This window comes from Salmo salar, chromosome ssa12 (genome assembly GCF_905237065.1).
Source record: "Salmo salar chromosome ssa12, Ssal_v3.1, whole genome shotgun sequence".
Classification (NCBI taxonomy): Eukaryota; Metazoa; Chordata; class Actinopteri; order Salmoniformes; family Salmonidae; genus Salmo; species Salmo salar.
Window position 1 is genome coordinate 70,680,561 of NC_059453.1, and position 253,602 is coordinate 70,934,162.

General features: G+C 42.8%; 10 protein-coding genes, 1 long non-coding RNA gene and 3 pseudogenes across 12 annotated transcripts; 6 read left to right on the forward strand and 8 right to left on the reverse strand.

Moving 5' to 3' along the window:
• Positions 1–3,245: 3,245 nt before the first annotated feature.
• On the reverse strand, positions 3,246–109,396 carry LOC106565913 (multiple epidermal growth factor-like domains protein 6). The gene is made up of 38 exons (XM_014133599.2): positions 109,042–109,396; positions 107,598–107,732; positions 106,021–106,130; positions 88,651–88,764; positions 33,211–33,333; positions 22,778–22,900; positions 21,234–21,359; positions 19,712–19,834; positions 19,478–19,600; positions 19,226–19,363; positions 17,679–17,801; positions 17,220–17,342; positions 16,908–17,084; positions 16,356–16,487; positions 16,115–16,243; positions 15,878–16,006; positions 14,942–15,076; positions 13,040–13,174; positions 12,789–12,914; positions 12,538–12,669; positions 11,952–12,080; positions 11,704–11,835; positions 11,438–11,566; positions 10,990–11,118; positions 10,724–10,852; positions 10,459–10,587; positions 8,385–8,513; positions 8,075–8,203; positions 7,822–7,950; positions 7,522–7,653; positions 5,780–5,908; positions 5,548–5,676; positions 5,268–5,396; positions 5,022–5,150; positions 4,803–4,931; positions 4,561–4,689; positions 4,279–4,407; positions 3,246–4,005 (listed from the first exon to the last, which is right to left on the reverse strand). Exons 1-38 carry the CDS (start codon positions 109,350–109,352, stop codon positions 3,935–3,937), a joined length of 5,037 nt encoding a protein of 1,678 aa, XP_013989074.2. The 5' UTR covers positions 109,353–109,396; the 3' UTR covers positions 3,246–3,934.
• Positions 109,397–114,055: 4,659 nt separating this feature from the next.
• akr7a3 (aldo-keto reductase family 7, member A3 (aflatoxin aldehyde reductase)) lies at positions 114,056–118,703 on the forward strand. The gene is made up of 7 exons (NM_001139750.1): positions 114,056–114,377; positions 114,712–114,899; positions 114,980–115,084; positions 115,878–115,974; positions 117,529–117,628; positions 117,764–117,893; positions 118,244–118,703. The coding sequence occupies exons 1-7, from the start codon at positions 114,077–114,079 to the stop codon at positions 118,403–118,405; spliced, it is 1,083 nt and encodes a 360-aa protein (NP_001133222.1). The 5' UTR covers positions 114,056–114,076; the 3' UTR covers positions 118,406–118,703.
• Positions 118,704–118,857: 154 nt separating this feature from the next.
• mrto4 (MRT4 homolog, ribosome maturation factor) lies at positions 118,858–120,933 on the reverse strand. The gene is made up of 8 exons (XM_014133598.2): positions 120,828–120,933; positions 120,506–120,564; positions 120,290–120,393; positions 120,056–120,137; positions 119,899–119,966; positions 119,604–119,755; positions 119,314–119,390; positions 118,858–119,191 (listed from the first exon to the last, which is right to left on the reverse strand). Exons 1-8 carry the CDS (start codon positions 120,853–120,855, stop codon positions 119,045–119,047), a joined length of 717 nt encoding a protein of 238 aa, XP_013989073.1. The 5' UTR covers positions 120,856–120,933; the 3' UTR covers positions 118,858–119,044.
• A 4,934-nt stretch (positions 120,934–125,867) lies between these two features.
• Positions 125,868–169,945, forward strand: iffo2b (intermediate filament family orphan 2b). Of its 2 annotated transcripts, none has more exons than XM_014133596.2 (8): positions 125,868–126,901; positions 156,119–156,179; positions 163,283–163,378; positions 164,718–164,888; positions 165,245–165,396; positions 166,035–166,233; positions 166,546–166,644; positions 167,046–169,945. In XM_014133596.2, the coding sequence occupies exons 1-8, from the start codon at positions 126,411–126,413 to the stop codon at positions 167,277–167,279; spliced, it is 1,503 nt and encodes a 500-aa protein (XP_013989071.1). In that variant the 5' UTR covers positions 125,868–126,410; the 3' UTR covers positions 167,280–169,945. The 2 variants fall into 2 exon arrangements, with proteins under 2 accessions (XP_013989071.1, XP_013989072.1); XM_014133597.2 differs by having other exon boundaries at positions 125,870–126,901; positions 166,065–166,233.
• Positions 169,946–176,597: 6,652 nt separating this feature from the next.
• On the forward strand, positions 176,598–186,439 carry aldh4a1 (aldehyde dehydrogenase 4 family, member A1). The gene is made up of 15 exons (XM_014133595.2): positions 176,598–176,805; positions 178,972–179,065; positions 179,186–179,278; positions 179,664–179,711; positions 179,811–179,966; positions 180,112–180,261; positions 180,369–180,443; positions 180,586–180,773; positions 180,901–180,974; positions 181,462–181,658; positions 181,856–181,903; positions 182,033–182,185; positions 185,544–185,665; positions 185,891–186,009; positions 186,209–186,439. The coding sequence occupies exons 1-15, from the start codon at positions 176,765–176,767 to the stop codon at positions 186,319–186,321; spliced, it is 1,671 nt and encodes a 556-aa protein (XP_013989070.1). The 5' UTR covers positions 176,598–176,764; the 3' UTR covers positions 186,322–186,439.
• A 5,126-nt stretch (positions 186,440–191,565) lies between these two features.
• On the reverse strand, positions 191,566–192,687 carry LOC106565958 (transcription factor HES-5). The gene is made up of 2 exons (XM_014133649.2): positions 192,521–192,687; positions 191,566–192,410 (listed from the first exon to the last, which is right to left on the reverse strand). The coding sequence occupies exons 1-2, from the start codon at positions 192,572–192,574 to the stop codon at positions 191,976–191,978; spliced, it is 489 nt and encodes a 162-aa protein (XP_013989124.1). The 5' UTR covers positions 192,575–192,687; the 3' UTR covers positions 191,566–191,975.
• A 9,423-nt stretch (positions 192,688–202,110) lies between these two features.
• Positions 202,111–203,300, forward strand: LOC106565957 (transcription factor HES-5-like). The gene is made up of 2 exons (XM_014133648.1): positions 202,111–202,223; positions 202,337–203,300. The coding sequence occupies exons 1-2, from the start codon at positions 202,161–202,163 to the stop codon at positions 202,736–202,738; spliced, it is 465 nt and encodes a 154-aa protein (XP_013989123.1). The 5' UTR covers positions 202,111–202,160; the 3' UTR covers positions 202,739–203,300.
• Positions 203,301–207,667: 4,367 nt separating this feature from the next.
• Positions 207,668–208,801, reverse strand: LOC106565956 (transcription factor HES-5-like). The gene is made up of 2 exons (XM_014133646.2): positions 208,690–208,801; positions 207,668–208,576 (listed from the first exon to the last, which is right to left on the reverse strand). Exons 1-2 carry the CDS (start codon positions 208,750–208,752, stop codon positions 208,175–208,177), a joined length of 465 nt encoding a protein of 154 aa, XP_013989121.1. The 5' UTR covers positions 208,753–208,801; the 3' UTR covers positions 207,668–208,174.
• Positions 208,802–217,647: 8,846 nt separating this feature from the next.
• LOC106565908 (transcription factor HES-4-A-like) lies at positions 217,648–218,901 on the reverse strand. Its single transcript, XM_014133594.2, has 2 exons — positions 218,812–218,901; positions 217,648–218,636 (listed from the first exon to the last, which is right to left on the reverse strand). The coding sequence occupies exons 1-2, from the start codon at positions 218,848–218,850 to the stop codon at positions 218,265–218,267; spliced, it is 411 nt and encodes a 136-aa protein (XP_013989069.2). The 5' UTR covers positions 218,851–218,901; the 3' UTR covers positions 217,648–218,264.
• A 4,912-nt stretch (positions 218,902–223,813) lies between these two features.
• Positions 223,814–225,738, reverse strand: LOC123725557 (uncharacterized; annotated as a pseudogene).
• A 402-nt stretch (positions 225,739–226,140) lies between these two features.
• Positions 226,141–228,143, forward strand: LOC123725634 (uncharacterized). The gene is made up of 2 exons (XR_006758177.1): positions 226,141–227,179; positions 227,291–228,143. It is a non-coding gene; the product is annotated as an uncharacterized lncRNA (long non-coding RNA).
• A 3,485-nt stretch (positions 228,144–231,628) lies between these two features.
• Positions 231,629–233,048, reverse strand: LOC106565955 (transcription factor HES-5-like). The gene is made up of 2 exons (XM_014133645.2): positions 232,930–233,048; positions 231,629–232,814 (listed from the first exon to the last, which is right to left on the reverse strand). The coding sequence occupies exons 1-2, from the start codon at positions 233,032–233,034 to the stop codon at positions 232,383–232,385; spliced, it is 537 nt and encodes a 178-aa protein (XP_013989120.2). The 5' UTR covers positions 233,035–233,048; the 3' UTR covers positions 231,629–232,382.
• Positions 233,049–239,549: 6,501 nt separating this feature from the next.
• On the reverse strand, positions 239,550–241,225 carry LOC106565936 (transcription factor HES-5-like; annotated as a pseudogene).
• Positions 241,226–252,208: 10,983 nt separating this feature from the next.
• Positions 252,209–253,124, forward strand: LOC106565954 (transcription factor HES-5-like; annotated as a pseudogene).
• The last annotated feature ends 478 nt before the right edge of the window (positions 253,125–253,602 follow it).

The following is a 253,602-nucleotide window of genomic DNA, read 5'->3' on the forward strand; positions in this document are numbered from 1 at the left end:
AACAAGTCAATTCATATACTGTACATCAAACATAACTACTGCATTTACTGAAAATGTATCTCTGGTGGACAGACTACGAACATCTGAGCGGATTAACCAAGATTAACTTGCAATAGACATATTATACTGGACTGGATTTATAAAGCACTTTTTCAGGTGCTCAAAGCGCTTTACAATGTATGATATGGACTCTTCATATTCTCCTACACTATATAGATACATGGATTGGTTTTGATGGGTGATGTCTTGGCTTCGTAAGAGCAGATGACATACAAAAGAATAATTGACTGTATATGATGTAAAACTAAACACATTTGTATAGTGATTGCTCTGAAAAAAACAGCAAATATATACAGTGCATTGCAATAGTATTCATCCCCCTTGGTGTTTTTCCTATTTTGTTGCATTACAACCTGTAATTTAAATGGATTTTTATATGGATTTCATGTAATGGACATACACAAAATAGTCCACACTGGTGAAGTGAAATGAAAAAAAAAAAAGTGGTGCTTGCATATGTATTTCACCCCCTTTGCTATGAAGCCCCTAAATAAGATCTGGTGCAACCAATTACCTTCAGAAGTCACATAATTAAAGTCCACCTGTGTGCAAGCTAAATGTCACATGATCTCAGTATATATACAGTTGAAGTCGGAAGTTTACATACACTTAGGTTGGAGTCATTAAAACTAGTTTTTCAACCACTCCACAAATTTCTTGTTAACAAACTATAGTTTTTGGCTAGTCGGTTAGGACTAGCCATGACACAAGTAATTTTTCCAACAATTGTTTACAGAAAGATTATTTCACTGTTTCACAATTCCAGTGGATCAGAAGTTCACATACACTAAGTTGACTGTGCCTTTAAACAGCTTGGAAAATTCCAGAAAATGATGTCATGGCTTTAGAAGCTTCTGATAGGCTAATTGACATCATTTCAGGCAATTGGAGGTTCACCTATGGATGTATTTCAAGGCCTACCTTCAAAGTGCCTTCAGTGCCCTCTTTGCTTGACATCATGGGAAACTCAAAAGAAATCAGCCAAGACCACATAAAAAATATTGTAGACCTCTACAAGTCTGGTTCATCCTTGGGAGCAATTTCCAAACGCCTGAAGGTACCATGTTCATCAGTACAAACAATAGTACGCAAGTATAAACACCATGGGACCACGCAGCCGTCATACCGCTCAGGAAGGCGACGCCTTCTGTCTCCTAGAGATGAACGTACTTTGGTGCGAAAAGTGCAAATCAATCCCAGAACAACAGCAAAAGACCTTGTGAAGATGCTGGAGGAAACAGGTACAAAAGTATCTTTATCCACAGTAAAACAAGTCCTATATCGACATAACCTGAAAGGCCGCTCAGCAAAGAAGAAGGCACTGCTTCAAAACCGTCATAAAAAAGCCAGACTACAGTTTGGGGACAAAAGATCGTACTTTTTGGAGAAAAGTCTTCTGGTTTGAGGAGGACGCTTGCAAGCTGAAGAACACCATCCAAACCGTGAAGCACCGGGGTGGCAGCATCATGCTGTGGGAGTTTTTTGCTGCAGGAGGGACTGGTGTACTTCACAAAATAGATGGCATCATGAGGAGTGAAAATTTTGTGGATATATTGAAGCAACGGACAACAAAGTCCAGGTATTGGAGTGGCCATCACAAAGCCCTGACCTCAAACCTATAGAACATTTGTGGGCAGAACTGAAAAAGCGTCTGCGAGCAAGGAGGCCTATAAACCTGACTCGGTTACACCAGCTCTGTCAAGAGGAATGGACCAAAATGAGCCCAAGTTATTGTGGGAAGCTTGTGGAAGGCTACCCGAAACGTTTGACCCAAGTTCAACAATTTAAATAAAATGCTACCAAATACTAATTGAGTGTATGTAAACTTCTGACCCACTGGGAATGTGATGAAAGAAATATAAGCTGAAATAAATAATTCTCTCTACAATTATTCTGACATTTCACATTCTTAAAATAAAGTGGTGATCCTAACTGACTTAAGACAGGGAATTTTTACTAGGATTAAATGTCAGGAATTGTGAAAAACTGAGTTTAAATGTATTTGGCTAAGGTGTATGTAAACTTCCAACTTCAACTTTATACACCTGTTCCGAACGGCCCCAGAGTCTGCAATACCACTAAGCAAGGGGCACCACCAAGCAAGCGGCACCATGAAGACCAAGGAGCTCTCCAAACAGGTCAGGGACAAAGTTGTGAAGTACAGATCAGGGTTGGGTTATAAAAAAATATTTGAAACTTTGAACATCCCACGGAGCACCATCAAATGCATTATTAAAAAATGGAAAGAATACGGCACCACAACAAACCTGCCAACAGAGGGCCGCCCACCAAAACACACGGACCAGGCAAGCAGGGCATTAATCAGAGGCAACAAAGAGACCAAAGACTCCACAGCGGAGATTGGAGTATCTGTCCATAAGGCCACTTTAAGCCGTACGCTCCACAGAGTTGGGCTTTACGGAAGAGTGGCCATAAAAAAGTAATTGCTTAAAGAAAAAAATAATCAAACACGTTTGGTGTTCACCAAAAGGCATTTGGGAGACTCCCCAAACATATGGAAGATGGTACTCTGGTCAGATGAGACCAAAATTGAGCTTTTTGGCCATCAAGGAAAGCACTATGTCTGGCACAAATCCAACACCTCTCATCACCCCGAGAACACCATTGGCAAGGACTGGGAAACTGGTCAGAATTGAGGTAATGATGAATGGCGCTAAATACAGGGAAATTCTTGAGGGAAACTTGTTTCACTCTTCCAGATAATTGAGACCGGGACGAAAGTTCACCTTCCAGCAGGACAATGACCCGAAGCATACTGCTAAAGCAACACTCGAGTGGTGTAAGGGGAAACATTTAAATGTCTTGGAATGGCCTAGTCAAAGCCCAGACCTCAATCCAATTGAGAATCTGTGGTATGACTTAAAGATTGCTGTATACCAGCGGAACCCATCCAGCTTGAAGGAGCTGGAGCAGTTTGCCTTGAAGAATCTGCAAAAATCCCAGTGTCTAGATGTGCCAAGCTTATAGAGACATATCCCAAAAGACTTGCAGCTGTAATTGCTGCAAAAGGTGGCTCTGCAAAGTATTGACTTTGGGGGGGTGAATAGTTGTGCACGCTCAAGTCTTCTGTTTTTTGGTGTTATTTCTTGTTTGTGTCACAAGAAAAAATATTTTGCATCTTCAAAGTGGAAGGCACGTTGTATAAATCAAATGATAGAAACCCCACCAAACAATCATTTTTAATTCCAGGTTGTAAGTTAACAAAATAGGAAAAATGCCAAGGGGGTGAATACTTTCGCAAGACACTGTATGCGGTATATGCACAAAATCCATCAAAATTCCCGGGGGAAATTACAAAAAAACTAAACATTAAATATTTTAACATTGCCAAGTATACAAAACAAATATCTCAAGAACAGCAGAGTGAGTCAGTGGATCTCTGAAATCAAGAATGTGTTAGTGGTGGACATTAAGCCCATCTCCACACACATCTCCTATGTCCCGTAGGTTCTTTGTCCAGGATGGGAGTGTGCAGAGGAGGGTAGTCCTGGTAACACCTGGTCACATCCAGGACCTCATCACTGATGAGTCAGGCCATGCCTGAGTGGGCGCCGTACATATACACTACACACACAATGAAAATCCCTTCACAGTTCAAAACACAGATACGCACGCACACCAAAGCATTATCCACCAGAGCAAATTTCCCCTGAGAGTCTATTTCTCCATGTCTGTCATCCAGCTACTGTGGGCGCAGCAATATCCTCTCCTGTTGGGGTGTGTATGTCTGAAATAATAATATCCACACTTTAATCCACTTCAGTTTGGCTTCAGGGAAGCTTGTGCTGCTGCCTCAGTCTCTTACAGTCGGAGGCTCATTGAGGGGATTGGAGCCTCCACCCAAAAGGGGGAGCTATAATGCGTTATCGTCCAGATGTGAGTTATCCTCCCTCCTGCTTCTGTAGGGGAGGCGTGGAGGCCCACCTGAGGACAGGACACACCGTGAGAGGAGCTGTCAGTTTACTCTTTATCTCAGCACACATTCATTATAGACAAACAGCACCACGGAGGAGAAATGCAACCTCAACAATTCTGTGCAATTTCACAACAGACAAAACAACTTGTCAGCACTAAAATAAGTTGTTCATTATAAACATGTCAGTTCCAGTGAACTTTTCTCTCCAGTCCAGCTCCATTATACCCAGTCCTGTACTGTAAGGGAAGTGTGGTGTGTGTGTGTTGTTGAGTTACTATTACCTTCCTGACAGGTGAGTCCGAGCCAGCTGTTGAGACAGGTGCAGCGCCCGTTCCGATGGTCACAATAAGCCCCGTTGTCACACTCACACCTCTCTGTGCAGTCTGGCCCATAGCGGTTTGCTTTGCAGTCTGACAATAAACACACATGCAGGTAAGACAGACACAAGAATATAATTGGAAATAGGCTCAGATGGGGAATATTGGGTTGGCACTTGCTGTACTACCATCACATAGAAATTACTGAATGCTTCCAATTAAACATACAGTATTACTGGCTCTTACCAATTTCACACCTGGGTCCAGTCTTCCCTGAGGTGCACAGACACCTGCCACTCACAGGATCACAGGGTGTGCCCTCCACACAGTCACATGATTTGGCACAGTTCACACCAAACCAGCCCTGGTGACACTCTGAAAGGTGACATGGTGGAGAGCAACAACACATTTAGTCTTTCTTCTATAGATCCTGCAATTGGTGGTTCATCGTAGATAGTATGAGGTCAGTTATGTGGCAGATGTCTCACCTCTGTGACAGCGGGAGCTGTGGTACCCAGGAGGACACACACAGAGGCCTGTGGAGGGGTGGCAGGACGCCCCATTCAGACAGTCACACTGGAGCTGGCACAGAGGGCCATGGAGACCAGGAGGGCATGCTGAGGACAGGCACAGGACACTTTCGATAGAGGATGCAATGCCAGTGTCTTTCACTGTTCTGACTGAGTGCTGACGTGTGTGTCACTCACCATTTTCACACTGACGTCCGTAGTATCCTGGGATACACAGGCAGGTTCCTGTCAACCTGTCACAGCTTCCGTTGTTCCGGCAGTCACACTTCAGCTGGCAGTTAGCTCCAAACGTCCCTGGGGGACATTCTATCACACAAGCAGACAGACACAGTGAGACAGCAGTTAAACCCATCTCATCACCTGGATGACTTAGCCATTTCTTAGGATTTTGCATAGGTCTACTTACTGTACAGTATCGCTCACCTGTATCACAGTGAGGCCCGGTCCAGCCCAGACCACAGGTACAGCTTCCAGAGACAGAGTCACACAGTCCTCCGTTACTGCAGTTACAGCGCTGAGCACAGTCCCCTCCAAACCATCCAGGAGCACAGCCTGCCAATACACAGAAACTACACATTACAAACACACACATATTACAGAAATCTCTTTACCTTATAGACAGACAGAGACGCAAACAATCATATTGGTGTTGTAAAAATAATTCCACACTGATCTGTTCAACTAGATTCAGTAGGAACTGTACCTTGTCCACAGTCCTCTCCTCTTCGCCCAGGGCTGCAGTGACATCTACCAGTGACAGGATCATTCTGTGCCCCCTCTCCACACAGCACCACGCGGGCACAATCATGCCCATAACGTCCCGCTAGGCATGCTGTAAAAAGAGTACAGAGCATTAGGGACCATAGTGTTAATCCAGATGCTATGCTATTACTGCATATACATTAAGTGATTTAAAAAGCTGAGTATGAACTTACTGATGTTGCAGTGTGCTCCGATGAACCCTGCTGTACATTCACAGGTGCCAGTGGTGGAGCTGCACTTCCCCCCATTTTGACACCGGCACTCTCGCTCGCAGTTGGGACCATACCAACCTTCCACACACCCTAGGAGCCAAAACAAAGCATTTGACCAGAAATCTTTTAACACACTAAAAGCGAGAATAAAATACAAAAAGAATCCCTAGAGCAATGACATCCCCTATGGAAGGATATGAAGGTGTCATTACCAACAGAGGGTAAAGTAAGTAAATGCACGAGCCTTGGCCTGTGTGAGACGGAACGACTCATAGGAGCAGGAGCCTATCTCCTGTTTCTGTAGCGTGAGGTAGCTTGATGTACAAGTACACTAGTGGAGGCTCCTCAGAGGAGGAAGGGGAGGACCATCCTCCTCAGTGAATTTCATAAAAATGTCAATTGTAAAACATTTAAGTTATCCCTTTTAGATAAAATTATAATCACGTCACCAAATAACTGATTAAAACACAATATTTTGCAAAGGTCTACAGTAACCTCAGCAGCACTCTGTAGGGTGGCACCATGGACAGCTGAGGAGACAGAGGACAGCTAGAGAGACAGAGAGAGATTGTCATTTTTTTTCCATTTCAGTTTTACTTACTTAGCTAGCAAATGCATCTAGCTAGTTTAGCCTACTTAAACACCCTGCTCAAAGAGGGGGATACTATGTTAGCCAGCCGGCTATGGCTTTCCAACACAACACTGGAACTCTTCCAAGTCAAGGTAAGCTTTTGGTATTACTAATTTATTGCCACCGGGGCCCGCCGGTGTAACTGCTTACTGACTGTACACTGTAACGTTACCGCATGATTGTAGTGTGTTTACTAACGTGTTAGTTCTATGAATTATGCTGACTATGACGTTACTTTAGCTAATATGGTGACAACGATGTAGGCTGAGTGTAGTGGTTTGGCTTGGAAAGCTTTTTTCGCCTGGTAACATACAGCTGATGTGTTGTGCGTTGAAGTCCACAAGTGAAGGGAAGAGCAGGAATACAACGTGGCTGTTTTGAGAGTGAACTCTGTTTACGCGTGATCAGGGGTGTATTCATTCCGACGATTCTGTTTCTTAAATGGAAGCAAACGGAGCAAAAACGGGCATAAACATACCAGAATTTGTCCAATAGAAACTTTTGTTTGCAACTGTTGGACTAATGATTACACCCTATATCAGCTAGATGCAGGCAAGAGTGTGCAAGGCGGTATTGAATGTCACTGTCTGGCACCTCAAATGTGTCTCTCGAACTGTGTGCACCTTAATTCTCTTTGATTGGGTGGACAACATGACAGTTCATGCTGCAAGATGAGGCTATAGTTTCTGGGGGCTCCCGAGTGGCGCAGCAGTCTAAGGCACTACATCTCAGTGCTAGAGGCGTCACTACAGACCCTGGTTCGATTCCGGTCTGTATCACAACCGGCCATGATCGGGAGTCCCATAGGGCGGCGCACAATTGGCCCAGCGTCGTCCAGGTTAGGGTTTGGCCGGGGTAGGCCGTCATTGTAAATAAGAATTTGTTCTTAACTGACTTGCCTAGTTGAAAAAATGTGCCTTAATGCCAAGCAGAGATGCATCAGGGCCCTTTTTTCAGTCTTTGGTATGACTTGGCCAGGGATCGAACTCCCAACCTTCCAATCTCAGGGTGGACACTAACAACAGGGCCTCTGAGTTGGTACCAGCAGAGCGTGGTAGTGTACAATACATACCCTGGTTACATTTAGGACCCTGGAAGCCTGGGGCGCAGTAACAAAACCCAGTCACTGGGTGGCAGAGCTGGTTGGTCTCAGAACACTGGCACACCTGGTTACAGTTGAGCCCATATGTCCCTGACAGACAGGCTGGTGGGACAGACAGACAGACAGACAGACAGACAGACAGACAGACAGACAGACAGACAGACAGACAGACAGACAGACAGAGGTAAGCAACATGTAAAAGGAGACATTACAGCTGAAAGTCCAGATTGACAGAGAGGAGAAAAGCTGAGAGGGTAGTACAGTCCTCACTCTGTTCACAGCCATTGCCAGTGAATCCAGGGGGACAGCCACACTCCCCAGAGACATGGTGACAGGAAGTACCCTGGGGACAGGTGCAGCGTTGCACACAGCCCTTGCCATGGGCTCCAGGTAGACAGGCTGGAGGTGAAAAGGAGCGGCATTAAAAATCCTGAACATGTATGGCTGAAACTCCTTTCAGCGATAACCTGTGTGCAACAGGTTATGACAATATAAAAAGTTGTTATCATTAAAACTAGGTTACCTTTGTCACAAAGGGGTCCCCTCCAACCTGGTGGACAGAGGCAGTGCCCGGTGACGTGGTGACAAGGGGCGTCATGCTCACACTGACAGCTCTCCTCACAGCCAGCTCCAAACAGGCCTGACCCACAGGCTGAGGGGGAGGAAAAGGAGAGAGGAGGAACTCAGAGACTGGATGTGACAAGAACATTCACTCACAAGAGGTGCTGTGTTCACTGCTGTGTTCACTGCTGTGTTCACTGCTGTGTTCACTGCACCCAACACTGATGATCACAAAGACAGTAAATGTCCGCTTCTCTGTCTCTCTCTCTCACCTTTTTCACAGCGCTTTCCGACCCAGCCAGGACTACAGGTGCACTTGCCCGTCTGTCTGTCACACTGTCCCCCGTTCTCACACTGACACTGCTGCTGGCAGTCGGCCCCAAACTGCTCCGCTCCACACTCTGTAACGTCAACACAGCAACATGACATCACATCAGAGCAGTGGAACCAACCACAGGCTAACAGGGTTTCTATAGTGTTTCTGCTGAGGACAGCAATACCTTCTCCAAACCCGGTGGTCTGACCTAGCAGGACGTTGGCTCCAGGAGGTGATAACTAACCACAGAGTGGAGTTGCTAGGTAACACAGCAGCAGCATTAGAGGTTTCCTGTGCCTGGAGTGGAATACGGGGCCTGGGGCTGAGTTTGGCATGGACGACCCATGGAAAGGTTTATATGGGTGCTATGGGAGGATAGTGTGTGATGCAGAGTAGAGTGGTGAAATAGAGCCTCTTCGTTGGTCTAGAGGGAGATGTTTGCAGGGCAGACAGGAGACTGTGGTCTAGCAGACTGTCTGTGGTCTGAGGAGCATGCAGCTCTGTGTCACACACACTGCCAGGGAACAGCACCAGGCAAAAACAAATGAGCTAAGCCAGGGCAAATTAGGATGGAGACTCATTTGTTTCCTGAATACGCTTGGATTGCGTCCTACCTGACAGGTCGCTCCTACCAGGTGGCGTGGCGAGAATCTGTCTCTGCACCACGTGCTCTCACCACTGGTGTCCCCCCAGGGCTCTGTTCTAGGCCCACTCCTATTCTCGCTATACACCAAGTCACTTGACTCTGTCATATCCTCACATGGTCTCTCATATCATTGCTATGCAGATGACACACAATTAATCTTCTCCTTTCCCCCTTCTGACAACCAGGTGGCGAATCGCATCTCTGCATGTCTGGCAGACATATCAGTGTGGATGACGGATCACCACCTCAAGCTGAACCTCGGCAAGACGGAGCTGCTCTTCCTCCCGGGGAAGGACTGCCCGTTCCATGATCTCGCCATCACGGTTGACAACTCCCTTGTGTCCTCCTCCCAGAGTGCTAAGAGCCTCGGCGTGGCCCTGGACAACACCCTGTCGTTCTCCACTAACATCAAGGCGGTGACCCGATCCTGTAGGTTCATGCTCTACAACATTCGCAGAGTACGACCCTGCCTCACACAGGAAGCGGCGCAGGTCCTAATCCAGGCACTTGTCATCTCCCGTCTGGATTACTGCAACTCGTTGTTGGCTGGGCTCCCTGCCTGTGCCATTAAACCCCTCCAACTCATCCAGAACGCCGCAGCCCGTCTGGTGTTCAACCTTCCCAAGTTCTCTCACGTCACCCCGCTCCTCCGTTCTCTCCACTGGCTTCCAGTCGAAGCTCGCATCCGCTACAAGACCATGGTGATTGCCTACGGAGCTGTGAAGGGAACGGCACCTCAGTACCTTCAGGCTCTGATCAGGCCCTACACTCAAACAAGGGCACTGCGTTCATCCACCTCTGGCCTGCTCGCCTCCCTACCTCTGAGGAAGCACAGTTCCCGCTCAGCCCAGTCAAAACTGTTCGCTGCTCTGGCACGACGCCAGGACAGCGGAGTCAATCACCACCTTCCGGAGACACCTGAAACCCCACCTCTTTAAGGAATACCTGGGATAGGATAAAGTAATCCTTCTAACCCCCCCCCCCCCCCCTTAAAAGATTTAGATGCACTATTGTAAAGTGGTTGTTCCACTGGATATTATAAGGTGAATGCACCAATTTGTAAGTCGCTCTGGATAAGAGCGTCTGCTAAATGACTTAAATGTAAATGTAAATGTACAGTAAAACAAACCACTGGGCCATTGTTCTAAATGGTTTCTACCATTTCAGGTAATGCTATTCTTAGGCATGTCTGTCCAGACTACTCCAGCCAGAGCCTGATGCTTTTCCATAGCCTGTATTTCTAGTAACTGAATGGGGAACAATTATCCTGATTGGATAAATGCTTTAGGTCAACAGTCACAGAACATGATATTATATGGTAGTAAGGCATGAGTATGGTCACTTAGGGACATGGTGACTCTATGGCTGTTTCAGTACCACTCACCTAGCTCACAGGCTGCGCCCATCCACCCGCTGGCACACGTACACTGCCCACTGATTCGGTCACACGTGGCTCCATTCTGGCACAGGCAACGCTGGCAGCAGTCTGCTCCATAGAAGCCTACTGGGCATTCTAGAGGGGAAAATGGTAGACCCATGTTCATTACTTTATAGCCCTACAAATATTTTCTTTACAGGACACATGTAATGTATTGTGGATAGTAAGATAGGAGTAGTAATCTGCTCCTACTCTCCCTGTCCACACTCACCCTGTAAGCAGCTTGGCCCTGTCCAGCCTGGTGTACACACACACTGCCCGCTCGCCGGGTGGCAGCTACCATTGTTATGGCAACCACAGGTTTGGCTGCAGCTCTCCCCGTAGAAACCAGCCTGGCATGCTGCAACAAAAAGATAAGAAACTGTTTACTTCTAAAGAACAAATCATATCAATGTTAAACACAAATTGGTAATACATATCTGATATGAAATGTTTTATATTGTAGGCTGTCTGAAGTGTGGGAAGTCCAATACTAACTCAGGTTGCAGGTAGGACCAATCCACCCTGCAGGACACACACACACCCCAGTGACATGGCTGCAGTGACCTCCGTTCACACACACACACTTCTCCTGGCAGTCCAACCCATAGAAGCCCTGGGGACAGGCTAAAACACACACACACACACACACACACACACACACACACACACACACACACACACACACACACACACACACACACACACACACACACACACACACACACACACACACACACACACACACACACACACACACACACACACACACACACAGAGCCTTTACTTCTCAGCAAACAATAAAGCATATCAATCCACAATGTTAATAACTCAATGATTCCTATAGGTTAATTGTACTGAATTACAGATACAGTTCAGTCTATGGATACGATTTATAGTTTGGGTTCTGGATAAGGTTTAGAGAGATTTTGGGAGGTTCTCTTACGTTTCTCACAGAAGGTTCCAGTCCAGCCCACCAGACAGGTGCAGGCTCCGCTCACATGGTCACATGTCCCCTTGTTGTCACACTGACAGTGATGCAGACAGCCTAGCCCAAAATAGCCCACTGGACACTCTGAGATACAGAGTAACACAGGTACAGTAGGGAGTGATAGGTGTGTGTTCTGAGATAGTACTAAGACTAGACTGAAAGGAAACAACCCACAAACACCTGCTATCAGATATTTTGGTTGAGGACTCTCACACACATACTGTCATAGCATCGTGTCCCGGTGTAGCCGGCCTCACAGTTACACTGGCCCGTCACCGCATCACAGCTCCCATCGTCATCCTGACAGTCACATTTCTCAGCACAGTCCACCCCCCAGTGCCTGGCATCACAGGCTGCCATGGAAACAAAAAGAGACATTTTAATTGAACAGTTTACATTCAGTGAGAGTAAGCTATATTTATTTATTTGTATTCATTCGAGACTGTGTTCAATGCCACACCCACTCTACCTTTCCTGCAGTTGTGTCCGGCCCAGCCAGGGGCACAGGTACAACGGCCCGTGACAGGGTGGCAGCGCCCTCTGTTTTCACACAGGCAGCGCAGCTGGCATCCAACACCAAACCGTCCTGTCGGACATGCTACAGCACACAAACATACTGTATGATAAAGCACTGTGAGCCAAGGAGTCACACAAACATACTGTATGATAAAGCACTGTGAGCCAAGGAGTCACACAAACATACTGTATGATAAAGCACTGTGAGCCAAAGAGTCACACATACTCTACATACTGTGAACACACATATTGGAATACCGTACAGTAAGTTCCCATGACACTGGTCGAAATGACATGCAAGCATCTGACAGCATTTAACAAGAAAACCGCTGGTTACACAAGAATAACATTTTCCTTCTCTGTGAAAACACAGTGTTTATGACCTGTCTGTGGCTCAGACGGAGGGGAATGTGGTGTGGTTGATGTTTTATTGGCCCACAACAAGCTCATCAATCTTTTAACGTCTCTTTCTAAAATTAAACCACAACTATCACAAGAATCTTTGATCACAGTTCTTCCATTGGCTCACTCATACTCACAGTTCTGACAGAGCTGGCCCATGTGCCCAGGAGGACAGGAACAGGTCCCATTGTGTTTGTCACACACTCCTCCATTCTCACAGGCTGGACAGGCCTCACGGCATCCCGCACCCCAGAAGCCCTTCACACACACTATAGCACAAATAAAGAGTATGAGTTAGCGTCATCATCAATATATCACAATGTTTTGACATAGTTGTCAGGTGACATGATAAAATCAACTCAACTTAATGATCTGATTGTTCTCTTACCATTCTCACAGCGTTTTCCTGATGTTCCTGCAGGACACTGGCACTGGCCACTCACTCTGTCACATGGAGCCCCTGAGCAGTCACAGGCCTGAGTGCAACTTGGCCCAAACCTCCCCTCTGGACAGGCTAAAGGAGAGGACGGAGAGACAATGGTAGTCTTACTAAGAGAGGCTGCATACGATATTCCTACATAGTGACCCCATGACGTCAGAGAATTATGCCCCTCCCATATGACCAACAGGACAACCTACCTTGATCACAGTTGTCTCCACGGCGACCAGCCGGGCACAGGCGTTGGCACTGCCCGGTCACATGATCACAAGACACTCTGGGCGGGCACTCACATTTGTTCTCACAGCCTGGGCCAAACGTGCCTGGGTCACACTCTGAGGAGGGGGCGGAGGAGAGGAAAGTTAGACACATAAATCCCTACAAAAGGGCTGCATCTACAGCTACAGAACAGTGTGTGATGTAAAGGGCTGCATCTACAGCTACAGAACAGTGTGTGATGTAAAGGGCTGCATCTACTGAACAGTGTGTGATGTAAAGGGCTGCATCTACAGCTACAGAACAGTGTGTGATGTAAAGGGCTGCATCTACTGAACAGTGTGTGATGTAAAGTGCTGCATCTACAGCTACAGAACAGTGCGTGATGTAAAGGGCTGCATCTACAGCTACAGAACAGTGCGTGATGTAAAGGGCTGCATCTACAGCTACAGAACAGTGCGTGATGTAAAGGGCTGCATCTACAGCTACAGAACAGTGCGGGATGTAAAGGGCTGCATCTACAGCTACAGAACAGTGTGTGATGTAAAGGGCTGCATCTACAGCTACAGAACAGTGTGGGATGTAAAGGGCTGCATCTACAGCTACAGAACAGTGTGGGATGTAAAGGGCTGCATCTACAGCTACAGAACAGTGTGTGATGTAAAGGGCTGCATCTACAGCTACAGAACAGTGTGGGATGTAAAGGGCTGCATCTACAGCTACAGAACAGTGTGGGATGTAAAGGGCTGCATCTACAGCTACAGAACAGTGTGGGATGTAAAGGGCTGTATCTACAGCTACAGAACAGTGTGTGATGTAAAGGGCTGCATCTACAGCTACAGAACAGTGTGTGATGTAAAGGGCTGCATCTACAGCTACAGAACAGTGTGGGATGTAAAGGGCTGCATCTACAGCTACAGAACAGTGTGTGATGTAAAGGGCTGCATCTACAGAACAGTGTGTGATGTAAAGGGCTGCATCTACAGAACAGTGTGGGATGTAAAGGGCTGCATCTACAGCTACAGAACAGTGTGGGATGTAAAGGGCTGCATCTACAGCTACAGAACAGTGTGGGATGTAAAGGGCTGCATCTACAGCTACAGAACAGTGTGGGATGTAAAGGGCTGTATCTACAGCTACAGAACAGTGTGTGATGTAAAGGGCTGCATCTACAGAACAGTGTGTGATGTAAAGGGCTGCATCTACAGCTACAGAACAGTGTGTGATGTAAAGGGCTGCATCTACAGCTACAGAACAGTGTGTGATGTAAAGGGCTGCATCTACAGCTACAGAACAGTGTGGGATGTAAAGGGCTGCATCTACAGCTACAGAACAGTGTGGGATGTAAAGGGCTGCATCTACAGCTACAGAACAGTGTGTGATGTAAAGGGCTGCATCTACAGCTACAGAACAGTGTGGGATGTAAAGGGCTGCATCTACAGCTACAGAACAGTGTGGGATGTAAAGGGCTGCATCTACAGCTACAGAACAGTGTGTGATGTAAAGGGCTGCATCTACAGCTACAGAACAGTGTGTGATGTAAAGGGCTGCATCTACAGCTACAGAACAGTGTGGGATGTAAAGGGCTGCATCTACAGCTACAGAACAGTGTGGGATGTAAAGGGCTGCATCTACAGCTACAGAACAGTGTGGGATGTAAAGGGCTGCATCTACAGCTACAGAACAGTGTGTGATGTAAAGGGCTGCATCTACAGCTACAGAACAGTGTGTGATGTAAAGGGCTGCATCTACAGCTACAGAACAGTGTGGGATGTAAAGGGCTGCATCTACAGCTACAGAACAGTGTGGGATGTAAAGGGCTGCATCTACAGCTACAGAACAGTGTGGGATGAGGAAGATGAGCATACATTTTTCCTGCCACTGACCTTCCCTGCACGCGTTGCCTTGCCAACCGGGCTTGCAGATGCAGGTGCCGTGGCGACGGTGACACTCCAGAGTGTTCTGTTGGACACACTCACACTCCTCTGAACAGCCCGGTCCAAAGGCCCACTTGGGACACACTGGATAGGGAAGGAGATAACATGAAAAATATTGAATAAGACCTGAATGTTATCGATATACACTGAGTATACAAAACATGCTCTTTCCATGACATAGACTGACCAGGTTAATCCAGGTGAAAGCTATGATCCCGTATTGATGTCACCTGTTAAATCCACTTCAAGCAATCAATCAAATGTATTTATCAGCTGATGTCACAAAGTGCTGTAGAGAAACCCAGCCTAAAACCCCAAACAGCAAGCAATGCAGATGTAGAAGCATGGTGGCTAGGAAAAACTCCCTAGAAGGGCCGGAACCTAGGAAGAAACCTAGAGAGGAACCAGGCTATGAGGGGTGGCCAGTCCTCTCCTTGCTGTGCCGGGTGGAGATTATAACAGAACATGGCCAAGAAGTTCAAATGTTCATAGATGACCAGCAGGGTGTAGATGAAGGGGGGGGAGACAGGTTAAAGAAGGATTTTTAAGCCTTGAGACAATTGAGACATGGATTGTGTATGTGTGCCAAAAGATTTAAGTGCCTATGAACGAGGTATGGCAGTAGGTGCCAGGCGCATCGGTTTGTGTCAAGAACTTCAACACTGCCGGGTTTTTCACGCTCAACACTTGCATTGGAGTCAACATGGGCCAGCATCCCTGTGGAACGCTTTCGACACCTTGCAGAGTCCATGACCCGATGAATTGAGGCTGTTCTGAGGGCAAAAGGAGGCGTGCGACTCAATATTAGGAAGGTGTTGTTAATGTTTTGAACACTCAGTGTAGGTAGAGATTAGAGGTGAGGGGTCAGCAGTGTGAGTGACTCACGTAGATGGCAGAACCTCCCGTAGAGTCCAGGGTCACACAGACAGGCTCCGTAGGTGCGGTGGCAGCGCCCGTTATTGGCACAGTTACACTTCTTATTGCACTGTTTCCCATAGAAGCCCTTAGGACAGCCTACAGACAACAACGCATTGTTATCAGGCAACTGAACGTTTCAATGGTGTGTGAATAACTGAGAATGTTTTTTGTATGTACAGTATCTGTTAACCAGTAGTTACTCACCATCCTGGCACATGTCTCCACTGACCCCAGGTGGGCAGCGACAGTTCCCAGTGACAGGGTCACAGGTGGCTCCGTTCTTACACTTACAGGGGAATGAGCAGTTCCTGCCGAAGGATCCCTCGGAACAAGCTGTTAGAATAGAATAAAACGTTATAGAGAAACACACAGACAAGATTGATCAGATTAGTGATTTACTGTGTTGAGAGTGCAGTGTCTGTGTACACTGTGTGTATATACTGACTCTGGTTGCAGATGAGGCCTGTCCATCCATCGGGACAGTGACATCCATCCCTCCCTGGGCCACACAGCCCTCCGTTAGAACAGTCCTCACAGGTCAGGCTGCAGTCATGGCCAAACATGTTGTTCAGACACACTGCATACAGGACAGAAGAGATTACTGACTATAACGTTCTAGAAAAAGATCTGCTTGTGGTTAGGGATTTGCAAATCTTCAACTCAATTCTTCCTAGCAACCCCTGGTGAGATGACCTTAAAAAATACAATACTGATTGCTGTTTTCATATTAATAAATCAAGGAACAACACAAAACAGATCCTATGGCTCTCTGCCATAGCCCCCTGCCACAGTCTATAAGCTTCCCCATTACTACAGAGGTATACAAAAAACAGCCTCAGAATATAAGGCTAACCAATTTGCCTCCTGCTGTGGGGTATTTAATTGCCCAGTAACTAGTAAGCAAATAAGGAGGTCTGGCAGTCTACCTCCTGTTGCTCAGACACAGAGCTAATAAGATCCAGGCCCAAAGTGTCTGTGTTCGGGTTCAGTGGCTCACCAAATTTCTCTGCTAGCATGCTCTCAGCCAGCAGCTCTCTAGCATCATCATCCTCATAGTCATCATAGCGCTCCAGGGGCTGGTTGTAGTCCTGCAGCAGGGCGAGCTGGGGCTGAGCCAGGGTCCCCACAATATCCTGGCTCCCACTAGACAGGGCCTCAACTGTATTCCCCAGCGCTGCAGAGTAAGAGAGAGACAGAGAAAGAGACAGACAAACAGAGAGAGAGAGTAAAAGGTTACCAGGATGTCCACATGGAGTGTGATGGTGCTGTGGCCCTAGCAACAACATTTCATTTGATTGGTGTAACTCACGTTCACAGGAGCGTCGGTCCTCGTCCAGACGGAAGCCCTGGCGGCAGAAACACTGGAAGGAGCCGGCGGTGTTCTGGCATGTGTGATCACAGCCACCGTTGGCCACCAGACACTCATCCACATCTACACAACACACACACACACAGTCCAGAGTCCAGTCACTTTACAAAAACACTGCTCCTCAGTCATGTTAATTGATATAAATGGCAAATTTAGAGTTGAATAAATGTTGTTATGTAATAAACAATGTACAGAAAACCAAAGAATACACTTCATTTTCAACAAACAAGCATTTCACTGTGACAAATAAACTTTGATTTGATTTGAAACATGACTAAAATGTTACAGCATCATGTACATATTATAAGTTCAACTGGAAGTATTCCAGGTGCAACAGTTATATTGTATAATGAGTGCCCCACTAGATCACTATTCTAGGGTTATAGAGGGTGAACATACCATCACAGCTACATCCATCTGAGTTGAGGCGGTAGCCCGCTGTGCAGTAACACTCATAGCCCCCAGGGTAGTTGGTACAGTCCTGTTCGCAGCATGAACTTCCCTCTCCACACTCGTCCAGGTCTGCCAAACAAAACACACACAATGAAAAGCATTACTCGGATGATCATGATATTGTGATATGTTACAAACCAGGCACATGTTAAACTGACCTGAGTTAAAGGGTAAAGATTCATCTCTAGACTGACCAACACCGATCTGAGCTGAATGGTCTCTAGAATGAATGGTAAAGATTAGTCTCTAGACCGAATGGTAAAGGTTAGTCTCTAGATTGAATGGTAAAGGTTAGTCTCTAGACCGAATGGAAAAGGTTAGTCTCTAGATTGAACTGTAAAGATTAGTCTCTAGACCGAATGGAAAAGGTTAGTCTCTAGATTGAACTGTAAAGGTTAGTCTCTAGACCGAATGGAAAAGGTTAGTCTCTAGACTGAATGGAAAAGGTTAGTCTCTAGATTGAACTGTAAAGATTAGTCTCTAGACCGAATGGAAAAGGTTAGTCTCTAGACCGAATGGAAAAGGTTAGTCTCTAGACCGAATGGAAAAGGTTAGTCTCTAGACTGAATGGAAAAGGTTAGTCTCTAGATTGAACTGTAAAGATTAGTCTCTAGACCGAATGGAAAAGGTTAGTCTCTAGATTGAACTGTAAAGGTTAGACTCTAGACTGAACTGTAAAGGTTAGTCTCTAGACTGAATGATAAAGGTTAGTCTCTAGACTGAATGATAAAGGTTAGTCTCTAGACTGAATGATAAAGGTTAGTCTCTAGACTGAATGATAAAGGTTGGTCTCTAGACTGAATGATAAAGGTTAGTCTCTAGACTGAATGATAAAGATTAGTCTCTAGACTGAATGATAAAGGTTAGTCTCTAGACTGAATGATAAAGGTTGGTCTCTAGACTGAACTGTAAAGGTTAGTCTCTAGACTGAATGATAAAGGTTAGTCTCTAGACTGAACTGTAAAGGTTAGTCTCTAGACTGAATGATAAAGGTTAGTCTCTAGACTGAATGATAAAGGTTGGTCTCTAGACTGAATGATAAAGGTTAGTCTCTAGACTGAACTGTAAAGGTTGGTCTCTAGACTGAATGATAAAGGTTAGTCTCTAGACTGAACTGTAAAGGTTAGTCTCTAGACTGAATGATAAAGGTTAGTCTCTAGACTGAATGATAAAGGTTGGTCTCTAGACTGAATGATAAAGGTTAGTCTCTAGACTGAACTGTAAAGGTTAGTCTCTAGACTGAATGATAAAGGTTAGTCTCTAGACTGAACTGTAAAGGTTAGTCTCTAGACTGAATGATAAAGGTTAGTCTCTAGACTGAATGATAAAGGTTGGTCTCTAGACTGAATGATAAAGGTTAGTCTCTAGACTGAACTGTAAAGGTTAGTCTCTAGACTGAATGATAAAGGTTAGTCTCTAGACTGAATGGTAAAGGACTGATCTGAGCTGTAAAGGTTCAGGTCTAAATGGTAAAGGTTAGTCTCTAGACTGACCGACACAGGTCTTGAGGTCATCCTCCAGTCGTAAACCCTGGTTACAGCTGCAGGCAGGGCCGCCGGTGGAGTGCTGGCAGTGATGGGAGCAGCCTCCGTTGTTGCTCTCACAGCTGTTGACGATCTCCATCTCAATCCCTGCCACAGAAACACGAGATGACACTCCCATTACTTCTGATTGAAACATTTTGTACATTTCAGATCATTTCAAACAGGCAAAGAGATGATGATGATTATAGGAGCCAAACTCACGGTAGCACTGGCGTCCGTCTGCTCCCAGCTCGTAGGCAGTGTCACACACACAGGCGAAGGAGCCCGGGGTGTTGTGGCAGGCATGAGCACATCCCGTCTGTTCAGACTCACACTCATCAATATCTGGGACAGATAAACAAAGAGTATATACGGATCTATTCTAGAACTTAAATACAGAGACATGATTGACCCTGTATGAACAGTAGTGCAGTAGTTAACAGGTGGACATCTTACCCTCACAGGTCTTCCTGTCCTCTGCCAGCTTGTACCCATTTCTACAGTGACAGTGGGTCTTGCCAGCATCAACAAGACAGTCTTGCTGGCAGCCGCCATTCTTATCACGACATGGATTCTCCACTTTAACATAGGAGACACAACGTTTAATGTTGACAGCACTTTATCTTGAAAAATATTTTACATTTCTAACAAATATAATCGTAAGGCGGCACACAATTGGTAGGCTGTCATTGTAAATAAGAATTTGTTGTTAACTGACTTGCCTAGTTAAATAAAGGTTCAATTTTTTAAAATCAGTGGGAAGGGGGAGGGCATTTATCTAAAATGCAGAAGTACTTTGAATACACCCTGACACATCTACTCAAGACAAAGGTCCCAACTCTACACTGGGCTGAGTACTTTTCTGCATATTTGTGTGCGTTTAACTTGTATCTGCCTGTCCTGTACACTACAGCAGCTGGAGTGAGAAGCTTCAGCACTGCAGAAATTAGAGGAAGCTGGTCCTGGCCAACCATTACAACGTAAAAGTGTCTAAAAGACAGTAATTATTCAGAAATTATCATCTTCCTTCCCTCAGAGAGAACTAGTCTACCTCAGCACTCAGCAAGAGAGAGAAAGAGAGGGAGAGAGAGAGAACGAGAGGGAGAGAGAGAAGAGGGCCAGACATTGGGCTGTCAGAGCATAATGTTAACTAATGTTGAGAAAACAGGAAAGACGAGTGAACACTTCAAATCAGGGTCGTATTCACACTAATTTAACGTCTCATCTCCTGAATGGAAGTCCAACTTACCCTTCCTCCGACATTTTGTTGGACATGAACTATTGGCAGCCATGAATCTATAGTGTTATGACAAACCCTTCAAAATGACACCTTGGATTCACAAATACCCTTCCCTCAACTCTCTAAATGCTGTCGTGCTTGTATCATGCTTACACTCTCCCCTCTCCGTCTATCCATTACTTAGACATGTTGCAATTGTATAGTTACAGCTTAAAGCTCCTGCAAGCATGGTTATCCACAGTTAGTTTCATGTCTGTATCAGGCTGCTTTCTCTCTTAGCTGCCCGTCACTCAACATGCACAGAAAGCTGCTCTCTCTCTCTGCACTGCATCCATCTTCAGCCAAAGACAGTGTGCACTTTGCTCAGTGTGCATTCACAATCAGTAATGTAGCCTATATTTGTGATGAAAAAGAGAAAACCATATGTTTACAATAAAATGTGACATCACACTCTGTCAACTTGCCCGCTATGCAGTCTTTCTACAAACATACTTAATCTGTAGTTTCCCATGTCAGACCTGAGATCCAACGATACACTGGGAGAGTGAAAGGAAACGCCATTAAATGTGACGTGGGAGCTTGTTTCTTATTTGTTTTTAATTGGTTGAAATATTATTTTCACCTGGAGAGTATTTCAGTACTTGGCAAGTGCTTGGATAGATTATTCATCTGTGAGTGAGTATGTGAGTGCTGTTGAGTGCATAGTAGTGTAGAAGACCAGAGGATGGGTACACTCACGTTTGCAGTGCTTTCCATCGTCAGCAAGCACGTAGTTGGCTCTACAGCGGCAGCGGAAGGCAGTGGGGGTCTGCTGTACACAGAAATGCTCACATCCTCCATTACTGATGCCACATGATTGGACAGCTGGACACAGACACACAGATACAATACATTTTTGTTATATTGTGCGAGGAGATCCATTGCATTTTCACAGTAACCCTTCTACCCTTTACTCTGCATCCTTTGCTCTTTCTGAAAGGCTGCAAGCTCAGAAGTGCTACTAACACAAACACTGTGCTAAACACCTCAGTGGTTTGTTCTACTCTGACCCAGTAAAGAGCCATCAACAGGCCTGAAGGGGCCAATAATCACACAGACAGCGGAAGGAAGGTCCTCAGTGGTGAAGGAAACTCTGAGATGATGAGTTGAAGCCAGAGCCAGCTCACTGACTGATCTCTGCTTTCTACATCTCTTTGTCTCTCCCATGCAGCCATAGCATGTCTCTGCTTGACCTGGTTCTCTGGGAGAACATTAAGTAGAGGTTTTAACAGCAGGTGTTGTTTAATGGTGTTTTGATAAAGTGAGGGACAGACCAGAGCCCATCCACCATCTGAAACTGTTAGATCCCTCCATCAACTACACTGGCTGGACACAGTATGCGTCCATCTGCTTGATTAGGTGGACCGCTCCTGGAAAGCCATGAGCTGGATATGAAAAAATGACTGATATGTTGAATTGATATGGGAAGACATCTGGTGTTCCTTTCCTCTCCTGCGTATGTGGCTATTGGTATGCATCTCTCTCTCTCGCAAGAGAGGGATGTACAGTATCCATCCCATCCAGTGGTAGAGCACAGTTCCCAGACCTCTGTCAGGAGAAAGATATGCAGACTCACAGATAAGCATCACCCCTGAGACAGTCCACATGTGCATTGTGATTATTAGTGCAATCAGTCATCATCCCCTGTGCTCCACACTGCAGCCATCACATAACTCTGTGACACTAGGGTCCCCCTATCTATCCTGTTTCATTCCTATACTCATATCATATACATTGTGCCAAAGCCAAGAAAAGCAGCATACATTTCCATTCTAAATGTCAGAGAAGACGCCCTGTGTACATTCCAAGCTGTGTGCATTGAGATTGAGTTTATACTCATGTGCTAACAGCTGTTTTTAAAAGCCTTGGGGCTGTACACTGAGCCGTGCATCTCGGCGATGATAGAGACAAGTTACAGGTACAACGTAAACACACAGGCGGGAGAGCTGGAGGGTAAATGGATCTCACACGGAGTTAGGCCAGCGGCCTCATTGAGATTGCCTAAGACTTTAAATACCACACTGACAGAATGAAATGTAGAGAAGGATTGGCTTTTCAACTAAACTGAGACCTTTCTATACTGTAGTTCCTCAGGGCTATACTAACTCCTACCTGGCCCTGGGTTTTCCAACAGCTTCCAGTGACTAGAATGACACCATATGTTTGTGGTTTGTATATCATGATGATGTTGTATAACATAGGGTTATCAGGTTAATTGTCCACTGGGGGCTGTTGTTACTCACCGATGCAGGTGCGTGCATCCACATGGAGTCGAGAGCCTGGGTTGCATTCACAGTGATAGGAGCCCCTGGTGTTCACGCATCTGTGCTGGCAGCCCCCGTTATAGACCTGGCACTCATCAATATCTGCAGGGCCACGCACCACACACACACACACACACACACAGAGCGAGGAAGGGAATTTATATCAATTGTCCTAAAGGTTGTCTCATTATCAGAATTGTACCGCTGAATAATCAGCTCCAGAAAGCTTCCATGTGCTGAGACAGGAATTTAGACTCAGCTTTAGGAGAAAGAATTTAGACTCAGCTTTAGGAGAAAGATACACTCCTACATTTTTCATTTGGCATTTTACAGACTCTCTTATCCAGAGCGACTTACAAGAGCATTTAGGGTTAAGTGCAGGGCCGGTACGATACCAGTATCTCAAACTCGTTAGTATCATGGCAAGGAAATAAAACACAAAACGGATTTAACTTCTTCAGGAAAACGGCTCGTGTTCGTGTTTTATTTTTGACAGTGAATTATTTTTTTTGCAATACTGGCATCATCCCAGCCCTAGTTAAGTGCCTTGCTCAAGGGCACATCGACAGATTTTTCTCCTAGTCAGCTCTGGGATTCAAACCAGTGACCTTTCGGTTACTGGCCCAATGCGCTTAACCGCAAGGTTACCTGCCACCCTCCAAGAGGAAGGAGTAAGATGGATGAGGGTACAAGTACTCCGCCAGTGCACCAGTGCCCAAACAAACAACTCCTCCATGTGGTAACAACTACTGAACAGTTAAATCCAAATTAAAATTTCTGTACTCTCTCTATCAATCTCAGGGACATGTCACAGGAGCATTTGGGAACCCAAATCGAAGCACACAAAACATAGACATTCCACCAAACCAAACACTGAGATTATAAACAAATTAAGACAGATGTTCTTTATCAGGGAGACTAAACAGGGGAAAAAATACGACTTGTCCTTTCTGCAATGTCATTTCAAAATGTTAAAAACTCATTTCCAGTTTATAACTCATGCAAGGGGTTAACAAATAATCGTAGGCCAGCCATAACTGACCCCAGTGATATCGGAGGTGGACCGTTCTGTTTTGACTGGTAACATTCAGTATGTCGGAAGGTTCGTACAGTCTTTATATTAGGCTTGTGAATCACTATGAGGTGAACAGTTGCCGGCCAATCTGACTGTCTATACAATAAGTAACACACCATAAAATGACTGATGGTTGGGGCCAGTTGAAATAACTAAGGCAGAATGAGTTATGTGCCGCTCAGAGGAGTTCAGTAAGACCACTCACAGAGAATTTATCTTCAAGAAGAAACTATTTCAAGAATTCAGCTTAACCTCTGTGAAAAAATGTTTTTTTTAAACAAGAGGAAAGATAGGGAAGACTTAGTAGACAAGTTTCTATAATATTATCCTCTTCCCATTGTTTAGTTCTTATTATACAATGGGTGGGTCTAATCCTGGATGCTGATTGGTTAAAACTGCACTGGGGTTGCTGGATCGAATCCCCAAGCTGACAAGGTAAAAATCTGTCGTTCTGCCCCTGAACAAGGCAGTTAACCCACTGTTCCCCGGTAGGCCGTCATTGTAAATAAGAATTTGTTCTTAACTGACTTGCCTAGTTAAATAAAGGTAAAAAAAAATGGTTTCAGTATTGAAATTTGATTTCCAGCTGTCCCAAAGAAATGAAGGTGTCGGGAGCCGATGAAACAGACAGCTAGGCAGCTTTTCTCAGCCAGTCGAAATCATGAGTCAGCATAATTGTTATGGATATACACAAAGAAATGTCAAAAGAAAACAGGTCAAACAAAATGAAGTGCAGCTAGTTTGCAGTCTTCCCAGCTTCAGTTTGAGGTGATTGTGTTAGCTGTGTTGTTGGCTAGCTCCTCTGAACAACAGAGGACATTTTCTATGCCAGGTGTATTCTATTGATGTATGCAAATAAATGTCACCAGAAAACAGCTCAAACAAATGCAGCTACTTTGTTGTTATTCTGGCTGCACTGTTTGACGTGACTGTAAGTTAGCCGTAGTTGGCTAGCTAACAAGAAAGGGACAAGAACGTTGCCAGCCAGTATGGCAATAGAACATTTAGAACAAACGACTGGGTACCATCTATAGACACAGAAAAAAAAGACTTAATGACTGAGTCGCAGCTCTGACAACCGAACCGATAGAACGAACAACCAGCCAGCTTGGGTAGCAACCCTAGATTTGTGTCGAGACTATATCTTGTGGAAGGATGAATAAATTAATCAAATAAAAATAATATGAATAAATTAATCCAAATATTTTTTTCAATGAAAATATATAAATCATTATTTGAATATGTTGGTAAGCCGTTGTATAAAAGTGGTAATGCCCTCGAAGCCGGTGTTTGGAGGATATATCGGCACGGTTTGCCGGCCCTTGACTTTGTATTGGGCCTAAAAACACCCGTGCCAATGTATCCTCCAAACATTGTCTTCGAGGGCATTATCACTTAATTATGTCATTGTGTTGTGCTTTGCATTGTGAACAATATGAAATTGTGAAGCCATGTGTTATGCACTACTCGAGTTACTGAAGGCAAATCCCAAATGTTTCATGATCTATTTCTCCTTTGTAATATTCAGCAATAATGAACATTCATCACACATAAAAAGCCTCATAACAATAATAGACTCCTCAATTGGAACAATAATGTACTCATTGTGTGCTAATGTCATTACACTGTCATGGTGGCACATCCCCCTTTTCAGTGGTGACTTAACTCTGCCTAACATGATCAATCTTTCTCTTTTCATGCACTTGGAGCCATGGAGGGGAAAATGAGATCCAGAGGCACAGTACCAGAAGGAGAGAGCCCAGAGAACCCCCTCCCCTCCCAGAGCCCTGGTGGCTGGTGGCACGCTATGTGGGATCTGGACTGGCACGGCTGAGCTCCATTGCCGTCATTACACGGCACCCCAGCGATGTCTGTCTGACATGAAAGCAGCCTGATAGACACTAACAGCCTGTGATCACATCCAGAACAAAATGTATCACAGTGGATTCTGGGAGGGAACAGAAGCCCTCCCCTGGGGGTTACAATACCTACATAATGGAGAGGGAGATTTTATGAATATTTATTTTTGGCCTTGCTGCTTGTAACCCCAACAGAACAGATTTAAATACTGTATAATCAGAAACACTAAGCCAAGCCATAGTGTGCACTGTGCAGTGGGTTAGAGAAGCATGCAACCATTTCAGTCCTTACTGTGCTGTACATCCTACACCACCAGTATTCCTCATCTCTAGTTCTGTCTATAGATGAACCCATCCACTCCCATTGGAGGCATCTTTTAAGATGGTGTTTTGGGACAGAGTACATCCTCTACACATTATACCAATTTAGCTCCAAACTGCTGCCAAAATTCAGCTCAGTTCCATCCAGGAAAGCTGGCAGGCAGATGGGTGCTTCTCTTTTCTGTCCATGCAGCATGTTTTTGTTTGGTTTTTAATGAAATCACTCCAAAGATGTGGCGCTGTTTCCCTGTGGACCATGGCATACTGTAAAAGCTCTCTAGGCTGGTTTCCATGTCTAGAACATGATTCCACAGAGCATGGTCCCAAAGCCTCAGCAGCCACAGGCTTACAGCAGCCATCAGGCCAGTAGCCATTGTGCCAGTTTTCACTATTCATGGGAAAATTGTTTAGCTTTGGTATTTCTCCAAGCAGGAAATCTACATGGATTTCTAGCTGATTCTCAGTTGTGTGGTTTGAATACAAATTAGGATGCACCTGACTCATGCAGCCAGATATAGGACGATGTACTGCATGTAAGATATTGGACCCATTCACATAAACCAGAGTTTGACTGTCTATCTTCCAGAGCTGCACTGAAGTAACTCTCAAAGGTAGTAACTCTCAAACTGAAAGTGTTTAGTAATTTTTTATAGTGACAAGACCTGTTAAGTTTACAACTGGAGTCAGTCATATTTATGTTAGCATTACTAAACGTGGGTTTCTACATGCATATTTCATGTAAAGACTTCTTATCTCCACTGATAAGTGGAAGCCTCCACTTCTACTGGAGTGATGTGGGTAGTGCCGGGCTACACACAAGGGCACCAGTCCATCTCCATAGTAGGAGTAGACTGATAACACTGAGACTTCCTCTGCATTGCTGACATAACATAAAACATGATCCTACTAGAGTGCACAATAGTACACCTGTCATCCAACTGAAAGTGATGGGAAGAGTTGTTCAGGCTTGGTCTAATGATCTGGATGAAAATATTATATAGGGGAAAGCTTGACCCAGATGACCTCTTAATCATAAGGTTAAATAATCCATCCAGATTTTGGCAAGTAGTGAAGGGTTTGGAATGCAAAAAAGATACACAGCTTCCCAAAAAATTGTTGGTCGATACACAGATTGTAACTGAGAGAACCTCCATTCTGAAAGCCTTGAATACGCATTTTTTAGATGCAGGCAGTTTATTTGAAAAAGTGAAAGGTATAATTGAGCCCCCTATGAATTTACCAGACACCCCTGTGTACTCCTCCACCAGGTTCTCCTTTTCATCCTTCTCTGTTTCAGAGGTGTGTAAAGCCCTGAAAGAAATTGATGGGGGAAAATCCCCTGGCCCTGATGAACTAGACCCCCGCCTCCTACACCTAGCTGCAGACATCATTGCTCCCCCCCTTAACATGTATTTTTAACCTCACGCTTGATGTTAAGGAAATCACCAAGTTATGGAAATCTGCTTTTGTACTGCCTCTCTTGAAAGGTGGAGATCCTTCGCTGCTTGACAACTGTACTGTCAAAGGTACTCGATCTTAAATGGAATGCAATCAGGTTTTAGGTCTGGCCACAGCACTGTTTCAGCAACATTGAAGGTTTTAAATGACATCCATTGTGCTCTTGATAAGAAGTTACATTGTGTGTCTGTTTTTATTGATTTGTTAAATCGTACACAATGTGTAATGGCGGATGGTTGTAAATCCATAGAGGTGTGCTCAGGTGCTCAGGTGTTCCGCAAGGTTCTATTTTGGGCCCACTGTTGTTCATTTTGTATATCAACAACATTGGGGATCTTATTGAAACAGCAGATGATCATTTTTATGCAGATGATGCTGTTCTTTATTCAAGTGGTAGTAGTTTATCTTTAGCTTTTGAAATTGCCCAAAGAGCATTTAACATCATACAACAGAATCTGTATGATTTAAAGCTGATTCTAAATTCCGGTAAAACAAAATGCATGGTATTTTCAAATGCCAGGCATGTTACAAATCATGTCATTGCTACATTGGCTGGACATACTATAGAGCAAGTTAAAATGTACAAATATTTGGGTGTGTGGGTTGATGATAAGCTGAGCTTCACTGTGCATGAAGAGAACTTGGTAAGGAAGCTCAAGCTGAAAATAGGATTTTATTACATTTACATTTTAGTCATTTAGCAGACACTCTTATCCAGAGCGACTTACAGTAGTGAATACATACATTTCATTTCACGCATTATTTTATTATTATTTCATTTTTTTTGTACTGGCCCCCCGTGGGAATCAAACCCACAATCCTGGCGTTGCACACACCATGCTCTACCAACTGAGCTACAGTTGGTAGAGCAGTCGGTACCGGCATAAGGCTTGTTTTTCTTTTGAGGCCAGGAAGGAGCTGGTACGATGTACATTACTGTCGGTTTTAGATTTTAGTGATGTTATATATATGCAGGCTTCAGCCACTACCCTGAGAGCACTTGATTCAGTGTATCATGCAGCCCTCAGGTTTATTTCAAATCAGAAACATCTAACACATCATTGTGATCTCTACAGCGCTGTTGGCTGGACGTCATTGACCTTGCATAGGCTTAAACACTGGTATACGCTGATTTATAAGGCCATATTGGGTAAAATGCCATTTTATCTCTGTTCATTTTTAGTCAGGTCAGTAAATAAATATCAATTACGGTCCCATACTGATTTGCTTCTAACAGTACCAAAAATTAGAACAGGACATGGTAGAAATAGTTTTAGTTACCTAGCTCCGTGGTCCTGGAATTTTGTCATGAACATTTTAAAATGCGATGATCTAGTTTCGTGGGTGGAGTTTAAACACTTGATCGATGTATATATCATAGAAGAGTGTAATTGTTTTTAGGCCAGCTGTTTTTAGTCAAGACGTTTGTGTTTTTAATGTATAATGTTTTTGTTGTACTGTACGTGTGTTTATAGTATTGTTTAATGTTGTGTATGTAAGTTGTTTTGTCTGAAACGTTGTTTCCTCTGCTGCTATTGGACCAGGTCTCTCTTGGACAAGAGATGTTATCTCAATGAGAAAAACCTGTAGAAATAAAGGTCAAATAAATGTCTTCCCTGTGGCTCAGTTGGTAGGGCATGGTGTTTGCAATGCCAGCATGGTGTGTGCAACGCCAGGGTTGTGGGTTTGATTCCCACGGGGGGCCAGTACAAAAAAAAAATGCATGAAATTAAATGTATGTATTCACTACTGTAAGTTGCTCTGGATAAGAGTGTCTGCTAAAAATAAATAAAATGTAAAAAAAATTAATTCAGTTAAAATTACTCAAAACCAACAATAGTGTAACAGGCTTTGCCATATATGACATAAACCCACTGAGATATCATTTATAGGCAGTATTGCCCATGCAAGAGTAAACATAACAACAGAAGTGTGGTGTGTACTGTAGCACTCACCTGGCCCATGATATCCCATGTTGTAGCCATTATATCGATGGAAGCAGTCAGGCATATAGCAAATCCTTCTATGATAGCGGTGGTACAGATTTTTAGCACCCAAGACTGGATATATATGAGCCCCAAAACACCCCACAAGGAGCATCAACCATCCTGACAATGCCATGTCCAAGAACTAGCCTACTATATATTCTCACAGATAGAAAACATGTATTTATGGCCAAAAAAATGCTAACATAAGCCCACATGCAATTTACAAAATGACAACTACAATGCTGTTTGAGATACGTTAAAACAAGACATGAATATACAAAAGATCTAAACCCTGTTTTGATTTTTCATTTCAGTCACATCTTGTGTAAAGGCAGAACAACTTCTTGCTCCCTCTGATTTCTCCCCCCTCTATATATCTCTCTCTTTTTAGTCTCGCCCTCGCTCTCTCTGCCTGCCTCCTTCACCATGTCTGTCTCCCATGTCCTGGACATTTAAGGCCCTCCCCCTCCTCCTCCTCCTCCTCCTCCTCCTCCTCCTCCCCCTCCTCCTCCTCCTCCTCCTCCTCTCTTCCACACTCTCCTCAAAGTAGCCCACATGCTCAAGCCTACGATCACACATGCTACTATAATGTACCATTGGAAGAATGATATCGTATTTGACAGAAATTACATTATTGTGAGTGTTAAAAAGCCAATATTTAAAATGATAGTGATTTAGGACTATAGTTGGCAATGCTTTTCCTGCCACTTCAAGGGCTGATATATGTGAAAGCATGTGATTGATTTATAGGATATGGCATGCAGGTACTAGAAGGAATGTGAAAAGAAGATTTATTATAAAATAACTCAACTTTTCTTTTGATATACAAATGTAAGAAATAACTGCCAAAGTACAATATAGCCAGATCTGATAAGTGCCAAGGGTACAATTTTATATTTCGAAAGCAAACATCAGAGAAAAGAATGAATCTTGCAGTGACCCCATCTACTCAGGAGTCTCTCATCCCTTGCCAACACATACATTTAAACAGTGGAGGCTGAACCATGACAGGTCTTTATTGGGTTGAAAAATAATGCATGAACGTGGTCAAAAACAATTGTCACGATTTGTACAAAAATGGCTCATATAAAGAACTCTGAAGCTGGTATGGGGTTATTTTCTACTTATACATTCTCATTTAGACCCCAATCCCACCACTGGTGGGCGTGGCCAAAGAGCTCTATTTTCATGTAATCTGACCACAGCACTGGTTCCAATCCAAGTACCAACGCCATTTAGCAAATTCAGGCGTTTACATTTGTTGGATAACATGAAATTAGAGCTCTTTGGCGACACACACCAGTGGTGGGTTTGGGGTCTAAATGAGAATGTATAAGCAGACGGAAAAAAAAGACATACAGTAAAACATGGGGGTGGATCTTTGATGTTATTGGGCTACATTTTTGCTTCCACTGGTCCTGGGGCCCTTGTTAAAGTCAACAGCATCATGAACTTTACCCAGTACCAGGACATTTTTGCCAAAAACCTGGTTGCCTCTGCCAGGAGGCTGAAACTTGGCCGCAAGGGGATCTTCCATCAAGACAATATCCCCAAGCACACATCAAATCCACAAAGAAATGGTTAATTGGCCACAAAATAAGTCTCCAAACTTGAACCCCATTGAAAACCTGTGGTTTGTTTTGAAGAGGGCAGTCCATAAGTGCAGTCGAAGGATATCAAGGATCTGGAAAGACTCTGTATGGAGGAATGGTCTCAGATCCTTCCTAATGTGTTCTCCAATCTCATAAAACATTTTAGAAAAAGTCTTAGTGCTGTTATCCTCACAAGGTGAGGTATTACTTCAGGGTTTTTAGTTGAGATGGACAGGCCTGTAGGCCTGCCACATCTCAGGCAGCTCAGCACCATCTACAGAGACTGTCAGTCATACAGTAGGAATGCACTCACCATCCCTATGCTGTTAGACATACCATACACATACTGCATCTTCCTACATCCATTACAGTGCTGTCCACACAGGCACTGAAAACAGGCTTTTTAGGTGTTTAAGTTCAGTAAATATTCTGAACTTATTAATGAGCTGATATGTTTTTGTCCATTAGACATCAGAGCAGATGTCCATAGAGCGTGGTATTACCCCCAGCTGTGATAACATGCCTATTAGCAAGCTTAATAACCACAACATAAAGTCTTTTTAAAAAATGGTTATTCAGCAGTCCCCATAGATGAACTGTTTTTGGTTCCATGTAGAACCCTCTGTGGAAAGGGTCCTACGTGGAACCCAAAAGGGTTCTACCTGGAACCAAAAATGGTTCTTCAAAGGATTATCCTATGGGGACACCCAAAGAACCCTTTTAGGTTCTAGATAGCACAAGTTTTTAAAAAAATGTATCATTATTGGCTCCTTCAGTTAGCATTCACGCTGCACAGCATACCAAACAGGCTTCTCCTCAGGGCTGGGCGTAGCTACATATTGAACTTATCACTGCCATGTATTCAACGAATTACAGACATTCTCCAATGGAAAACATCAAGCTGAGCAAAAACAAAGATCCTTGAGTAAGTGGAATTTTAGATCTGTGTGGCTTATTTGTCTATTAGCCTTGGGTTCAAGCAGTATTCGCTTACTTTCTTTCCTTTGGAGGCAGTGGTGTTGATGGTGGTAGTGGTAGTGGTGGTGTTGGTGGTAGTGGTGGTGATGGTGGTAGTGGTGGTAATGGTGGTGGTAGTGATAGTAGTGGTGGTGATGGTGGTAGTGGTGATGGTAGTGGTTATGGTAGTGGTAATGATGGTTGTGGTAGTGATGGTAGAGGTGGAGGTAGTGGTGGTGATAGTAGTAGTGGTGATGGTGGTGGTAGTGGTGATGCTGGTAGTGGTGTCGATGGTATTGATTATAGTAGCGGCGATGGTGGTAGTAGTGGTGATGATAGTAGTGGTGGTGATGGTGGTAGTAGTGGTGTTAGTATTGATGATAGTAGTGGTGGTAGTGGTGATGTGGTAGTGGTGGTGGTAATGGTGGTGGTGGTGATGGTGGTAGTAGTGGTGATGGTGGTACTGGAGATGATGGTGGTAGTGGTGGTAGTGGTGGTGATGGTGGTTGTGGTGGTGATGATGGTAGTGGTGGTGATGGTGGTACTGGAGGTGATGGTGGTGATGATGGTAGTGGTGGTGATGATGGTAGTAGTGGTGATGGTGGTAGTGGTGGTGATGGTGGTAGTGGTGATGATGATAGTAGTTGTGGTGATGGTGGTACTGGAGGTGATGGTGGTGATGGTGGTAGTGGTGGTGTACGATGGTGGTAGTGGTGGTGTACGATGGTGGTAGTGGTGGTGTACGATGGTGGTAGTGGTGGTGTTAGTATTGATGATAGTAGTATTGGTGGTGGTGATGATGGTAGTAGTGGTGATGGTGGTACTGGAGGTGATGGTGGTAGTGGTGGTGATGGTGGTAGTAGCGGTGATGGTGGTAGTGGTGGTGATGGTGGTAGTGGCGGTGATGGTGGTAGTGGTGGTAGTGGTGGTGATGGTGGTAGTAGCGGTGATGGTGGTAGTGGTGGTGATGGTGGTAGTGGTGGTGATGGTGGTAGTAGCGGTAATGGTGGTAGTGGTGGTGTTAGTATTGATGATAGTAGTATAGGTAGTGGTGATGATGGTAGTAGTGGTGATGGTGGTACTGGAGGTGATGGTGGTGGTGTTAGTGGTGGTATTAGTAGTGTTGGTAGTGGTGGTGGTAGAGGAGGTAAGGAGGACTTACCTTGGCAGGTCTTGCCGTCGCCCTTCAGCTGCTGACCAGAGGGACAACTGCAGTAGAAGCTGCCGATGGTGTTGCAGCACAGAGCCTCACAGCCTCCGTTAGTCTCCTCACACTCATTAACATCTGACAGGGACAGACAGACGGATCAGTCACACAGTAGCATACTTACTTAATGGTACCAATGTTACAGTAACATCAATAGAGTACAATACTGTACGAGACACAGTGCTTCTAAATGACAGAGCCACAGTCATGACAAATAACCATGAATTCATTAGCATCATGATTGCTGAGGAAATAAGATTGAAGAGTGAGAAATAATCTACAAGAAACGAAAGCAGTGTTTGTTGTTATCCTAGAAATTGGAAAATATCTGATGGGTTAAGTGTATCTTTTTGTTTAACTAAATTGAAAAATTACACACAACATCCATCAATATGTTTTCCCCCTAACGGGACATGCAAGAACTGCCAGAACACCAGCTAGTCACTTGGTAGAGCCAGTGATTAACTAACTTCCCTCAACCATATAAGTAGAAAAAAAGCTTTCTCTTTCATTTCATGTCAGATAGAGTTTAACTCCAATGTCTTCCAGGGATAAGTTTGGGTCTGGTTTGTGAGGTTTGGAAGAGCTGCTTCAAAGCTTAGGGAAAGTCATGACAACACTTAGCAGGCCAGTTTCCATCTTTAGGCAACATATTCAATCTCCAATGTAAGAAAACTGACTCTCTCAGTAATCCAATGTGGCACATAAGATTTGTTAAAACAATTATTTATGATATTAGCCTAATATGTCTAGTTTGACTTACTAACCTTATTGTGAGTCATGCAACTCAACTCTCTGAGATGTATTTCAAATATATGTCATAGTTTGAATGTAACCACAAGCTTTCAAGACACCATCTTGGTAACCATAAAATCCCTGCCAGCGACTTCATCAGCACATGAATAAAGCACACTGGTCAGATGAGAGAAACTCAGAAATTCAGCCAATAGAAACCAGACAGCCAGATAGTCTGCCAATCACCTAATGGCAATGCAATGCGTCCTTAAAAGCAACCATGTTTCCATTTCATCTATATCCTTTACACAGCCTGTCAGAGCTGTCATTCAACTGACCACATGTATTCTCTCTCCACTTCACTGTATACACACACCGACTCAGATCCTGATCAGGTGCTGACAGAAACCCAATGTATCTTTAGCTGGAAAAGTGAACATCCAAAGGTCATACAAATACAGTACAATCAGGGTCTTGATGACTGTAAAGTAATATAACTGTCTTCAACATCACAGGACTGCTTTTCATTCTTCATACCCATTGAAGGAATGCTACAAGTGCTGTGAAAGAACGGATGAGTGGGTGCTGAGAGAGAAAGGGGGAGGGGGAGGAGGGTATTTGCTTGGCACTACTAATAATTTTATAGCCCACTCTATGTCCATAAACAGAGGAGAGTCATGGAGCGATTCTGGGACTGCCAGAGGAAATGGAGGTTAGTTGTTTTCCTGTTTCAATGTATTTTTAGTGCATTCAGCCACTGCCAGCACTAACCAGCCAATTACAGACCTGGTATTTCTCTCCTAGTTTACAACGTCTGGACATGTCAATGCCAAAACACTGGGCTTTATATTCCCCATTCACCAAATATCAAAACAAATGCCGCTTCTCTAGTTTAATGAAATGTTCTACAAAGCATATATGGTGAGGATGATTTTCCACTCAGAGTAAAATTCCAGGGGAATAACACATTCCTGTCTCCTGCCTGTGAACAGAACGTGACCTGAACGTGACCTGAACGTGACCTGAACGTGACCTGCAGCTCAAGGACCTGACACCGGGGCCCTGGGGAAGTCCTGGCTGTTTTCATGTCCGTTTCTACGGGGTCAGGAAGAGTGGGGCTGGGGGGCTGCATCCTCCCCCTGAGGACACACACCTGAGTGGCTCCCAGGTTTCATGCTGGGTCAGAGTCCCACTCATGTGTCATTCTGCTCAATGGGAAGAAGGAATGCTGAATTGCCATGGATCAAGTCCCACAAGGTCACAAGCTTTCCTGTCCTCACAATGAAGACAGAATAGAGAGTGGAAATGCTACTAGTACTGGATAGAAATAAACAGCCAGGCCCATAATAGATACCAACTAGAGTATGCTAAACAAAAATGAAAGATATATCCTAATTGTGAAAGAAAAATGAGAGAAGGGAGAAGCCAAGATGTGTCTATGGGAGAGTTTGTAACCCCACATGAAGACATGTATTATTACTATTCATCACCAAGAACAATGATAAAGACTCCCTCGGTGTCAAAACAGGTTCCCACGATGATTAACCCAGTGACCTCTGAAATCATGAGTGGGTCGCCTGGTGATTGGTGCACAGGCTACACCCACACCTGACTCCAGGGGACAGCAGTGGGATGCTCTTGTCTCCAGTACTGGTACAGGTAACCTCAATCCACATTGAACCCACATTACATCTACATTGTCCCCCAACCCCTTCATCTGTATCTGGTACAAGAAAACTCAAAAGCAATGGACTACTGTCTCCTGCACATTTTCCGACCTTTTAATTTCAAGAGTTAAGTTGAAGACTCAAGCTACTTTTTCTATACCCCTGATATCTATCATGGGGTAAAGTATTTATCATTTCTCCAGATTAGTTACTCTGATGTTGGTGTGAGTTGCAGTAAACTCTGTTCCTCAAGTAAAATGTCAATATCCTTCCATCCAGTCCCTGACACTATGTGGACCTCCATTGAGTCAGAGCCACCAGTCACACATAGCCTCACTCTATTATATTACTGTAGGACAAGCTGCCAATGTAAAGGAAAGGGCTGCGTTTGCTTTATTACTCTTTTCACTCAGGAGGTAATTGGAATGGTTCATTGTACATATCATGAACACTGAGCCAACATAATTTAACCCTGAATCTGCTCCTATAACCACTAGTCATAGTTGTATTACTGATGAACCACAGCTACTTCTACTACAATCACTGTATCTCTACGTTCTGTAAGACAAAGCAGGCTGTCTGAGGGCCCAAAGGCCTGGCCAAGCTTGCCCATGCTCCAGGTCAGGGTTAGAGGCTGGAGGTCTACAGGGCTGGAGCTCAGGGTCAAACTGACACACCAAGCAGGCAGGCAGGCAGGCAGGGAAAAATACACAGGTATAATTACACGTGATGGATATCTCTGTGTAGGTGACCCGGAATGATATAGGAGGCGTACCAGTCTCCTTGGGCTAATGATGTAGCGTGACATGAAATCTGGACACCAATACCCAATAACTAACCCCAGTCTCAAAACATCCAGCCTGTTTAGTCAGATGATTCTGAATGCTCAGAAGACCAGCCCACTGTCCAGAAGGGTATCAATAAACCTCTGGTTCTGATGCACAGGAGCACATGAATGTGTGTATGTCCACACACACACACACACACACACACACACACACACACACACACACACACACACACACACAAACATAAAGGCCTGTGTTCTCTGCTCTAGCTGTCTATTTAGCTGGTTCTGATCAGAGATATCCCTACACAGTGAGAAGGCCTCAGTGAACTGTCCATCCTATGGTCCATACCATATAACATTTTAACAGGCCACCAACTGGACCTTCAGTGAGTCTGTACATATACTCATGGCCCATTTATTCTTACTGTCAGCTAACGACTGCTGGCACTCACTCAGACACACACAGCAGCCCCCAGTAATATATCATATCACTGAAGGTCTGCCCCTTCACTGTGTTCAACTCAGCAGGATATCTATACATTATACATATATACAGCCACAAGCCAGGACTCACATTATAATTTATGCTGCTTTGTCAATTACTACTAAAGTGAAGAAACAACAACACATCAGACAAATATACATTGTGTATTTCCCAGGAGTGGACATACTGTTCCAAAACAAATAGCAAAAAAGAACAGGAAACAAACACTCTTTAACTAATAGCTACATTCAAAAGTGATTTGTTATGAACTGGGTTAAATTCGTGGGCTGTATTGTGTGACCTCCTGTGATAAGGACTACCGCCACTGTTCCCGTGGGTCTGGGTTAATGTCTGAGTAGGACTGTAGGGGTCTAACACTAACACAGCACTGTACTGCAGACTGATCATATCTTGGTCACTGCCCGGAACATTAGAACATTGATCAAGAGGAAGCCACAGATAGCCCTGGTCTGTTTCCTCTTATGGTCCAGATCTAAAAACATGCTGCTTTCATCTGCCTGACTGGGGTCCCCTCCTTGTCTGCCAGAGCTACATTCACCAGGGGACAAGCTAAGGTGAAGCCTGGGACACCAGCTCATAGGCCTCAAAAAGGAAAGGTCTGAGAGGCAGGATATTAAAACTGATGATGACTTGAAGAGATTGGAGAGTTATCCCTGGACTAGGACAAGTATTTGAACAAGGTGGATTAGAAATACATGTTGTTAGATCATGTTAGGTATGACCATAACTATACCCTCAGACAAACCATCAAACAGGTAAAGCGTCAATATAGGACTAAGATTGAATCCTACTACACCGTCTCTGATGCTCGTCGGATGTGGCAAGGCATGAAAACTATTATGGACTACAAAGGGAAGCAGCCGCGAGCTGCCCAGTGACGCAAAACTACCAGATGAGCTAAATGTCTTTTATGCTCGCTTTGAGGCAAGCAATAATGAAGCATGCATGAGTGCACCAGCTGTTCTGGACGACTGTGTGATCACGCTCTCCGTAGCCGATGTTAGCAAGACCTTTAAACAGGTCAACAATCACAAAGCCACGGGGCCAGACGGATTACCAGGACGTGTACTCAAAGAATGTGCGGACCAACTAGCAAGTGTCTTCACTGACATTTTCAACCTCTCCCTGACCGAGTCTGTAATACCTACATGTTTCAAACAGACCACCATAGTCCCTGTGCCCAAGATAGCGAAGGTAACCTGCCTAAATTATTACTGTCCCGTAGCACTCACGTCGGTAGCCATGAAGTGCTTTGAAAGGCTGGTCATGGCTCACATCAACACCATCATGCCAGAAACCCTAGACCCACTCCAATTCGCATACCTCTGATGCAATCTCAATCGCACTCCACACTGCCCTTTCCCACCTGAACAAAAGGAACACCTATGTGAGAATGCTGTTCATTGACTACAGCTCAGCGTTCAACACCATTGAGCCCACAAAGCTCATTACTAGGGTTGCACATTTTGGTGAATATTCAGAGGTGGAAACTTTCTGTGGGAATTAACGGGAATATATGGGAATTAACAGAAATATATGGGAATTAATATTACTACCATTTAAATGTAGATGTTTCTTGCATTGGATATATTTACCATATCATATGGAAACAGAAACATAAACATTTTACCTTATCATAAGTAGACATAATCCTTCCAATAGAAATAAAAAACTATTTTAGTTACGAATTGAACTTTAATTTAATGAGTTGACTCTTCACATGGGATGATTTCACTGAACAACAAAAGGGAATATTGAATGATCCCCAATGATCCATCGTATCTCCCAAAAACATTTTCAACATAGATCTGTAAAATGATAGTCTAGAAACTAAAGCTTTAGTCTAGAAACTAAAGATTTGGTTGTCTTCCTCTCAGGTTTCCATGTCTTCTCCCTGGACCTCCTCAATGTCCACCTATTGAACATCAAACTCTGAGGCCTGATCTTCACTGTTACTTTCCAACCTTTTTGACGATGGCTCGTTGGCATACGTTGGCACGACTGCCGTATTGCATCTCCATCCCAAAGCCCTTGCTTGGAAGTGGACTTCGCCAGACTGCCAATGCCCTCATCCAGGCCAAGGTGGTGAGACACGGTAGTGATGACAACATAGGCCTTGTTGATCTTTGCATCAGACAGGATGCTCTTGCCAGCATACTTGGGGTCCAACATGTATGCTGCTGCGGCGTGTATGGGCTTCAGGCAGAACTCTTCATGCCTTTGATGTATTTCAGAACTGCAGTTTCCTCTGCTTGGAGCAACTGTGAACTGGGCAGGGCAGTACGGATTTCTTCTCTTACATCTGCAAGCAGAGTCTGAACATCAGACAGGATGGCATTGTCTCCTTCAATCCGTGCAATGGCTACTGCTATAGGTTTCAGGAGTTTCAGGCTTACCACTCTCTCCCAAAATACATCAGCCAGGATTATCCTCTTGATCGGCAGACTGTGATATGGCCATTTCTTGGAGAGACTCCTTCCCCTGCAGGAGACTGTCAAACATGATGACATCACCACCCCAACAGGTGTTGTGGTGCTCTTATTCTTCTCACTTTGCTTGGTGAGGTAGATTGCTGCTATAACTTGATGACCCTCCACATACCTAACTATTTCCTTGGCTCTCTTGTAGAGTGTATCCATTGTTTTCAGTGGCATGATGTCCTTGAGGAACAGATTCTATGCATGAGCAGCACAGCCAATGGGTGTGATGTGAGGGTAGGACTCCTCCACTTTAGACCAAGCAGCCTTCATGTTCACAGCATTGTCTGTCACCAGTGCAAATACCTTCTGTGGTCCAAGGTCATTGATGACTGCCTTCAGCTCATCTGCAATGTAGGGAATGGTGTGTCTGTTGTCCCTTGTGTCTGTGCTCTTGTAGAATACTGGTTGAGGGGTGGAGATGATGTAGTTAATTATTCCTTGCCCATGAACATTCGACCACCCATCAGAGATGATTGCAATACAGTCTGCTTTCTCTATGATTTGCTTGACCTTCACTTGAACTCTGCATCCAGCAAATGAGTAGATAAAGGATGTCTGGTCGGAGGGGTGTATGCTGGGTGAAGAACATTCAGAAATCTCTTCCAATACACATTGCCTGTGAGCATCAGAGGTGAACCAGTTGTATACACAGCTCGAGCAAGACATTCATCAGCATTTCTCTGACTATGCTCCTCCATTGAGTCAAAAAAACTTCTGATTCCAGGAGGACCATGAGCTGTTGCTATCGATAAGGTGTCTGATTCATCATTTTCAACTCGAATAGAAGTAGAGGGACTTTTGTCAGAGGTTGCTTGTTGTGAGCACTGAGGGAACTTTATGCACTTGGCCAGATGATTCTGCATCTTTGTTGCATTCTTCACATGTGATTTGGCACAGTATTTCCAAATGTACACAGCTTTTCCTTCTACATTAGCTGCAGTGAAATGTCTCCACACATCAGATAGTGCCCGTGGCATTTTCCTGTAAAGATTGGAAACAAAATGAGCTAAAAAAACAAATACAATTCCATGTACAGATAAATAGTTAAGCAGTTAGATTAAACAACTCCTTTGTGAGATAAATGTTTTAATATGAAACATGTATGGAAACAGGTGAATAACACTCCTCAGTTAGCAGGCTCAAGCAAGCTAAAACCCACATGGTAGCAAAAATTAACTAGCAGAAATTGTTAACAAGTTAGAAATTATTTAAACACACTTTGCTGTAGTCTACTATTTACTAGTTAACAAAAAATAATGTATGTCCTATAAAATATATTCACCTAACCCAGTATTGTCATCAGAACTTACCAGAAAACATGTAGTCCTTGGTTCAGACAGTGTAGCAGTGTGGGCTCAATAGCATCTCATTAGTGTGCAAGATCTTGGGAATCAGCTGTACATGTGATGGAAGAGTGCACTGCACATGTGATGGAAGAATGCACTGCGCTTGCAGAGGGTTGCAATTCCATTGAATTGGGGATAGTTTAACCAAAATATGCCACAAGCCCTAGAATTGCCTTATGTGTATCCCACAAAAAAGGTGCACTGTTATAAACTAACTTTTTGATAAATTGAAGCAAAATTCCCAGGCTTAACTTCCCATGGAAAATGTCCCCCAAAATTCCAGAAATTTACCAGAAAGTTTCCGACCCTTTGCAACCCTATTCATCACTAAGCTAAAGACCCTGGGACTAAACACCTCCCTCTGCAATTGGATCATGGACTTCCTGATGGGCCACCCCCAGGTGGTAAGAGTAGGCAACAACACATCTGCCACGCTGATCCTCAACACTGGGGCCCCTCAGGGGTGCGTGCTTAGTCCCCTCCTGTACTCCCTGTTCACCCATGACTGCGTGGCCAGGCACGACTCCATCATTAAGTTTGCTGACGACACAACAGTGGTTTGCCTGATCACCAACAACGATGAGACAGCCTATAGGGAGGAGGTCAGAGACCTGGCAGTGTGGTGCCAGGACAACAACCTCTCTCTTAATGTGAGCAAGACAAAGGAGCTGATTGTGGACTATAGAAAAAAGAGGGCCAAACACGCTCCCAATAACATTGATGGGACTGAAGCGGACCGGGTCGAGAGTTTCAAGTTCCTTGGTGTCCACATCACCAACAAACTAACATGGTCCAAAAACACCAAGACAGTTGTGAAGAGGGCACAACAAAACCTTTTCCCCCTCAGGAGACTGGTCTCCAGATCCTCAAAAAGTTCTACAGCTGCACCATCGAGAGCATCCTGACCGGCTGCATTACCGCCTGGTATGGCAACTGCTCGGCATCTGACTGGAAGGCGCTACAGAGGGTAGTGCGTATGGCCCAGTACATCACTGGGGCAAAGCTTCCTGAAACCCAGGACCTATATACTAGGCGGTGTCAGAGGAAGGCCCAAAAAATGGTCAAAGACTCCAGTTACCCAAGTCATAGACTGTTCTCTCTGCTACCGCAAGGCAAGCGGTCCTGGAGCACCAAGTCTAGGACGAAAAGGCTCCTTAACAGCTTCTAACTCCAAGCCATAAGCCTGCTGAACAATTAAGTTAATCAAATGGCCACCCGGACTATTTACATTGAACCTCCCCCTTTGTTTTTTCACTGCTGCTACTCGCTGTTTATTAACTATGCATAGTCACTTTTCAAATTACCTCGATTAACCTGTACCCCCGCACATTGACTCTGTACCAGTACCCCCTGTATATAGCCTTGTTATTGTTATGTACATTTATTGTGTTACTTTTTGATTGATTAGATATTTTTTTTTTACTTTAGTTTATTTAGTAAATATTTGATGAACTCTATTTCTTGAACTGCACTGTTGGATAAGGGCTTGTCAGTAAGCATTTCACGGAAAGGTCTACACCGGTTGTATTCGGCGCATGTGACAAATAAAATTTGATTTGATTTGATATTACTTTTTTTTTTACATTTTCTGACAAGCGAGTACTTAGATATGGTCATTTTCACATGTTCATAAATTCTTAGAATGTTTGGGAATTACGTATATTAAGACATTTGTGAAAAGTCTATAGGAATATAGTCTGGGAAAGCGGCAAGTGCGTTTGGAAAATTAATAGACTCTGCAATAAAAAAAATCATAAAACCTTATAAAAACATCTGTCTCATCCAAGACTGGAGTCTTAGCCAATCAGAGGTACAGCAGGTCTATATGCAAACAAGCCATTTACCACAAGTTCCTACCATCGTTCCCTTTGAACTGGACTGTGTGTTTACAGGCAGTTGCAACAGCGCGACTTCAGACCATTAGAACGCATTCACCAAAAGCCACAAAATACTCTTGAATGGATTTTTCTGCAAATATGTAACTAAATACCACGGGAGTTCTCTTACATTTGGGAACTTTACACTCCTATTGATCAAACAACCATAAAAAGGTAGGCCATCTTTCCCTGTATGCACATCAACAAGATCAACAACTAATGCTCGCCAGAGCAAGATGAGCTAAAATCTAAGGAAGGAACATTAGATAAACACTGTCAAACTTTTTCAGCAAGTTTTTAAGAATTTCATGAATAAACGATGGGGAATAGCCAGCTCGTCCTTCTGCAGCTTTCTTGCCAGTGCATGCATTGTCCTAACCAAGCACCCAATCTACATTCCATGAGTCTTGCAGGGCTTAACATGAACCTGTTAATCCACTTGTCCTTCAGACACAGAGGTGAATGAACATGTTGTTGTGTTCTTTGACGCAAGAGACCACTTTACAAAATAAAATGCATTATTATTCCCATACCATTATTACAGAGAATCAGACAAATTATGCTACCCTCTGCTGATTGCCTTCTTGGCTTATTCAAGCCTGTCTCAAAATACAACACTGCCCCTTTCAGACCAAAAAAAGCTCTTCACCTGACTTGTTTTTCATAATATCTAGAAATGTACACGTTTTGTAATCTTGTAGGAAGCAATCACTCCCCTATTGCTGACTACAAATGATATATAACTGGGCTAATAACTCACTAACTAGCAAAGGATATGAACAAAATGTTCACACGCTCTACATGCAGCTCTTGCTTTGATCTCAAAACAAATACATCTACTCAAGACCACAGCTATAAACACAGTCCAGTTCAAAGTAAACGGCACAGATCCATATGTGGCCATGGTCTATTTGTGTATAGGCCTACTACAGCTCTGATTGGTCACCGGTCTGTGTAGAGTTCTGGCTGAGTCTTGCTCAATAAAATCCTACTCAAATGGGTTGTGCTTACAAAAATATATCTTGCATAGTTTGTTTTGTTTTGGTATGTGGCATTGAAAGTGGCCAATATTGCGTTGATTCGATCACAATTGCCACTGTAAAGGGAAACGTTGATTGTGTTAATTAACTGGGAAGACTCAGTCCTGGGGGAGCTGCACGGCAGTCTTGGCTAATGAACTCCCGTGCAAGCCCGCAGCTTAGAGGGAACATTGTTCATGACTAACTATGACTTTTTTGCCTATGTTTACTGACAAGGTCATATTCAGCGGGTCTTGCGCATTCATAAATTCATCAGTTACTCTGCGCTCTGGCACACTCCCTTACGAAAAAAGATTGCAGTCAGAGTGCAGTATAACTGAAGGTCACTGAAGTGTAACTGCAGTTAAAGTAGAGTAAACAGTGGCTTGCGAAAGTATTCACCCCTCAATTTTCCTATTTTGCTGCCTTACAACCTGGAATTAAAATGTATTTTTGGGGGGTTTGTATCATTTGATTTACACAACATGCCTACCACTATGAAGTTGCAAAATATTTGTTATTGTTAAAACAAACAACTTAAAACTTGAGCGTGCGTACAGTTGAAGTCGGACGTGTACATACACCTTAGCCAAAAACATTTAAACTCAGTTTTTCACAATTCCTGACATTTAATCCGAGTAAAAATTCTCTGTGTTAGGTCAGTTAGGATCACCACTTTATTTTAAGAATGTGAAATGTAGAATAATAGAAGGGAGAATGATTTATTTCAGCTTTTATTTCTTTCATCACATTCCCAGTGGGTCAGAAGTTTACATACACTCAATTAGTATTTGGTAGCATTGCCTTTAAATTATTTAACTTGAGTCAAACGTTTCGGGTAGCCTTCCACAAGCTTCCCACAATAAGTTGGGTGAATTTTGGCCCATTCCTCCTGACAGAGCTGGTGTACCTGAGTCAGGTTTGTAGGCCTCCTTGCTCGCACACGCTTTTTTTAGTTCTGCCCACAAATTTAACCACAAATTTAACCAAGCTTTAACCTGTTAGGGCTAGGGGGCAGTATTGACACAGCCGGATAAAAAACGTACCCGATTTAATCTGGTTACTACTCCTGCCCAGTAACTAGAATATGCATATAATTATTGGCTTTGGATAGAAAACACCCTAAAGTTTCTAAAACTGTTTGAATGGTGTCTGTGAGTATAACAGAACTCATATGGCAGGCCAAAACCTGAGAAGATTTCATGCAGGAAGTGGCCTGTCTGAGAAGTAGTGTTTCATCTTGGCTCTTTTTATTGAAGACTCAGGATCTGTGCAATAACGTGACACTTCCTACGGCTTCCATAGGCTCTCAGAGCCCGGGAAAAAGCTGAACGATATCGAGGCAGGCTCTGGCTGAAACACTTTATCGCTTTTGGCAAGTGGCCACTCAGAGTACTATGGGCTTAGGCGCATGCCTGCGTCGACCGAAAGCTTTCTTTTCCTTTGTCTGTTTACCTAAACGCAGATTCCCGGTCAGAATATTATCGCTTTTTTATGAGAAAAATGGCATAAAAATTGATTTTAAACAGCGGTTGACATGCTTCGAAGTACGGTAATGGAATATTTAGAATTTTTTTGTCACGAATTGCGCCATGCTCGCCACCCTTATTTACCCTTTAGGATAGTGTCTTGAACGCACGAACAAAACGCCGCTGTTTGGATATAACGATGGATTATTTTGGACCAAACCAACATTTGTTATTGAAGTAGAAGTCCTGGGAGTGCATTCTGACGAAGACAACAAAGGTAATAACATTTTTCTTATAGTAAATCTGACTTTGATGAGTGCTAAACTTGCTGGGTGTCTAAATAGCTAGCCCTGTGATGCCGAGCTATCTACTGAGAATATTGCAAAATGTGCTTTCACCCGAAAAGCTATTTTAAAATCGGACATATCGAGTGCATAGAGGAGTTCTGTATCTATAATTCTTAAAATAATTGTTATGCTTTTTGTGAACGTTTATCGTGAGTAATTTAGTAAATTCACCGGCAGTGTTCGGTGGGAATGCTAGTCACATGCTAGTCACATGCTAATGTAAAAAGCTGGTTTTTGATATAAATATGAACTTGATTGAACAAAACATGCATGTATTGTATAACATAATGTCCTAGGGTTGTCATCTGATGAAGATCATCAAAGGTTAGTGCTACATTTAGCTGTGGTTTGGGTTTATGTGACATTATATGCTAGCTTGAAAAATGGGTGTCTGATTATTTCTGGCTGGGTACTCTGCTGACATAATCTAATGTTTTGCTTTCGTTGTAAAGCCTTTTTGAAATCGGACAGTGTGGTTAGATTAACGAGAGTCTTATCTTTAAAATGGTGTGAAATAGTCATATTTTTAAAAAATTGAAGTAATAGCATTTCTAAGGTATTTGAATAACGCGCCACAGGATTCAACTGGCTGTTGAGTAGGTGGGACGCAAGCGTCCCACCTAGCCCATAGAGGTTAACTTCCTGACTGATGTCTTGAGATGTTGCTTCAATATATCCACATAAATTTCCATCCTTACGCTGCCATCTATTTTGTGAAGTGCACCAGTCCCTCCTGCAGCAAAGCACCCCCACAACATGATGCTGCCCTCCCCCGGGCTTCACGGTTGGGATGGTTTTCTTCGGCTTGCAAGCCTTCCCCTTTTTTCTCCAAACATAACGATGGTCACTATGGCCAAACAGTTCTATTTTTGTTTCGTCAGACCAGAGGACATTTCTCCAAAAAGTACAATCTTTCTCCCCATGTGCAGTTGCAAACCGTAGTCTGGCTTTTTTATGGTGATTTTGGAGCAGTGCCTTCTTCCTTGCTGAGGGGCCTTTCAGCTTATGTTGATATAGGACTCGTTTTACTGTGGATATAGATACTTTTGTATCTGTTTCCTCCAGCATCTTCACAAGGTCCTTTGCTGTTGTTCTGGGATTGATTTGCACTTTTCGACCCAAAGTACGTTCATCTCTAGGAGACAGAACGCGTCTCCTTCCTGAGCGGTATGATGGCTGAGTGGTCCCATGGTGTTTATACCTGCGTACTATTGTTTGTACTGATGAATGTGGTACCTTCAGGTGTTTGGAAATTGCTCCCAAGGATGAACCAGACTTGTAGAGGTCTACAATTTTATTTCTGAGGTCTTGGCTGATTTCTTTAGATTTTCCCATGATGTCAAGCAAAGAGGCACTGAGTTTGAAGGTAGGCCTTGAAATACATCCACAGGTACACCTCCAATTGACTCAAATGATGTCAATTAGCCTATCAGAAGCTTCTAAAGCCATGACATAATTTTCTGGAATTTTCCAAGCTGTTTAAAGGCACAGTCAAATTAGTGTATGTAAACTTCTGACCCACTGGAATTGTGATAGTGAATTTTAATTGAAAATGAAAACAAATGTTAGGAAAATTACTTGTGTCATGCACAAAGTAGATGTCCTAACCGACTTGCCAAAACTATAGTTTGTTAACAAGAAATTTGTGGAGTGGTTGAAAAACGAGTTTTAATTACTCCAACCTAAACTTCCGACTTCAACTCTAACTATTCACCCACCCCAAAGCCAATACTTTTTAGAGACACCTTTTGCAGCAATTACAGCTGCAAGTCTCTTGGGGTATGTCTCTATAGGCTTGGCACATATAGCCACTGGGATTTTTGCCCATTCTTCAGGGCAAAACTGCTCCAGCTCCTTCAAGTTGGATGGGTTCTGCTGGTGTACAGCAATCTTTAAGTCATACCACAGATTCTCAATTGGATTGAGGTCTGGGCTTTGACTAGGCCATTCCAAGACATGTAAATGTTTCGACTGAAACCACTCGAGTGTTAATTTAGCAGTATGTTTAGGGTCATTGTCCTGCTGGAAGGTGAACCTCCATCCCAGTGTCAAATCTTTGGAAGACTGAAACAGGTCTCTCTCAAGAATTCCCCTGTATTTAGTGCCATCTATCATTCCTTCAATTCTGACCAGTTTCCCGGTCCCTGACGATGAAAAACACCCCCACAGCATGATGCTCCCACCACCATGCTTCGCTGTGGGGATTGTGTTCTTGGGGTGATGAGAGGTGTTGGGTTTGCGCCAGCAATAGTGTTTTCCTTGATGGCCTAAAAGCTCAATTTTAGTCTCATCTGACCACAGTAGCTTCTTCTATATGTTTGGGGAGTCTCCCACATACCTTTTGGCGAACACCAAACGTGTTTGCTTACTTTTTTCTTGAAGCAATGGCTTTTTTCTGGCCACTCTTCCGTAAAGCCTTGCTCTGTGGAGTGTACGGCTTAAAGTGGTCCGATGGACAGATACTCCAATCTCCGTTGTGGAGCTTTGCAACTCCTTCAGGGTTATCTTTGGTCTCTTTGTTGCCTCTTTGATTAATGCCCTGCTTGCCTGGTCCGTGTGTTTTGGTGGGTGGCCCTCTGTTGGCAGGTTTGTTGTGGTGCCGTATTCTTTACATTTTTTAATAATGCATTTGATGGTGCTCCGTGGGATGTTCAAAGTTTCGGATATTTTTTTATAACCCAACCCTGATCTGTACTTCTCCACAACTTTGTCCCTGACCTGTTTGGAGAGCTCCTTGGTCTTCATGGTGCCGCTTGCTTGGTGGTGCCCCTAGCTTAGTGATGTTGCAGACTCGGGGGCCTTTCAGAACAGGTGTATATATACTGAGATCATGTGACTTATCATGTGACACTTAGATTGCACACAGGTGGACTTTATTTAACTATATGTGACTTCTGAAGGTAATTGGTTGCACCAGATCTTATTTAGGGGCTTCATAGCAAAGGGGGTGAATACATATGCACGGACCACTTTTCCGTTTCCTGTTCATTTTTTTTTAAACAAGTAATTTTTTCGTTTCACTTCACCAATTTGGACTATTTTGTGTATGTCAATTACATGAAATCCAAATAAAAATCTATTTAAATTACAGGTTGTAATGCAACAAAATAGGAAAAATGCCAATGGGGATGAATACTTTTGCAAGGCACTGTAACTGCAGTATGCTGCAAATAACCATTCTTTTTACTGCAGTAAGTTTGCATTACAGTGCAGTTCTTCTGCAATTATTGCCTCCAAAATACCACAGTCGACTGACGTTACTGCGTTTTTACTGCTGTTTCAAAACTGCAATCTTTTTTTAAGGGTTCAGACAACAGTGCTCTGAAATCTGAGTAGATGGCTAGCCCGAGTGAATTTGTGAACGGAAGAGATATGCTAACAGGATAACAGTCTTTCAGCATAGTTAGCTAGCTAGCAAAGCGATTCAGATTTCTTGCTAGCTAACCAAATGACACGTGCATCTCTAGCTGTGTAGCCACCAAAAAACGATACTAGGGGAAAAAGTCACTCACCCACTCCTGCAATGACATGACATCCTCCTAGCAGCTAGCTAACTATCTAGCTAACATTATGCTTTGTGTTTTTAACTAGCTACATAAATAGATACGCTAACATATTAGCCACATAATGACTGACTTGTGATCATTGCCCTTGCTAGTTTGATTGTATTGACATTCCCAGCCTTAGTTACATTTGTCCATTATTGTACAAAATACTGAGTATTGAAACTGAAACAGTGCATCCTGAATGGAGGCAGCAAACAATGTACCAGGCCAGCTGTGATTTACAACCTGATAGCAATATTTTTTGGACTACCAAGAAATGTATTAGTGAATTATATTAATCATGCACTGAACTGCATCCATATATTCTGACAACAATGTACATCATGGAATATTGAGTCAAATTTAACCTGCCTTACAAAAAAAGATTGCAGTTTTGAAACTGCCGTGAAAGTGCAGTAACTGCAGTCGACTGTAGTCTTTCGGATGAAGTAATGGCAGAATAACTGAACTAGAGGTCAACCGATTAATCGACATGGATTAATTAGGGCCGATTTCAAATTTTCATAACAATCGGCAATCGGCTTTTTTGAGTGCGGATTATGGCCGGTTACATTGCAATCCACGAGGAGACTGCTTGGCAGGCTATCAACCTGTCACGCGAGCGCAGCATCAAAAGGGCCTTGTGGCTGCACGGAGCCAAGGTAAGTTGCTAGCTAGCATTAAAGTTATCTTATAAAAAAAACAATCAATCTTCACATAATCACTAGTTAACTACACATGGTTGATGATATTACTAGGTTGTTCTGCATTGCATATAATCAATGTGGTGCTTGTTAATTTATCATTGAATCACAGCCTGATGATTTAACAAAAGCGCATTTGCGAAAAAGCACAATCGTTGCACAAATGTACCTAACCGTAAACATCAATGCCTTTCTTAAAACCATTACACAAGTATATATTTTTTAAATCTGCATATTTGTTAAAATAAATTAATGTTAGCAGGTAATATTAACTAGGGAAATTGGGACACTTTTTTACTTAAGTTCTCATTTACAACTGCGACCTAGCCAAGATAAAGCAAAGCAGTGTGACACAAACAGCACAGAGTTGCACGTGGAATAAACAAACGTACAGTGAATAACACAATAGAAAGGTCTATATATAGTGTGTGCAAATGAAGTAAGATTAAGGAGGTAAGGCAATAAATAGGCCATAGTGGCAAAATAATTACAATTTAGCAATTAAACGCTGGAGTCATAGATGTGCAGAAGATGAATGTGCAAGTAGAGATACTCGGATGCAAAGGAGCAAAAAAATAAATAACAATATGGGGATGAGGTAGTTGGGTGGGCTATTTACAGATGGGCTATGTACAGGTGCAATGATCTGTAAGCTGCTCTGACAGCTGATGCTTAAAGTTAGTGAGGGAGATTTGAGGCTCCAGATTCAGTGATTTTTGAAATTCTTTCCAGTCATTGGCAGCAGAGAACTGGAAGGAAAGGCGGCCAAAGAGGAATTGGCTTTGGGGGTGACCAGTGAAATATACCTGCTGGAGCGTGTGCTATGGATGGGTGCTGCTATGGTGACCAGTGAGCTGAGATAAGGTGGGGCTTTACCTAGCAAAGACTTATAGATGACCTGGAGCCAGTGGGTTTGGTGACGAATATGAAGCGAGGGCCAGCCAACGAAAGCATACGGTCGCAGTGGTGGGTAGTATATGGGGCTTTGGTGACAAAACGGATGGCATTGTGATAGACTGCATCCAATTTGCTGAGTAGAGTGTTGGGCGCTATTTTCTAAATGACATCGCAGAAGTCAAGGATCGATAGGATAGTCAGTTTTACGAGGGTATGTTTGGCAGCATGAATAAAGGATGCTTTGTTGCGAAGTAGGAAGCCGATTCCAGATTTAATTTTGTATTGGAGATGCTTAATGTGAGTCTGGAAGGAGAATTTACAGTCTAACCAGACACCAAGGTATTTGTAGTTGTCAAAAGTCAGAACCGTCCTGAGTAGTGATGCTGAACGGGTGGGCAGGTGAGGGCAGCGATCGGTTGAAGAGCATGCATTTAGTTTTACTTGCATTTAAGAGCAGTTGGAGGCCATGGAAGGAGAGCTGTAATGGCATTGAAGCTCGTCTGGAGGTTTGTTAACACAGTGTCCAAAGAAGGGCCAGAAGTTTACAGAATGGTGTCGTCTGCGTAGAGTTGGATCAGAGAATCACCAGCAGCAAGAGCGACATCATTTATGTATACAGAGAAAAGAGTCGGCCTGAGAATTGAACCCTGTGGCACCCCCATAGAGACTGCCAGAGGTCCGGACAACAGGCCCTCCGATTTGACACACTGAACTCTGTCTGAGAAGTAGATGGTGAACCAGGCAAGGCAGTCATTTGATAAACAAAGGCTGTTGAGTCTGCCAATAAGAATACAGTGACTGACAGAGTCGAAAGCCTTGGCCAGGTTGATGAAAACGGCTACACAGTATTTTCTTTTATCGATGGCGGTTATGATATTGTTTAGGTCCTTGAGCGTGGCTGAGGTGCACCCATGACCAGCTCGGAAACCAGATTGCATAGCGGAGAAGGTACGGTGGGATTCGAAATGGTCGATGATCTGTTTGTTAACTTGTCTTTCGAAGACCTTAGAAAGGCAAGGTAGGATAGATATAGGTCTGTAACAGTTTGGGTCTAGAGTGTCTCCTCCTTTGAAGAGGGGGATGACCGGGGCAGCTTTCCAATCTTTGGGGATCTCAGACGTTACGAAAGAGAGGTTGAACAGGCTAGTAATAGGGGTTGCAACAATTTCAGTGGATCATTTTAGAAAGAGAGGGTCCAGATTGTCTAGCCCAGCTGATTTGTAGGGATCCAGATTTTGCAACTCTTTCAGAACATCAGCTGTCTGGATTTGGGTGAAGGAGAAATGGGGGAGGCTTGGGCAAGTTGCTGTGTGGGGTGCAGAGCTGTTGACCGGGATAGGTGTAGCCAGGTGGAAAGCACGGCCAGCCATAGAAAAATGCTTATTGAAATTCTCGATTATCATGGATTCATCGGTGGTGACAGTGTTTCCTAGCCTCAGTGCAGTGGGCAGCTGGGAAGAGGTGTTCTTATTCTCCATGGACTTTACAGTGTCCCAGAACATTTTGCAGTTTGTGCTACAGGATGTACATTTCTGTTTGAAAAAGCTAGCCTATGCTTTCCTAACTGCCTATGTATACTGCTCAAAAAAATTAAGGGAACACTAAAATAACACATCCTAGATCTGAATGAAAGAAATAATCTTATTAAATACTTTTTTCTTTACATAGTTGAATGTGCTGTCCACAAAATCACACAAAAATAATCAATGGAAATCCAATTTATCAACCCATGGAGGTCTGGATTTGGAGTCACACTCAAATTAAAGTGAAAAACCACACTACAGGCTGATCCAACTTTGATGTAATGTCCTTAAAACAAGTCAAAATGAGGCTCAGTAGTGTGTGTGGCCTCAACGTGCCTGTATGACCTCCCTACAATGCCTGTGCATGCTCCTGATGAGGTGGCGGATGGTCTCCCGAGGGATCTCCTCCCACACCTGGACTAAAGCATCCACCACCTCCTGGACAGTCTGTGGTGCAACGTAGCGTTGGTGGATGGAGCGAGACATGATGTCCCAGATGTGCTAAATTTGATTCAGGTCTGGGGAACGGGCAGGCCAGTCCATAGCATCAATGCATTCCTCTTGCAGGAAATACTGACATACTCCAGCCACATGAGGTCTAGCATTGTCTTGCATTAGGAGGAACCCAGGGCCAACCGCACCAGCATATGGTCTCACAAAGGGTCTGAGGATCTCATCTCGGTACCTAATGGCAGTCAGGCTACCTCTGGCGAGCACATGGAGGGCTGTGCGGCACCCCCAAAGAAATGCCACCCCACAACATGACTGACCCACCGCCAAACTGGTCATGCTGGAGGATGTTGCAGGCAGCAGAATGTTCTCCACCGCATCTCCAGACTCTGTCACGTCTGTCACATGTGCTCAGTGTGAACCTGCTTTCATCTGTGAAGAGCACAGGGCGCCAGTGGCGAATTTGCCAATCTTGGTGTTCTCTGGCAAATGCCAAACGTCCTGCACGGTGTTGGGCTGTAAGCACAACCCCCACCTGTGGACGTCAGGCCCTCATACCACCCTCATGGAGTCTGTTTCTGACCGTTTGAGCAGACACATGCACATTTGTGGCCTGCTGGAGGTCATTTTGCAGGGCTCTGGCAGTGCTCCTCCTGCTCCTCCTTGCACAAAGGCGGAGGTAGCGGTCCTGCTGCTGGGTTGTTGCCCTCCTACGGCCTCCTCCACGTCTCCTGATGTACTGGCCTGTCTCCTGGTAGCGCCTCCATGCTCTGGACACTACGCTGACAGACACAGCAAACCTTCTTGCCACAGCTCGCATTGATGTGCCATCCTGGATGAGCTGCACTACCTGAGCCACTTGTGTGGGTTGTAGACTCCGTCTCATGCTACCACTTGAGTGAAAGCACCGCCAGCATTCAAAAGTGACCAAAACATCAGCCGGGAAGCATAGGAACTGAGAAGTGGTCTGTGGTCACCACCTGCAGAACCACTCCTTTATTGGGGGTGTCTTGCTAATGGCCTATAATTTCCACCTGTTGTCTATTCCATTTGCACAACAGCATGTGAAATTTATTGTCAATCAGTGTTGCTTCCTAAGTGGACAGTTTGATTTCACAGAAGTGTGATTGACTTGGAGTTACATTGTGTTGTTTAAGTGTTCCCTTTATTTCTTTGAGCAGTGTATATTGGTTCCTAACTTCCCTGAAAAGTTGCATATCGCGGTGGCTATTCGATGCTAATGCATTACACCACAGGATGTTTTTGTGCTGGTCAAGGGCAGTCAGGTCTGGAGAGAACCAGGGGCTATATCTGTTCTTAGTTCTACATTTTTTGAATGGGGCATGCTTATTTAAGATGGTGAGGAAAGCACTTTTACGGATGCAGGCAATGAGGCAGTGATAGCTGGGATCCTGGTTGAAGACAGCGTAGATGTATTTAGAGGGCAGGTTGGCAAGAATGATATCTATGAGGGTGCCCGTGTTTACGGATTTAGGGTTGTACCAGGTAGGTTCCATGATAATTTGTGGGAGATTGAGGGCATCGAGCTTAGATTGTAAGACGGCCAGGGTGTTAAGCATATCACAGTTTAGGTCACCTACAGTGAGGGAAAAAAGTATTTGATCCCCTGATGATTTTGTACGTTTGCCCACTGACAAAGAAATGATCAGTCTATAATTTTAATGGTAGGTTTATTTGAACAGTGAGAGACAGAATAACAACAAAAAAATCAAGAAAAACGCATGTCAAAAATGTTATAAAATGATTTGCATTTTAATGAGGGAAATAAGTGTTTGACTTAGTACTTGGTGGCAAAACCCTTGTTGGCAATCAGAGGTCAGACGTGTCTTGTAGTTGGCCACCAGGTTTGCACACATCTCAGGAGGGATTTTGTTCCACTCCTCTTTGCAAATATTCTCCAAGTCATTAAGGTTTTGAGGCTGACGTTTGGCAACTCGAACCTTCAGCTCCCTCCACAGATTTTCTATGGGATTAAGGTCTGGAGACTGGCTAGGCCACTCCAGGACCTTAATGTGCTTCTTCTTGAGCCACTCCTTTGTTGCCTTGGCCGTGTGTTTTGGGTCATTGTCATGCTGGAATACCCATCCACGACCCATTTTCAATGCCCTGGCTGAGGGAAGGAGGTTCTCACCCAAGATTTGACGGTACATGGCCCCGTCATGGTGAAGTTGTCCTGTCCCCTTAGCAGAAAAACACCCCCGAAGCATAATCTTTCCACCTCCATGTTTGACGGTGGGGATGGTGTTCTTGGGGTCATAGGCAGCATTCCTCCTCCTCCAAACACGGCAAGTTGAGTTGATGCCAAAGAGCTCCATTTTGGTCTCATCTGACCACAACACTTTCACCCAGTTGTCCTCTGAATCATTCAAACTTCAGACGGGCATGTATATGTGCTTTCTTGAGCAGGGGGACCTTGCGGGCGCTGCAGGATTTCAGTCCTTCACGGCGTAGTGTGTTACCAATTGTTTTCTTGGTGACTATGGTCCCAGCTGCCTTGAGATCACTGACAAGATCCTCCTGTGTAGTTCTGGGCTGATTCCTCACCGTTCTCATGATCATTGCAACTCCACGAGGTGAGATCTTGCATGGAGCCCCAGGCCGAGGGAGATTGACAGTTCTTTTGTGTTTCTTCCATTTGCGAATAATCGCACCAACTGTTGTCACCTTCTCACCAAGCTGCTTGGCGATGGTCTTGTAGCCCATTCCAGCCTAATGTAGGTCTACAATCTTGTCCCTGACATCCTTGGAGAACTCTTTGGTCTTGGCCATGGTGGAGAGTTTGGAATCTGATTGATTGATTGCTTCTGTGGACAGGTGTCTTTTATACAGGTAACAAACTGAGATTAGGAGCACTCCCTTTAAGAGTGTGCTCCTAATCTCAGCTCGTTACCTGTATAAAAGACACCTGGGAGCCAGAAATCTTTCTGATTGAGAGGGGGTCATATACTTATTTCCCACATTAAAATGCAAATCAATTTATAACATTTTTGACATGCATTTCTGGATTTTTTGTTGTTGTTATTCTGTCTCTCACTGTTGAAATAAACCTACCATTAAAATTATAGACTGATCATTTCTTCGTCAGTGGGCAAACGTACAAAATCATCAGGGGATCAAATACTTTTTTCCCTCACTGTAACAGTACAAACTCTGAAGATAAATGGGGGGGCAATTAATTAATATATGGTGTCCAGGGCACAGCTGGGGGCTGAGGGGGGGTCTATAACAAGCGGCAACAGTGAGAGACTTATTTCTGGAAACGTGGATTTTTAAAAGTAGAAGCTCAAACTGTTTGGGAACAACCTGGATAGCATGACAGAACACTGCAGGCTGTCTCTGCAGTAGATTGCAACTCCACCCCCTTTGGCAGTTCTGTCTTGGCGGAAAATGTTGTTGTTGGGGATGGACATTTCTGAATTTTTGGTGACCTTCCTAAGCCAGGATTCAGACACGGCTAGGACATCAGGGTTGGCGGAGCGTGCTAAAGCAGTGAAAAAAACTAACTTAGGGAGGAGGCTTCTGATGTTAACATGCATGAAACCAAGGCTTTTACAGTTACGGAAGTCAACAAATGATAGCGCGACGGAATAGGAGTGGAACTGGGGGCTACAGGACCCGGGTTAACCTCAACATCACCAGAGGAACAGAGGAGGAATAGGATTAGGGTACGGCTAAAGGCTATAAGGACTGGTCGTCTAGTGCATTGGGGACAGAGAATAAAAGGAGCAGATTTCTGGGCATGGTAGAATAGATTCAAGGCATAATGTACAGACAAGTGTATGGTAGGTTGTGAGTACAGTGGAGGTAAACCTATGCGTTGAGTGACGATGAGAGAGGTTTCGTCTCTGGAGGCCTTAGTTAACCTAGGTGAGGTCTCTGCATGTGTGTGGGGTGGGACGAAAGAGCTATCTAAGGCACTTTGAGCGGGACTGAGGGCTCTACAGTGAAATAAAACAATAAAAACTAGCCAAGACAGCAGTAGACAAGCAGCATAAAGCAATCACAGGTGTTGACCAGGAGAACTAAGACAACAACGGGTAAATGGTGATGAATGGACAGAGCGGGTCAGTTAGGTACATACAGGACCTGAGTTCGAGGCTGGAGCCAACAGGTAAACAAAATGAGGTACCGTGTTATTGAAACAGTCCAGAGGGTATCAGCTGTATAGCCGAGTGATCATAGGGTCAAAAGAGCAGCAATAGGTGAGTCAGGGTGTGGTTCGGTAGTCACTACTATGCTAGGCGAGCAGGGGACACAGCGTTCAGAAAAACTAGCGGGCTGGGGCTAGTAGATGGTTCTTTGGTGATATTGTAACAGAATAGCCAGTTGAGACCACATCGGGCGATCACGTAGGCAGTCCAGTCGTGATGGATCGGCAGGGCTCCGTGTCGACAATAAAGGGTCCAGGCCAATTGGCAAAGGAGGTATTGTAGCCCTAGAATTAGCTGGTATATGGGCCTAGCTCGAGGCTAGCTCAGGCTAGCTGGTGCTTGCTTCGGGACAGAGGCGTTAGCTAACAGTAGCCACTCGTTTGCAGCTAGCTAGCTGCGATGATTCGGAGTAAATATCCGGTGTAATGATCCAGAGCAGCAGGAATCCGGTGACTAGTAGCTAGTTAGCTGGCTAGCTCCTGATGGAAGTTCCAGTTATTACTATGGGACAGCAGGAGATCGAATTAGAATATTGAAACAATGTTGCAAATGTTGGAGAGACAGACAGCAAGGTTTATCCAAATCTCCGCTGTTGAAAACGAAATGTTAGTCTAAAAGAAATGTGAGATAATGTCTAGATGCTTTTTATAGTGGAGATCAAGTTTATAGATTGCCTGGCTGGGCTGATGAGACAGTGGACTGCGCAGTCAGATGGAACAGAGTAAATAGGCATTTTAACGTCATAGACTTAGCCGGTGGTAATTTGTGGAATAGACACAGGCTGGAATGCGGTTTCAACCAATCAGCATTCAGGATTAGAACCACCCGTTTTATAATATCTGATACAGATAAGCACATCATGCAATGCAGCCACCACAGATCATTCTACTCTCTGCACGAGCACCCTGGTTTGGCACTTGTTGACTGGGGTAACCATAGTTACCAAAATAATACAACTTTACCACAACAGGAATACATGGAAATTACAATGCACAATATACTAATAATTTCACAAAATTTATCTGATAGAGAAATATCACGTCATGCAAGAGATCACAGATCATTCTACTTTCTGCACGCACGCTGTACAAAATACATAAAACACCCCCAGACACAGTGAATAACCAGCTAGCATTTGCTGAAATTATATTTGACAAAATGCACCACAAATATTCAAAGGAAACACCACATATCATGTACAATATTCCAGCAATGTTTAAAGACAAATTGATATAACGTGTACATTCTGCCCTTTGGAGTATAAAAATAACTTTTTATGTATAGCTAGTTTGGCACTTGTTGACTGGGATGATTCTAACTCAAACAAGCAAGCCACGCAAACCAGCCAGTAAGATTCCATGTTGAGTAGGTGAAGTCAAGACAAAACGAATTGGCTTACAATAGAGTGACAAAGAGATTCACCAATAATAACTGTTACACCTACAGTATGTGGACACCTGCTCGTCAAACATCTCATTCCAAAATCATGGGCATTAATATGGAGTTGGTCCCCTCTATGTTGCTATAACAGCCTCCACTCTTCTGGGAAGGCTTTCCACTAGATGTTGGAACACTGCTGAGGGGACTTGCTTCCATTCAGCCACAAGACCATTAGTGAGGTCGGGCACTGATGTTGGGCGATTCGGCCTGGCTCGCAGTCGGAGTTCCAATTCATCCCAAAGGTGTTCGATGGGATTGAGGTCAGGGCTCTGTGCAGGCCTGTCAAGTTCTTCCACACTGATCTTGACAAACCATTTCTGTATGGACCTCACTTTGTGCATGGGGGCATTGTCATGCTGAAACAGGAAAGGGCCTTCCCCAAACTGTTGCCACAAAGTTGAAAGCACAGAATCTTCTAGAATGTCACTGTACACTGTAGCGTTAAGATTTCCCTTCACTGGAACTAAGGGGCCTAGCTCTAACCATGAACAGCCCCAGACCATTATTCCTCCTCCACCAAACTTTACAGTTGGCACTATGCATTGGGGCAGGGTGCGTTATCCTGGCATCTGCAAACTCAGATTTGTCCATCGGACTGCCAGATGGTGACGCGTGACTCATCACTCCAGAGAACGTGTTTCCACTGCTCCAGAGTCCAATGGCAGGGAGCTTTACATGACTGCAACCGACGCTTGGCATTGCGCATGGTGATCTTAGGCTTGTGTGCAGCTGCTCAGCCATGGAAACCCATTTCATGAAGCTACCAACCATCAGTTCTTGTGTTGACCTTGCTTCCAGAGGCAGTTTGGAACTCGGTAGTGAGTGTTTGCCTCCGAGGACAGACGGTCCTGTTCTGCAAGCTTGTGCGGCCTACTACTTCCCGGCTGAGCCTTTGTTGCTTCTAGACATTTCCATTTCACAATAACAACACTTACAGTTGACCGGGGCAGCTCTAGCAGGGCAGACATTTTACGAACTGACTTATTGGAAAGGTGCCATCCTATGACGGTGCCATTTTGAAAGTCACTGAGCTTTTCAGTAAGGCCATTCTACTGCCAATGGTTCCTTTGATCTCTTTACCACATGTATTCCACGAAGTCCATAGGAACTGAGTGACAACTAACCTAAATGGTTTGGCAGGACACCCATTATGACGTTGACCTCCGTTATAAGTGACCCCTGAACTGTTTATTGTAGAAGACATGTTTCCTTTTCCTATCCAACAGTGTCAAAAGGTAGTATGACAGAAATTCAGAAAAATATTATGAACTTCTTAGAACTTCACACTCATCAAACAAGCTCAACCTTCACAAACTCAGCAGATGTCAATATATTGAAGTTGCCTACAATTGGACCTCGTCATGAACCAATTGAAAACATATATCCTAGTCCCTTAGTGTCCCAGTACTGACGAGCCTATATCAGTACTATTCCATGTTTCAATAGTGTCTTTGTTGGACGAGTTATGACAATACATTTTGTTTTAATGCTTCCTTGTAACACCGCCCTGCCAGACTGCTGTCTCGCTGCTATCTAAATATTTAGAGAGAAAGCTCAGCCAAAGCATACAGACAAAATGCCAGAAGACCTAAAGGGTGCAGGAAGACCCTCTCACCTTCCGTTTCCATGAACACTCATATACAGGTGAGTCCAGAACTGATACTTTGGCCAAGGATGGATGACAGTGTTTTGATACTGATCATCACATTCACACCAGCTAAACCAACCTGACACTATAGCCCACTGTTACTAGCCCTTATAGACGAGATGATTCATGAATGTCTGTAATAAAGTAAGAATGGAAAGAGAAGTAATCCACTGGGCAAAGATGTCAATTCAACGTCTATTCCACGTTGGTTCAATGTTATTTCATTGAAATGACGTGGAAACAACATTGAATCAACCAGTGTGTGCCCTGTGGGAAGAGATCGAGAAAAGAGTCTGCTCTGCATTTCTGATCAGCATAGATGTATGGATACCAATTCCATTTAAGATAGAATAAGCTATGATAGAATAAGCTATGCATAGCATAGTACAATTCAGAAGAGGTGAAACACTGCCCCTTGCTGCTGGCCATGGCCACATGTCTGTGGGTGAAAATGTCTTCCTAGCCTTGCAAGCAGCCTGAACTCGCAAGCTTACATGGATGTTCACTACACGGATATCAGCGGTAATCAGTCTGGTAATTACGAGGCTAGTGTCTTCCTGCAGTGGTGTTCAACTGGAAAATCCACAGTCAGCATAGTCATTTGGAGGTGGCATATCCTGGTCCTAATCTTAATAGCCATCTTTGTTATTCTATTCGCATGCTTTGATAAGGAATACAGTCCAAAGAAACTACTGTTTGTTTGGGTGTGTGTACTCCAAAAATATTTTCCATAACTCATTCAGGATGGAAAAATTATAAATTAACTACATAAGTCTGGCAAGTTTAGAATAGATTCTTAGTTTTGTTAACTCCTCATTCCTCTTTACAGAACAGTACAGCTATTGATTAGATAGCTGCATATCATTCTCTTAAAACTAAACACATAGAATGATGTCATGGGCCCCATACCTGTCAAAGAACCAAACAATTGAATCTATCGCTAAATGTTTCTATAATTGATTATATACATTTATGTTTTCAGCGCTTTCAGAAGACAGAATCACATTTCATGCATTTCATTTAATTGAACATAATTGGAACACAGCTGCCACAACACAATTTATCTTCAAAGTAGACCACACTCACTATTCAAAGAGATAAGTGAAGTAAATGTCTTTCACTTAGGTTAACCATATTGGCTTTGACTGACATGTATAAAACATATGATCACACAGGACAGCTAGAAAGCTCCCATCTAATGGTATGTGATGACTTCCGAGTGGCACTTCTGGCTGTGTGTTCCCACTGAGGGCCTTCTAATTGTGGCTGGTTCCGCAGCTGAGCTGTTGCTGGGTAGCACTGCCACTTGGATGTGGTGTAGCAAGCCTCTGATCCTTTGCCTTTTTCCCCAACAGAACAGTTTAAAAATGGCTAGTTTACAGTAGGGAACTCACCACACACAGCAAACAGTCCTATGTGATACACATCTGAATCTACACTCAAGGACCACTGAATCTTCAACGAAGCCATCAAAGCTCTTGATGACATTGGGGTTTGGTTTTGGGTGTAATTCAATGCTGGTTGACATATGCTTGGTGCTAGTTTGACAGACATCAATAAAATGGAGATACCCGTATGAAAAAATATTGCAGTTAGTGTGCAGTATAACTGCAGTTAGAGTGCAATATAACTGCAGTTCGAGTGCAGTATAACTGCAGTTCGAGTGAAGTACACTGCAGTTATTCTGCAATGACTGCGTCGAAAATACCACAGTCGACTGCAGTTACTACAATTTTACTGCAGTTTCAAAACTGCAATCTTTTTTTGTAAGGGTATAAGCAGAGAAAGTAGAAACATTAATTTTCCATTACCTTTACCTGTGGTTTTTAAAAATCTAAAATCACTGATTGTTTGTGTTATAGCTCACATTGATTTCCTTGTCAAACATGTAACAAGCATATTGATCAACATCTGATGGATCAAATATTACTGTGATTATAGTCATATTAGCTCTGATGGATTGCGTAACGCTGAGCCCTTGTTGTTGGGTCATATATTTGTCATGTGAATGTTCAGATGGACAGAATGCACTTAAATTCTCCACATACAGTTGAAGTCGGAAGTTTACATACACCTTAGCCAAATAAATTTAACTCCGTTTTTCACAATTCCTGACATTTAATCCTAGTAAAAATCTCTGTTAGGATCACCACTTTATTTTAAGAATGTGAAATCTTAGAATAATAGTAGAAAGAATGATTTATTTCAGCTTTTATTTCTATCATCACGTTCCCAGTGTGTCAGTTTACATACACCCCATTAGTATTTGGTAGCACTGCCTTTAAATTGTTTAACTTGGGTCAAACATTTCGGGTAGCCTTCCACAAGTTTCCCACAATAAGTTGGGTGAAGTTCGGCCCATTCCTCCTGACAGAGCTGGTGTAACTTAGTCAGGTTTGTAGGCCTCCTTGCTCACACACGCTTTTTCAGTTCTCCCCACAAATTATCTATAGGATTGAGGTAAGGCTTTGTGATGGCCACTCCAATACTTTGACTTTGTTGTCCTTAAGCCATTTTGCCACAACTTTGGAAGTATGCTTGGGGTCATTTTCCATTTGGAAGACCCATGTGCGACCAAGCTTTAACTTCCTGACTGATGTCTTGAGATGTTGTTTCAATCTATCCACGTAATTTTCATTCCTCATGATGCCATCTATTTTGTGAAGTGCACCAGTCCCTCCTATAGCAAAGCACCCCCACAACATGATGCTGCCACCCCCGGGCTTCACGGTTGGGATTGTGTTCTTCGGCTTGCAAGCCTCCCCCTTTTTCCTCAAACACAACAATTGTCATGATGGCCAAACAGTTCTATTTTTGTTTCATCAGACCAGAGGACATTTCTCCAAAAAGTACAATCTTTGTCCCCATGTGCAGTTGAAAACCGTAGTCTGGCTTTTTTATGGCGGTTTTGGAGCAGTGGCTTCTTCCTTGCTGAGCGGCCTTTCAGGTTATGTCGATATAGGACTCGTTTTACTGTGGATATAGGTACTTTTGTACCTGTTTCCTCCAGCATCTTCACAAGGTCCTTTTCTGTTGTTCTGGGATTGATTTGCACTTTTCACACCAAAGTACGTTCATCTCTAGGAGACAACGCGTCTCCTTCCTGAGCGGTATGACGGCTGCGTGGTCCCATGGTGTTTATACTTGCATACTATTGTTTGTACAAATGAACGTGGTACCTTCAGGCGTTTGGAAATTGCTCCCAAGGATGAACCAGACTTGTGGAGGTCTACATTTTTTTCTGAGGTTTTATCTGATTTCTTTAGATTTTCCCATGATGTCAAGCAAAGAGGCACTGAGTTTGAAGGTAAGCCTTGAAATACATCCACAGGTGAACCTCCAATTTACTCAAATGATGTCAATTAGCCTATCAGAAGCTTCTAAAGCCATGACATCATTTTCTGGAATTTTCCAAGCTGTTTAAAGGCACAGTCAACTTAGTGTATGTAAACTTCTGACCCACTGGAATTGTGATACCATGAATATAAGTGAAATAAGTGAAATAATCTGTCTGTAAACAATTGTTGGAAAAATGACTTGTGTCATGCACAAAGTAGATGTCCTAACCGACTTGCCAAAACTATAGTTTGTTAACAAGAAATGTGTGGAATGGTTGAAAAACAAGTTTTAATGACTCCAACCTAAGTTTATGTAAACTTCAGACTTCAACTGTATCTGCCTTTTCAAACAGATGTCTTTTGTTTTGATACAATCTTCTTCCCAAGGCATGTGTTGACAAGACACTGCAGACAAATAAGTGAGCCTCATCCAGGGGCCGAGAAGGACTCCCAGCAGTTGTGATTGCTGCTGCACAGAGGGAATCTGAGAAACTGACTGTTCTCCTTTCAGAGGATATCAATCAACAGTCTTGGCAGCCAGCAGTTGTCTCTATCCTATTACTGGAGCCTTTAAGTTTGAAGTAGCCTACTCATATGTAACCAGTAACTACTTTAAGTTTGAAGTAGCCTACTCATATGTAACCAGTAACTACTTTAAGTTTGAAGTAGCATACTCATATGTAACCAGTAACTACTTTAAGTTTGAAGTAGCCTACTCATATGTAACCATTAACTACTTTAAGTTTGAAGTAGCCTACTCATATGTAACCAGTAACTACTTTGGGTTTATGGGTGACATGATGTAAGACATAACATGCAAATATTTTAGTTTGATTTCTGAACAATCTGAATCCTGCATAGAATCCTAGATGTTTTGATTATCCATTTCAACGCACCATAATCTCTGTGCATGTGTGTTTCTTCAAGCCACAGCCACTCACCCGTCTTACCCCCAGCAGCTCCACAAGCCAGTGCCTACACCCCAGTCACAGAGGGGTGCTCCCCTCGCCCCTTCCTCCCCTGAGACAGAGCTGGACTAAGCAGCACTAGGTTGCCTGTCACTATGCCCCTGGGAACCAGAGGGGGAGATCTCCAGGAGATCCACAGCACCAAGCCCGGTGTTTTAGCTGAAACAATACTGAGATTCTTCCAGGGCATTGAAGCCTGGCGAAGGGCGGTCTGACTCCACAGTGGTAACATAATGGAGGATGTCTGACAGAGCTAAGCTAAGCCCTAGAGTCACCAGACATAACCCCCTGGCTGCCCAAGGCCTCTGTAAGTATAACATTCACATTTTAGCCATCGCTCTTATCCAGAGTGACTTACAGTAGTGAGTGAATATATTTTCATACTGGTCCCCATGGGAATCGAACCCACAACTCGGGCGTTGCAAGCGCCATGTTCTACTAACTGAGCCACAAGGGACCATATCTTACTTAGTCCCCCATCCACGTCCTATTCTCTAGCCCCTCTTCTCAGTCACAGGGCTATAGACAAAAGTAGGCCGCCTTTATGACTGCAGATGTTTGGTTCTCTCACTAACATGTGTTTTATGGTCTACATGGAGTAAATGTAGAAGAAATATGCCCTGGGGGGAATGCCCTGTGCCCTTTAGCGTGTGCTGTGTCTGTATGCTACCCGTTTGGGCCTGACGGTTTGACCCCTGACCTGGAAAGGGTTCGACCGGGAGCTCTGGGACAACACAGAGAGGCCACAAGGAAATTACTGTTATGGTTTTCAATGTGCCTCCCTCTTAGTACGTGTGCAATGTGCAGCGGCATGTGTCCAAGTCCACAGAAGTTGAAAAGTGCCACGAACCATTGCCCTATAGAGGGAAAGATACAGCTCCATCCATGTAGGTATAGAATGGCATGTCAGGGAATATTCCAGAGTATATTCTGACAATAATTAGGATCGACTGTAACTTAAGGGTGGGGACACAATGTCTCCCAACAATCACTGGCAAGATGACCCTGTTAAATTATGTTTCAATCCAATTTACTTCACTCCTTCACACCTCAGCACACATCAGCAAAACATGGGCTCAGGGCTGTGTCCTGAGAATAAACCAGAAGCTGATCTGGTTGAGTAAACTCCCCTCAGGGACTAGATGGATTCCACATGAAGACACAGGGCAGATATACTACAGGTGAACAGACAGGCCTACAGGAATCAGTGAGGCAAGGATATATAAAACAGAAGATAAGGACGAACAGTGCCAGATAAGATGAATCTGGGGAAACTAAAGTCAATAAACTGTGGTTAAAGTGAGGTAAGGAGAGGAGAAGTAAGGAGAGGTAAGGAGAGGTAGGGAGAGGAGAGGTAAGGGGAGGAAAGGTGAGGAGCGATAAGGAGGGGCAGACAAGGAGAGGAGAGGAAGATTGAAAGTGTAGATAAATCCCTGTAATTGTATTTTCTTAAATGCTTGTCAACTTGGAAGTTTTTAGCCACAGCACGACCAGGAGTGACCATTCATCAGGGCAGCGGTAAAGAGTCTAATGACCAAGGCTATGAGCCGATACCCAGCCAAGACTTTTCATTAGTACCCCTCTCATTAGAGATGGCACTCCTGATTGGACAAACGTAAGGGATGCTCACCATTGCCTGGGCGACACTGGACTTGACACCTCCTCCAGGATGTGCAGACACATAGAGGAAGGAAGAGGAAAGCCAGTTCCTGAGGGAAACAGGGATTCCCAGTTTGTCCCGAAATTGGGGATAAAACAACATGCCAGTCAGAGGCACAACACAAACATGAGAGTCGGCGTCTCTTCCCTTCCCATCCTGACTGACTGCTGGTTTCTTCCTGGGCAGATTTAAGAGGGATTAGATCCCTTATCACAATGAAACAGACCCTGCTGGTTAGCTACAGTCAGGAATGTACAGAACAAGAGAGAGGGAGGGAGAGAGTGATGGAGTGAAGGAAGAGAGAGAGAGAAAATAAGGATTGGAGAAAGGCCACAGAGGCATTCAGGGAGACGTCTGAGCAGTGAATGCAGGGGGGCGGGTAAAGGAGAAGGAGGAGAGGGGAAAAGTGTGAGAAATCTCAAAATAGGAACTCCCGAGACTGTTTCATTCTCTCCATGTACTCCTCTGCAGCCAATGTGCTTAAGATCACGGTACACTGAATGCTGCTAACAAAAAGGGATTAAATCTCCACATCATACAATGGGAAACATGTTAGTACAAAGTAAATGAGCCATCTATTGAAATTCTGTGAAAGAAAATGCAGTATGCAACAAAAGCCAACAAGACAAGGGATAATATTACAACATGATATTGGGGTGTGTTGTCTGGCCTTAAAGTACTGGAGAGCCCACGCTTCTTTTCTCAGACAGAGACAGACGTGTGGACAAAAACCATATACTAAGGCCATGCACACATGTGATGCGCATTATGCTTTTTACAGTAGAAGCGAATAGAAATGTATGCCTGTGTCATTCATCCATGTGGCCATTATGCCATGGTGTGAGATTCAGTTATTTCAGATTTGAAGCTTAATCAAAATTGTCCTAACGCAGTATGGAATTGTCAAAGCCAAAGTGCTATGTCTGTCACTGTGTGTAGAATGCTGTTTCTCATTCTCATGTGGTTCTCAAAAGCCCAGTCGGGAGGCTAGGGACTGAGAGGCCTCACACCTGCAGCCCCTGCTGGCTCTCATTGCTCCACAGTACATCCATGGGAGAGAAGACTAACACTATCCACTATACTACCTGACTGGAGCAGCACTGTTGCTTCACTTAATACTGGAGTAATTAGCCTACTGTACTAATACTAAAGCAATACAGAGGCAATCTTGGTATCAACAAACAGAATGACAAGCACTGAAATGTTTGACAGACATCCACATTGGGAAACAAATCATTAAACAGGCGCACAAATCTTTGTGGGGAGTTTTTAAGTGCTCCATTTTTGGAAAGGTCTTCCTCTCCAACTCTTCCTCTGTTCTTCTTCTCTCAAAGTTAAAGCTCATCAACAGGACTCAGTACTCAAGCATTTATTTTTACAGTGCCAAAGATCCTGAGGCGAGAACACTCAGAACACCTCTTTCCTTGTTTTACATTCCTCAGTGCAGAGAGACACGGAGAAGGCAGCTATATATATAGCAGAGGGAACAAAAAGCATCAAAGGCTTTTCATGTCAGTCAACTGTCAGTCAAAGTCCTACCTGCCAGGGCTAGAGCATGGAATGGTTTATCCTCACAGTCAAAGTCCTACCTGCCAGGGCTAGAGCATGGAATGGTTTATCCTCACAGTCAAAGCCCTACCAGTCAGGGCTAGAGCATGGAATGGTTTATCCTCACAGTCAAGGCCCTACCAGTCAGGGCTAGAGCATGGAATGGTTTATCCTCACAGTCAAAGCCCTACCAGTCAGGGCTAGAGCATGGAATGGTTTATCCTCACAGTCAAAGCCCTACCAGTCAGGGCTAGAGCATGGAATGGTTTATCCTCACAGTCAAGGCCCTACCAGTCAGGGCTAGAGCATGGAATGGTTTATCCTCACAGTCAAGGCCCTACCAGTCAGGGCTAGAGCATGGAATGGTTTATCCTCACAGTCAAGGCCCTACCAGTCAGGGCTAGAGCATGGAATGGTTTATCCTCACAGTCAAAGTCCTACCAGTCAGGGCTAGAGCATGGAATGGTTTATCCTCACAGTCAAAGTCCTACCAGTCAGGGCTAGAGCATGGAATGGTTTATCCTCACAGTCAAAGCCCTACCAGTCAGGGCTAGAGCATGGAATGGTTTATCCTCACAGTCAAAGCCCTACCAGTCAGGGCTACAGCATGGAATGGTTTATCCTCACAGTCAGTCAGGTTCTTTTTTTATCTCTCCGTCTCCACAACAGGAGCCAAGACCTTGACAGAACAGCAACATGTGTGTCACTGCTGCTCTCTCACATCATCGCTCAATGGCACGATGAATGTGGCAATAAGAGTTAACCCATGTCCACAAACAGGGTGACAGGGCATGTAACAAACATTCCTGCCTTTATTACATGTGAGGTCAGCCATGGTAAACTGCAGCTCGCCCTCAGACCTATAGGTTGGGTCCGCATGCCAGGTTCACCTCTGACCTCTCTGCTCCCCTGCCATCCTCACAGACAGCAGGGGGCCACACAAATATTTCTATGTATTTTTGTTTTTTACCTTTATTTAACTAGGCAAGTCAGTTAAGAACAAATTCTTACTTACAATGACAGCCTACTGTCATTGTAGCTGTTATCAAGGTGGCTCCTTTGAAGAATCACATATAAATTACATTTTGATTTGTTTAACACTTTTTGGGTTACTACATGATTCCATATGTGTTATTTCATAGTTTTGATGTCTTCACTATGATTCTACGATGTAGAAAACAGTAAAAATAAATAAAAATCATGTAATAGTAGGTGTGTCCAAACTTTTGACCGGTACTGTACTGTATGCGTACTGCCAGCATCATCTAGACAAAGTCTTATCATTCCTTTGAGAGGTAGGAGAGAGGTCAATTGTTCAGGACTGGTACATTTATAGGAGCAATTGCTCTTGATTCAGTCAAGGGGGGCTTTCCTGTGACACACGCATGTGATCTGGATGTGGTACACGGTCACCCTGACTAAGTGTTAAACACTGCTCACTTATGGCCTGTTCATGTTCACATTGACATTATTGTCAGAAGCTATGCCCCAGAGAGAGTAACCCCCTGTAATGAAGCTGATTAAAGACTCTTATCCCACTGCAGTGGAACTCCCTGACCGTATGGGTTCTGTTTACCAGAGACTCCCTGAGCACTATCCCAGAACCGCCTCAAAGACCCAGAACCATTTATACAGTATGTTGATCAAAACAGAACTTTGACTGCTTGTTTTCAATATGTGTAGATTGTATCAAAGATAAACAAATAAATGCATGAAAACATGCTTGCTTAGAAGTGTGATTTATTGAACTGAAGGACCATCATTTATAACATAATTTACATACCAGATAATGTAAATATGTGGTATTTTCACAAAGAATATTCAAATCATATGGTAGGGACAGCAAAGGTTATTAAGTTGTAGTAATGTAGACCAGCCTAAAGACAGCATCAAGGTTCTCAAAGAAGTCATGTTCGGTCAGTCAGTGTGTCTGCAGTGACAGAAGGTGCTACGGCCACATGACAGTTGAGAGGCAGGTTCTGAAAAGCTACTTTGAGGAGAGGCCTCTATCAACTGGAGGTAAGTGTAGAGTTCACCCACAGCTAATGGTTGGCAAACAGAGGAGATGGTACACTTATTAACACCTGGAATAACTCTACCTGACTGACTACAGTTCTGCTATCCAGGCAACCACTCCTGCAACACACTGCAACACCAGAATCCCATCAATCCAATGTAATGCTTCTTCTTGAAGAGCATCGCTCTGAACAGACAATAACAGTTAGAAATGGAAAGGCCTTTATCCTGCAGAGAGACAGATATCTGAGAGATACCAGAATTCACCAAAAAATTACATCTGGATAATTGTAAAACAAATATGTTGTGCTGCGTTCAGCACTACGATAGTCAAAGATCAAGTGTTCTTCAGTAATAACCCAAGCTTTAGATTAACAAAAATATGAACATAAGACAACTAGGGACAAGGCCAGTGCCAGGTTGTACAAGCATTGTCACACCAGCGCTCTGTTCTCTACTGAGAATAAGAGCTGTTGTTAACAGGAAAGTCCCTAGCTTCTCCTCTCTCATTGTGTCCTCCTACTCATCCCTCTCCTACATATAGCCAAGAGGCCGTCTCTCTTTTCAAACAGCAAATGACATGACAACATGAGAAAAGCTAGCAGACTGACAGACAGACAGACACAGCTCCCTCTCTCCTGTAACCTGTTAAGTGTCTCTCTTCTCTTCCAGATCTCTCTGTGTGATGGCGGTTAGTGTGTGTGTGTGTATGTGTGTGTGTGTGTGTGTGTGTGTGGGGGGGGTCTGTGTGTGTGTGTGTGTGGTCTGTACCTAGTATCTGTGCGGCTGTGTTTGGTTTGTGTAACAGTAGTCCAAGACTGATGTACTGTTAGAGGGGCTCCAGGCGATGACCCAGATAACCTGCAGTAAAACTGAATCGACCACAGGGCAGAGACCACTCCGTTGGTCCCCATCTCCACAGCTAAACCGCTCCCCCACCACCACCTCCACCACCTCCCTCTACTTCACACAACCACAATACCATGCTATAGGCTTATAGACCTCCATTGAAACCCAGTGTCCTCTGAAAGTGTGACCCTGCTATTTCACTCTGAGTCTGTCTCACCACTCTGTGCTGCTTGTGGAGCATCTGATGGAGCGTGGTGTCCTCTCTGTCTTGCACATCTCAGTGAGCTGCCACTGTGACTGTCTGTTCCATCCCACAGGAGCCTGGCCACTGGACTGTGGAGGCCAGCCTCAGCCTAACACTCTGTGCACTTATTCTCTGAGTCTGAGCAGCGCCATAGGCATAATTGACCCAACTGTTCCAAAGCAATGATCAGTTGTTTATGAGCCTACTGTAATGTTGAATACTTAAGCGTTACGGTTTTGTCACAGACCTGCTCAATATTGCATTACAGAGAACAGCATGTACTCTTTATTCATTGATTCCTTATTTCTAAGTAATGATATATATCCTATCTAATCTCTCAAACTGAACATCCTCTATCATTGTCATTACTGACCACTCCAATCAGTCCCTTTCATCCAGTTATAAGTCTAGTGGTCCGGCCTCCTGTTATAAGTGTAGTGGTCTGGCCTCCTGTTATAAGTGTAGTGGTCCGGCCTCCTGTTATAAGTGTAGTGGTCTGGCATCCTGTTATAGGTGTAGTGGTCCGGCCTCCTGTTATAAGTGTAGTGGTCCGGCCTCCTAATATAAGTGTAGTGGCCCAGCCTCCTGTTATAAGTGTAGTGGTCCGGCCTCCTGTTATAAGTGTAGTGGTCCGGCCTCCTGTTACAAGTGTAGTGGTCTGGCATCCTGTTATAAGTGTAGTGGTCTGGCCACCTGTTATAAGTGTAGTGGTCCGGCCTCCTAATATAAGTGTAGTAGTCTGGCATCCTGTTATAAGTGTAGTGGTCCGGCCTCCTGTTATAAGTGTAGTGGTCCGGCCTCCTGCTTTAAGTGTAGTGGTCCGGCCTCCTGCTTTAAGTGTAGTGGTCCGGCCTCCTGCTTTAAGTGTAGTGGTCCGGCCTCCTGTTATAAGTCTAGTGGTCCGGCCTCCTGTTATAAGTGTAGTGGTCTGGCATCCTGTTATAAGTGTAGTGGTCCGGCCTCCTAATATAAGTGTAGTGGTCCGGCCTCCTGTTATAAGTGTAGTGGTCCGGCATCCTATTATAAGTGTAGTGGTCTGGCCTCCTGTTATAAATGTAGTGGTCCGGCATTCTGTTATAAGTGTAGTGGTCCGGCCTCCTGTTATAAGTGTAGTGGTCTGGCATCCTGTTATAAGTGGAGTGGTCTGGCCTGGTCATTAGAAGTTCCACTTCACTGACATCATGCCAGTCCTGTGCCCTTAAATCTATGACCAGTCAATAACAGGGGTGCACTGCGTGCCTGGCGTGCTTTGAAGCATAGCTACGTTACAGAAAGATGATAATGATGATCACCATCCCCAGAGAGACTGTCTTGAGTGATGTTTGGAACTGGCTGGCACGCTTGGCATTACAATGACCCCAAGCTCAGCCAAGACATGAGACCATGGTGCAGAAATAATTTACACAACACAAAGGCAAAAAACATAATTATTGCTCAATGAAAGAAGGATTTCACTGGGGCATTTGACAGTTAGGGGCTATAACATGATCTACAGACAGAGAGTTAACAAACATTTAGCTGGCTTTTAACAGCCGTGTGATATGGATCTCTAGATAGTATGTTGGCTCCTATTGGTTGTTTCTTTGGGCCAATCTCCTCTTCACCACTGTGAAATCCTCCTACAGTGGCATCACAGTATACACTTTCCCTATTAACAACACTAATATATTTTGTGAGTTTTCTAGATGACTAGTGTTACCTTTCACCCCAGAGAATGGCAGCTCAAGTAGCACTTAAAAGTATGATGGTGTTTTTATAGGACATAGAGCATTACTGTGTGTTCAGAGGCCAGATGTTGGCCTTTGATGAAGATGTCTGCCAGGAGTCTAAAAGCCCTGAAAGCTCTCTATGTATCCCAAAGGGCACCACTTGCCTGGCGTTGACAGGCTTGGCAGAGTGTATACACAAATCAAAATCAAATCAAATTTTATTTCTCACATGCGCCGATGTAGACTTGGTTTAGACTTTGCTGTGAAATGCTTGTGTGTGTGTGTGTGTGTGTGTGTGTGTGTGTGTGTGTGTGTGTGTGTGTGTGTGTGTGTGTGTGTGTGTGTGTGTGTGTGTGTGTGTGTGTGTGTGTGTGTGTGTGTGTGCGCCCGCTCCCGAGTGGCGCAGTCTAAGGCACTGCATCTCAGTGCTGGAGGTGACATTACAGACCCTGGTTTGATTCCACAACCGGATGTGATTGGGAGTCCCATAGGGCGGTGCACAATTGGCCCAGTGTCGTTCGAGTTAGGGTTTGGTTGGGCTAGGCTGTCATTGTAAATAAGAATTTGTTCTTAACCTCTCTGGGGTATGTGGGACACTAGCGTCCCACCTGCGGAACACACTATTGGCCTCCACAGTCCAGTGGCCAGGCTCCTGTGGGATGGAACAGACAGTCACAGTGGCAGCTCACTGAGATGTGCAAGACAGAGAGGACACCACGCTCCATCAGATGCTCCACAAGCAGCACAGAGTGGTGAGACAGACTCAGAGTGAAATAGCAGGGCGGCAAATTCAAAACAACAAAAATCTCATAATTCAAATTTCTCAAACATACAACTATTATATCCCATTTGAAACATACACTTCTCGTTAATCCAACCACATTGTCCGATTTCAAAAAGGCTTCACGGCGAAAGCATAACATTATATTACGTTAGGACAGCGCCTAGACAAGAAAAACCACACAGCCATTTTCCAAGCAAGGAGAGGCGTCACAAAAACCAGAAATACAGCTAAAATGAATCACTAACCTTTGATGATCTTCATCAGATGGCACTCATAGGACTTCATGTTACACAATACATGTATGTTTTGCTTGATTAAGTTCATATTTATATCCAAAAACCCCATTTTACATTGGCGTGTAATGTTAAGAAATGTTTTGCCTCCCAAAACTTCCGGTGAATGAGCACATTAATTTACAGAAAATACTCATCATAAACGTTGATAAAATATTCAACTGTTATTTAAAGAATTATAGATACACTTCTCCTTAATGCAACCGCTGTGTCAGATTTCAAAAAAGCTTTACGGCGAAAGCAAATTTTGCAATAATCTGAGTACAGCGCTCAGATATCAAAACAAGCCATACAGATACCCGCCATTTTGGAGTCAATAGAAATGACAAAAATTACATTATAAATATTCACTTACCTTTGATGATCTTCATCAGAATGCACTCCCAGGAATCCCAGTTCCAGAATAAATGTTTGTTTTGTTAGATAAAGTTAATCTTTATGTCCAAATACCTCCATTTTGTTCACGCGTTCAGTCGAAATCCAAATCCACTGTGCTCGCGCAGTAAGTTCAGACGAAAAGTCAAAAAGTTATGTTACAGTTCGTAGAAACATGTCAAACGATGTATAGAATCAATCTTTAGGATGTTTTTATCATAAATCTTCCATAATATTCCAACCAGACGATTCCTTTGTCTTCAGAAATGAAAAGGAACACAGCTAACTCTCACGTGAGTGCGCACGATTGAGCTCATGTCATTTTCTCAGTCATCTGATTCCAATGGCTCTTATTCTCTCCCCATTCACAGTAGAAGCATGAAACAACATTCTAAAGACTGTTGACATCTAGTGGAAGCCTTAGGAAGTGCAAAATGACCCCATTGACACTGTATACTGGATAGGGAATCACTTGAAAAACTACAAACCTCAGATTTCCACAATTCCTGGTTGGATTTTTTTCTCAGGTTTTTGCCTGCCATATGAGTTATGTTACACTCACAGACATCATTCAAACAGTTTTAGAAACTTCTGAGTGTTTTCTATCCAAATCTACTAATAATATGCATATCCTACCTTCTGGGCCTGAGAAGCAGGCAGTTTACTACGGGCACACTTTTCATCCGGACGTCAAAATACTGCCCCCTACCCCGATGAAGTTAACTGACTTGCCTAGATAAATAAAGGTAAAATAAAAAGTGTGTGTGTGTGTGGCATCGGTATGTGTGTGTGCTTATAGTATGTAGTGTTTGAGTGAGAGTGTCAGCATACTGTATGTGTGAGTTAGTGTATATATAGCGTATATATAGTCTTGTGGTGCAGTGCGCACACACACTACCAACTGACACAATCCCACAGGGGATATAGGGCTTAGGGTGGGGCATAATCTGACTGACTGAAGAGTTAGATAGCACACCTATCTCTAAATATTTTCAGCTGAGAACTTTTAATGTCTGTTCATGGCCAATGGTCTAAGTATGACAAAACAAGGTCAATTCTTGATTAAAGTGACAAATGGTGGTTTACAAGTGATGTAAACTAACAGAAATGGTTATGACAGGTAATGTTTATGTTAGCATTATGTGGTATGTATAAATAAAGATATGTACTTAATGTACATGTTTAGTGTGAAAATTACTATGATGAATGCCACTGCCAAATGGAAATGTATTATGCGCTTAAATGTCTTATATTAAAAATGAATCCCTGAGGCAAAGTTACACTGAAGGACAATAGAACTGAATAGAAAAACACACACATCTGTTACAGCAGACTTGTACTGAGTGGAACACTACTAATTACGAACACAACACTGATATGTATCCACAAACACAGCGGAATCACATCCCACCGCACACCATCGCATGCCAAAGGAAGGAATGCACAGAGAGACAGCTGAGAGGAACAGACCAGAGTACTTAAACAATGAGTGGTATGCATCAGGAAGCACAGCACTCGTATCCAGCTGCACAGTCTCCTCAGCTTATTTGTGAACATGTGACGACATGACAGAGAGTGCACCAGTCTGACAGTTCTGAGAAGGCATGATGACCACAACAGAAACTGGAATCATAATAACAGTCTACAAACACGACACAGGACAGGATCCACACAAGCGCCATGGCGCCTCTTTCTGTTTTGTAGTGGATGCCCGTCCTGGAATGTCCCAGAGTTACTTAAAAAAACATGGTCCTGAACTGTAGGTGGTGGACTCTTCATGAGGGAAGTACAAAGAGAGATCAGCCATTAGTAAACAGAGGCATCTGATATAGAATGGATCACACTGTCTTTGTCCTCTAGGCCTGTAGCTGTCATTAGGACCTGTAAAAAAAACAGTGGTGAACTACAAAAGCCAGCTCAGAGGTTATCAGTGTCCATGTGTAACTCCCGGCACTGGAGGGGTTGCTTCATGTCAGCCAGAACCAATATCTGCCCATGCCCTAGACCAGCAGCCAATCAGTGCCAATCACATGACACTATAACTGCCACACCATTCATAGGATAATAGCATGACAACGGGGAGAAGGTGCCGGGTCTTTATGTGTGAAGGGGAGGAGGGATAGCTAGCTGCTGGGGTCTCCTCTGACATTAAACAGACAGGCTAACAGACACAAAGACAGAGAGCAGCAGGGGAACCCCAGTGAGTCTCTGTGAATGGCAGAAGTTGATCATTTCCTGACGTTTAACCTCACTCTGTCCTTCAAAATATGGCTCAGCATGGGCAATGCGAGCAACATGCCGCTTTCCATCAGGCTAAACATTTACTCATACATCCAACACACAAAGTACACACTCTCTGGTCTTCTGAGGGCCCCTGACAGTTTGTAAGCTTGTTCTCAGAGCTGAACAGTAAAGAAAGGTCTGGCCACCACAGGAGAGACACTAAGCAATGGGTGTATTCCAGTGAGATCACAGAACATGGCTTAGCTCAGAGTAGCTTGATCAAACAAAGAGACTGAGCTGGTTGAAAGATGGGATTTGGATTGCCTTATCCAGGATCATTTTCTTCAGCAGCAGGCTCCCCTTTCTCTGTCAGGTGGCTGTGGAGTGAGAGCCCTGGGATAAAGGGAGCAGGGCCGGAGGATGGCTAGGTCCTCGCCTCCACACTTCATCCCATAATGCATCATGTCTGTTCTCACCACAGCCCTCTGGGATGAGGAGCTACAGTGAAGATCAGACTGTACAACCACATCAAAGCAACTAGATGACCATGTGATAGGACTTTTCACTGTTGTTTAGATACAATGTACATAGCTGTGACCAGTGACCACTATGTAGGATGTTAACCCTGGACCCTTAAAATATTTTGAGAGGTAATCTTACTCCTAGAAGGCAGCAGATCTCAATGGGCTTTGAAAATAGTGTGGCGTGCATTGTATATTCCACAGACCGCCTCAGTCCCTCTCAGCCTTGATGAAGTCCATAAGGAAGAGACTGAGAGAGCACCCAATGTCCTCCAGCCATACTCAGCAACGCATTGAGAATGTCTGTCCTAATGATTACGCCTACTCAAGCAGACAGATGAAAGCTATAAGGTCAGCCATCACGGACAGCTGGCAGTAAGTATGGTTGGTTGTTTAGCAACAAAGCCGATGCTTATTGAAAACATGAATCCATTTACACAATGAGCACTTGTTTTCTCTCAAATATACCTTCCCAGTTATAGGTTAGCTAGCCAGCAATTTAATTTGGCTTATTAGCATTGACATGAAATCAGTCAAAACACCTCAAAACAAGACATGGTAACAAGAACAAGATGAAACGAGCTGAAACAAGCCACTTAGGATTCGCCACATGGCAGTTTCTTTGAATTTTTGCTAGCAATCTGGCCATCCAGAATGAAAATAACGCACTGACTTCTGCCCCATGGAGGCGTGCACATCGTTTTTGTGACGTTGTTAGTTAACCCATCTCTATCAGTAATGGACCTGCCCCTACAGAGGAAAGCCCTGTGTTTAACATCCTGTGAAAAAGCTGGGAGATCGTAGACAGACTGGGCTGGGTCTTGTAACTTCATAAAGGGGACACCTATTGTTCCTGTACCTTTTAACTTAATGGAGCGCTGATGTCGGTTACCAGTCTATGCTGTCTGAGAAGCCCTTGACTGTATGAGAGACAGGCGACTCTGGTGAAAGGCAAACACTTGGAGGAATTTCCTGTCGTGTGTAGTTATCAAAAAAACAACGACATCCTCCACTCTAACGCACTGCTTCACCGGCTTGACTTCCACAACGGCTGCTGATAACATTCTTAGGCTCATGGCAACTGTTGATGTGAGGAGATTCACATTCATTCGTAGGGAAATGTGATCACTAAAGTTGAGTTCAGTGAGAATGCGAAGAGATTGGGTTGATATAATAGACATTATCTGAGGTAAAATAGCCAGAAATGTGTTTTTAATCAACTGACAAACTGCTATCCGTTTCAATTGATTCATCAACATTGAAGTTTTTTCGGTTTCCCTGTTCATAAGCTGTCTGCTCTACTGCCTATTCATTCACAGTGTGAGGTAGTGTTATTATAGCACAATGTGATACTGTACATGCTGTCTGCAAGTGATAAGGTAGAATAAGTTTAACAGGGCTTGTACAATGTAAGTACATGGAGGGGGCCAGAGTTACATGGATTGTTCCACAAAATAAGTGCCTTTTGCATCTATTTGATATTTTGAGAAGAAATTGTGCACCAATATAGAATGTTAAAAGCCTGTTATTTTCTAAGTTTACCAGTAAACTAAGAGAATGTTTGTATCTTTTAAGGATGTTATAAAATCTACCACCAGACATCTGGGTGTCTGTAATTATCTCTGGCACTCTGTCTGGCCACATGTAAAATATATTAAATTAAATAAGATGATTAAAAAAAAGAATGACAAAGCTGTAAAACATTATCCTAAATACACTGAACAAAAATATAGGCCACACAGAGTGAAAGAGATAACGCAACATGTAAAGTGTTGGTCCCATGTTTCACGAGCTGAAATAACATTTTCCATATGCACAAAAAGCATAGTTCTCTCCTATTTTGTGCACATATTTGTTTACATCCCTGCTAGTGAGCATTTCTCATTTGAAAAGAGAATTCATCCACCTGTGTGGCATATCAAGAAGCTGTTTAAACAGCATGATCATTAGAAGAGGACTGACCACCCCTCAGAGCCTGATTTATCTCCAGGTTTCTTCCTAGGTTCCTTCCTTTCTAGGGAGTTTTTCCTAGCCACCATGCTTCTACATGGGTTTTAGGTTGGGTTTCTGTATAAATACTTTGTGACATCTGCTGATGTAAAAAGGGCTTTATAAAAAAAGTATATTGATTGGTTGATTGATTACCCAGATGCACCTTGTGCTGGGGGCCAATAAAAGACCACTCTAAAATGTGCAGTTTTGTCACACAACACAATGCCACAGATGTTTCAAGTTTGAAGGGAGCATGCAATTCGCATGCTGACTGCAGGAATGTCCACCAAAACTGTTGTCAGAGAATTGCATGCTTATTTCTCTACCATAAGCAGCCTCCAACAGCCTTTTAGAGAATTTGGCAGTACATCCAACCAGCCTAATAACCGCAGACCACTTATAACCACGCCAGCCCAGGATCTCCACATCCGGCTTCTTCACCTGTGGGATCGTCTGAGACCAGCCACCCAAACAGCTAATGAAACTGTGGGTTTGCACAACGGAACATTTTCTGCACAAACTGTCAGAAACCATCTCAGGGAAGCTCATCTGCGAGCTCATCATCCTCACCAGGGTCTTGACCTAACTGCAGTTTGGTAACCGACTTCATTGGGCAAATGCTCACCTTCGATGGCCACTGGCATGCTGGAGAAGTGGGCTCTTCACGGATGAATCCTGGTATCAACTGTACCGGGTAGATGGCAGACAGTGTGTATGGCATCGTGTGGATGAGCAGTTTGCTGATGTCAACGTTGTGAACGGAGTGCCCCGTGGTGGAGGTGTGGTTATGGTATGTGGAGGCATAAGCTACGGACAATGAATACAAATGCATTTTATCGATGGCAATTTGAATGCGCAGAGATAGCATTACGAGATCCTGAGGCCATTGTCGTGCCATTCATCCGCCGCCATTCATGTTACAGCATGATAATGCACTGCCTCATGTTACAAGGATCTGTACACAATTCCTGGAAGCTGAAAATGTCTCAGTTCTTCCATGGCTTGCATACTCACAAGACATGTCACCCATTGAGCCTATCTGGATCGACATGTACGACAGCGTGTTCCAGTTTCCACCAATATCCAGCAACTTCGCAACAGCCATTGAAGTGGATTGGGACAACGTTACAGATTCAGATCAACTTTATTATCTCACCAGGAGGAAATTCATTTGGTCATGTGCTTAAAAAGACAGTACATAAAAAAATGAAAACACAGAAACTACACAAAATAATTAATTTAAAGTGAAAGAGCAATATTGTCACGTCCTGACGATAGAAAACTTTTATTTTCTATGGTAGAGTAGTTCAGGGCGTGACTGGAGGGTTGTTGTAGTTTATATTTTCTATGTGGGGTTCTAGGTTCATTTTTCTATGTTGGTGATTTGTATGATTCCCAATTAGAAGCAGCTGGTTGTCGTCTGTAATTGGGGATCATACTTAAGTAGCATTTTTTCCACCTGTGGGTTATGGGATATTGTTTATGTTTTGAGTTAGTGCACGTAGCATTCTCTGTTAGCCACGGTTCGTTATTAGTTTATTGTTTATTTGTTTTTGTTCATTGCTAAGTTTCACTTTCTAATAAATAATGTGGAACTCAACATTCGCTGCGCCTTGGTCCGACATTCATTACAACGACGAAAGTGACAGAATATCCTATCAAACCAGGACCAAGCAGCGGGTTCACCAGGTGAAGGATTTATGGACATGGGAAGGAGATAATGGAGGACAGCGACGACGACGACAGGGTTCGCGGCTACAGAAAGCCCAAGGACAACCCCAAGTTTTTTTGGGGGGGGGGGCACATGGAGCTGGCGAATGAGCAGAGGAAGGAGCCAGAGACTGTCAGGGAGGCAATGGCGAAGTTGGGAGAGAGTGAGATGAGAGAGATGTTGTGCAAGTGTGTTCGGCTCAACATCCGACCAGAGGATCCGGTTAGCAGTTTGGTGCAACCTGTGCCGGTTCCATGTTTCTGGCCTCAAGGGCGCCTCTCCAGTCCGGTACGTTATGTGCCTGCTCCTCGCACTTTCCCTCAAAAGTGCGCTTCTACAGCCCAGTACGTCCTGTGCCTGCTCCTCACACTCTCCCTCAAGTGTGCCTTCCCAGTCAGGTACGTCCTGTGCCTGCTCCTCGCACCCTCCCTGAAGTGCGTGTTCCCAGTCAGGTGCGGCCTGTGCCTGCTCCTCGCACTCTCCCTGAAGGACGTGTTCCCATTCAGGTACTTCCTGTACCTGCTCCCCGCACTCGCCCTGAAGTGCGTGTCACCAGTCTGGCGCCATCTGTGCCGGCTATACGCACCAGGTCTCCAGTGTGCCTTCACAGCCCAGTGCGTCCTGTTCCAACTCCACGCACCAGGCCTCCAGTGCGCCTTTCCAGTCCAGAGCTTCCGGCGACAGTTCCCAGTCCAGAACGCTTCCAGTGACAGTTCCCGGTCCGGAGCTTCCGGCGACAGTTCCCGGTCCGGAGCTTCCGGCGACAGTTCCCGGTCCGGAGCTTCCGGCGACGGCCCCCGGTCCGGAACCTCCGGCGACGGCCCCCGGTCCGGAACCTCCGGCGACGGCCCACGGTCCGGAACCTCCTGCGACGGTCAACCGTCCGGAACCTCCAGCTCCATGGTCGGAGCCTTCCCCTGTGCCAATGCCCAGTCTAAGCATGGTGTCCAGTCCAGCTCCAGGGCCAGAGTCTTATTCTGCGTTGGTGCCAAGTCCAGGCACAACGTCCAGTCCCGCTCTATGGCGGGAGCTTTCCCCTGTGCCGATGTCCAGTCCTGACACGGTGTCTAGCCTGGGTCCATGGCTGGATCCGCGGGATGAGTGGGTTCTTCGGCCCGCACCAGAGCCACCACCAAAGAGGGTGGATCCGCAAGTGGAGCGGGTTCTTCGTCCCGCATCAGAGCCGCCACCGATACTAGACACCCCCCCAACCCTCCCTTTTGGTTTCAGGTTTTGCGGCCGGAGTCCGCACCTTTGGGGGGGGGGTACTGTCACGTCCTGACCATAGAAAGCTTTTATTTTCTATGGTAGAGTAGGTCAGGGTGTGACTGGGGGGTTGTCTTAGTTTATATTTTCTATGTGGGGTTCTAGGTTCATTTTTCTATGTTGGTGATTTATATGATTCCCAATTAGAGGCAGCTGGTTGTCATCTGTAATTGAGGGTCATACTTAAGAGTAGCATTTTTTCCACCTGTGGGTTATGGGATATTGTTTATGTTTTGAGTTAGTGCACGTAGCATTCTCTGTTAGCCACGGTTCGTTATTAATTTATTGTTTATTTGTTTTTGTTCATTGCTAAGTTTCACGTTCTAATAAATTGGTCCGACATTCATTACAACGACGAACTTTACAAATATGCTGTATACTCGAGGGACCAACAGACTATCTATTATACAGCCTAATGGCTGTTGGAATAAAAGAGTCCCCATATCTATCCGTTTTAATTTTCTTTTGAAGAAGTCTCTTTGCCCTTGTCCGGCTGCTGCTGTGACTGAATTTTGAGTGAAGGGGATGAGTACTGTCCTGTGAAATGTTTCCAAGTTTTAGGAGGATGAGTTTTGTGTACAGGTTGGTGGCTGATTCTTAATCTATACCAATTATCCTTCCCGCCATCTTAATCAAGCGCTGAAGCTTGACTTGGTCTTGCGCTCGCATGTTTCTGAACACGCATATCAGACCAAAGTACAGCACACTCTGCAGGACAGATTTATAGAACATTTGTAAGGTATGGTGGTCAACATTAAAATGGTTCAGTTTGTGTAATAAAAACATTCTTTGTTGCAAATTCTTTATCTTTGCAAAGGCAGTCATTGAATTTCAGTTTGTCTATTTTGATTCTCAGGTACTTATATGTGGTCACTCTATCGACTAGTTCACCATTCATCTTCTTAGTGCGTAGTGGAGTTTTGTTCCTTCTGAAATCAATTTCCATCTCTTTTGTTTCCTTAATGTTTATTTCAAGAAAGTTATCTGCACACCACTGGACAGATTTTGCCGTTTCTCTGTGAAAACCTTGGAGAGGTTTGGTCTGGGTGGAGGAAACCCACAACAACGCTGTCAACTGCATATTAATAAAACATGTGCGGGCTGCGTCAGAGGCTTGACAATCGTTTGTGTACAGTGTGTATAGTATCGGTGAAAGTACGCAACCTTAAAGGGCTTCCGTATTCACCGTTCTAATGTAGATGTAGAGATGACGTAGTTAAACTTCACTTTTTGAGTACGGTCGACTAAACCATTCCAACGTTTCTGCAACTACCTCTCCCTAACAAGCAACGTTTGAAATATGTTCTACCATCTTGTGGCTTTGAGTCAGTGACTCTTATCACATAATGACATTTTAAAGGATCTGTACACAATCAACAGCCTGATCAACTCTACGCAAAGGAGATGTGTGGTGCTGCATGAGGCAAATGGTCACACCAGATACTGACTGGTTTTCTGATCTACGCTCCTACTTTTTTTTAATGGTGTCTAACCAACAGATGCATATCTGTATTCACAGTCATGTGAAAACCATAGATTAGGGCCTAATGAATTTATATTAATTGACTGTTTTCCTTATATGAACTTAATATGAACAGTAAAATCTTTTACATTTTTGCATGTTACATTTACATTTTTGCTCAGTGTATAAACCATCAACTTAGTGAATACCACCATGAAATCTCCTTTATATTTTTTACACACTGATCTATTTTACTATGTCAGTATGTATTTGTTGTCAATGTTTTGCCGTCAAACTGTTGGTAGCTGTGAAAAAAGTCAATATTTGAAGAATTGCAGAGTTAATTGGTGATTAGATGGTTTTTTCATTAAATTAGGCTATTTTCTCTTAAACCATATGGTTAATCTGCTAGAAACTCATGGGAAATATGAAGACCGACATAAAAAATGTATGACTATGTTTTTTAAATAGTTATACAAGTAAATATTACCAAAGTTACAATAGATTGCCATTGATTTTCTGTTAACTACCAAAATTACTGTAGATTCCGGTAACTTTGGTAAACTAACAGTAGCTTTGCAAACCTAGTTATATTAATTGAAGTGCCCTTTAATATAGACCACATGGAAAATCCAATAAATCCTATTTTTTATTTGAATAAAGACTTGCTAACGTGCCAAAGTTCTGCATTTTAACATGTCTCTCTGTGCACTCTCTGTAACTTCAAGGAAGATTTTAACCCACTTAACCCAAGCATTTATCCAAGTTTTCACCATCATTGTAAAGCGCGGTAGACACATTTCGGTTGAATGCATTCAGATGTGCAACTGACTAGGTATCCCCTTTCCCTTCCTCTAGTTATTTATGTTGCCATGACAAAGTCATTGTATTTATTAAATTATTAAATGTGATTAGGGATTCATTTTAAGGTCAAAAAACAAACCTGTCCCCGAATTTAAGGTGAACCCTGTAACGTGAACTCAAATCAAATAAAATTGTATTAGTCACATGCGCCGAATACAACAGGTGTAGACTTTACAGTGAGTAGACCTTACAGTGAAATGCTTACTTACGAACCCCTAACCAACAGTGCAGTTTCAAAAAATATGGATAAGAATAAGAGATAAAAGTAACAAGTAATTAAAGAGCAGCAGTAAAAAATAACAATATATACAGGGGGGTGCCGGTACAGAGTCAATGTGCGGGGGCACAGGTTAGTTGAGGTAATATGTACATGTAGGTAGAGTTAATAAAGTGACAATGCATAGATGACAACAGAGAGTGGCAGTGGTGTGGAGAGGGGAGGGGAGGGGTGGGGCAATGCAAATAGTCTGGGTAGCCATTTGAATAGATGTTCAGGAGTCTTATGGCTTAGGGGTAGAAGCTGTTTAGAAGCCTCTTGGACATAGACTTGGCGCTCCGGTACTGCTTGCCATGCGGTAGCAGAGCGAACAGTCTATGACTAGGGTGGCTGGAGTATTTGACAATTCTTAGTGCCTTCATCTGACACCGCCTGGTATAGAGGTCCTGGATGGCAGGAAGCTTGGCCCCAGTGATGTACTGGGACATTCACACTACCCTTTGTAGTGCCTTGCGGTCGGAGGCCGAGCAGTTGCCATACCAGCAGTGATGCAACCAGTCAGGATGCTCTCTATGGTGCAGCTGTAGAACCTTTTGAGGATCTGAGGACCTTTTGAGGATCAGAGGACCCACACATGCCAAATCTTTTCAGTATCCTGAGGGGGAATAGGTTTTGTCGTGCCCGCTTCACGACTGTCATGGTGTACTTGGACCATGTTCGTTTGTTGGTGACGTGGACACCAAGGAACTTGAAGCTCTCAACCTGCTCCACTGCAGCCCCGTCAATGAGAATGTGGGAGTGCTCGGTCCTCTTTTTCCTGTAGTCCACAATCATCTCCTTTGTCTTGATCATGTTGAGGGAGAGGTTGTTGTCCTGGCACACACACGGCCAGGTCTCAGGTGATCAGGCCTACCACTGTTGTGTCATCTGCAAATGTAATGATGGTGTTGGAGTCGTGCCTGGCCATGCAGTCATGGGAGTACAGGAGGGGGCTGAGCACGCACCCCTGAGGGGCCCCTGTGTTGAGGACCAGCGTGGCGGATGTGTTGTTACCTACCCTTACCACCTGGGGGCGGCCCGTCAGGAAGTCCAGGATCCAGTTGCAGAGGGAGGTGTTTAGTCCCAGGGTCCTTAGCCTATTGATGAGCTTTGAGGGCACTATGGTGTTGAACGCTGAGCTGTAGTCAAAGGATAGCATTCTCACATACAGTTGAAGTCGGAAGTTTACATACACCTTAGCCAAATACATTTAAACTCAGTTTTTCACAATTCCTGACATAAAAATTCCCTGCCTTTGGTCAGTTAGGATCACCACCTTATTTTAAGAATGTGAAATGTCAGAATAATAGTAGAGAGAATGATTTATTACAGCTTTTATTTCTTTCACCACATTCCCAGTGGGTCAGAAGTCTACATGCACTCAATGAGTATTTGGTAGCATTGTCTTTAAATTGCTTAACTTGGGTGAAATGTTTTAGGTAGCCTTCCACAAGCTTCCCACAATAAGTTGGGTGAATTTTGGCCCATTCCTCCTGAGAGAGCTGGTGTAACTGAGTCAGGTTTGTAGGCCTCCTTACGCACACAGGCTTTTCAGTTCTGCCCACAAATTTTCTATGGAATTGAGGTCAGGGCTTTGTGATGGCCACTCCAATACCTTGACTTTGTTTGATTTTCCCATGATCTCAAGCAAAGAGGCACTGAGTTTGAAGGTAGGCCTTGAAATACATCCACAGTTACACCTCCAATTGACTCAAATTATGTCAATTAGCCTATCAGAAGCTTCTAAAGGCACAGTCAACTTAGTGTATGTAAACTTCTGACCCACTGGAATTGTGGTACAGTGAATTATAAGTGAAATAATCTGTCTGTAAACAATTGTTGGAAAAATGACTTGTGTCATGTCCTAACCGACTTGCCAAAACTGTAGTTTGTTAACAAGAAATGTGTGCAGTGGTTGAAAAACGAGTTTTAATGACTCCAACCTAAGTGTATGTAAACTTCCGACTTCAACTGTAGTTGTTCCTTTTGTCCAGGTGGGAAAGGGCAGTGTGGAGTGCAATAGAGATTGCATCATCTGTGGTTCTGTTGGGGCGGTTATGCAAACGGAGTGGGTCTAGGGTTTCTGGGATGATGGTGTTGATGTGAGCCATGACCAGCTTTTGAAAGCACTTCATGGCTACAGACGTGAGTGCTACAGGTCAGTAGTCATTTAGGTAGGTTACCTTAGTGTTCTTGGGCACAGGCACTATGGTGGTCTGCTTAAAACATGTTGGTATTACAGACTCGGACAGGGAGAGATTGAAAATGTCAGTGAAGACACTTGCTAGTTGGTCAGCGCATGCTCACAGTACACGTCTTGGTAATCCATCTGGCCATGCGGCCTTGTGAACGTTGACCTGTCTAAAGGTCTTACTCACATCGGCTGCGGAGAGCGTGATCACACAGTCTTCCGGTACAGCTGGTGCTTTCATGCATGTTTCAGTGTTATTTGCCTCGAAGCGAGCATAGAAGTAGTTTAGCTCGTCTGGGCAGCTTTTGGCTGTGCTTCCCTTTGTAGTCTGTAATGGTTTGCAAGCCCTGCCACATCCGACGAGCGGTGTAGTATGACTTGATCTTAGTCCTGTACTGATGCTTGCCAGTTTTATGGTTCGTCGGAGGGCATAGCGGGATTTCTTATAAGCTTCCGGGTTAGAGTCCCGCTCCTTGAAAGCGGCAGCTCTAGCCTTTAGCTCAGTGCAAATGCTGCCTGTAATCCATGGCTTCTGGTTGGGGTATGTACGTACGGTCACTGTGGGGACGACATCATCGACACACTTATTGATGAAGCCAATGACAGATGTGGTGTACTCCACAATGCCATTGGAGGAATCCCGGAACATATCTGCGCTAGCAAAACAGTCCTGTACCTTAGCATCTGCTTCATCTGACCAGTTTTTTATTGATCTAGTCACTGGTGCTTCTTGCTTTAATTTTTCTTGTAAGCAGGAATCAGGAGGATGGAATTATGGTCGGATTTGCCAAATGGAGGGCGAGGGAGAGCTTTGTATGCGTCTCTGTTTGAGGAGTATAGGTGGTCCAGAGTTCTTTTCCTTCTGGACCACATTTAACATGCTGATAGAAAATTGGTAAAATTGATTTAAGTTTCCCTGCATTACAGTCCCCGGCTACTAGGATCGCTGCCTCTGGGTGAGAGTTTTCTTGTTTGCTTATGGTGGAATACAGCTCATTCAATGCAATCTTAGTGCCAACCTGTGACTGAGGTGGTATGTAAACAGCTACGAAGAATACAGATGAGAACTCTCTCGGTAGGTAGTGTGGTCTACAGCTTATCATGATATACTCAACCTCAGGTGAGCAATAGCTCGAGACTTCCTTAGATATAGTGCACCAGCTGTTATTTACAAAAATACATAGTCCGCCGCCCCTTGTCTTACCAGACGCCGCTGTTCTATCTTGCCGGACATCGTGTAACCAGCCAGCTGTATGTTGATATTGTCGTCGTTCAGCCACGACTCCGTGAAGCATAAGATGTTACAGTTTTGAATGTCCCATTGGTAGTTTAATCTTCCCTGTAACTCGTACATTTTATTGTCCAAAGATTGCATGTTTGCTAGCAAAATTGAGGGAAGTGGGGGGTTATTCGATCGCCTCCGAATTCTCAGAAGGCAGCCCGCTCTCCAGCCTCTCTTTCTCCACCTCCTCTTCACGCAGGTCACAGGGGTCGGGGCCTGTTCCTGAGGGAGCCGTATATCCTTCACCTCGGGCTTGTCAGAGTCGTGAAAGAAGAAAAAGGATTCTGCTAGTCCGTGGTGAGTAATCTCAGTCCTGATGTCTAGAAGTTATTTTCGGTCATAAGAGACAGGAGTGGCAACATTATGTACTAAATTAGTTAAAGAAACTAGTTACAAACAACGCAGATAAACAAACAAACAAAAAACAATCGGTTGGGGGCACGTAAAACGTCTGCCTTCTGCTCTGGCGCCATCTTATTATCTGAATTGTAATTTTAATATCGTAAAACAATTCATTTTTTTCCTCCAATCTTTTTCAAGAAACATTGAGCATCTATAGACAAATTGTAGTGTAAAAGCAGGTGAGCTGTTTGTACTATTTTTGGTAATTTGCTGGTGTTTTGTGGTGGAAAACTGAGTGAGTGACGCATAACACGTCAACCCTGTTGTAACCCATAGATAGACAGGCTAGAAATGTTTTAACAATTTCATTTTTTTTGTGAAGCTTGCATTCAACTGCCCCTCCCTGTTGCACACAATAAGATTCCAATTTTTCCTGTCACATAGAGATGTATGGCTGATTTAAGATTAAACTGTCAACCCTGTTATCGTCAACCCTGTTACGGTCAACCCTGTTACTATATTTGGCACTTAATAGGAACTTCCTATAGTATTTTTTTTGAGATGGGAAAATGTGTTTTTTATTAAGTTGAACATTTGTTCTTTATGGCAGAATGTTAAAATTAGGTAAAATCAAACAGTTTTTTTCACCAAGTTACACATCTCAAAAAGGCCCCAAATTGGTAGAACGACCCACGTACGGACACAGACACGGACAGGAACAGCAGGACATAATGTAGGAACTACAGTACATTAAACAGAGAAAACAGAAACAGAAAACAGAAACAGAAAAAAAAAAAGTATGAAATGTATGCACTCACTACTGTAAGTCGCTCTGGATAAGAGCGTCTGCCAAATTACTAAAATGTAAATGTAAATGTTGTACTCACCATACTGACAACTGGGCCCATTGAAGCCAGCAGGACAGTCACAAAGCTGGGAGCTGGAGCGGGAGCCCTCCCGACACTGGCCCCCGTTGAAGCACACGCCGTAGCTACACACAGCTGGAGGATGGCACCGGGACGGGATGGATGGGGTCGGAGACGGAGAGAAAGAAAGAGGAGAAGAGATAAGAGGAGCAGAAGCACCTGGCTGCTGTCACAGAATGTCAACATCTGCAGTGGGACAGTTTGACCTATCAGGGCCTCTTCAGTTCCCTGTTAACACCTGATTGAGAGGGACCTTGATGTTCCTGCTGTTACATTAACCACGCTAACAGGGCTCCCTCCTCCAGTTGGCTCTCTTCAAGGAGGAGAGTGGCTTTCAGGCACATTACCATGTGAAAAAAAAGTAATCGTAATGTTTTTGGGAGAAAATGAATCAGCTGGGATAGTTTAACCCTGAGTGAAATAAATAAATAGGACATAATCAACCCCCCACCCCCATGGTCACATAACAATCTGCTCTGAAACTGAATATATGGCCCATGTCTCCACACAGACAAAGATCATGCATCCAGTACTATTAGCATGAGGTGAGACAGAGAGCCACAGGCTGTAGGACATCAATCTAGGAGAGAGACGGCCCTATCTGGCTAAATCCCCAGAGTCGAACAACTTATCTCGTTGAGACGTGTGAAATCCGTGGAATTGGAATAAACAAACACCTCAAACCACTAGGTAGCCTACGCCACGTGAATCCAGCACAGAAGTGTAGGCATCGCATTCTACACACTCATATAACTCACATCCTCTCTCTCCTTCACCTCCAAGCTAGTGTGTGTGTGTGTGTGTGTGTGTGTGTGTGTGTGTGTGTGTGTGTGTGTGTGTGTGTGTGTGTGTGTGTGTGTGTGTGTGTGTGTGTGTGTGTGTGTGTGTGTGTGTGTAGGTGTGTGTGTGTGTAGTGTGTAGGATCTCTGTACACTACACAGCAAGGTACAGGAGAGCAAGCCAAGCCTCATGTTTCGCTCCATTAAGAAGGGTGCAGGCTACAGTGTGACGGCTACAGAGTACCAGAGGATTGACGCTTGTGTTTGCACACACCCATGTTGGCACTAGCAGTACTAAGGCTCAGGGAGAGGAGATGTACGGAACACCTAATCATGGCAGGAATGCCCGCTCTTCTCCAAGGCGATTAGACAGGAACCTCTCAAAAGATGTAGTTTCTGCCAGATCGGCATTTTTCTGCTAATCTAATCCGATCGGCAGCTGCATGACCAATTCCCACTCCCAGTCCTTTTTGGAGCCATATATGGGCCACGTATGTGCCTGTTATTATTAATAACGACATGCCAACCAAAGATCTGAGGTGGTGTGCAGTTCAACATGGGCAATAAAAATGAGTGACAAGATATACTACCAACAAATCAGTGTACTTTTTTAAACTACAGCAAAAGGAGAAAATAGTTTGGCAATCTGTAAATGCCTTCCTCGAAAAACAATTAAAAACTAATTATTTTTCCTTTCAACATTCTGCATAAGGAAATGTCCAATATGTCTGTGTTACTCATGATCTCGACAGGTGTTTTTTTCTCTAGCTATAGGTGTCATCTGTCATGGTAACAGCAGCTCCTCTCAATGCTAGACAGCTTCATAATGAACAGCCAGCTATTGATTTCACAGGTGGGTTACATCAGCATGAGAGGAGACAGAGATGGGAACATTGGAAAATAGAGCCATTGATGTAAAGAAAACTAGAGAATGACCGATAATGTTATGTTATAGTCTACCAGTCCTTCTTTATCGGCTTTGCCCATAGTCCCTCTACATAGCAAAACATCTGCTATGCCAGCCACCACTCACCGGTTGAGCACTGCATAATGTCGAGGAATGTCTACCTGGGAAAATCATCAGCAAGCAGTAAGATACTGTAGCTCATTCTACAACAGAAAGGTGCTGTATTGAGAAACGAGTCAACTGACACAGTGACCAAAATCTAACTGTTGCAAATATTAGTTTAATTCACTAATAATAAGGCTTGTGTCGACGTCATATTTGGTGATTGTCGTAATAGGGAAAGAAGGAAGTGTTTAAAAATGCCTAAATAAAGGTTGTCAATAGGTAAAGCTACCTAAGAATCTTCCTGCATGTTTATGGACCAAGAAAGCTGTAGATCAGTGTGGGTGTGTTCTCACTTCTCGAACTATGGGCAGATTTGAGTCAGACAGAATGTGCATCATCGTTTCAATCTTCTTTCCTACCCTCACTCTCCTTGTTAGATATTATGTACATTTATGGATTGGTAGCAAATGTCATCGCCATTGATCTAGTTATCATAGTAGAAGTAAACAGCAACAAATGATATGAGCAATAGAGAGAGATGTGAAAGGGATCAGAGTTACGGCCTCGCTCTATCAAATCATAGCAGTAGGATCAAGTTACGACCCGCTCATTTCTTGCCAGATGGCTGAACTAGCCAATTGAGTTGTTTTGATTTTCGACCTGGCAGCTGAGTTGTTTAGAAATGCGTCCTGACAGCTGAAGAAAATACTTTTCACAAATCATGACGTTACATTGGGTTAATTTGCATTGAACATATGTTCTTTTATATTCTCAAACTAACAGAAGTGCCTATCAGGTGCATAGGCATGGCCCAGGCCCCCGCCCCTGGGGAGCCAGGCCCACCCAATCAGATTAAGCATATCCAATGTTTATGCTAGTTACTTATCAGTGTTCCAAAAGGGACATTATTTGTCCTTTTTAACATGCAAACACCATCAAAGACAGTACAAGTCAAAAGTTTGGACACACCTACTCATTCAAGGGTTTTTATTTATTTTTACTATTTTCTACATTGTAGAATAATAGTGAAGACATCAGAACTATGAAATAACACATATTGAATGATGTAGTAATCAAAAAAGTGTTAAACAAATCAAAATATATTTTATATTTGAGATTCTTCAAATAGCCACCCTTTGCCTTGATGACAGCTTTGCACACTCTTGGCATTGAAGGCAGGTAGCCTAGTGGTTAGAGCGTTGGACTAGTAACTGAAAAGTTGCAAGATCGAATCCCCGAGTTGACAAGGTACAAATCTGTCGTTCTGCCCCTGAACAAGGAAGTTAATCCATTGTTCCTAGGCTGTCATTGAAAATAGGAATTTGATCTTAACTGAATTGCCTAGTTAAATAAAGGTAAAATAAAACATTCTCCTATGAGAAATGAGGTGTGTCAATGTTTGTCTGGTACTGGAGAATTTGTAGCAAGCAGTGCACTGGGTTAATAAGATTTGATGAAATATAACAGAACAGATTAATTGGAATGACATTCACTCTCATGAGATGGGTTGCCAAAAAGAACTAACTGAGAGCCAAACCCCATATAATTAACAAATATGACTGTATTGAGGCATATGTAACTGTGCTTCTATGGCTATATACTATACACCATGCCATGGACTATTTAATTTGTTAATTTAGCAAACAAGTCAACTCATAATCCAGTGCCTTTATCACAGTCAACAACACATATATTTTAGCTTTAAAAATGCTAAACTCTATCTATCTCAGCTTTATAATGGCAAAATGTGTAGAATAGCATGAGATTAGCTATAAAACTGCACATTTAGCTATAAACCCGTCACTGAGAAGAAATTATGTGTCTTCGCCAGAAAGGGGGAGGGAGCAGAATCATTTCAGTCCTCTCTCTCAACAGCTCCAGAAGAATCCCTGGAGTGTGAGGCGAAGTCTAAACATCTTGACGTCCTCCTGGCCCTGTGCTCAGACACCTGGTCAGCTCTGTGTCTATGCGCAGCAGTCCACAAGTCCCCTCAGACCTCACTCAACAATACCCAACACAGTTCCAACACAACCCCCTCCGCCCTCAATCAACTAATACCCATCACAGCTCCAACAACCAACACAACACATTGGTGTAAAATACTTAAGTAAAAATACGTTTAAAGTACTACTTCAGTAGTTTTTTGGGGTATCTGTACTTGACTTTATTTTATTTATATTTTTAACAACTTTTAATTTTACTTCACTACTTTCCTAAAGAAAATTATCTTATTTTTACTCCATACATTTTCCCTGACACCCAAAAGTACTCATTACATTTTGAATGCTTAGCAGAACATTAAAATGGTCCATTTCACACTCCACCCTCACTCAACAAATACCTAACATCAGTTCATTCGGAAAGAATTCAGACCCCTTGACCTTTTCCACATTTTGTTACATTATAGCCTTATTCTAAAATGGATTAAATCGTTTTTTTCCCCCACATCAATCTACACACCTACCCCATAATAACAAAGCAACATTTTTTGCAAATGTACACTACCGGTCAAAAGTTTTAGAACACCTCCTTATTCAAATGTTTTTCTTTATTTTAACTTTTTTCTACATTGTAGAATAATAGTGAAGACATCATAACTATGAAATAACACATATGGAATCATGAGGTAACCAAAAAAGTGTTAAAAAAATCTAAATATATTTTATATTTGAGATTGTTCAAATAGCCACCCTTTGCCTTGATGACAGCTTTGCACACTCTTGGCATTCTCTCAACCAGATTCATGAGGTGGAATGCATTTCAATGAACAGGTGTGCCTTCTTAAAAGTTAATTTGTGGAATTTCTTTCCTTCTTAATGAGCCAATCAGTTGTGTTGCGACAAGGCAGGGGGGTATACAGAAGATAGCCCTTTTTGATAAAATACCAAGCATATTATGGCAAGAACAGCTCAAATAAGCAAAGAGAAATGACAGTCCATCATTTATTTATTTATTTATTTATTTATTCACCTTTATTTAACCAGGTAGGCTAGTTGAGAACAAGTTCTCATTTGCAACTGCGACCTGGCCAAGATAAAGCGTAGCAATTTGACACATACAACAACACAGAGTTACACATGGAATAAACAAAACATACAGTCAATAATACAGTAGAACAAAAGAAAACAAAAAGTCTATATATAGTGAGTGCAAATTAGGTAATAAGGTTAAGGCAATAAATAGGCCAAGGTGGCGAAGTAATTACAATACAGCAATTAAACACTGGAATGGTAGATGTGCAGAAGATGAATGTGCAAGTAGAGATACTGGGGTGCAAAGGAGCAAGATAAATAAATAAATACAGTATGGGGATGAGGTAGGTAGATAGATGGGCTGTTTACAGATGGGCTATGTACAGGTGCAGTGATATGTGAGCTGCTCTGACAGCTGGTGCTTAAAGCTAGTGAGGGAGATATGAGTCTCCAGCTTCAGAGATTTTTGCAGTTCGTTCCAGTCATTGGCAGCAGAGAACTGGAAGGAAAGGCGGCCAAAGAGGAATTGGCTTTGGGGGTGACCAGTGAGATATACCTGCTGGAGCGCATGCTACGAGTGGGTGCTGCTATGGTGACCAGTGAGCTGAGATAAGGCGGGGCTTTACCTAGCAGAGACTTGTAGATAACCTGTAGCCAGTGGGTTTGGCGACGAGTATGAAGCGAGGGCCAACCAACAAGAGTGTACAGGTCGCAATGGTGGGTAGTGTATGGGGCTTTGGTGACAAAACGGATGGCACTGTGATAGACTGCATCCAGTTTGTTGAGTAGAGTGTTGGAGGCTATTTTATAGATGACATCACCGAAGTCGGGGATCGGTAGGATGGTCAGTTTTACGAGGGTGTGTTTGGCAGCATGAGTGAAGGATGCTTTGTTGCGATATAGGAAGCCAATTCTAGATTTAATTTTGGATTGGAGATGCTTAATATGAGTCTGGAAGGAGAGTTTACAGTCTAACCAGACACCCAGGTATTTGTAGTTCTCCACGTATTCTAAGTCAGAGCCGTCCAGAGTAGTGATGCTGGACGGGCGAGCAGGTGCGGGCAGTGATCGATTGAATAGCATGCATTTAGTTTTACCTGCGTTTAAGAGCAGTTGGAGGCCACGGAAGGAAAGTTGTATGGCATTGAAGCTCGTCTGGAGGTTAGTTAACACAGTGTCCAAAGAGGGGCCAGAAGTATACAGAATGGTGTCGTCTGCGTAGAGGTAGATCAGAGAATCACCAGCAGCAAGAGCAACATCATTGATGTATACAGAGAAGAAAGTCGGCCCGAGAATTGAACCCTGTGGCACACCCATAGAGACTGCCAGAGGTCCGGACAACAGGCCCTCCGATTTCACACACTGAACTCTATCAGAGAAGTAGTTGGTAAACCAGGCGAGGCAATCATTTGAGATACCAAGGCTGTCGAGTCTGCCAATAAGAATGTGGTGATTGACAGAGTCGAAAGCCTTGGCCAGGTCGATGAATACGGCTGCACAGTAATGTCTCTTATCGATGGCGGTTATGATGTCGTTTAGGACCTTGAGCGTGGCTGAGGTGCACCCATGACCAGCTCTGAAACCAGATTGCATAGCGGAGAAGGTACGGTGGGATTCGAAATGGTCGGTAATCTGTTTGTTAATTTGGCTCTAAGGCATGACGGTCAGTCAATACGGAACATTTCAATAACTTTTAAAGTTTCTTCAAGTGCAGTCGCAAAAACCATCAAGCGCTATGATTAAACTGGTTACCTCTGCTGCAGAGGATAAGATTATTAGAGTTACCAGCCTCAGAAATTGCAGCCCAAATAAATGCTTCACAGAGTTCAAGAAACAGACACATCGCAACATCAACTGTTTAGAGGAGACTGTGTGAATCAGGCCTTCATGGTCGAATTGATGCAAAGAAACCACTACTAGAGGACACAAATAATAAGAAGAGACTTGCTTGGGCCAAGAAACACAAGCAATCAACATTAGACCAGTGGAAATGTGTCATTTGGTCTGGAGTTCATATTGGAGATTTTTGGTTCTAACCGCTGTGTCTTTGTGAGACGCGGTGTTGGTGAACGGATGATCTCCACAATTGTATTTCCCACCGAAAAGCAGGGAGGCTTTTGCTATATTTTGCTACATTGTAAATACTTCACCACCATGGACTATTTATTGCCTTACCTCCCTTATCCTACGTCATTTGCACATACTGTATATATACTTTTCTACTGTATTATTGACTGTATGTTTGTTTATTCCATGTGTAACTCTGTGTTGTTGTAAGTGTTGAACTGCTTTGCTTTATCTTGGCCAGGTCGCAGTTGCAAATGAGAACTTGTTCTCAACTAGCCTACCTGGTTAAATAAAGATGAAATAAAAAATACAAATAAAAGGAGGAGGTGTTATGGCTACCACAGCATTCTGCAGTGATACACAACTCCATCTGCTTTGGGCTTAGTGGGACTATCAATTGTTTTCAACAGGATAATGACCCAACACACCTCCAGGCTGTGTAAGGGCTATTTGACCAAGATGGAGAGTGATGGAGTGCTGCATCAGATGACCTGGCCAGCACAATCCTCCGACCTCAACTAAATTGAGATGGTTTGGGATGAGTTGGACCGCAGAGTGAAGGAAAAGCTGCCAACGAGTGCACAGCACATGTGGGAACTCCTTCATGACTGTTGTAAAAACATTCCAGGTTAAGAGAATATGAACAGTGTGCAAACCTGTCATCAAGGAAAAGGGTGGCTAGTTGAAGAATCTCAATATAAGATATATTTTGATTTGTTTAAAACTTTTGGGGATTACTACATGATTCCATATGTGTTATTTCATAGTTTTGATGTCATCAATATTATTCTACAATGTAGAAAATAGTACAAATAAAGAAAAACCATTGAATGAGTAGGTGTTCTAAAACTTTTGACCGGTAGTGTATTAAAAATAAAAACAGAAATATCACATTTACATAAGTATTCACACCCTTTACTCAGTGCTTTGTTGAAGCACCTTTGGCAGCGATTACAGCCTCGAGTCTTCTTGGGTATGACGCTACAAGTTTGGCACACCTGTATTTGGGGAGTTTCTTTCATTCTTCTCTGCAGATCCTCTCAAGCTCTGTCAGATTGGATGGGGAGCGTTGCTGCACAGCTATTTTCAGGTCTCTCCAGAGATGTTCGATTGGGTTCAATTCCGGGCTCTGGCTGGGCCACTCAAATTCAGAGACTTATCCCGAAGCCACTCCTGCTTTGTCTTGGCTGTGTGCTTAGAGTTGGTGTCCTGTTGGAAGGTGAACCTTTGCTCCAGTCTGAGGTCCTGACCCCTCAGGAGCTGGTTTTCATCATGGATCTCTCTGTACTTTTCTCAGTTCACCTTTCCCTCAATCCTGACTACTCTCCCTGCTGCTGAAATACATCCCCACAGCATGACACTATCACCACCATGCTTCACCATAGGGATGATGCCAGGTTTCCTCCAGACGTTGGCATTCAGGCCAAAGAGTTCCATCTTGGTTTTATCAAACCAGAGAATCTTGTTTCTCGTGGTCTGGGAGTCCTTTATGTGCCTTTTGGCAAACTCCAAGTGCCTTTTACTGAGGAGTGGCTTCCGTATGGCCACTCTACCATAAAGGCCTGATTGGTGGAGCTCTGTCAGAGTGACCATCGGGTTATTGGTCACCTCCCTGACCAAGGCCCTTCTCCCCCGATTGCTCAGTTTGGCCAGATGGCCAGCCCTAAGAAGAGTCTTGGTGGTTCCAAACGTCTTCAATTTAAGAATGATGGAGGCCACTGTCCTCTTGGGGACCTTCAATGCTGCAGAAATGTTTTGGTACCCTTCCCCAGATCTGTGCCTTGACACAATCCTGTCTTGGAGCTCCACGGACAATTCCTTCGCCTCATGGCTTGGTTTTTGCTCTGACATGCACTGTCAACTGTGGGACCTTATATAGACAGGTGTGTGCCTTTCCAATCATTTACCACAGGTGGACTCCAATCAAGTTGTAGAAAAATCTCAAGGATGATCAATGGAAATGGGATGCACCTGAGCTCAATTTCGAGTCTCATAGTAAAGGGTCTGAATACTTATGTAAATAAGGTATTTCTGTCTTTTATTTTGAATACATTTGCAAAAAAATCTAAAAACCTGTTTTCACTTTGTCATTATGGGGTTGTATATAGATTGATGAGGATTTTAGAATAAGGCTGTAACGTAACAAAAAAAGTTAAGGGGTCTGAATACTTTGCGAATGCACTGTCTACATCTTTGTGTTCCCAAATACAGCTGATCAACTGATGCAAATTCATCAGAACAACAACATTATTAACAGCTGTGAAAGACCATCAGAAGTAGCCACTTTCCAATGCAATTAAAAACCACTGGCAAGGAAGCGAGGAGTCAAACCACCCTGAAGTTTTCAATATGTCACAAGTGGCAAACAAGACGCTTGTACCTTTCCCCCTCCAAGAAATGTGAGAAATTAACTTCTTGCCAGCTAACCATGGAGAGCATTTTCCCGCCGCACGCTCTCCACCCTTACACTGCTTAATCTCCCTTGAAATAATTCCTTAACTTGCCGTGCAGCACGGCAAATGGCGTAACACTCACTCTCATCGTTCTCTGTGATTGCCTCCACTCTGTTACAAAGACACCTTGTCTGAGGGGATTAGCTGCTTCTACAGAGAAACAGAGATAGGTCAATGAGTCGCACTGCCACCAGACGGACGCTGGAGTCCAAGGAGCAGGTGTCACCAGCTCAGCCTCTGACATGGCCTCCACATCCTAACAGAAGCAGTGTATCTTTATAGTCTATGATGAGGGTCTGTTTGTTTAGGTTGTGTCCATATGTTTAACCCCAGATTGAGAGACAAAGGGAGCAGATTTACAGTAATTCGTAGGCATTTTAATCATATAAATAAATAATATTTAACTAGGCAAATCAGTTAAGAACAAATTCTTATTTACAATGATGGTATACCGGGGAACAGTGGGTTAACAGCCTTGTCCAGGGGCAGAATGATAGATTTTTACCATGTCAGCTCTGGGATTGGATCCAGCAACCTTTCGGTTACTGGCCCAACGCTCTAACCACTAGGTTACCTGCCGCATAAAAGCTCCACCCTGCCATCTCCATTTGTGTAAGTAATTGGTACACACGAAGAGCAGCACTATAGTTTGAGGCAGCAAATCAGGTTTTGCTTTGCAGAGGAATGTATAAAATCAAAGGGTTCTCACAGTAGCCAGGATATGCCAAGGGCAGCACTGTCAGAAGGTCCTCGTCATCAGAACGACTTTAAATACCCCTGAAGAATGGTTTCAGGGACATTCCAAAAATGTATATTTCAAGCCTGTCTCCTAAATCACTTGTCTTAGTATGTAATGTTGATGGATGTATCTGAATGGGGATATCCCTGAAGGTAGGATACACAGATTTCCATGTGCAGTGGGAGGATGTGGGTGGAAACCTGGTGGCTAAACTGAATTACTCAAAATGTCTCCCTGTCTGGCAGTGTTGGTCACAGACAAGATAACAAGTACTAGATACATAGGTGGAGGAGAATAGGAAGAGGATATTTGTGGTACATTTTACACTTTCCTGCTTTTCATACACAGTGTTTATCATGGACATGATAAACCTAAATGAAAACATCCCAAGACAATGAGCTTGGCCTCTATGACTCGGAGACAACACGCCATGCCAGTCTGTTTTTGTATGTGCGTGTCTGTGAACAGAGACCTGGCCGGGTGGTGCCAGAATAACAACCTATCCCTCAACGTAACCAAGACTAAGGAGATGATTGTGGACTACAGAAAAAGGAGGACCGAGCACGCCCCCATTCTCATCGACGGGGATGTAGTGGAGCAGGTTGAGAGCTTCAAGTTCCTTGGTGTCCACATATACAACAAACTAGAATGGTCCAAACACACCAAGACAGTCATGAAGAGGGCACGACAAAGCCTATTCCCCCTCAGGAAACTAAAAATATTTGGCACGGGTCCTGAGATCCTCAAAAGGTTCTACAGCTGCAACATCGAGAGCATCCTGACTGGTTGCATCACTGCCTGGTACGGCAATTGCTCGGCCTCTGATCGCAAGGCACTACAGAGGGTAGTGAGTACGGCCCAGTACATTACTGGGGCTAAGCTGCCTGCCTTCCAGGACTTCTACACCAGGCGGTGTCAGAGGAAGGCCCTAAAAATTGTCAAAGACCCCAGCCACCCCAGTCATAGACTGTTCTCTCTACTACCGCATGGCAAGCGGTACTGGAGTGCCAAGTCTAGGACAAAAAGGATTCTCAATAGTTTTTACCCCCAAGCCATAAGACTCCTGAACAGGTAATCAAATGGCTACCCGGACTATTTGCATTGTGCCCCCCCGAAACCCCTCTTTTTACGCTGCTGCTACTCTCTGTTTATCATATATGCATAGTCACTTTAACTATACATTCATGTACATACTACCTCAATTGGGCCGACCAACCAGTGCTCCCGCACATTGGCTAACCGGGCTATCTGCATTGTGTCCCCCCCACCACCCACCAACCCCTCTTTTACGCTACTGCTACTCTCTGTTTATCATATATGCATAGTCACTTTAACCATATCTACGTGTACATACTACCTCAATCAGCCTGATTAACCGGTGTCTGTATGTAACCTCGCTACTTATATAGCCTCGCTATTGTATATAGCCTGTCTTTTTACTGTTGTTTTATTTCTTTTCCCACCTATTGTTCACCTAATACCTTTTTTGCACTATTGGTTAGAGCCTGTAAGTAAGCATTTCACTGTAAGGTCTACACCTGTTGTATTCGGCGCACGTGACAAATAAACTTTGATTTGATTTGATTTATCCCTGGGATGCAGTGTTTCTCCACACACACAAAGACCACCCATGGACAGCCACAGTCTCCTCGTCCCTCTGGCCCGGTACACATGTACATCCGCCAGCCTGGTCCCTCCCGCCACAAAAGGGGGCCAGTTCCCATTCAGCAGTTAACGAGGGCGACAAACTGGTGGAGCCATTGTCCCTGCTCCTCTGCTCCTCACTCCCTGTCACAAAGCTCATTGTTGCCATCAATCAACATAACTGCCCGCTTCCACTCTTGACTGTCCCGGGCCATTCTCCAGCCAACTCGCTGGGGATGAACTCTTAGCTCATTGAATGGACCTTAGAATGGAGGAGAAGTGGACGGAAGTCTCTAGAAGCACCATCAGCAAGTCAAGGACTCTTACCCTCAGGAAAGTCAGATAGTCATCAAGCCAATTGGTGCTTCTCAAAACACACAAAAATAAATCTATTTCAATGGGTCACCTAAGCAACACTTTAGTTTTGAACCAAATGATGCATTTGCATGCACTTCCACATGAACAGTGGCAAATGGAATTCAGGCCAGTTAGAACACATGTCAGTGTGCACTAATTACCTCCTCGTAGGAAAGGTTCCTATTGCGTGCACTGCCCCAGGATTCTCAGTCAAATCAGGCCTTTGCAACCAAAATGTTGGGTTTTATGGCATGTGCTGGACAAAGAGGGTGTCTTCAAAAACCATTAGGTCTGCACTTTAACTTTGATTACATACAATGGCTACCATCTGCCATTGGGATAGCCTGATACTACAGTCTAAGAATCCCAGCTATGCCATGTCACTGGGATGCTTTACAAGTAAAGCTTGCCCCACACTATCTTAAATCAGAATGAGAAGACAGGGAATAGAAAGACTAGGAATGGGGAGGAGGGGGAGGGACAGCACAGAAGGAGGGAGCCGTGACAATAACCAGACATATTTCAAATGTTTTACCATTCTCAAGCCTTACATATGACCAAATAAGAGTATATCTTAGTAGAGGATGAGGGAGAACTCGACAAGAGGAGCCAGTAAGTCGGAAAATGCCCACAGCGAAAGAGAACAGCTGGACTGTAGATATGGCCGAGAGATGGGGAGACAAGAAGGACGATAGAAGAGAACCAAACGGAGGAGAGCGAGGGAGAGAGGGATGGAGGGAGAGGGTTGGAAAGGGGGCTGTTAGCATGGCTGCTCTCACTGTACAGGGCTGTTTCTCTACAGCATGATGTGACACTTCATTCTGCTCAACTGCCTCACAATAACAACATTAGCCTAATTAGCTTACACTCACTTTTTATTAGCGCAGACACACCACACACACACCACCTCAACAGAGACCTCACATGTGCCAGACACTAAATCCCTATCTTAATGCACAACATTCCCATTTCAATCTCTGGGGTTTTCGAAGGATTTACTAAAGCTGTACATTTTGCGGTCTCTATAGAGCTGATCTGTCTTCTTGGATGTCGTATGCACTGTTGAAAACAGTCCTATAGATTGAATTGCATTGAAGAACACTGGAGACAACATAGATCTAAGTGTGCGAGAGTGAGAGAGGGTGGATTGTGGTGTGAGGATCCTTTTATCCTGGTTCAATGGCTCAGAGAAAAGGGTGATTAGTTTGTCCCGTCTCAAAGTGCTGCCACGTCTTAAGTTACGGACATAAAAGCCCAGCCGTGTGTCGAAGAGAGCCGACATTGTCATGCAGAAGAAAAACAAAACCCTGCAACTTAGTGAGGGAGACACTGGGCAGCACTGGGGAATGCCTGTTAGGAAGTTTCCTTGTGTGGTGTTTTAAAACAAACCAGAGCTCAGGGGTTGAGCAGACAGCCTAATGCTTCCCTAGATAATTTAATACTGTAACCTTTTAACAAGAGACAAAGAGGGCTTTGAGGAAAGCATGAGACCATAAGGAGACCCTGCTGAAAGGCACATCCAGGGGATCATCTCTCACCCCTGTCCCATCCCAGCCTCTTCCCACCTCCCCCTGGCCCAGACAGTAGCCTTCTCCACAGGCATGAGGGGAGGTGAGGCACAGCACACAGGATGGTAGGTGGAGGTGGGAGCGTTCCTCTGGGCGGTGGTGGGGAATGAAAGTGATGTCTGGGCTGTTTACTAGGGGCTTTGTCAGGGGTGATGTCTAAGGTATGCAGGCTATGCGATGCGGATCAACGGCCGTAAAATCCCATCAAAGGGCCCTGCCAGGTCTCACTTGCGTGGGGCTAAGCCTGTCCACACAGAGTTGAGCAGTCCAAGGCCCAGTAGCAGACTCACACTCAGCCTTATGGCCCAGTACTGACTCCAGCCTCAGCAGGAGACTCAGCCTCAGCCCTACCCCAGCCTCAGTCCCAGTCCTGACTCCAGCCCCAGCCCCATCCCCAGCTTCAGTCCCAGGCCCAACCTCAGTCCCATCCCCAGTGTCAGCCCCAGCCTCAGGCCCAGCCTCAGCCCCAGCCCCATCCCCATCTCCAGCCTCAGCCTCAGCCCCAGCCCCAGTCCAGAGAAACTGTGCTCTCCTGTTACCGTGGCACCTCAGCCCAGCAGATCCCTACAACACGTCCCTCCATTACCAAAGCAGAGGATTAGAGTGGGGGAGATTCTGTTTTGACTAATTTTATTGTTTTCTTCTTGACTATTTTCTGTTCAATTGCAGGTGGTCTCTCTCCTCTGGGATAGGGTTGGAAGTGACACTGGAGTCAGTCTTTGCCAAGGTCCATGGTACAAGCCTCTGACCTGTACCACCAGTTACTACCACTCCTCTGAGCCCGCTGATTGGGAATATGGCAGCATGACTATGAGTGTGAGCCGAGATTTAACTGTGGAGCTCCAACGAAACTGGGAACCAGTCAGCGCATTGGAATTGGCCACCCAACTGAACAAATAGGACCACCTGTCCAGCCAAACCCTCACTCTTTGGCAGGCAGACACACCCACCATCTCAGGACACAAGGAGCCCTGCAGTGCCAAGTGTAGCTGAGCCAGAAGCAAAGGGGATTAGGTCTGGTGGTCAGTCAACACTTTAACATGTCTGTAAATCCACTATCATCTTTGGCAGAATTTAAAACAAGACATTGCAATGCAAAGCCGGTTTCAGCAAAAATGTAAACAGTAATTTATGAGCTTTCAAAATGACTTAACATATTGGCGCTTTCACCCAGAGTCTGGTTGGTTGTGAACGTCACAGTAACTGTTGCACTGATAGTGCTAAGTGAAAGTGATTCATGCTTTTTAAGGTCGGATTCGGTTTCGGTTCATTTAAAAATTAAAAATAAACACGTTTTTTATTTCGATTATTATTTGTTAACATTAAATGCATTATGAAATATGACCTTGAAATGATTTTAGAGCTTTTTAATTGAAATTACAAAGCCAAATATTGATACCATTCAATTGCCAAAACATTGAAAACATTCCATGGTCTCTAACAACACAGAACAAAGAAATGAATAAGAGCCCCATGATATTACTGACTGCTCATTAATGCTTAACACTCATTAACCATCATTTATTCACATTACTTTACTTAAATAAAATATTTGAATTGTGTATATAATTTTTTTGGGGGGGACAACTTTATTATTTCATTTTTTAAGTCATCATCTCATCTCTGCTCAGGCAGTAGCAGCCAGCCAACCATCTAACATTACTTATGTGCTCCCCAATGAGCCAAGTGCCCCTTGTTAGCGAAAAGGGTACCCCGTGAGCATTAAGTTGCCACAGATGCCCATGCTGTAGAGCTGTCTGATGAAATCACTGTTTTAGTAGTTCTTCAAAGGTAGATAAAGTATACTTTCAAGACTGCTACAACTATTAATCGGGTAGAGATACCTCCAAGTACCTCTTGACCTTATGACCTCTTCCTGAATGCTCTCCCAACCACCCTCGGCTCCCGACCCAGGGCAACGGGTTTGACGCACCCTTCCTTCCTCTCACTAGCCTATGGAGTATCACCTCCACTCATGTGTAAGCGGGCGTCGATCCCGTAAAGATTGCATTTACACTAATAAACATACAGTCGTGGCCAAAAGTTTTGAGAATGACACAAATATTAATTTTAACAGTCTGCTGCCTCAGTTTTGTATGATGGCAATTTGCATATACTCCAGAATGTTATGAAGGGTGATCCGATGAATTGCAATTAATTGCAAAGTCCCTCTTTGCCATGCAAATTAACTGAATCCCAAAAAAACATTTCCACTGCATTTCAGCCCTGCCACAAAAGGACCAGCTGACATCATGTCAGTGATTCTCTCATTAACACAGGTGTGAGTTTTGACGAGGGCAAGGCTGGAGATCACTCTGTCATGCTGATTGACTTCGAATAACAGACTGGAAGCTTCAAAAGGAGGGTGGTGCTTGGAATCATTGTTTCTTCCTATGTCAACCATGGTTACCTGCAAGAAAACACATGCCGTCATCATTGCTTTGCACAAAAAGGGCTTCACAGGCAAGGATATTGCTGCCAGTAAGATTGCACCTATATCAACCATTTATCGGATCATCAAGAACTTCAAGGAGAGCGGTTCAATTGTTGTGAAGAAGGCTTCAGGGTGCCCAAGAAAGTCCACCGAGCGCCAGGACCGTCTCCTAAAGTTGATTCAGCTGCAGGATCGGGGCACCACCAGTACAGAGCTTGCTCAGGAATGGCAGCAGGCAGGTGTCAGTGCATCTGCACGCACAGTGAGACGAAGACTTTTGGAGGATGGCCTGGTGTCAAGAAGGGTAGCAAAGAAGCCACTTCTCTCCAGGAAAAACATCAGGGACAGACTGATATTCTGCAAAAGGTACAGGGATTGGACTGCTGAGGACTGGGGTAAAGTCATTTTCTCTGATGAATCCCCTTTCCGATTGTTTGGGGCATCCGGAAAAAAGCTTGTCCGGAGAAGACAAGGTGAGTGCTACCATCAGTCCTGTGTCATGCCAACAGTAAAGCATCCTGAGACCATTCATGTGTGGGGTTGCTTCTCAGCCAAGGGAGTGGGCTCACTCACAATTTTGCCTAAAAACACAGCCATGAATAAAGAATGGTACTACACATCCTCCAAGAGCAACTTCTCCCAACCATCCAGGAACAGTTTGGTGATGAACAATGCCTTTCCAAGCATGATGGAGCACCTTGCCATAAGGCAAAAGTGATAACTAAGTGGCTCGGGGAACAAAACATCGATATTTTGGGTCCATGGCCAGGAAACTCCCCAGACCTTAATCCCATTGAGAACTTGTGGTCAATCCTCAAGAGGCGGGTGGACAAACAAAAACCCACAAATTCTGACAAACTCCAAGCATTGATTATGCAAGAATGGGCTGCCATCAGTCAGAATGTGGCCCAGAAGTTAATTGACAGCATGCCAGGGCGGATTGCAGAGGTCTTGAAAAAGAAGGGTCAACACAGCAAATATTGACTCTCTGCATCAACTTCATGTTATTGTCAATCAAAAGCCTTTGACACTTATGAAATGCTTGTAATTATACTTCAGTATTCCATAGTAACATCTGACAAAAATATCTAAAGACACTGAAGCAGCAAACTTTGTGGAAATTAATATTTGTGTCATTCTCAAAACTTTTGGCCACGACTGTACACTGTCTGTATCCTGATAACGGTAACAATCACTCCCTCCCACATTAACAGAAGATCCCTGTCTGAAACACTAGGTGGTTGTGATACTTTAACAACAGAAACCTCAGTAATATGAAGCAATAGAAGAAAAGGGAAAGACTTACGATACAAGCAGCCAGCCTCTCCGTTGAGTTGAGACCATCCAGGACAGCACTTATACACGGTCTGGAAGTCTTGTCTGTAGATTTGTTTATATGCTGTGTAGTATGCCGTCCTGTTATCAAGGAGACATAACATTATCAAAGGATACAAGCTAGATAATATAAAGCTACACTATATAAAACACTTCTATACAATAATTAGAGGTTCAGATGTATGGCACAATGTCATGGTTGGGAGGGTGGAGAGGGTGGTCTGTTCTTAGGGAGGGTGGAGAGGGTGGTCTGTTCTTAGGGATGGTGGAGAGGGTGGTCTGTTCTTAGGGAGGGTGGAGAGGGTGGTCTGTTCTTAGGGAGGGTGGAGAGGGTGGTCTGTTCTTAGGGAGGGTGGAGAGGGTGGTCTGTTCTTAGGGAGGGTGGAGAGGGTGGTCTGTTCTTAGGGAGGGTGGAGAGGGTGGTCTGTTCTTAGGGAGGGTGGAGAGGGTGGTCTGTTCTTAGGGAGGGTGGAGAGGGTGGTCTGTTCTTAGGGAGGGTGGAGAGGGTGGTCTGTTCTTAGGGAGGGTGGAGAGGGTGGTCTGTTCTTAGGGGTTGGGTTTGCCATCCTGAGAGTGGGAGGGCTAGGTTGCTGATGAGGTTCAATGAGTAAGAAGAAAAAAAAACGTCAGATCCACTACGATAATCAGAGAACATTTCCCACTCTTTTAAGTCACATACAGTATAATAATCAGGAAACATTTTCCCAGTCTTTTAAGTCGTCCATTTCAATGTGCAAGACTGGTAGACTATACTTCAGAGTACGGTGTCTAACCCTGTAGTTTAGAAGCCCTCTCACGGCTACTAGTCATTATGCGTCATTTTGTTTACACCGTGTAATTAAGGGTTTGGCTACCTTCAAAGCTGCCTGCGTCTTTGTATTGCGGTAAATATATGGAGAAAGCGAGCCTCAATAGCACATTGAGAAACTCCCCAGGGAGTGAGTCAGGGGTAAGCTGCAGGACTCTTCCTCACAGGTATGTACCTGACCTCTGGAGACGCCTCGGCTAAATAGATAGCTTAGCTAACCCTCCAGGAGAGCTGTGGCTATACCTTGCACTTAGTGCTATATGAGAGGCCTACAAGACCCTGATTAACGAACAAAAGAGAGGGAAAAGGATAGGAGACAGAAAAGAGGAAAGAGAGATTTTGACTGAGATTTAGGGAGATGAGGATGAGGCACTCTTAAACAGCTTTGACATGATTTGATTACTGTTAAGACTGAGTCAGCAACAACTGCACAACACAGAATTATCCATAGGCAATACATGCAATATAGAACAGAATGACTATCTACAGAATAGCATTCCTCAGAACAAACATAGGAGTCATGAGTATGTGAAAGGCTGACATAAAGATGATGGGTACAGAAGAGAAGCATAGAAAACTGGACAGGTGAATAACTAGTGTTGCTTTCGGAATGGATGGAGGAATACATGGATAGAAGCATGGATTGATTGATGGATGGATGGATGGATGGATGGATGGATGGATGGATGGATGGATGGATGGATGGATGAAGAGATGGCTGAATGAAAAGTAGGACTCACCTTCTCTCGTATCCCATGCACCAGTTCTGTCCTAGGCAGCCTTGCTTCCAGACCTTGACCATGCGTGTGAAGGCCTGCACACACGGCTGCCTTTGGGCAACCAGCGTCACATCCTGCTCCACACACACGTTGGGCCTGAAAGAGGCCAGTGGAAAAAAACATTGAACAAATCAATATTCTGTCATATTCTGTCATTTTTGGGGTTTACAGTAAGAGGGTGGATTCCATAAGGGTTTATACTGTGTTGTGCTGCCTATGCTGTCTGCTAAGACTTAAGGGGAATTCTCCATGCATTACTGTTTGACCCCTCAGCAGGGAGCCAGCAGAAGACACTGCCTACAGCAAGACATCCAACAAACATTCACTAAGACTTTACCTGATACTACAGTATATCACAACATTGACCAAAGGAGAGCAGAATAACAAGATCATACAAACGGATTTGGACCTCTTGTTATTGAGTTTTATAAGCCAGGTGCCATCTGAGTGTCATAGATCCCATCGTACCATATTCCCTGCATTGTAGTCTCTAAGACCATCTCAAGCTGCCATGCTGTCCCTCTAACATTAAGCAGTGTTTTGGTACCTCTCCGGTAGAAGAAACTGCAGTACGTCTGAGAGAAGTCTCATCATTTACAAGTAGCTCAGTCATTCCATGTCCAATCTTGTCTCATCTCTGGGATAGTGTGTCTGTCTGATAGGTCTGTGATAACCTTCAGTTTGTGATGCTGATACTGTATCTATTTTTCCAAGACTGGCAATGGTCCCTCTGAGAAAATTCCCATTATTTTTCACTATCTGACATTGACACGGCCATTACAACTGAACAGAGACTTATAATGAAGTCAGACTTATCAGAAACACCTCATCTCGGACTTATCTCACCTGTTACTCTGGAATGCTCTCCATTATATGGAAAACTTAGGAGCATCTCAGGAATGCTTCCTGCATCATTAATCCACCCCAGATCATGTGTAATTATGTAATAACATTACAGTGCATTTTGAGAAAGACAGTAGAGTATTCTTATGATAACACCATCATAGCTCCAGGTGCATACCTTTCTGTGAAATGTACAAAATACAGCCTTAGAGTTAACAGTGATTGTTGTCTGTGTCATTTTAACTACAGGTTTATACACGCCCAGGTATAGAACACATTGTTCTTCTTTCAATGCAAACACCTCTAGAGTAAAACATTAAAACATGAAATTAATTCATTGATAAACAAATATCATATTTCAACTTGTGAAAGTTTTAAAATAATCCTATTAACAGGTAGTTTGATATGTCAACAGATATTGGATTCTGGTTATTTTGTTTTAAACTCAAATTAATAGCAGTAGCAAGTGACATGACTCTTACCAGAAATGTTTTATCATGTAGGTTACTGTGACTAAAATATGTATTATCAAATAAAAATGACAGCTTATAAAAATACTTACATGTATGGTTGTAGATTTCCATAGCTGGACACTGCGTAGATCCCATCGATAAGTAAGTATTGAAAAACGATGAAAACGAAGATACAATCCATTTTCAAGTTGTGTTGAATGTATCGATTATATGCATTAAAGCGCAGAAATGTAGTGGTATTGACACGTTTTAGTGAAAAGAGACAGAATGCACAAAAAATCCGTTGCCAAATAACTGAAAAAATATTGAAAGTTGGCTTCACTGTTACACTAAAAAAAATCAACCAGAGAGTGAGAAGTGTCAGTCCAACACCTTCTAGTTCCAAAAGTGATGCAGTCATACATCCCGTACAGAGTGGTGCTTGGAGGTCGTTCCTAACTGGTTTACAACATGCAGATGTTGAACGCACGTGCGCGCGCAATGGCTTATAAGAGTAAATCGAAGCAGCCTGGTCTCATAGACTAGACGTAACATAGTAAAAGTAAATCTACAACAATCAAACTAGTATGGTTATGTTTGGTATGGTTACATAGGACAGAAGGTTACTTAAGGCTAAAACGAAAGTATGGTATTTGGTCGGGGTGGGTAGGTGGGTGGATATCATCATGGACAATTTCAGCATTTTAGCTAATTAACAACTACTTACTACTTTTTAGCTACTTTGCAACTACTTCAAATTTTAGCTAACCCTTCCCCTAGCCTAACTCCTAACACTAACGTAGCTAAACTATCCTAGCTAGCATTAGCGTTACCCGCCTAGCTAACAACAAATTGGAATTCGTAACATATCATACTAATTGGAGTGTCCCGGATTTACATTTACTATGTTATGTCTACCCCTGAGTCCAGATTGTTTGAAGAGATAATGGATAATTTCAATGGAATGGATTGGGACAATAACAGAGAGGTTATCTTTCCCCCTCCCAAATGTCCTGGTGTTGTAACATGTTGCAAGTTAAAACTGTATTGTTTTCTTCAGATATAGCCTACTCATGTTTTTTGTTTGTTTTTTTTTCACCTTTATTTAACCAGGTAGGTCAGTTGAGAACAAGTTCTCATTTACAACTGCGACCTGGCTAAGATAAAGCTAAGCAGCGTGACAAAAACAACAACATAGAGTTACACATCAGATAAACAAACATACAGTCAAAAACACAATAGAAAAATCTGTATACAGTGTGTGCAAATGAAAGGTAAGGCAATAAATTGGTCAATAGTGGCGAAGTAATTACAATTTAGCAATTTACACTGGAGTGATAGATGTGCAGATGAGGATGTGCTAGTAGAAATACTGGTGTGCAAAAGGGCAGAAAAACAAAAACAAATATGGGGATGAGGTAGGTAGTTGGTTGGATGTGCTATTTACAGATGGGCTGTGTACAGCTGCAGCGATCGGTAAGCTGCTCTGACAGCTGACGCTTAAAGTTAGTGAGGGAGATATAAGTCTCCAACTTCAGTGATTTTTGCAATTCGTTCCAGTCATTGGCAGTAGAGAACTGGAAGGAAAGGCGGCCAAAGGTGTTGGCTTTGGGGATGACCAGTAAAATATACCTGCTGGAGCGTTTGCTACAGGTGGGTGCTGCTATGGTAACCAGTGAGCTGAGATAAGGCGGAGCTATACCTAGCAAAGACTTATAGATGACCTGGAGCCAGTGGGTTTGGCGACGAATATGAAGCGAGGACCAGCCAACGTGAGCATACAGGTCGCAGTGGTGGGTAGTATATGGGGCATTGGTAACAAAACGGATGGCACTGTGATAGACTGCATCCAATTTGCTGAGTAGAGTGTTGGAGGCTAATTTGTAAATGACATCGCCGAAGTCAAGGATCGGTAGGATAGTCAGTTTTACGAGGGTAAGTTTGGCAGCATGAGTGAAGGGGGCTTTGTTGCAAAATAGGAAGACGATTCTAGATTTAACTTTGGATTGGAGATGCTTAATGTGAGTCTGGAAGGAGAGTTTACAGTCTAGTCAGACACCTAGGTATTTGTAGTTGTCCACATATTCTAGGTCAGAACCGTCCAGAGTAGTGATGCTAGTCGGGCGGGCGGGTGCGGGCAGCGATCAGTTGAAGAGCATGCATTTCATTTTACTAGCATTTAAGAGCAGTTGGAGGCCACAGAAGGAGTGTTGTATGGCGTTGAAGCTCGTTTGGAGGTTTGTTAACACAGTGTCCAAAGAAGGGCCAGATGTATACAGAATGGTGTCGTCTGTATAGAGGTGGATCAAAGAATCACCCGCAGCAAGAGCGACATCATTGATATATACAGAGAAAAGAGTCGGCCCGAGAATTGAACCCTGTGGCACCCCCATAGAGACTGCCAGAGGTCCGGACAACAGGCCCTTGGATTTGACACACTGAACTCTATCTGAGAAGTAGTTAGTGAACCAGGCGAGGCAGTCATTAGAGAAACCAAGGCTGTTGAGTCTGCCGATAAGAATACGGTGATTGACAGAGTCGAAAGCCTTGTGAATTGATGTGAATTGATGTGAGGGCCCCTTAGGCTACAATACAATTATTTGTTCTAGGCCATTCATTTCTAGCAGGTAGATCAACAAGTCATTTCAGACATACAACATTACACTTCACACACATCTTAATGACACATCAGAACAGAGCAGTTTTCAATTCAGGAGCAATATGTTATTGGTATCCACTGCTGCCTAATCCTACCCAAAGAGGAACCTATAGTTGCAATAGAGCAGAAAGAGAAGGGGGAGATATGCCACTTATGTGAGTTATGGAGGAAGACTACGGGTGGTCAAGCTGCACAGGTCAGTGTTCAGGGCACAGCTGATGCTGCCTGTGGTCAGGCGGGTCAAAGTTACTGCTGCTCTCCATCTAATCTAATGACCAAAGGCCCAGAGGGTCAATACCAGCCATGGTCTAATTACCACTGCAATGGGTGAAATGGTTACACACACAGGGACCATGGATTGTTCTGCAATAGTTAGGACTACACATAATTTGAAGACTTTCTCCTGACATAATTGGCATTTTTGCAGGGGTATTTTAATTTGAAATAGCCTACCAAATGAAATATTAAAATAATAAGATTATTAGAACTTACTGTTTTATACATTGTGTTTCCATCTGTCTCAGTGAGAGCTTGGAGAAAATAAATGTGTATGTGTGGGATTATCCCTCGTCTTGATACGGTGCTCTTATAGGCCGAATAGTTACGTACTGTCTTGTTAGTGCTGACTTCTGTTGACAAGGAAGTGGCACAAGAGCACAGAGTATTCCACAGGCATAGGCCATGACTCTGCAAACATGCTGAAGTCCCCACATTGACATCAACATTAGAGGACTATGTGATTTATTTAGTAAACAGTGTAGCCCATTCAAATGACAGGTTTATGAGCTAGGAGAGAAGGCTCATGAGATGAATGTGGGAAAGTATGTGAGGGGTACAAGATGTGTTTCCCTAATAAAGGCGAAGCTGTAACACAGGATAGTTATAGGGCTACTTTATAAAATATTTATTAAGGGTAGGCCTATAAGTAGTTTATACGCATTTAATTATTAGTTTATAGATAGTATTACAATCTGTTAAACAGTAACACATTGGTTGAAATTGGTGCTTGTCATGTAGCCTTGTTGACTATGTTATGTAAGCTATGTTGGTATTGTAGCAAATTTGGGGGGTAGCCCTGACCGGGACTCAAACCCGGGTCCAGCAACTGTCAAACTAACACCTTAACTGTTAAGCCAAGAGGTCCAAACCTCTTGACAAGGTCGCTAGGTGTTGGTTCTTCAGGATCGGTGTCCCGTCCTCGGAACGGTTGAGCAAACGTAGGCTAATGCGATTAGCATGAGGTTGTAAGTAACAAGACAATTTCCCAGGACATAGACATATCTGATATTGGCAGAAAGCTTAAATTCTTGTTAATCTAACTGCACTGTCCAATTTACAATAGCTATTACAGTGAAAGAATACCATGCTATTGTTTGAGGAGAGTGCACAGTTTTGAACTTGAAAAGTTATTAATAAACCAATTAGGCACATTTGGGCAGTCTTGCTACAACATTTTGAGCCGACATGCAATGGTTCATTGGATCAGTCTAAAACTTTGCACATACACTGCTGCCATCTAGTGGCCAAAATCTAAATTGCACCTGGGTTGGAATAATACATTATGGCCTTTGTCTTGCATTTCAAAGATGGCGGTAAACATTTTTTTAAACGGTTGTTTTTTTCTTTGTATTATCTTTTACCAGATCTAATGTGTTATATTCTCCTACATTAGTTTGACATTTCCACAAACTTCAAAGTGTTTCCTTTCAAATGGTAACAAGAATATGCATATCCTTGCTTCAGGTCCTGAGCTACAGGCAGTTAGATTTGGTTATGTCATTTTAGGTGAACATTTTTGGGGAAAAGGGGCAGATCATTACCCCCTTCCTTTGGCAAAGCGTGTCCCCACTCTTCTCTATAACAAGTCCCTCACGTGTACACTCCTCTCTGAAGGAAGGGGGTAATGTAGCGACCTTAACCCAACACCTAGCAATCTCGTCAAGAGGTTCGGACCTCCTGACGTAACGGTTAAGGTGTTAGCTTGACAGTCATTGGACCATCCCACTTCTGACACCAGTGTAGCGAATTTAGGGGGTAGCCCCGACCGGGACTCGACCCAAATCCAGCGACTGTCCATCACCTTTCGCCAAGAGGTCCGAACCGCTTGACGAAGTCGCTAGGTGTTGGGTTAAGGTCGCTACAGTATTTAGGGGGAAAAATCTATTAAGGTCATTGATGAAGTTCTGAATTATACTTCAGTGGAATCTGTTGAGGTTTGCTGACATCATCTGGTTGAAATGAAAACTGCACTAGGGACCACGCTGTTCCTAGTGTAGGAATTCAAATGATTGATAGAAAGACTCCGACCCTGGAAATCTTTGTCGGACGGAGGTAACTGAACTCTTCACTGTACTTCCTGATCCAATGGGAAACAGTCGGGTTCCCATTTTACGTACACGAAAGCGTTTTACAACTTTGACACACTCCCCTACTGCTCTGCTTACGCGTCCTTTGCCCTGTGGTCAGCTGACACAACGCGGTTTATTATGCTTTCGGGAGCAAGAGTAGGCTTGTGTGTATTTCACCAAAGACTCGCTTCAGGATCCAAGTATTTACCGCCGATTGTTTATCATCATCGCAACATGTCTTCGACCGGATCAACACAATTGAAACGCCCGATTTCACTACTGGGATCGATGGCGTTTGGGGAACGTGCTGACGCGGAGACAAGCACAAACATGGTGAAAGCATTCTTGGAGCGCGGCCACAATGATTTGGACACTGCCTTCATGTACACAGACGGACAGGCAGAAACTATCATTGGGGGAATGAATCTACCCAAAACGGGTAACAAACACAGCTTTAATAGCCTACTGTCTAGTATATTAACATTGTAAACAAAGTAACATTATAATCTGAGTATGCTATGTTGTTCCACTGCTGCAAGTGTTTTTATTTCACCAGATTTCATGCATACTAGTAGTAACAGTAACTGTAGTTACATCGGTGAGTGCATTAACAGTTAAATCATACTGGTGCATAACAGTATGCAGTATCTGTGCCCAGATAAAACTGCAATGTTACAAACCACTGCTACATTACCAGTATGACTTCTTACACATGTTCTATGACCCGATTGGATCTTATCAGCCATGTTCGTGATTATTGCCTGTATCTACAGTGAGCATTGCCACCAAGGCCAACCCCTGGGAAGGAAAGACCCTGAAACCAGAGAGTGTGCGTTCCCAGCTGGACACCTCTCTGAAGAGGCTGCGTACACAGTGTGTGGACCTCTTCTACCTCCATGCTCCAGACCATCAGAACCCCATCCAGGACACACTGCAGGCCTGCCAGGAACTCTACAAAGAGGTACAGAGCCAGAGGGCAAGTCTCCTCACACCCACCCCGTAATACAGGCACATGTCATTTATTGCTATGTTGGTTTTCAGGGGAAATTTAAGGAGCTTGGCTTATCAAACTATGCTGCATGGGAAGTGGCTGAAATCTTTACCATCTGCCGACACAACAACTGGATTCTTCCCACTGTTTATCAGGTAACACACACAGGAAGTCTGCATCTGTCACATACCACACTGCCTTCATTCAAAATACATAATATTAAATAGTAACTATGTTTTAAATGCAGTTTATCCTTTTCTTTTTTGGCACCACACTCCAAAAAGCAAGTTTTGTCTAATCATGATTATTGTCCAGTCGTGTGCTCCAGTGCTGCAAGGAAATACCTAGTTAAGTTGCAGCTAGCCCAGAACAGAGTGGCACGTCTTGCTCTTCATTGTAATCAGAGGGATGATATAAATACTATGCATACCAGTCTCTATTGGCTAAGAGTTGAGGAGACTGACTGCATCACTTCTTTTTATAAGAAACATTGTGTTGAAAATCCCAAATTGTTTGCATAGTCAATTTACACACAGCTCTGACACACACTTACCCCACCAGACATGCCACCAGGGGTCTTTTCACAGTCCCCAAATCCAGAACAAATTCAAGAAAGTGTAGTATTGTAGAGGCATTATTGCATGGAACTCCGTTCCATCTCATTTTGCTCAAATAAACAGCAAACCTGGTTTCAAAAAACAGATAAAGCAACACCTCACGGCACAACGCCTCTCCCCTATTTGACCTAGATAGTTTTTGTGTATGTATTGATATGTAGGCTACATGTGCCTTAAAAAAAAGTAGTTGTATCCTTGAGCTGTTCTTGTCTATTAATGTTCTGTATTATGTAATGTTTCATGTTTTGTGTGGACCCCAGGAAGAGTAGCTGGGGTCCACACAGCTAATGGGGATCCTAATAAAATACCAAATAACTGTGCCTTTCTGTAGGGAATGTACAATGCCACCACACGACAGGTGGAGACAGAACTGCTACCATGTCTGAGATACTACAGCATCAGATTCTATGCATACAACCCTCTAGCAGGTACTGTGCATTTAAACTCAGCAACAAAAAAAAAACGTCCCTTTTTCAGGACCCTGTCTCTAAAAGATAAGTCGTAAAAATCCAAATAACTTCACAGATCTTCATTGTAAAGGGTTTAAACACTGTTTCCCATGCTTGTTCAATGAACCATAAACAATTAATGAACATGCACCTGTGGAACGGCCGTTAAGACACTTACAGCTTACAGACGGTAGGCCATTAAGGTCACAGTTATGAAAACTTAGAACACTAAAGAGGCCTTTCTACGGACTCTGAAAAACACCAAAAGAAAGATGCCCGGGGTCCCTGCTCATCTGCGTGAACGTGCCTTAGGCATGCTGCAAGGAGGCATGAGGACTGCAAATGTGGCCAGGGCAATAAATTGCAATGTCCGTACTGTGAGATGCCTAAGACAGTGCTACAGGGAGACAGGACGGACAGCTGATATTCGTCGTAGTGGCAGACCACGTGTAACACCTGCACAGGATCGGTACACCCGAACATCACATCTACGGGAGAGGTACAGGATGGCAACAACTGCCCGAGTTACACCAGGAACGCACAATCCCTCCATCAGTGCTCACTGTCCACAGTAGGCTGAACTGAGTGCTTGTAGACCTGTTGTAAGGCAGGTCCTCACCAGACATCACCGGCAACACCGTCGTCTATGGGCACAAACCCACCGTTGCTGGACCAGACAGGACTGGCAAAAAGTGCTCTTCACTGACGAGCCGCGGTTTTCTCACCAGGGGTGATGGTCGGATTTGCGTTTATCATCAAAGGAATGAGCATTACACCGAGGCCTGTACTCTGGAGCGGGATCAATTTGGTGGAGGGTCCATCATGGTTTGGGACGGTGTGTCACAGCATCATCGGACTGAGCTTGTTGTCATTGCAGGCAATCTCAACGCTGTGTGTTACTGGGAAGATATCCTTCTCCTCATGTGGTACCCTTCCTGCAGGCTCATCCTGACATGACCCTCCAGCATGACAATGCCACCAGCCATGCTGCTAGTTCTGTGCGTGATTTCCTGCAAGACAGGAATGTCAGTGTTCTGCCATGGCCAGCGAAGAGCCCGGATCTCAATCCTATTGAGCATGTTTGGGACCTGTTGGATCAGATGGTGAGGGCTAGGGCCATTCCCCCCAGAAATGGCCGGGAACTTGCAGGTGCCTTGGTGGAAGAGTGGGGTAACGTCTCACAGCAAGAACTGGCAACTCTGGTGCAGTCCATAAGTTGCACAGCAGTACTTAATGCAGCTGGTGGCCACACCAGATACTGACTGTTACTTTTGACCCCCCCTTTGTTCAGGGACACATTATTCCATTTCTGTTAGTCACATCTGTGGAACTTGTTCAGTTTGTCTCAGTTGTTGAATCTTATGTTCATACAAATATTTACATGTTAAGTTTGCTGAAAATAAACGCAGTTGACAGTGAGTTTGCTGAGTTTATAACGCCTCTAAAGTGGCAAGATATTGAGGATCATAAATAATCTCAATGTCTAGTGTGAGAACATGGTTTAACATGCACTTTGTTCTTCTGTGCAACCAGGGGGCCTTCTCACAGGGAAGTACCATTATCAGGACAAAGAAGGTTCTCAGCCTTCAGGACGTTTCTTTGGTAACAACTGGGCTGGTGCTTACAGAGACAGGTGAGAATAAAATGGTATTAATAAACTAGTATGGTCACAGTAGTTACTCACAATAAAAACATGATTTGTCCAGATTACCTTTACACTAGGTACAATTAAACATTACATTTGGATGATTTATGTGTTGTGTGTCAGGTACTGGAAGGAGAGCCACTTCCAGGCGATAGACCTTGTTCAGAAGGCCATGGAGACAGCATATGGCTCAAACAAACCCTCCATGACATCTGCTGCTCTACGCTGGATGTACCACCACTCCCACCTCAAGGTACCCGACCACATTCAATAATGAACAGGGACAATTCACTATCAGCTAGGTCACTTTGGCTGCATTTACACAGGCAGCCTAATTCAGAGCTTTTTCCACTAATGGACTAATTCCACTAATCGGATCAGCTCTTTTGCCATAATTGGGCAAAAGATCAGAATTGGGCTGCCTGTAAAAACACAAAGTCAATGATTACAAATCAAAATGTTTCTTTACAATGTGAAAAGGAACATTTCACTTAATGTCAGCAGTACTATTTAAACGATCTTCATAAGGTGAATAAAAGTGTGGTGTATGTAGTGTTAATTGTTGGGTCCTCTTGTACCTGGGCTTTGTCTCCACTGTTCCAGGGTGATTTGGGAGATGGTGTAATCATTGGGATGTCCAGTATGGAGCAGCTAGAGCAAAACCTTTCTGCCTCTGAGGAGGGGCCTCTGGATGAGCGTGTGGTGGAGGCATTCAAACATGCCTGGGACCTGGTGGCCCACGAGTGCCCCAATTACTTCCGCTAGATGGCTCCTCAACAACCCCGGCTAGTCTAGAGCCCACATCTGATCGACTATATCCACTGACTGTTGCCTTTTTACCAAATGTGCCGTATACGGTTAGCTAATTAACATGTACAGTGAGATGTAGGTTTTATAAGTCAGTTTGGTTATCAGATCGATGCTTTAGCGAAATGACTAAAAAAGTGCAGATTATGATTTTGGTCACTTCATGTAAATTCAATGAATTAATTGAGGGTAGTTATGTTTTCAGGAAACTTTCTGGTGTCTGTCTTGACTTTAATAAACTGGGGAGCAACTGGGACAGTATTTTTTTCCTTAATGATATCTGCCATGGCCAGTGCGTTCGATTAACTTTGTGGGTCACGATTTTACAGCCTAGCTTAAAGATATACTTCGCATTCACAATTCCAACTTTCTTTTGTGAGATGTTTTATAGGACACAACTCAGCATACTGTTAAGTTTGTACTGTTGTATTTGAGTGGACCAACAAAAAAAAAAATCTATAAAGCACAAAATGTATATACACAATTCCATGGGTAACATTGCAATTCGGAAACACTTTAAAGTAATTTGTTTTGACGTCACCTAAAAAAAAGAAAAGGCACAGTATTAAAAACATTAAGTCTGAGAAGTCCATTGCTCTATCCAGATTCATTCCCTTCTTCCTCTTTGTCATCGTTATCCTGCATGGCCTCTTCCTCAGCTAGTTTCTCAAAGTCGCTGGTTTCAGAGTTCCACATGCACTGGATCCGCACTCTGAATTCAGCCATCTCAATCCCGAAGAGTTTCTATGTTATGGAAAATAAGTTAATTTGATAAGCCATTTATGGGACCATCTAGCAACTGGACTTGCAAAATGTCTCATAGGCCTATCAGAAGGTGTAGACTGGGGGAACGCTTTAGAACTCACCAGAATACGGGCCTGTTCAGGGGTTAGTGTGTCTCCCTCTTTGCACACTCCATGGTCTTTCAGTAGCGTCACCACTCCTATGACAAAACAATGGGGTATAAGCCAACAATTGCAACATGTATTCCTTCTTTGGAATGAATCAAAAGAAAACCTTGGGTTAGATCAGAAGTTGAAGTTGGTATCAGAAGCATAAAATGTTCATTTGAAATAAACAAAACAGGTGGAGGTTAGGGACATCCTTTCATTACAGACTTAGGAAAGCTTTCTCTGAACATCAGAGAGGTTCTCACCTTTCTTGAGTGCTGTGGGGAGTCCCAACTGTCTCAGCTGTGGCTCCATGGAGTGAGGGAACTGTTCCAGGGGTCCTTCATCAAGTGTTATGGCCATCCCTGCCTTGTTTCCTGCTCGTGCAAAATCCATCTCTTTGAACTGGTTGAAATACCTGAAGAACATTTATCAAGAGAAATGTATATGAAACTACCACAGGGGACAAGAAGTCAGCCGCAGCACTGGATCGTCGCAAAAATGGACTCAAGCTAATGATCGAACATCTTTAATGGAAATGCAAAATATTGATCTACTTACTCTTGTACCTCTTCTTTAGTTTTATTTGTGAATAACACACCCACTTCTCCTCTCAGAAACCTGCTGACCTAAAAAATAAGCAGGCCGACATTAATTGAACCCCTTGCAAAGTGTCATTGTGCAATTTGACCCTCACTTTATCACAGATTTGACATACCTTGTGCAAATTGTCTTTGTACTCGCTTGTTGATCCTTTACCTATAGCGATCATCATCACTTTGTTTTTTCCAAAAAAGAATCTGTGAAAGTGAAGAAAAACCTTAGTCAAACTGGCTAGTCAGCTACATGTATTTATACACATAACACATAGGTGTCTGACCATTTGATTTGTCTTAATAGTGAGAACCAGGCTGCATAGACTAGTGTGTTGAGTGTTCATGTGTGTTCTTACCGACTGTGTTTCCAGGCTGTCCTGATGTCTTTCAATTTGTTGTTCCTCATGTTTGCCACAGAGAAGATGAACAGGTGCTTGTACATTTCCACACATTTCCGCAACTATAAGGACACGGACATAGAGATAGACTATTAGTCAAAGAGTATCAATGGATATCAATGTCAAGACAGGAAACAACTAGCTAACTAGGATTGAATGGTCAGAAATAGTTACCTCTTCTATTAAGTTCTGTTTTGTTTCCAGACCCTTCTTGGCTGTTTTTGTTAGTGAAACTGAGAAGTGAAAAAGGCACACACTAAGGGTTAATACCTACAGGACAACAAATGTTCAGCAATAGCTATATTTGCAAACATAACCTGCTTGCTAGCTAGCTATTAGCTTATGGTGCTAGCTAGCGGGCTCCTCTTTCACCTCTTGATGCAATACATCCCCTGCAAATGCTATAGTAGTGAACTGCTACCTCAAGTAATGCATTAAGCCAAACTATACTTAATATACTCTTCATCTACTGGATAAATCTGACATAAAAACCTACTTTTCTTGTCCCTCTTTGACTTCGGCATGGTTCTCGCGTTGTAGAACAAGACCTAGGGAGGAAAAGGACTCCACGTGTTTCTGTCTGCTGAATATAGCTGTCCAAAATATGCCTGACAATAATTCACTATTCACTTGCATTTTCTGAGATCATTTTCTGTCGCATCCTTGAATTTAAATGAGATAATGAGTTTGATAATAGGTATACATTATTTAATCATCTGGATTAAACGTGTAGAAAAATGTGCTTTACAGACATGTCTCTTTTTCCCCAGCAGATGGAACCCTGCAAACATAAGAGGGCACAAATAAGTGTTATAACAAGGCAATCATAATAAAGACATTAGAACTTAGTATTGTGTGACAGAAATAATGATTTCCTTCTTTATTCTATGGAGTTCTCTGTTGAGTGTCAACACTGTAGCTACATCTTTGCATAATTAATGTGCTGCAATGACAGCAAAATTGACAGTAGTGTCCCTTGAGTGAGATGTCTGTGGCATGTGCATCTCTGACATGTGATTCAATGTAGGATAGTTAATCAATGTGTACTGCTTTAACAAACAAATGGATACCGTGATAGAACCATCTATGTGGGTGTTGCCTGCTGGGTTTGTGTAATAATTCTCTATGCCAGATGAGTTTATGTGTTACGTTATCTGTGAACCTGAAGTGAGAAATGCAGTAGCAAGAGGTGAAATCCCACATAGACAAATTACAGCCATATCCACAAAGCGTCTCAGGGTAGGAGTGCTGATCCAGGTCAGGACCAGTTTTTCACTTTTAGATCATAATGAATATGAATATATGGACAGATCCTATATTACACCTAAGTGTGAATGTTGTTCATTTACTACAGCTCAGCATGCAACAGCACAGTCCCCTCCAAGCTTATCACCAAGCTCAGGACTGGGACTAAACACCTCCCTCTGCAATTGCATCTTGGGCATCCTGACGGGCCGCCCCCAGTTGGTGAGGGTAGGCAACAACACATCCGCCATGCTGACCTCAACACAGGGGCCCCTCAGGGGAGCGTGCTTAGTCCCCTCCTGTTCTCCCTGTTCACCCATGACTGTTCACTGCTCTCGACTCCAACACAATCATTAAGTTTGCTGATGGCATGATGGTGATTGGCCTGATAACCGGCGACGATGACACAGTCTATAGGGAAGGGGTCAGTGACCTGGTAGTGTGGTGCCAGGACAACAACCTCACCCTTAACGTCAGCAAGACAAAGAAGCTGATCGTGGACTATAGAGAGCCGAGCAAACCCCCATCCACATCGATGGGCTGTGTGACTCATCACATACGCTGCTGCTACTGTTTAATATCTACTGTATCCTGTTGCCTAGTCATTTTACCCCTTACTATATGCACATATCTACCTCAATTATCTCGTACCCCTGCGCATCGACTCGGTACTGGTACCCCGTGTATATACCCAAGTTATCGTTACTCATTGTGTATTTATTCCTTGTGTTATTATCTTTCTATTATTTTTCTATTTTTCTCTCTGCATTGTTGGGAAGCATATCATTGTTAGTCTACACTTGTTGGCTACAAAGCATGTGGCAAATGGCAAATAAAAATAGATTTGATAATGTATTAGCATTTGTGGTACAAATCACATTCAAGTCATGGGACCGATATTATAATTTTTTGCGCATCATGTCAAAATCATCTGAAAGTATCTAAATTGATCGTGAAGATAAAAAAAGTCACTTATAGATGTTTTGAGCATGATGTGCGAAAAATGTTGCTCTCAGTCCCATGATTTGAATGGGATTTGTGCCACAAATGCTAAAACATTAGCATGTGGAAACAGTGCCAGCATGGATTGCTGTCATACCTTGTGCATAGACTGCTTAAAGGGTAAGGAAACCAATTAGTAATTTTGTAATTTGGGTGAACTATCCCTTAATTTTTTTACTTTTATGTCTTATAATAACTTTTTGGTGCTTGAGTAGGCTACCATTCCAGACAAAAGATTAAACGTTTTTAGAAGATCCGGATGTCAGCTTTCTGTTTTACTGAGATTATTCAATATTCAGTTGTAATCATCATTATGCTGTGAAACGATGAATAAAGGCTGCTGTCTTGGCAGACTTTGACCCTCTATAGATGGGAATCATGTTCAAGGGAAGCTTTAAAATATCAAATGCATTTCCTCTCCGTCACGTATTGTTCTTTCACACAGGCCTAAGGGGAATAGTATATGATGGGTGTAGTAGTTATAGATTCCCTCTATATAAAAATAAATGTCAAATCAAAATCAAATCAAATTGTATTTGTCACGCTTCATAAAACAACAGGTGCAGACTAACAGTGAAATTCTTACTTACGGGTCCTTTTCCAACAATGCAGAGTTAAAGATAAAGATAAAAAATATAAAATATAAATAGTGACACTAGGAAGAAATCCACAGTGAATAACGAATAACAATAACAAGTAAGAGCAAAATGGTTATATACAGGGAGTACTACAGTAGTATCGAGTTGATATACAGGGGTACGAGGTAATTGAGGTAGCTATGTGCATATAGCTAGGGGTAAAGTGACTAGGCAACAGTTTTATTTTTTTATTTTTTTATTTTACCTTTATTTAACAGGCAAGTCAGTTAAGAACAAATTCTTATTTTCAATGATGGCCTAGGAACAGTGGGTTCACTGCCTTGTTCAGGGGCAGAACGACATATTGTTACCTTGTCAGCTCGGGGATTCAATCTTGCAACCTTTCGGTTACTAGTCCAACGCTCTAGCCACTAGTCTACCTGCCGCCCATAACAGTATACAGTATAGATGATAAACAGCTGTAGCAGCAGCATGTGGAGCAGTAGCAGCATATGTGGTGTGTGTGTGTGTGTGTGTGTGTGTGTGTGTGTGTGTGTGTGTGTGTGTGTGTGTGTGTGTGTGTGTGTGTGTGTGTGTGTGTGTGTGTGTGTGTGTGTGTGTGTGTGTGTGTGTGTGTGTATCCAAGACCTGGCATTTGGGGTGTAGTGAGATACCCAATGGGCTTAACGGTTCTCTTCTCATCACTCATCTTGAAAAAACGTATACCAAAAACTTGGAAATCATTTAATCTGCCATCATTAACACAAACAATAAATTCAATTATTTATTATTTAAAAGGAAACAGCATGGGCAACCGAGAAAAACAAATTGGTACAATTTAAGGCCAAGTGGGGGTATGATATTTGGGGTATGATATTTGTGCATCTGTAACTTTTCTCACTCATCATTATTCACGATTCATTCAGCACAATCTGTAATTATGGTAGCATCCACATTAATTAGAAACATTATTTTCTTATTGACAATAAAAATTACTCCAAAATACGATACATTATTTACCATTAATTTATTTTGGGCACCAAATCATCTGAAACTCAACCAGTGAATTTGTCCCAATACTTTTGGTCCACTAAAATGGGGGGCTATGTATAAAAATGTTGTAAACTAAACGGTTCACCCGATATGTATGAAAATAGCCTCAAATTAAAGCTGACAGTCTGCACTTTAAACTCATAATCATTGTACCACTTCAAATCCAAAGTGCTGGAGTACAGAGCCAAAACAACAACAAAAATGGTCACTGTCCCAATACTTTTGGAGCTCATTGTATTTCGCAGGCTTGCATAGCAGTCTTAGGGCTTGAGGGTAGAAGCTGTTCAGGGTCCTGTTGGTTCCAGACTTGGTGCACTGGTACCACTTGCCATGTGGTTGCAGAGAGAACAGTCTATGGCTTGGGTGGTTGGAGTCTTTGACCATTTTTTGGGCCTTCCTCTGACCACCTGGTATAAAGATCCTGGATGGCAGGGAGCTCGACCCCAGTGATGTACTGGGCCGTACTCACCACCCTCTGTAGCGCCTTACGGTCAGGTGCCTTGCAGTTGCTGTACCAAGCAGTAATGCAGCCAGTCAAGATGCTCTTAATGGTGCAGCAGTATAACTTTTTGAGGATCTGAGGGCCCATGCCAAATCTTTTCAGCCAGGATGTTTTGTTGCCTACACTCTCCACCTGGCGGTGGCCCGTCAGGAAGTCCAAGATCCAGTTGCAGAGGGAGGTGTTCAGTCACAGGGTCCTGAGTTTGGTGATGAGCTTGGAGGGGACTATGGTGTTGAATGCTGAGCTATAGTCAATCAACAGAATTCTTACATAGGTATTCTTATTGTCCAGGTGGGTGAGGGCAGTGTGGAGTGCAATAGAGATCTGTGGATCTGTTGCGGTGGTATGCGAATTGGAGTGGATCTAGGGTGTCTGGGATGATGGTGTTGATCTGAGCCATGACCAGCCTTTCAAAGCATTTCATTGCTATTGATGTGAGTGCAATGGGGCGATAGTCATTTAGGCAGGCTACCTTGGTGTTCTTGGGCATGGGGACTACAGTGGTCTGCTTGAAACAAGTTGGTATTACAGACCAGGTCAGGGATAGGTTGAAAATGTCAGTGAAGACACTTGCCAGCTGGTCAGCGCATGCTCTGAGTACACGTCCTGGTACTCTGTCTGCAAATATTAGAGTCCTGGTATTCGGTCTGCGAATATTAACCTGTTTAATTAAAGGTCTTACTCACATTGTCTATGGAAAGCGAGATCACACAGTCATCCGGAACAGCTAGTGCTCTCAAATACACCCAACTTTATGGATTTGATCATTTGATGGCCATCTATCACGCTGTCATCTTTTTTTAAGGTGATATTGTTTTGCTTCATTTTAATGTTGAACAATTTGTGTTCTGTGCACAGGGTGACTGGGAGCTCTGAAGCCCAAAATGCTGAAATATGAGTGAAAATACAGTTCCCCAAAATGTAATGATGGACAAATTATCCCTAAAATTAGACTAGGCTACCTTGAACAAAAACGTTTTGTTCAAGGTAGCCTAGTCTAATTTTATGGATAATTTGTCCATCATTACATTTTTGGGAACTGTATTTTCCCTCATTTTCTGCACTTTGGACTTTATGATTTTATTTGTACTGTGAGCGCGTGAGTTTGTTTTTGCTCGTGAGGGGGCGTGACAGAGAATGGGAGGGGCGATGCATACGTTGCCCAGTTGAGCAGCTTGAAACATGATCCAGCGGCGCCACGAAGAGGCAGGGCTATAGACAGGAAGCATAGTGTTATCACACCGCGGCACCGGAGTTCGGAGAGATATGTGAATAGGAGCGAAGAGAAAGAAAGAGTCTGTCTGTGTAGTGTAGAGAGGATGGGAAAGGGAGTAACTGGGAGCATTCAGCATATGACAAATCAAAGGCACGGTGTCTCATATTCCTGCGTATAGCAGAGGAGGATGGAGCCTTGCCGGTTGAGCCAGAGGATTGGGCCGATAAGATGATCTGTTTGTGGATACCATTGTGTTTTTCTTCGCACCAATAGGAACATGTGGTTTCTGGATGTTTGAGGAAAGCGATGGTTGCATCACCTTCAACTGCGCTGTCAATCTCATTTCAAAGAGCCACATCATAAGAAACTCCGTGGGGAACTGGCCTTTTGGAGGATATGCAGAAATAGGATCGGTTTGGTTGTTAAATTATTTTAGCAAACAAAGCATTAAAACCAGCGATTATCAGTTTTTTGTTTACCGGTATGATGAACTCTTTTTTTGATACTTCGCCTGCTGCTATGATCGCTACAGTTCCTGTCAGCCGTATGTCCACTTCTGGGTCGGGCGCGGTAACCAGTGCTCTGCGAAATGATTTGGGGTCCAATATCCACGTCCTGAAGACTCTGAACCTGCGCTTTCGCTGTTTTCTTGCTAAGGTTCATGAACTAGAGCGGAGAAACAAATTATTAGAGAACCAACTGCAGCAAGCCTTGGAGCAACAACGATACCAAGTATACACACGTGAAGTAGCTGTCCAAACCGACTCTACGGAATCCCGACTGCCTGGTACCATTTGGAGTTTCACGCACGTGAGGAGACACGGCGAGCGCTATGAGACACTCCAGGGGCCCGGTGTATCCTGGAATCACCCGGACGGTGTTGGGGTCCAAATCGATACAATCACACCAGAAATAAGAGCTCTGTATAATGTTTTGGCTAAAGTCAAGCGAGAGAGAGACGAATACAGGAGAAGGTATGTACCAACAAACTACTGCATTCTGACAGTGACATCAGTGCGCATTTCCTATTGCAGCAGTTTTAGGCCTGACTGAAGCAGCAGCATCAGTCTACACTTTATTTCTGCATTTAATTCTAATTGCATGGTAATAATATATGCTGATATTTTGTCACCAAATAGGAATTAATGAAATGCGTCACTAATATAAAGAAACTGCAGCTCTCAAAACCTCAAATTTGGTGAAAGGTGGACTGATTCATTGCATATTTTGGTAGCCAAGCAGCAAGGGTATTGTAACGCTTGCCAAAACCATGCGATTGCGGGAGACCCTCTAGACTTCAGTTTAGTTTTAACTCAAGGCAGATTTGTTAACTTTTTACATAATTGTTTAATTTTCACTCTACAAGGTCTGCAGGCGTTTTTCCCAACCCAGTACTAACACACCCGTTTCAAATAATGAACTAATCATCCTCCATGATTGGTTGAATCAGGGTTGTTAGTGCTGGGATGGAACAAAACCTTGCACTCTGTACCTCCCTGGCACCAAAGTTAGTTACCCGAGAGCCGTCATTCATCTGTTCCTGCTGGGTGTTTTGTTGTTTGACACTGTGTCAAGTTTAGGCTGGTTACATTCAATCCTATGGAATAGTAGAGATGAACCATTGTTTGAAACCTCCATCACTGACCTGTGACCCATGAGCAGTTATGTGGCTTCTAGGCCCGACGGTGTTGTTATCATGGTGGGATGATAGAAATAATAAAGAATATAGTTAAAAGCAGCCAGAGATTATACAATAAAGGTTGTTTGCAGTGTTTCACGTTGGTACAGTAATGCATGTAGCGAGGATGCTGAAGCTAGAGGGTATGTCAGAGGGAACATGGTGTGAAAAAATCAAATTTTATTGGTCCATATGTAACAGTGTAGGTTCCGTCCCTCTCCTCGCGCCCAACCTGGGCTCGAACCAGGGACCCTTGCACGCATCAACAACTGACACCCACCGAAGCATCGTTACCCATCGCGCCACGGCCCTTGCAACGCAAGGGGCAACCCTACTTCAAGTCTCAGAGCGAGTGACGTCACCGATTGAAACGCTATTAGCGCGCACCACCGCTAACTAACTAGCCATTTCACATCGGTTACACTCACCCCCCCTTTGACCTCCTCCTTTTCCGCAGCAACCAACGATCCGGGTCAACAGCATCAATGTAACAGTGTAGGTTCCGTCCCTCTCCTCGCCCCAACCTGGGCTCGAACCAGGGACCCTTGCACACATCAACAACTGACACCCCACGAAGCATCGTTACCCATCGCGCCACAAAAGCCACGGCCCTTGCAACGCAAGGGGCAACCCTACTTCAAGTCTCAGAGCGAGTGACGTCACCGATTGAAACGCTATTAGCGCGCACCACCGCTAACTAACTAGCCATTTCACATCGGTTACACATACACATATTTAGCAGATGTTATTGCGGGTGTAGCGAAATGCTTGTGTTCCTAGCTCCAACAGTGCAGTAGTATATAACAATTCACGACAATACACACAAATGTAAAAGAATGGAATTAAGAAATATATAAATATTAGATTGAGCAATGTCGGAGTGGCATTGACTAAAATACAGTAGAATACAGTATATACATATGAGATGAGTAAAGCAGTATTTAAACATTATTCAAGTGGCCAGTGATTCCAAGTCGATGTATATAGGGCAGCAGCCTCTACGGTGCAGGGTTGTGTAAATGGGTGGAAGCCGGTTAGTGATGGCTATTTAACTGTCTGATGGCCTTGAGATAGCAGCTGTTTTTCAGTCTCTCGGTCCTTGCTTTGATGCACCTGTACTGACCTTGCCTTCTGGATGATAGCGGGTGAACAGGCCGTGGCTCTGGTGGTTGATGTCCTTGATGATCTTTTTGACCTTCCTGGAGGGCAAGGTAGTTTGGAGTGGACAGACCACACCACCCTCTGGAGAGCCCTGCGGTTGCGGGCAGTGCAGTTGCCGTACCAGGCGGTGATACAGCCCGAGAGGATGCTCTCAATTGTGCATCTGTAAAAGTTTGTGAGGGTTTTAGGAGCCAAGCCAAATTTCCTCAGCCTCCTGAGACTGAAGAGGCGCTGTTGCGCCTTCTTCACCACACTGTGTGTGGGTGGACCATTTCAGATTCAGTGATGTGTACACCAAGGAACTTGAAGCTGTCCACCTTCTCCACTGCGGTCCCTTCGATGTGGATAGGGTATGTTTCCTGAAGTCCACGATCAGCTCCTTTGTTTTGTTCATGTTGAGTGAGAGGTTATTTTCCTGGCACGACTCTCCCAGGGCCCTCACCTCCTCCCTGTAGGCTGTTTCGTCATTGTTGGTAATCAGGCTTACTACTGTTGTGTCGTCTGCAAACTTGGTGATTGAGTTGGAGGCGTCCATGGCCACGCAGTCATGGGTGAACAGGGAGTGCAGGAGGGGGCTGAGCATGTACCCTTGTGGGGCCCCTGTGTTGAGGATTAGCGAAGTGGAGGTGTTGTTTCTTACCTTCACCACCTGTGGATGGCCCGTCATGAAGTCTAGGACCCAGTTGCACTGGGCGGGGATCAGACCCAGGGCCCCAAGCTTAATGATGAGCTTGGAGGGTACTTGGAGGGTACTACGGTGTTGAATGCTGAGCTATAGTCAATGAACGGCATTCTTACATTACATAAGTATTCCTCTTGTCCAGATGGGATAGGGCATACAGCGATTGCATCGTCTGAGGATCTATTGGGGCGGTAAGCAAATTGATGTGAGTCTAGGGTGTCAGGTAAGGTAGAGGTGATATGATCCTTAACTAGACTCTCAAGCACTTCATGATGACAGAAGTGAGTGCTACTGGACTATTGCCATTTATTTCAGTTACCTTTGCTTTCTTGGGTGTAGGAACAATGGTGCACATCTTGAAGTAAGTGGGGCCGGGCCGGCAGCCTTGTGAGGGTTAACACGCTTAAATGTATTACGCACGTCGGCCACGGAGAAGGAGAGACCGCAGTCCTTGGTAGCGGGCCACGTCGGTGGCATTGTGTTATCCTCGGGCGAAGAAGGTGTTTAGCTTGTCCGGAAGCAAGACGTCGGTGTACGCGACGTGGCTGGTTTTCCCTTTGTAGTCCGTGATTGTCTGTAGACCCTACCACATAAATAAGAATTCGTTACTATAAATATTAAACTTTCATGAAATCACAAGTGCAATACATCAAAATAAAGCTTAACTTGTTGTTAATCCAGCCGAGGTGTCAGATTTCAAAAAGGCTTTATGCGATTATCTGAGGACAGCGTCCAGCACACAAATGCATAACAAATAATTTTCAACCAGGGAGTTGCGACACGAAAGTCAGAAATAGCGATATAATATATGCCTTACCTTTGAAGATCTTCTTCTGTTGGCACTCCAAAATGTCCCAGTTACATTACAAATGGTCCTTTTGTTAGATAAATTCCTTCTTTTATATCCAGAAAACTCCGTTTAGCTGGCGCGCTTCAGTCAATAATCCACTCGGTTTCCCTCCTTCAAAATGCATACAAAATGAATCCCAAACGTTACCAATAAACTTATTTAAACAAGTCAATCAACGTTTATAATCAATCCTTAGGTACCCTAATACGCAAATAAACGATAAAATTTAAGACGGAGAATCGTTATTGTCTTTACCGGAGATAAACAAAAAGAACGTGCTCTCTCGGCCATGTGCTTGGAAACACTACAGCCAAAATGGGAGCCACTTAGAAAAACTACAACTTCTCCCTCATTTTTCCAAAAACCAGCCTGAAACTCTTTCTAAAGACTGTTGACATCTAGTGGAAGCCCTAGGAACTGCAATCGGGGACCATTTTGCCCTATTATAAAAGTGCCAGGCATTGAAATCAGTGGTATGCTGAATCTGTTATTTATTTTTATGGTTTGTCCTCTGGGTTTCGCCTGCCATTTCAGTTCTGTTATACTCACAGACATTATTTGAACAGTTTTAGAAACTTTAGAGTGTTTTCTATCCAAATCTACCAATTAGATGCATATCCTAGCTGGGCCTGAGTAGCAGGCAGTTTACTTTGGGCACGCTTTTCATCCAGACGTCAAAATACCGCCCCCTATCCCAAAGAAGTTAACTGGCTTGCCTAGTTAAATAAAAAAAAATATAAAAAAACATATGCTTCGTGTCTGAGCCATTGAATTGTGACTCCACCTTATCTCTGTACTGACATTTTGCCCGTTTGATTGCCTTACGGAGGGAATAACTACACTGTTTGTTTTCGGCCATATTCCCATGGTTAAATGTGGTGGTTTGCACTAGAGGTCGACCGATTATGAGTTTTCAATACCGATACCGATTATTGGAGGACCAAAAAAAAAAAATACCGATTAATGGGTGCATTTATTTTTCTTTCATTATTTTTCTTTTTTTCTTTCTTTCTTTTTTATTTATTTGTAATAATGACAATTACAACAATGAATGAACTGAATGAACACTTATTTTAACTTAATACATCAATAAAATCAATTTGGCCTCAAATAAATAATGAAACATGTTAAATTTGGTTTAACTAATGCAAAAACAAAGTGTTGGAGAAGAAAGTAAAAGTGCAATATGTGCCATGTAAAAAAGCTAACGTTTAAGTTCCTTTCTCAGAACATGAACATATGAAAGCTGGTGGTTCCTTTTAACATGATTCTTCAATATTCCCAGGTAAGAAGTTTTAGGTTGTAGTTATTATAGGAATTATAGGACTATTTCTCTCTATTCAATTTGTATTTCATATACCTTTGACTATTGGATGTTCTTATAGGCACTTTAGTATTGCCAGTGTAACAGTATAGCTTCCGTCCCTCTCCTCGCTCCTACCTGGGCTCGAACCAGGAACACATCGACAGCCACCCTCAAAACAGCGTTACCCATGTAGAGCAAGGGGAACAACCACTTCCAAGTCTCAGGCTAGTGACGTTTGAAACGCTATTAGTGCGCACCCGGCTAACTAGCTAGCCATTTCACATCGGTTACACCAGCCTAATCTTGGGAGTTGACAGGCTTGAAGTCATAAACAGTGCAATGCATTGCGAAGGGCTGCTGGCAAATGCACGAAAGTGCTGTTTGAATGAATGCTTACGAGCCTGCTGCTGCTTACCATCACTCAGTCAGACTGCTCTATCAAATCATAGACTTATTTATAACATAATAACACACAGAATTACGAACCTTAGGTCATTAATATGGTCGAATCCGGAAACTATCATCTCGAAAACAAAACGTTTTTCCTGTCAGTGAAATACGGAATCGTTCCGTATTTTATCTAACGGGTGGCATCCCTAAGTCAAAATTTTCCTGTTACATTGCACAACCTTCAATGTTATGTCATAATTACGTAAAATTCAGGCAAATTAGTTCTCAACGAGCCAGGTGGCCCAAACTGTTGCATATACCCTGACTCTGCGTGCAATGAATGCAAAATGACACAATTTCACCTGGTTAATATTGCCTGCTAACCTGGATTTCTTTTAGCTAAATATGCAGGTTTAAAAATATATACTTCTGTGTATTGATTTTAAGAAAGGCATCGATGTTGATGGTTGGAGCAACGTGTACCAAAGCGATTATATGCAACGCAGGACAGGCTAGATAAACTAGTAATATCATCAACCATGTGTAGTTAACTAGTGATTATGATTGATTGATTGTTTTTTATAAGATAAGTTTAATGCTAGCTAGCAACTTACCTTGGCTTCTTACTGCATTCGCGTAACAGGCAGGCTCCTCGTGGAGTGCAATGTAAAGCAGGTGGTTAGAGTGTTGGACTAGTTAACCGTAAGGTTGCAAGATTGAATCCCCGAGCTGACAAGGTAAAATTCTGTTGTTCTGCCCCTGAACAAGGCAGTTAACCCACCGTTCCGAGGCCGTCATTGAAAATAAGAATGTGTTCTTAACTGACTTGCCTACTTAAATAAAGGTCTAAAAAAAAAAAAAACGGCCAAATCTGCGTCCAAAAATACAGATTTTCCAATTGTTATGAAAAACTTGAAATCGGCCCTACTTATTCAGCCATTCCAATTAATCGGTCGACCTCTAGTTTGCTCTTTCAGTTTTGCGTGAATGCTGGCATCTATCCACGGTTTCTGGTTTGGGTAGGTTTTAATAGTCACAGTGGGTACAACATCTATACACTTCCTGATGAACTCAGTCACCGTATCCGTGTATTCGTAAATGTTATTCTCAGAGTCAACCTGGAACATATCTCAGTCCGCGTGATCAAAACAATCTTGAAGCATGGATTCCGATTGGTCAGACCAACGTTGAATAGACCTTAGCACGGGTACTTCCTGTTTGAGTTTCTGTCTATAGGAAGGGAGAAGCATAATGTAGTCGTGGTCAGATTTGCAAAAGGGAAGGTGGGGCAGGGCCTTGTAGGCGTTTTGAAAAGTTGAGTAGCAGTGGTCCAATGATTTTCCAGAGCGAGTACTACAGTCAATGTGTTGGTAGAACTTCGGTAGCATTTTCTTCAACTTTGCATTGCATTTGAATTTCACATTGTCATTGCAATTTCAAACCTGATTACACTGTCTTAATGGAGACAACCATAGTACAATGGTTCATAGTGTGGGTCTCCCATCCAACCCCAGCTTCCTCTTTGCTCATACCGGTTTAATTTCCCAGAGCTTTGGTCATGAACTGGTTGATCACGATCAACTGATCGATCTTTAAGGCATTCCTAGTAGATCACCAAACATTTCTGTAGAAAAGCAAATGATAAAGGCTTGCGCCGCTTTATTTATTATTCGTGTTGCGCTGTTGGCGGTAGGTGCACTTGATTCAGAAGCCCTGCGAAGCGGGTAGGTAAACTGTTCAAATTTTGAACCATTTATTTTGTCAGAAAGGACAAAATCCGTCTACCCAGCGGACCAGGAGTTCTGTGGCTAAATCGAGTGCGCCTACTGCGCTGGCCAATCGGAGAGCTCAAATCAGTGTCTACAAGTTTGATACTAGCCTACGAGAGATTTCCTAACTTTTAAAACAATGACCAGAGAGGGACTGTCAAAGAATACAGCAAAGAGTTGGTTTTTTTATGGGTGCGTTCATGTATAAAAAAATAAAATAATATTCAGCACCCGTAACACTGTTTTTATTCAACACGATTAAAAAACATAAAACGTCTACTCCCTACTTCCACTTGCATTGCAATGAATGAGTAGTCAAATGTATTATTAGCAGCTCGTGGTGTATATTTTAATAACGAGGAATATTTCACTTTCTCTGGTCATAGGAACATGAATTTGTGCTTGAGGCAGATGTGGTGGTCCTCGAGTTTCGCCATCAGGTGGAAGGTTGTTTTTAAATGTTTGAGCTTATGCTTCAGCCAAGACATCGGCTGCTAGTCAGATTATCATATCTCACAGGCAGTCACACTGTAGGCTAACTGGCGGCTCGAGTGTCCTCGTTGCCACGGTAACCTCCTGCCCTTAAAGGGGCTGCTGAACATTTGTCTCACAAAAATGAAACACAATTGAGCAATATACCCAGGGGGCGCAACTGGTTTTAGAAGTGTGTGTGTGTGTGGGGGGGGGGGGGCGGCATGGCATGGCCCCATGGCCCTTCTAGCTGTCTCTATTTAGAGCAACAAAAAGTAAGCAAAAATGCCCACAGTCATCAAGCTAGGTAAGAGATCATTATTAAATATGTTTAATTAGTAAGACTGAACTAGATCAATGATAATTCAATAATCTATATTGTGTTGCAACTTTAACCAATAACCTAACAAATGAACAACTCTTACAAATAAAGTACAAAGACTTAACTTTTGATTGACTTTATTAACCTCTATGGGACCGGCGGGACGAATTCGTCCCACCTACGTAACATCCACTGCCAGCCTGTGGCGCGATTTTCAAAATCTTCAAAATCCTATTACTTCAATTTCTCAAACATATGACTATTTTACAGCCATTTAAAGATAAGACTCTCGTTAATCTAACCACACTGTCCGATTTCAAAAAGGCTTTACAACGAAAGCAAAACATTAGATTATGTCAGCAGAGTACCAAGCCAGAAATAATCAGACACCCATTTTTCAAGCCAGCATATAATGTCACCAAAACCCAGAAGACAGCTAAATGCAGCACTCACCTTTGATGATCTTCATCAGATGACAACCCTAGGACATTATGTTATACAATACATGCATGTTTTGTTCAATCAAGTTCATATTTATATCAAAAACCAGCTTTTTACATTAGCATGTGACGTTCAGAACTAGCATACCCCCCGCAAACTTACGGGGAATTCGCTAACATTTTACTAAATTACTCACGATAAACGTTCACAAAAAGCATAACAATTATTTTAAGAATTATAGATACAGACCTCCTCTATGCACTCGATATGTCCGATTTTAAAATAGCTTTTTGGTGAAAGCACATTTTGCAATATTCTAAGTATATAGCCCAGGCATCACGGGCTCGCTATTTAGACATCCGGCAAGTTTAGCACTCACCATAATCATATTTACTATTATAAAAATGTCATTACCTTTTGTTGTCTTCGTCAGAATGCACACCCAGGACGTCTACTTCAATAACAAATGTTGGTTTGGTCCAAAATAATCCATCGTTATATCCGAATAGCGGCGTTTTGTTCGTATGCGTTCCAGACACTATCCGAAATAGTAAAGAAGTGTCGCGCTTGGCGCAATTCCCGACAATAAAATTCAAAGTATTCAATTGCCGTACGTCGAAGCATGTCAACCGCTGTTTAAAATCAATTTTTACGTCATTTTTTTCGTAGAAAAGCGGTAAAATTCCGACAGGGAATCTCCTTTTCGGCAAACAGAGGAAAAAAATCCCAAAGGCGGGGGCGGTCGGGGTCACGCGCATAAGCTAGTGTCTCTTGATGGGCCACTTGAGAAAGGCGATAATGTGTTTCAGCCTGGGGCTGGAATGACGACATTCTCTTTTTCCCGGGCTATGAGAGCCTATGGACGACGTGGGAAGTGTCACGTTAGAGCAGAGATCCTTAGTAAATGATAGAGATGGCAAAGAAGTTCCAGAAATGGTCAGACAGGCCACTTCCTGTAAAGGAATCTCTCAGGTTTTGACCTGCCATTTGAGTTCTGTTATACTCACAGACACCATTCAAACAGTTTTAGAAAATTTAGGGTGTTTTCTATCCATATGTAATAAGTATATGCATATTCTAGTTACTGAGTAGGAGTGGTAACCAGATTAAATCGGGTATGTTTTTTATCCAGCCGTGTCAATGCTGCCCCCTAGCCCTAACAGGTTAAGACATCCTCAATAGCAAATTTCAGCCAGTCCGCCCAGCCAGCCCGTGCAGCCTGCATGTCCGAAACCCCACCAGTCTAGTCAATAACTCAACACTCTCCCCAACACAACTTCCTTCTAATCTTTTTTTACATTTCTCATGGGAAAGGTTTGGAAAGCAAAAGTTTCATAAAAACACATACTCCTACACATTAATACACAGAAACAGTACGTCCTCCATATAATTCATATCATAGGCCTAATAGTACTGTAGAGCTCTTTTAACTTGATAAAAGTCTCCAGTATCAGCATTTTTTTTTTTTAAACAGGGAGAAGGGAGAATCTGCAGACATGCTGAGATAAAAGAACATACTTGTTGCCATAATTCAGCCAGCCTTCACAAGACCATAACATAGGCAAATTTGTGTTTTATACTTCCAGCAGAATAATACAATTTCTGGGTGCATGATATTATTTTTCACAGGCATATAGTAAGTTCTATGGATGGTCTTAAACTGCAGTAATTTATGTCTGTGCTTATATGAACATGACTGGGAATTCTAACATATCTGAATCCATTCATCATCAATTTTGTTTGACGTTTTTTTGTGTCATTGGGAAAAGCCTCTATTAACCCTTGATACAGTTTGGAAATCAACTTTAGAGTGTTGTCAGACTGCCTTAAAATAGTTTTGATCTTTGAAGCTTCTTGCTTGTCCAGTGTTTGCTGCACTGAGAGAATAAAGTGTTGTATCTGCGTAAGTTGACCTCTGCACCGATACACTGGTCTTCCCAGGCTGCCTAACCCTGACGAGACCCGGTCACCATCTGATCCTGCTCAAATGAGGCATGACAAAGAATTACCTTGGTGTATATTTATGCATTATATTATCTAAGAATAAAATCAATGGTTCAGTAATTGAAATAAAGATTATTCCCAGATCCCAGACTTTAGCCTCCACATCGACTCAAGATGGAATGTCACCATCTGATCCTGCTAAGACATGATGAGCATAGTGTTGTGTACTGACTGTGCACCATGACACTGAAGCCTGTAGAGCTGTTTATACCGTGTCAGTGTGAAAAGTAGGAAATAAGATAGGGAAACGGACAGATCAATAATGTTACATTGCTTTCCTTACTAATAAAACTTGTATCGTGCTGAAAAAACATAAGAATATCGGTCTTCAATCGCTTGGCCACTGGTTTCATCGGTTGATTCAGGTCTAGTGTGATTGAGGCAAAAATAATAGCAAAAGTTAGTGAGCTAGATGGCTAACGTTAGCCAACTTCTGGCTAGCTCTAACTAATGGTACATCATCAAATTTACTTCTGTTGAAACGGGACAAATCAAAGGCTACAAACATTTCCATATACACAATAGCTGTTAGATACTGCTACCTGACTGATAGCTAGCTAACACTGAACTGGCGGTGCTAGCTACTAGCTAGCTAACTAGCTGGTAGTAGTTCATTCACTTCAGTCGAGAGGGGATGAAACATTACCTAACGTAACATGTCAGTTACACTATTAGCTCAGCACTGGGAATATATATTTATCTGTCAAACAGAAGTTAACTTGCCATTGAGATCAGTCAGCTAAAGAGTAGCCAGTTTCTGCTCTGCTTGCTTTACAACTCATAGAAAATGTGCAACACAGACAGCAGCTGCCTCTGTTCATCTCTCCTGGGCTGGTCCTATACACGAGCCTTTCAGCAGCTTTGCCTTCACACAGCCTGTCTGCATGCTCTGTGGTGTATGTGCCGTCCTAAATCCAGCCGGCTGAAACCGGGAAAAAGCCTGCATGGTCCTAAAGCACACCGGTGCTGTGTTTTGTATCACACAGTGCATTGATAAAACTGGGGGGAACAAAAATGCAATTTCAGAATGCGTGGGGGGGGATCACCATTGTCCCGGTCCCCAGTGAAAGTTGCGCACCTGAATATATCACATCACTTCTTACTAGTAATAGATGTATTGTTTTAGAAACATTACAAAGCATGGTCATCCATTTTTTGTTTTTGGTGTAATTATGGCGTAAAAATATTTTGGCTATATTTTTAAATCTACCTGCCACATTGGCTGATGGACCAACAAGTTAGTTTCAGGCCCTGAACTGATCTATTTTGTTATCAAAGCTCGAGTTTTGAAATATAATATGGTCTGAGAAGAACAATTTTGCCAGGACAGGCATATAGCCAATATGCTGTGATAATGTATTAGGCCTGCCTACTGCACAAACCTCATTCCTACAGAACTGTTTTTATTAGGTTATAATGTTTTACATTTAAGTTATTTAAAAAAAATGATCTGAGCGGTAGATCTCGCCTCATAAAAGGTTGGTGACCACTGTCCCAGAGGACCCTGTCAACCACCTCTGTTGCCCCATGATTCAACCAGGGAAGAATTCCGTAAGACCCTAACTGAACCAACAGTTTGGCTATGGGACAGACTCACTTCCATGCCCCCATACTGACTCAAACTGATGAAGTCATGAACTGTGTTTAGCAATCTTACTTTGGATGGTGATTTAAATAGTAAAGTCTCCCATTTGTTCCATGCCTTCTCAGTCAGTTTCAATCTTGCAAAGCCCTGCTCACATTACGATTGGGAAATACCAGTTCCTTGTACTTTAGACATTTCTGCAGTTAAGATAGAAAAGGCCTAGGCCTAATGCTTCCATTGCAAAATCAGGGAGTCAGTAGCTGTCAGTTGAGGGGCCAGATATACCCCTGTCAAAACCACTCGTAGATTCATACATTTAACTGCTAGGCTTCAGACACTATTGATATTCATAAATGCACTTCAGCTAATAGCCCTCAAATGAAATGGCAATTCATTCTGAAAGGCAAGATTGCATTTCCTGCTGTTCATTATTGAATGGACGGAACATTCAGGCATGATGATAACTCAACTGAGTAGGATAGTCTGTCAGAAGACTGGCCTACAGCTTACTAACTGTTATAACCCTGTTATAACTTGTAAATAAGACTTACATTCTCACCTGGAAAATCTCATGCAGAAAAACAGACATTGGTGATGTCATTTCATGGGTCAGTGACTACATGCATGACAGACTTTCCTGGTTACTATACTGTAGAGAAGCACTTAATGTACTATACTATTACTGTGACAAAAATTCCAGATTGTCTGCATAATCAAATAACATGTAATATCAGACAGTAGTGCTGAGGGATTTACTGAAATGTTGGTTATTTTTCTTTTTTTTTAACAACTAATTGACTAACTTATTTGAATTTGATTTCCTTCGTTTTATTTCTGTGAGCTCAATGCGCACATTGCACAGTTTCTCTAGAGATGAATCAGATCCAACCTGAACTGTGCGAGGTAGTAGGGAGTTGTAGATTCCAACAGGCCAATATTCTACATAGTTTAGCGCATAAAACGTGGTAATTAACGACAATGACCATAATCCATTGAGCATCTACTTGTACAGTCTGTTTCTTTTTACACCTACTAGGGAAGAGAGAAGAATGCGAGTTTGTGAGGTGATATAGAGAGCAGCTGTTGCTTCATGAGGCATCTCTACCTGAAAATACATGATGCAAGGGATTGATAGTTGATAGCCTAATTTACTTTGAAGAACTACAAAATAGGGGATTTTGTCAGACAGCATAGGCAGCAGCTCTATAGAGATGTTTTTACTTTTTTTAATTTAACTAGGCAAGTCAGTTAAGAACAAATTCGTATTTACAATGACTTGCCTAGATAAATAAATAAAATGTGTGTATTTTTTTGTTCACTATAATATTACGGTGATAATTAATGGCTGGGGTCATTTTTGTCTGTTTTTGCTGTTCTCCAAATAGTATTTTTAAAGTTTTTAAATTGTGTAGAAATGCAGTATACAAGCTTCCTGCTATACCCAAGGTTCAGCTGAACTGATGCCACTGACCCTCATCCCAGTGTGCTGATTTCTTAAAGCTTTATATGTGTGGACACACCATGAGATGTTTGGACCAGAATCATTTTTTGTCAACCAGATTTGGAAAACTTTAGATGGAAGTATCTGATACAGTATCTAGAGACATGGCAAGAAGTCATTAATTAAATATGCTAAACATGTCATGACAGGATTTGTTATTACATGTTTACATATGGTTCCCCCCAGGGAACAGTAAATTCCTTATTGCGCAGTTGCACAATGTTTATTGTTTTGCAGTTGTGCAACAGTCTCTGTTATTTCTTGGTCGCAAAGTTTAATGCCAGATTTGGGTTACCTGTTATCTGATTTTATACAGTCTGAGCATGACATAGATTTACAAGCAATAATTCTTTTAGGGGATGCAAACACGCATTTTTATTATTTTATTTACCTTTATTTAACTAGGCAAGTCAGTTAAGAACAAATTCTTATTTTCAATGACGGCCTAGGAACGGTGGGTTAACTGCCTTGTTCAGGGGCAGAAGGACAGATTTTTACCTTGTCAGCTCAGGGATTCGATCTTGCAACCTTTCGGTTACTAGTCCAACACTCTAACCACTAGGCTACCTGCCGCCCACGCACGTACACGCGCACAACATCGTGTCATGGATGGGCGATAGGTTTAGTAGGTCAGTGAGCTATCCACATGCTGGAATATGTGGACAAGAAGGTTACATATCTTTCATGTTGACAAATGACAATAGAAAGATGGGTGACCAGGGTCATTGCCAGTGCCCCAGTTCAGATTGTCTCTCCTTGAGATTCAGCAGGAGTCGTGCTGTATATCACTGTGATAAAGATCAGACAGGTGTGTGTGTGTGTGTGTGTGTGTGTGTGTGTGTGTGTGTGTGTGTGTGTGTGTGTGTGTGTGTGTGGTGGCTTTTCTCAAGGACTTATTCAGGATAGGCTTCATGATAAAAAGCTAATCGAAGCAGTGTGGCTGAAGACAGCTTGGTAACCTTTCCTTCACCCCTATACAGTATGTGTTGTTTATTGCTCTCCATGACTGTAGTCATATCATTTATATGACACAATATCATTTTACCATGTTGGCTGATTTAATGATCATGTAAACCAAGGTGAAAGTCATCCATACTTCATACCAAAGCGATGGTTGAGTATGAGAAACACACAGGTTTAGAGATGTAGTTCTTTCTATCATGAAAATGGTATTTGAGCTCCATCCCAATCACTCACAGGAGAGAGCTGGAGAAAAGCAATGTCCTCCTTGTCCCTTCTTTTTATTGACATTGTATTGTGGCAGTAAAGTGTGTGTGTGTGTGTGTGTGTGTGTGTCTGTTGCGGAAGTATGCTTTTTTTTACTGTAATGTATTATCCTTCTAGTGTGGTGGTGACACAATACGACATTGTGTTTGTGAGTTTTTTGTTGAATGGCGTGCAGGCTTCACAGGCTGAGTGTGTGTGTGGTAACTTCAAACCAAACGTGAAAGAGAGAATAAGAAGATGGAGTATCGTTGTAAATGGGCAATAAACTGATTCAGAGTCTGATTTAGTCTCAAAGCATCCTGCAGTGGGATGTTACACCATTTCTATTTGCAATAACTGAAATGATGACTACCCAGGTTTCAAACCTGTGACTTCTGCACAACTCAATGCCTTGTTAGGCCTGTGGGCTAACCCTTCCAGTAGGCATAAGCTTTGCGAGCTAACACAAGTCTTCCGTTCTCAGGCAAGGTTACTCATCATGTGAACATTGTGTAACAGAGGTGGTTCAGTGAACAGTTGTTACTTCAGCAGTTCAGACACAGCGTAGCCCTCAGACACATCAACAGTAAACTATGCCCCAGTTGGGATTTGAACCAGTGATCCTCGGTCACTAGTCCGTTCTTCCTAACTGTTTGGCCGTGCCACTGGAGACGATCCACTGCCTTCCCGGATGCCCTTTGAAAAGGACCTGTTCCCAACCCCATGCAGTGCAGGCATGCAGCACAGCTCCTCGGGACAGTTTCTTCCAGCATTAATAATTGAAGGCAGCTGAATTTAGCTGCATCGCCGAGTGTGGATCAATGAGATGAGGATCCTGAGGAGACACTTTCTCTGTGCTTTGATCTCTCTGGTGCTGCTCAGAAGATGAAAGGACTAATTGGGCTTGTTGGGTCAGATTTAGCTGCCTCCCCAACAGGAGGATAAAGACCTGCCCACGTGAACAAGCTAATATGGGTAATTACAGAGCACAACGACCTCAGCTTGGAACTGTATAACCATTTCTCTTGTCTATATCCAGTTTCTAATGATACATGATGATTCCCCAAATATAAGCATATTTCTGCTGTATGTATGCACACCTTTTCCCACTGTTGTGGTCTGCAATATGTAATCTAGATCTGCTGTTCAGCTAGAACTTTCCCTGTACACAGCAGTCAGTCTGTCCCAGACTGCACCGCATCCTGGCACTCAGCCCCTGCTGATAGCCCCTCTTTCTACCCCCTGCTGATACACAGGCAGACTCATTTCTGAGAGCACACAGCTCCTTCTCACTCTCACACTCTCTCTCACTCTCTCTCTCTCACTCTCGTCAACATAGTGATATCAGACTGTTATCAAGGTCAGGATGTCACAGGTATCTACTGTATGTCATTAGAAGCTCTCAGTTATCCTCAGTAGAGTTGATGTTAAGCTGCTTCATTTCATGAGAGGCTGCAGGCTAACAGTAAGGTCAACGATAAGAGCGCATTGGTGTGAAGGAGACAACAAGGAACTGTGGTGTCTCCATATTGATTCTGGGGGAAACTCTGGGTGGGTAGTCACGTGATGGAATCGTTCTTCCTCATTTGCCTCTGTGTCTGCTTTTTCAGTGAGTGCACCATGTTCCTGATTATTCATGGCCATCGATATAGCTGAGAGCAGTGGCACACTGCCATGTATGAAAGTGCAGGAATGCACCTGTCTCTTCTAACCACTGTTAACCGCTATAGCAGGAAGCTATGGACTAGCCTAGCGGATAGGGACATTCAGTGGTAGACCCACATCAGGAGGGGCATTCTACTGCTGTACAATGGATGTACAGAGGACTTGGGTCTCTATCTGTGCATGTTAGTGAAACAGACACTGTATACAGACACAGTCTATCTCTGCTGTATTTCAAGATCTTATTAACACCGAAGAAACATTCTCTTGGTTGACAGCTAAGGAGCTACCAGACTTAGTACACAAAGAGACAGCCTCAATCACTTCCACACCCTGGGCTTAGGGTAGAATAGCCTTTTTGTGATGGTGTGCTGGCGATTAGGGACCGATATGGGTCAGCATATTTTGTCTCGTTATGGGTGAGTGAGCTCAGACAGGGATATTAGAGCTATCTCTTACATATTCCATTCCATTATCCCAGGCTAGACATATCTGTCTTAGAGACACAGTAACACTTAAGATACACTTAATGCAGTGGGATGGAGAGCACATGAACCTTCAGTGGCAGCGTTTTCATTATGTCTATTTAAGTGGCTCACCATGCAAGGGCTGGTCATCATGGTGATGTAGACATGATTTCTGTAGCGCTCTCCCAAACAGAGAGATAGACAGTGGGATGAAAAGCCAGACTACACATGTACTGTACGCAATGATTATCTATTATATGTTTTATTATTGGTGCCTTGCTCTTTAGTAATCATTCAGATATAGTTTGCTGTAAGTTCTAATTTTGTGGGCAGGCACTGAGGTGCCACCAACCTCTCTTGTGAACCATTCTAAACTACCATTCAATTTATTGACAGTCTTTCATCTTATCTCTAAGTGATCTTTGTAACCTACTGTATATTGAATTAGGACGCTGTTGGTTTTGACCTACTGTACCTTTTTAAGCCAGGGGATAAACAACCATGATGGATCATGTTGAGAGTGAGGGGAATTGAAAGCGGGATGATAATGGGGGGAAGCTGACTTCCTGTAAAAACAGCTGTCATGCTTTCATGGGACTTCTGATTTATTAGACACTTTGTACTTAGATGATAAAAGGGATGTGCCATGGGGTATTTACACAGGGATAATGGAATGCAGATACATGGCTTTCCCGTGGTTTATACTGTACACACCCAGATTTAAGGAGGATTTGTGCCAAAGGTCTTCTCTAATGAGTCTATCCACCCAAACCAGGCCTGAGCATGCCATGAGTGTGTCTCAGTGATGACATAACATATATCTTTTTTTAATTTGACCTTTATTTTAACTAGGCAAGTAAGTTAAGAACAAGTTCTTATTTACAATGATGGCCTAAAAGTATATTTCATAATACTCCCCAAATTCCCCTCTCATTTGTTAAATGGAAAATCCCATTGAAATGCACCATTATTAAATTAAGACAGCATTTCAAAAATACATGCTAATTTTCCACCATGAACTATGTTTGACTTTTTCAACTCTTGCTTTCATGCAGATTAATGGCCCTCTATATCTCTTGAGTCAATAGCCAGGAGAGGACAGCCAATATGTTGGGCTCCAATGTGGCCATGCAGGAAGTGAGATCTATATAGTGGAAACATCAGTACAGAGCAGGAGTGTGCTCAATTGTACTCAACTGAGGTTGGGTGGGTGGGCTGCAGGGTGAGTTGGTTTTGCAGACCTCAGTAAAAAAAAAAAAGATTTTCTGTCACATTACCCTCAAGCCCCTCATAAATAACCCATGGCATCAACGTGCTGGAAATGTTGAAGGACTTTCCTGGGATGAAAGTAACATTTAACTTGTTTTTTATTGGATAAATGAAATGCCACAATCTTTGGTGTACGATACAGTGAAATGGCCAGCCTGTGACTGTGAGGGAGAGACAGAGACATCACACAAAACTGCTAAACCAGTTGTAGAAAACCATATGTTCCTTATGGATTGTAGAAGAGAAAAACAATCATCTATTCTGTGTGCCTTGTAGAAGTCTATTATTATTCAGCATCTCTCTGTGAGTGAGCGTTACAGCAGTGGGTCTCAACCTTGTGGCCCAGCCTTAGAATCCGCAGACTCAGGAGAAAAACAAAGCGTTAGGTGTGGATGCTTTGTAACATAAACTGATGCAAGATGCAGGAGACTATGGTGTTTTCAAAATGGCAGCCAGTGCCAATGTGACAAGTCCCTGCACACCCATATGTAACGTCTTTACCTGTTTAGATAAAATGTCAGCAGCCTAAAATTGTTACTGTTAATTAAAAACGATTACCTGCCCTATAGAGCAGTTTTTCCTCCGAGGCTGTTCTTTGATCACATCTGTCACACCAGTGCCCTGTATTGTATGTGAGATGACCTGTCTGGCAGGCACATGAGGCAGTGAACCAGAGCTCTGCCAGTCTTCTCACTGGGTGTGTCCCCGTGGAAGAGCCAATAGACAGACAGTATACACCCTTGGGGGCAAAGAAGGGCCGTCATGGCTGGCTGTGTGGCTTAGTGATTAGATAATGTGTTTACACAGTGCAGAAACTGCAGACAAGCCTAGCACACACTGCTATTGTGTGGATAGTTGAGTGGTGTGTGGTGATGCATGGTGTTGGCCAGGAAAGGCCATGGGATTAGGACTGTTACAATGTGGCTCCAACCCATCCGGCACTACACCCTCTCCAGGGTATGTCCTATGGTGTCTATACAATGTATTTTGTTGAGCTAGACTTTGATGAATTCAAAGTTACACTTTGTGGGTTCATCAGCAAATAGCTGACGGAATCAGAGGAAGGCCCTAAAAATGGTCAAGGCCCTAAAAATTGTCAGACTCCAGCTACCCTAGTCATGGACTGTTCTCTCTGCTACCGCATGGCAAGCGGTACCAGAGCGCCAAGTCTAGGTCCAAAAGGCTTCTTAACAGCTTCTACACTTAAGCCATAAGACTCCTGAACAGCTAATCAAAGGGCTACCCAGACCCCTCTTTTACGCTGCTGCTACTCTCTGTTTATTATCTATGCATATTCACTTTAACTCTACCTACATGTACATATTACCTTGACTAACCGGTTCCCCCGCACATTGACTCTGTACCGGTAGCACATGTATATAGCCTCGCTATTGTTATTTTACTGCTTCTCTGTTAGTTAAGGGCTTGTAAGTAAGCATTTCACTGTATTCAGCGAATGTGACAAATACAATTTGATTTGAATTATGTAAGATCACTATTTACTACAGACTACCAAGGCCCTTCTCTGTATCCTTAATGTACCCAGAGCCTGTTGTCAAAACCTGCCTTTTAATGGTTTCTTAGTGCTGGGATGCATGGAAAAGGGAGTTTCATTATACTAGGATTTAGAATACATATATCAGCGTCCTGGATTTTTCTTAATGATGATTCCCTGGCATTGCTTATAGGAAAATACCACTCACAAAGTATATATTGGTATTTGTTTCATTAATCCACTGTTGATACAGTCCCAAAATGGTTTGCATGTCCGCAATCATGTTTTCAAGATATAGCACTTTCAAAATACAGAAAGTGTTGCAGTGTGAATCGTTTTGCAAAACTCATTATACTGTGACACTATCTGTATTTTGAAAGTTAAATTCCTTTAAGCCCAGTGTGTTTGATCTGGTTTCAAGTAGAGGTCAACCAATTAATCGGAATGGACGATTAATTAGGGCCGATTTCAAGTTCTCATAACAATCGGTAATCTGCATTTTTGGACGCCGATTATGGCCTATTACATTGCACTCCACGAGGAGACTGCGTGGCAGGCTGACTACCTGTTACGTGAGTGCAGCAAGGAGCCAAGGTAAGTTGCTAGCATTAAACTTATCTTTATAAAAAACAATCAATCTTAACATAATCACTAGTTATCTACACAGGTTGATGATATTACTAGTTTATCTAGCTTGTCCTACGTTGCATATAATCGATGCGGTGCCTGTTAATTTATCATCGAATCACAGCCTACTTCGCCAAACGGATGATGCTTTAACAAGCGCAGTCGCTAAAAAAGCACTGTCGTTGCACCAATGTCTACCTAACCATAAACATCAATGCCTTTCTTGCCTGCTAACATGAATTTCTTTTAACTAGGGAAATTGTGTCACTTCTCTTGCGTTCAGTGCAAGCAGAGTCAGGGTATATGCAGCAGTTTGGGCCGCCTGGCTCGTTGCGAACTGTGTGAAGACCATTTCTTCCTAACAAAGACCGTAATTAATTTGCCAGAATTGTACATAATTGACATAACATTAAAGGTTGTGCAATGTAACAGTATTTCACTGAAAGAATAAACATTTTGTTTTCGAAATTATAGTTTCCGGATTTGACCATATTAATGACCTAACTCTCGTATTTCTGTGTGTTATTATATTATAATTAAGTCTATGATTTGATAGAGCAGTCTGACTGAGCGGTGGTAGGCAGCAGCAGGCTCATAAGCATTCATTCATCAGCACTTTCCTGCGTTTGCCAGCAGCTCTTCGCTGTGCTTCAAGCATTGCGCTGTTATGACTTCTAGCCTGTCAACTCCCGAGATTAGGCTGGCAATACTATAGTGCCTATAAGAACATCCAATAGTAAAAAGGTATATGAAATACTAATGGTATAGATAGAAAAAGTCCTATAATTCCAATAATAACTACAACCTAAAACTTCTTACCTGGGAATATTGAAGACTCATGTTAAAACGAACCACCAGCTTTCATATGTTCTGAACAAGGAACTTAAACATTAGCTTTTTTACATGGCACATGTTGCACTTTTACTTTCTTCTCCAACACTTTTGTTTTTGCATTATTTAAACCAAATTGAACATGTTTCATTATTTATTTGAGACTAAATAGATTTTATAGTTAAAATAAAAGTTCATTCAGTGTTGTTGTAATTGTCATTATTACAAATATATATATTTATATAAAAATCGTACAATTTAATCGGTATCGGCTTTTTTTGGTCCTCCAATAATCAGTATTGGTATCGGCGTTGAAGAATCAGTCGGTCGACCTCTAGTTTCAAGCCGGTAACTACATGCAACTGAATCCTCAGATACAAGTAGCAAGCTACAGTTGCTGCCTGTCCCCATTTTAAGGAGCAATAATACCCTGCGTGTAAAGACAATACATTCATCAAACTCACAGCTTATATTTTCCTATATGTACATCCTCCTCCCCTCAATGTTAAACCTCTAATCCAGTCCCCTCTATAGTCGCATAAATAAGCACTATACTGTCTGTGCCTTTTACAGCTACACAGGCACGAACGAACGAACACGCATGCACACACACACAACTTTAGCCTGGGGCTTAAGACAGGCATGATGGGGACACACACACGCATAGCATGCTGCTCTACAGTTTTTAGCATCTTAGAAATACAGAAAATGTGTACATTTTTGTGGACATAAGGTAATTTAGAGTCATGTCAGGCTTCACCCTCCTAGCCGCTTGTCCTTTTCAATGTGATTGATATGTGTGTAGTGAACATTGGAGGTTCAAGCTGGTTCAGCGGGATCTATTTGAAGTGTAGTATTTATGGCTGTGGTCTTCCTCCCCAGTAAGGGTCGGCAGCAGAGGAATCTGCTGAGTCATACAATACTTACAGCGCCATTCAGAACTCAACCACTTCTCACTCGACCAGTATTGAACCATGTACATATCTAACCCAGTTTTCCAATGAGGATCAATATGCATTCACGATATACAATACTGCACCAAATCACCATCAGTATTGATCTGATTGTTTTTTCAGTTATTTTATTGCAATATGTATTATTGTATCTGAGCTGATGCTCTCTATAATTCTGGAGTAGTTTATGGACTGGAAATGTCAGGTTGTATAAAACATTAAGAAGAAATCAATACAGTGGGTGCTCCTCTCTTTTATCACAATACTTATGTTAGTTTCTCATTCAGAATAATACATTCTGCTACTCCCAGCAGGCCAATGAAATGGTACCCTGGGGACAAATACCATCACATAGCAACCCTCATGTTTTTAGTTTTGGCTGTGACTGTGGCCTGTCTGAGAGAGGAGTGCTATATTTAAGACTGAGTGTGGAACAGGTCACCAGCATTTATTGAATGACGACCCCACCAGCTGTTTATAGGCTAAAGTGTACACTACATGGTGGCATAAGGCATGATGGTACAGTAGTTCTGTGTATCAGATGTATGCAGCCAGTGGCATGGTCTCCCTGGACACGAGAAGGCTACAAGGAGAAGGGTGATGGGAGGGGAGGAGGGGGATGGAGTCGAGCAGGGAATGAGATCAGGGCAAATCGAATGAGGTCTGACCTTGAGGGGTTATTGGCTATTCAGCACAAGCAGACCCCCACCCTCCACCCAGCCTGCAGCCTCTAGGGGGAGACTCTGCCGACCGAACAACCGGCCATATGCCTGCTGCTCTACCCACACCACCACTGCTCATTAGTACCCTACTCTGTGAAAATGATAGATCACAGGGCCAGCCCGATGACATACAATCAATGACCCCCTCAGATATATCTTCATCTCCCAACAGACAGCCTCTGACTCAAACAACCAACTCACCTTTTTTCAGGATTTTCCGTCTTAACCCCTGTGTCAAAGCCCTCTGCACCCCACCTTCTGCCCTCCCTGCGAGCGCCCCGCCCGCTCCTTTTGTTGAGATGAATCTATGCAGGAGGTAAGTTATGGCTGAAGCCCCTTCAATGCGATAGATATAATTGCATGGAGAGGATGTGGGATGCTGTCACAGAGCGGGCGATATACTGTACAGAGACATGGATGGAGCTCCATAGGATTAATCACATACAGTACGTGTGTGTTCTGGCCTTGGTGGCTGGTGTGATTTATCCGTGTTGTCACCAGGTTCATCCTGGTCCTGTCTGTGTCAGGGAGGATGATGAAAGGCCTATTATTCCTTGATGATACAGACATATTGATCCTTCAACACTAACACCTCTCATATGGGCAGTATTGATGATAATTATGGTGATCTATTGCTAACAGTGGTCAATAATGACAAATTATGAAACAATGCGCAGTTGTTTATCAGACTTTCAATCTATATATATATATATATATATATATATATATATATATATATATAAGAATAATTTTGTGTTGATTTGATATTGTAATTGATTCTGTAGTTTCTACCATTGTCCCCCAACCATTCCAACACCATGTCCTTTGAGAAGCCTGAGGAAAGGACAACCAGCCAATGTCCCTGCATCAGCAAAAAATGTACTGTTTTACATGACATTCATGAATGAGACACATGGAATGCACTGTAATCCCAGAACTGTATGTACATGAAAATAGAGTCCTTGTCGATGTGGAAGACTTATTTCTCAGAGTGAATGGTTAACCACATAATTGTGGTTTACAGGGTGGAGTGTGACTTAGAGGTGATTCACTGAGAACAGATGCATGAATGGTCTGTGCCTGTGTACTGTTCTCAGTGATGATGAGAGGCCCGAGCTTTACTGGAAAAAGGATGACCAGTAACTTGGATCTGGCCTTATAAAGATGTTACTTGGGGAATGAATGAGTTGGCAAAGAGCACCTTATCCCTTGGGCATTTTTCCTTCATCGATGCAGAGCAGCCATCATAGATCTGACCATGTAACTTTGTTACTCCAATACCTGAAAATTGAAAATGTCTAGACTTAACGACAACAACTTCTATGCACCCTAAAAATCTAATTTTTAAATAATAAAAAACCCACTAAAAACAAGAATATATCATCAGATGGAGAAACCGTGCTTGCTGGGTAATGGTTATGATTCCATGTGTCCTCAGGCAGAGTGATGAATAAAGGTTTAGACAGCTCGCGTGCAAATGAAGCTGCCTAGGCACACCACCCTGGGCGAGAGTGTACGTTGGCAGGTCTTGTCTTGCTGGAATTCTATTGTTCTGTAGAACCTCAGTCTCGGTCTGCACTGACCTGCATTATTTTAGGCTCGTTTAGAACCATTCTACAGTGTCAGACATTTTTGGGGGGGAATTTTTTTTCTGATTGGTTATTCAAATGAAATTGTTTATGTAGCCTTTACATTGTTATACATCAGATGTGAGTAGGAATACATATTCATAAATCATGTCTGTAGATATCAACGTATGAGTCCAGACTGTCCTCTGGTTGTTACAGCAGCCTGACTGGAGAACAGGCATCTGGTCTTACACAGACAGATGTCTATGGGATGACAGTCAGGCTAATAGTCTCCTGCTGTCTTTGTCCTTGTAAGGAGACTCCAGGTCGTTTCACAGACTCCAGCTGAAGGCAAAACTCATCCAACAGTCCTTTTGGAGCGGGGTTATGGCAGAAGACAGAATACCTCTCCCATGTTGTAGTGTCTGTCCTCTCTGTTTGGAAGAGTTATGGTAGAATGTTTATTTGGATGCCTTAGTTTCCACTCAGTGCAGATCTAATGACTACTGTGATTCAGGGAATCTTTCCATAACCTGGAAGTGATGGAGCAACTCTGCCACAGGACCATTTCCTCTGTTGCTTGGCAGAGATGGAATGAATCTGAATGGAGAACACAGATTTATGTTGGAGACTCCAGTTTCCCACAGTGTGAAGGAAATGACATAGTGCCCGTCCGGGAAGTGGCACACTACTGTACCTAAATTGTAAGTGACGCAGAGCACATGCAGATGCTGTGACAGACTGTTTTCCTCTGTCTGCCGCGGGAGGATGTGATGCAGTTGTGAACTCCAATGACCTTTGGAGTCCTACCGTGGCAGGCAGGGTGTTTGGACACAGTAAAGTAGCAGTGCCAGTGTCTTAAGAACAACACTTCAATCACAGTGTGAGCTGGAGACCGCCCAGCTAGGGCTACTTCTCTCAAGCTAATTAGACCGTGTCGACAACATTCAGTGGCTCCTGAAAAGCAACAAATCTAGGTTTTTTTAGATAGAAGTAGGCCTACGCTCTAGTGACATATTTTGTTTATGCTACATTCAACGGTGAATTCGAGAAATTGCTTTTAGAGCAAAAGATGAGATCTGAAAGATGTCTTGAACTCTGTGGTAGAATGATTGTTACTTGAGTATGTTTGTCTCTGGTCCTGTTGCTATGTTGAGGGCATGGCCCGAAAAAAATGTGCCAGCATTTCTGTGGTGTTTTGTTCACCTCCCCCATCCCCATTGGTTAGATAGCCCATAAAGTGGTTTAGAGTCACACTGGGGTAAAACGCACGTTCATTGGCAATTTCAACCTGTTATGCCCCATTTTAAATCGTGACGTATTTCATTACGCTGGAAGTCAACTTCATGCAATCACGTTCCGCTACTGGATGGAGAGCATAGGACAGTTTCACAAGACAAGATGGAGGAGAGCCTAGTCTCTCGTCAGAAATCGCATTTATTTTTGGGAGATTGAAAATTTGAGCTTTTCAATTCAAGACAGGGGAAACATGTTTCAGTTGATAATAAAACATGTTTCATTTAGTTACTTTTTCCTCAACTTGATTCTATAACTTTCTAGCAAATCAAGCTATCTGGCAAAATGTGTAGAATTGCAGGAAATTAGCTGTAAAACTGCAACAAAATTTAACTTAGGGGCCCCCAAGAGCCAGCCCTTGTCTTTAACTTCATGTGTGGACCCTCGAGCCACTGCGGCCCCTCGTGATTAGTTCAGATTTGTTGTGGCCCCCACCCCCATCAAAGTGGCCCATCCCTGGTTTATACAAATATTAACTCTGAAGGTTTTCTTGAGTAACAATATTCCTTTTCTGGCTGTTAAATATTTTCAATTACTTGTTCCAATGATATTAATCTCTTTAGAGGTCACATACGTTGACATTACTTTCCAGGTTCTTGCCCAAGCTGTAGGATGTGCTTAGTTCTTCCCCTTGTGTGATGTGGATGGAAGGAATGTTTATTCTGTTGATGTTAGCTTCTGAATTCCATGGAATGATGAGGCTCTGGTAGATGCCTTTTTAAAGACATGTGCCGGGTACTTTGTCGACTAAGAAAGTATTTTTTTAAACCTCCCGCTTTGGGCTGGACTTGTCTATGTGTAGTTCATACAGTGTATTCAGACCCCTTCACTTTTTCCACATTTTGTTACATTACAGACTTATTTTAAAATGGATTAAATTACTTTCCTCCTCATCTATCAATCTATACACAATACCCCATAATAACAAAGCGAAAACAGGTTTTTAGATGTTTTTGCAAATTTAGTCAAAATAAAAAACCATAATACCTTATTTACATAAGTATTCAGACACTTTGCTATGAGACTGGAAATTGAGCTCAGGTGCATCCTGTTAACATTGATCATCCTTGAGATGTTTCTACAACTTGGAGTCCATCTGTGGTAAATTTAATTGATTGGATATGATTTCCAGAGTGGCGCAGCGGTCTAAGGCATTGCATCTCAGTGAAAGGGGAGTCACTACAGACTCTGGTTCGATTCCAGGCTGTATCACATCCGGCCGTGATTGGGAGTCCCATAGGGCGACGAACAATTGGCCCAGCGTCATCCGGTTTTGGGTTTGGCCGGGGTAGGCCGTCATTGTAAACGGGAATTTGTTCTTAACTGACTTGCCTAGTTAAATAAATTAAAAAATCAATTTGGAAAGTCACACACCTGTCTATATAAGGTCACATAGTTGACAGTGCATGTCAGAGCAAAAACCAAGCATGAGGTTGAAGGAATTGTCCATAGAGCTCCAAGACAGGATTGTGTCGAGGCACAGATCTTGGGAAGGGTAACAAAAAATGTTTGCAGCATTGAAGTTCCCCAAGAACACAGTGGCCTCCATCATTCTTAAAATGGAAGAAGTTTGGAACCACCAAGACTCTTCCTAGAGCTGGCTGCCTGGCCAAACTGAGTAATCGGGGGAGAAGGGCCTTGGTCAGGGAGGTGACCAAGAACCCGATGGTTACTCTGACAGAGCTCCAGAGTTCTTCTGTGGAGATGGGAGAACCTTCCAGAAGGACAACCATCTCTGCAGCACTCCACCAATCAGGCCTTTATGGTAGTGGACAGACAGAAGCCACTCAGTAAAAGGCACATGACACCCCACTTTGAGTTTGCCAGATGGCACCTAAAGGAATCTCAGACCATGAGAAACAAGATTCTCTCGGCCTGAATGCCAAGCGTCACGTCTGGAGGGGACGTGACAAGGACTGGAAGACTAGTCAGGATCGAGGGAACGATGAGCGGAGCAAAGTACAGAGAGACCCTTGATGAAAACCTGCTCCAGAGCGCTCAGGACATCAGACTGGAGGGAGAGGTTCACCTTCCAACAGGACAATGACCCTAAGCACACAGCTTAGACAACGCAGGAGTGGCTTCGGGACAAGTCTCTGAATATCCTTGAGTGGCCCAGCCAGAGCCCGAACTTGAACCTGATCGAACATCCCTGGAGAGACCTGAAAATAGCTGTGCAGCGACGCTCCCCATCCAACCTGACAGAGCTTTAGAAGATCTGCAGAGAAGAATGGGAGAAACTCCCCAAATATAGCTGTGCCAAGCTTGTAGCATCATACCTAAGAAGACTTGAGGCTGTAATTGCTGCCAAAGGTGCTTCAACAAAGTACCTAGTAAAGGGTCTGAATACTTATGTAAATGTAATTTTTTTTTTTTAATACATTTCCAAAAACCTGTTTTTGCTTTGTCATTTTGGGGCATTGTGTGTAGATTGATGAAGGAAAAAAAACGACTTTAATCCATTTTACAAAAAGGCTGTAATGTAACAAAATGTGGAAAAAGTCAAGGTGTCTGAATACTTTCCAAATGCATTGCATATGCATAATCTATGGGTAGAATTATTGATTTAACCTCAATTAGCCTCAATCTCTAGTATGAAAGCGACCATTTTCTTGAAGTTGTGCTGCGCTATTTTCCCTACAGTTCTAGCCAATGAGCTTCAGCCCCTTGCATTTGAGTGAGTGAGACGTGGTACACATAAACTGCATGACCAAAAGTATGTAGACACCTGCTCATCAAACATCTCATTCCAAAATCATGGGCATTAATATGGAGTTGGTCCCCCCTTTGCTGCTATAACAGCCTCCACACTTCTGGGAAGGTTTTTCACTAGATGTCGGACCATTGCTGCAGGGACTTGCTTCCATTCAGCCATGAGCGTTAGTGAGGTCGGGCACTGATGTTGGGCGATTAGGCCTGGCTCGCAGTCGGCGTTCTAATTCATCCCAAAGTGTTCGGTGGGATTGAGGTCAGGGCTCTATGCAGGCCGGTCAAGTTCTTCCACACTGATATCAACAAACTATTTAATGTCTTGCTGAAATAGGAAAGGACCTTCCCCAAACTGTTGCCACAAAGTTGGAAGCACAGAATTGTCAAGAATGTCATTTGATGCTATAGCATTAAGATTTCCCTTCATTGGAACTAAGGGGCCTATCCCAAACCATTAAACAGCCCCAGACCATTATTCCTCCTCCACCAAACTTTACAGTTGGCACTATGCATTCGGGAAGGTAGAGTTCTCCTGGCATCCGCGAAACCCAGATTAATCCATCGGACTTCCAGATGGTGAAGTGTGATTCATCACTCCAGAGAACATGTTTCCACTGCTCCAGAGTCCAATGGTGGCGAGCTTTACACCACTCCAGCCGTCCCTTGGCATTGCACATGGTGATCTTAGGCTTGTGTGTTGCAGTTCTTGTGCTGATGTTGCTTCCAGAGGCAGTTTGGAACTCTGTAGTGAGTGTTGCAGCCGAGGACAGACGGTCCCGTTCTGTGAGCTTGTGTGCCCTACCACTTTGCGGCTGAGCCGTTGTTGCTCCTAGACGTTTCCACGTACAGTTGACTGGGGCAGCTCTAGCAGGGCAGAAATTTGTCAAACTGGCTTGTTGGAAAGGTGGTATCCTATGACGGTACAATGTTGAAAGTCACTGAGCTCTACTGCCAATGTTTGTCTATGGAGATTGCATGGCTGTGTGCTGGATTTAATACACCTATCAGCAACGGGTGTTGCGGAAATGGTTGGATCCATTAATTTAAAGGGCTGTCCACATACTTTTGTATATATAGTGTATGTCTTTACTATCTGTGACTCTTCACACTAATAGAACTAAAATATACTTCAAAGGTCTATAAGATGTGTATATATTACAATACTCATGTATAAGCATAGTCATGTAAATGCAGGTAACTGACCATCCGTGTGTTCTGTGTTGTAGATGGGAAGAGGAGCTGAACAGACGAGAGCATATGGAGTCCATGGTGGAATCCATGCAGGAGGTTAGTAGACATTAACCATCAATTCACTTTCACCATTACATCAATTTACCTTCACCATTACAACAATTCACCACCATTACATCAACTTACCATTAACCTGTTGAGGACAGACGTTCCGCTAGCGGAACCCCATTCCGCCTGCCGAACCCCTAGCCAACAGCCTATGGCATCGCACGGCGCAAAATACAAAACCAACTAAAATACCACAATTCAATTTTCTCAAACAATCAACTATTTTACACCATTTTAAAGATAAGACTCTCGTTAATCTAACCAAATTGTCCGATTTCAAAAAGGCTTTACAGCGAAAGCAAAACATTAGATTATGTTAGGAGAGTACATAGACACAAATAATCACACAGCCATTTTCCAAGCAAGCATATATGTCACATAAACCCAAACCACAGCTAAATGCAGCACTAACCTTTGATGATCTTCATCAGATGACACTCCTAGGACATTATGTTATACAATACATGCATGTTTTGTTCAATCAAGTTCATATTTATATCAAAAACCAGCTTTTTACATTAGCATGTGATGTTCAGAACTACCATACCCACCGAAAACTTCCGGTGAATTTACTAAATTACTCATGATAAACGTTCACAAAAAGCATAACAATTATTTTAAGAATTATAGATACAGAACTCCTTTATGCAATCGCGGTGTCAGATTTTAAAATAGCTTTTCGGCAAAGCACATTTTGCAATATTCTGAGTACATAGCTCGGCCATCACGGCTAGCTATTTTGACAGCCATCAAGTTTGGGGCTCACTAAACTCAGAATTACTATTAGAAAAATTGGATTACCTTTGCTGTTCTTCGTCAGAATGCACTCCCAGGACTTCTACTTCAACAACAAATGTTGTTTTGGTTCCAAATAATCCATAGTTATATTCAAATAGCTCCGTTTTGTTCGTGCGTTCAGGTCACTATCCGAAGGGTGACGCGCAAGCGCATTTCGTGACAAAACATTTCAAAATATTCCATTACCGTACTTCGAAGCATGTCAAACGCTGTTTAAAATCAATTTTTATGCTATTTTTCTCGTAAAATAGCGATAATATTCCAACCGGGCAACGTTGTATTCATTCAAAGGCTGAAAGAATAAAATGGAGTAGTCTCGTGAATGCGCATCTCAGTCTCACTGTCCCCAGGCTGACCACTTACAAATTCTGCTGCTGTTCTTTGCCCAGAGACAGCAGACACCCCATTCCACTTTCTGGCGGCTTTAGAGAGCCAATGGAAGCCTTAGAAAATGTCACGTTACAGCACAGATGCTGTATTTTCGATAGAGATGCAACAGAAGGACAACAAATTGACAGACAGGGCACTTCCTGTATGGAATCTTCTCAGGTTTTGGCCTGCCATATGAGTTCTGTTATACTCAGACACCATTCAAACAGTTTTAGAAACTTTTGTGTTTTCTATCCAAATCTACTAATTATATGCATATTCTAGTTTCTGGGCAGGAGTAGTAACCAGATTAAATCGGGTACGTTTTTTTATCCGGCCGTGAAAATACTGCCCCCTATCCCAAAGAAGTTTTAAGTCAAGTCACCTTCACTATTACATCAATTCACTCTAATCTCAACATCCAATTCTACTTTATTCCTAGCTACAGTATAGTGCCTCTCAAGGGGTCATTGTCATAAAGACGACAGAGACACATAAAGCCTATAGGTGCTTGAAAATATATATTTCCTGCTGAATTACTTACCTGTGCCCATCCTTCCTTTCTTATGGTCTTTTTACCCATAATGTCCTTGGGCAGGTTTCTGTCAACTGAATTGGGCCAGAGACAGTTACCTAGCTAGGGAGATGTCAGAAAATAACCTATAAAAGAGCCTGGATAGCTCACATAGCAGACCTGAATGTCACTGTCTCACCACTATTCCCTGTGTCTCTGTAGATAAAACACATTAGTTCCTATCGTCACGTCAGTGGATAAGATGGCGCCGGAGAACAAGGTTGACGTTTTGCGTATTCCTAACCAATTGTGGGTCTTTTTTTTTTGGGTTGCTTTGTGTTTGTAACATTTCTTTACTTGTTTTGTACTTAATGTTACTGCTACCGTCTCTTATGACCGAAAATGACTTCTGGGAATCAGAATTGCAATTACTCACAACGGACGAATCCTTTTTTTTCCTTTAACAAGACCGACGAGCCCGACATGAATGATATACTGCTTTCCTGTGAACAGGCCCAGTTCCCTGTCATTTGCATGAAGAGAAGGCAGAGAGAAGGGGCCAGAGGGCGGGCTGCCTTCTGAGAATTCGTAGGCGATCGAATAAACCCCCACTTCCTTCCATTCTGTTAGCAAACGTGCAATCTTTGGAAAATAAAATCGATGACCTTCGCGGAAGATTAAACCACCAACGGGACATTCAAAACTGTAATATCTTATGTTTCACAGAGTCGTGGCTGAACAACGACATTATCAATATACAGCTAGCTGGTTATATGCTGTATCGGCAGGACAGAACAGCGGCGTCTGTTAAAACAAGGGGCGGCGGACTATGTATTTTTGTAAATAACAGCTGGTTCACGATATCTAAGGAAGTCTCGAGGTTTTGCTCACCTGAAGTAGAGTATCTCATGACAAGGTCCTAGTAGCCGGGGACTTTAATGCAGTGAAACTTAAATCTGTCTTCCAAATTTCTATCAGCATGTTAAATGTGCAACCAGAGAGAAAATAAACTCTGGACCACCTTTACTCCACACACAGAGACACATACAAAGCTCTCCCTCTCCCTCCATTTGATAAATCTGACCATAATTCAATCCTCCTGATTCCTGCTTACAAGCAAAAACTAAAGCTGGAAGCCCCAGTGACTCGATCAATAAAAAAAGTGGTCAGATGAAGCAGATGCTAAGCTACAGGACTGGTTTGCTAGCACAGACTGGAATATGTTCCGGGATTAATCCGATAGCATTGAGGAGTACACCACATCAGTCATTGGCTTCATCAATAAGTGCATCGATGACGTCGTCCCCACAGTGACCATACGTACATACCAGAAGCCATGGATTATAGGCAACATCTGCACTGAGCTAAACTGCCTCTTGAGCTGCCGCTTTCAAGGAGCGGGACTCTAACCCGGAAGCTTATAAGAAATCCCGCTATGCCCTCTGACGAACCATAAAACAGTAAAGCATCAATACAGGACTAAGAATCGAATCATACTCCACTGGCTCTGACGCTTGTTGGTCACATCAGTGGATAAGATGGCGCCGGAGAACAAGGCTGACGTTTTGCGTATTCCTAACCCTGTCCAAGTCGGATGTGGCAGGGCTGGCAAACCATTACAGACTACAAAGGGAAACACAGCCGAGAGCTGCCCAGTGACACAAGCCAACCAGACGAGCTAAACTACTTCTATGCTCGCTTCGAGGCAAATAACACTGAAACATGCATGAAAGCACCAGCTGTACCAGAAGACTGTGTGATCACGCTCTCCGCAGCCGATGTGAGTAAGACCTTTAAACAGGTCAACATTCACAAGGCTGCAGGGCCAGACGGATTACCAGGACGTGTATTGCGAGCATACGTTGACCAACTGGCAAGTGTCTTCACTGACATTTTCAACCTCTCCCTGTCCGAGTCTGTAATACCAACATGTTTTAAGTACACCACCACCATTGTCCCTGTGCCCAAGAACACTAAGGTAACCTGCCTAAATGACTACTGACCCGTAGCACTCACGTCTGTAGCCATGAAGTGCTTTGAAAGGCTGGTCATGGCTCACATCAACACCATTATCCCAGAAACTCTAGACCCACTTCAATTTGCATACCACTCTAACAGATCCACAGATGATGCAATCTCTATTGCACTCCACATTGCCCTTTCCCACCTGGACAAAAGGAACACCTATGTGAGAATGTTATTCATTGACTACAGCTCAGCGTTCCATACCATAGTGCCCTTAATGCTCATCAATAAGCTAAGGACCCTGGGACTAAACACCTCCCTCTGCAACTGGATCCTGGACTTCCTGACGGGCCGATCCCAGGTGGTAAAGGTAGGTAACAACACATCCGCCACGCTGATCCTCAACACGGGCCCCTCAGGGGTGCGTGCTCAGTCCCCTCCTGTACTCCTTGTTCACTCATGACTGCACGGCCAAGCACGACTCCAACACCATCATTACGTTTGCCGATGACACAACAGTGGTAGGCCTGATCACCGACAAAGACGAGGCAGCCTATACGGAGGAGGTCAGAGACCTGGCCATGTGGTGCCAGGACAACCACCTCTCCCTCAACGTGATCAAGACAAAGGAGATGATTGTGGACTACAGGAAAAAGAGGACCGAGCACGCCCCCATTCTCATCGACAGGGCTGTAGTGGAGCAGGTTGAGAGCTTCAAGTTCCTTGGTGCCCACATCACCAACAAACTAACATAGTCCAAGCAAACCAAGACAGTCGTGAAGAGGGTATGACAAAACCTATTCCCCCTCAGGAGACTTTAAAGATGTGACATGGGTCCTCAGATCCTCAAAAGGTTCTACTGCTGCACCATCGAGAGCATCCTGACTGGTTGCATCACTGCCTGGTATGGCAACTGCTCGGCCTCCAACCGCAAGACACTACAGAGGGTAGTGCGAATGGCCCAGTACATCACTGGGGCCAAGCTTCCTGCCATCCAGGACCTCTGCACCAGGTGGTGTCAAAGGAAGGCCCTAAGAATTGTCAAAGATTCCAGCCACCCTAGTCATAGACTGTTTCCTCTGCTACCCCCCCTTTTACACCGCTGCTACTCTGTTGTTATCATCTATGCATAGTCACTTTAATAACTCTACCTACATGTACATATTACCTCAACCCACCGGTGCCCCCTCACATTGACTCTGTACCGGTACCCCCCTGTGTATAGTCTCGCTATTGTTATTTTACTGCTGCTCTTTATTTACTTGTTACTTTTATTTCTTATTCTTACTCATATTTGTTTTCAACTGCATTGTTGGTTCGGGGCTCGAAAGTAAGCATTTCACTGTAAGGTATAGCAACCTGTTGTATTCGGTGCATGTGACTAATACAATTTGAGTTTATAGTATCATGGCCAAAGGCAGGCACTATGCTCCCTACGCCACACCTCTGCAGGTGCTAGTATAGTAGCAACCCCATCTTTCTGCACAACCATCGAGGACACATCGATCAACGGCAGCATCTGTGTTTGTGTTGGATTATGGCTCAGCAGAATGCTGGAAGTGAAAATAATTCCCTGGGGGGCTCTTACCTCTCTGAGCTCACACAGGCAGATGTTGTTTAGCATGGAAGTGAAACAGGAAATCTGCTCTCTGATAGTCATTTGATAAAGGATATCAGTTGATTATTTAGTGTGATTTACTCTGTATGTAGTCCCCCTCGGCATCTACTGTAATGTCCTTAATCCATCTTTATCACTTACAATTATTCCACTGAATAATATACAAATATAGATTGGGGCCATATTCAATATCTTGCTGTCTCGAATATGGTAAATAAGAATGTGTGTTTTTGCTGCTTGTGTTTTGAGTGGATGTGCTTGGGGCATGTGTTTGAATTGTGTAAATACTTGTTTTTCAACCACTCCACAAATTTCTTGTTAACAAACTATAGTTTTGGCAAGTTGGTTAGGACATCTACGTTGTGCATGACACAAGTAATTTTTCCAACAATTGTTTACAGACAGATTATTTCACTTATAATTCACTGTATCACAGTTCCAGTAGGTCAGAAGTTTACATACACTAAGTTGACTGTGCCTTTAAACAGCTTGGAATATTCCAGAAAATGATGTCATGGCTTTAGAAGCTTCTGATAGGCTAATTGACATCATTTGAGTCAATTGCAGGTGTACCTGTGGATGTATTTCAAGGCCTGTCTTCAAACTCAGTGCCTCTTTGCTTGACATCATGGGAAATCAAAAGAAATCAGCCAAGACCTCAGAAAAAATATTGTAGACCTCCACAAGTCTGGTTCATCCTTGGGAGCAATTTCCAAAAGCCTGAAGGTACCACGTTCATTTGTACAAACAATAGTACGCACGTATGAACACCATGGGACCACGCAGCCATCATACCGCTCAGGAAGGAGACACGTTCTGTCTCCTAGAGATGAACGTACTTTGGTGTGAAAAGTGTAAATCAATCCCAGAACAACAGCAAAGGACCTTGTGAAGATGCTGGAGGAAACGGGTACGAGTCCTATATCAACATAAGCTGAAAGGCCACTCAGCAAGGAAGAAGCCACTGCTCCAAAACCGCCATAAAAGACCAGACTACGGTTTGCAACTGCACATGGGGACAAAGATCGTACCTTTTGGAGAAATGTCCTCTGGTCTGATGAAACAAAAATGGAACTGTTTGGCCATAATGACCATTGTTATGTTTGGAGGAAAAAGGGGGAGGCTTGCAAGGCGAAGAACACCATCCCAATCGTGAAGCACGGGGGTGGCAGCATCATGTTGTCGGGGTGCTTTGCTGCAAGAGGGACTGGTGCACTTCACAAAATAGATGGCATCATGAAGTTAAAGCTTGGTCGCAAATGGGTCTTCCAAATGGACAATGACCCCAAGCATAATTCCAAAGTTGTGGCAAACTGGCTTAAGGACAACAAAGTCAAGGTATTGGAGTGGCCATCACAAAGCCCTGACCTCAATCCTATAGAAAATGTGTAGGCAGAACTGAAAAATCGTGTGCGAGCAAGGAGGCCTACAAACCTGACTCAGTTACACCAGCTCTGTCAGGAGGAATGGGCCAAAATTCACTCAACGTATTGTGGGAAGCTTGTGGAAAGCTACTCAAAACATTTTACCCAGGTTAAACAATTTAAAGGCAATGTTGCCAAGTACTAATTGAGTGTATGTACACTTCTGACCCACTGGGAATGTGGTGAAAGAAATAAAAGCTGAAATAAATAATTCTCTCTATTATTCTGACATTTCACATTCTTAAAATAAAGTGGTGATCCTAACTGACCTAGGACGGGGAATTTTTACTTGGATTAAATGTCAGGAATTGTGAAAAACTGAGTTTAAATGTATTTGGCTAAGGTGTATGTAAACTTTTGACTTCGTGTGTGTGTGTGTGTGTGTGTGTGTGTGTGTGTTCAGAGTGCTCAGGAGTCAGAGGAGATCCAGGATGAACTGAATGAGAAGGTGGACAGGCTGAAGGCTGAGCTGGTGGTCTTTAAGAGTCTCATGAGCGATGTAAGTATAACATACACACCTTCCCTTCACACTCCACTGCAGCACTGTCACAGACTGACAGATACCACAGTCATATTCCTGCTCAAATGATGCAAATTATATTCTCAACAATACAACAGCATTGGTTGTATTGACAGTAGTATTGTTCTTTATAGGTGGTGATAGATGTTGTCAGTCATACTGTAGAGGTCCTTAGGGCTTCATTCATCATACTGAACACTCAGAGACTGGGCTCCAGGACAGGCTAGCAGATTCACACCCCTCCTTATTTTGATTTTTACCCAGCAGTGGAAACATATTCTGCCGCAATTGCAAGAAGGCCTTTCAGGCAGGTATTCATTGAATGCTCCGATAACAAGTGTTCATAAACACACAGTAGATCAGCAGGACCTTACGCTATATCTGCGTAGCACCTTATTTTTGCCATGGAGCTTGCCTCTAGTGTAATATATTGTAGCTGGCCAAGCCTTAGCTTTCATTTGGTCAGGAATGAATAAACAAAATTAGCAAGGAGTCGTTTGGATTTCCGTTGAAACCATTCTAGCTTGGCTCCCTCTCTTATTTACTTCTGTGTTTAACTGGCCATGTCAGTTAGTGGCATTATGGGTAATAGCAGCTGCCTCCTCATGACACACATCTGTAGTCAGAGAAGGATATATGCAGTACATATGAGGCAACACACAGTGTGACCTGATAGACCTCCAGGGTAGTGAATAAACACTGATTTGGGACGTGTCCTTTGAATAGGTGTACTTTGTCGTTGCTCACTATTAAGGGCGGTCGACGTCTGAGTTCCCAATATGTCAGGAGGGATCTGGATATGAAAGTAAGAGATACCTCTATTCCTGCCTTCCCACTTCCCTTCACCCTAGAATCAAAATACTAGCGTTTCCCTTACTACACTACTGTGAGTGTTGTAGACAGTGAAGTATAGAATTGCTTGGTCATAACTAGCATATTAGAGTAATTGCAAGTTATTGAGTGGCAAAAAGAAGCATGAGATGTAGCAGTGATCAAATTCACCTTGGAGTGTAGGATGTTTCCTTTGGACCTTCACAGAGATGTTGAATGATGTGTTATTGACCCAGACTGACTGGATGTGGGTTTCTGCTGGGTCTGCAATCTAACCACAGTGTATTCAATTGACTTTAATACTGCTGCAAATGGTCAGTCACAGATACCCACTCATGAATGAACTCAGCATGTAACTTATGTTATTCATATCAGTCCTATAGCTTTGAAATGCCTTTAGACATTTGTTGAGTACAGTAAGTGGAGGTCTTGGGTGGATGATTCACTGCTTCACAGCCAACAACAGACACCTCTCCTTCCTCTCCAGCAAATGTCTGACCTGGACTCTAAGATCCAGGAGAAAGCCATGCGAGTGGACATGGACATCTGCCGGCGCATCGACATCACCGCCAAACTGTGTGACGTGGCTCAGCAGCGCAACTCAGAGGACATGTCCAAGATGTTCAACGTCAGCCCGGCCAGGTCGCTCCCAGAGAGGGTGTGTATCTATCTGTATGTTAGGCCTCAGTCTGCAACAGCTAACAGTGTACAGCTGCTACACTCTCTTCTATATAGGCAGACACACACAGCCACACAAACAATGCTCATTGACCCTTTCACCATACCCATACACACAGTCGCTGCTCAGTGGTGAACTGAAGCTTTGACTTTCCATTGCGCCGACATTACTGGCCAAAGCCAAAATATGAATCCAGCCAGAATCAGACCAGAGGCTTTTTAGGTGGTGCATGGTACTGCCTAAATGATTAATATCAGAATAGACAAATTGCCCAAAATTCTGTCCTGCATTGATGCACTGAGTGAGTAACCTGGTTGGGGGTATGTGTGTTACAGGGTGCCATGGCGTGCTGCAGGAAGAAGGAGCGCAGGCCTGTGTCTGATGAGGACAGCTCTGAGATGGATGCAGACCCCAGCACCAGTACCTCAGAGGAGGAGGAGGTCCCTCTTAACATCACTGATGAAATGAAACGAATGCTCAACCAACTGTGAGTCAGCCTTCACAAGCACACTCATTACAGCTATCCAGAAAGACGAGCTGGCTTCGTTATGACCCCCTCCACACGTGCGCACACACATCACAGGAGGCTGCTGAGGGGAGAACGGCTCATAGTAATGGCCGGAACGGAGCATATGGAAGCCATGTGCTTGACGTATATGATACCATTCGACTGATTCTGCTCCAGTCATTACCATGAGCCCGTTCTCCCCAATTAAGGTGCCATCAACCTCCTGTGTCACACACACCCCAGTGGTGCATTGTATTTATATAATGTTGTCCTTTACTCCCATCTAGTGTCAATGCAGAGTGTGGCATTCATTTTGTTTTCAGTAGGGCCACCAAAAGCTAGATGAGAACGTTACATTACAGAATGTCTTCATTGTGTAAATGTATGCCGAAAATGTAGTTTTGAGTATCGGTGTGAATAATAAAAGTATAATTTGTGTTCCACTAAAACTTCTCACTGTCTCAAGTCTTTCTCAAACGCTGTATCTAGTCTGTTTTCCTGCATGTCTTCTCTATGGATCTTTCTTTCTCCTCTGTGTTTGGACCTCTTGTGAATGTGTTGCCTGTTGTTTCTCCTCTTTTCCTCCCTCTTTTCCTTCCTGTCTCTGTGCCACACAGACATTGTTCAGATGATAATTGTGTTGCCAGGAGGGAGACGTTTGACATTGATGACGACTGTGACAGCCTGACGTGGGAAGAGAATGACGAGACCCTGTTGCTATGGGAGGACTTCACCAACTATAACATACAACCCAGTGCCATCACCGCGGCAAACTGCACAGCCACCAGCGCAGCCAACAGCAACACAGAGGAGCCTGTGAGTTGGATTAGATACCACACAGTAAATGTCAACGATACTTATGTACAGGAAAAATCAAACCGTTAAATTACCACTACCTACTGATATACTAATGGTCAAGGGTACAGGAGGGCATTGAGAGTCGGTTACCTCTCATACTTCCCATCCATTCATATTCGGCAAACACAAATGTTTGCAGTAAAATAATGTCTTTTCATTTTGACTTGGAGGTCAAATTCTGCCCATTGTTATGCTCCAGTTGAGAAATGAAATGCAATATCCAAACAGTGAATGAGAGTGTTTTAGCTAATCCTCATTGCTTCTTCCCAGGTCTCTCAGGATGGAAGCCTGGGCAGCCTCATAGATGAGACAGAATCACTATTCAAGACCAGAGAGCAGGAGTACCAGGAGACCATTGGCGCGATTGAGGTGAACAGGCTGTGTGTGTGTATGAGAGCGAGAATGTGACAGAGGTACAGTAACAAAAATAGAGGAGAATGAAATCCCCTGAGATGTATCTACCTGTTAGAGATCTATTGCATCTAACAGAAACACCTGTCAAGTAACAGGACATGGGAGGACAATGACTGCCTTTTGATTTGTTGGTTGTTTTGTCCCTCTTGCTGTTTGGTTTTGATTTGTGACTCCGGTGACCATTCATCTGGCCAGAGTGACTCAGTCCCTGGCAGGGCTGGCACCTGTCCCAGCTCAATGTCACTGATGTCTATCTCTCTCTCCTCCCTACCCTCTCTCTTCTGTCCTCCTTACTCTTTCCTCTTCTCTCTATTTCTATGGCTTCCTTTCTCCTCAATCATCTCTCTCCTTCTCAGATGGAGCTAGCCACAGCGAAGAGTGACATGAACAGACACCTGCATGAGTACATGGAGATGTGTAGCATGAAGCGTGGTCTGGACGTGCAGATGGAGACGTGCAGGAGGATGATCAAAGGGGGCAGGAACTCTCCCTCTGTCAGCTCGGTGGCCAGCAGCGACTCAGGGAATACTGACGAGATCCAGGACGAACTATTGGACAAGGATGGAGAGGCTGAGGGGCCAATAAGCTGATGGCTGTCCTGCCTGGCACCGCCCCTCACTCCTCCACTCACTGACGTGTAGCTGCTCACAGAGCTCCACCCTGCTTGGGGGTTGGCCCGTTTGGCTGGGGGTCCTGATGGTCCTAAGGGTCTGTCCCACTCTCCCAGGCCTAGAACTGGTGCTTATTGTCTATGTTCTCATAGGGATGGAGGCGGACGGTGTTCCTTTGCTTCACAAGTATTATAAGGCAGAGGTGGCACATACAATATAGTGTCAGCTGTGCTCTCTTCCTCAGTGCTGCCTTGCTGGTTTCTTCAACCTAATCAGAACTTCACAAGAACATCCAGCAAAACAGTCAACCTTATCAAACCAGTCGTACTGGCTCACTATTAGCATATTCGAAACAGTTGCACTGTCACCATCGTCAATCTGTTGGCCTGAGGCGGACAGTCCATTTGGTCAACAGGGAACAACATACACAACAGTATTCACCAGTGAGAATATATGCCTGAGGTCTTTTAATAATCACAAATCAAGAGCAATCACTCAATTTTCTACTTGCATGTGCCCCATGGATGTAGATGGATCATTCACATGCAGTACACTGTACATGCACATGTACAATTGGGTATTGAAATGTTCTCACCAGAGTCAATACAAACAAAACAGCCTGACTGGACTCTCCATGGTTACCAGTGTTTACTGGGGAACGGAGCACAGCCCTTTGCTGCATAATGCATTGTTCAAGCTCTATGCAATTTAGCTAGCCTTATTTCAGGATGACCTTCCCTACCCTTCTTTTCCCTTATGATTAGCCTTTTTAAGCTGGGCAGGTGTTTTCTAGTTGTCATTCAGAGTGATCATGTGTGTTCTCCGAAGTGGAAGGAGCAGAATTGTCTCAAAAAGGGAAATGTTGGACTAGTGACCCCTAGTTGTCTTTGTCAAAGTCATACCCTTTTCCTCCCTACCTAATGTTAATTTAAAGTCATACCCCTTCCCTCCCTACCTAAGTCATACCCTTCCCTCCCTACCTATGTTAATTTAAAGTCATACCCTTTCCCTCCCTACCTATGTTAATTTAAAGTCATACCCTTCCCTCCCTACCTATGTTAATTTAAAGTCATACCCTTCCCTCCCTACCTATGTTAATTTAAAGTCATACCCTTTTCCTCCCTACCTATGTTAATTTAAAGTCATACCCTTTTCCTCCCTACCTATGTTCATTTAAAGTCATACCCCTTCCCTCCCTACCTATGTTCATTTAAAGTCATACCCTTCCCTCGCTACCTATGTTAATTTAAAGTCATACCCCTTCCCTCCCTACCTATGTTAATTTAAAGTCATACCCTTCCCTCGCTACCTATGTTAATTTAAAGTCATACCCCTTCCCTCCCTACCTATGTTAATTTAAAGTCATACCCCTTCCCTCCCTACCTATGTTAATTTAAAGTCATACCCCTTCCCTCCCTACCTATGTTAATTTAAAGTCATACCCCTTCCCTCCCTACCTATGTTAATTTAAAGTCATACCCCTTCCCTCCCTACCTATGTTAATTTAAAGTCATACCCCTTCCCTCCCTACCTATGTTAATTTAAAGTCATACCCCTTCCCTCCCTACCTATGTTAATTTAAAGTCATACCCCTTCCCTCCCTACCTATGTTAATTTAAAGTCATACCCCTTCCCTCCCTACCTATGTTAATTTAAAGTCATACCCCTTCCCTCCCTACCTATGTTAATTTAAAGTCATACCCCTTCCCTCCCTCCCTACCTATGTTAATTTAAAGTCATACCCCTTCCCTCCCTACCTATGTTAATTTAAAGTCATACCCCTTCCCTCCCTACCTATGTTAATTTAAAGTCATACCCCTTCCCTCCCTCCCTACCTATGTTAATTTAATGTCTGTAAACATGGAAAAGATTATCGAAAATAATATGGAACAAGGTGCCAGCAAATATGCTGTTTTTGATTTGTATTGCCTTTTGCTGATCACTATCATACTAAGCTTCAGCTACATTTTGTAATTTCACCTAAAATGTATATGTTATGATTGGTAGAACTAAGTTCTTGATTGTCCCTTGGGCTACTCTTTGGTAAGTCCAAAGGGCTGTTGAGAGTCATTGGTCATCTGTTTGTCCTCTCAGAGAGAGGGTATGGAAGATATATTACACAAAACAATCACGGAAACTGGCAACACCATGTACATTAGTTGCTAATACAATTCCTAACTTATACACTGTACAATGCCATATTTGGGTTATATTTTTGCCAATCTGGGCGACGAACCTCAGATGGCGTCTCACAAAAACTCCCCTCCCTTCTGTCCAGCCTATCATATTCCGTTGTCCCATTGTCATGTGCCCTGGATTGGGCTTAGAATTGTTTGTACATGTATAAGAGACACAGGAGGTTGGTGGCACCTTAATTGGGGAGAACGGGCTCATTCCAATGACTGGAGCGGAATAGGTGGAATGGTCAAATTTATCAACCACATGATTTCCAGGTGTTTGATGCCATTCCATGAGCCGTTCTCCCCTCAGCAGCCTCCTGTGATAAGAGGGCTGTTGGCATGTGATCGTATACCCTAGATGCCTTTCTGTTCATAATGCGCTATACGTAATTAATTTTGTTGTATTACATTCAGTCTAATGATTTTCATTGAATTAATCAATTAACAAAATTGATGAACGCACAAGGATTGGGAGAGGTTTTCTGCAATTGGTTTATGAAATGTTGTTAGTTTGCAGAATCAAGGACAAAAGTGCTATTTGTATGATGAGGGTTTTAATAATTACATTTGTCATTGCATTGTCTCTATGGGGAAGAGGGGCTATTGCATTTGGTTGTTTCTCATTTCAACTAGAGGCACATCATAGTTGCAGTACAATAGTGTTGCAATTCTCAATTTCTTAAAGCAAGAGACATTGAGATCGGAATCAATTCCCGTAGCTTTAAATGGGCCTATAGTCCATGAAATTGCATTGTACATGTTGCGGCAGAAATGAAATATTCTCTGTTGTTGTATTAACGATCATGGATGGTCAAAATGGTCAGGACACTTAACTATTTCATCTGACACAAAAAGGCTGGCCCAACCAGTCTAGTGTGTATTATTTCCTAAACCATAGTAAAATATCCAGACACATACACATAACAGATAACATTTAGGGAGAGGCCTTATTCCCAGCTAATCATCAAAATACATTGTATAAGATTTAAAACCAGCATGACGAAAGCCATGTTTTTGTTGGTCCTTTACTGCACCATACAGTGTAGGCTGGTAACCATTAGGCCTATGCCCTTATTTCTAATGTCTCACGATGTCATTTCTACAAAGGGAACAAATCAGATAACATACGCTACATACACAAAAGTATGTGGACACCCCTTCAAATTCGTGGATTCGGCTATTTCAGGCACACCTGTTGCTGACAGGTGTATAAAATCGAGCACACTGCCATGCAATCTCCATAGACAAACATTGACAGTAGAATGGCCTTACTGAAGAGCTCAGTGAATTTCAACATGGCACCGTCATAGGGTGGCACCTTTCCAACAAGTCAGTTCCTCAAATGAGGAACTGACTTGAGCTGCGCCGGTCAACTTTAAGTGCTGTTATTGTGAAGTGGAAATGTCTAGGAGCAACAACGGCTCAGCCGCGAAGTGGTAGGCCACACAAGCTCACAGATCGGGACTGCGTGTAAAAATTGTCCGTCCTTGGTTGCAACACTCACTACTGAGTTCCAAACTGCCTCTGGAAGCAATGTCAGCACAATAACTGTTTGTCGGGAGCTTCATGAAATGGGTTTCCATAGCCGAGCAGCCGCACTGAAGCCTAAGCTCACCATGCGCAATGCCAAGCGTCGGCTAGAGTGGTTTAAAGCTTGCCGCCATTGGACTCTGGAGCAGTGGAAACGTGTTCTCTGGAGTGATGAATCACGCTTCACTGTCTGGCAGTCTGACCAACAAATCTGAGTTTTGCGGATGCCAGGAGAATGCTACCTGCCCCAATGCATAGTGCCAACTGTAAAGTTTGGTGGAGGAGGAATAATGGTCTGGGGTTGTTTTTAATGGTTCGGGATACGCCCCTTAGTTCCAGTGAAGAGATCTTAACACTATAGCATACAGTGACATTCTAGCCGATTCTGTGCTTACAACTTTGTGGCAACAATTTGGTGAAGGCCCTTTCCTGTTTCAGCATGACAATGCCCCCGTGCACAAAGCGAGGACCTTACAGAAATGGTTTGTCGAGATCGGTGTGGAAGAACTTGACCGGCTTGCACAGAACCCTGACCTCAATCCCATCTAACAACTTTGGGATGCACTGGAACGCCGACTGCAAGCCAGGCCTAATTGCCCAACATCAGTGTCCGGCCACACTAATGCCCTTGTGGCTGAATGGAAGCAAGTCCCCGCAGCAATGTTCCAACATCTAGTGGAAAGCCTTCCCAGAAGTGGAGGCTGTTATAGCAGCAAAGGGGGGACCAACTCCATATTAATGCCCATGATTTGGAATGAGATGTTCGACGAGCAGGTGTCCACATACTTTTAGTCATGTAGGGTATTTCCCATTGAACAGATTGTAGACATGTCGATTATGACAGCCCTCCACACTTCTCTGATTCAGCGGGGTTGGGTTAAATGCAGAAGACAGATTTCAGTTGAATGCATTCAGTTGTACAACTGACTAGGTATCCCCCTTTCCCTTTCTTTGCTAAATGTATGGTCAATATTCAGGGGCAGTCTTCTGAGTACAGTCCAACCTAACTATCAGAACTGGTGCAAAGAAATCTCACGCCGTGAGTTAGAACACTTCTGATGTGTACCTGACACATTGTTTTTTTGTCCAGCAAGCAAACACAAATTGTTAATGTTTAATTGAACTAGTATGTAGCCTACCCTTACAGGACTATGATCATCTACAAAGTCTGGCTCATTGAGCCTATATGGGAACCTGCAGTGGTTGGCTTTAAATGTTTCATGGGTGTTTTATATGAGTGGGTTTTATTAATGTAGTGCAAGGGTCTAAAGTGTTACATTAGCCATTGCTGATATGTATTTTATATTGCTTTGTCACCATAACATACAGTGCTTGCCTGTAGTGGGTGGTTATAGAGATAGCAGTAGGTCAGAATCCCCAGTCAAAGTAGCCATTGAGGAAAGTACTGTCTTTACTATGACCATTGATGTCATTGTATTTTTAGACACATCACATTATGATGATGCTATTTCAAGCCTGCTGTTTCTAACTCACATTTCTGTCCATTTCAATGCATACCTCTGTGCATTGTAAAGTACAATGTTCTTTTTATGTCAACTATCAGTAAAACTTTGCATTCATGGGGATTTAGGATATACTGTTGTTAAAAAAAACAAGAATGTACACTGTTATTGGTGTTGGGGGAAAATGAAATAAAATGGTGGATTGCCTTTAGCTTGAGTCTTTGTTCTCCTGTGGAGATGTAGCCTATCATGTTTCATTATACATATTCCAATGTTTGATCTGCATGTAATTGCACCCACGTCATGCACCCATGCTGGCATGCATTTTTTAGATGCATGCCAGCAAAGCCACTAAACAATACATGAATTGCACTATAATGGTGACAAATGGTGCCCACAAACTGTTAGGGCCTACATAAAGCTGTCCCAACAGGAGTGCTTTCTTTTCAGCACCATGGAGTGAATCCTTCAAACTGCTACACCTGGCTAATCAGCGGAGCCTTGTCTGGCAGCAAAACAGTTCATTCAGCCCCATTTACTACCTTTTTAAAAAAACATAGCTGATATGGCTGACTTGCTTAAATGTGGTTTCTACTGACAATTGAGATGCACAAACTATGGCATAAGGGAATGAGTGGATAAAAGGCAATCTGTAATTTTGATTAAGACAATGAGAGAGCTAAAACTTTTGTTCAGCATTTTTGAAATGTAGAGTGACAGAATTCAAAACAGGCTGTTTTTACAATATTTTCCCTGTATACCAAGTCAGAACTGTAGGATAAATAAAGGGGGCATTATAAGCAGAATATTAAATATTGTTCAATATTCCAGGATGATTTCTCTAAAACAGGCTAATAGTCAGAACAGTAGGCTAAGTTATGAGGGGGAAAGGGACCAAATTATTAGGGTGAGGCACATGGGCTACTAACACCTTACTACACAACATACACTTAGTATTACTTTCTTAGCTACAGTATACAGTTGAAGTTGGAAGTTTACATACACAGGTTGGAGTCATTAACTCATCTTTCAACCACTCCACAAATTTCTTGTTAACAAACTATAGTTTTGGCAAGTCGGTTAGGACATCTACGTTGTGCATGACAAGTATTTTTCCAACAATTGTTTACAGACAGATTATTTCACTTATAATTCACTGTATCACAGTTCCAGTAGGTCAGAAGTTTACATACACTAAATTGACTGCCTTTAAACAGCTTATAAAATTCCAGAAAATGATGTAATGGATTTAGAAGATTCTGATAGGCTAATTGACATCATTTGAGTCAATTGGAGGTGTACCTGTGGATGTATTTCAAGGCCTACCTTCAAACTCAGTGCCTCTTTGCTTGACATCATGGGAAAATCAAAAGAAATCAGCCAAGACCTCAGAAAAAAAATGGTAGACCTCCACATGTCTGGTTCATCCATGGGAGCAATTTCCAAACGCCTGAAGGTACCACGTTCATCTGTAAAAACAATAGTACGCAACTATAAACACCATGGGACCACACAGCCGTCATACCGCTCAGGAAGGAGACGCGTTCTGTCTCCTAGAGATGAACGTACTTTGGTGCGAAAAGTGCAAATCAATCCCAGAACAACATCAAAGGACCTTGTGAAGATGCTGGAGAAAACGGGTACAAAAGTATCTATATCCACAGTAAAACGAGTCCTATATCGACATAAGCTGAAAGGCCGCTCAGAAAGGAAGAAGCCACTGCTCCAAAACCGCCATAAAAAAGCCAGACTACGGTTTGCAACTGCACATGGGGACAAAGATCGTACGTTTTGGAGAAATGTCCTCTGGTCTGATGAAACAAAAACAGAACTGTTTGGCCATAATGACCGTCGTTATGTTTGGAGAAAAAAGGGGGAGGCTTGCAAGCAGAAGAACACCATCCCAACCGTGAAGCACGGGGGTGGCAGCATCATGTTGTGGGGGTGCTTTGCTGCAGGAGGGACTGGTGCACTTCACAAAATAGATGGCATCATGAGGCAGTAAAATTGGATATATTAAAGCAACATCTCAAGACATCAATCAGGAAGTTAAAGCTTGGTCGCAAATGGGTCTTCCAAATGGACAATGACCCCAAGCGTACTTTCAAAGTTGTGGCAAAATGGCTTAAGGACAACAGTCAAGGTATTGGAGTGGCCATTACAAAGCCCTGACCTCAATCCCATACATTTGTGGGCAGAACTGAAAAAGTGTGTGTGAGCAAGGAGGCCTAGAAACCTGACTCCATTACACCAGCTCTATCAGGAGGAATGGGCCAAATATTTACCCAACTTAATGTGGGAAGCTTGTGGAAGGCAACCTGAAACGTTTGACCCAAGTTAAACAATTTTAAAAGCAATGCTATCAAATACTAATTGAGTGTATGTCAAATTCTGCTGAAATAAATAATTCTCTCTATTCTGACATCTCACATTCTTAAAATAAAGTGAGGGTCCTAACTTACCTAAAACAGGGATTTTTTACTAGGATTAAATGTCAAGAATTGCGAACTGTTTTTAAATGTATTTGGCTAAAGTATGTAAACGTCCGAATTCAACTGTATTATGGCACTAGTTAAGTACCTTTTTACTCCTGAACATATTTATGTATGCCATAAGAGGTTCAATAATTATTGACTCAAGATTGTTTTTTTTAAATGTATTTGGTTAAGGTGTATAAACTTCCGACTTCAACTGTACATACCTCCCTGGCATATTACATAATTAATGCAGCAGCATATAATACATTTTTGGACTCGCTGTGCTCACTTGAACAGGAAAGTGGCACAGCGGTTCTTCTTGTGGGCACATTTTGTCATGAACCTTTTCATCAAAGTCTGGCATTCTCTGGATTTATGGTGCTTTCAAAACAACAGGGAACCCGGAAAAAAACAAGACTGAAACATGTCAGTGATCTTCAGGTCGGAGCTCTAGAAAGAGGTCCGAGTTCCCGAGTTGGATGACCGTTCAAAACGTATTTTCCCAGTCCGAGTTCCCACTTGTCTTTAACTCACTGAAGTCTGAGATTTCCCAGTTGTTATGAACACAGCAGAAGTCATGCTGGATTAATAGCATGGCGAATATATTCAACCTTTTCTGGCCCATGAGGTTGCCTGTGAATGTTTATCCATTTAAACTAGGAAAAGAGACCCTTATACCCTGACTTGAAGCACACACCCTCCACCGAATAGCAGGGGAAGCAAAATAGTGATTGCTTTGCAACGCTTGCAGTTAGCCACTGATTCCTTCCAAACCACTCATTGTTGAAATTTCCAAATTGTTGTGTAATGTTTATGTCCAAGTTTTATCTATAATTTCTCTTCATATGACAAGGACTGAAAAGGATTTGCCAGTAGATTGTCAAAGTGATTCATTATAATGTCTAGCTTGCTAGCTAAGATTTTGAAAGTTAGACGTTGACATGATCAGTCCAATTAAAGTTACGGTAGATATCACGTGATGTGACGTCATTTTATCTGTGGGCATTTTTTTTTAGCTAAACAGGTGGGGCTGAAAACAAACAGGTGGGGCTGAAAACAAACAGGTGGGGCTGAAAACAAACAGGTGGGGCTGAAAACAAACAGGTGGGGCTGAAAACAAACAGGTGGGGCTGAAAACAAACAGGTGGGGCTGAAAACAAACAGGTGGGGCTGAAAACAGGTGGGGGGGAACAGTAGACTACACATCCTCTGACAGTTCCTACATTTGTCACAATTAAAATCACTTAGGTTAAGTGGGGAAAATCTATAATTATGCAAAAGATGAAGGACAAAAACTTCCAAGAGAAACGATGTACACTACACATTTGATCAATCAGAAATAGAATTTCTCGATTCAGACATGACAGCGCTACTCTGATTGGCTAGGGGTGTCTTCTCCTTAGCGCTAAATGGCTATTCACAGACTCGCCCCTCCTTGCCTCCAGTAAGTTCCATTATGGAAATTAAAGGTGTGTTTACAATACTTCTTTCTTTGAAATATGAACAAGTAGGATTTTAAAACAGCTTCACAGTCTAAATCTTAAGAGTAAATTATGCAATTTATTCTTCTGATGCAATACTATCACTTACTGGGACAATTTAGACGCAATGATGGTAATAACGATGGTGGGCTCCCTATCGGATATTGGTACGGCCTGAATCCTCTGAACTCGCGATACAAGTAACCAGTAGGCTACATTCTCAAGATATCAGACAGTTTCGATGTATCTTATCAGTTCTTGATACATTGTGTCGCTGGCAGTAGTGTGTGTTTATTAGATTGTCCTTTTTCTCTACATATTTTCCATTGAAACATGCTGCGTGTGAGATCGGCATTGTGTCATTCTTGGAGGGGGTACGTAGTTTCACATGAACATACACGATACCAACTCACCTTAGCTTTGACTTTTCGTATCCTACTGTTATTTGCATTGTTTCGGTAGTTGATAGTCGATTTCTGACTTATGATTGTTGCTTAACCAGAACGTTTTTTGCCACACTGTACAATTGGCCAATTAGGACAATTACAAATAAACTGCCAATTTAAAGGCAATAATACTAAATGTGTTATGTAATGATTTAAGAAATGTTTTCCTTGCCAGCCACCAGACCCGTTCAACGCGAGTTAAATGAGTTAAAATAAGTTCTTCATGATTTTGTTTCTTCTGGTTAACATTCCAAGCCGCGTGCGTGAAGGTAACAGTTCACGGAAGTGCACATTCATTCAACAAGCTTCAATGTGACATCTTAATGATACACACTCTCGACATGACTTGAGCTAAAAATGTGGTTAGTTAAAAGCCTGAAGTGGGACTGATGTTCTGCAAGAAATCAGGAAAAGCCAGTTGCATGAATTTTCACCCATGTTTGTTTATGCAGTAACCTCAATTAAAACATTTATAGGAATCTTGAGTCTCTTTAGAGGTCTATGGTGGTAAAGATCAATAAACATTTATAAAGGTTGTCTTTTGTACACCAGATCACCCATTGACAGAGAATCATCTGTGTAAATATGGGAAGGCAGTAGGCTAATCATTTCATTGAGTTCATATGTGTGCGTCTGTGTGTCAGGGCAGAGGGATTTAAGTGTAATTTTAAATATTTGAATACCAGCCCCTGTCTCCCCGGTTTGAAACTCTGACCTTCACTGACTGTTTAGTTTGGCGGTGTTGTAACTTTTCCACAAATAACTTTTAAATAGACACTTCAACCTGATTCATAGAGGGGAGTGTAATAAGAAAAAAAGTCTTATTGCAATTGTTTGCTTGCTGCTATAGGGAGTCTCGGCCAGAATAACTGATGTGAAATTACCTCTAGTAAATTACTTATTCCAGCTGACACAAGACAGCAGCTTGCCAACATGTAGCAGTGAAGAGGCAGGACAGAGTCAGCATAGAGACCACCTGTATACTCATTAGACTGAGTTCAACATTGTACCACGACCACAATCTACGTGACCAGTAAAGCCTTATTCAGGTCAAAAGCATTGTGCCTGGTTTATACAATGTGGGGATTTGGACTTGCCTCAAAATGAACCTGAATGGCATTTATTCCTATCCATCAACATATTAAAACAAAGCTGTATAACGGGTGAAGTGAATGAATGGACAGTAGGCTACCTCAGGTATAGGGCTGTAACACATTGATGAACACATTTTTCAGGATGGGACACATTCCATCCAAAAATCTGATACTATGTGGAAATATCTACCGTAATTTCCGGACTATTAAGCGCACCTGAATATAAGCCGCACCCACTGAATTAAAAAAATATATATTATTTTGAACATAAATAAGCCGCACATGTCTATAAGTCGCAGGTGCCTACCGGTACATTGAAACAAATTAACTTTACACAGGCTTTAACGAAACACGGCTTGTAACAAAAATAAATAGGCTTTAACGAAACACGGCTTGTAACAAAAATAAATAGGCTTTAACGAAACACGGCTTGTAACAAAAAATTACAAATTAGCAGTAAGCTTTAGTTGTCTTTTTGCACTGAGTCAATTCCTCACGCTGCTGTTTCCAACGTCTTATCGACTCATTAAGACCAAGCTCCCGTGCAGCAGCTCTATTTCCTTTTCCAACAGCCAGATCAATCGCCTTCAACTTGAAAGCTGCATCATATGCATTTCTCCGTGTCTTTGCCATGATGAGGGTGACAAAATGACTACCGTAATCAGAATGATGGGAAGTTTGAGAGCGCTCGATTTAATCTAAACCGTAAACAAAAAAGTTGTTTCACCTTAACCCGTATGGCAATTTCATTGGTCTAATGAAAGCTTCATGCCGGCAAAAAAACTGAGCACGTCACAGAATGTGTTTATTTTTTTTTTTAGAAAAAAAATTGAAAGCGGGAAAAATCCATATATTAGCCGCGTCATTGTTTAATCCGCGAGGTTCAATGCCTGGGAAAAAAGTTGCGGCTTATAGTCCGGAATTTACGGTACTGCATGCATATCTGTCTGTCTTCACTTGGTGCGCATTGGTCCTAGCATGTGTGTCTGCCTGTGTGCAGTTTCAGGACCTTCCCCTGTGCAGCTGTTGAGGTGAAGAATGAGCCCATCCTGGGATTCAACGAGGGCAGTCCAGAGAGGGCCGAGCTGCAGAAGGTACACACACAATCATACATGCAAACATAACCTCCACATGCATCATTCAGTATATGCCCTTCATGACCTACAACAAGGTCATCTCTCTAAAAGGTGAGACAATAATTGTGTGTGTGATAGGCCCTGGCTGACCTGAAGGGGAAGACAGAGGAGATTCCCTGTGTGGTTGGAGAAGAACATGTGTGGACCAAAGACATCAGATACCAGCTATCAGTGAGTAGAGTCAACAGCATGTCCCTACTCTGAGCAAACTATTGCTCCATGCTGCCTGCAAATATGGGAGCCTGGAGACTGAAGCTCTCACTTTTCACTCACACTGCTGCTCAGATACACAGCATACTGTCTAAGCCAAACCGAAGCATTCAAGGCCTGTCAAGTTAAACTGTAAATGACTGTAATACCGTTGTGTTATCAGCTGTGTGTTATCTTCGGTTTCTGATAAGATCCATTGGTTATCATAAACCAACATGCTACTTGTGCTGGAGGCCTGCCTGTTATTTCTACCTTTTTGATAAAGACCAGTACCACACTCTCTTTACATTTTATTTCCTGAAGGTATTATAACCGATTGATCAATGTAATTATTTTCTTTTCAAAGCCCTTCAACCACTCACACAAACTGGCCAAGTTTTGCTATGCTGACAAGGTAAACTAAGAGTACAATTCTTCTGTTTTTATGTGTCAGACATTTTCCAAGATTTACATGACATGACTGGATGGTGTTGCCTCGGTATGATTGATATAGGACCTGCTCAACAAAGCTATCTTAGCCTCTGTGGCGGCGAGGAGAGAATGGGACCTGAAACCCATCCAGGACCGAGCCCAGGTCCTCTTTAAGGCTGCTGACATCATCAGTGGACCTAAGAGAGCTGAGATTCTGGCCAAGACCATGATAGGCCAGGTACAGTGAACTATTTATCCTACATGGGGTTTTCATAGTCTTACTGTGTATTTGTGGTGTTGTTGAATATCACCAAGGGGATCTCCTCTGTTTTGAATTGAGTGATATTCATCCCCTCTGCTTTCTATTTAATATTTTTTTCTAGGGCAAAACAGTGGTGCAGGCAGAGATTGATGCGGCTGCAGAGCTAATAGACTTCTTCCGTTTCAATGCGAAGCACGCTGTTGAACTGGAGAGCCAGCAGCCGCTGGACAGTGATGGTAGCACCAACACCATGCTCTACCGTGGGCTGGAGGTGAGCACTCACTGGTCCTAGCACTAGATATGTTAGGTTTGATTTCTGGAAGATCTTATATTGCAGGACTTTTTATGTCAACACTTTTATTTCCCCTTTAACTATAGGGTTTTGTAGCTGCTGTCGCCCCATTTAACTTCACTGCAATTGGTGGAAACCTAGCAGGTACACCTGCTCTCATGGTAAGTCCCCTCCTACTAACAACAATACAAACATTTCCTTATAGTTGTAATTTACTTTACATTAAGTACCTCGTGTGTCTTGTTGGTTATAGTCTGAATTGAACTGGACTTTCTTTGTTTGCCCTGGCTCTGTGTTTGTCAGGGTAATGTAGTTCTGTGGAAGCCTAGCGACACAGCCATGTCAGCTAGCTACGCCGTATACAATGTCCTGCGGGAGTCAGGGTTACCCCCCAACATCATCCAGTTTGTGCCAGCCGACGGACCAGTGTTTGGAGACACCATCACTTCCTCTGAACATCTGGCTGGCATCAACTTCACCGGCAGTGTCCCGTATGTGTCCGTCTGTATACGTTTATGTATATTAACCGGAAACTGTCTGCCACCTCTCATTTAGACCAGTTTCACATAATGTGTGATAACCCCTGTATTTTCTTAACAACCCATTAATCTTTTTCAGGACCTTCAAGCGCCTGTGGAAACAAGTGGCCCAGAACCTGGATATCTACAAGAACTTCCCTCGGGTTGGAGGAGGTGGGTTGGAGCAACAGCCCGTACACCGCCGCGCGCGAGCCGCTGTACAGCCCGTACACCGCCGCGCGCGAGCCGCTGTACAGCCCGTACTCTGCCACGCGCTAGCTGTTTAACTAGCTGTCGGAGGAAACACTGTTCAACTGACAACCAAAGTCAACCTGCAGGTGCCCGGCCTGCCACAAGGAGTCACTAGAGCGCGATGAGCGAAGTAAAGCCCCCCCGGCCAATAGTGCGCCACCCTATGGGACTCCCGGTCATGGCCGTTTGTGACACAACCTAGGATCGAACACCAGGCTGTAGTGATGCCGCAACACTGCGATGCAGTGCCTCAGACCGCTGCGATGCAGTGCCTCAGACCGCTGCGCCACTCGGAAGGCCTATAATTATGGTTTTATTAGCCGTTTAAATTGTCCATTTGTCACATCCCTAACCTATATCACTCTTTACACATTGCTTCACTGACGTTCTCATCTGTCATGTCTTTCAGAATGCGGCGGTAAGAACTTCCACTTTGTGCACAAGTCTGCGGATGTGCGGAGCGTGGTGACTGGGACCATCCGCTCTGCGTTTGAGTACGGAGGGCAGAAGTGCTCAGCCTGCTCCAGGATGTATGTACCAGACTCCCTGTGGCCCCAGATCAAACAGGGGCTCCTGGACATCCACAAGCAGCTCAAAGTTGGAGACGTGAGTGGGCAACTGACCTTAGCTCTGAGGACTGTCAGATTCATCAGTGACTGGCACTAGGGTTATTTTGGTGGGAATAGATACAGCCAGTTGAGTTGTTCTGCTGTAGCAGTTCTTTAAAAGCGTTGAAGTTTATACTGTAAGTGTTCATTCGATGTCAGGTTGTTGTTAAGTGTCTTTCTGTCTACGCTGTCTAGCCCGTGGAGGACTGGAGTACATTCTTCTCTGCTGTGATTGATGACAAGGTACGGTACTGTGACATTTTCACTACACTGGATGCTTGATAAGAACCAGCTTTATTACTTCTGAACAAGATTAATGTTTATATTTTCAATATTATTTCACATTTGGGGTGTTTTTTTATTTTATTTTAGTCCTTTGCTCGTATTAAGAAGTGGTTGGACCATGCCAAGTCATCCCCTAAGTTGAACATAATTGCTGGGGGCCACTGTGATGACAAGAAGGGTTACTTTGTGGAGCCGACCATCATTGAGAGCACAGACCCACAGGAAGCCATCATGGCCGAGGTAAGATTTGATATTGTAGATCACCTCTTTCCCCATCACTGTTAGCCTATGGAACTTCATAATGTGACTCTGTTATGGACCCAATTAGACAACCTACTGTAATACTATACTCGCCGTGTCTAGGGGCCCTACGCTTGCCTAATTGTTCTGTAACCTGACTAGGCAGGTGCATTACTGTGAAAGTATGAATATGCGGTCCGGGTTGGGTGTGGTTGTGCCTGGGAACAGAGTGTTTGCTTACTGGGGATCCGGGGGGACAGTTCCGGTGTGACTCTGGTCGGGCCAGCACAAGAGGGTCATTGATGTTCAGTTGGTGATTTAAAAACTCCAAAAGGGCATGTCAAACGAAAGATGCAAAACCAAAAGCTCCGTGGGTCGGGAGATAACCCTCGTTCAGCTGATTAGCTTGGTAATTCCCCCCACCTGTGCACACACCACAGACTTCTTATGCATACCGGAGCTTCGTTGAATGGCCCAGAGTGCCACTTTCCCCAAGCGGTGGGATGTGTAACTGTGGCCTGACTGTGTGCTGACTAACTGGCCTACCACACATACCTACCTACTACATAACATTTCCAGTTGAAAGATCTCAGAATAAACATCTGAGAACCATGTGTTCTCACTTCTTTGAACTAACCTGCCAGAGTTATACCAGACATGCATACCGAACATGTCAGAATTACTTGACAGACTCAGTTGGGTTTGAATTGCTGAAAATGACTGACTTGTTCATTTATTCTAGTCTAATAGATATTGCTGTTTTATGGCGAAAAGGAGCAGGATTATTTTATCAGTTTTAACTGAGGCCAGCGGTCAGGCTGAGGGCTAAGTGCTTGGATTGATTTATATACATGTATAATGCTTTCAGAAGGTATTCATACCCCTTGACTTATTCCACATTTTGTTGGTACAGCCTGAATTCTAAATTGATTAAATCGTTTTTTTCTCTCACCCATCTAAACACAATAACCCATAATGAAAAAGTGATTATTTAAAAAGAATGTTGCCAATGGATTGAAAATGAAATACAGGAATATCTAATTGACAGAAGTATTCGCACACCTAAGTCAATACTTTGTAGAAGCAACTTTGACAGTGATTACAGCTGTGAGACTTTCTGGGTAAGTCTCTAAGAGCTTTCCACACCTGGATTGTGCAACATTTGCCCATTAATTAATAACGTCACCATTCTCAAAGGGATATTCAATCATTTTTACCTATCTACCAAAAGGTGCCCTTCTTTGCAAGGCATTGGAAAACCTCCATGGTCTTTGTGGTTGAATCTGTGTTTGAAATTCACTGCTCGACTGAGGAACCTTACAATTATCTGTATGTGTGGGGTACGGAGATGAGGTAGTCATTCAAAAATCATGTTAAACACTATTGCACACAATGTGAGTCCATGAATCATACAGTTGAAGTCAGAAGTTTACATACACTTAGGTTGGAGTGATTAAAACTCGTTTTTTCAACCACTCCACAAATTTCTTGTTAACAAACTATAGTTTTGGCAAGTCGGTTAGGACATCTACTTTGTGCATGACACAAGTAATCTTTCCAACAATTGTTTAGACAGATTATTTCACTTATAATTCACTGCATCACAATTCCAGTGGGTCAGATGTTCACATACACTAAGTTGACTGTGCCTTTAAACAGCTTGGAAAATTCCAGAAAATGTCATGGCTTTAGAAGCTTCGGATACACTAATTGACATAATTTGAGTCAATTGGAGGTGTACCTGTGGATGTATTTCAATGCTTACCTTCAAACTCAGTGCCTCTTTGCTTGACATCATGGGAGAATCAAAAGAAATCAGCTAAGACGTCAGAAAAATAATTGTAGACCTCCATCTGGTTCATCCTTGGGAGCAATTTCCAAACGCCTGAAGGTACCATGTTCATCTGTACAAACAATAGTAAGCAACTATAAACACCATGGGACCACGCAGCCGTCATACCGCTCAGGAAGGAGACGCGTTCTGTCTCCTAGAGATGAACGTACTTTGGTGCGAAAAGTGCAAATCAATCCCAGAACAACAGCAAAGGATCTTGTGACAATGCTGGAGGAAACAGATACTAAAGTATCTATATCCACAGTAAAACAAGTCCTATATCGACATAACCTAAAAGGCCGCTCAGCAAGGAAGAAGCCACTGCTCCAAAACCGCCATAAAAAAGCCAGACTATGGTTTGCAATTGCACATGGGGACAAAGATCGTACTTTTTGGAGAAATGTCCTCTGGTTTGATGAAACAAAAATCGAACTGTTTGGTCATAATGACCATTGTTATGTTTGGAGGAGAAAAGGGAGGCTTGCAAGCAGAAGAACACCATCCCAACCTTGAAGCATGGGGGTGGTTGCATCATGTTGTGGGGGTGCTTTGCTGCAGGAGGGACTGGCGCACTTTGCAAAATAGATGGCATCATGAGGAAAGAAAATTATGTGGATATATTGAAGCAACCTCTCAAGACATCAGTCAGGAAGTTAAAGCTTGGTCGCAAGTGGGTCTTCCAAATGGACAGTGACCCCAAGCATACTTCCAAATTTGTGGCAAAATGGCTTAAGGACAATAAAGTCAAGGTATTGGAGTGGCCATCACAAAGCCCTGACCTCAATCCTAGAGAAATTTTGTGGGTAGAACTGAAAAAGCGCGTGCGAGCAAGGAGGCCTACAAACCTGACTCAGTTAGCAGCTTTGTCAGGAGGAATGGGCCGAAATTCACCCAACTTATTGTGGGAAGCTTGTGGAAGGCTACCCAAAACATTTGACCCAAGTTAAACAATTGAAAGGCAATGCTACCAAATACTAATTGAGTGTATGTAAACTTCTGACCCACTGGGAATGTGATGAATAAAATAAAAGCTGAAATAAATCATTCTCTCTACTGAGTTTTCAAATGTATTTGGCTAAAGTGTATGTAAACTTCCGAATTCAACTGTATTATGTGACTAGTTAAGCACATTTTTACTCCTGAACATATTTAGGTATGCCATAACAGAGGTTGAATAATTATTGACTCAAGAAATTTCAGCTTTTCGTTTTTAATGAATAAAATTTCAAAAACATTATGTGGGTATTGTGTTTTGTGCCAGTGACCAAAAAATCGAAATGTAATCAATTAAAATTCAAGCTGTAAAGTCAAGGGGATGAATACTTTCGGTAAGCACTGTATAAAGCAATATATGGAATGGACACTTCATGTTTTGTTTAACTAAAGCCATGTTTCACGCTCTGCTTCATAAATGGGGGACTGGGACAGTCCTCCTTGCTCCAGAACTTCATTAAGGTAGATCAATTAATATAGAAATGTATAACTAACTTTCTTATAACTCTGTTCTTGATGAACGTCCTGTAGGAAATCTTTGGCCCAGTTCTGTCTGTCTATGTTTACCCTGAGAACAACTACAAGGAGGTTCTAAACCTTATAGACAACACATCACCATACGCCCTGACAGGAGCAGTCTTCGCTCTTGACAAGTAAGTTAGAACACTCCATCTGGTTTTCTATGGTGTGGCATAATTTTACTGTGAAAGGGTTGCTTTCTCCCTGAAGACCGAACATTATATCCTTAACTTTTCAGATCATTATTATGGATGCCAACCACGCCTACTATGATCTGCTCATTGCTAATAGATTTGACTTTACACTGAAATTGACACTTGTAAAGAAACGTCCTAATCCTTTAATCATATTTGTTCCAGGAATGTTGTAGATGAGGCAGCTAAGGCCTTGAGGAACGCTGCAGGAAATTACTACGTGAATGACAAGTCCACCGGCTCGATTGTCGCCCAGCAGCCATTTGGTGGCGCCAGAGCTTCAGGTAAAATGACCCACACACCACTCCAAAGCTTTGATATTCATTTGACTGTCAACAGTTCTATGAAGCAGGACTTTTCTTGACTCCTGGTGAGCTCTGTGTCTGACATAATGCCTTCTGCCTACATCATTTTTATTAATATGAAATAGGATGAATATAAGCACTTATAACAGCTAAAACGTGAACTTTCTTGTCTGCATAGGTACCAATGATAAACCTGGTGGTCCTCACTACGTCCTGCGATGGACATCCCCACAGGTGGTCAAGGCCACCCACGTCCCGCTCAGAGAATGGAAGTACCCATACATGGGTTAAAGACAGTACTGTACCCCCTCCCCCCCCATTAAGCCCTCCTCATCCAATCCTAGCTTTGTAGAGGAATCTGTAGGCTTTTTCTCCTATCCCTCTCTCCAGTCAAGACTGACAATGAAATGAAGAGAGAAACCCTCTCCTTACTCGTCCGAGTTTTAGTACTTTTTAGCCCTTACAAGCCTGCACTGAAGCTAGACACAAGTACAAATGTGATTATTAGCTCAGGGTTTCCCAAACCTGGTCCTCGGGACACCAAGGGGTGCACGTTTTTGTCCTAGCACTACACAGTTGATTCAAATAATCAGCTAATCATAAAGCTTTGATAATTTGAAATCAACTGTGTAGTGTTAGGGCAAAAACCAACACATGCATCCCTTGAGGTCCCGAGGACCGAGTTGGGGAAATGCTCTATTAGCTGTTCTAAATTTAAAAGGGGGAGCAACAGCACCCCTCTTTGGCACTTCATGAGATCAGCAGGAGCTGAGCCAGCTCAGGCTGCCTGCTAGCTGTACAGAAGAATGGCACTATGAAACGTCCCATGGATCCACAGACGGTACCAGTCAAAAGGTTGGGGACACCTACTCATTCAAGGGTTTTTATTCTTTTTTTTAAACTATTTTCTACATTGTAGAATAATAGTGAAGACATCAACACTATGAAATAACACACATGGAATCATGTAGTAACCAAAAGTGTTAAACAAAGTAAAATATATTTTAACTCATTCAAAATAGCCACCCTTTGGCTTGATGACCGCTTTACACACTCTTGGCATTCTCTCAACCAGCTTCACGAGGAAGGATTTTTCAACAGTCTTGAAGGAGTTCAAACATGTGCTGAGCACTTGTTGGCTGCTCTTCCTTCACTCTGCGGTCCAACTGATCCCAAACCATCTCAATTGGGTTGAGGTTGGGTGATTGTGGAGCCTAGTCATCTGATGTAGCACCATCATTCTCCTTCTTGGTCAAATAGCCCTTACACAGCCTGGATGTGTGTTTTGGATCATTGTCCTGTTAAAAAACAAATGATAGGTCCACTAATCGCAAACCAGATAGGATGGCGTATCACTGCAGAATGCTGTGGTAGCCATGCTGGTTAAGTGTGCCTTGAATTCTAAATAAATCACTGACCATGTCACCAGCAAAGCACCATCACACCACCTCCATGCTTCACGGTGGGAACCACACATGAGGAGATCATCCGTTCACCTACTCTGCGTCTCACAACAACAAGTTGGGTAGAACCAAAAGTCTCAAATTTGGACTCGTCAGACCAGAGGACAGATTACAACCGTTCTAATGTCCATTGCTTGGGTTTCTTGGCCCAAGCAAGTCTCTTCTTTGTATTGGTGTCCCTTAGTAGTGGTTTCTTAGCAGCAATTCGGCCATGAAGGCCTGATTCACACGGTCTCCTCTGAACAGTTGATGTTGAAATATGCCTGTTACTTGAACTCTGAAGCATTTATTTGGGCTGCAATTTCTGAGTCTGTTAACTCTAATGAACTTATCTTCTGCAGCAGAAGTAACTCTGGGTCTTCCTTTCCTGTGGCAGTTCTCATGAGAGCCAGTTTCATCATAACGCTTGATGGTTATTGTGACTGTACTTGAAGAAACTTTGAAAGTGATTGAAATTTTCCAGATTGACTGACCTTCAAGTAATAATGGACTGTTGTTTCTCTTTGCTTATTTGAGCTGTTCTTGCTATAATATGGACTTGGTCTTGTACCAAATAGGGCTATCTTCTTTGTACCACCCCTACCTTGTCACAACACAACTGATTGGCTCAAACGCATTAAGAAGGAAAGAAGTTCCACAATTAACTTTTAACACACACCTGTTAATTGAAATGCATTCGAAGCTGAAAAATATATTTTGATTTGTTTTACACATTTGGTTTCTACGTGATTCCATATGTGTTATTTCATAGTTTTGATGTCTTCGCTGTTATTCTACAATGTAGAAAAAAGTGATGATAAAGAAAAAGCCTTGAATGAGTATGTGTGTCCAAACTTTTGACTGGTACTATAGTTAAACTGTTTGGTCTACCATAGATTCTACAGAGATTTACTATTAGTTCTAATTAATCAATCTTCTGTTTTTAATGAAATAGCTGCTGTATCTGAGCCTCTGTTTCTGACCATCTCAGTACTGACTGGTCCTGAGGCTACTCACTGTTAAGTTTCCACATGTCCTGCTGTTTTTTTATTATACAGAACTCACTATATATTATAAGTATCAACTGATCATCTGTCATGACAAAAACAATAACCCAACATTTCAACAATATTTCATGACCGCTACAGTACAAGTATCAAAACCCAATGTTTATCATTTTAGGTTTTCTGTTCCCTATTATTGTAAAGAAGAGGAAAGGATGGCTGTTACCATCCATTTTTGGTGCTAAAAAAGTCCTTACTAACCGTCCTTCTTAACCTATATTCAGTAAACATGGTTGTGTGTATCAAAACTACAATAATATGGTTTTCCTCACTGTGGTTTGGTTTGCTGTGCTATCACATTGTAATACTCAACCCCCTGACTGTCTCTAATAGGAAGGTGATGCACTTGTTACACTTGAGCTATGGCTTGGCCTACAGTATCTGGCTATGAGGGTGCCGTTGCCTTTTTACTTTAACCCTGCTTTGCCATCTAATCAGGTTTACTTCAGCAACAGCACACTAACTGTTGTTTTCAAATTTTACTGAGTGTTTGCCCATAAAAAAAAAAAAATGCTTCAACTGCATATGATTGCTCAGTCAAAATCTCAATTTCATGTCATCTTGCTTTTAAAACAAAAGTTGAGGAGGATATATTTTCATAAATGTGTTTTATGTTAATATAAATTATTTGTCGTCTGATGTGCCTGTATTGGCAAAATTAGGGATTTACCTTAATTGAATTAGCATTATTATACATTTAATAATTTCAGAAATGATATTAAACTTGTTTTTAATGTCATCTTTTTGTTTCTGAATGTGGCTTGCTTGACCATTTCTTGTTGTTAATGAGACTGACACATTTTTAAGTTGGTGTTCCTTCAGTTTCTTTAACCAATTTGACGAGTTTAAATTAATGTGACCAGTGGGAACTGGGCGTACTGTTCCACACTGAGGTGTTAAAGTACAAATCTGAGGTTTTACTGCCTCTTGTTGGAGTGTGTCCCAGCACACTACCTTGTCACACTCACTGTGGTGTCTTTAGTGTCACACTCCTGTCACATCAAAGTCAGATGTGAGGAGACCTCATTACTGGGCCTCTGGCATACTCTCCCATCGTTCAAAGTGTTAGAGACACACTTCTACACACAAGGCCAAGCGTCAGTGCTGTAAGTGTAGATATGGGAAAGGGCACTGCCTGCCTGACACACCAAAACATTAAGGACCCCTGCTCTTTTCATGACAGACTAACCAGGTGAATCCAGGTGAAAGCTATGATCCCTTATTGATGTCACATTTTAAATCCACTTCAATCAGTGTAGATGAAGGGGAGTAGACAGGTTAAAGATAGATTTTTAAGCCTTGACCCATGGATTGTGTACTGTATGTGTGCCAGTCAGAGTGTGAATGGGAAAAACAAAAGATTTAAGTGCGTTTGAACGGGGTATGGTGGTAGGTGCCAAGTGCACCGGTTTATGTCAAGAACTGCAACACTGCTGGGTTTTTCACGCTCAACAGTTTCACATGTGTATCAAGAATCGTCCACCAACCAAAAGACATCCAGCCAACTTGACACAACAGTGGGAAGCATTACAGTCAACATGGGCCAGTATCCCTGTGGAATGCTTTCGACACCTTATAGAGTCCTTCCGTGCCCCAACGAATTGGGTCTTTTCTGAGGGCCAGGGGGGGAGGGGTGCAATTCAATATTAGTAAGGTGTTCCTAATGTTTTGTACACTCAGTCTATAGGCCTACTGTCTATAGGTCTCTTTTTTTATACTCAACTTTCTCATCACAACTTATTCCACTGTTTATGAATTCTAATGAGATCAGACAACCAGCGCCAATGTGCAGGCATAGGCAGTGGTGCTGATTTACCTAGAGGGAAATAGAAAGAAACAGATCTTATCCATCATCCAAACAAACCAAATATTTAAGCTGTTCACAAGCACATTTGCAGCTCATTAGTTGAACATTTCCAAACCATCTGTACTGGACTACAAATGAAGTGTTGACCTACTATTCCTATTGAAAGAAGTCTGAAGTATAATCTTTATTTTGTCATGTCAAAACTATTCAGGACAAATCCTGGGTACTTTATAGTGTGTCATTACAAAATTAAGCCAAGTATTCCAGGGGCTGATCTAATTTCTGATACATACTGCAGTGGAAGGAATTGTTATGCAGATTTATGGAATAACATTATGTCTTATGCAGCACAATTGGGAGAGCTCCATGAATGATGCTTCAAATAAATCCCCATCACCCTTTGAATTATATGATGTCCATTCTTCCCTTCAATAATCAGTAGGCCTATTAATATTCACTGGTCATATCCAACTGTTTATGGCATTGTTGTGCATTTCAGGTTTATGCCATATTCACATGGAGATTTTTTATCAGATTCTTTTTTTTACCATATGGCCTCATACCAGCAATAAAATGCCATGCGTGGGATTGAGAATGTTGGAGCGAAATTCGACACACTTCTAATTGACAGTTCTGAATGGTGCGACTGTGGGAAAGAAGTTGCAGGTTAGGTAGGGCTTTCCGGGGCGGCTGTGCTAGCTTTTGTGTTCTAAACAGTAGCTGTACCATTCAATTTGAAAATGTTTACTCAACAGACTCGAGTCTTTCAGGCCTTCATTCTCCAGCCCAAAATCAACCTTCTACCGCTTCTGGAGTGACAACATATTTAGAGGTTCTTCTGGTCGGGTTATTAGAAAAATAGACCACTGGAAACAAAAACCACGAAATTACCGGGGAGTAATTAATTCCCTCAGCTCTTAAAAAGAATTAGCCTTACAAAATATAAGATTAGGATTTTCAGTAGAAAATGCGGAGACCACTTGTAGATTTGCATGGCTTCATTTACCCAAGTCATTTTCTAAAATATTACTAAGTCTAAATAATTGTGTAGGCCTATTGGTAGATCATTTTGTAATGTTAACATTGTCTTTTCATTCCATGACGTCAAATCACATACCTGTCCCTCAGGTGCCACTTTATTGTATGTGCTCTGCTGAGTTGTAGCCTAAGTGTTGTGTCTACAAAGCATGGTTAGACTATACAATAGTTATAGATTCATACATAAATTGTCATTTCATTTATTTATTGGGAATATTGCCATATCAATGTGATACACAATGTTCCAATCAGTTTGTTTCAGGACAAATTACAATTCAGCAACATAGGGCTGAGGTATTTTCCCAGAAATAGATACACCAATATATTATATTAATATATTTTACAATATGTAAAAACATTTTACTTCGCAATTGTAAAGTTAATAATACATGCACATTTGCACAATAGAGGATATTACAATTCTACACAGAAGAATAACAATAATTTTATATTTTACAAACAAAAGATAAAATTGTATAGGGAAGAATAATTTCCAACAAGAAGAGAGCATACTGAGTCGTGCTAGACCAACATATTCTCTGGTTTTGACATCGAAAGTTTCATTACTGAACGTCTTCAAATAGGCTTTGAGCATCACCAGGGTCTCCACAGAGGCCCCCTTCCACCTGGGGTGACACGTTTCGGGGTGCTGCTGTTTTGAGGGACCGTTGCGCGGTTTGGACTCAGCACGACTCTATCACCGAGTTTCTGGGCCCGATGGAAGTGATTGAGAAGCTTCTGTTGTGAGCCAGTCGGCTGGTTTTTCGCCGAGAGGAAGCGCAGCGTCTCCTCCAGGCAGCGGGTGAATCCCTCCGCGTAGCTTTGGACAGGTGACGCTACGTTGAATGAAGCAGCAGGGCGCATGCTGTTGTCTTTCAGGTAAACCACAGCTGTCTCGAGAATGTCAGCCTTTTCCAGTTTCGAGTTGGGTTGGTGTGCTTGAAGTTCGGTTTTGAGGAGTGTCTTGAGCTGTTCGATGCTGCTGTTAATGCGGTCTCGGCGCATCTTTTCCACCACTGGTTTTCTAAGCTGGAGAAAATAAAGGATCTGATTAGTTTAATTGTATTTTTAAAATCATGTTAAAATTCAAACATAACGTATTACATTGATGAAGATAGAGGTAGCCTATTTGTACTTACTTTGATTTTATCTTTCGTGGTCATCACCATGTCGCAAATATTGACAGGAGCCATTGCTGTCGGTCAGTTGTTTGTTCTTGGTAGATAGTCGTCGGATGTTAGAATTGTGGTTTGCCCATCTCGACAGGGTTTCTGTATTTATACACTCCTCACACTGTAAACCCGTGTGGGTCTCAGTTTGACAGGAGTTTCACACACTTGCTGGCCAATCAGGAACGCAGACAGTACAATAAAGAGGCTTCAATTACTTCATGCTAAATTGACTGTCTATTGCCTCAGGACAATGAGCGTGTCCCAAGGGAACAGGTGGAGTGTGCAATAAAAGAGTGCTGTGAAGTAGTTGACTGTTGCTTGCAACTGCATTCCAAGATGTTGCACCATTCTCATGAAAGACTCAGACCAAAAGGCGGGAAAACAAGTCCTGAATAAGTGAATGGTCTTCCAGAAGATTATTCAGTATCAAGAGGCCTTACTGCTGTATGCTTCTTCGCGCAATTTGATTGATAAATCAGTTATTTTGATGAATTGATTCAACCTTACAAAATATTTCAAATGCGCATATTATTAGTATTCTAATAGCAACTCTTACAAGGCCTACTATTGTATTATAATAAAACATAATTACAACAGTATTATAATAAATATAGGCTTATAATGATGTTATTCTAAAACTATTATTATTATTATTGTTCTTCATCTTATTGTTGTTATTGTTATTATTGTTCCTATTATTATATGTCTGTTGTCACTGTAAGGATATTTTCGATATAGGATATACAGAAACAGTCTGGTAGCCTATGCGAAACTTTGTAAACTACTATTTTCTCTTAGTTCATTTTGTTTTCAGCAATCGCTCAATAATGTATCAACGTAATATTTTTCCATATGGCCCCTTGGAAATTAGATGCCTCATTGAGGACCGTGAGTAATGCGGTATTGAGAAAGGCACACTTCCATTGTTGCTCTGTTGAAAGTGTGCTGTGGGAAAGTTGGAACAACACAGCCTACAGGATTAGTTTTTGAAGAGAGGAGCAGCTGGCTTCTGTGCGCGGGAAACCTCTGTCAGCTCGGGTGAACTTTACAATACCTATTTCCCCCAAGCGATTTATAAATGCACTAGAAGACCTTTTGGGGGCACTGTGTTGAAGCCACCGTGCCGCCATCTTGGCACTCCCCCACCGTTGTAAAACATATTTTTGAAGCTATAGAAATGCATTTATTAATGTCTACATTCATTTTTGTCACATTTATTATGTTACAGACACCTTAATGTATACTTTAAAATTATGTTATCTGTCTGTCTGTATCTATCTATAAACATTTTCCTTAAAGTATAGTTACTTGTGTTACTGTCCCCACAACAACAAAACATATTTAAATACATTTTATTTTGCCCTTGAAACATTTAGTTGAAACACTGTAAAATTCCATTTATTTCTATGGAGGACTGCCCCTACCGGAGTGTCAATATGGCCGACCGGTGGCTTCAAAGCCTCTCAATGGCCTATACATAGCATGGCAATCCAGGGTTTATATGCATTTATATGCATCTTTTGCATCTAAGGCACTGCATCGTAGTGCATCTTGTTCGATCCCGGGCTGTATCACAACCGGCCATGATCGGGAGTCCCATAGGGCAGCGCACAATTGGCCCAGCATCGTCCAGGTTAGGGGAAGGTTTGGCCGGGGTATGCTGTCATTGTAAATAAGAATTTGTTCTTAACTGACTTGCCTAGTTAAATAAAGATAAAATAAATAAATACAAAAGTATGTAGACAGCCCCTTCAAATTAGTGGATTTGGCTATTTCAGTATAAAATCGAGCACACAGCCATGCAATCTCCATAGACAAACATTGGCTGTAGAATGGCCTTACTGAAGAGCTCAGTGACATTCAACGTGGCACCTTCATACAGTAGGATGCCACCTTTCCAACAAGACAGTTCATTTCTACCCTGCTGACCCGGTCAACTGTAAGTGCTGTTATTGTGAAGTGGAAACTTCTAGGAGCAATAATGGCTCAGCCGCGAAGTGGTAGGCCACACAAGCTCAGAGAAGGGAACAGTTCCAAACTGCCTCTGGAGGCAACGTCAGCACAAGAACTGTTCGCCGGCATCTTCATAAAATGGGGTTCCATGGCCGAGCAGCTGCACACAAGCCTAAAACTACCATGTGCAATGGCAAGCGTCGGCTGGCCGCCATTGAACTCTGGACTCTTGAGCTGTGGAAACATGTTCTCTGGAGTGATGAATCACGCTTCACCATCTGGCAGTCTGACAGACGAATTTGGGTTTGGAGGATGCCAGGAGAACACACTGTTCCAACATCTAGTGGAAAGCCTTCCCAGAAGAGTGGAGGCTGTTATAGCAGCGAAGGAGGGAGCAACTCCAAATTAATGCCCATGATTTTGGAATGAGATGTTCGACGAGCAGGTGTCCACATACTTTTAGTCATGTAGGGTATTTCCCATTGAACAGATTGTAGTGTACAGCCTTTGCTGACGTAAGGGCATTCATACTTCTTTCTCAGAGCTGTTGAGCAGAGCTGTTGTGAAGGAAGTTGTCAAGGAAGTGAATTTGGGTTTATATAGGACCTCCCACCCCCACCTACCATCAACCAATTAATGTCTAAGCCGAGCTATATCAATCAAATGTATTTATAAAGCACTTTTTACATCAGCTGATATCACAAAGTGCTATACAGAAACCCAGCCTAAAACCCCAAACAGCAAGCACTGTTACAAAATTTAGGAGGCGTACGGCTATGCAGTACAGAGCTCAATTTGGCCTTTGCATGGATCCAGAACCTCCGCAGTTGTGTCACACCCTCCATACGGAGCCTCTGACCACATTTTCAGATCAAGCATAAAAGATGTTGCATTGTCAATCTGATGTCTGAATTAGCCGTATAGCATTTACAGGGATATGGCCTCTGCAGAAGTCAAGGTATTCATACTTCTTGCACTTCGAGGAGCAGCACAGAGCTGTTGAGCAGAGTTGCTGTGAAGGAAGTTGTCAAGGAAGTGAGTTTGTGTTTATACAGGACCCCCTGCCCTCACCTACCATCAACCAATCATGTCAATGTGGAGCTATATGGAGCCCTCTGCATTTTTACCAAATTTGGGAGGCGCACAGCGATGCGGTACGGAGCTCATTTTGGCTTCTGCATGCCTCCAGAGGCTCCGCAATTGTGTCACACCATCCATACGGCGCCTCTGACCACATTTTCGGATCAAGCATAAATTCGCTTTAAAGTGGCTCTTAGGGCATCAGTCCGGTTGTGCAACAACTGTGGAATGTTAGAATTTCAATGCAATTTTCATTGGTATTGTTAATGTCCACAAAATTCCCCAGATAATAAATACTTGTTTATTTTCAATGGGAAAAGTGTGCAGCAACAATTGCTGGCAACATTGCTCAGCAACATTGCCTAAAAAAATTGCCAATGTATCATGGCCTTAAGTGTGTATGTATGCCTATACTGTATAGGATAATGTAGCTAGAAAACAACATGCTGAATCAATAGCCTGTCTACTTCAAAAATAGTTGGGTGCCGCTGAATCCTCTTAGATCTTCTATAAAAATGAAATGGACAGCACTCCAGCCATTTTTTTATTCACCCTGTTTCTGTTTATTTTTTTATCTTCAGGATTAATGGAGATTGTGAGATTATCTTAACCAGCCTTGCGTCTCCCAGATGTATCCCTCTTTCTCTCCCTCCTAACTGGGCCATGTAAAAGGGCACAATGCATTCCTGGCTGTTTTGCTGAACCAGGCATTGACTCTGGGTGCCCCTACGAGGGCACAGCTCTCTCACAAAGAGAGGGGCAGGTGCTTGGCGTCACGTGCCTCATCAAGTAGGGGGTTATCCTTGTGACTTGAACCACACAGGGAACCTGGGAAATGCCTGACCTCTCTTACACCAGAGAAATCCCCCTTGATGTGTGCGCCGGTCTATGGCATTCCATGGACATGACATTCACAGTAAAGGCGTGCAGCGGACAAAGCCACTTGAAGCGGGAAATTGTGGTATTGTCAAATGTACGCCTTCTGTCTTAATCAAGCCCTCTTTTAGTATTGTCACTGGGGCAGTGTGTTGGTGGTCAGTTTTAAGAGGTATTAACACACACAAACATTACACGTATCTTCCTCTAGCTCTGCAGTGTACCACAGAAGGTTATTTCCATTAACTTGACCTGGAGTATACAAGTTCAATATTTTGAAGGTATCATTGAATTGTGTATTTACTGTATGTTCATGTGTTTATTCCATTATATGACTTAACAAATAACAAACAGCTAACATTTCATTGGCTTCACATCATGATAGCAGTCACAAGTCTTATTATTTTAATTCCAGTGTGATCTACCTGTTACTTCCTCTAGGTGTGTGGAGTTTGTGAGAGGCCTGGGCTCCCCCAGCAGCAGAGGTCCAGATGGTCTATTGAGGTCCAGGCATAATGAGGGTGTATGGATCAGTGGTGGCCGCAGCCCTGAATGGGGGCTTAAGTGTGGGAAAGAGGGGCAGGTCTGAGCTCTCACACATTCCTCACTGGAGAGGGAGAGGGCTTTGGCTGAACACAGAGGCATCTGGATTCAAAGCCATGGAGACTGTTTGGCGTGTGTGCATGTGTTTATGTGTGTGTGTGTGTGTGTGTGTGTGTGTGTGTGAGTGAGTGTGGAGGGGCTCATAATGAAGCCATCACTTTTTCTTCCTGAATAAATGGAATGTACACATTGGAATGTGTTCATACTCAAATGATGGGTTTTCATCTGCATAGTCATGTCTCACTTCTTAGAAATGTGTCTTAAATTTTGTATTTTTTTTAAACCTTTATTTAACTAGGCAAGTCAGTTAAGAACAAACTATTTTTACAATGTCAGCCTACCAGGGACCAGCAACCTTTCAGTTACGGGCCCAACGCTCTAACCACTAGGCTACCTGCCGCCCCATCTTTAAAGAGATAAGAAAAGACGGACCAGAGAGGATTTCCCTCCAAAAAGACCCTTGCCATCTGCCTCTTTACACACATATTAGCATGGTTACAGTGAGGGAAAAAAGTATTTGATCCCCTGCTGATTTTGTACGTTTTCCCACTTACAAAGAAATGATCAGTCTATAATTATAATAGTAGGTTTATTTGAAGAGTGAGAGACAGAATAACAACAAAAAAATCCAGAAAAACCCATGTCAAAAATGTTATAAAATGATTTGCATTTTAATGAGGGAAATAAGTATTTGACCCCTCTGCAAAACATGACTTAGTACTTGGTGGCAAAACCCTTGTTGGCAATCACAGAGGTCAGACGTTTCTTGTAGTTGGCCACCAGGTTTGCACACATCTCAGGAGGGATTTTGTCCCACTCCTCTTTGCAGATCTTCTCCAAGTCATTAAGGTTTCGAGGCTGACGTTTGGCAACTCGAACCTTCAGCTCCCTCCACAGATTTTCTATGGGATTAAGGTCTGGAGACTGGCTAGGCCACTCTAGGACCTTAATGTGCTTCTTCTTGAGCCACTCCTTTGTTGCCTTGGCCGTGTGTTTTGGGTCATTGTCATGCTGGAATTCCCATCCACGACCCATTTTCAATGCCCTGGCTGAGGGAAGGAGGTTCTCACCCAAGATTTGACGGTACATGGCCCCGTCCATCATCCCTTTGATGCGGTGAAGTTGTCCTGTCCCCTTAGCAGAAAAACACCCCCAAAGCATAATGTTTCCACCTCCATGTTTGACGGTGGAGATGGTGTTCTTGGGGTCATAGGCAGCATTCCTCCTCCTCCAAACACAGCGAGTTGAGTTGATGCCAAAGAGCTCCATTTTGGTCTCATCTGACCACAACACTTTCACCAGTTGTCCTCTGAGTCATTCAGATGTTCATTGGCAAACTTCAGACGGGCATGTATATGTAGTCTTGAGCAGGGGGACCTTGCGGGCGCTGCAGGATTTCAGTCCTTCACGGCGTAGTGTGTTACCAATTGTTTTCTTGGTGACTATGGTCCCAGCTGCCTTGAGATCATTGATAAGATCCTCCCGTGTAGTTCTGGGCTGATTCCTCACCGTTCTCATGATCATTGCAACTCCACGAGGTGAGATCTTGCATGGAGCCCCAGGCTGAGGGATATTGACAGTTCTTTTGTGTTTCTTCCATTTGCGAATAATCGCACCAAATGTTGTCACCTTTTCACCAAGCTGCTTGGCGATGGTCTTGTAGCCCATTCCAGCCTTGTGTAGGTCTACAATCTTGTCCCTGACATCCTTGGAGAGCTCTTTGGTCTTGGCCATGGTGGAGAGTTTGGAATCTGATTGATTGAATGCTTCTGTGGACAGGTGTCTTTTTTACAGGTAACAAGCTGCAGTTAGGAGCACTCCCTTTAAGAGTGTGCTCCTAATCTCAGCTCGTTACCTGTATAAAAGACACCTGGGAGCCAGAAATATTTCTGATTGAGAGGGGGTCAAATACTTATTTCCCTCATTAAAATGCAAATGAATTTATAACATTTTTGACATGCGTTTTTCTTGATATTTTTGTTGTTATTCTGTCTCTCACTGTTCAAATAAACCTACCATTAAAATTATAGACTGATCCTTTCTTTGTCAGTGGGCAAACGTACAAAATCAGCAGGGGATCAAATACTTTTCCCCCCACTGTATTTATAAGGCACATCAAGCATTGACAAAAAACTAAAACATTTTGTCCATTTATTTTAGAGCAACCATTTGAATCAAGTGTCTAGTAAGTTATTGAAGTATGTAGACATATACAAGTTCTATTGACTTATTCAGGAGTGATAGGAGAAACACTATTTAGTAATAGCCTCTGAAATGGTGTGTGATGTTTGCAGGTAGATTTTTATTGTCATGAATCTTGTCCTGAAGGCAGAACTGAGTGATTCCTCCTTAGATCGGCCAGCTGCAAAGTCAACATTGTCTATATTGTAAAAATTAATGGAAACAAAAACATTAATTTTAGGTTGGGCTTAGGCATTAGGGTAAACAGTGTGCTTAAGATTGTATTACTTTATGGCTGTGCTTGCTAGTGACCACTGCAGAGCTGCCTGATGTTCACTGTATTGTACTGTTTGGAGGCTTCAGTGGGAGCAGATGTTTGACTGCAGGTTCCACGTATGTGAGGCCAGAGGAAATGAAAAGAGGAGAGGTGTAATCAGTGGGAGGTAAGTGTGCACACACACAGGCCAGGGCATGTGAACGAGGGCGTTAGAGGGGAACACGCGCGCACCCTGGCTCAGCGGTGCCTCTGATCTGGGCAGCATGTTGAAAGGGTGTCTCTAGAGGGGGGCGAGGGGGTGGTGGATGGAGGGGCAGTGGGGTGTGCTCTAATGATCGGAGGATGTGTGAGTAGGATCCTGTCCTGCTTTCCCACACTCTTATTTATTAGATATTTTCTGTGGGGGCTGAGTGCAGGGGGGCGAGGTGTCCAACAATAGAAGTGTGCCTTCCCAGAGGGCGCTGGATAATTGTATTAATTGGCATCAACAATGGGAATGTTTCTCTCCCTCTCTCTCTCTCTCCCCCTCTCTCCCTGTGTACCTTTCTCATGCTTTCTGTTTGTACATGTGAAAGACAGAGAAGATGTTAATGGTAAATCAGTTATGTCAGGGGAGATACATTATTTAATTGATATAGCGCAATTACAGTATTATCACAATATTGCAGTACATTCAATTTGATCTATTTTCATTCATGTTAATTTCAATTACCACTATGAGTTCTGATATATAGTAATTGTCTCCTTAATAGGTTAACATTAATTTCTGCAATGTGAAGTGGGCAATATCTAAACTCAGCTAAAAAAGAAACGTCCTCTCACTGTCAACTGCATTTATTTTCAGCAAACTTAACATGTGTAAATATTTGTATGAACATAACAAGATTCAACAACTGAGACATAAACTGAACAAGTTCCACAGACATGTGACTAACAGAAATTGAATGATGTGTCCCTGAACAAAGGGGGGGGGGTCAAAATCAAAAGTAACAGTCAGCATCTGGTGTGGCCACCAGCTGCATTAAGTACCGTAGTGCATCTCCTCCTCATGGAATGCACCAGACTTGCCTGTTCTTGCTGTGAGATGTTACCCCACTCTTCCACCAAGGCACCTGCAAGTTCCCGGACATTTCTGGGGGAATGGCCCTAGCCCTCACCCTCTGATCCAACAGGTCCCAGACGCGCTCAATGGAATTGAGATCCGGGCTCTTCACTGGCCATGGCAGAACACTGACATTCCTGTCTTGCAGGAAATCACGCACAGAACGAGCAGTATGGTGGCATTGTCATGCTGGAGGGTCATGTCAGGATGAGCCTGCAGGAAGGGTACCACATGAGGGAGGAGGATGTCTTCCCTGTAACTCACAGTGTTGAGATTGTCTGCAATGACAACAAACTCAGTCCGATTATGCTGTGACACACTGCCCCAGACCATGACGGACCCTCCACCTCCAAATCGATCCCGCTCCAGAGTACAGGCCTCGGTGTAATGCTCATTCCTTTGACGATAAACGCAAATCCGACCATCACCCCTGGTGAGACAAAACCGCAACTCGTCAGTGAAGAGCACTTTTTGCCAGTCCTGTCTGGTCCAGCGACGGTGGGTTTGTGCTCATAGGCGATGTTGTTGTCGGTGATGTCTGGTGAGGACCTACCTTACAACAGGCCGACAAGCCCTCAGTCCAGCCTCTCTCAGCCTATTGCGGACAGTCTGAGCACTGATGGAGGGATTGTGTGTTCCTGGTGTAACTCGGGCAGTTGTTGTTGCCATCCTGTACCTGTCCCGCAGGTGTGATGTTCGGATGTACCAATCCTGTGTGTTACACGTGGTCTGCCACTGCGAGGATGATCAGCTGTCCGTCCTGTCTCCCTGTAGCGCTGTCTTAGGCGTCTCACAGTACGGACATTGCAATTTATTGCCTGGCCACATCTGTAGTCCTCATGCCTCCTTGCATCATGCCTAAGGCACGTTCACATAGATGAGCAGGGACCCTGGGCATCTTTCTTTTGTTTTTTTTCAGAGTAAGTAGAAGGCCTCTTTGGTGTCCTAAGTTTTCATAACTGTGACCTTAATTGCCTACCGTCTGTAAACTGTTAGTGTTTTAATGACCGCTCCACAGGTGCATGTTCATTAATTGTTTATGGTTCATTGAACAAGCATGGGAAACAGTGTTTAAACCCTTTACAATGAAGATCTGTGAAGTTATTTGGATTTTTACGAATTATCTTTGAAAGACAGGGTCCTGAAAAAGGGACGTTTCTTTTTTTGCTGAGTTTATATGCCTTGAGGGTCCCTTATCAAGTCTACTGTCTGACTCAGTCCCCATCTGCAAAGGTCTTATAGAGAATGTTCCCAGGTAATAAGATTGTGACACCCTGCTTGTGTTCAGTCTGTGCCTCTGATATCTGCAGTACCGTTCCTTTGTTGGCCAGTTAACCATGAGATAATTGATGCCTCTCTCATTGTTGTGTTCGCCTCGCCCACTGACCTTGGAGTGTGGGAAAGCTAATCCAGCCTGGGACTCATGGTTTTGTAATGATAATGTCCTCCTATAAATAGGGGAGTGGGCTCCTCTCTCAGCTTACAACTCACTCATCTTCCTTAGAGAAGCACACACACTCTCTCTCTTTACCAGAATGGCTCCTACCTACATCAGCGACTCTGCCAACACCATGCTCTCTGCTAAAGACAAGCATAAAGTAAATATTATTTATAACATATGTTTGTGTCATTGTTTACTATTGAATCATTTTCTTCATGATTTGAACTTTAAGGACATAGAACTAACCGAATGCCCTCTTTTCTTCATCAGCTAAGGAAACCAGTTGTGGAGAAGATGCGTAGAGACCGCATCAACATCTGTGTAGAGCAGCTCAAGACCCTGCTGGAGAGGGAGTTCCACAAACAGGACCCCAACACCAAGCTGGAGAAGGCTGACATCCTGGAGATGACGGTGGGGTTCCTGAAGCAGAAGCTGCAGCCTCAGAGCCCAGTCCCCCAGAGGGCCCACAGTGAGGGCTACTCCCAGTGCTGGAGAAAGACCCTGCACTTCCTGTCTTCCAGCTCCATGAAGGACATAATGCTTCAGAACCTCCAGAGAGCTGGCCAGGACGTCTGCCCCTCCTCGCCACTCTCCTCCCAACATCAACACCACAGCCAGGGCCCAGTGAAGCAGGCCACCAGTGGTCACAAAACAGTGTGGAGGCCCTGGTAGAACCACTACTTGGAGACTCTATCTCATAAACTGGATGGGTGTTTACCATCTTTCTTGTTGTAGGAAATACATTTCCAAATGTTGTATTGAAATGATATTATATTCTTGTTAAATATGAAATGAATTCTACTGATGTGATTATTATTCTCTCTCAGAGAAGAAGCTGAAAAACATATTTGTATCACTTTATAATGAAGAATATTTTTTATATTTGACATGTGTATGTTTACGCGTGTATGCATTTTGTGCTCACTTGATGCACCAATGTGTCCTTTAGTCCTTTCATTTTCTTTGAAGATGATTTGTTAAGGTTATATATTTACATTTATGGTTGCTTAGCCAACTGAAATCTTGCGTTAACCATATTGTATGTACTGCCCTATTGAAGGGTATTTACAAATGCTTTGAAATGCCTTTTGTAAAGGCTTTTTGGGACATTGTTGTTCCACCATAGGCACTGTTGTGCTGTGAAATGTATTGTTGACACTGTGTGTCTTTCATTCTCAGTTGATAAAGTGAACATGCATCCAAAAAGGATTCCAATGAATGTTTTGGAAAGTAACCATACTGTGTTTGTGTGTTTCTAAAGGAGCTGTAATTAACCGGGGGATAATGGGACATAATGTAGAAAAAACAATGTAGAGGGAAGATGGAATGTAACAAATTTAACTGAAGTGGAAATAAACAGGAAATGACAGATAACGCAAACAGGCAGTGTACTGGTAAGTACTGTAGCTAGAAGTGCAGGCATCTGGACACATCAGCACATGAGGATGTATTATCGTGTTTATCAGTGCAATGTATCTACTCCTGGGCAGAGAAAAGCCTCACTTCTGATATGTAAAAAAAAAAACATAAATTATAATCTTTCACTAAATTATCCATATAATTCCCTTAAACCTAAGTTGTATTGCCATGTCCTGACCATAGAAAGCTGTTATTTTCTATGGTAGAGTAGGTCAGGGCGTGACAGGGGGGTTTTCTAGTTTAGTTTTTCTATGTTGTCATGTACTAGTTTTGTATTTCTATGTTGGGTTTTGTTTGGGATGATCTCCAATTAGAGGCAGCTGGTCATCGTTGTCTCTAATTGGAGAGCATACTTAAGTAGGTGTTTTTCCCACCTGGGTTTGTGGGAGATTGTCTTTGAGTTAGTGTATGTTTCACCTCTGCGTCACGGTTTGTTGGTTTTTGTTGTTCAGTTTATTTGTATGTATTGCATAGTTTCACAGTGAAAATAAAATGTGGAATGACACACACGCTGCACTTTGGTCCGCTCCTTCCTACGACAACCGTGACATGTATGGTCGTAATTACTGTAATGGAATTCCCTATCTAGCCCATTACATTGAAGCTCTTGGAGACTTCTGCATTGCTGTGTGGGGCACTTATATTCAAGTGTTAAAAATAGCTGCCTGACAGAATATAGTGATCCACATCTCGACACCAACCTGGAAATCTTGCATATAGTTTATCTTGACTTTTACATGAACATATTCGAGAGATCTTATTGGGGCGGCAGGTAGCCTAGTGGTTAGAGCGTTGGACTAGTAACCGAAAGGTTGCAAGATCGAATCCCCGAGCTGACAAGGTAAAAGTCTGTCGTTCTGCCACTGAACTGTTCCTAGGCTGTCATTGAAAATAAGAATTTGTTCTTAACTGACTTGCCAAGTTAAACAAAGGTTAAATAAAATATAATTGGAAGTGATGTACAGTAATTGGAATAATCAAGAGGACTGAATGAAGATGTAAAAGCATTGTAACATGTTTATTAGTGTATATTTGTCCTGAGACATACAGTATGGGTTGGTGGTGGAACTGCTTGTCTTGAATAGGGCATATTGACAGTTCGTAGAGGTCAATGATCCAGGAAGTGGCTTAGTCTGTGTACCACAGGGTCTGCATCTGACTACATAGGTCTGGAGCTCACCATGCTTTCCCACACTCCTCAACCATTAACAGCCCTGATTGGGACAGTAGATAACATTGATGACTTAGTGATTGATTGAGTGTGTGTGCGTACGTGCAATGACAAAGAGTGAGAGAGTCCGTGCATGGGCTATGGGTGGAGAGCAGTCAGTGAGGCTAGAAGAGGGAGTGTGCAATGGTGGTAGTCGTCTGTGTGTGTGAGATAGGGTGAGAGATGGTGTGTGTGTGTGTGCTCAATGTGTGTAGACTTTAATCTTACACCTGGGAGCAGACTTGCCCTCCAGACTGACACCTGCTTGCGTCAGGCAGATAAGATAGGTTTCCCACGGCGCCACACAGCAAGGCCTGGCTACAGGCACAGGCGCATCCTGTCATATACATACTAACATTCACAATGTCTTCAAAGCGAGGCTTACCCCTCACAGCACTGTTGTGTCACTAAGTAAATCAATTCTCTAGTGAATTCAGACTTTATTTTGTACACACCGATAGATTACAGAACAGGTTCATAAATGCAGGTGGAATATACTTAAGCAAAAACATATAATATACATTTAAATTCATACTAGTTTGAATAAAATTGATGAATTAATTAAATTGAAACATAAATGCTTGCTAGTTTCATATATTGTTCATGAAATTTGTACAACCAATATATATATTTTTAAATACGATAATCACTTGTGTTTAATGTTGAAGAAGGACATGATGATTAAATGAATAAGCTGGTTTGAAGGGGAGCGGCAGGAAGTGGATGGGGATCAGGATTCTCACATTCATGCCGAGAGGATAATTTAGGGCGGCACACTTTCTTTGTCCCTTCAATGAAAGGGGATAATGAAACGGGAGTGTGGGAAAGCCGAGGAGAGGTAGGCCCCACACAGGAGAGACGTGCCACACAGTTACACAGCCCGGCAGGCAGGCTGCGCCCTGGATCACCAGCTGTTTGATGAAACCAGAGCTGACGGAGTCGACTGCCCAACATTAGCCTAGGGCTTAACATACAAACCCCAAGAGAGGCACGTTGGACACACACACACACACACACACACACACACACACACACACACACACACACACACACACACACACACACACACACACACACACACACACATGCAGACACTTACACATGCATGTGCACGAATGCTCACGTTCTCATTCGAATCATGCCTGTGCTTGTATATACAGTGCATTCAGAAAGCATTCAGATCCCTTCACTTTTTCCACATTTTGTTACGTTACAGTCTTATTCTAAAATTGATTAAATATATATTTTTTCTCATCAATCTACACACAATACCCCATAATGACAAAGTGAAAACTGTTTTTTTTTTAATGTTTGCACATTTATTACAAAAAACAACAGAAATACCTTATTTACATAAGTATTCAGTATTTGCTATGAGACTCGAAATTGAGCTCAGGTGCATCCTGTTTCCATTGATCAGTCCACCTGTGGTAAATGCAATTGATTAGACATGATTTGGAAAGGCACACACCTGTCTATATAAGGTCCCACAGTTGACAGTGCATGTTAGAGCAAAACCAAGCCATGAGGTCAAATGAATTGTCCGTAGAGCTTCGAGACAGGATTGTGTAGAGGCACAGATCTGGGGAAGAATACCAAAAAATTCCTGCAGCATTGAAGGTCCCCAGGAACACAGTGGCCTCCATCATTCTTAAATGGAAGAAGTTTGGAACCACCAAGAGTCTTCCTAGAGCTGGCCGCCTGGCCAAACTGAGCAATCGGGGGAGGGTGGTGACCAAGAACCTGATGGTCACTCTGACAGAGCTCCAGAGTTCCTCTGTGGAGATCGGAGAACCTTCCAGAAGGACAGCCATCTCTGCAGCACTCCACCAATCAGACCTTTATGGTAGAGTGGCCAGATGGAAACCATTCCTCAGTAAAAGGCACATGCCAACCCGCTTGGAGTTTGCCAAAAGGCACCTAAAGAACTCTCAGACCATGAGAAACAAGATTCTCTGGTCTGATGAAACCACGATTGAACTCTTTGGCCTGAATGCCAAGCGTCACGTCCAGAAGAAACCTGGCAGCATCCCTACAGTGAAGCAATCATACTGTGGGGATGTTTTTCAGTGGCAGGGACTGGGAGACTAGTCAGGATCAAGGGAAAGATGAACGGAGCAAAGTACAGAGAGATGGTTGATAAAAACCTGCTCCAGAGCATTCACGACCTCAGACTGGGTCAAAGGTTCACCTTCCAACAGGACAGCGGCCCTAAGCACACAGCCAAGACAACGCAGGAGCCCAGACTTGAATCCAATCTAACATCTCTTGAGAGACCTGAACATAGCTGTTCAGCGCCACTCCCCATCCAATCTGACAGAGCTTGAGAGGATCTGCAGAGAAGAATGGGAGAAACTTCCCAAACACAGGTGTGCCAAGCTTGTTGCGTCATACCCAAGAAGTCTTGAGGCCGTAATCGCTGCCAAAGGTGCTTCAACAAAGTACTGAGAAAAAGGTCTGAATACTTATGTAAATGTAATATTTCAATTTTTTTTACTTGATACATTTTAAAAAATGTTTAAAAACATGTTTTTGCTTTATCATTATGGGGTATTGTGTGTGGATTGATGAGGGAAAAAGGAAAGGGGTCTGAATACTTTCCGAATGCATTGTCCATATATTATTATATGATTATGCATTTAATGCTCTCTTATTCGGGGTGTCATACCAGCAATGTCAACATATTGTCAACACATGCAAATTAATAAATAATAAAACACATTAACTATAATTTAGAGCTACAAACTAAAGACGGCGCTTTTGTTAAAACTGTTGCCATTAGACCCATGAAGACAGTAGATGCTGAGATTTAGAATACATGATTTTTGTGTGGCACAGTGTGAGAGACAGAGAGAGACAGAGAGAGAAAGACAGAGATAGACAGATAGAAATAGAGAGAGAGAGAGAAAGACATAGAGAGAGAGACTTGAGACTTCAGTGGCGATAAAATAATCAATAGCAGCCTGCCAATATGCATTGTCAATATCATTGTTTATTTTGGTTTGATATTCACTTGTGCATTCAGTTTAGGTTAAACACCAACAATGTCAAAATACAAAGTCTACTCACATCCACTGTAAAAATGTAAAATACAAATGTTTCAATATGCATTATGTGCAATCAGTTCCTTTACAAAAGGTAACATAATCTGATTTCCCATTAAGAACACTTAAACATGAGAATTAATCTCCAATAAATATTTAGCATCAGAATCACACACAAATCAATACTTGAGTCGCCTAAATAGGAGTCATATACCACATGACAGAAAAAGTATTCCCTACGTCTACTCACAAAGCAGATTCATAGAAGCCTTTTTTACAGACAGCTCCACACAGGAGACAACAAACTATAACGCTTGTCATATGATGTTTGCTATCCTTCATAAAGGACCTAAGCAGATATTACAATTGGAAATAGAGATTTCCTACAGCATGAAAGACGGTAAACACCCATCCAGTTTGTTAAATAGTTTGTCTCTACCAGGGCCTCCACACTGTTTTGTGACCACTGGTGGCCTGCTTCACTGGGCCCTGGCTGTGGTGTTGATGTTGGGAGGAGAGTGGCGAGGAGGGGCAGACGTCCTGGCCAGCTCTCTGGAGGTTCTGAAGCATTATGTCCTTCATGGAGCTGGAAGACAGGAAGTGCAGGGTCTTTCTCCAGCACTGGGAGTAGCCCTCACTGTGGGCCCTCTGGGGGACTGGGCTCTGAGGCTGCAGCTTCTGCTTCAGGAACCCCACCGTCATCTCCAGGATGTCAGCCTTCTCCAGCTTGGTGTTGGGGTCCTGTTTGTGGAACTCCCTCTCCAGCAGGGTCTTGAGCTGCTCTACACAGATGTTGATGCGGTCTCTACGCATCTTCTCCACAACTGGTTTCCTTAGCTGATGAAGAAAAGAGGGCATTCGGTTAGTTCTATGTCCTTAAAGTTCAAATCATGAAGAAAATGATTCAATAGTAAACAATGACACAAACATATGTTATAAATAATATTTACTTTATGCTTGTCTTTAGCAGAGAGCATGGTGTTGGCAGAGTTGCTGATGTAGGTAGGAGCCATTCTGGTAAAGAGAGAGAGTGTGTGTGCTTCTCTGAGGAAGATGAGTGAGTTGTAAGCTGAGAGAGGAGCCCACTCCCCTATTTATAGGAGGACATTATCATTACAAAACCATGAGTCCCAGGCTGGATTAGCTTTCCCACACTCCAAGGTCAGTGGGCGAGGCGAACACAACAATGAGAGAGGCATCAATTATCTCATGGTTAACTGGCCAACAAAGGAATGGTACTGCAGATATCAGAGGCACAGACTGAACACAAGCAGGGTGTCACACTTGTATTACCTGGGAACATTCTCTATCAGGCTTCTGCAGATGGGGACTGGGTCAAAATGGTAGACTTGATAAGAGACCCTAAGGGACCCTTGATAAGGGACCCTTTCTTTCCTTCCAGTTCTCTGTTGCCAATGACTGGAACGAATTGCAAAAATCACTGAAGTTGGAGACTTATGTCTCCCTCACTAACTTTAAGCATCAGCTATCTGAGCAGCTTACCGATCGCTGCAGCTGTACATAGCCCATCTGTAAATAGCCCATCCAATCTACCTACCTCATCCCCATACTGTTTTTATTTACTTTTTTTGCTTTTTTGCACACCAGTATTTATACTTGCACATCATCATCTGCACATCTATCACTCCAGTGTTCATTTGCTAAATTGTAATTACTTCGCTACTATAGCCTATTTATTGCCTTACCTCCTCACTTCATTTGCACACACTGTATATAGATTTTTCTATTGTGTTATTGACTGTACTTTTGTTCATCCCATGTGTAACTCTGTGTTGTTGTTTTTTTGTTGCACTGCTTTGCTTTATCTTGGCCAGGTCGCAGTTGTAAATGAGAACTTGTTCTCAACTGGCCTACCTGGTTAAATAAAGGTGAAATAAAATAAAACAAATAAAAAGATATGACACAGCACACGTCACATGGCAGATATGCACAGAATAATCACACTACAGAGATGATTATGATTTTTAAAATGAAATTATATATATATTATTTTTTATTTTATTTTTTATTTTAACACATAAACAAATTGAAAATATTGTTGGATAAAGAAATCCCGATACCTGTCATGTATTATGTTTCATCATCTCTATAATGCTTCATCCCAGTTATCCTGAGTGTTTTAGCCGTCTTTGGTCTCTTCACCAGTGGTTGATGCGTCTGACCAAGGACTTGGGCATGTATTTCGTCGACAATTTTGCATCCTTCTGGAATAGGCCTGGCTACTTTGTGGAAGGTGCAATTAACCTGGGTGAAAATGGCTCCCGGCTGTTGTCATCAAACATTGGAAAGGTTCTTGGTCAACTAAATTGATGTAAGGACAATATTAGCATTACATGTAAGTCAGTTTTTACAATCTCCTCTTTGGTCACTGTGAGAGTTCCACATGTTGTATCTGAAAGCAGTGGCGGTTCTGGCTTCTATGGCTTACAGGGTGAACCCCTCCTTCAGCCCTCCCCCGACAACCCCCCCCAAATACCCATTCTGCACTAACTGTAATTTTTATTCACACATTTGGAACAACACAAAGAAAAAATCAGAACATTTAAAATTATATAAATATAAAAACTATACAAAAATAAGACTCATAAATATCAAAAAGAAGTAACAAAGACAAATAGAAACAAATTGTAGTATATAAATACAAATTATTACACTATTACCCTATTGCTAACAAAAAACACACAAATAAAACTAAATTGCACAAATCCGATATCACACAAATACACAAATAGAATAACACACAGAGGACCTGATTATTACACTATTGTACTTCAAACAAGAAACACACAAACTGAATTGCACAACTAATTGCATTGCATTAGTACTGTACAATTAGAGGTGTGCTATTTGATAGATTCCCTCGCTCCCCCTACCTCTGGCTTCCAGTGGGGAGACTTGAGGTCAACCTATACCCGCCCCCTCCCCATCTCCTACTTCTGAGTGGGAGACCTTCCCAGGCCCAGGCAGTAGCCTGCCTAGCTCACAAACTAGAATCAGGGCGCCCACTCCGACAAGGTTAATTGACCCACAGTCCCACACAGTGACATAATATCATTGACGTGACATGCAAATGAGTGATAGAAAACCGATCGCGCAAATGTCACAATTCGGAATGTATATAAAATCATCAAAAAAGAAACGTCCCTTTTTCAGGACCCTGTCTTTCAAAGATAATTTGTAAAAATCCAAATAACTTCACAGATCTTCATTGTAAAGGGTTTAAACACTGCTTCCCATGCTTGTTCAATGAACCATAAACAATTAATGAACATGCACCTGTTGAACACTAACAGTTTACAGACGGTAGGCAATTAAGGTCACGGTTATGAAAACTTAGGACACTAAAGAGGCCTTTCTACTGACTCTGAAAACACCATAAGAAAGATGCCCAGGGTCCCTGCTCATCTGCGTGAATGTGCCTTAGGCATGCTGCAAGGAGGCATGAGGACTGCAAATGTGGTCAAGGCAATAAATTGCAATGTCAGTACTGTGAGACGCCTAAGACAGCGCTACAGGGAGACAGGACGGACAGCTGATCATCCTCGCAGTGGCAGACCATGTGTAACAACACTTTCACATGATCGGTACATCCGAAAATCACACCTGCGGGACAGGTACAGGATGGCAACAACAACTGCCCGAGTTACACCAGGAATGCACAATCCCTCCATCAGTGCTATGACTGTCCGCAATAGGCTGAGAGAGGCTGGATTGAGGGCTTGTAGGGCTGTTGTAAGGCAGGTCCTCACCAGACATCACCGGCAACAACGTCACCTATGGGCACAAACCCACCGTCGCTGGACCAGACAGGACTGGCAAAAAGTGCTCTTCACTGAGGAGTCGTGGTTTTGTCTCACCAGGGGTGATGGTCAGATTCGCGTTTATCATCGAAGGAATGAGCATTACACCGAGGCCTGTACTCTGGAGCGGGATCGATTTGTAGGTAGAGGGTCCGTCATGGTCTGGGCCAGCATCATCGGACTGAGCTTGTTGTCATTGCAGGCAATCTCAACGCAGTGCGTTACAGGGAAGACATCCTCCTCCCTCATGTGGTACCCTTCCTGCAGGCTCATCCTGACATGACCCTCCAGCATGACAATGCTACCAGCCATACTGCTCGTTCTGTGCGCGATTTCCTGCAAGACAGGAATGTCAGTGTTCTGCCATGGCCAGCGAAGAGCCCGGATTGCAATCCCATTGAGCACGTCTGGGACCTGTTGGATCAGAGGGTGAGGGCTAGGGCCATTCCCCCCAGAAATGTCCGGGAACTTGCAGGTGTCTTGGTCGAAGAGTGGGGTAACATCTCACAACAAGAACTGGCAAATCTGGTGCAGTCCATGAGGAGGAGATGCACAGCAGTACTTAATGCAGCTGGTGGCCACACCAGATACTGACTGTTACTTTTCCATTTATGTTTGTCACATGTCAGTGGAACTTGTTCAGTTTCTGTCTCAGTTGTTGAATCTTATGTTCATACAAATATTTTCACATGCTAAATTTGCTGAAAATAAACGCAGTTGACAGTGATTGGATGTATTTTTTTCCTGAGTTTTATATATCTATATATATCTATTTTTTAAATAATAATAATTGTGCGGGCGCCCCATGCCGCAAGATGTTGCCCTGGGCGGCTGCCCATGTCGCCTATGCCTAAATCCCCCACTGTCTGAAAGTGGTGACATGCCTAATGGTGCTAACCAGAGAAATGTAATTGCTATTCCTACTTTGTTTTCTTTTCGTAATAGGTATAAACCAATCTTTGAGTCTCCTGTTGTTCTGAAATCTTAAAGTAAATCTGACTTGTACTCAAACTCCGTGTGATTGTAAATTCAGAAAAGGTTTGACATTTTTACATCTTAACATTCATAGTTTATTACCTAAAATGGATCATGTCAAGATCTGGTTCTCTCAGGCAGACCCTGCTATTTTTATTTTATCTGAAACCTGGTTAACTGATAAAACTCTGAACTGAATGGTTACAATGTGTTTAGGGCTGACAGGAAAGGCAAAGGCGGTGGTGTTCCAACACAAATAATCTTCTTTCTGTGTCTGTTAAAGGCTACCTCCAGTCCTAAACCATTTGAATTTTTGGCTTTAAGTCTTCAGGTGGGTTCAATCTCAAAAGTAACAGTTATAGGAATCTATCTTCCACACTCCGCCAAGAAGTGTGTACTAAACAAATGCACTGATTTAATTGCCATTTTTACTGCCCCAGAGGTGTTGATCACTGGATATTTTAATATTGCATGGGGAACGCAGGATGCTGACTGTTTAAAGGATTTTTGTACTAATCTAAATTTGACCCAACTGATTACAAAGCCTACTCGTCCAAACTTAAAGGACCCTACAAAATTGACTTTGATTGACCTCTTATTTACAAATAGTCCAGAGAAATATGCTGGGAGTGGGGTATTTGCTTTGGATATTAGTGACCACTGTCCCATTGTATGTGTCAGGGATATACGGATGCCTAGATCTAAACCTCGTTTTATCAACAAGAGGAATTTTTTAAATGTCAATGAACAGGCATTTTTTTGGGGCCCTTTATTTTCGTAACTTTGATTGTATTGCATCTATACCTAACCCATGGCTGGCTTTGAACCACTTCTCAAATGTTTTCAGTTGTATTGTACTGTAGATAAACATGCTCCCTTTAAAAAACTGAGAAATAAAAATAGGTCTTGCCCTTGGTTCAGTCCAGAGCTATCTGAAGTCATAAACAACAGAGATGCTGCCTGCGCCAAAGCTAGATTCACAGACTCAGGCCCAGACTGGCAGTCTTTCAGGCAATTGAGAAATATGTGTGTAAAACTATTTAAAAAAGCAAAATCAGATTATGTTAATACACTATCTGAATATACAGGGAACCCAGCTACATTTGGAAAGCTGTTACATCACTGAAGGATTGTGCCTCCTCTTCTTTCCCCCAATAAATTAATATAGATTCTGGCCCTATTACTGACAAAATTGATATCATTAATGCATTTAATCACCATTTTATCTCTGTGGGCTATATATTTGAATGTATTTCAAAGCCAGCTCTTGAAAAGAATAGTTTTGATGTTGATGGTGAAAATCTTTTGAATGGTACTGAAAATGCTGGGCAGGAGTTTTCTTTTCGGAAATTCTGAGATTAAGAAGTCCTGGATGCTTTGCTAACATGAGACAACAACAAAATCCACAGGGGGTGATCATTTGGAGCCTGGTTTGCTTAAGTGTGCAGCTCCCTTTATTGCTGCCTCAGTAGGCCACATTTTTAATTTAACATTGTTATCAGGACGTATTCCAAAAGCATGGAAACATGCATATGTGCTGCTACTCCATAAAGGTGGGGATACAAATGATCTTGACAACTATCGCTGTCACACACTGATCTGTTTCAGCTGTCTTTGTGATTGTCTCCACCCGCCTCCAGGTGTTTCCCATCTTCCCCATTATCCCCTGTTTATTTATACCTGTGTTCTGTTTGTCTGTTGCCAGTTGGTCTTGTTTGTCAAGTCAACAAGTGATTTGTTTCGGCGTGGCGTGGCGTGGCGTGGCGTGGGTGGGTGGGCGGGCGGGCGTGGGCGTTAAAGTGTTTTTTTTTTTTTTATATATATTTTTTCATCCCAGTTGCTCTTTTCATTGTCCTCCTGGTTCTGACTCTGAGCCTGTCCTCACTGAGCCTGCCTGCCTGACCACTCTGCCTGCCTACTGACCTGAACCTTTTTCCCCCGCTGGATTTTTGGCCTCTTTTTTATTGATTTTTTTGATTCTTTTTTTTTTTGACCGCTTACCCTGAGCCTGCCTGCCATCCGGTACTGTTGGCTCACCTCTGGTTTACTGACGCCACGCCCTGCCTGTCTATTGCCTGCCCCTATTGGATCATTAAAACTATCGTTATTTCAACGTGGTCTGCATCTGGGTCTTACCTTCCTACCTGATAATCGCCTCATTTCAAGACTACATTGTTTAGTTAAGATTCTTGAGTCATTGGTTAATTTACAACTTTGTTCCTCTTTATCTGGTTTATATTAAAAATACAATTATCAATCAGGGTTTAGGCCTGGGCATAGTACTACCACAGCAACCACGTTAGTTAATGATCTTGACCAAGCCTTGGTTTCTAAAAAGAGCTTTGCTGTGTTGTTTATTGTGGCCAGCAACATCAGCAGCCCGCATCCAAACTGGAGAAAGACGATATTTTAGAGATGGCAGTGAGTTTCCTATAGGAGACAACCACTGCGGGTGTTTTACCCAGCTACTCTCAGGGATTCTCCCAGTGTCTGCAGGAGACCCTCCGGCAGCTGTCCCTTCACGTGTCCCTGCAGGCGGCAGAACGAGGGGAGATCAAACGGTTCTAGGTGCTCCAGAGAACACCACCGTCCAAGCATAGCCCTGCCAAGAAGTCAACATCAAGATCATCATCACCACGATCCCAAGGCTCTCTGTGGAGACCGTGGTAATACTGACAATGACCACAAGACTGGGGAAAGTATCTGAACATTTTGGATCAGATTTGCGCCTCAGGCTAACAACCAATGCATATTGTCTTTGTGGCATGATTATATTATTTTAGTATTTTTATCGCCAGTTGTGCAACATTTGCACATACACTACTTGACCAAAAGTTTATGGACACCTACTTGTTGAAGCATCATTCCAAAATCATGAACATTAATTCCCCCTTTGCTGCAATAACAGCCTCCATTCAGCCATGAGCATTAGTGAGGTCGGGCACTAATGTTGGGCAATTAGGCCTGGCTTGCGGTCTGCATTCCAATTCATCCCAAAGTTGGTCGATGGGGTTGAGGTCAGGGCGCTGTGCAGGCCAGTAAAGTACTTCCACACCGATCTCGACAAACCATTTCTGTATGGATCTCGCTTTGTGCACAACAGCATTGTCATTGTGTCACGTCCTGACCAGCAGAGGGCGTATTGCTTAGTCTAGGTCAGGATGTGGCAGGGGGTTTGTGTTTGTTAAATGTTGGGTTGATGATTGGGACTTCCAATTGAAGGCAGGTGTGTATAGTTGCCTTTGATTGGAAGTCCTATATAGGTGTGTGTGTTTGTCTTTGGGGTGGTGGGGAATTGTTCTGTGTTGAGCCTATGCTTTGCCAGACTGTTGGGTGTTCGTTCATTCTCGTGAGTTCTTTGTTATTTTGGGTGTTCATTTTTGATAGTTAATAAAAGTCAAGATGAGCCTGCACATACCTGCTGCGTTTTGGTCCTCTTCTCTCCAGTACGACATTTTTAAGGATGAGTACGACTTATTTTATGACACATTGTGAAACAGGAAAGGGTCTTCCCCAAACTGTTGCCACGAAGTTGGAAGCACAGAATTGTCTATACAGTGGGGGGAAAAGTATTTGATCCCCTGCTGATTTTGTACGTTTGCCCACTGACAGAAATTATCAGTCTATAATTTTAATGGTAGGTTTATTTGAAGAGTGAGAGACAGAATAACAACAAAAAAATCCAGAAAAACGCATGTCAAAAATGTTATAAATTGATTTGCATTTTAATGAGGGAAATAAGTATTTGACCCCTCTGCAAAACATGACTTAGTACTTGGTGGCTAAACCCTTGTTGGCAATCAGAGGTCAGACGTTTCTTGTAGTTGGCCACCAAGTTTGCACACATCTCAGGAGGGATTTTGTCCCACTCCTCTTTGCAGATTTTCTCCAAGTCATTAAGGTTTTGAGGCTGACGTTTGGCAACTCGAACCTTCAGCTCCCTCCACAGATTTTCTATGTGATTAAGGTCTGGAGACTGGCTAGGCCACTCCAGGACCTTAATGTGCTTCTTCTTGAGCCACTCCTTTGTTGCCTTGGCCGTGTGTTTTGGGTCATTGTCATGCTGGAATACCCATCCACAACCCATTTTCAATGCCCTGGCTGAGGGAAGGAGGTTCTCACCCAAGATTTGACGGTACATGGCCCCGTCCATCATCCCTTTGACGCGGTGAAGTTGTCCTGTCCCCTTAGCAGAAAAACACCCCCAAAGCATAATGTTTCCACCTCCATGTTGACGGTGGGGATGGGGTTCTTGGGGTCATAGGCAAAATTCCTCCTCCTCCAAATATGGCGAGTTGAGTTGATGCCAAAGAGCTCCATTTTGGTCTCATCTGACCACAACACTTTCACCCAGTTGTCCTCTGAATCATTCATTGGCAAACTTCAGATGGGCATGTATATGTGCTTTCTTGAGCAGGAGGACCTTGCGGGCGCTGCAGGATTTCAGTCCTTCACGGCGTAGTGTGTTACCAATTGTTTTCTTGGTGACTATGGTCCCAGCTGCCTTGAGATCATTGACAAGATCCTCCCGTGTAGTTCTGGGCTGATTCCACACCGTTCTCATGATCATTGCAACTCCACGAGGTGAGATCTTGCATGGAGATTGACAGTTCTTTTGTCTTTCTTCCATTTGCGAATAATCGCACAAACTGTTGTCACCTTCTCACCAAGCTGCTTGGTGATGGTCTTATAGCCCATTCCAGCCTTGTGTAGGTCTACAATCTTGTCCCTGACATCATTGGAGAGCTCTTTGGTCTTGGCCATGGTGGAGCGTTTGGAATCTGATTGATTGATTGCTTCTGTGGACAGGTGTATTTTATACAGGTAACAAGCTGAGATTAGGAGCACTCCCTTTAAGAGTGTGCTCCTAATCTCAGCTCGTTACCTGTATAAAAGACACCTGGGAGCCAGAAATCTTTCTGATTGAGAGGGGGTCAAATACTTATTTCCCTCATTAAAATGCAAATCAATTTATAACACTTTTGACATGCGTTTTTCTGGATTTTTGTTGTTGTTATTCTGTCTCATTGTTCAAATTAACCTACCATTAAAATTATAGACTGATCATTTCTTTGTCAGTGGGCAAACGTACAAAATCAGCAGGGGATCAAATACTTTTTCCCTCGCTGTAATTGTTTAAAATAAACAAGAGGTTTTACATTGAGAAAACACACATTTCTCTGTAATATCTTCACTGAAATGATCAGAATAACATTCACATAAAGCAAATTCTATCATTTTGGGGTAAATACTCATGATGGATAAATACTCAGACTGATACATACTCAATAACTTTTCAATATTACCTTAACATGAGAAAAATGTAGTGTAAACAAAACGTTTTCCTATATGGTTTGAGCTTAAAACAGATGAGTCGTACAGACAATCACAAACAGTTTGATGATATAAAACCTATTTTTGGTTAAAAATCCTCATGGAGGACCATTCAAGTTATTGTTTATCATGATCAACATGACACGTTTCATAAAACATAAAGGTTATTATTTAAAATAAAATGACAAATATGGATTATTCAATTACATTTTCATTAAAAAAATGTTCTTAGTCACAACAAGACGTTTAAAACCTATGAGGAACATATCTTCCTATTCTCACTACTGTCAATGACATACATTTTAGACCAACATGGTCCATTGTGATTGTCTGCGAGGGGAGCTTCAGTCTGTAGGACTCTACCAGGGCCTCCAGAGGGCGCTGTTGACTGGACTCTAGTCTTTGCTGATGCTGTGCTGGGTTGGGGAGCTGAGCTGAGGCAGGTCACTCTCCATTCTGTTCTTATCAGAGGATGGCTGCAGGCTCTGGAAGTTGCTCAGCAGTCTTCTCTGGGACTGTTTCTTCACCTCATCCTTGGACAGGAAGTGCACAATCTCTTGGACACATCTGGAGCAACCCTGATTGACAGGTACTGAACAGGAGGAGGAGCTCACTGGCTGGTACTGTTGTTGTCTCAGGAAGCAAACTGTCAGCTCCAGGATGGTTGCTTTCTCCAGCTTGGAGACGGGCTGCTGATTGAGGATCTCTGGACCCAGGAAAGGCTGCTGTTGATACGATCTATGCTTCTCCACCACAGGCTTTCTTAGCTACAAGAAGAGAAGGAGGGTCATTAATAACCTTATTCTGGTATATGACATTAATGAAACACCATTTTTTTTAATCAAATAACATTTTTCACATTTTAGTCATTTAGCAGACGCTCTTATCCAGAGCGACTTACAGTAGTGAATGCACACATTTCATACATGAATCTCACTTTACCTTGTTGGTCAGAGTCAGGTGGTTCTTAGAGTAGATCATTGCTGAAGTGATTGAAGGTGTCGTGGCTGAATCTCTGTGCTGTAGAGGTCTTTGTGTAGAGATAATCTGATTTGTACTGGTTTCATCTCTCCTATATATAGTCCCAAATCTGCATATGAATATGTGGGTCTTGGGCTTGTTGGAGATTCTCACAGTCTGTAGCCAATGGGTGAGCTTGGGAGGACAACGAGGAATGTGGAGCTGCCACATGCTCAGTGTTCTTATTACTGGGGGACAATGGTCACATCTCAGGGGAACAGGTGGAGGGGTGGGGGGTGATGGAGAGTGACTCACAGAGCGCTGTGTGAATCTGGGAATGTGGTGACTCCCAGATCTGCTGCCTGATGTTGGGATCAATGACACAGACAGAGCACACGCTCATCATCACAATTTACACTTGTGCGACTGACACAAATCCTGTACATTAAAACTCTTGGTGCTACCCAAATCCTTTTGATTGTTCAATTTTGAAGAACAGCCTACTATTTCCTTGATACAGTGCAGTTTTGGTCAAGTTTAGGCGCTTCAAATGATTTTGAACTATGAGCTGTTAATCTGATTTGATGAATGATTTGCATTATTTTACTTTATTTCTAAACAATATCCATTTGGTAATTCCTTGTGATTTCAGTATTTCACTGCTTTTAAACCCAAAAAATAAAACAATTTGTAACGGTTGTCGTCAGGGATAGAGGACCAAAACGCAGCAGGAATGTGGATGCTCATCTTGATATTTATTTTAAATAAAGAGAACACCAAAACGAAGAACGCACGAACAACAAAACAGTCTTGTCATGCTCACACAGGCAAAACAAGAAACAATCTCCCACAACACTACACCAAACAATTACCCATATATTGGACTCTCAATCAGAGGCAACGAGAAAGCACCTGCCTCCAATTGAGAGTCCAACCCCCCATTAACCTACACAGAAATACCACAAACCAGAAAGAACATAGAAATACAAAACATAGACCAAAACCCGGAAATAATAAATCAAACACCCTACTACATAAATCACCACCCCGAACCACATAAACAAAATACCCTCTGCCACGTCCTGACCAAACTATAATAACAAATAACCCTTATACTGGTCAGGACGTGACACAATTAGACAATATTAGGGCAAAGTAGGAAATAACGTTTTGGGGAGGGAATACACTCCCTGTTTTGGGAGTCCAGATGCAGCAGATTTGTCCTCGGTCTTGGAGCTACTGGTCAGTGTGAGTAGAGAGCTGATCTGAGTTTCCCACACTGACTCCTGTGTGCTGTAATCAATGCACTACAAAAGCTGCTCAGTGGACAATTAGTGACGGCTATTGGCTCTGTGTTGTACTATAGACACAGCCTGACGTCACAGATCATCTAGATTCTGGAGGGAAACAGCAGTATGGGGGGGGACTATGCTAAGATATGGAATTGTTTTAAGATGGTCATACCATGGCTCATTTAGCGATTTCATTTTGAATTCTAGGACGTCTTTAGGTACCCTAAAAAAAGATTTACAAAATATTTGATAAAATATTGCATTTGGCTTTTACCCCTATAGCCCTTAGCATTGAATAACACATTCATAAATGTGACTAACCACCTGGATTCGGTCCGATGTAGGAACATTTTAAATGTAGTTTTTTACATTGGATAAAAGTAGAGACTCAGAGCTAGAAAATGTTATATCATACACTGCAGTTGAGGAACAATGGGAAAGTAACTCTGCTTTGGAAGTTGATAAACTTGTAACCCCACTTTTGAGAAAATGTTCCTTGAATGTTTTGGTACACCTACTGGAGAGCTCTTCTTTGTCTACACCCATTCAGCATAGTTCTTTAAGGATTCACATGTCAGGACATGTGCTAAACAGAATGAGTAGTGTAGTAAACAACCAAAGATTTCAAAACTAAAACTGGTTAAAGTTGTAGCCTACAATAAGGAAAAACTCCAGGTAAATATACACTTTAACTAGTCAACCTACACTACCGGTCGAAAGTTTTAGAACACCTACTCATTCAGGGGTTTTTCTTTATTTGTACTATTTTCTACATTGTATAATAATAGTGAAGACATTAAAACTATGAAATAACATACGGAATCATGTAATAACCAAAAAAGTGTTAAACAAAGGCAAATGGTGCCTGCTTTGAAGAATCTCAAATATAAAATATATTTAGATTTGTTTAACACTTTTTTAGTTACTACATGATTCCATATGTGTTATTTCATAGTTTTGATGTCTTCAATATTATTCTACAATGTAGAAAATAGTAAAAATAAATAAAAACCTTGGAATGAGTAGGTGTGTCCAAACGGACAACGAACACAATTGCATTTTGTCAATGTCAATTTGAATGCACAGAGATACCGTGATGAGATCCTGAGACCTATTGTCATGCCATTCATCCTCCACCATCACCTCATGTTTCAGCATTATAATGCACTATCCCATGTTACAAGGGTCTGTACACAATTCCTAGAAGCTGAAAATGTACCAGTTCTTTTCATGGCCTGCATACTCACCAGACCTATTGAGCATGTTTGGGATGCGTGTATGTGTACGATGTGTATGACATCATGTTCCAGTTCCAGACAATATTTAGTAACTTCGCACAGTCATCAAAGAGGAGTGGGACAACATTCCACAGGCCACAATCAACATCCTGATCAACTATATGTGATGGAGATGTGTCACGCTGCACACCAGATAGGGACTGGTTTTCTGATCCACACCCCTACTTTTTTTAAAAAGGTATCTGTGACCAATAGATGCATATCTGTATTCTGTCATGTGAAATCCATAGATTAGAGCTTAATTGATTTATTTCAATTGACTGATTTCCTTATAGGAATTGATTAGGATGTTGATCAGGATGTTGTGACTCAGTAACATCTTTAAAATTGTTGCATGTTGCGTTTATATTATTGTTCACTATATATACAATTAAAACAACATACATTTAGAATCAAGGCAGGTAAAATAGCAAAAGTGGGCTAGGTGCTAAATATATTTTAGATTGGGACTAGGACTATGAAAAAGACAGTCTGTAGAAGTAGGTTTTAAAAGTTCTGAGTGATAGAGCGGCTCTCAGATGGTCAGGGAGAGCATTCCATAGGCGAGGGGCAAGGGAGCAGAAGACTCTGTCCTCTACAGTTCGAAGTTGTGTCTTGGTGACTTGAAGCAGTAGGAAGTGGCTCGACCGGAGACTGCAAGTTGGCTCACTGATTGCGATGTGATCACTGTTGTATGTGCGGCTCAATCCATTCAGGGCTTTAAATAAAAGCATGAGAATTTTGAAGTCAATCCTGTAGTTGCCCGGTAGCCAGTGGAGGCCAGGATAGGTGTGATGTGGTCTGACTTCTTGGTCCTGGTCAGGACCCTGGCAGCACTGTTCTGGATAAGTTGGCACCTCTGTAGTAATTTGGCTAGGAGGTCCCCAAATGGTACATTGCTGTAGTCGATCCGAGAGAAGATGAAGGCGTGGATGTGTTTCTCTGCATCTGGCTGGGAGAGTGATGGTATAACCCAGGAATTATGTTTTACATATTTGTTTTATGTGGGCATCGAAGGACAGAGAAGGATCAAACTAGACTCCTAGGTTGGAGATGACAGAGGACAGGTAGATGGCCTGGCCATTGATTGTAGGGCAGATGTTTCCAGCACTGGTGACCTGCTTGGGTGTCCCAATAAGCATAGCCTCAGACTTGCTACTGTTCAACTGGAGGAAGTTCTCTTTCATCCATGCCCCGATGCCCTCTAGGCAGTTGCTGAGTTTTGCTAAGGCAGAGATGGTGTCAGGTTTGGTGTTAATGTAGACCTGTGTATCGTCAGGCTAGCAGTGGAAGTTGATGCTATAATCTCTGAGGATTTGGAAGGGGAGGTTGGAGATGGGCCTGTAGTTGGATAGGATGTCCTGGTTGAGGTTGGGTTTCTTCAGTAAAGGGGTGACAGCAGCTGTTTTGAAGATCGATGGCACCTCTATGGTCAGCAGGGACTTGTTGATCAGGGTGGTGATAAACGTAAGGAGGCTTTAAACAAACAGTTCCCATCGAGCCCCTGTGGGTAAAGCTCATTATTTAAATATTTGTCGTAGAAACAGAGAATCAATTCAAGTTGAGTGTGTGTTTGTGTACTGTACAGAAACAAAATTGCACATTTCAACCATGTCCCACATACAAATGGCTTTATGCCATTACTTATGTACTTAGGCCTTATTGTAGGTGTCTTCTGCCTAGACCCAAGACCCAAATACTGAACATTTATGGGATCATTAGCAATAGAGCCAATGATTTCCCCATAGAGACCCAGACACACCCTCTAACCTCTGAAAGTCCCAGTCTATTGTCCCAAAGGAGCTCTGTGAGTGAGTTTTTCTGGGTTTCCCACACTCTCTCCATTCTGTGCTTTCAATGGAGGAACAATAGAAGTGTGTCTTATTACACATCACATTAGCTTTTGAGTTTGAGTGGCATAGATGCCCTACATTTTCAGAGAGCTAAGATGACAGCAGCAGTTTGGGTCCAACACCTGGAATCCCTGATAACCAAGCTAAACACACTGATATGCAATTGTAATACATTCTGATTATCCCCCAAAATAATACATTTAAATAAAACAGGTGCGTCAGTAAAAAAATAAAAATATGTCATGCTTCCTGGGGAATTCGCATTTATGATTAATTATCTAGCTATAGTCAATTTCACATGTGAACTAAAACAATTAACATCATGCAATTCTGTGTGGATAAAAATGTCTCTTAACCTTTATCTTACGTGGTAGATTTTGAATGAAGCACCAAGGGAGGTACAAATGAATATGTATTCAGTGTTGTATTCAATATCCTTGTTTACAGTAATGGGTCATAGTAGGCTTTTTTGGTTCTCCATGTGGAATTTCATAAATCAGTAATGTAACTGGGATGGAAGGCTGTCTTTGTCAAGAGTAGAATAGAGTAACAAATGAGAAGATTTAATTTTATAATTTCTGTATTTATTCAGATTGACTCAATGATTCACATCATTGAAAGCCTTAATTTAAGTTAAATAGTTCAATAGAAATGAAGTGATTAAACATCACAACAAGAACTTATCTCTAAGACAGTAGTAGGCTACATAATACACAATTACTGTCTTGATAAAAGACAACATATTGTTTAAAATAAACAAGAGGTTTTACAGTAAGACAGAACAGTTTTCTTTCATATGAAGTATACACATTATAATTATAATAGGGATGACATTTCACAACTAAGGTATGATCTTAAAACAGATCAAATATTGCTAATCCCAGAGTGACAACATGGTAGCAACACAACATGGTAGGAGCACAAAACATGGTACAAACATTACTGGGCACAGACAACAGCACAAAGGGCAAGAAGGTAGAGACAACAATACATCACACAAAACAGCCACAACTGTCAGTAAGAGTGTCCATGATTGAGCCTTTGAATGAAGAGATTGAGATAAAACTGTCCAGTTTGAGTGTTTGTTGCAGCTCGTAGCTGCAGCGAACTGAAAAGATGAGCGACCCAGGGATGTGTGTGCTTTGGGGATGTTTAACAGAATGTGACTGGCAGAACGGGTGTTGTATGTGGAGGATGAGGGCTGCAGTAGATATCTCAGATAGGTGGGAGTGAGGCCTAAGAGGGTTTCATAAATAAGCATCAACCAATGGGTCTTGCGATGGGAAAACAGAGATGACTAGTTTACAGAGGCGTATAGAGTGCTGTGATGTGTCCTATAAGGAGCATTAGTGGCAAATCTGATGGCCGAATGGTAAAGAACATCTAGCCGCACGAGAGCACCCTTACCTGCTGATCCATAAATTATGTCTCCGTAATCTAGCATGGGTAGGATGGTCATCTGAATCAGGGTTAGTTTGGCAGCTGGGGTGAAAGAGGAGCGATTACGATAGAGGAAACCAAGTCTAGATTTAACTTTAGCCTGCAGCTTTGATATGTCCTGAGAGAAGGACAGTGTACTGTCTAGCCATACTCCCAAGTACTTGTATGAGGTGACTACCTCAAGCTCTGAACCCTCAGAGCTAGTAATCATGCTGATGCACATGATGCTGTGCTGGGCTAGGGAGCTCAGCTGAGGCAGGTCACTCTCCACTCTGGTTCTTATCAGAGGATGGCTGCAGGCTCTGGAAGTGGCTCAGCAGTCTTCTCTGGGACTGTTTCTTCACCTCATCCTTGGACAGGAAGTGCACAATCTCTTGGACACATGTGGAGTAACCCTGATTGACAGGTCCTGAGCAGGAGGAGGAGCTCACTAGCTGGTACTGTTGTTGTTGTCTCAGGAAGCAAACTGTCAGCTCCAGGATGGTTGCTTTCTCCAGCTTGGAGTCAGGCTGCTGATTGAGGATCTCTGGACCCAGGAAAGACTTGAGGTGCTCAATGCTGCTGTTGATTTGATCTCTGCGCAACTTCTCCACCACAGGCTTTCTTAGCTACAAGAAAGCGAAGGAGGGTCATTAGTAACCTTATTCTGGTATATGAAATTAATGAAACACAAAAAAATTTATCAAATAAAATTCCTTTCCTTGAATTTAAATCTCACTTTACCTTATCCAGAGCGACTTACAGTAGTGAATGCACACATTTCATACATGAATCTCACTTTACCTTGTTGGTCAGAGTCAGGTGGTTCTTAGAGTAGATCATTGCTGAAGTGATTGAAGGTGTCGTGGCTGGATCTCTGTGTTGTAGAGGTCTTTGTGTAGAGATAATCTGATTTCTACTGGTTTCATCTCTCCTATATATAGTCCCAAATCTGCATATGAATATGTGTGTCTTGGGCTTGTTTGAGATTCTCACAGTCTGTAGCCAATGGGTGAGCTTGGGAGGACAACGAGGAATGTGGAGCTGCCACATGCTCAGTGTTCTTATTACTGGGGGACAATGGTCACATCTCAGGGGAACAGGTGGAGGGGTGGGGGGTGATGGAGAGTGACTCACAGAGCGCTGTGTGAATCTGGGAAAGTGGTGACTCCCAGATCTGCTGCCTGATGTTGGGATCAATGACACTGACAGAGCACACGCTCATCATCACAACATACAAAAATTCATTAAAACACCACATTATGAAATACTGGTACTCATAATATTGTAGCTTTCACTGAAAGATGTTTGACGCAGTGACATTGTACTGATCAGATTGGAGGCCATTCAGAACTCAGGTTTCCCAGAAGCCCCAGGCAGCACACTTCCCTCCTCTGAGCTCCAAAGCACAGCTGGCTCTCTGCACAACGCTGAGCGTGCCCCAGTCACACGCTCTCCTCTCTCTGGAGCTGGGAGCCACAGGGACACACGGCTTCTCCGACTTCTCTATGCAGCCTGCTAGCCCTGAGACACTATAGAAGTGTGTCTGCTCTCACAAAGACACACTGGCTGTTCCCATGCAGGGACAGAGAGTGGCTTACAGGGCAAACCATCTGGATCAGTTATAATTCACTTCAGAAAGAGACTCTTCCATTAACAAACAGATCGGTCATTTCTATTTGTACAAATACAATATTTTCAAAACATTTTTTCTTCTTAAACAACAAACAAACAACCTTGCTGATATGGATTTATTTCAATTTATCGTATATACATGTTCAAATTTGATATAATTGACACATTAGGATATTGGAATCATTTTGCCTATTTACGTAGTCAAAACCTTCACGTGGCAAAATATTGGATTGAAGTATTCCCATGCATACAGCATCTTGGTTAAAGTCATGATTTTGCCTTAATGTTTGGCTATCAGTCTAAAGAGAGATAATCCAAGCGCCTATGTGCTGCACACTGTCTTTATCATAACTTTTCTCCCGTAAAATGGCCATATTATAAATAAAGATGTGTTTTGTTTGATGTGTCTATGTGTTGCAATGAACAGAAAGACTGGTGATCCTAACATATTTGTTATATTTGCAATTTGATGATTTGTATCACTACTCAACATGGGAACGTGATATTTCTGATTACACATGGGCACAGACACTTTCCCAGTGACTAACGTGGCAGACCTCTTTGGCATATGGCATAAAGAACAACATCCCACCTGTCATGTGAGGAATCAGCTATTATTCCCACTGAATATTGTCCCACCATCTGATTGGCTGCATAGTGTGAGACAGCGTAGAAGTAAGCACATAAATAGAGAGTGGAGATGCAGAGCTCACTAACAACGACTCTCTGAGCATCAGCTGGCCCAAGACCCGCAGCATCACAGCACAGCAGAGGAGCTACAACAACACTAACTCTCGGGCAAGACCTACCAAGACCATCATCTCTACTTTATTGACGAGTTGCACATCGTGAACATGAAGCATCAGCATATTAGGTAAGATCAGGTTAAATTACACTGAAATACTTTAGGTCATGAGTTATTAAAATGAATAGAAACAGTGTGTGAGAGAAGAGGTGTTCATGACTGTCTTGTCTTGTTTTTCAGGTGTAAACTCTCTGTTGGAGAGGAAATGCAGCAGTGGTATGGAGAAACTGAAGATAGCTATTATAGAACATCTCCAGAACAGGATCCCTACATCTCCTATATCTCCTATTTTGGAGAAGTCTGTGTTTTTTCACTCCGAAGAAGGCCTTGCTGTCACCCACCAGTTATTCCAAATGTTCCAGGGACATGCTGCGTCTCTTTCCTACTCCAGAGGAGGACATTGTGCCACTCTGCTTCGAACAATGAACTGAGAGAGATGCATGGATGGGGAGATTATAGGTCAGGGGTTACATATTGGGCTGAGACCAGGGTCTGAGACAAAATGATCACTGCAGCATGAGATACAAACCTGTGGAGCGGGTACGAACTGAGCCTATGGTGAACAGAGCACAATATACTGTTCATGTGCAAATTCAGCTTGGATATATCAGAGCGCCAGATCTACGTAGGGAAAATATTCCCACCATGGTGATTGGCTGGTTGTCCTATTTGGACCAGACTGTTAGAGATTTGTCTGGAACCTATTCTGTTGTTTTACATGAAATGTAAAGTTGCAGAAGCATTTGAAATGCATTGTATGTATTTATATAAGCAGAGGTTTACTGCTTTATTCTTTGTGAAATTCTTAACTAAATACCCTGAGATACGGTTCAAGGTGAAACGCTGCCTCAAATAACGGTAGAAAATAAATTCACATGCATACCTTTATTTCTGTAAAGGAACAGTGCATTGTTGTGCATGAAAATACATAAAGTAAATGTTTATTTTATCTTAAGGCCCCAAAGAGGATTTATATTCTTGTTAATATTGTTGTCTGATTTTGTCAGCTAATAAAACTGCAGACAAAATCCAACATACTTTTCTTGGTCTATTCCTCCTATCTTTGATTTGCAATCGTGTAAAGTACTTAAGTAAAAATACTTGAAAGTACTACTTAAGTAGTTTTTGGGGGGTATCTGTAATGTACTATTTACATTTTGTCATAAAAATAGTTGTACTCATCCTTGAAAATGTCGTACTGGAGAGAAGAGGACCAAAACGCAGCAGGTATGTGCAGGCTCATCTTGACTTTTATTCACTATCAAAATGAATGCCAAAATAACAAACCATGAGAATGAACGAACAACCAACAAACAGTCTGGCAAAGCATAGGCTCAACACAGAACAATTCCCCACAAACCCCAGTGACAAACAACTCCTACATATGTGACTCCCTATCAGGAACAACGATTCCCAGCTGTTCCTGATCAGGAGTCACAAGACACACACCAGACTGCCACGTCCTGACCCCCAAACTACTACACCAGCTCCATCTGCTGGTCAGGACGTGACAGTACCCCCCCCTCAAGGTGCAGACCCCAGAATGCACCTAAAAAAGAAAAAGAAAAATCCCCAATACCCCAACAAAAACTAACCCCTAAACCATAAGGGAGGGAAGGGAGGGTGGCTGCCGTCAACGACGGCACTGTGCTACACCCTCCCTCCCCAACCCACCTATCCTGGAGGTGGCTCAGGTGCAGGCCGTTCCAGGCAGTCGGGGCAGTCTGGCAACTCGGGGCAGTCGGGGCATTCTGGCAAGTCGGGGCAGTCTGTCCACTCGGGGCAGTCGGGCCACTCGGGGCAGTCGGGCCAGTCCGGCAGGTCAGGGCAGTCGGGCCACTCCGGCAGGTCAGCGCAGTCTGGCCACTCCGGCAGGTCAGCGCAGTCTGGCCACTCCGGCAGGTCAGCGCAGTCTGACGACGACTGTTGACTGGCGGGCAGCTCTGACGACGACTGTTGACTGGCGGGCAGCTCTGACGACGACTGTTGACTGGCGGGCAGCTCTGACGACGACTGTTGACTGGCGGGCAGCTCTGACGACGACTGTTGACTGGCGGGCAGCTCTGGCGACTGTTGACTGGCGGGCAGCTCTTGCCCCATCAAACAGCCCTTGTGCCCCCCCCTAAAAAATTATTGGGGGTGCCTCTCGGTCTCCCTTAGCTCGCCAGCCTTCTTCCGCTGCTTGGTCCTTTGTTGGTGGGGAATTCTGTCATAAAATAAGTTGTACTCATCCTTAAAAATGTCGTACTGGAGAGAAGAGGACCAAAACGCAGCAGGTATGTGCAGGCTCATCTTGACTTTTATTCACTATCAAAATGAATGCCAAAATAACAAACCATGAGAATAACCAGCCAGCCAGCCAGCCAGCCAGCCAGCCAGCCAGCCAGCCAGCCAGCCAGCCAGCCAGCCAGCCAGCCAGCCAGCCAGCCAGCCAGCCAGCCAGCCAGCCAGCCAGCCAGCCAGCCAGCCAGCCAGCCAGCCAGCCAACAGTCTGGCAAAGCATAGGCTCAACACAGAACAATTCCCCACAAACCCCAGTGACAAACAACTCCTACATATGTGACTCCCAATCAGGAACAACGATTCCCAGCTGTTCCTGATCAGGAGTCACAAGACACACACCAGACTGCCACGTCCTGACCCCCAAACTACTACACCAGCTCCATCTGCTGGTCAGGACGTGACACATTTTTAACAACTTTTATTTTTACTTCAGTACATTCCTAAAGAAAAGTATGTACTTTTTACTCCATACATTTTCCCTGACACCCAAAAGTACTCGTTAAATATTGAATGCTTAGCAGGACAGGAAAATTGCCTAATTCACACATTTATCAAGAGAACATCCCTGGTCATCCCTACTGCCTCTGATCTGGCAGACTCACTAAACAGAGAACATCCCTGGTCATCCCTACTGCCTCTGATCTGGTAGACTCACTAAACAGAGAACATCCCTGGTCATCCCTACTGCCTCTGATCTGGCAGACTCACTAAACAGAGAACATCCCTGGTCATCCCTACTGCCTCTGATCTGGCAGACTCACTAAAGACATGCTTAGTTTGTAAAATATGTCTGAGTGCATGTCTCTAGCTGTCCATAATTGTAATTTATTTTTATTTGAAAACGATGCCGTCTGGTTTTCTTTATATAAGGAATTTGAATTTTTTTATACTTTTACTTTTGATACTTAAGTATATTTTAGCAATTACATTTACGTTTGATACTTAAGTATATTTAAAACCAAATACTTTTAGACTTTTACTCAAGTAGTATTTTACTTGGTGACTTTCACTTTTACTTGAGTCATTTTCTATTAAGGTATCTTTACTTTTACTCAAGTATGACAATTGGGTACTTTTTCCACCACTGGTGATTTGTGTCTGAAATTAATACTGAATTTTACTGGTTTCATTTACCAGCATATTGAAACTCACAAGATTCAGAAGGACATCTGATTATTTGAACATACTTCCACAAAAAAGTATACACTGCAAAAAAGTCCAAAGCATCACTATGGTACTTCACATAAAGAAGGTCTTACCATTTCCCCCAAAGGTTTGACTTGCTCTCATGGATTTACATGCATGGGACTGGTGGTCCACCATATTTTTACACCAGTTAATTCCTTTAATCCATCGGGGGAAGTGCACTAGGAGGGAATGGTAGAGAATAGGACTCTTAATTATCTTGTATTATGTGCATCACTTTTAAGTAGGGCACTGCAGGAAACCACATGTAGGATAAGCACTAACTGTGACATAATTTCCATCAGTAGTTATTAATAGTAACAACTGGCATTAATGACTAATTCATTACTAATTATTGCATTATTAATACTACATTAAATAATTAATTACATTAGCAGTAATTACTGACCAGCAAATTGACATAGTTCAATTAACTATGTTCAAGTAAACATAGTTCAATTAATAATCACTCATGAGAAGGCAGCCTATGAATTTGTTTCCTACGTGACTAATGATGAAAAAGTCCCCTCGAGCAGTTTTTTTAAACTTTTACATTTTATTTTGAGTCTCTTATCAATGTTTTAATTTTAAATGAATTGCACATCAAACTACCTGATTTCGTAATCTCTTGAACTCAGTCAATTTGAATACTTAGGTAGGCCTAGGTAATTGGCAACTTTTGAGTTGTATCTGTCATGTTTGTCTCTCACTGGTGAGAGGCAGATTCAGCAGCAGAACACATTAAGTTAAACCGAGTTTGTTTTGTCTCAAGTCATCTTAATTGACAAGGCCTAGAAGTCACTGACACTTACATAGGCTACAATGTGTCATGAGTGCGCGTGTTGTTGCAGAAAAATAAATAGGCCTTTGAATGTTGACGTTTTGGAGACATTTTGGCAGTTAGTATGGTATGATTGTTTTGTTATGAATTATGAAAGCCGTTTAGGTAGACATACGTAGGCTACTGTACTATATCTGGAAACCAGTTTAATTAGAAAGATTTAGACATTTCACATTTCAACGGAGTGTAATGAATCAAACAAACATTAATTGTTTTCGATGATTGTTTTTATTCGCATCGACTTGATTTGAAGATTTACATTCATTTTGAAAACATGTTTTCAATCTTTACAATACCTTCTCAGAAGGCGAGGAATACGGATACACTCACATAGCGATACAAACCAGTACGTCTACACGTTTTAACTCCTCTCACCATTGAGAGGAAGTATTATTCTGTCTAAAATGCTGATATAATTTTCAAGGGAAAGCAATTATGTTCCGTGTAGCTCAGTTGGTATAGCATGATGCTTGCAACGCCAGTGTTGTGGGTTCAATTCCCACAGGGGACAAGTACGGAGAAGAAAATGTATGCAATCACTACTGTAAGTTGGTCTGGATAATAGCATCTACATAAATGTAATGATGTCTGATACTGTTTGTATGTTTTGCCATTAAGATATTCAATTTCGATATCAAAACAGTACAAATAGGAATGAACATTATTCACTCACAATCTTTCCGCTAGAAAGACAGTGAACACTATTTCATAAATGATTAAAACTTTCCCACAGGGAACAATACACAGTATATTCACTTCATAGAAATGAAATATAAAACAGAATATGCTATTGATCCTCTTGTAGTCAAGAGAGGAAGATTCAAATACTGATATTGTTCAATGCATTTTTTCATTACACAAGATGTAATAAACTCCTGCAAATGCAGAAAATGTGGATGAACTCCTCTGTAATAAGAACTGGGAAATATCCTGCATGAGAATGAAGCTCCAGTCTGTAAGGCTCTACCAGGGCCTCCATAGGGCCCTGTTGACTGGACCCTTCTCTTTGCTCATGCTGTGCTGGGCTGGGGTGCTCAACTGAAGCAGGTCACTCTCCCTCCTGTTCTTATCAGAGGATGGCTGCAGGCTCTGGAAGTGGATCAGCAGTCTTCTCTGGGAGTGTGTCTTCACCTCATCCTTGGACAGGAAGTGCACAATCTCTTGGACACACCTGGAGTAACCCTGATTGTCAGGTGCTGAGCAGGAGGAGGAGCTCAGTGGTTGATACTGTTGCTGTCGTTTCAGGAAGCAAACTGTCATCTCTAGGATGTCGGCTTTATCCAGCTTGGAGTCAGGCTGCTGATTGAGGATCTCTGGACCCAGGAGAGACTTGAGCTTCTCAAGGCTGCTGTTGATACGATCTCTGCGTAACTTCTCCACCACTGGCTTTCTTAGCTGCAAGAAGGAGAGTCTTTAATAACATTATTCTAGAATGTATTAGAGGTGAGATAAAATGATGACAACTATTTTCAAGAAAAAAGTCATAAAGCAAATTGTAATCTCAGTTTACCTTGTTGGTCAGAGTCAGGTGATTCTTAGAGTAGATCATTGCTGAAGTGATTGAAGGTGCCATGGCTGGATCTCTGTGCTGTAAAGGCCTCTGTGTAGAAAACATCTGATTTCTACTGGCTTCTTCTCTCCTATTTATAGTCCCAAATCTGCATATGAATATGTGGGTCCTGGGCTTGTTGGAGTTTCTCAGTCTGTAGCCAATGGGGGTGCTTGGGTTCTTAATGCTGGGGACAATGGTCACGTCTCAGGGGAACATGTGGGGGGTGATGGAGAGTGACTCACGGAGCGCTGTGTGAATCTGGGAAACTGGTGACCCCCAGATCTAATGCTTAACGTTGGGATAAATGACACAGACAGAGCACACACTCATCAACACAACGTACACATTTGGGACTGACACACATATTCTGCATAAGAATTTACAGTGCTTTCCAATCAAATCAAATGTATTGGTCACATACACGTGTTTAGCAGATGTTATTGTGGGTGTAGCAAAATGCTTGTGCTTTTAACTCCGACAGTGCAGTAATATCTAACAAGTAATATCTAACACTTTCACAACATATACCCAAAATACACGTACATCTAAGTAAGGAATGGATGAAGAATATATACATATATGTCAGAGCGGCATTGGACTAAGATATAGTGGTATAGTATAGAATACAGTATATACATATGAGATGGATGATGCAATATTTACACACAATTAAAGTGACTAAGATACCATAGAATAGTATAGAGTACAGTTTACACATATGAGATGAGTAACGCAAGATACAGAGACACTAAAGTGTCTAGTGTTTCATTTCCTTAAAGTGGCCAGTGATTCCTAATCTATGTCTATAGGCAGCAGCCTCTGATGTGCTGGAGATGGCTTTTTAACAGTCAGTGGTGTAGAATAGAATACAATGCAGTATATACATGAGATGGGTGATGCAATAACTGTTTTTCAGTTTCTCTGTCCCAGCTTTGATACACCTGTACTGACCTCGCCTTCTGGATGATAGCGGGGTGAACAGGCAGTGGCTCGGGTGGTTGATGTCCTTGATGATCTTTTAGGCCTTCCTATGGCATCAGGTGCTGTAGATGTCCAGGAGGGTGGGAAGTTTTCCCCCGGTATTGCGTTGGGCAGACCGCACCACCCTCTGGAGAGCTTTGCGGTTGTGGGCTGTTGTGCCTTCTTCACTACACTGTTTATGTGGGTGGACCATTTAAGTTTGTCAGTGATGTGTACGCCAAGGAACTTGAAGCTTTCCACCTTCTCCACTGCGGTCCCATCGATGTGGATTGGAGGAGGAGGGGGAGGAGGGGAGGGGGGTGCTCCCTCTGCTGTTTCCTGAAGTCCACGATCATCTCCAATAATGCATTTTATTGCAGGATTCCTAGCCTACCGTATCATATTTAAATAGCGGGGTGGCAGGTAGCCTAGTGGTTAGAGCATTGGGCCAGTAACCGAAAGGTTGCTGAATCGATTCCCCGAGCTGACAAGGTAAAAATCTGTTGTTCTGCCCCTGAACAAGGCAGTTAATCTGGTAGGCTGTCATTGCAAATAAGGATTTGTCCTTAACTGACTTGCCTAGTTAAATAAAGAAAATATTTGATGACTGCATTATGAATGTGACCTCTTGATTTGAATAAAAGAAGTGCTGTTTCAAAATTCTGTGCAAATGTAGTATTTTAGATTGTTTGCTTCATCCCTAAAAAGTTGTAACACTTTTGAGATTAATTCATAATTGTTCATGCTACAAATCAACATAATCAGCGTAATGGGATACATTCTTATAGAAGACAGAGAAAATAGCAATATGAGCAACACATAGATCAATACTGGTGTGACTTCAACATAATTTCTCCTAAATATTTGAGAGAAGTTATGTTGCAATACTGTTCCTATTATTCAGATTTGAGGGAATACACTTCCAGCTTTGAAAGTCCAGATGCAGCAGATGTGTCCTCTGTCTTGGAGCTACTGGTCAGTGTGAGTAGAGAGCTGAGTTTCCCACACTGACTCCTGTGTGCTGTGATCAATGCACTACAAAAGCTGCTCAGTGGACCATTAGTGACGGCTATTGGCTCTGTGTTGTACTATAGACACAGCCTGACGTCACAGACCATCTGGAATCTGGAGGGAAACTCCTATACTGGCTGATTCAACACATACTCTTATGGGTACAGGTATATATATATATATACCCAACTTATTGTGGGAAGCTTGTTGAAGGCTACACAAAACGTTTGACCCAGGTTAAACAGTTTAAAGGCAATGCTATCAAATATGAATTGAGGGTATGTAAACTTCTGACCCACTGGGAATGTGATGAATGTGATGATATATATATAAATACTGTTTAAATATATATATATATATACTGTTTAAAGTACAATGTATTTGGCAATGTATAAATGTATATGGTAAATGACTGGCAGGAATATATATATATATATATATATATATATATATATATATTAGCAAAGACTGTATATATATATATATATATATATATATATATATATATATATATATATATATATATATATATATATATATACCTTAGCCAAATACATTTATACTCAGTTTTTCTCAATTCCTGACATTTAATCCAAGTAAAAATTCCCTGTCTTAGGTCAGTTAGGATCACCACTTTATTTGAAGAATGTGAAATGTCAGAATATAGTAGAGATAATGATTTATTTCAGCTTTTATTTCTTTCATCACATTCCCAGTGGGTCAGAAGTTTACATACACTCAATTCGTATTTGATAGCATTGCCTTTAAACTGTTTAACTTGGGTCAAACGTTTTGTGTAGCCTTCCACAAGCTTCCCACAATAAGTTGGGTGAATTATGGCCCATTCCTCCTGATAGAGCTGGTGTAACTGAGTCAGGTTTGTAGGCCTCCTTGCTCACAAACGTTTTTTTCAGTTCTGCCCACAAACTTTCTATAGGATTGAGGTCAGGGCTTTGTGATGGCCACTCCAATACCTTGACTTTGTTGTACTTAAGCCATTTTGCCACAACTTTGGAAGTATGCTTGGGGTCATTGTCCATTTGGAAGACCCATTTGCGACCAAGCTTTAACTTCCTGACTGATGTCTTGAGATGTTGCTTCAATATAGTAACTTTCCATCCTCATGATGTCATCTATTTTGTGAAGTGCACCAGTCCCTCCTGCAGCAAAGCACCTCCACAACATGATGTTGCCATCCCCGTTCTTCACGGTTGGGATGGTGTTCTTCAGCTTGCAAGTCTCCCCCTTTTTCCTCCAAACATAACGATGGTCACTATGGCCAAACAGTTCTATTTTTGTTTCATCAGACCAGAGGACATTTCTGCAAATAGTAATATCTTTGTCCCCATGTGCAGTTGCAAGCCGTAGACTGGCTTTTTTATGGATGTTTTGGAGCAGTGGCTTCTTCCTTGCTGAGCGGCCTTTCAGGTTATGTCGATATAGGACTTGTTTTACTGTGGATATTGATACTTTTGTATCTGTTTCCTCCACAATCTTCACAAGGTCCTTTGCTGATGTTCTGGGATTGATTTGCACTTTTCACACCAAAGTATGTTCATCTCTAGGAGACAGAACGCGTCTCCTTCCTGAGCGGTATGACAGCTGCTTGGTCCCATGGTGTTTATAGTTGCATACTATTGTTAGTACAGATGAACGTGGTACCTTCAGGTGTTTGGAAATTGCTCCCAAGGATGAAGTAGACTTGTGGAGGTCTGCAATTTTTTTTTCTGAGGTCTTGGCTGATTTCTTTTGATTTTCCCATGATGTCAAGCAAAGAGGCACTGAGTTTGAAGGTAGGCCTTGAAATAAATCCACAGGAACACCTCCAATTGACTCAAATGATGTCAATTAGCCTAGCAGAAGCTTCTAAAGCCATGACATCATTTTCTGGAATTTTCCAAGCTGTTTAAAGGCACAGTCAACTTAGTGTATATAAACTTCTGACCCACTGGAATTGTGATACAGTGAATTATCAGTGAAATAATCTGTCTGTAAACAATTTTTGGAAAAATTACTTGTCTCGGGCACAAAGTAGATGTCCTAACTGACTTCCCAAACTATAGTTTGTTAACAAGAAACTTGTGGAGTGGTTGAAAAATGTATTTTAATGACTCCAACCTAAGTGTAAGTAAACTTCCAACTTCAACTGTGTGTATATATATATATATATATACATCTTTATCTTTCTGCATCCAAGTTAGTCCAAGTCAATGTCTGCAATTCTTTCTGTTTTCTAAATGGCATTTAAGATGATACAGATTTTTTTCCTCCTAGGCAATAGCTAGGTTTTATTAACGTCAAAATGTCATGTCATTACAAATTAGGATTTAAAATAATAAGATTATATTACATGTTAGATTTTCTTCCATAAGGATAGTTCCAAAAACATACTCAACCAAATAGGCAAATCCTTTTTTAATTCCCCTCTGTAAGTGTGCCTATTCCTCACTGTCTCTGAGTGTTCCCCAGACAGTCAGGTGCTGGTGGGACTGATGATGATGACACTAATGACACTGAACTGTGACTCTGCTCTCCAGAGCTTTCCCACACTCTGCCCATTGAGAGAGATTCCATGAAACAATAGAGTGTGCATTGTTAAATGCTAATTCATTGCCCATCAATTCCTTAGTGGTAAAGTTTGTTTTTCAATCAAGGAGGTGGTAATACAAATATTTGGACTAATTGATGATTTGGAAATACTCTTGGTAGCCTATAAAAGAATAAACAAGTTTCATTCAAAATCCTGTTTCCCATATGGCAAATTATTATTGACCTTTTTATTAGAATAGGAACTTTAACAAAAGGCTATATTTAAAAATAAGACTATGACTGTAGTTATTTTTGCCAGACACTTTTTTATTAATGTCTTTGGTTTGGGAAATGATGTAAACAAAATTCCTCTCCCTATCCCTTGACACCAGTAGGTAGGGGTCTGAGTCTATTGTCCCAAAGAGGCTCTGTGAGTGAGTTTTCCTGGGTTTCCCACACTTTCTCCATTCACTGATTTGCTTTCAATGGAAGAACAATATAAGTGTGTCTTATTATTCATACCATTAGCTATGCAGTTGAGTCCAATCCCAGACAAAGAAGGCTACTCTGTGTCTGTCTGCCCACCTGACTATGATAAAACGAGGTTATCAAGAAGCTTTATTTTTATAAGACACCCCAAAAATCTACCTAGCATCAACATATTAGCCAACTCAAGATACAGAACACCTGTAATCTATGGAACAATGCAGAACAGACTTTTCAATATAAAATTAATTTAGATTTTTGAAATGACATTGCACAATGAAGCACTAATGTGTAAAGCATGCTCAGTATAAAATGTAGGAAAAATGTTGAGTAGGAAAGTAGTATAAGTTTCAGTAATATGAGTGTCTCCTTTTTCTGTAAACTAAAGTCACTCTTCTGTGCTTGCTGTCAACCACCAACGTAGACAAATGCTCTGTCACAATAATGCCGTCGTCCACTTGCATGTAGGAACTACGAAACTCGTACGACTTACTAACTGGTCGAACGCGCCACGTGTTTAACTACAACTATTAGCCACGGGAAGCAGGGGTGCTGAAAAATTCCCCAGAAAAATCTGAATAAATAAATATATATATTAATATTTTTGTTTTTTAAACATTGATATTACAAAAGTAGTGCACTGGGCCTTTAATAGTCCTGTATTAGTGTACTGACATATACATCAGCGCTGGCAAAAAGATTAGTCCAGCCCCCCCCAAAGAATACTTCCCGCGGCTATGCTACAACCTATTAGCGAGTCATACATTTCCGCGTTTTGTAGTTACGACTAGCACGTGAACACGGCATTAAGCCTGTCGCATGCTTCACAGTTGCAACAGTTTGCACATATATTTGTGCCGTTTCTGTTTGTTTTGGTGTTCCGCATGGGCTATTTTTGTCTGTTAGCGTACCAAAAAAATGTTTCTTGAAGCAAGTCAAATTTCGGTAGCCGAAGTCTACACCCCTTCGTCAGTGATTGGTCAACAGTCCTTCTAGTAGGGGCGGGAACTATGGACTGAATTCTTCAATAGTGTTTGTTGTCATTCAACTATAGACAACTAGTTTTCATGCTCATATTTCCACTTGAGAGGCGACTAGTTTTCATGCAAATGTTTTCATTTCAGAAATACTGCACCAAACATCTTAGTTAAATGTAAAATTGCGCGACGTCAAAAATGTATTACAGATTTCCTGATTTGTCTTAAATTAATTTGTACTATTTTGAGGAAATGTATAGTGGTTGCTTCCGCATCTCAAGAGAGACAAAGAGTAATATTGGCGCTTTTTTCTCGTTGTTCTTACGAAGGTTCGCTTCGCCTAGCCAAGTTCTGGTAGGAGCAAACTGAACCCACCTAGTATGCAGGCGCCTTTACTGTATTTGATTGTAAAAATTGATCATCATAAATTGATAATAATTTCAGAGGTATTAGTGATACATGTCTCATACCTCTAAACGCTCATCTAAATTCATTCACACAGAATATGAAATACATATTGGACAATCTGACATTAATGACATAAACCATTTGAATCTTTATTTCCCAGGATCTAATACTTTACGGTGTCGAATGACCAGTACTCAGACTCTAACGCAAAGTATAGGATTTTAATAGACCACAAACAATCAGATACATTTCAAGATTGTATTTATTTTCATATAGAGAATACGTTTCTTAATTGTTAAGAACTTAAACTTTGTGATTAAGCATCACTACAATTGCGAGAAAACAGCTTCAAGTCACACAGGCACTCATCATAGAGTGTGGGTTATATTAAATATTCATAGAAGAAACATTGACAAATGGAGCTTTAAAAACAAAGCAGACATATGTTAGATATCTCAATATACGAGAATTAAAAAATTGTAATACAAACCAACACAAATTGGTAGTTCATCACAAAAACCAGGCTTGGATATCAAGCAAATCAATTAAAGATTTTTAAGTCGTCAACAAGAATATATTTTCTGAAATTCATTAACAGAAGGATATTGTTGCACAATTAAAGAATTTAAACATTCTTTGCTATCTCACCCAATGTGGGTAATAAATAGATTATAATGAACAGTCAACAATATAAACCATCCTTAGCAGATGGAGGAATTTCCTCTTACAAAGTAAAAATAACTTTACATAATACTCATGTTAAATGAAAAGTGATGATATCAATATGAACTTTCATTAGGAAGGCTTTTTCACATATTCATGAAAAAATAATTAACACAATCAAATTAGAACTTTGACATTTTCTGCAGAAGGAGAAGATTGTCTCTTCCTATTCTCATTACTGTCCATTAATGTTAGACCAACATGGTCCATTGTCTTTGTCTGAGTGGAGCTTTTAAGTCTGTAGGACTCTACCAGGACCTCCAGAGGGCGCTGTTGACTGGACTCTTGTCTTTGCTGATGCTGGGTTTGGGAGCTGAGCTGGTTCTTATCAGAGGATGGCTGCAGGCTCTGGAAGTGGCTCAGCAGTCTTCTCTGGGACTCTGTCATCACCTCATCCTTGGACAGGAAGTGGACAATCTCTTGGATACAGCTGGAGTAACCGTGATTGACAGGTGCTGAGCAGGAGAAGGAACTCACTGGTTGATACTGTTGCTGTCCTCTTAGGAAGCAAACTGTCATCTCCAGGATGTCGGCTTTCTCCAGCTTGGAGTCAGGCTGCTTGTTGAGGATCTCTGGAAACAGGGAAGATTTGAGCTGCTCAATGCTGCTGTTGTTACAATCTCTGTAATTTCAGCACTGGCTTTCTTAGCTGCAAGAAGAGAAGGAGGGTCATTAATAACCTTATTCTGATATATAACATTAATGAAACACATAAAAAATCTGTCTAATTATATTAATTTCCTTGAATTTAAATCTCACTTTACCTTGTTGGTCAGAGTCAGGTGGTTCTTAGAGTAGAACATTGCTGAAGTGATTGAAGGTGTCGTGGCTGGATCGCTGTGTTGTAGAGGTCTTTGTGTAGAGATAATCTGATTTCTACTGGTTTCATCTCTCCTATATATAGTCCCAAATCTGCATATGAATATGTGGGCTCTTGGGCTTGTTGGAGATTCTCACAGTCTGTATCCAATGGGTGAGCTTGGGAGGACAATGAGGAATGTGGAGCTGCCACATGCTCAGTGTTCTTATTACTGGGGGACAATGGTCACATCTCAGGGGAACAGGTGGAGGGGTGGGGGGTGATGGAGAGTGACTCACAGGGCGCTGTGTGAATCTGGGAAAGTGGTGACTCCCAGATCTGATGTTGGGATCAATGACATTGACAGAGCACACGCTCATCATCACAATTTACACATGTGAGAATGACTCAAATACTTTCCAATAAAACGTAGTGTTTCCTAATAATTTTTTTTCCTAATAATTTTGCTCGTATTGCCTAATTAGTCAAATTTAATAAGTCAATATAACCGATTTCTTGATTTCCCCTATTATAACTGCCAAAACGTTAAAATATTTTAATGTCTAGCAGTTCAGATGATTCAGAGAATATTAATTTTCTTTTTTACTGCTTTATAAATGTATCTATCATGTCCAAAACATAACATCAAATCAAATAAAATTGTATTAGTCACATGCTCCGAATACAACAGGTGTAGACCTTACAGTGAAACGCTTACTTGCGCGCCCCTAACCAACAATGCAGTTTCAGTGCAACTTAATTTTTTAAATTTTATTTCACCTTTATTTAACCAGGTAGGCCAGTTAAAGACAAGTTCTCATTTACAACTGCGACCTGGCCAAGATAAAGCAAAGCAGTGCGACACAAACAACAACAGAGTTACACATAAACAAACGTACAGTCAATAACACAATAGAAAAATCTATGTACAGTGTGTGCAAATGTAGAAGAGTAGGGAGGTAAGGCAATAAATAGGCCATGGAGGTGAAATAATTACAATTTAGCATTAACACTGGAGTGATAGATGTGCAGATGATGATGTGCAAGTAGAGATACTGGGGTGCAAAAGAGCAAGAGGATAAGTAACAATATAGGGGTGAGGTAGTTGGGTGTGCTATTTACAGAGTGTCTGTATACAAGTACAGTAATCGGTAAGCTGCTCTGACAGCTGATTCTTAAAGTTAGAGAGGGAGATATAAGACTCCAGCTTCAGTGATTTTTGCAATTCGTTCCAGTCATTGGCAGCAGAGAACTGGATGGAAAGGCGGCCGAAGGAAGTGTTGGCTTTGGGGGTGACCAGTGAAATATACCTGCTGGAGCGTGTGCTACGGGTGGGTGTTGCTATGGTGACCAGTGAGCTGAGATAAGGCGGGGCTTTACCTAGCATAGACTTATAGATGACCTGGAGCCAGTTTGGCCACGAATATGTAGTGAGGGCCAGCCAACAAGAGCATACAGGTCGCAGTGATGGGTAGTATATGTGGCTTTTGTGACAAAACGGATGGCACTGTGATTGACTGCATCCAATTTGCTGAGTAGAGTGCTGGAGGCTATTTTGTTAATGACATCTCCGAAGTCAAGGATTGGTAGGATAGTCAGTTTTACGAGGGTATGTGGCAGCATGAGTGAAGGATGCTTTGTTGCGAAATAGGAAGCCGATTCTAGATTTAATTTTTGATTGGAGATGCTTAATGTGAGTCTGGAAGGAGAGTTTACAGTCTCACCAGATACCTAGGTATTTGTAGTTGTCCACATATTCTAAGTCAGAACCGTCCAGAGTAGTGATGCTAGTCGGGCGGGAGGGTGCGGGCAGCAATCGGTTGAAGAGCATGCACTTAGTTTTACTTGCATTTAAAAGCAGTTGGAGGCCTCGGAAGGAGTGTTGTATGGATTTGAAGCTCGTTTGGAGGTTTGTTAGCACAGTGTCCAAAGAAGGGCCAGATGTATACAGAATGGTGTTGTCTGTGTAGAGGTGGATCAGAGAATCACAAGCAGCAAGAGCGACATCATTGATATGTACAGAGAAAAGAGTCGGCCCGAGATTTGAACCCTGTGGCACCCCCATAGAGACTGCCAGAGGTCCGGACAACAGGCCCTCCGATTTGTCACACTGAACTCTATCTGAGAAGTAGTTGGTGAACCAGGCGAGGCAGTCATTTGAGAAACCAAGGCTGTTGAGTCTGCCGATAAGAATACGGTGATTGACAGAGTCAAAAGCCTTGGCCAGGTCTATGAAGATGGCTGCACAGTACTGTCTTTTATTGATGGCAGTTATGATATAATTTAGGACCTTGAGCGTGGCTAAGGTGCACCCATGACCAGCTCGGAAACCAGATTGCATAGTGAAGAAGGTACAGTTGGGATTCGAAATGGTCGGTGATCTGTTTGTTAACTTGGCTTTCGAAGATTTTAGAAAGGAAGGGCAGGATGGTTATACGTAGGTCAACAGTTTGAGTCTAGAGTGTCTCCCCTTTGAAGAGGGGGATGACCGCGGCAGCTTTCCAATCTTTGGGGATCTCAGACGATACAAAAGAGAGGTTGATTAGGCTGGTAATAGGGGTTGCAACAATTTCAGCGGATCATTTTAGAAAGAGAGGGTCCAGATTGTCTAGCCCAGCTGATTTTTAGGGATCCAGATTTTGCAGCTCTTTCAGAACATCAGCTGTCTAGATTTGGGTGAAGGAGAAGCAGGGGGGGGCTTGGGCAAGTTGCTGCAGGGGTGCTGAGATGTTTGCCGGGGTAGAGGTAGCCAGGTGGAAAGCATGGCCAGCAGTAGAAAAATTCTTATTGAAATGATCGATTATCGTAGATTTATCGGTGGTGACAGTGTTTCCTATCCTCGGTGCAGTGGGCAGCTGGGAGGAGGTGCTCTTATTCTTCATGGACTTTACAGTGTCCCAAAACGTTTTGGAGTTGGTGCTAGAGAATGCAAATTTCTGTTTGAAAAAGCTAGCCTTAGTTTTCCTAACTGACTGAGTATATTGGTTCCTGACTTTTTAGTTCCCTGAAATGTTGCAAATCGCAGGGGCTAATCGATGCTAATGCAGAACGCCAGATGATGTTTTTGTGCTGGTCAAGGGCAGTCAAGTCTGGGGTGAACCAAGGGCTATATCTGTTCTTAGTTTTACAATTTTACAGTTTTACAGTTTTTTTATGGGGCATGCTTACTGTATATAGCCTGTCTTACTGTATATAGCCTGTCTTTTTACTGTTGTTTTATTTCTTTACTTACCTATTGTTCACCTAACACCTTTTTTGCACTATTGGTTAGAGCCTGTAAGTAAGCATTTCACTGTAAGGTCTACACCTGTTGTATTCGGCCCACGTGACAAAAACTTTGATTTGATATTTAAGATGGTGAGGAAAGCACTTTTAAAGAGCAACCAGGCATCCTCTACTGATGGGATGAGGACAATATCCTTCCAGGATACCCGGGCCAGTTCGATTAGAAAGGCCTGCTCGCTGAAGTGTTTTAGTGAGGGTTTGACAGTGATGAGGGGTGGTCGTTTGACCACGGACCCATTACGCACAAAGGCAATGAGGCAATTATCGCTGAGATCCTGGTTGAAGACAGTAGAGGTGTATTTAGAGGGCAAGTTGTTCAGGATGATATCTAAGAGGGTGCCCATGGTTATGGATTTAGGGTTGTACCTGGTAGGTTCCTTGATAATTTCTGTGAGATTGAGGGCATCTAGCTTAGATTGTAGGACGGCCGGGGTGTTAAGCATGTCCCAGTTTAGGTCACCTAACAGTACGAACTCTGAAGATAGATGGGGGGCGATCAATTCACATATGGTGTCCAGGGCACAGCTGGGGGCTGAAGGGGGTCTATAACAAGCAGCAGTGGTGAGAGACTTGTTTCTGGAAAGGTGCATTTTTTTGTAGAAGTAGAAGCTTAAATTGTTTGGACACAGACCGGGATAGTATGACAGAACTCTTCATGCTATCTCTGCAGTAGATTGCAAGTCCGCACCCTTTGGCAGTTGTATCTTGTCGGAAAATGTTATAGTTAGGGATGGAAATGTCAGGATTTTTGGTGGCCTTCCTAAGCCAGGATTCAGACACGGTTAGGACATCTGGGTTGGCAGAGTGTGCTAAAGCATTGAATAAAACAAACTTAGGGAGGAGGCTTCTAATGTTAACATGCATGAAACCAAGGCTTTTACGGTTACAGAAGTCAACAAAAGAGAGCGCCTGGGGAATGGGAGTGGAGCTAGGGGCTGCAGGGCCTGGGTTAACCTGTACATCACCAGAGGGGGAGTAGGATAAGGGTACGGCTAAAGGCTATAAGAACTGGTCGTCTTGTGCGTTCTGAACAGAGAGTAAAGGGAGCAGATTTCTGGGTGCGGAAGAATAGATTCAAGGCATAATGTACAGACAAGGGTATGGTAGGATGTGAATACAGTGGAGGTAAACCTTGGCATTGAGTGATGATGAGAGAGGTTTTGTCTCTAGAGGCACCATTTAAGCCAGGTGAGGTCACTGCATGTGTTGGGGGTGTAACAAAAGGGCTAGCTAAGGCATATTAAGCAGGGCTGGAGGCTGTCTAGTGAATTAAGACAATAATCACTAACCAAAACAGCAGTAGACAAGGCATATCGACATTAGGGAAGAGGCATGTGTAGTCGAGTGATCATAGGGTCCAGTGAATAGCTAGGCGAGCTGGAGACACGGCGATTCAGACAGCTAGCGGGCCGGGGCTAGCAGGCTAGCAGATGGGCCTTTGGGGGATGCCGCAATGGAAGAGCCTGTTGAAACCCCCTCAGACGGTTACGTCAGCAGACCAGTCGTGATGGATTGGTGGGGCTCCGTGTCGGCAGTAAAAGGGTCCAGGCCAATTGGCAAAATAGGTATTATAGCCCAAGAATTGGCTGATGGACCTCTTCAGCTAGCCGGGAGATGGGCCTAGCTCGAGGCTAGCTCCAGGCTAGCTTCGGGACAGAGACATTAGCCAGGAGTAGCCACTCGGATAGCAGCTAGCTAGCTGCGATGATCCGGTGTAAAGGTTTGGAGCTTGCGGTAGGAATCTGGAGATGTGGTAGAGAAAAAGAGGTCCGATATGCTCTGGGTTGATATCGCGCTGGGCAGACTGGCAGGAATTGACCGGGGCTGAGGCTGGCTGATGTCCGACTTAACGGTGATGACCGCTAGCAGTGGTTAACTGACTAGTAGCTAGTTAGCTGGCTAGCTTCTGATGGGGGTTCCGGTTCTAAAGTGTAAAAAATAGCAAATCCGTACCAGATTGGGTGCGGCAGGTTGTAGGAGAGTATGTTCAGTCCGTAGATGGAAATTGAGATTTAAAAAAATATTTAAAATATATCCGAAAATATATAAGAAGAAAAATATATATACATGGGACAGGACAAGACAAACAAACGTCCAACTGCTACGCCATCTTGCCTATTCCTCCACTGAGACTCAAAAGTTCTGGTGGGACTGATGATGCTAATGACACTGTATTTTGACTGCTCTCCAGAGCTTTCCCATACTTTTCACATTGAGAGAGCTTCAAATAAACAATAAACAAGTGTGCCTTGTTAAATGCTTATTGATCTCTACACAAGCAGTTCCCAACAAGCCCTTGGGAATAAAACTCATGAGTACAATATTTATCAATGAAGAAATAGACTATCACAATGTCATGTGTGCTCCCTATCCGGCCCCTAGGTCACCAGGCTGCTCATTATAGCACACACCTGTCACCATCGCTACACGCACCTGCGCATCATCGCTCACCTGGACTCCATCACTTCCTTGATTACCTGCCCTATATATGTCACTCCCTTTGGTTCCTTCCCCGTTTCCTGTCTGTGTGTTGTTCGTGTATCTTGTTTGTATTATGTTTCAATAATTTATTAAAACACTCACTCCCTGAACTTGCTTCGCAACTCTCAGCGCACATCGTTACACACAAAGCTTTTTACTAGAGATGAATGTTGATGGAACATGCAGTTCCAGTCAAAAGTTTGGACACACCTACTCATTCAAGGGTTTTTCTTTATTTTTACTATTTTCTACTTTGTTGAATAACAGTGAAGACATCAACACTATGTAATAACATATATGGAATCATGTAGTAACCAAAAAAGTGTTAAACAAATCAAAATTTATTTTATATTTGAGATTCTTCAAAGTAGGCACCCTTTGCCTTGATGACAGCTTTGCACACTCTTGGTATTGTGTGTAGATTGATGAGGGAAATATGATGGTAAATCACTTCTTAAATATATTGGATACAGACAGTGTACATTAGACAAATTATATATTGTCAGTGCCAACATTTCATACTGCAAATTTTGGCAATATATCATATGTCTAATGTACACTGTCCATATATTACAATGGGCATTTGCCATCACAAATTGAACACACAGTTAAAGGGCTTAGACTAATAAAGTCCACAATTGGGACACTGTACTGTACAAATAGCATTTAAATGTCTTGTCCTTTGACTGTTTCTGATGATTTTAAGCAATGAGATGACTAACTTGATGGCTGTCCAATTGCAATGTGGTACATTGGCATTGGCCATATGATATATTGCAAGTTCACACTTCCCTGTTAAGATATGAAATGGACCGTGTACTCTCATCATATCGATATCTGGAGGAGTATCAGTGGCCCTGCATGTGTGGCAAAAATCATTTTTGCAAATCGCTTGCACGGAAGCATAGTTAGACAATAACCTGTAAACCAATGTTATCCTACGGGAGAAATTTGGATGTGTCAAACTACATGAACCGCCACACGCAGATAGAATAGCCCCCTCCCCCCGATAACCCCTGTCAAAAATTACATGTATCTTTATGACCCAGAAGCTCCTACTAGTCAGGCTTCATTCCGGCCTACTTGTTTGCACTGTCACTGCAGTCAGATTGAACGAGCTACGGTCAAGTGGAGCACCACATTGAACTCGGAACAGTCTAGAGACTATAGTGATGCTGCTCATTTGCCTTTCAGTGTTGATTTCAACCTGTCCATTTGGTGATGGTAAATCCCTGCTTGGACAATGACAATTTATCATAATGCAATTGGACAGTTAGCCATCAAGTCAGCCATCAGTCAATAGGACATCATACCAGTGGAGGGTCCTCAGAGGAAGAAGGGGAGGACAATCCACCTCAATGAATTTCATAAAAATAAAAATGGTGAAACATTAAAAAGTTATCCTTTTTAGATAAAACTATACTATATATAATCACGTCACCAAATAATTTATTAAAACACACTGTTTTGCAATGAAGGTCAACAGTAGCCTCAACAGCACTCTGTAGGTTAGCACCATGGTGTAGCCGGAGGACAGCTAGCTTCTGTCTTTTTGGTGCATTACCTTCAATACAAAACCTAGGAGGCTCATGGTTCTCACCCCCTACCATAGACTTACAAAGTCATTATGACAACATCCAGAGGATATCCTCCAACCTATCAGTGCTCTTGCAGCATGAACTGACATGTTGTCCACCCAATCAAAAGATCAGAGAATGAATCTTGTACTGAAAGCATAAGCTACAGCTAGCTAACACTGCAGTGCATCAAATGTGGTGAGTCATTGAAAGAGAAAGACAATAGTTGGTTTGGCATAGCTGATGTGTTGAGCATTGAAGTCCACAAGTGGAGGGAAAAGGTGAGAGGAGGAGAGCGCATAGATACAAGAAGGAATACAATGTGGTTGCTATGAAAGTGAACTGTGTTTATGCGTGATTAGAGGTGCATTCATTCCACCGATTCTGTTGCAAAACGTTTCTTAAATGGAAGCAAACGAAATGGGAGATAAACATACCTGAATTTGTCCAATAGAAACACTTGTTTGCAAAAAAACGAGAGTCCTCCCTCATCTTAAACGTCACCAACCGCCACTGTTTACTGACACCAAACTGATACTGACACCAAACTGACTTTGTCCAACTTGTTTAAAGGCCATCGCACATGTCAGAGCCGGGTCGAAATTCATAGCGCCTTCTGTTTAAACCCTAAAAAACCTGAAAACACATAGTTACGTTCGAGCTGCGGGTCTGATTCTGACATTATTTGTAGATAGCCTGCCGGTCGGACCAACCTAAATACCTACATCCAGGGCCGGTCGGCCAGATAGCTAGGTCTGAAAACTTTCCGAATGCACTGTAGCGCTCAGGCCGGCCGACCGACTGGCCGGACCTATCTATCTGGCCGGCTGGCTGGACCTAGCCCGACGAACAGTTCTTGTGCTGACTTTGCTTCCAGAGCTAGTTTGGAACTTCAATCAAATCAAAGTTTATTTGTCACGTGCGCCGAATACAACAGGTGTAGACCTTACAGTGAAATACTTACTTACAGGCTCTAACCAATAGTGCTGAAAAGGTATTAGGTGAACAATAGGTAAGTAAAGAAATTAACAGTAAAAAGACAGTGAAAGATAACAGTAGCCAGCCAGCCAGCCAGCCAGCCAGACAGACAGACAGACAGACAGACAGGAAGTCATCATAACCTCAGAGCTGCTGTACTCTGATGGAGTCACATTACCTGGTCAGTACCATGTCACTGTCTCAATCATCTTTCAGTGATAGTTACATTATTTTAAAATGTGGTTTTAATGCATTTTAAAGATATGTGTCATTTCACATATCTTACGTGTACATTGTGATGATGAGCTTGTGCTCTGTCAGTGTCATTGATCCTGTGATGGACATTTAATACATATGCTTTTCTTATAACTAATTTCTACGTTGTATTCATGTGCTGTTCTATAAACCAATTTATGTGTTTATGCAAGTGGCTGACTGAACGAATCCTCACTATCAGTAGCTGCAATTTGGAAATACGCCCAGACCTTGTTTTGAGAATGAAAGATATCTCCGTTTCAAAGTCTCAGCTTAGATAGAAGAAGCCTCGTGAGGTATTGGTCTGTCACATGTTATGAACCATTATTGGTCGTCACATGAATGAAACAAAACAGTAATGATTTATAAATTATGCTAAATCATGCAAATATAACTTGTCTGTGTATAGCCGTATATAAGACAACTGTTGGGACTGCCCAAGCAGAGCTCCTGATTGACATGTGTACTATGGTGCATTGAGTTGGTTGGAACCTCTCCAGCGCGCTGATAATAAACGATGATTCATTTAAGATTGACTTTGAGTGTCCCTGTGTAAGAATTTCCACAACAATTTGGCATCAACGAACAGCATGATTGATTCTGCCTGCGGAGCTTTCCAGTGGGGGTCTGCGAGGAAAACCGGTGGCGCATTTTATGAAGCATGAGGGAAATTCCTGTCTGAACATATCACAACGAGGACCCGCCCAGAACAGACCCTTACTGTGAGCTGCCCAGGAGGAGGCACATCATCCACCAACAATTGAGGGACAGCAACTGATTTCAGTAAGTAAATTTAAATGAATATGTACCCATAGTCTACTTGCACACTCATCTTCTGCACATCTATCACTCCAGTGTTTAGTTGCTATATTGTAATTATCTTGCCACTATGGCCTATTTATTGCCTTACCTCCCTTATCCTACCTCATTTGCACACACCTTTTCTATTGTATTATTGACTGCATGTTTGTTTATTCCATGTGTAACTCTGTGTTGTTGTTTGTGTCACACTGCTTTGCTTTATCTTGGCCAGGTCGCAGTTGTAAATGAGAACCTGTTCTCAACTAGCCTACCTGGTTAAATAAAGGTGTTATAAAAAATAAAAAAAAGAGAGAAGACTATTCACTAGTTTTATGAGAAAAATAGAGCGAGGGCGTAACGGTACCATGGAAAGCCCCGCTGACAGCTGTCTGTAGGTATTTAGAAGAAATGTCTATGTGGTCTGCAGCCACTACAAAATAACACAAGATATTTTTTAATACGGGGTGTTATTTATATGTATAGCAAGTAGCTGTAAAAGACCCATTGATGATAGATATAGTGCATAGCAAGTAACGGCAAGAGATGCACAGTTGACGATGCACATGTGGTAATGAGGAGATTACCGAGTGTGTTTGGGAATAGTAAACCCATGTCATCTGATATGTCGAAAGTATTAAGGTGTCTGAAGTATAATTCTATATACGCATGGGTTTATTAAGACTTCCTGCCCAAGATGCAGTAAACTCGATTGTGTTTATTTTCTTTCTTCCAGGACTGATGAAATGTCCAATACCAAGTTTTTTTCATGTTTATCAGTGATTCTGTATCTCTCCCTTTGAAAGGCTTCCTGAGGCAGGTGCCTTGGGAGAGCAGTTAAAGTACCCGGATCCAGCTGTTAAGGGATCTCCCAAATTAAGCAAGGCCTGGCCATTTTGTTTGTGTTAACCCTATGATTTTTGAGAACACACGCCAGCACCCACACACAACCCACCTGTTAATTAATATTTGTTAGTGGTGTTAATACTGATTTATGGTGTGGGTTCTTTTTATTTGGTTTTAGTGGGGGTTTTCATAGGTTGGAAAAGATGCTGTACAAAAATGAAATTTCTATTGTCAGAGTTTTGGTTGCACACATGTAAATTCTCTTGATTAGAAGAAATGTACTGAAAAACCCAATGTTTACTATTCCCAATTTGATTTATTGTAATTTGTTTATTTTTGATTTAACAGGCATTGTTGCTGTTTTTTTGGGACTCATGAATCACGATGTGAGTCATATGTACCAAAAGGGGAATTACCGGTCCCCCGTGGCCCTTTAGTAAATCTGCAAATTGTTTATTTATTTTTGTAATCATTTTTTTTTATACAGATTCATTTAAATTGACTAACGGAAATCAGTTGCTGTCCCTCAATTGTTGGTGGATGATGTGCCTCCTCCTGGGCAGCTCACAGTAAGGGTCTGTTCTGGGCGGGTCCTCGTTGTGATATGTTCAGACAGGAATTTCCCTCATGCTTCATAAAATGCGCCACCGGTTTTCCTCGCAGACCCCCACTGGAAAGCTCCGCAGGCAGAATCCATCATGCTGTTCATTGACGGCAAATTGTTGTGGAAATTTTTACACAGGGACACTCAAAGTCAATCTTAAATGAATCATCGTTTATTATCAGCGCGCTGGAGAGGTTCCAACCAACTCAATGCACCATAGTACACATGTCAATAGAGTCAAAACCTCTCCAGCGCTCTGACAAATAAACAATTATTCATTTAAGATTGACTTTGACTGTCCCTGTGTAAGACTTTCCACAACAATCCCAACATCAGGCAACAGATCTGAGGGTCACCACTTTCCCAGATTCACACAGCGCTACAGACTGTGAAAAACTCCAACAATCTCAAAGGAGAGATGAAGCCAGTAGAAATCAGATTCTCTCTACACAGAGACCTATACAGCACAGAGATCAAGCCATGGCACCTACAGTCACTATGGTCCAACATGGTCCATTGTGTTTGTCTCAGAGTGGAACTCCAGTCTGTAAGACTCTACCAGGGCCTCCAGAGGGCGATGTTAACTGGACTCTTCTCTTTACTGATGTTGTGCTAGGTTGGGGAGCTCAATTTAGGCAGGTCACTCTCCCTCCGATTATTATCAGAGAATGGCTGCAGGCTCTGGAAGTGGCTCAGCAGTCTTCTCTATGATCATCCATTCGCTATGATCCACTCTAAAGATTCAAATTCAAGGACCATTATTCAATTTGATTTGATTATTATTTATTTCAATAATGCCATATTGCTGAGCAATGTTATTAATGACTCTCCTCTTCTTACAGCTAAGAAAGCCAGTGGTGGAGATAGTATCAACAGCAGCGTTCAGCAGCTCATGTCTCTCCTGGGTCCAGAGATCCTCAATTAGCAGCCTGACTCCAAGCTGGAGAAAGCCGACATCCTGGAGATGACAGTTAGCTTCCTGAAACGACAGCAACAGTACCAGCCAGTGAGCGCCTACTTCTACTCAGCACCTGTCAATCTGGGTTACTCCAGATGTGCAATTCAGATTGTGCATGTCCTGTCCAAGGATGAGGTGAAGACACTGTCCCAGAGAAGACTGCTGAGCCACTTCCAGAGCCTGCAGCCATCCTCTGATAATAATCGGAGGGAGAGTGACCTGCCTAAATTGAGCTCCCCAACCGAGCACAACATCAGTAAGGAGAAGAGTCCAGTTAACATCGCCCTCTGGAGGCCCTGGTAGAGTCTTACAGACTGGAGTTCCACTCTGAGACAAACACAATGGACCATGTTGGTCTATATTAATGCCATATTTGTCATGGACAGTAATGACAATAGGAAGATACATTCTCTATCTCCTTATTCAGGAGTTTTTTAAAGTCTTGCTGTGATTGAGACTGTTCATTTCAGTTGTACTCAAAATGTACCTTAAAAAAATGTACTCAAGAAGTTGTACTGCTAAATGGCATATATTATCATTATATTATTCTAAGACAATTGTCCATGAAAATTAGATTTTTGTTGTGTGATGGTATTGTATAATTGACATCATAATAACCTTTATGTTTTGTGAAATATGTGTTGAATACATTGATTATGTGTTTATTCAACTTTAACAGTCTTCTAAGAGGACTTTTACCTAAAATTATCAATATTTTTGTGATTGTCTAATGATCTGTTTTAAGGTCAACACTTAGAGAATAAGCAATTGTTTCCACTACATTTGTGTATTGATAAAGATTAACATCATATTGAGCATCTTATATGAAGCATGTATCAGTTATCCATTTGATAATAATGGACCTAAACTACAGCATCATTATTCCTGTGAGGATGATTTACCTAAACTGGGTAGCCTATTATACCTGTAATCATCACTCTCTGTGATAAGCAATA

Bases quoted from the DNA above. Each gene is read 5' to 3' on its own strand.
- LOC106565913 (XM_014133599.2), bottom strand. From the start codon at position 109,352: ATGACTGCATCACTTTTGGAACTAGAAGGTGTTGGACTGACACTTCTC. The intron at 106,131-107,597 runs GTGAGTCCTACT...CCTTGATAACAG, and splicing joins TGCATGGGATACGAGAGAAG to GACGGCATACTACACAGCAT. The intron at 16,007-16,114 runs GTGAGTAACTAC...TGTTGTCTGTAG, and splicing joins TGGAGACATGTGCCAGGATG to GCTGTCCTAAGGGCTTCTAT.
- akr7a3 (NM_001139750.1), top strand. From the start codon at position 114,077: ATGCTTTCGGGAGCAAGAGTAGGCTTGTGTGTATTTCACCAAAGACTC. The intron at 114,378-114,711 runs GTAACAAACACA...CTGTATCTACAG, and splicing joins AATGAATCTACCCAAAACGG to TGAGCATTGCCACCAAGGCC. The intron at 117,629-117,763 runs GTGAGAATAAAA...GTTGTGTGTCAG, and splicing joins GCTGGTGCTTACAGAGACAG to GTACTGGAAGGAGAGCCACT.
- mrto4 (XM_014133598.2), bottom strand. From the start codon at position 120,855: ATGCCGAAGTCAAAGAGGGACAAGAAAA. The intron at 120,394-120,505 runs GTAACTATTTCT...GTGTCCTTATAG, and splicing joins AACAGAACTTAATAGAAGAG to TTGCGGAAATGTGTGGAAAT. The intron at 119,967-120,055 runs GTATGTCAAATC...CTTATTTTTTAG, and splicing joins ACAAAGACAATTTGCACAAG to GTCAGCAGGTTTCTGAGAGG.
- iffo2b (XM_014133596.2), top strand. From the start codon at position 126,411: ATGATGAACTCTTTTTTTGATACTTCGCCTGCTGCTATGATCGCTACA. The intron at 163,379-164,717 runs GTAAGTATAACA...CTTCCTCTCCAG, and splicing joins TTAAGAGTCTCATGAGCGAT to CAAATGTCTGACCTGGACTC. The intron at 164,889-165,244 runs GTGTGTATCTAT...TGTGTGTTACAG, and splicing joins CCAGGTCGCTCCCAGAGAGG to GGTGCCATGGCGTGCTGCAG.
- aldh4a1 (XM_014133595.2), top strand. From the start codon at position 176,765: ATGCTGCGTGTGAGATCGGCATTGTGTCATTCTTGGAGGGG. The intron at 179,279-179,663 runs GTGAGTAGAGTC...TTCTTTTCAAAG, and splicing joins ACATCAGATACCAGCTATCA to CCCTTCAACCACTCACACAA. The intron at 179,712-179,810 runs GTAAACTAAGAG...TGATTGATATAG, and splicing joins AGTTTTGCTATGCTGACAAG to GACCTGCTCAACAAAGCTAT.
- LOC106565958 (XM_014133649.2), bottom strand. From the start codon at position 192,574: ATGGCTCCTGTCAATATTTGCGACATGGTGATGACCACGAAAGATAAA. The intron at 192,411-192,520 runs GTAAGTACAAAT...TATTTTCTCCAG, and splicing joins CCACGAAAGATAAAATCAAA to CTTAGAAAACCAGTGGTGGA.
- LOC106565957 (XM_014133648.1), top strand. From the start codon at position 202,161: ATGGCTCCTACCTACATCAGCGACTCTGCCAACACCATGCTCTCTGCT. The intron at 202,224-202,336 runs GTAAATATTATT...TTTCTTCATCAG, and splicing joins CTGCTAAAGACAAGCATAAA to CTAAGGAAACCAGTTGTGGA.
- LOC106565956 (XM_014133646.2), bottom strand. From the start codon at position 208,752: ATGGCTCCTACCTACATCAGCAACTCTGCCAACACCATGCTCTCTGCT. The intron at 208,577-208,689 runs GTAAATATTATT...TTTCTTCATCAG, and splicing joins CTGCTAAAGACAAGCATAAA to CTAAGGAAACCAGTTGTGGA.
- LOC106565908 (XM_014133594.2), bottom strand. From the start codon at position 218,850: ATGATCTACTCTAAGAACCACCTGACTCTGACCAACAAG. The intron at 218,637-218,811 runs GTAAAGTGAGAT...CTCTTCTTGTAG, and splicing joins ACCTGACTCTGACCAACAAG to CTAAGAAAGCCTGTGGTGGA.
- LOC106565955 (XM_014133645.2), bottom strand. From the start codon at position 233,034: ATGTTTTCTACACAGAGGCCTTTACAGCACAGAGATCCAGCCATGGCA. The intron at 232,815-232,929 runs GTAAACTGAGAT...TCCTTCTTGCAG, and splicing joins ACCTGACTCTGACCAACAAG to CTAAGAAAGCCAGTGGTGGA.